General features: G+C 48.3%; 3 protein-coding genes and 1 long non-coding RNA gene across 10 annotated transcripts; 1 reads left to right on the top strand and 3 right to left on the bottom strand.

Moving 5' to 3' along the window:
- Positions 1-9,034: 9,034 nt before the first annotated feature.
- Positions 9,035-47,783, bottom strand: LOC119978951 (complement decay-accelerating factor transmembrane isoform-like). Of its 4 annotated transcripts, none has more exons than XM_038820898.1 (5): positions 47,594-47,782; positions 36,437-36,628; positions 14,615-14,711; positions 14,232-14,305; positions 9,035-9,516 (listed from the first exon to the last, which is right to left on the bottom strand). In XM_038820898.1, the coding sequence occupies exons 1-5, from the start codon at positions 47,637-47,639 to the stop codon at positions 9,329-9,331; spliced, it is 597 nt and encodes a 198-aa protein (XP_038676826.1). In that variant the 5' UTR covers positions 47,640-47,782; the 3' UTR covers positions 9,035-9,328. The 4 variants fall into 4 exon arrangements, with proteins under 4 accessions (XP_038676826.1, XP_038676827.1, XP_038676829.1 ...); XM_038820899.1 differs by having other exon boundaries at positions 9,035-9,513; XM_038820901.1 differs by having other exon boundaries at positions 9,359-9,513; positions 14,658-14,711; positions 47,594-47,783.
- A 6,644-nt stretch (positions 47,784-54,427) lies between these two features.
- Positions 54,428-120,719, top strand: LOC119978719 (complement decay-accelerating factor-like). 4 transcript variants are annotated; one of them, XM_038820553.1, is made up of 12 exons: positions 54,428-54,911; positions 56,454-56,588; positions 68,308-68,499; positions 70,465-70,560; positions 72,115-72,188; positions 89,041-89,217; positions 91,590-91,766; positions 102,574-102,711; positions 104,473-104,616; positions 113,145-113,183; positions 118,865-118,934; positions 120,327-120,719. In XM_038820553.1, exons 4-12 carry the CDS (start codon positions 70,490-70,492, stop codon positions 120,421-120,423), a joined length of 987 nt encoding a protein of 328 aa, XP_038676481.1. In that variant the 5' UTR covers positions 54,428-54,911; positions 56,454-56,588; positions 68,308-68,499; positions 70,465-70,489; the 3' UTR covers positions 120,424-120,719. The 4 variants fall into 4 exon arrangements, with proteins under 4 accessions (XP_038676481.1, XP_038676482.1, XP_038676480.1 ...); XM_038820554.1 differs by lacking the exon at positions 54,428-54,911 and adding an exon at positions 66,424-66,541 and having other exon boundaries at positions 55,963-56,588; XM_038820552.1 differs by lacking the exons at positions 54,428-54,911; positions 56,454-56,588; positions 68,308-68,499; positions 70,465-70,560; positions 72,115-72,188 and adding exons at positions 82,025-82,193; positions 84,183-84,359.
- A 17,623-nt stretch (positions 120,720-138,342) lies between these two features.
- On the bottom strand, positions 138,343-167,305 carry LOC119979048. Its single transcript, XR_005463627.1, has 3 exons — positions 167,107-167,305; positions 152,589-152,768; positions 138,343-138,696 (listed from the first exon to the last, which is right to left on the bottom strand). It is a non-coding gene; the product is annotated as an uncharacterized LOC119979048 (long non-coding RNA).
- An 11,438-nt stretch (positions 167,306-178,743) lies between these two features.
- LOC119979045 (sushi, von Willebrand factor type A, EGF and pentraxin domain-containing protein 1-like) lies at positions 178,744-209,535 on the bottom strand. Its single transcript, XM_038821025.1, has 8 exons — positions 209,413-209,535; positions 206,561-206,634; positions 202,907-203,003; positions 201,854-201,927; positions 198,164-198,349; positions 195,862-196,047; positions 190,330-190,509; positions 178,744-178,970 (listed from the first exon to the last, which is right to left on the bottom strand). The coding sequence occupies exons 1-8, from the start codon at positions 209,460-209,462 to the stop codon at positions 178,759-178,761; spliced, it is 1,059 nt and encodes a 352-aa protein (XP_038676953.1). The 5' UTR covers positions 209,463-209,535; the 3' UTR covers positions 178,744-178,758.
- Between the last annotated feature and the right edge of the window lie 1,207 nt (positions 209,536-210,742).

Raw genomic sequence — 210,742 nt, 5'->3', positions numbered from 1 at the left:
CCCTCCCCTGGTTTTTGTTTTTTGTAAGACCTTCTTTGGGATCCTAGCATTTTTACCCCCCCATACGAACGCCATGATGAGTTTGTCCAGCGCTTTGAAAAAGGCCTTGGGGATGTAGATCGGAATGGATCTAAACAGGAAGAGGAACCTGGGCAGTACGTTCATTTTGATCGTCTGAACTCTCCCCGCGAGGGAGAGCGGGAGTGTGTTCCATCTTTGCAGGTCCTTTTTAACTTCCTCCGTCAGGCTGGTGAGGTTCCATTTGTGGATCCCTTTCCAGTCATGGGCTATTTGGATCCCCAGGTAGCGGAATTTATGTCGGGCTTGTTTGAACGGCAGCCCCTTTAGTGCTGCCCCCCCCCCCCCCTTGCGGGTGTAATGGGAAGATCTCACTTTTGCTCATGTTGAGTTTGTAGCCCGAGAAGGCTCCAAACTCTTTCAGGAGCGCGATGATTCCGTCCATGCTGCTTTGTGGGTCCGAGATATAGAGGAGCAGGTCATCCGCATAGAGTGAGACTCTGTGCTCTCTACCTCCCCTTCGGATCCCCCTCCAATTTTTTGCTGCCCTGAGCGCGATTGCTAGCGGTTCGATTGCTAGTGCGAACAGCAGCGGGGACAGTGGGCATCCTTGTCTGGTGCCCCTGTGCAGCTGGAAGTATTGGGAGTTGGTATTGTTGGTCTGTACACTCGCCATGGGAGCGTTGTACAGGAGCTTTACCCAAGCGGTGAACCCTGTTCCAAGCCCGAACCGCTCCAGTACCTCTATGAGGTATATCCATTCGACTCTGTCGAAGGCCTTTTCTGCGTCCAGGGAGACGATCACCTCTTGTGTTCTCTCCCCGGAGGGGGTCATTATCACGTTCAGCAGGCGCCTGATGTTCGCGGTCAGCTGTCTACCTTTGACAAAGCCCGTCTGGTCCTCTGTGACCACCTCAGGTACACAGTCTTCTAGCCTTTTGGCTAGGATTTTGGCCAGTATTTTGGCGTCTGCATTCAGCAGAGATGTGGGTCTGTATGACCCACATTCCGTTGGGTCTTTGTCTTTCTTAGGTATCAGCGAGATTGAGGCCTGTGCTAACGTGGGTGGCAACGTGCCCCTAGCTAGCGAGTCTGTGAACATCTCCCGCATGTGCGGGGCCAGCGCTGTCGCAAATTTTTTGTAGAAGTCCGCCGGGAATCCGTCCGGTCCCGGCGCCTTCCCCGCCTGCATGGAGCTAATGCTCTCCATGATCTCTCCCAGTGCTAGTGGTGCTTCCAGATCCCGTTTTCTGCCCTCTCCCACAACTGGTATGTTCAGTCCGTCAAGAAACCGGTTCATCCCAGCCTTCCCCGTTGGGGGCTCTGAGGTGTACAGCTCTTGGTAGAAGGCCTTGAAGGTTTTGTTAATCTTCTCTGGTTCTGTTTCCAACGTGCCTCTGGTATCTCTGATTTGCGCAATTTCTCTGCTGGCTGCCTGCTTTCTCAGCTGGTGGGCCAACAGGCGGCTGGCTTTGTCTCCGTGTTCGTATAGGGCCCCGCGTGCCTGGCGGAGCTGGTGTACTGCTTTCCTGGTGGAGAGCAGGTCAAAGTTCCTTTGTAATTCTTTTCTCTCCGCCAGGAGTTCTACAGTCGGGGCCTCGGAGTATTTATGGTCTACCTCCAGTATGGAGTCGACCAGCTTCTGCCTAGCCACCCTTTCCTCCCTATCTCTTTGCGCTTTGTAGGCTATGATTTCCCCTCTTAGTACGGCCTTAAGCGCTTCCCAGAACGTGGAGGGTGAGACCTCCCCGTTTTGGTTGATCTCAGTGTACTCCGCTATGGCCTGCGCTATCCTTTCGCTGAAGGCCTTGTCAGCTAGTAAGGCACCGTCCAACCTCCATTTGGGGCGCTGGGCCCTTCCCGTCTCTAGCCGCACATCCATGTAGTGTGGAGCGTGGTCTGATATCACAATTGCGGAGTATTCCACCTTGTCTATCTCTGGAAGCACCGTTTTCCCCACCACAAAGAAGTCAATTCTGGTGTACACGTTGTGTACTGGGGAGAAGAAAGAGAATTCTTTCTCCCCCGGGTGGGCGAATCTCCAGGGGTCTACTGCTCCCATCTGCTCCATATAGTGGCTGAGTTCCCTTGCCATGTTTGAGGTTTTCCCCGTTCTGGGGTTTGATCTGTCCGTCGTTGGGTCCTGTACACAGTTGAAGTCCCCCCCCATGATTAGTCGGTGCGTCGCTATGTCCGGGATTTCTGCCATGGTCTTTTGGATGAAGCTCGTGTCGTCCCAGTTGGGCGCGTACACGTTAACTAGAACTACCGGCGCCCCATCCAGGGCCCCGCTGACCATGACATACCGTCCCCCTGGGTCCGTAACCGTCTTTGTCGCCCTAAACATTGTCCTCTTGCCAATCAGGATCGCCACCCCCCTGGCCCTTGCCCCATAACAGGAATGATAGGTTTGTCCCACCCAGCCCTTTCTTACCCGCAGTTGGTCCTGCTCCCTCAAGTGCGTCTCTTGGAGGAAGACTATGTCGGCCCTCATGTTTCTAAGGTGGGTGAGGACTCTAGATCTCTTCACTGGGCCGTTAAGTCCCCTTACGTTCCAGGTGACTATTCTGGTGGGGGGCTTCTGCCCCCTTGCTCCTGTGGGGTTAACCATATTTGTCCGGTGGACGCGCCCCTGCCCTCTGGGGTTTCCCTATGTTAGGGGGCCGTCCAGGATGTCCACTATCACTGCTCTCCCCATGCGGTCGGGTCCCTGCGCTCCGGGGTTCCCCCTTGTCCCGGGGACACCCGCCATGGCCGTCCACTTTGTGTCCGCCACGCGGGTAGTCCCCTGCACTCCGGGGGGCCCCTTCACCCACAGACCGTACTGGGTGGGTGCTTGCAGCAGTTCCCTGTTTCGAGCCCTTGTCTGTGGCACTTTGTGGCCCTATTCCCTTACTGGCCTCTTTTGTCCCTTCATCCCTGCGTTTCCCCTCCCTGGTCTCTCGCCCCCCGGGTGCCCCCCCCCCCCCCCGCTCTATCCCTTTCGGGGATACCCCTGTGTACCCCTCCATTGCCCCTCTCTCCCCCATTCCTGTCCCCATTTGCTCTCCCACCTTTGATGGGTGACCCCCCCCCTCCCCTGCCTGGCGCCTTCCCCCCTGTTGGGGGTGCGCTGCGGCCCTGCTCTGTTGCGCGCCCCCTTCGCTAGCTTTCCTGCTAGCACGGTGGCTCCCCTCTCGGAGGTTGCTGTCCCGCTTCCCCTCTCCCCTCTCCAGTACTCCCGTTCCCTCGTGCCGGGGCCTGGCCTCCCACCTGGAGCGGGCCCTAGGGCATTGGGTTGTTTTCCGTTCTGGGTGTTCCTGCCAGGGGGGAGGGGGCTGGCTTTGCCTCGCCCCTCCCCACCCCCCCGTCGGCATGACGTGTCTCCTTGCCATGGGCCCCTCGTCCCTACTTCCCATGGCGTTTTTTCCAGCCCGTGCTCCTCGACGAATCTATTCGCCTCGGCAGGGGCTGTAAAGAAATATTCCTTGTGTTGGTATGTGACCCAGAGTTTTGCTGGGTACAGCATACCAAAACGTACTTTGTTCTTATAGAGAGCTGCTTTCGCTCTGTTGAACTCCGCCCGTCTCTTAGCTATGTCCGCTCCAAAATCCTCGTAGATTCGGATGGCGTGCCCGTCCCAATTGCAGGCTCTATTCTCCTTGGCCCAGCGCAGGATTGTCTCCCTATCCCGGTACCGGTGCAGTCTGGCTATAACTGCTCTCGGTTTTTCCCCTTCCTTGGGCTTCGGGCGCAGTGACCGATGAGCTCTGTCCATTTCCGGTGGGGTGGGAAAAGTTTCCCGCCCCACTAAGGAGCCCAGCATCGCAGCCACGAATGTTGTGGGATTTCTACCCTCTATCCCCTCTGGCAGGCCCACTATCTTAATATTTTGCCTTCTCGAGCTGATCTCCTGGTCGTCTACCCTGCCCTTCAGGCTCCCCTGTGTTGCACTCAGTTTCACCATTCCCCTCTCCAGGGATATGACCCGGTCGCTCGCGTCAGTCGCTGCCTTCTCCAGCTCTTTAATGGTTGCCCCCTGGGCTTCCAGTATCTTCCCTTGGGCTTCCAGTATCTTCCCTTGGGCATCCACTTTCTTCTCCAATCTGGTCAGAACCTGCTGCACCCCTGACATGGCCCTGGTCACTGCTGCCTGTGCTGCGGCCTCTGCGTCTGCTTTTAACTCTGCCTTGAATGCCTGCAGCTGCTCCCTCACCACCTCGGCAAAGGCTTCCTTCCAATTCACGCCCCCCTCTAACCCCAGGGGAGAGGTTGCCCGCCCGTCCAGCTCTTCTGGATGCGGCGAAGCATCCTTCCCGCCGCTTCGCGTGTTGACTCGTTCGCCCGAGCTGGCTTTCCCTTTGCCCAGTCTACTTCCGGTGCCCCCTTTCTCTTGGCTCCCTTCTGGCACTTTTTTCTCCCCCTTCCCCTTCATCTTTTCTTCTCTCCTTGTTCTTCTTTTTCCCCCTTTTCCGCACCCTATTTTTATTTTATTTATTATTATATATCTATATATGTATATATATATATATATATATTTATTTTTTTTTAATTAAATTTATTTCCCCTACCCCTTTTCTCTTTACCAGTTTTCTTTTGGGAAGAACAGAAATACAAGTCTCTTTTTTCTTTTGTCTTCTTTCCCCACTCAACCAGGAGAGAGAGAGAGAGAGTCCCTTTGTCTTTGCCACGTGGTGGTCACAGCAGGGGGGGGGGGGGGGAGGGGCGAGTGGGCCGGTGGTCGCTGCTGGTTGGGGGGGGGGGTGGTCGCTGCTGGTTGGGGGGGGGGGTGTCCCCGCTGCTGGCTGGGGGGGGGGGGGGGTTGTGTCCCCGCTGCTGGCTGGGGGGGGGGGGGGGGGGGGTTGTGTCCCCGCTGCTGGCTGGGGGGGGGGGGGGGGGTTGTGTCCCCGCTGCTGGCTGGGGGGGGGGGGTCCCCGCTGCTGGCTGGGGGGGGGGGGAAGAGAAGAGGGGCCGCCGCCGCCGCTCCGCTCCTGGCCCGCGGGGGGGGGGGGGGGGGGGGGGGAGAGAAGAGGGGCCGCCGCCGCACCGCTCCTGGCCCGCGTGGGGGGGGGGAGAGAAGAGGGGCCGCCGCCGCCGCACCGCTCCTGGCCCGCGTGGGGGGGGGGGGGGGGGAGAGAAGAGGGGCCGCCGCCGCCGCCCCGCTCCTGGCCCGCGTGGGGGGGGGGGGGGGAGGGAGAGGGGATGGACCTGCTGCTGTTGGGCCCCCCTGTCGCCGCTCCGCTGCCGCTCCGGCTCCTCCGCTCCGGCTCCTCCGCTCCGGCTCCTCGGCTCCTCCGCTCCGGCTCCTCCGCTCCTCCGCTCCGGTTCCTCGGGTCCTCCGCTCCGGCTCCTCCGCTCCTCCGCTCCGGCTCCTCGGCTCCCGCTCCGGCTCCTCTGCCGGCGCTCCTCCTCCGCCGTCCGGCCTGTCCGGGGGGGGGGGGGGGGGGGGGGGGGGTTGTTCTTCTTGTCTACCGCTTGCGGGAGCCCCTCTCCCTGCGACCTCCTCGCTCGCCGCCCGGAAGTCAAGTCGCCTCAATTATTACCACTTAAGCCCTATTTCCATACAATTAACGAGAGCCACTTGTCATCCAATCGCCTCCAGTCATTTACCAGCCTCCCCAGCAAGTGCTGATGCAGGCGCAGATTAGTACTCCCTTTTAAAAACATGAACCTGGCAGAAGCTGTGGCGAGCCAAGGAGGTGAGTCACCATCTTTGCTCACAGGCAGACACCGGGGCCTCTAGGTTTGCTACCCCAGTGCTTGGCTGAGGGTGGGGGACGCATGGCAGGAGTGGGCTGCCAAAGGCGGTTGGGGGGCGGGGATGCTGGGAGGGTAACCAGGGGGTAACCGCTTACGGCACCTCCATGCCTGGATCATGATTATCCGTTCTGGGGGAAACCCTTGTCCCTGCCTGTGCCCCACCGATCACCCACTGACTACTGATGCCTCTGGCTGCGTTTCCTCAGGCTATTGTGGAAGGGAATTGGCAATCGTGGTTAAGTGAGTACAGTTGTCAAGTGGATCCCCATGGCTGGGCGGGCCATGTAGCATGTGGGACTTATTGCCTCGCATCCCAATCACACCTTGAGGCCTGGACACTGTGCTTGAACACTGCGGGAGGCAACAACCCACATGCAACACCCAAACAGTTCCGGAGACCTTTCCGTAGCTGGAGGGTGGGTGAACTCCACGGGGTTGGGGGGGGGGGGGGGGGGGGGGGGGGGAGGAATGCCTGGACAGATACCCCAGTCCCGGTGGTACTTCCCTCCTCACCACCTACTCCCTACGTAACCCCCCCCCCCCCTCCACTCCGGTGCGCTCAATGTGCTTGGCAGTCTCAGCTCTACCATTACGTCTCGGTGCTTCCCCAGGATGCACGTCTGAGGTGGAGGCTACCAGCTGCTTACCTTGTCCCATGACCTTTGATGTATCCCCTGGGGCTCTGGGGGCTTGTCAATGGCAAATTCACAACCGTGCCGCCCTGTTCTATGTGCTGATCTCGTGACGCGGCATCATCAGAGGGAGCTGGTGGTCACCGTCGCCACTCCATGTGACGGGTTAAAGTTGGCACTCAGCCTCTCGGTCGGTGCCCATAGGACCCTGGGGTTCACCTTGAGGCGGACGGGCAGCGGTTCGAGCCCCGGCTGCCCCTGCATCATTTGGCTTTGCCAGCCCTGGTGGTTACCCATGCTCTGCACCATCGTGCCAATGCCCTCAGCGATGCTCTCAGTGACTGAGACGTGCTCTGCCGCACCTCAGCAATGCCCGCCTGCGGCTGGGACAAGCTCCGCAGTGCCTCGACCATTCCCATCTGAGAGCGGTATATGCCCCGCAAACCTCGTCTAGGTCAGCCTGGTACTTGGTCACATCCCCCAGCGAAGTGGTCATTAGCTCATAGAACATACAGTGCAGAAGGAGGCCATTTGGCCCACCGAGTCTACACCGACCCACTTAAGCCCTCAATTCCACCCTATCCCTGTAACCCAATAACCCCTCCTAACCTTTTTGGATGCTAAGGGCAATTTAGCATGGCCAATCCACCTAACCTGCAGGTCTTTGTACTGTGGGAGGAAACCGGAGCAGCTGGAGGAAACCCAGGCAGACACGGGGAGAATGTGCAGACTCCGCACAGACAGTGACCCAGCAGGGAATCGACACTGGCGCTGTGAAGCCACAGTGCTATTCTGCACGAGGCCCTCAGCCATGGCCTTCACTGACTACATGAAGCCTTGGACACCTTCACGGTGCCGATGTCATGCACCAGGCTCTCCACTGCAGTCGCCACCTTAACAGTGCTGGCCTCAGTGCCACTCATTGCTGGCACCATGTCCTGCATCTGTATCCTTTGGGACTCCTCCAATAAGCTATGAATCTGCTGGAGTGACTCTGACATCTTACTCTGAACACCCAGGCCGCACCCTATTGTCTCCATCAGCTCCGGATAACCTACTTCCAGAGGCTCAGCATCAGCCTGGGTCCTGGGATCCAGTAGCCCTCCGACTGCTGTCGCCTGGCGGTTCCTGCCTCCACCAGATGTACATCATCAGCAGTGTGGTGCTCACCAGATTGTGCCCCAGATGCCTGACTATTAACATGTCCCACCGAGGTGCGTGTATCTGCGTTGGTGGAGGGTGGGGATGACAGCTGTGCTGTGACAATAACAGAGCTCTCCTTAGAACTCTCCACCGAGATGTTCTCAGAGTTAGGGAGAGGGGGCCGCCTGGGATGGGCTGGCGCTGTTAGCTGCTGGATCGGCGGGAGAATGGACATGTGGTCAGTGGGAGGGATGGGTCAATCAGTAAGGCAATCACTACTCATGTTTGACAAGTCCTCTGGGTGGAGCCCGGTCTGGGGATTATCTGGGAGGTTGGTGAGGGAGGTGTATGCTCCCTTGGGAGTTGGGGTTTCACTCATGCTGCCTGGTATAGTTGATCTTTTTCTGGCACTGGAGGCCAATCCTTGGCTACCTTGTGGCTCACCCTCTGGGACTCTTGGGGGAACAGGACATCCCTCCTGACTTCCACTGCATCCAGGAGCCTCCCCCGGTCAGCATCCCCAAATCTTAGGGCAGGTCTCATCTGCGCCATTGTTGTGAGCTGGCTGGGGTTCGCTGAGCAAGTGCAGCTTAAGTGCTGCTCGAACTTTGTTAGCGGGGGGCTGACGAGCGTGGTCCCGGCGAATCAGCTGGTGAGCCATCGTTTGCAGCGAGAAACCCGTGAGGCCTCGTTAAGTGGACCAATTAACATTGAATTGTGTTGCCGGCCTCTCTGGGCTAGGCGCCAGGAAGCTTGCGGCAATTCCTGCTCGCTACCACACTTAGTCCCTACAGTTCAGAGGAAGCTGTTCGACCCATTGAGTCTGTACCAAACCTCTGAAGGAGCTCCCCAACCAGGCCCACTCCCCGTAACCCCATCCAACCGTTTGGACACACTAAGGGGCAATTTGGTGCTCCCCACACCTTCCTCCCACTTAACCTACACATTTTTGGACAAGGAGGAAAGCCACGCACACACACGGAAAATTTGCAAACTCCACACAATCACCCAAGACCGGAATTCTAAATACCTAGCGCTGTGAGGCAGCAGTTCTAATCACTGTGACTGCTGGCAGCGCTATCCCTCTGTGATAAGGCTTCTGAATAGTCCCTACATTGCAGGACGATGATGATGCGTTGCAGTGGGAACAGTGCATTGATCCTCACAGAACCTCTGTGAATGCGAGACTCCTGTCTGGCTGATGGCATTAAAGCCTTACTGTATTTCAATCTGTTCACATTCATTTAATTTTGCCTGCTGAGTTGACGTTCTACATGTTTGTTAGGCTTGTTTTCTGCACAAAACAAAACTGAAAGACCAAATGTGAATAATTATTAAAATTACACTGCTGCTGGCGACATTTGTTCTAGGAACTTGGCATCATAACCTAAACTTAAGTGTGCAAAGAAAGTTTGCTCTCTGCAGTCCCTTGCTTGTGAATAATGCCAAACACCATAATAATCTTCAGAAGAACAACTTTTGTATCTGAAATTAAATGCGTCTGAAGATTACAAAGCTTTATTATGAAACAAGCAAAAATGTTTTAATGTGCATTTTTCATTTATTATTCAATTCAGCCCAACTGTTCTACTCCACTCACATTGAGAAACCCAAATATTTTTCATTACAGCAATCCCAATATCTACTGTTCTAATCAATTTGAACAGGTTAATTTAATCAATTTTCAGCTGGATTTTCTTTACAGCGATTAAGATTTTGATACACACAGTTTTGTTGATCAAAATTGATATCCATTAACTTTCATTTGTACTTATGGGAAGTAAGTTGAGGGACTTTTAAAGATGACTGTTTTCATCAACGTACTGCTCTGCTTTTTCAAGAAGGTTTTCCTTCAGCCGAAGAATTTCACGTTCACTTTCAAGAAGCTGGTATTTTGCCTTTATCATACTTTCTTCCTTGGTGAGAACTTGATGTCCCAACGCAATCATTTCTTTAAGGTGGTTGACTGGAGAAGAATCTTCTGCTGAAAGAATTTAACAACTATTGCTTGCAATTTCTATTCGCGTATACACACATTGGATTTTGCTCTTAAGTCGTGGACTTTCCCAATGATTATTCTGTCTCCGCATTGGTCACTATATTTTTCACTCTTCATGGTAACCCGCAGATTAATCAACTAACTACTTGTGGTAATGAACAGAGAGCCACTTGCTGTAACAAAATTTTCCTTGGCGTTGTTCAAACTGTATACGTGGCTGCAATATAAGGGTACATTTTCACAAACTTACATCTTTGTCATTCTGTTGAAGAATTCAGCAAACGCTATTGGCTGTATTGATGTATTTATTTGAGGGCATTTGGGTTTTATTGTCAACACTATGTGTTTCAAATGTACCTATCGGAGATGAGGCATTGTGCTATTATTTTCATTTTCCAATTGATTCCATAAATGAAAATGTATGAGAACAGAGTTCGGGCCATTAACAGTGGTATAGCTACTCCAGGTGAAGGGAAGACTAAAACTACTGAAATAATTACACCAGGATTGACAGATGAGACAAATGTTGAGTTGAATGGTGTTAGCAAGGTCAAATCGACAAGTTTGGATCTCTTGCCAAAATATATATAAATGCATAGACTAAGAAAAAGTGAATGTAGGACAGTAGCCATTAGGGTGGCATGATGGCACACTGGTTAGCACTACTGCCTCAAAGCATGAGGGACGGATTCGATCAAGCCATGGGTCACTGTCTGTGTGGACTCGAACGTTCTCCCGTGTCTGGGTGGATTTCCTCCGGATGCTCCAGTTTCCTCCCACAGTCCAAAAATGTGCAGGTTGGGAGGATTGTGCCATGCTAAATTGCACCTTAGTGTCCAATGGTGAGGTGGGTTTACGGGGATGGTACGTGGGCCTAGGTGGGGTAGCCTTATTGATTAAAGATACTATCAACATATCAGGAAGAGAGATTATTGGTGAACTCAGAATAGTACAGCACAGAAGAGACCATTTGCCCCATCGCACCTGTGTGAGTTCCATTGAAGAGCAATTCAGTCAGTCCTACTCCCCCTCTTTATCCCATATCCCTGCATTTTTCACCAAGTATTCATCTAATTCCCCTTCAGAGGCTATTTTAAGCACCACCCTATTACAACACTTAACTACTCGTGTAAAACAAACGCTTGTTTCTCATGCCACCTTTCGTTCTTTGCCAATCGCCTTATATGTCCCATCGGCCCTTCAGCTATTGGGAATAGTTTCTCTGTATTCATGTAGCCACCGAAGTTGGCCATTCCCTAAATACAAATGGAGGAACGCATAGCATACAGGATAAAATGGACAATGTTTGCAGCACAAGCAGGCTGCACCAAGCAGGTGTGGATTCTGCCTGCTAAGAGAGCAGACAGCACCGAAACGAACATTCCGCATACTAATGAGGCAATCTCCGGGATAGTTAGCATACTAATGGAACAATTCCAGAGACAATGGGCACAAATGGGGAAGTGATTGCAACATTGTAAAGACTACCAGACACCCCGGCACCAGCGGGGTTCGAAAACAAAGAGCCTGAAAGCCCGCCCAGTAGCCAAGGAACAGCCTCAGTATTGGGGGGGATTCAAACATATCGATTGGGAAGAGACCCAATCAATTCTGAGCAGGTAAAGGGGTCCGCCCAAAGGGGCGCGGATCCCTGGGACCTATAAAAGACAGGTCCCACACTTAGTTCATTCTTCTTGTCCAGCCCTCCTCTCTCCTTGACCAGCCCTCCTCTGTGGACCAGCACCTCGACCAGCTTTTGCCAAGAAGACCTTGAACGAGAGAGAGGAGAGGTTTGGGACAGCAGCCGCCAGCAAGTAAGTGTCTCACAACCTATCGCTACCAGAGATAGACACTCCTGACCCCTTTTAACCTATACCAACCTGAAGTCTGCAGACCAGAGCAGAGCAAGAGGCCTTGTTCCCTGATCCGGCAGTTCCTTCGAGATAAGTATTAGTTTATTTAGCGGTAGGAATAGTGTAATCCTTTTAGCGTGTGCATGGGTAGTTTTATAATTGTATTATAATAAACTCAGTCGTTTGAACTTACTAATTGGTGTCATCTGTTCCCTCTCTGCTTGTGTAGTTTTCAGCTGACGTGTGACCACCTTTTAAAATCTGTTATCCAGGTAATCCTCAGTGTGCAAAGGCATCATAGTGCTTCTAGCTGCTGCTCAGATTTTGCAACCCAGAGCTCATGTTTCTGCAGATGGTGGCACTTCCTGAAGGTGTAGTCATAGAACATAGAAAATACTGTGCCGAAGGAGGCCATTCGGCCCATCGAGTCTGCACCGACCCACATTAAGCCCTCACTTCCACCCCATCCCCGTAACCAATAACCCCTCCCAACCTTTTTTGACACTAAGGGCAATTTAGCATGGCCAATCCACCTAACTTGCATGCCTTTGGACTGCCCTCATTGAGGGCACTTTGTGCCTACATAACTTCCCACATTCTGCAGGATGCACGTTTTACATGGCCCAGGTGCTTTGACATACCTCAAACCTTTTTGAAGTATTGAACTACAGCATAGTATAGTATAATGACTCACATGTCACTCACCAATCGTCTCCTCTGTGCTAAGTTCGGAAAGGCCTACACTTACAAACCAATCACCTTACAAGACACCTGTGACATAACTTTCAGATTTGATCTGTCAACTCCCAGGCCTTTCTCCTACTGCTTCATGGGCTATCACTCTCTCCAACCCCCTGCTGTTCTTTGGGCTCTCTCTCTATCCCAAAGACTGTTGTTTTCTGGCCTCTCTCCAAACTCCTGCTTTATGGGCTCTTTCTCTCTCCAAACTTCAATTGCTTTATGGGCTCTCTCTCTGAACCCCCGCTGCTTTTTCGGTGCTCATTTTCTGAGCTCCTGCTGCTTTATGCATTCTCCACATCTCTCTCTCTCTCTCAACTCCTGCTGCTCTTCGGATGCTTACTCTCCAAACTTGGCTGCAGTCTCCAAACTCCCACAGCTTTATGGTTCCCCCCTCTCCCCCCTCTCTCCAAACTCCCACTGCTTTACGGTCTCCCTCCCATACAACCATAAGTTATAGGAGTAGAATTAAGCCACTCGGCCCATCAAGTCTGCTCTGCCATTCAATCGTGGCTGATACTTTTCTCATTCCCCCTTCTCCTGCCTTCTCCCCATAACCCCCTGATCCCCATATTGATCAAGAACCTATCTATCTCTGTCTTAAAGACACTCAGTGATTAGCACACTGGGCTAAATCGCTGGCTTTTAAAGCAGACCAAGGCAGGCCAGCAGCACGGTTCAATTCCCGTACCAGCCTCCCCATTTTGCGGCCATATCCGCAGGTAAAGCTGGGGCTTTATGTAGCGCAGCTGCTAGCCCCTCACCGGGTGGAGGATCGGTGGGTGGGGCAGCATCAACATTTTGGTCGTAAGACTAGCCGGATGCTGCTGACATAGCTGAGAATCGGAGAATCCAGCCCTTAGTCCCAGGAATGGAGAATCCCGGAATATATTTTTCCAGTTGCAAGTTAAAATCTGACAGTAAATGTTGAGGTAGGTGACCAATCTTTACTCAATTTCATATTTATTCACAGAATGAAACTTGCAAGTGTATAGCTCCGAACTCTATTCTAAACCTGTGTCAGTGAGTGTCTTTTTATATGTGCTGAAGTAATCAGCAAATCAACGCCCTCGATCTGTATTTATTTAACCTTAATTGATATGATTAATATTGCAGCGGTGAAAACTGTGCTGAGCGGCAGCTGCAGTCTAATCAGTGCTCTTGCTCTGCTTTATCACTTGGAGATTAAAAACATTTCTTTCACCTGTTGATTTTATTTTTAATACCTGTGTGAGGGGTCTATTTTAAAGTTTAAATCTTGTTACATTAATTCAGGCAAGTATCCAGCACTGAATGGGTTCTGGCAGCTTGCTGACGGAAGGCTGGTTGAGGGAAATTTGTCAGCTCCTCTAAGAAATGGCTGCTGGATTTTCTTTTTAAATGATTGTTGACTTCGCCGCTTAATCTTGATTTAGAAAATTGTATATGATCCCAATTTCAGTTACTACTTCAGTCAATGGAAATTTTGACTCCCATTGATCTCACGTTTTTCTGCGTTTCCTTGGTTCCGTCCCTAGTCGAGTACTGTATTGATACTTGAAGACAAATCTTTCCTCTGGCATTCATCTCTAATGTCTGGATTAAGGCCGTAACAAGGTTTGGACAGCTTTTTTTCTGAGAGTACCCAAATCAAGCAGATTATGGGTAAGAAGGTGCCTCCAGGCACCGCCGAGGTTGGCAGTAATTATTTTGACTCTAAAATTGTCCACAGAGTGAGAATGGTGAGGGCAAATCCTGTAGCACTAGCAGTTGGAAAATTCATGCTGTCTCTGAGTTCTGCTATTTCCCTCGTTTTCATAGCAAAATGGTTTCCCAGGGCTGAGTCCCACTCCTATGTGGGGGCAATTATCCAGCCTGAAGTTTTGCCCAGTTGTCTTTTGGGGGTCAGAGAAATGAACGAAAGACAAATGGAGGATTGAATGGTTGGAAGACATTTGATTGGTTGATGGTCATTCCTTATTCCAAATTAAATGTTCTAAATTATTAAATTGAATCAAAATATTGAACAAGAATTATCTTGCCATCTGTAAGGGAAAACATTTTAGTACATGAAGCCATTTATTAAGTGAGGAAAATCACTTCATCTATTTTACAAAATCTGCAACTTACCTGCACATGTTGGGGCCTGACCAGCCCAACCACTGGCTGTGCATATCTGGTAGCTCTGACCAACCTGTCTGTACCTAGAAAAGAAAAATCTATTGTAGATAGCCAAAACTTGCCAGACAAGTGAGCTAAAGGTTATATGTGAAATGAGTGCAGTGTGCTAATCAGAAAATAAATCAAATGGTTAAACTGATTTCAACTGTCAACTATTATAAAACACAATGAGACTATTATTAACCAGGGAATGAGACTATTATTAACCAGGGATGGGACTGGGGGCTTGCTGTGCACAGGGAGATATGGAGACATCCCTCAATATAATCCCAACATCAGAAATATTAACCTTCAGCAAAATCATTCAGGAATTTGTGCAGCTGAATACTCACCCTTCGTTACAATGATATATGGCTTTATTTCCAAAAGTAGTACCTGATGCTTGAGAATATCCATTCTCAATTTCTCCTGGATTACCACAATTCCTCGCTAGACAGAAACAAATAATGTTATTAAACACCAAAATCTCCAAAGGATTTTTCCATGTAATTCATCGAAATATGAACATTACCTGCTGCACGTTGTTCCAGAGAGTTGGATTTATTTTCAAAATTTAGCACAAGTAATACACAATTCAATCCAATGATCTAAAAACCCAAGCTAACAGGACTCTGTCCTCAGCCTAAATTTTAAAAACACAATCAACTTTTGCATGAGGGTGGGAATATTTTCATTTGTTATCAGGAAGTCCAGCGGTGTGAAGGATGCTTCACTGCAAAGCGTGTGCAGTGATGTCCCAGGCCTGTGGCGTTTGACTGTGACAACCACAAACATGTCAGAAATTCTAGTCACCGGAGTCTCTTCCCTTTGACTCCCACTGATCTTAGTTTTGTAATAGGGATCCTTTTGTGTCTTACTCACTTAAATACTACTTTGCTGTTGATAGCAGCGACCGCCACCTTTGAAGTGGCGGTGCTCCAATTTTCTTTGTTCAATCTCAGTTTCTTACACTTCTTTGTCCTCTTCAGCTCCTGCTGCAGTTAGCTATGCCCTTGACCTGCTGCAAGTTTATGTCATTCTGAGCTCTTGATATGCAGCGAATCTTGGTTAATTAGGATACTATTACTGGGCTATAGAAAATCAACTTGCTGGAGCAATCCAAGAATGTTATTAAACACCAAAATCTCCAAAGGATTTTTCCATGTAATTCATAGAAAAATGAACATTAAAGGTGCTTAACCTGCTGCATATTGTTCCAGAGCGTTGGATTTATTTCCAAAATATGGATCTATGCATCTTTGGATAATAAGATGAAAATCAATAACTGCACAAATCTTGCTCATGGGTAACCACACCGTTAAATGCTAAGTAATCAAATATTACGGTTAAGATTGTTCATAAAATGCTAATTTATAGGGCGTGATTCTCTGGCCTCATTGTGCCCATCGCCAATTGGCTATTCCTGGTGAATAACAGGAGAGCCCCTAATTTTTAAAATATATAAATTTAAAGTGCAAAAGGAGGCCATTTGGCCCATCATATCTGCACTGGCCCTTGGAAAGAGCACCCACTTAAACCCACACCTCCACCTTATCCCCATAACTTAGTAACCCACCTAAACTTTTTTGGACAATTTAGGGCAATTTATCATGGCCAATCCACCTAACCTGCACACCTTTGGACTGTGGGAGGAAAACGGACCACCTGGAGGAAACCCATGCAGACACGGGGAGAACGTGCAGACTCCGCACAGACAGTGACCCAAGCCGGGAATCGAACCTGGGACCCTGGAGCTGTGAAGCAACAGTGCTACCATGCCGCTTGTGGTACAGTCAAAAACAGCTTCTTCCCCGCTGTTACCAGACTCCTAAATGACCCTCTTATGGACTGACCTCATTAACACTACACCCATGCTTCATCCGATGCCGGTGCTTAAGTAGTTACACTGTATACCTTGTGTTGCCCTATTATGTATTTTCTTTAATTCCCTTTTTCTTCCCATGTACTTAATGATCTGTTGAGCTGCTCGCAGAAAAATACTTTTCACTGTAGCTCGGTACATGTGACAATAAACAAATCCAATCCAATGGGTGGGGCCTGAGGGGGACCATGGCTATGAAAGGGGGGGGGCGAAGGGGGCCATGAAGAGGGTACATAAAGGGGCTGCCTAAAGGGGTGTATGAAGGATTGGGGAATAAGGCAGGGATAATCTAGAGTGGGGGGTGTGAAGGGGTTATGAAGAGTGGGACCTGAAACGGGCATATGGGAGGACCTCAAAGTGGAGGGACTGAATGTTGGGGATGGCCTTAAAGGTGGGGGCCTCAGTGATCCCATAGCAGGGTATGCTGACTGGGAGGAGGGGGGGGGATGTCCCAATGTCAACAAGGATGGATGGGGTGGGGCCGGGTCACCCACATGCCTGGGTGTTCTGGGGGGGGGGGGGGGGGCTGGGTGATGTGGACATTTAGTGATGGGGGGAGGTTGCTCCTCCGGGGGTGAGCTTTGGGGGTATTGCCCATGTCTGTGGGGGTCTTGATGTCTGTGGGTGGGAGGTGTGGGGAGCCTTCAACAAGTTTGAGATCTGGGCACCCTTTAAAAAGGGCTCCCTGATCTCTGAGGATCCGGTTCTGCTGGTATCTTTATTTCCCCACTCAAGAAAAAATTCCAAGAGTGGGATGTTTTAGTGAGGACCAAGCTCCAAGAAAATGACTAAGTGAGTGTGAATTACAATCTGGATCGCACCCATACGCTCAGCGGAAATCACCACACGACCCCTGGTCAAAATGGCACTATGGGCATGATTCTCCGTCCTAGTTAAGCTCTCACACGAGTGAAATGTGGCCGCTGAATAGCAGGAGAGGCAGAAAACAAGGACAGTGCCAGGCACCAAACAGTTTGTGATGCTACCGGACCACTCCCGAGGTGTAATTGGGATCTCTCCATTGTATGGCGAGAAGCCAATTATCACCACTTCAGCCCTACTTCCATACATTTAACAAGAGTCACCCCATAGCCAACGGCCTCCTGTCATTCAGCGGCTTTCCCAGCGAGTGGGGATTCCCAGTGCCAATTAGTATTCCTTATGAAAAACATGAACCTGGCAGAAGGGCTGTGGGGAGCCGAGGAGGTGAATAGCCACCTTTGCTCACAGGAAAAGTGCCAGGGGGCTCTGGGCTTGTCACCCCAGTGCTCGGCTGGGAGTGGGGGAACGTCCGCAGGGGTGGGCTGCCATGGGATGGTGCTGAGTGGGAGGCACGGCAGAAGCAACCGCGCGTGACACTACCATGCCAACCCCTGGATCGTGTGTACCCATTCCAGGGGCAACCCTTCTCCCTGCCTGTCTGCCCCCTCAACCACCCATAACCCCCACTGACTGCTGAGGCCTCTGGCCCTGAGGGTGAAGGCTATTAATGAAATGAAAATGAAAATCGCTTATTGTCACGAGTAGGCTTCAATGAAGTTACTGTGAAAAGCCCCTAGTCGCCACATTCCGGCGCCTGTCTGGGGAGGCTGGTACGGGAATCGAACTGCGCTGCTGGCCTGCTTAGTCTGCTTTAAAAGCCAGCGATTTAGCCAAGTGAGCTAAACCAGCCCTGATAGGGAATTGGCAATTGTGGTTAAGTGAGTACTTTACACATCCCAAGTGAATCCCCATGGGTGGGAAGGCCATGTAACATGTGGGAATCATTGCCTCGCATCCCAATTGCACCTTGATGCCTGGACACTGTGCTTGAATGCTGCAGGAGGCCACACCACACGCACAGCAGCCAACATCCAAACACCCAGGGGATGGGACACAGCTCCGGGAACATGTCCATGGTCGGAGGGTGGTGGGTGCCACAGGGAGGGGGAAATGCCTGGAGAGATGGGCCAAGAGGTCAGTGGTTGGCCCGCATTGCGGAAGAAAGTGACAGAGTCATCAAACTAGTTGTGAACAAGGGTGTTTATTGTGTGTCACAAATCCCCACTCACCCCCTGTGGTAGTCACCATTCGTAGTATTACATGTATTCCATTAAGGCCCGTATAGTAGAGGTACATGGGTAAATCCCTGCCTGCTGGCTCAGCCCAGTAGGTGGCGTATAAATGTGTGTGCTCGCCGGTGCTGCAGCCATTCTGGTTCCAGCTACAGGAGGCACAACATCTTCGCTCAATAAAGCCTCGATTGTTCCACTACTCTTGTCTTTGTGGTAATTGATAGTGCATCACCCCCTCCCCCCCCCCCCTCCCACAACCCGTCCCCTCTCCCCCGGTGCCCTCAGTGATCCTCAATGTGCTTGGTCCTCCTAGCTCTACCACGATGGGCTGCCTTGTCCATTTTTGAGATTAAGTGTTGATGCCGGCCAGATTTGTGGAGTTCCACGACAGCAAAACTGGCGCCGCACCTGGACCGATTCTGCTACAGTCAAGGGGCTAGCACCGGCGCCACGTGGAACACAATCGATTCCAATGAGAAACAATGCAGGATTTGCCGATTTCATGATTGACACTCAGGAGGTTGACAAGCTGCAGCCGCATATACACACTGCACTCCCTACACACACCATCCCACCCAACAAGATGGCAGCAAGATGCACGGCACAACGCCGAACTGGAGACCTTCCTGGCTGTGGTGGAGGAGAAGCGGTTGACCCTGTACCACAACCCGGAAAGAAGGCTGCCAGCCGCCGCCATTCATCATGCCTGTGCGCAGGCGGCATAGGCAGTCAGTGTCACCAGTAATGCTGTCTGGAGTGGGAGCGGGTGCCCTTCCCCATACCTCCACGGTTCCAGGTGGGCCATGATCTGGCAGATGTGTCGTACTGTCTCCCTGCTCAGCCGGAGTCTATGAAGACATGCCCGGTTTGGTAGGTCATTGAATGGCAGGCATTGCTACACACAAGGTCTCGTGGTGCTTCCTTGGCACCTCCTCCTCCCCAGCATGTTGGGCGGCTGGCTCTCCTGTCCCTCTGCGGCTGCTGCAGCTTCCTCCTCCTTTAGCAGTTCCAACTCGTACAGCTGCAGGGCATCCCCCAGGGCTGTGGTGACCAGCAGGAAGGCCACCATTGCGGGTTGAATTCCAATATACATTGCCTGCAGGGGGTGAAAGGCCAACATGTTAGCATGGTGCATACCCCCGTGCCCAACCAGATCCAATGGGCCACATGGTGGGCCCAGTTGGCACTGTGGGCTCCGCCCTTGCACATTTCTCCCCCGCACCCCCCCCCCCCCCCCCCCCCCCCCAAATCCCCGCATCCCTGGCCTCATTGATGCCCGGTGTTGTGGGATCCTCTGGCCTGTCCCTAATGCCAGGAGTACTGTCAGCTGATACTGCCCTCGTATGGTCCTCTGTAGGGTCTACAGTGGGCATTGTTATTGGGTGGTCTGCCTGATTCCCCACTGGTGGGTGAGGGCCGGGGGTATGCCAGGAGGATGGGGTGCAGGGTTGGGGCACCCATACTGCCGGTGTCACTCTGCAGAAACAGGGGTCAAGTTGGGTGGTCAGTGGGGTGCACAGCAAGATAGCTGCCTTGCAGAGCACAGCAATGATGGTTCTTACCTGGACCCAATCGCATGGGGAGTCACCCTGGCCACTCAGCCCATTGCCCCATCACCCCCCCCCCCCCCCCCCCCCGGCCCTGGCAAGGCTCCCCCCCACCCTCCCCCCCACCCAGCCAGGCCGGCAGGTCACGGTTGCGCCTCTCTGGGCCCTGCCTCCTCTCTCTCACTCATCAGCCACGATGCCGGTTTCACGATTTTCAAAAGCACAAGTGAGCCGTGCCATTAGGAATTCGGCCCATCGGAGGCGGAGGATCGCATAGGCCCCGGAGAATACCGGGTCAGGCCCACTAATGATATGCAAACGGTGTTTACTGTACATGCATTCTCGAACGCATTGACATTGCTGTTGAGGTGACGGAGAATTGTGATTTGGCATCAAATCGGCATCCGCCAAGATTTTGGCATCGGAAACTATCTTCCCCCCAATCGCGTTTCCCGATTTTGGTGTCAGCCAACGGAAAATACCACCCGTGAGCTCTGAATTGTCTGCAAAAAGGGGGGAAAGAGGAAATGTCTGTGAGGGCTTTTGTGTTAACCTCGGGCAACAATATGGACAGCCATAAAGGGGTCAAGCAGCTGTTAAGATCCTAATATTCGCTTGATTTCCTTATGATATGCTTTAACATGAAAACACTGAGCCCTACATGAATTATTGTTGAGGACATGCCTCATTGTATTTGCAATTTTCTTTTTTTCAATGCTTTCTTCGACAAAGGCATGTTGACTGCTTCTTTGAGAACGGATATTTACTTTCGTTACATTGCTCTGGTTGAAGGGAAGTTCTTTCTATGAACATTGGAAACAGCATTCAATTTAACACTGCAGATAGTTGTGCAAATGACATAAGGCTCTTGCCAGCCCCAGTGACAATGTCATGGTTCGTAGAGCTGATGCTCTTTCAGTGCTTAATTCACAGAGTACTTGGGGGGGAACTCCAAAAAGTGGTGGAAAGGTAAAGAAAATATGAATAAAAATAAAAGGAAAAGGATCTTTGATGCACTGGGATGCCTTCCAGTTAATGTCCTTTGTTTTGCTACTTCTTCCTCCAGTCTTGAGATGGTTTTCTCTGGCAAGTTTGCTTACTTTATCTGTAGATTCAGCATCATTTCAGGTTCACAGCAATGGGTGTGCCAGGTAATCACTGCTTTCTGAACAATACAGCAGTTCATTCACTTCAGCCAGCAGGAGAAAGAGGGGGTGTTCCTTTAATTTCCAAGGTCTAAGTTCTGCTAAGTTCTTTCAGAAAGCATTAGGCAGCAACCAATCACTGACCTTTGTCAAGTAGAACAGTGTCCCTCGCAAACCCACCATTTGCCAGTTAACCCATTGAATCGATTCCTTCCAAAACTGGTTCCTAAGATCGACCCGTTGCAGAAGAGTCTGGCTTCTTCTCTCCCAAACATAATGCCTGGGAACACAAGGCGGGATTCTCTGATCCCGAGGCTCAGTGTTGACGCCATTGTAGACGCCATCCCGTTTCCCGCCGCCGTTAACATGGCCTCAGGATCAGCAATTCTGGCCCCTACAGGAGGCCAGCATGGCACTGGAGCGACTGCGCCACTCCAGCTGCCGATCCCGGCGTGAACTGGGCGGCGCGGGGTCCGCACATGCGCAGTGGCACCAGCGTCAACGCGCACATGCGCAGTGGCACCAGCGTCAACGCGCGCATGCGCAGTGGCTCCCTTCACCGCGCTGGCTCCGACACAACATGGCGTAGGGCTAAAGGGGCCTGCGCGGAAGAAAGGAGGCTCCCAGCCCGAGAGGCTGGCCCACCGATCGGTGGGCCCCGATCGCGGGCCAAGCCACAGCGGAGGCCCCTCTGGGGTTGGACCCCCCCACCCCCCTCCACAGGCCGCCCCCGGACCCTTCAACGCCGAGGTCCTGCCGGGTAAGACCATAGATGGCACTGGTGGGACTCGGGTTTTTTTGTTACAGCCGCTCGGCCCATCCCTGGCCGAGAATCGGCGGGGGAGGGGGGGGGGGGGGGCGCGTAGAGCAGTCCCCAACCGGCACCGCGCCGACCACGCCGGCCCCCATGGCGCCGTTTCTCCGTTCTGCGGAGAATCGCGTCCCGGCATCGGGGTGGCGTGGCGCGATTCGCTCCAGTTGCGGCGATTCTCTAGCCTGGCCCCGGGCTGAGAGAATCCCACCCCTGTACCTGGCAAGCAGGCTGGTTCAATTTTGAGTTCTTCCAATCCACGCATTGGTTGGAGTCTTCCAATCCACGCATGTGCGGCTGACGTCATGTGACGCGTCAGCCGTCGCAAACTCTGGCAAGCGGGCTTAACGAAATTCGTTAAGCCCGCGATGCCGGAGTTCACGGCCGCGGGATGCTAGCCCCGACCGGGGACCAGAATCGGTTCCCGGTCGGGGGGGCGGAGGCTGGCGTCAAACCCGCCCGTTTTTGATGCCAGCCTCACAATTTCTCCCGGTTTCGGAGAATCACGCCCTCTCTGAGACTTTATTCAGAAACAGATTTGAGAGACAATAGCCCAGCTCCTAAATAATATCTGACTGATACCAAGGCTGTGTAACATATTTATATGTTTTGATCCTAGAGAAATAGGGGATTGGATTCTCCGCTCCCCGAAGCAGAAATCGCGTTCAGCAACAGGGCGGAGAATCTGTTTTGGCGCCGAAATCAGGAGTGCCGCAGTTTCGTAATTCTCCGCACCCTGTGCGTCGATTACCCACCGCCTCAGGTCATTGCCTGAGGCTCGCCTCGCGATGCTCCGTCCCCGACTGGCCAAATTCCCGACCGTGTGGGTTACGTGTGATCCCACCGTCTGGGAAGCTCGCGTGGTGGCTGCGGACTCAGTCCGGGGCCGCCACAGTCGGGGGATGGCCGATCGATGGGCAGTGGAGGCTTCATTCGGGGCTGGGAGCAACGTGGGCGGACGGTCGGGGGCGCGTGAGCGGCTGATGGCGGGCACTACTTTGCCGGTCCAGGTCTGCAGGCTGCAGGCCTCCGCCGTGCACATGCGTGGCCTCTGAATGAGAAGTGCTGGGGGCTGTATGGGCAGCTAGAGCTGCGAGCCCAATGCTGTCTCCATGCTAAGCCCCAGCAAAACAGGTAATCGGTTTTCCTGGCGTAAAACAACACAATTTTCACGCCGGCGTGGGTACTTAGTCTCCAAAAGGGAGAATCCAGCCGAGGTTGTCTCACCCATACATCATTGGGCTGTATGGTGGCACAGTAGTTAGCACTGCTGCATCACAGCACCAGGGACACGGGTTCGACTACCATATTGGATGACTGTGTGGAGTTTGCAAGTTCTCCCCATGTCCACGCGGACTTCCTCTGGTTTACTCCCACAGTCCAAAAATGTGCAGGTTAGGTGAATTGGCTATCCTAAATTGCCCCTTAGTGTCCAAAGATGTTCCGGTTAGGTTATGGGGCTACGGGGAAAAAGTGGAGGTGGGCTGGGGAGTGGACATGCCAGAATGCTCTTTGGAGCGTCGGTACAGACTCAATGGCCCAAATGTCCTCCTTCTGCACTGTAGGAATTTTAGGAATCTATGAAATCAGTTGGAGAGCTTGCACAGATGGCCTCTTATCTCCGCAGTGTGGCCTTCCTGACTCACAGCAGGATTAACTCCCTGTCTGCTTTACTATCTCCTTGTAGCTGTGTTTTGGCTAGCTTTCCCACCATGCCAAGAAAACCTCAATAGCTGACTTTAATATTCAAACTATATTCAACTTTTTCTAAAGCTGTAAATGTACACCTTAATGTGAGTTTCAAAATCAAAGTGTTTCGATTAGCCCACTTTATGAGAATGAAACTAATTTGTCACGTGTTCGTCATTGTAACTTTTTGCCTCTGAATCAGAAGTAATTGCTTGTTCTGAGCCATAGATAAAGCACCTGCAGGCAACTTTATTAAACGCACAATCAAGGGCAGTAAATAGCCATCACAACAGCATTCCATGTTTAGCCTTAATCCAGATATTTGTCTTTCAGTCATCGGCAACAAACAGTTCTGAAAGCAAGCCTTTGCTCCCTGTGAACGGTAACGACATTATATGTGCAATATGTGGCAACGTAGCATTGGTGCTGAACAAAAATACTTGTTACTAAATTTAAGATATTGAATCAGCCCTTTCACTTCTCAGATTATCAAAACATTTCTGAGTTGTGCTTAAAACAACAATATTAAAGGCTATAGATAAAGAGAACAAACTAAGTGATTCAGCAGATTGCAGTAGTCTGCAGAACATAGGGCACGAGTGGTAGCGAGTGGGATCTGCCGCAAGCTTCCCGCCACTCAGCCCAGCAAGGCCAGCAACGCTATTTAACGTTAATTGGTCCACGGAACAAGGCCCCACGGGCTACTCGTCACAAATGAAAGCTCGCTAGCCAGTTTGCTGGCACTGCGCTCGCCAGCCCCCCGCTAACAAGGTCGAGCAGCACTTGCTCAGCCAACCCCAGTCAGCTCGCAACAATGGTGCTGAGGAGAATGGCCCGAAGATTCAGGGATGCAGAGCTGGGAGGCTCCTAGTCGCAGTGAAGGCCAGCTGAGATGTCCTGTTCCCCTGAGAGTCCCCGAGGGTCAGTCACAGGGCAGCCAGTGCTGCCAGGGACGAGGTGGTAGTAGCTGTAAGCTCTGGGAGTGTGACCACGAGGACTGGCCTCCAGTGCCAGAAAAAGGTCAACGGTCTACGCTGGGCAGCACGAGTGAGTAGACACCAAGCCCCCACCCCGAGACCTTTCCATCTCCATGCGACAATTTCCCCCCCCCCCCCCCCCAATTCCCTATGTACTCCCCAACCATCCCTTTCCCCACCCTTCCCTTCAACCCCTCCTTCACGCAACCCAATGTGAACCATGCATGTGGCTAATGATGCCCTCTCTGTCTCCTCAGGAAAAGCTCTCCCCCAATAGTTGGGAATGGGCTAAGACTGGAGGGAGTGTGCCAGACATAAGAATCCTCACCTCCATTGAGGAACATGCCCTAGAATTGACTGGGGTGGCTGAGGACAGAGCGGTCGCCCACGCGGTGACTGGCAGAGGCTGCAGAGGCAAAACAGCAGTCGGAGGGCTGCTGGATTCCAGGACCCAGCTGGGTCACAGCTTGATGCTCAGCCTCTGGAACAGCGTTACCCAGAGCTGATGGAGATGATAGGGAACGACCGGGCCATTCAGAGGGAGATGTCAGCGTCACTCCAGCAGATCCATAGCCGATTGAAGGAGTCCCAGAGGCTACGGACACAGGGGATGTTGCCGGCAATGCGTAGCACCGAAGCTAACACTGCGAGGATGGCGACCGTAGTGAAGAGCCTGGTGTATGATGTCGGCACGATCGGTTAAGGTATCACAAAGTTGGTGATGGCAATGGCTGATGGTCTAGGCAGAATGTCCGACTCACTGGGGGATGTGACCTAGCACCATGCTGATCTTGATGAGATGCTGTGGGATGTGTCCCACTCTCATACGAGAATGGCCGAGGCGCTGCGGAGCGTGTCCCAGTCTCAGGTGGGCATTGCCGAGGTGCCGCAGAGCATGGCCCCCAATCACTGAGTTGTATTGCCGAGGGTGTCGACACGATGGTGCAGACATCGGGGAGCCACCAGGGCTGGCAGAGCCAGATGATGCAGGGGCAGCCAGGGCTCGACCAGCTGCCCCTCCATCCCAAGGTGAACCCCAGGGCCCAATACACACCGATTAGGAGGAGGGGGTGCTGGGTGCCAAACAGGACCCGTCCCATGGAGTGGTGACGGTGGCCACCAGCAGGGGGAGGAGAGGGGACAGCCGGGGCTGAGAGGGGGCACCATTGGGAGAGTGGGGAATTGTAAATCATACAATTCAGTAGCCAATGAAGCGAGGAGACCTAATTTTGGGGAAAATAATCAATTACCTTTAGGATCAACTACCTTTCCCTAGTAAGGCTTGGCCTCCAAAAGGACTCAGAGGTTCACCATTCCTGCGTATTCGCAATAAGCAAACCTTAAGAGGGTTGAAGCAGAGTAGATAAGGGGAAACATTTCCACTGGCAGGAGGTCTGTAACCAAAGGACGAGAGAATTAAAATGTTGTCAAAAAAACCCACGTCCATAGGAACATGGAGGCCATACAGCCCCTTAAGATATTCAACTGGATCATAGCTGATCTGTACATACGTATCGTAGCTTCGTCAGCCTGCCTTGGCCCTTTCACTCTTCTAGTCTTGCCTCACAAAAATCTATCAATCTCGGTTTTGAAATTTTCAATTAATCTATCACCACAGTTATTGGGAGAATTCCAGGAATACACTATCCTTTGGGTGAACAGATGCTTTGTGACATCGCCCCTGAACGGCGAAGATCTAAGTTTAAGGTTACCCCCCTCATTCCGGGAATGTTTTTCTCTATCTATCAAATCCTCCTTTTTTTTACTTGGTACGATCTTCACCCATTTGAAGGGGGAGTGAAAGCAGATCCAATAATAGCCTGCAAAAGCTGCTCTGCATAAGTGAAAATTGAGCGACTCTAACCATCAATCACATTCTTAGCTGTTTTATAGGAACAGGAGTAGGTCATTCAGTCCCTCGAGCCTGCCCTGCCATTCAATGGGCTCATGATTGAACTGTGACCTAACTCCATATACCTGTCTTTGGCCAATATCCCTTAATACCTTTGCTGAACAAAAATGTATCTATTTCAGATTTAAAATTAACAATTGATCTTGCAGGAATTGCTGTTTGTGAATGAAAGTTCCAAACCCCTAGCACTTTTGTGTGCTTCTAATGTCTCTCTTGAATGGTTGGGCCCTAACTTTTAGGCCACGCTCCCTAGTTCTAGGATCTCCAACCAGTGGAAACAGTTTATCTTTCTCAACTGTGCTTTTTCCTGTTAATATCTTGAATACTTTGATCCGGTCACCTCTTCACCTTCTAAATTCTAGAGAAAACAGGCCTGATTTGTGTAATTTCTCCTCATAACTTAACCCCTAAAGTTCAGGTATCATTCTTGTAAACCTATATTGCACTTTCTCCAAGGCCAAAATATCCTTCCCAAGGTGGGGTGCCCAGATAATAATAACAATCTAATAATAATCTTTATTGTCACAAGTAGGCTTACATTAACACTCTGCAATTAAGTCACTGTGAAAATCCCCTAGTTGCCACACTCCAGCACTTGTTCGGGTAAACTGAGGGAGAATTCAGAATGTCCAGTTCACCTAACGAGCACTTCTTTCGGGACTTGTGGGATGAAACCGGAGCACCCGGAAGAAACCCACGCAGACACGGGGAGAATGTGCAGACTTCGTGGGCACAGACAGTGACCCAATTCGGGAATCAAACCCGGGTCCTAGGCGCTGTGAAGCAACAATGCTAGCCACTGTGCTACCGTGCCACCCTAGATCGGCGCACAGTACTTCAAGTGGGGTCTAACCAGGATTTTGTAAAGCCGAAGCATAACTTCTGCGTCCTTATACTCCAGTCCTCTAGATATAACGACCACCATTTCATTAGCCTTCTTGATTATTTTCTGCACTTGTTTGTGGCATTTTAAAGATCAATGCACGTGACCCTCAGGTCTCTTTGGGCATTCACTGAATTTAGCTTCAAGCCATCTAGAAAGTACCCTGATCTATCTTTTTTTGGTCCAAAATGGATAGAACAAAGAACAAAGAAAATTACAGCACAGGAACAGGCCCTTCGGCCCTCCCAGCCTGTGCCGATCCAGATCCTTTATCTAAACCTGTCTCCTATTTTCCAAAGTCTACTTCCCTCTGTTGCCGCCCGTTCATATACCTGTCTAGATGCCTCTTAAATTATGCTATCGTGCCCGCCTCTACCACCTCTGCTGGTAAAGCGTTCCAGGCACCCACCATCCTCTGCGTAAAAAACTTTCCACGCACATCTCCCTTAAACTTTCCCCCTCTCACCTTGAAATCGTGACCCCTTGTAACTGACACCCCCACTCTTGGGAAAAGCTTGTTGCTATCCACCCTGTCCATACCTCTCATAATTTTGTAGACCTCAATCAGGTCCCCCCTCAACCTCCGTCTTTCCAACGAAAACAATCCTAATCTACTCAACCTTTCTTCATAGCTAGCACCCTCCATACCAGGCAACATCCTGGTGAACCTCCTCTGCACCCTCTCTAAACCATCCACATCCTTCTGGTAATGTGGCGACCAGAACTGCATGCAGTATTCCAAATGTGGCCGAACCAAAGTCCTATACAACTGTAACATGACCTGCCAACTCTTCTACTCAATACCCCGTCCGATGAAGGCAAGCATGCTGTATGCCTTCTTGAGCACTCTATCAACCTGCGTTGCCACCTTCAGGGTACAATGGACCTGAACTCCCAGATCTCTCTGTACATCAATTTTTCCCAAGACCCTTCCATTGACCATATAGTCCGCTCTTGAATTTTATCTTCCAAAATGCATCACCTCGCATTTGCCTGGATTGAACTCCATCTGCCATTTCTCTGCCCAACTCTCCAATCTATCTATATTTTGTTGTATTCTCTGACAGTCCTCCTCACTATCTGCAACTCCACCAATCTTAGTATCATCTGCAAACTTGCTAATCAGACCAGCTATACCTTCCTCCAGGTCAGTTATGTAGATCACAAACAGCAGTGGTCCGAGCACAGATCCCTGTGGTACACCACTAGTCACCCTTCTCTATTTTGAGACACTCCCTTCCACCACTACTCCCTGTCTCCTGTTGCCCAGCCAGTTCTTTATCCATCTAGCTAGTACACCCTGAACCCCATACGACTTCACTTTTTCCATCAACCTGCCATGGGAAACCTTATCAAACGCCTTACTGAAGTCCATGTATATGACATCTACAGCCCTTCCCTCATCAATTAACTTTGTCACTTCCTCAAAGAATTCTATTAGGTTTGTACGACATGACCTTCCCTGCACAAAACCATGCTGCCTATCACTGATAAGTCTATTTTCTTCCAGATGTGAATAGATCCTATCCCTCAGTATCTTCAACAGTTTGCCTACCACTGACGTCAAGCTCACAGGTCTATAATTCCCTTGATTATCCCTGCTACCCTTCTTAAACAAAGGGACAACATTAGCAATTCTCCAGTCCTCTGGGACCTCACTCGTGCTCAAGGATGCTGCAAAGATGTCTGTTAAGGCCCCAGCTATTTCAACCCTCGCTTCCCTCAGTAACCTGGGATAGATCCCATCCGGTCCTGGGGACTTGTCCACCTTAATATCTTTTAGAATACCCATAACTTCCCCCTTCCGTATGACAACTTGACCTAGAGTATTTAAACATCCATCCCTAGCTTCAACATCCGTCTTGTCCCTCTCCTTTGTGAATACCGATGCAAAGTACTCATTAAGAATCTCACCCATTTCCTCTGAGTCCACGCATAAATTCCCTCTTTTGTCTTTGAGTGGGCCAATCCTTTCTCTAGTTACCCTCTTGCTCCCTACGTACGAATAAAAGGCTTTGGGATTTTCCTTAACCCTGTTGGCCAAAGATATTTCATGACCCCTTTTAGCCCTCTTTATTGCGCGTTTGAGATTCGTCCTACTTCCCCGATATTCCTCCAAAGCTTCATCAGTTTCGAGTTGCCTCGATCCTATGTTTGCTTCCTTTTTCATCTTAGCTAGTCTCACAATTTCACCCGTCATCCATGGTTCCCTAATCTTGCCATTTCTATCTCTCATTTTCACAGGAACATGTCTGTCCTGCACTCCAATCAACCTTTCCTTAAAAGACTCCCACATTTCAAATGTGGATTTACCCTTAAACAGCTGCTCCCAATCCACATTCCCTAGCTCCTGCCGAATTTTGTTATACTCTGCCTTTCCCCAATTTAGCACTCTTCCTTTCGGACCACTCTTGTCCTTGTCCGTGAGTATTCTAAAACTTACGGAATTGTGATCGCTATTCCCAAAGTAATCACCGACTGAAACATCAACCACCTGGCCGGGATCATTCCCCAATACCAGGTCCAGTATGGCCCCTTCCCGAGTTGGACTATTTACATACTGCTCGAAAAAAACTCCCCTGGATGCTCCTTACAAACTCTGCTCCATCTACGCCTCCAACACTACACGAATCCCATTCAATGTTGGGGAAGTTAAAATCTCCCATCACAACCACCCTATTGCTCCTACATCTTTCTATAATCTGTCTGCATATTTGTACCTCTACTTCATGCTCGCTTTTGGGAGGTCTGTAGTAAAGTCCCAACAATGTTACTGCACCCTTCCTATTTCTCAGCTCCACCCATATTGCCTCAGTGCTTGAATCCTCCATCGTGCCCTCCTTAATCACAGCTGTGATATCATCTCTGATGAGTAATGCAACTCCTCCACCCCTTTTACCTCCCTCTCTATCCCTCCAGGAAAGGCTGCCACCGCCTAAAGAACCCCTGTACTGATCCCCTCAGGGCAAATTTCACCTTCTCCAATTTAATGAACCCCACCATATCATTGATCCAGGCCTCCACGCTTGGGGGCCTCGCATCCTTCCATTGGAGCAAGATCCTCCGCCGGGCTACTAGGGACGCAAAGGCCAGGACACCGGCCTCTTTTGCCCCCTGCACTCCCGGCTCCACTGCAACCCCAAAAATTGCGAGTCCCCAGCCTGGCTTGACCCTGGATCCCACCACTCTTGACACCGTCCTTGCTCCCCCTTCCAAAACTCCCCCAGCGCTGGGCACGCCCAAAACATATGGGCGTGTTTTGTTGGGCCCCCCGAGCACCTAGCACACCTGTCTTTGCCCCCGAAAAACCTACTGATCCTCGTCCCAGTCATGTGGGCCCTATGCAGCACCTTGAACTGTATGAGGCTAAGTCTCGCACAGGAAGAGGACAAATTCACTCTCTCCAGGGCATCCGCCCACGTCCCCTCCTCAATCTCCTCACCCAGCTCCTCTTCCCATTTACCCTTCAGTTCCTCCACCGAGGCCTCGTCTACCTCCTGCATCACCCGGTATATGTCCAAAATCCTCCGTCCTCCAACCCACACCCCCGAGAGCACCCTGTCCCGCACCCCACGTGGGGGCAGCAAGGGGAACCCCTCCGCCTGGCAAACGTCCTCACCTGCATGTACCTAAACATGTTCCCCGGGGGGAGCCCAAACTTTCCCTCTAACTCCCCCAAGCTCGCGAACCTCCCCTCCACAAACAGGTCCCTCAACCTCCTAACCCCTACCCTGTGCCAGCCCAGAAATCCGCCATCAATGCTCCCTGGGACAAACCGATGGTTCCCCCGTATCGGGGCCTCCATCGAGCCCCCCACTTCTCCCTTATGCAGTCTTCATTGCCCCCAAATTTTGAGGGTAGCCGCCACCACCGGGCTCGTGGTATACCTCGTTGGAGGGAGCGGCAATGGCGCCGTTACCAACGCCTCCAGGCTCATGCCCACACATGATGCCACCTCCATGCTCTTCCATGCTGCCCCTTCCTCATCCATTACCCACTTACGCACCATCGCTGCGTTGGCAGCCCAGTAGTACCCACAGAGGTTGGGCAACGCCAGCCCCCCCCCCCCCCCCCATCCCTGCCCCGTTCCAGGAACACTCTTCTCACCCTCGGAGTCCCATGCGCCCACACAAATCCCGTAATACTCCTGTTGACCCTCCTAAAAAAGGCCGTCGGGATAAGGATGGGGAGGCACTCGAACAGGAACAAAAACCTCGGGAGCACCGTCATCTTAACGGACTGCACCCTCCCCGCCAGTGACAGCGGTAACATATCCCACCTCTTGAACTACTCCTCCATCTGCTCCACCAACCTTGTGAGGTTGAGCTTGTGCAGGGCCCCCCAACTCCCAGCCACCTGGACACCTAGGTACCTGAAGCTCTTCCCTGCCTGCTTCAGTGGGAGCCTACCAATCCCCTCCTCCTGATACCCCGGATGCACCACGAACAACTCGCTCTTGCCCAGGTTCAACTTATACCCAGAGAAACACCCGAATTTACTAAGAATCCTCATCACCTCCGGCATCCCCCCCACCGGGTCCGCCACATACAGCAGCAGGTCGTCCGCATAAAGCGACACTCGATGCTCCTCCCGGCCCCGCACCAGGCCCCTCCAGTTCCCTGACTCCCTCAACGCCATGGCCAGGGCCAACGCGAAGAGCAAGGGGGACAGGGGGCACTCATGTCTCGTCCCCCGGTACAGCCGAAAGTACTCCGACCTCCTCCTATTTGTGGCTACACTCGCCATTGGGGCCTCGTAGAGCAGCCTCACCCAACGGATAAACCCCTCCCCAAACCCAAACCTCTCCAACACCTCCCACAGATACTCCCATTCAACCCTATCAAAGACCTTCTCTGCATCTAATGCCACCACTATCTCCGCCTCCCCTTCCACAGCTGGCATCATAATAACATTGAGGAGCCTTCGTACGTTCGTATTCAACTGCCTTCCGTTCACAAACCCCGTCTGGTCCTCATGAATCACCCCCGGCACGCATTCCTCTATTCTTGTGGCTAGGATCTTTGCCAGCAGCTTGGCGTCGACATTTAGCAGCGAAATCGGCCTATATGACCCACACTGCAGAGGGTCCTTGTCCCGCTTCAGGATCAAGGAAATCAGCGCCTGTGATATAGTTGGGGGCAAAGCCCCCCCCCCCCCCCCCCCCCCCTCCTCCCTTGCCTCGTTAAAGGTCCGGACCAACAGGGGGCCCAACAGGTCCACATACCTTTTATAAAATTCCGCTGGAAACCCATCCGGCCCCGGCGCCTTCCCCGACTGCATGCTCCCTATCCCTTTAACCACCTCCTCCAGCTCGATCGATGCCCCCAGCCCTTCCACCTGCTCCTCCTCCACCCTCGGAAATCGCAGCTTGTCCAAGAAGCGCCCCATTCCACCCCCCTCCACTGGGGGTTCCGACCGGTACAGTTCCCCATAGAAGTCCCTGAAGACCCCATTAACATCTACCCCTCTCCACACCACCTTCCCAGCTCTATCCGTCACTCCCCCAATCTCCCTGGCTGCGTCCCGCTTTCGGAGCTGGTGTGCCAGCATCCTGCTCGCCTTTTCCCCATACTCATACACCGCCCCCTGTGCTTTCCTCCACTGAGCTTCCGCCTTTCTGGTAGTCAATAGATCGAACCTGGCCTGAAGGCTACACCTCTCCCCCAGCAATTCCTCCTCCCGAGCATCCGCATATCTCCTATCCACTCTCACCATCTCCCCTATCAGTCTCTCCCTCTCCCTCTGCTCCCCCCTCTCCCTATGGGTTCGGATGGAAATCAATTCCCCTCTAATCACTGCCTTCAATGCCTCCCAGACCGTCCCCACTCAGACCTCCCCGTTGTCGTTGGCCTCAAGGTACCTCTCGATACACCCCCGAACCCTCTCGGCCACCTCCTCATCTGCCAGCAGCCCCACCTCCAAGCGCCAGAGCGGACGTTGGTCCTTCTCTTCCCCCAGCCCGAGGTCCACCCAGTGCGGGGCATGATCTGAAATGGCAATGGCGGATTATTCCACATCCTCCACCCTCGAAACCAACCCCCTGCTCAGGACAAAAAATTCAATCCTCGAATAGGCCTTATGCACGTGGGAGAAAAACGAGTACTCCCTGGCCCTTGGCTTCGCAAACCTCCAGGGATCCACCCTTCCCATCTGATCCATAAATTCCCTCAACACCTTGTCCGTCTCCGGCCTCCTACCCGTCCGGGACTTGGATCGATCCAATGGGGGATCTAGTACCGTGTTGAAGTCCCCTCCCCATGATCAAGCCCCCCATCTCCAGGTCCGGAATGCGGCCCAACAGACGCCGCATAAACCCCGCATCGTCCCAATTTGGGGCATAAACATTCACCAAGAACAGGAGGAAAGCTGTTGCTAATGCCCTCACCCCAGACCCCTGACACGACTTTGACTCAATCTGTACCCATGTGGCTCCCGGTTCACTACACCAACCCAACACCTTCTCTGAATTCGCCGCCCAATAATAATATAACAGGATCGGCAATGCCAAGCCCCCTGATTGTCTGACCCCTTGAAGGACTGTCCTTCAAATCGTTGCCACTTTGACCACCCAAATAAAGGACAAAATCAATTTCTCGACTCCCCAAAAGATGACTTAGGAACAAAAGTCACCAAACACTGGAACAGGAACAAACATTTTGATAAAATATTCTTCTTGACCGACCGAATCCTGCCCTCCAAGGTCAGAGGGAGACTACCCCACCTCTGCAAATCAGTCCTGGCCTTTCCCACCAAGCTCGTATCGTTCAACTTACAGAGTCGGGCGAATCCCGAGCCACGTGAACCCTCAGATATCTGATGTGCAAACTCACCAAGCAGAACGGCAACACCCTGTGGTGATATGATTTGCATAGCTGTCTATCATTGGTGCAGAACACCGGCTTACAATTGGCCCTAGTCGGTCATGTGCCTCCCGACCGATTGGTTGAGACCAGTCATGTGACTGCTCTCCGATTGGTTGAGAGGCTGAGTTAACCACGCCTCCTTACCGAAGTATAAATAGTCGAAGCGCCTAGCGGTCGTCCATTTTATTGTAGACAACTGCAGGGCTAAGTTCTAGCTTATTGAAGCCTAACTTTTGTAAAGCAACTCGTCTCTCGTGCAATTGATGGCTCATCACACCCCCGGATTGACTCCTCTTCCCAGGGGAAAATTGATTCTGTTTCTAATCAGTAAGGCTACTCCCCATCTGGTATTATGGTCACCCATATGCTATTTTCCTACACCAAACTTTTCTTTTTTTTCAAGTTATAATCCATCAGCCATCTCTGTGGGACCGCTTGGAACTTGTCGTCACATTTGTTTGTCAAGCTATTCTTCAAATTCATCAGGACTTGGCGCACGTGTGAAATTAATCGATTTTCATTATGTTTCTAAATCAAACTAGCTGATTCTCTATAGTCCATTCTCTACAGTCCAAAGGTTTTATTTTTTCCTTTTCAATTCCCTTTGGAAATGTTATACACAACTTCCGTTGGTGTGATGATTACACAAAATGCTGGAAAAAGCCAGCATGTTAGGCAGCATCTGAGGAGAGAGAAACAATGCTACCGTTTTAGGTCTGCGACCTTTCATTTAGTTTGAAAGGTCACGGACCTGAAACGTGAACCCTGTTTCTCTCTCCACAGATGCTGCCAGAGTTGCTGGGTGCGATTCTCCGCAACGGCAGAGAATCGGGAAGGCTGCCGTGGAAAAGGCCGTCACCCACGGAAACCTCCGTGCCCCCTCCTGGGACCCGATTCCCCCCCCCCACATCGGGGCTAGGAGCGGGGCCCCGGGGGTCTCGGCGGCGCGGCATTGATGACGGTCGTCAAGGCCGCGCGCCAAGAATAACGCGCAGCTGGCACCTGTATGACGTCAGCCGCGCATGCGCAGGTTGGACGGCTCCAACCCGCGCATGCGCGGGTGACATCATCACGCAGACGGCTCCGGCCCGCTCATGCGCGGAGCCTTCTTTTCCCTCAGCCGCCCCGCAAGACGTGGCGGCTTGATCTTGTGGGGCGGCGGAGGGAAAATAGTGCGTCCGTTACGGACGCAGGCCTGACGATCGGTGGGCACCGATCGTGGGCCTTTGCCCTCCTTAGCACGGCCGTGGCACTGCCGTGCCAATCGGGCGCCTAGAAGCCCCAAACGGGCTTCTGGCGCCCGTTTCACGATGCTGGCGACCAGGTGTGGTTGCCGCCGTCGTGAAAAGGTCGTAAACGGCCGGCCACTTGGCCCATCGGCCTCGGAGAATCGCCGTTCGCCGTGAAAAACGGCGAGCGGCAATTCGGGGAGCGGGGCGAGCATGAGGGGAGGGGGGGGGAGAATAGCAGGGGGGTCATAAAAAATGTCGGGAGGCCCACCCGCTATTATCCCAGGCGTCGTGGGGAGCGGAGAATTCCGCCCGCTGAGTTTTCCCCCAGCATTTTGTGTTTTTATTTCAGATTTCCAGCAACTGCAGCATTCTGCTTTTGCTTCGTCATTATCTTTGTTTCTCCCTTCTTCAAAGATGTGACACTCTGCAAGCAAAAGACACATCTTTTTTCCAAACCGAAATGTTTCATCCAACCCAGGGAACCCTCATATCCCCAGTGCGGGTGAGTAAAACGGAAATTGTTTCCATCCCCAATTACGATCCAGTAATATTTTTGCGTGTATGGTGTGCTAAAAGAAGCACAGCTCGGTGTGATGGACTTGTAGTCAAATTGCTTACTGTCACATACTCTTCAGGTTTGCTCATAAGAACACAGGGCTGGATTGTCCGATTATGAGGCTATGTCTGGTTTCACGGCAAGAAAGTTGGTGCCGTCCCCGCACCAATGCTGCGACCGGTGAGGGGCTAGCAGCCGCGCCACGTAATACTCCCGGCTTCCACGGAATAAACGGCCAGAGAATTGCCAGGTCCGTGGCCACGCATGCACATGGCGACGACATGCAGCGGTCGCACCGAACAACATGGCACCGGCCATGTGCGGACCAGCCTGCCAGATAGTGTAGCCCTGGACATTCACTGGATGACGCCGTTTTGGAGGGGGTGTAGCATCCGAAAATAGGCGCCACCCCCCCCCCCCCCCCCCCCCCCCCCCCCGATTCGGTCATAAACAGGGATTCTCCACCCGATTGCCGATATCAACGTCTGGCTCAACGGAGAACCCTGCCCACAGTCTTTTGCGTAAGAAACTGGAAAATTGCTTGAGCTCACGGAACCTCATTCCAGTCACACCATCTCTTTCAGGAACGAGGAGGAAAAGAAGAAAATTAACCTGATCACTTACGTTCACAAGTGGCCTGCAATGATGTCCAAGTAGAATTTTCCATACAGTAAGTAATTGTTGATCTTCCATCCTGGAAAACATAACCTGGATAGCATTCATAAACAACACGAGCGCCCACAGGAAATGATGTTGAAGATAGGAACTCTTCACCTAGGAATCCATTCACTAAGAGTGGAGGTCTATCGCAGTCACCTTGAAAAACAAATCCACAAAGTTTTTGTTCATTGTTTGAAAATCCACCAACAATTTGTCTTTAGGCTGTATTAACTTTGCACCTAAACACTCCCTTCCTCTCTCTTTAGTCAATAAATCAGCATTGAATATTCCATTCCAGTGACTATCAGAGTGGGATCCTGTGCAATTTTCCGATTTGCTTAGCCATTTTTAATCCTCTGGTCTTTTTCTTTTGCCCAACCCTTCCTTATAATATTACGCTACAGATGTTACCAAGCAGGTACAGTAAACAATTAGGAAGGCAAATAGTTCAGCTTTTATTGCAAGGGGCTGGTGCATAAAGGGATGAAAGTTTTGTTGCAGTTATAGAGGGCTTTGGCGAGATCACACTTCGAATGCTGTATCAGTTTTGGTCTCCTTAACTAAAGAAGAAAATACGTGGCTCAGAAGAGGTGCAAGAAAGATTAACTAGGTTCAAGTCAGGGATGAGGGCTGACCTGTGAGGAGAGATTGAGTCAAAGGGGCTTACTTTCCTGGCGTTCAGAAGAAAGCGAGATGATCATAGAAATTTACAAAAAGCAAGCAGGCCATTCAGCCCATTAAGTCCATGCTAACTGACAGGTAACCAACCAGTTTATTCCCACTTTCTAGCTCTTTTGATTCAAGTGAAATCCAAGTACTTTTTAACTATTCTGAGGCTTTCTGCCTCTCCCACCCCTAAGTTCCATAACCCGGCCATCATCACCATTACTGACTGTCCCTCAATTCAAGGATGGCGCGTACTCAGGGTCCTGAGTTTCTGCCTGGATTTTCATGTAACTGAACAGGTTGATTTTCGAGCCGCAGATCTTTGGCAACATTCAGCAGGACATCCCAATGATGTATTGGGATCCGGAGCGTGAGATTTGCTTCCTTTTCTTTCCGTCCCTGCCTCATCATTAAACTGTTTGGACTCAAAGCGTGATGCAGTTTGACGGACAGGTTGTTGCTACTTTGAAAGATTGGCAGCAAGTTTTTCCTAGGCATTGCGAATGCTGCCGTGCATTAAGGAGAGATTCATAGCAACTTATTTGTCCTTCCTGGGACGCTGGCCATTTGAGAGTCAAGAAAACAGGACGAGGTGGCAAGGTGCTTTTCAGCCATTCGGACATATTACTTAGAGATCCTCACCATCCTCTGGGTGAAATAATTTCCCTCAAACCCCTCTAAACCACCTAATACTAAGTCTGAAACGCTGGTTACGGAACCCTGAAGCAAGGCTTTCCTGTAGCCATTCTATCTAGACTATAATTTTTATACCCTTCCGTTACGAGTCTCCTCAGCTTCTTGAGTTCTGAAGAAACCAACCCCAGCCTATCCATCCTTCCTTCATGACCAGAATTCTCCACTCCAGGGCAACATCCTCGTAAATCTCCTCCATACTCCTCTCTAACGCAGTCTCAACTTTCCTATAGTGAGGTGACCAGAACGGCATGCGGTACTCCATTCATGGCCTAAGTATTGATTCATGCAGTTCCAGCATAACCTCCCAGCTCTTATATATATCATCTGTGATTTCACTGAACTGCCTAAGATTCTGAGGGCTTGACAGGAAAGATGCTGAGATGCTGTTTCCCTCCAGCTAAAGAGATCATAACCAGGGTCACAGTCTCTGAATAAGGGATGGGCCACTTTGGACCCAGATGAAGAGACATTTCTACACTTGTTTTTTTTATAAATGTTTTTATTCAGTTTTCATGTTTTATATTGAACAAATTACAAATTGTTAGGAGAGAAAAGAAAAAAAAAAAAAAAAAAACAACAAACAAACACGCAAAAAATTAACATACTATTTACAGGTAAGCATCTTCGTAGTGGTAACTGCGCCCGCCCCCCCCCCCCCCCCCCCCAACATGTTTATTTAGTTTGGTTTTGGGCCTTAGCTAGCCATCGAACCCCCGTACCGAACCTGTAGCCCCTCCCGCTACCTTCCCCCGACTATTCTTCCTCTTGTACATTGGCCACAAATAGGTCCCGGAACAGTTGCATGAATGGCTCCCACGTTCTGTGGAAGCCGTCGTCCGACCCTCGGATGGCAAATTTGATTTTCTCCATTTGGAGAGATTCCGAGAGGTCGGACAGCCAGTCCGCAGCTCTGGGCGGTGCTGCTGACCGCCAGCCAAACAGGATTCTACGGCGGGCGATCAGGGAGGCAAAGGCAAGGGCGTCCGCCCTCCTCCCCAGGAATAGATCTGGCTGTTCTGAAACCCCGAAGACCGCCACTATCGGGCATGGCTCCACCCTCACTCCCACCACTTTGGACATAACCTCGAAGAAGGCTGTCCAGTACTCCACGAGTCTGGGGCAAGACCAGAACATGTGGGCGTGGTTGGCCGGGCCTCTTTGGCACCGTTCACATCTGTCTTCCACCTCCGGGAAGAACCTACTCATACGGGTTCTTGTTAAGTGGGCTCTATGTACCACTTTTAGTTGCGTCAGGCTGAGCCTTGCGCACGTGGAGGTGGAGTTGACCCTATGCAGTGCTTCGCTCCAGAGTCCCCACCCTATCTCCATCCCCAGGTCGTCCTCCCTGCTTGTTGCGTCCAGTACGGTGTCGTCCCTATCTACCAGTCGGTCATACATGTCACTACAGTTCCCTTTCTCTAGGATACTTGCGTCCAGTAGGTCTTCCAGTAGTGTCTGTCGTGGCGGTTGTGGGTACGTCCTTGTCTCCTTTCGTAGGAAGTTTTTGAGCTGCAGGTACCGTAGCTCGTTCCCCCCAGCTAGCTGAAATTTCTCTGTCAGTTCGTCCAGTGTTGCGATCCTGTCGTCCGTGTATAGGTCCCTGACTGTCAGTGTCCCCCCGTCCTGCCTCCACCTTTTGAAGGTGGCGTCAGTCAGTGCTGGTGTGAACCTATGGTTGTTGCAGATGGGAGCCCTGTTCGACATTTTGGTCAGGCCAAGTTGCTGCCGCAGTTGGTTCCAGGATTGGAGGGTGGCTGTCACCACTGGGCTGCTGGAGTGTTTTTGGGGGGGATGGGAGTGCTGCCGTGGCGAGGGCCCGGAGGGAGGTTCCCATGCAGGAGGCCTCCTCCGCACGCACCCACTCAGCCTCTGGCTCCTGGATCCATCCCCTTACTCGCTCGGCTGTTGCTGCCCAGTGGTAGAATTGTAGATTCGGGAGGGCTAGCCCTCCCCTGGTTTTTGTTTTTTGTAAGACCTTCTTTGGGATCCTAGCATTTTTACCCCCCCATACGAACGCCATGATGAGTTTGTCCAGCGCTTTGAAAAAGGCCTTGGGGATGTAGATCGGAATGGATCTAAACAGGAAGAGGAACCTGGGCAGTACGTTCATTTTGATCGTCTGAACTCTCCCCGCGAGGGAGAGCGGGAGTGTGTTCCATCTTTGCAGGTCCTTTTTAACTTCCTCCGTCAGGCTGGTGAGGTTCCATTTGTGGATCCCTTTCCAGTCATGGGCTATTTGGATCCCCAGGTAGCGGAATTTATGTCGGGCTTGATTGAACGGCAGCCCCTTTGGTGCTGCCCCCCCCCCCCCTTGCGGGTGTACTGGGAAGATCTCACTTTTGCTCATGTTGAGTTTGTAGCCCGAGAAGGCTCCAAACTCTTTCAGGAGCGCGATGATTCCGTCCATGCTGCTTTGTGGGTCCGAGATATAGAGGAGCAGATCATCCGCATAGAGTGAGACTCTGTGCTCTCTACCTCCCTTCGGATCCCTCCAATTTTTTGCTGCCCTGAGCGCGATTGCTAGCGGTTCAATTGCTAGTGCGAACAGCAGCGGGGACAGTGGGCATCCTTGTCTGGTGCCCCTGTGCAGCTGGAAGTATTGGGAGTTGGTATGTTGGTCTGTACACTCGCCATGGGTGCGTTGTACAGGAGCTTTACCCAAGCGGTGAACCCTGTTCCAAGCCCGAACCGCTCCAGTACCTCTATGAGGTATTTCCACTCGACTCTGTCGAAGGCCTTTTCTGCGTCCAGGGAGACGATCACCTCTTGTGTTCTCTCCCCGGAGGGGGTCATTATCACGTTCAGCAGGCGCCTGATGTTCGCGGTAAGCTGTCTACCTTTGACAAAGCCCGTCTGGTCCTCTGTGACCACCTCAGGTACACAGTCTTCTAGCCTCTTGGCTAGGATTTTGGCCAGTATTTTGGCGTCTGCATTCAGCAGAGATATGGGTCTGTATGACCCACATTCCGTTGGGTCTTTGTCTTTCTTAGGTATCAGCGAGATTGAGGCCTGTGCTAACGTGGGTGGCAATGTGCCCTAGCTAGCGAGTCTGTGAACATCTCCCGCAGGTGCGGGGCCAGCGCTGTCGCAAATTTTTTGTAGAAGTCCGCCGGGAATCCGTCCGGTCCCGGCGCCTTCCCCGCCTGCATGGAGCTAATGCTCTCCATGATCTCTCCCAGTGCTAGTGGTGCTTCCAGATCCCGTTTTCTGCCCTCTCCCACAACTGGTATGTCCAGTCCGTCAAGAAACCGGTTCATCCCAGCCTTCCCCGTTGGGGGCTCTGAGGTGTACAGCTCTTGGTAGAAGGCCTTGAAGGTTTTGTTAATCCTCTCTGGTTCTGTTTCCAACGTGCCTCTGGTATCTCTGATTTGCGCAATTTCTCTGCTGGCTGCCTGCTTTCTCAGCTGGTGGGCCAACAGGCGGCTGGCTTTGTCTCCGTGTTCGTATAGGGCCCCGCGTGCCTGGCGGAGTTGGTGTACTGCTTTCCTGGTGGAGAGCAGGTCAAAGTTCCTTTGTAATTTTCCTCTCCGCCAGGAGTTCTACGGTCGGGGCCTCGGAGTATTTATGGTCTACCTCCAGTATGGAGTCGACCAGCTTCTGCCTAGCCACCCTTCCTCCCTATCTCTTTGCGCTTTGTAGGCTATGATTTCCCCTCTTAGTACGGCCTTAAGCGCTTCCCAGAACGTGGAGGGTGAGACCTCCCCGTTTTGGTTGATCTCAGTGTACTCCGCTATGGCCCGCGCTATCCTTTCGCTGAAGGCCTTGTCAGCTAGTAAGGCACCGTCCAACCTCCATTTGGGGCGCTGGGCCCTTCCCGTCTCTAGCCGCACATCCATGTAGTGTGGGGCGTGGTCTGATATCACAATTGCGGAGTATTCCACCTTGTCTATCTCTGGAAGCACCGTTTTCCCCACCACAAAGAAGTCAATTCTGGTGTACACGTTGTGTACTGGGGAGAAGAAAGAGAATTCTTTCTCCCCCGGGTGGGCGAATCTCCAGGGGTCTACTGCTCCCATCTGCTCCATATAGTGGCTGAGTTCCCTTGCCATGTTTGAGGTTTTCCCCGTTCTGGGGTTTGATCTGTCCGTCGTTGGGTCCTGTACACAGTTGAAGTCCCCCCCCATGATTAGTCGGTGCGTCGCTATGTCCGGGATTTCTGCCATGGTCTTTTGGATGAAGCTCGTGTCGTCCCAGTTGGGCGCATACACGTTAACTAGGACTACCGGCGCCCCATCCAGGGCCCCGCTGACCATGACATATCGTCCCCCCGGGTCCGTAACCGTCTTTGTCGCCCTAAACATTGTCCTCTTGCCAATCAGGATCGCCACCCCCTGGCCCTTGCCCCATAACAGGAATGATAGGTGTCCCACCCAGCCCTTTCTTACCCGCAGTTGGTCCTGCTCCCTCAAGTGCGTCTCTTGGAGGAAGACTATGTCGGCCCTCATGTTTCTAAGGTGGGTGAGGACTCTAGATCTCTTCACTGGGCCATTAAGTCCCCTTACGTTCCAGGTGACTATTCTGGTGGGGGGCTTCTGCCCCCTTGCTCCTGTGGGTTAACCATTTGTCCGGTGGACGCGCCCCTGCCCTCTGGGGTTTCCCTTTGTTAGGGGGCCGTCCAGGATGTCCACTATCACTGCTCTCCCCATGCGGTCGGGTCCCTGCGCTCCGGGGTTCCCCCTTGTCCCGGGGACACCCGCCATGGCCGTCCACTGTGTGTCCGCCACGCGGGTAGCCCCCTGCACTCCGGGGGGCCCCTTCACCCACAGACCGTACTGGGTGGGTGTTTGCAGCAGTTCCCTGTTTCGAGCCCTTGTCTGTGGCACTTTGTGGCCCTATTCCCTTCTGGCCTCTTTTGTCCCTTCGTCCCTGCATTTCCCCTCCCTGGTCTCTCGCCCCCCGAGTGCTCCCCCCCGCTCTATCCCTTTCGGGGATACCCCTGTGTACCCCTCCATTGCCCCTCTCTCCCCCATTCCTGTCCCCATTTGCTCTCCCACCTTTGAGGGTGATCCCCCCCCTCCCCTGCCTGGCGCCTTCCCCCCTGGGGTGCGCTGCCCTGCTCTGTTGCGCGCCCCCTTCGCTAGCTTTCCTGCTAGCACGGTGGCTCCCCGCTCGGAGGTTGCTGTCCCCCTTCCCCTCTCCCCTCTCCAGTACTCCCGTTCCCTCGTGCCGGGGCCTGGCCTCCCACCTGGAGCGGGCCCTTGGGCATTGGGTTGTTTTTCCTGGGTGCTCCTGCCAGGGGGAGGGGGCTGGCTTTGCCTCGCCCCTCCCCACCCCCCGTCGGCATGACGTATCTCCTTGCCATGGGCCCCTCGTCCCTACTTCCCATGGCGTTTTTCCAGCCCGTGCTCCTCAACGAATCTATTCGCCTCGGCAGGGGCTGTAAAGAAATATTCCTTGTGTTGGTATGTGACCCAGAGTTTTGCTGGGTACAGCATACCAAAACGTACTTTGTTCTTATAGAGAGCTGCTTTCGCTCTGTTGAACTCCGCCCGCTCTTAGCTATGTCCGCTCCAAAATCCTCGTAGATTCTGATGGCGTGCCCGTCCCAATTGCAGGCTCTATTCTCCTTGGCCCAGCGCAGGATTGTCTCCCTATCCCGGTACCGGTGCAGTCTGGCTATAACTGCTCTCGGTTTTTCCCCTTCCTTGGGCTTCGGGCGCAGTGACCGCTGAGCTCTGTCCATTTCCGGTGGGGTGGGAAAAGTTTCCCGCCCCACTAAGGAGCCCAGCATCGCAGCCACGAATGTTGTGGGATTTCTACCCTCTATCCCCTCTGGCAGGCCCACTATCTTAATGTTTTGCCTTCTCGAGTTGATCTCCTGGCCGTCTACCCTGCCCTTCAGGCTCCCCTGTGTTGCACTCAGTTTCGCCATTTCCCTCTCCAGGGACATGACCCGGTCGCTCACGTCAGTCGCTGCCTTCTCCAGCTCTTTAATGGTTGCCCCTTGGGCTTCCAGTATCTTCCCTTGGGCTCCCAGTATCTTCCCTTGGGCATCCACTTTCTCCTCCATTCTGGTCAGAGCCTGCTGCACCCTGACATGGCCCTGGTCATTGCTGCCTGTGCTGCGGCCTCTGTGTCTGCTTTTAACTCTGCCTTGATTGCCTGCAGCTGCTCCCTCACCACCTCGGCAATGGCTTCCTTCCAATTCACGCCCCCTCTAACCCCAGGGGAGAGGTTGCCCGCCCGTCCAGCCCTTTTGGATGCGGCGATACATTCTTCCCGCTGCTTCGCGTGTTGACTCGTTCGCCCAAGCTGGTTTGCCCTTTGCCCCGTCCACCTCCGGTGCCCCCTTTCTCTTGGGTCCCTTCTGGCATTTTTTTCTCCCCCTTCCCCTTCATCGTTTCTTCTCTCCTTGTTCTTCTTTTCCCCCTTTCCGCACCCTATTTTAATTTTATTTATATATTAATATATATATATATATATAAAATATATGTATATATTTTTTTTAAATGAAAAATTTATTTCCCCCCTTCTTTCCTTTACCCCTTTATTTCATCCCTTTTCTCTTTACCAGTTTTTTTGGGTTTTATTTTAAAAAAAGAACAGAAATATAAGTCTCTTTTTTCTTTTGTTTTCTCTCTCCACTCGCCCAGAGAGAGAGAGAGAGAGTCCCTTTGTCCTTGCCACGTGGTGGTCACTGCAGTTGGGGGGAGGGGGAGGGGCGAGTGGGCCGGGGCCCGCTGCTGGTTGGGGGGGGGGGGGTGGTGTCCCCGCTGCTGGGGGGGGGGGGGTTGGTGTCCCCCTGCTGGTTGGGGGGGGGGGGGGGTTGGTGTCCCCGCTGCTGGTTGGGGGTTGGGGGGGGGGAGGGGTTGGTGCCCCGTGCTGGTTGGGGGGGGGGGGGGGTTGGTGTCCCCGCTGCTGATTGGGGGGGGGAAGGTGGTGTCCCGCTGCTGGTTTGGGGGGGGGGGGGGGAAGAGGGCCCGCCGCTGCGGCACCGTTCCCGGCCCGTGTGGGGGGGGGGGGGGGAGAGAGGGGTTGGACCTGCCGCTGCTGGGCCTCCCTGTCGCCGTCGCTCCTCGCCTCCGCCTTCCGCCGCCGCCCGCTCCTCCTCAGCTGCCGCCCGCTCCTCCTCCGCTTCTCCTCCGCTGCCGCCCGCCGCTGCCGCCCGCTGCTCCTCCGTTGTCGCCCGCTCCTCCGCCGTTGCCGCCCGCTCCTCCTCCGCCGTTGCCGCCCGCTCCTCCTCCGCCGTCCGGCCTGTCGGGGGGGTTCCTTCCTCCATTTCTACACTTGTGAAGCTTTGAGTATCTCTGACTGAGAGCGGGGATGTCCAATCATTGAGTATATTCCAAACTGAGACCGGTAGCTTTTTGAAAGTTGCCATAGTCCCTGAGGACCATGGGCTGCTCTCCCTTTTTTTTAAGAGAAAGCTGACTGGCAGTGATTGAACTCGAGGGTCACCACACTGCAGGTGAGGGGCAAGGTTGAGAGACACTGCCTTCATGTGTATTGGCATTGGCATCACTGCATCATACATTGGGCTGACAAGTGGCAAGTTACATTTGTGCCACACAAGTGCCAGGCAATGACCATCTCTTACAAGAGAGGATCTAACCATCGCCCCTTGACATTAAAAGGCATTACCATCGCTGAACCCTAATAATCAAAATGCTGACGGTTACCATTGATCATAAACGTAACTAAACTAGCTATGACCCCCAAAGCCTCTTCACCAAGGAACAAGTCAGTAGTGTAATGGAATACTCTCCACTTGCCTGGATGAGTGCAGCTCCAACAACATTCAAGAAGCTCAACAACATCCAGGACAAAGCAGCCTGCTTGATTGCTCCCTCTTCCACAAACGTTCAAACTCTCCACCTCCGACGAACAGTAGCAGTAGCAGCCGTGTGTACCATCTTCAAGATGCGCTGTAGGAACTCACCAAGGTTCCTCAGGCAGCACCTTCCAAAACCCACAACCACTACCATCTAGGTGAACAAGAGCAGCAGATACATGGGAACCCCACCACCTGGAGTTTCCCCTACAAGTCACTCACCACTCTGAATTGGAAATATATTGCGTTCCTTCATTGTTGCTGGGGCAAAATCCTGGAACTCCTTCCCTAACAGCATTGTGGATGTATGTACACCTCAGGGACTGCAGCGGTTCAAGAAGGCAACTCACCACTATCTTCTGAAGGGCAACTCGGGATGAGCAATAAATGCTGGCCTAACTTGCGACACCCACATACTGTAAATAATATTTTAATAAACCAGCCGTTCAGCCAAGCTGAATGGGAACATCAGCTGCAGAATCAACCCTCTAATGCTACAAGTCCTGTATCCCATTCACACTCCTGTGCAGCGAGGCTCCATGTGGGGAGTGCGCAAAACTATCCCCTGGTTTTTGTGGTTCAAGGAATGAATTTTAATGCATTAACCATTCCATTGAGGAAAAACACAAGCAGCACCAGAGCCAAGATTTATTAGATAGTGGGGTTTCCCTTCCCACCATTCAAAGAGTCGTCTGGGAACACATCCATAGAATAGAATAGAATTCACAGAATCGCTATGGTGCAGAAGGATTTGACCCATCGAGCCTGCACCGGTATCCTCTTAAAAAGCACCCTACCTCAGCGCACTCCCCCTGCCCTATCCCTGTAAACACACCTAACCTGCACATCTTTGGACAGCCAACACTGTCTGCCCCGCAGCCATTTCACGCTCCCAATGCAGCTGGAGGCTGGACTTCCACCTCCCATGTGGCAAAATTCTCCCACCTGAGAGAGATGCTGGCCAATCTGAATGGCTCTCTCGTCCCCTGTAGCATCAGAGACTGTGGACCAGGGCCGGTTTTAAGCCTATTTGACCAATTTTATCAAATTGGGCCCCGCACCTTATGGGTGCCAGCGGCGACAGAGTTACCGTTTGAAGCCTTTTCTGTATTCTAACAGTCGCATCAGGTGAAAGAAGTTTTTCAAAACTAAAACTGATTAAAAAAATACAACTTTCATATTGTCTTTCAAAATTTTAGTATATCAAGCATTTAATGTTTTTTTTTGGTTAAAGACGATTTAACGACGATAAAGACGATAGTAATACTACACGAAATATAAACATACATAAATTTTTACTTTTGTAGAGTAGGGGCCCCGCCATCACTTTTCTAATTGAGCCCGCAATTCCTAGCACCGGCCCTGCTGTGGACAGAGATGTGGACAGGCCTGGGATTGTGTGCAGTCCCAGGAGTCTGTGCCCCAGGATTTCAGGAAGAGGTACGTTTTGGGGATCTCAGGGTAGGGGAGCCCTGGTGGACAGAGAGGATTGGGGGATAAAATTCTGTTCCAGGTGATGCAAATAACAAACTGCAATTGCGGGTGTTGACCAGCAGAGGTAACACTATTCATGGGTCATGTCAGGACATGCATATGGACTGAACCAGGATCATTGCCTCATTGAGCTTCAAGATCTTGATCTGTGAATTTGGGGATGAGTAAATATTATTTAAACTGTCCGCTGAAACTGTTCCTGAGATAACAGGTCACAATGATATTGATACGATGCAAGGTACTTGAGATAAAATAATATCACTACACAGTGCACTAACCTGCTCTGGCTGGTTGTACGCAAACAAGGTGCAATTTCTTAATTTGGCGAGCAGTCACACTTCCACCCACACAACAATCTATATAACCCCCCCTTCCCCTGCAAAAAAGGACGTGTGAGTTACGGGATATAACTCGGAAGCCAGGTTTTATTGAAACAGTAAATCTGTCCCATCACTGATCTACAAATATCCCTGAATCAGCAATAAAGAGCTTACCCATGACCTGGGCCACCCAGAGAACGAGGATCAGTCTCACTGACATTCCCCCAGCAGTTCCCACACGGAATGGGCATGGAAGAGACACAGTCCTGAGTTAAATCGGACGGAATGCTGACAACGCATGCGCACCAACCCTTGATCCAAAGTCCAGATGGCAAAAGGCATCAATCACTTAATCTTCCCATGTGTGTACCGATTCACAGTATCTCTGCCTTAGCCCATGCCCCAAAGTGGAAGCGGCCTGTGCATGTACCACATGATAAGCCAAGTCTCGGATAAGAATCATAGGCGTGTTTATTTAATGTGCACGCGCTATTTAGAATCCCAAATTAAGTAGAAAACATTCAAATTGTATCACTCGGTGAAACTAACTATTCACGCAGTATGGAAATTGATCTGTTTGAATTGACACAGCATTGATCAGCACTGCTGCTTCACAGCGACAGGGACCCGGGTTCGATTCCAGCTTTGGGAAGGAGTTTGCACTTTCTCCCCGAGCCTGTGTGGGTTTCCTCCCACAGTACAAAGATGTGCAGGTTTGGTGGATTAGCCGTGCTAAATTGCTCCTTCGTGTCCAGGGATGTGCAAGTTGGGTTATGGGGATAGGGTGGGGGTTGGTTCAAAGAGTGGAGCTAGGTAGGGTGCTCTTTTGGAGGGTCAGTGCAGATTCAATGGGCTGAATGGTCTCCTTCGGCATTTGCAGGGATTCTATGATTCGTTGAGCTCTGCCCAGTATAACTTACCAGGCCCATATGTGTGACTGCCAAGTGTTACTGCAAGAGTGCCAAAATTTATACTTAGTGGAGCATAATATCCCCAAGCTGGAATATATTTAATTCTAATAATATAATTGCCTGTCAGTGCCAAGTACTGTAAACTCTAGCAGATACGACGTAGCCTGCCGAAGCTTTTATCTTGAGACCCACCCATTCCAGATATTACTCTGGTAAACTTTCTCTGAGCTGCACATTTATACCCCTCCTTAAGTAAGGTGACCAATACTGTACACAGCACTCCAAATGTGGTCTCACCAATGCCCTGTACAACTGAAACATAACCTCCTTACTTTTCCTCTCACAATAAATGGTAACTTCTCTTAGTTTTTGAATCACTTGCTAGCCTTTCACGTACCAGGACACCCCAGATCCATCTGCACCTCAGAGCTCTGCAATCTCTAACCATTTAGATAATGTGCTTCTTTATTGCCCTTGAGAAGGTGCTGATGTTCTGCCTTCTTGAACTGCTGCAATCTATGTGGTGTAGGCACACGCACAGTGCTACTAGGGAGAGAGTTTCAGTATTTTGACCCAATGACAGAAAAAGAGCAGGGATATGTTTCCAAGTCAGGATGGTGAGTGGCCTGTAGAGAAAATCCCAGGTGGCGGTGTTCCCATGTTTCTGTTGAGCTTGTCCTTCTCGATAGTAGTGATGGTAGGTTTGGAAGGTGCTGCCTAAGGAGCCTTGGTGAATTCCTGCATTGCATCTTGTAGATTGTACACATGGCTGACAAACAAAGAACAAAGAACAAAGAAAAGTACAGCACAGGAACAGACCCTTCAGCCCTCCAAGCCTGCACCGGCCATGCTGCCCGTCTAAACTAAAATCTTCTACACTTCCTTCCCTCCATTCCCATCCTATTCATGTATTTCTCAAGATGCCCCTTAAACATCACTATCGTCCCTGCTTCCACCACCTCCTCCGGCAGCGAGTTCCAGGCACCCACTACCCTCTGTGTAAAAAACTTACCTCGTACTTCTCCTCTAAACCTTGCCCCTCGCACCTTAAACCTATGCCCCCTAGTAATTGACCCCACTACCCTGGGAAAAGGTCTCTGACTATCCACTCAGAATTTTGTAGACCTCTATCAGGTCGCCCCTCAACCTCCTTTGTTCCAGTGAGAACAAACCAAGTTTATTCAACCCCTCCTCATAGCTAATGCCCTCCATACCAGCCAATATCCTGGTAAATCCCTTCTGCACCCTCTCTAAAGCCTCCACATCTTCCTGGTAGTGTGGCGACCAGAATTGAACACTATACTCCAAGTGTGGCCTAACTAAGGTTTTATACAGCTGCAACATGACTTGCTAATTTTTATACTCAATGCCTCGGCCAATGAAGGAAAGCATGCCGTATGCCTTCTTGATTACCTTCTCCACCTGTGTTACCCCTTTCAGTGACCTGTGGACCTGTACACCAAGATCTCTCTGACTGTCAATACTCTTGAGGGTTCTGCCATTCACTGTATATTCCCTACCTGTATTAGACCTTCCAAAATGCACTACCTCACATTTGTCCGGATTAAACTCCATCTGCCATCTCGCCGCCCAAGTCTCCAAATGATCTAAATGCTGCTGTATCCTCTGACAGTCCTCATCGCTATCCACAATTCCACCAACCTTTGTGTCGTCCGCAAACTTACAGATCTGACACTGTGCATCAGTGGTGGAGGGAGCGAATGTTTGTGGAAGGGGTGCCAATCAAGCGGGCTGCTTTGTCCTTGATGGTGCCAGGTTCCTTGATTGTTGTTGGAGCTGGACTCATCGAGGCAAGTGGAGAGTATTCCATCACACCCCTTACTTGTGTCTTGTAGATGATGGCCAGGCTTTCGGGAGTCAGTCAATCAATTCACCAAACAATCAGGGAAAGGTGCTAGTTAAATGAAAACATGTTGTTGGCATCTAGTTAAAATATCATCCAATAATAATTATCAAACGTCATATTACAAGCAGCAACAATATAATGCAGTGTTAGTTTGTGTGTGCTCTAAGGTAATCCCACCATACTATTAAACAAATTAGAGAGTATAAATTTTACTTTCACAGCATTGTGTAATATTCTTTGTTTGACAGGAAATATTCCATTAATTATTAATATCAATAACAATGATTTTGATGACTGCCTCAGTCCTCATTTACATGTTCTGCACATTGCATTGCATGGGCATGGAGATAGTACATTTATATCTGGAGGAAATATTCAACATTTGCAACACAGATTAACTGCAAATGATCTTATCCATTCCAGATAAACTGCACAAGATCTTTTCCATTCCACAGAAGTAGATAAAGACTTTCTACTGCTTGGGTGCATGAGAGTCAATATAATTATTTCATAAAACTGGTGTAATCTGATTCTATTTTATCAGTGATCTCACAGGATAGAATAGTTAAATGACTCCTGAGCGACAAAGTGGAATGATTGAACAGCATAGGTCTTCACTGTCGGTGAAAAGCATTGGAGCCCTCAGATGTCTCTGTGCGACACAGCTTTTAAGCAGTCAGAGGACAAAGACTGAATGGCTCAGTATTTTATGTGTTTTTTTTTTAGCAGAATGTTTGAAAACCCTGCTGATTGCTGCATGTCACTACAATATTTTTGCAATATCTGCTATGCAACACAACTTTACCACAATATTACAAAACCTCAAAGGACTCATAAAAGCATCAAGATAGAGTGCGATAATAGGTAGCAGACAGAAGGACAAGTTTGAAGTTAATGAAAAAACTTGTGAGAATTATATGAGCGCTTTATGCATTCCTGCCCTGGCAATCTCACTCCAGAAAGCCTGCTGACAGTAAACTTCCATTAACAAAAGGGGCAACACGGTGGCACAGTGGTTACCACTGCTGCCTCACGGCACTGAGTTCCCAGGTTCAATCCCGGCACTGGGTCACTGTCCGTGTGGAGTTTGCACATTCTTCCCGGGTTTGCATGGGTTTCACCCCCACAACCCAAAGATGTGCAAGGTAGGTGGATTGGCCACGGTAAATTGCCCCATAATTGGAAAAAAAATAATTGGGTACTCTAAATTTATTTTTTTAAATATGCATTAATAGCAAAATAAACAGAGCTCCAGCTATGATTCCATCCTCTGTTCGCAAGATAATTATGGATGGCAAAGACCATCTAGGTCTTTGCCATCATCCCAGAATGACAAAAGGAATGTATGTATCAGGAGCCTGCTCTGCCATTTGATAACTGCCTACATTGTACCAGTGACTACAACTCAAAAGTACTTAATTGGCTGTAAAACGAGTTGAAACATTGTGAAAGGCTATATAAATGAATTTGTTGTCTTTCTCTTATTACACCTGCATGGAATAGGCAGAGTGAGTGTAGCAATGGTGAACTTGGAGGCCCAATGCTGATTCTCTGAGGATAATTCATCGCAGAGCAAGAAACAGATGTCAGGAAAGTGACTGCAAAGAAATCACTATGTTTACAAACAACCCTGTAGCTAACCTCCCCTAAAATCCCCTTCTTACTCTCCTCCAACCCGCTCTGCAACCCTCTCTTAAAGGTCCCACTTCCACCCCCACCCAACCCTATTCTCCAACCCCTAACAAATTCCCCCAGACCTCCTCTAACCTCCACCAAACCACCAAACCTTCCTCTAATCTCCCCCAACTCCCCCATCTAACCACCTCACCCTCCTCTAACGTCCTCGCACCGCTCCCAACCACCTCTAACCTTTTCTAAATGCCCTCTAACCTCTTTCCCCACCCCCTCAAACTCCTCAACCCTCTCAACAACTCAATCCTCCCCAACCCCCCCCCCCCCCCCCAACACACACACAGACACAGCATTCAATTGGTTCTGGAATTTAATCTTTATTGGCACAAGCAGGCTTACATTAACATTGCAATGAAGTTACTGTGAAAAGCCCCGAGTAGCCACATTCCGGCACCTGTTCGGGTACACGGAGGGAGAATTTAGACTGTCCAATTCACCTAACAGCACGTCTTTCGGGACGCGTCGGAGGAAACCGGAGCACCCAGAGGAAACCCATGTAGACATGGGGAGAACGTGCTGTCATGTGAGAGTGCCTTTAAGAAATGGATGTTTAAGCAATGTACCTTTAAGAAATGCAGTGATGTCAGAGTGTGGGTGGAGCTGGGCTTCAGATCAGCCATTTTGAAGTTTTTAGTTTCAGTTTGAGGAGAAAGCTGGGAGTGTCTGTGTGTTTTGCAAAGAACTGCAGGAAGAAAACACAGAGCTGGTCTGTGGATGTCTGCAAATCCAAAGACTATAAATATATTGAATGTAACCTCATGTCTGTTGTTAAAGGTGAAGTCTTTTGGATGTTTAAAGGAACATTTTGAGGATTATTTAGTGTTGTATTATTTTTGGGGTTATCTTTGAAGTAAGGGGTGTTAAGTGATCCAATGTTTATTTAAAAGGTTAAGTTGAGTTCATGGAATAAACATTGTTTTGTGTTAAAAACCACGTGTCCATAATTGTAATACCACACCTGGGGAACAAGCCTTGTGCTTCAAAAGCAACAATCCATTAAAGGGGGAGTTTGGTTGAACTCCATGATACATTTTTGGGTTCTGAAAACATCGCTCCCGTAACAGTGCAGACTCGGCACAGACAGTGACCCAAGCCGGGAATTGAACCTAGGACCCTGGTGTGGTGAAGCAACAGTGCTATCCACTGTGCTATCATGCTGAATTACAGAGCTATAACTTACTATGTGTCAGTCAAAAGCACCCTCATTTTCTGCTGCTGCTGACCTTCACACAGATATGTAGGTTTCTAGAGGGTTCTCCAAAAAGAAAAATTGGAATCATGAAGCTGTCTGCAACAGCGCAGCAACTGAGTGAAATTAACCTGACACTGACAGACCGGGTTGAAACAAATGTGGACCCTCAGCCTGACAGATCCCTGTTTTGTAAAGCCAGTCTTTCAGGCCAAAGGCTCTGGCTGCTCAGTTTGGACAATGAGAATCAGAGAATCTCTACAGTGTAGAAGGGGGCCATTATGCCCAGCTAGTCTGCACCAACCCTCTGGAAGAGCACCATACCTGGACCAACTCCCCTGCCCCTCAAGCTGACCACAGTAAGAAGTCTTACAACACCAGGTTAAAGTCCAACAGGTTTGTTTCAAACACTAGCTTTCGGAGCACTGCACCTTCTCAGGTGAAAGGAAAGCTAGTGTTTGAAACAAACCTGTTGGGACTTTAACCTGGTGTTGTAAGACTTCTTACTGTGCCCACCCCAGTCCAACACCGGCATCTCCACATCATGGCTACCTCAGGCTGAGGTTATTCATGAAGACCCCAACTTCTCAATCCTGGCCCTCATGTGCTGATCCTCAGGTTAAATGGCCACCAGTCAGCTCTCGCTCAGAAGGCCCTCCCTCAGGGGGACTATGGCGACCTCCATTTTCAAATAAGGCACAGGAATCAATTTGCTTACAGTAGTGATTCCACAAGCAAGAACAGAACCAGCGTCCAGCTGTGACTGCTGGTGGTGTCAAAGAACAAACAAAAGTACAGCACAGGAAATGGCCCTTCGGCCCACCAAGCCAGCGCCGACTATGCTGCCCATCTAAACTAAAATCTTCTACATTTCCAGGGTCCCTATCCCTCTATTCCCATCCTATTCATGTATTTGTCAAGATGCCCCTTAAACGTCACTATCGTCCCGGCTTCTACCACCTCCTCCGGCAGCGAATTCCAGGCACCCACTACCCTCTGTGTAAAAAACCTTGCCTCGTACATCTCCTCCAAGCCTTGCCCCTCCGACCTTAAGTGTCCAGTAATGGGATCATTGTTGCTCAGGACCCCATCCCTTTCGACCATTTAAAGCTACTCAAGGAGGCAGATGGGGCCTTTACTTTAAGCTCACATTTTGACATGACGCAGCCAACAATACGGCACTCCCTCAGCACTGCGCAGACTGCTCAGTTTAGATGAGTCAAGTTAAATGCTTCGGGTACATCATGTGCTGTGCTGGCTGACCTCAGCCAGGCGGTAACTCACTGGGTGTGTTCCGATTATCTCAACTACCCTGGGCTGGCCTGGGGGAAATGTCAGCCACAAGTTGGAATGAAGTACTTTTCAGACTTTAGACACGATTCATGCTGAGTTGACAAGTTACTGGAGAGCTCCCAACGCCTGCGGAATGTGGACTGAGTCAGAAAGCCAGAGGCAATCCCCACATCTCCATCAGTGCTGCTCCCTTTCCCGTGGACTCGAGGCATGGCTCAGCGGGGCAGCAGTCTGGCACATTACCAGCGGGTTCTGGACATTTATTGCATCGTCAAATTAGTAGCAGATAGGAAAAGAAACGCGCAGCAAAGGACAGAAGTCTGATCCGGAAACAAGGCTGCAAACCAGGGCGGAGAACAATGCATTTCCAGCCCAGCTGTGTATTCCCAATATTTCCCGTCTTTATTTTATTTTAGTGGCACTGGCTATTTTGCATCACATTGCACAGGCGGAGGTTACAGAGCACCGTGTGGACAAACGCAGCTGAGCAGGGACTTGGTGTCACCGCTGGGTTGGAATGACTGCCAGCAGAGGGAAGTGGTAAAATAAGTTTTTCTAAATAAGAGTTAAAGGAGGGAAGAATAATGCAAAGAAAAAACGCGCATAACTATCTCCAAATATGTGGTGTCAGAGCATATGGGGAGGGGGGGGGGGGGAGGTGATGGCACTGGCACCTCTGTACCATCGGCCACTGTACACGGTATTGCCCATTCAATGCATTTCTTTACATTTATCCTTCTATGGAATGTAGGCGTCACTGACATTTGTGAGCCAATCCTAATTGTCCTAGAACTTGGTGTCTTGCTCGGATATTTCAGAGGCTATTTCACAGAATCATAGAATTTACAGTGCAGAACGAGTCAACCACGCAGCTGTCGGTTGTGCATTGTAGTATTACAGATGTGTAGGTAGTGTATTGTGGTATTCCAGATGTGTAGTTAGTTTATTGTAGTATTACAGATGTGTAATTAGTGTGGTATTATAGATGTGTAGGTCGTGTATTATAGTTTTGCAGGAGTGTAGGTAGTGTTACAGATGTGTAGGTAGTGTGTTGCAGTATTACAGATGTGTAGATAGTGTGTTGTAGTATTACAGATCTGTAGGTAGCGTGTTGTGGTATTACAGATCTACAGGGGCAGCACGGTAGTATAGTGGTTAGCACTGTGGCTTCACAGCGCCAGGGTCCCAGGTTCGATTCCCTGCTGGATCACTGGCTGTGCAGAGTCTGCATGTTCTCCCCGTGTCTCTGTGGTTTTCCTCCGGGTGCTCCGGTTTCCTCCCACAGTCCAAAGATGTGCAGGTTAGGTGGATTGGCCATGCTAAATTGCCTTTAGTGTCCAAAAAGGTTAGGAGGGGTTATTAGGGATAGGGTGGAGGTGAGGACTTAAGTGTGTCCGTGTGTTGGGTTAGATCTGTGTAATGGTTGTAGTATTACAGTGTGTAGGTAGTGTTTGTAATATGAAGATGTGTGTGTATGAATGCTGTAGTATTACAGTGTGTAGGTAGTGTGTTGTAGTATGCAGATGTGTATGTGCTGTAGTATTACAGGTGTGTAGGAAGTGTTGTATATTGCATATGTATAGTAATGTGTTGTTGTATTACAGATGTGTAGTAGTGCATCGCACAAAACCCAGATTTCCCCCATCATGTAGAAAGTCAAAATTGCATTGACAAGTGAACTGGAAGCTCGGCTTCAGCAGCGGACTTATCTAGTGGAAATCATTTGTCACTTGTCTCGAGTTATCCCTCCTCCCAGAAGCCAGTGTGTCCTGCTGTGGTCGAGCGATAAACACACACTCGTTTTTCTTTTTTAATCTTTGGCAGTGTTGCAGTGTTGATAGGAAGCGAAGAGTTTTCGCTGGCGGTTTTGGGGTGGGGGGAGCTCGCCTGCAGCAAAGGGAAAGAAGTTAGTGTTAAACTGGACCCAGATACGAGCAGACCGGAAAGGAACGCCACCCTGAGAGTTGCTGAGCACCAGAATGGAATTGAACCGTCGATAAGGGAATACTTTGGCTTAGTATTGCAGTCAGCAAGAAGAGGAGGAGGAACTCCCAATAATGTCCCAGCGCTTTATTATTCCAGGCGGCGGTTTCTGACCCAGGGCTTGATCGGTGCTTCAACCTGACTCTGCAGCCGGTCAAACCAGGGCGAAAATGTGGCGGACAATCCCCCTGATGGTTGCTGTCTTTGTCGCCGCGTGCACCAGTGACAATCCAGGTAAGGGGGCAGAATTTGGTCCGCTCTCGACATTCCTGCGCCGGTTTTAACGCAGAATTTCAAAACGGACTTCAATGAAGTGAAGACATTAATAATTATCCTTTGCCGCCAGTGTAATTCTCTCCAAGCAATTGTGAATTTCCTTCCTGGCTGATACTGACAGCGTCAATTCACCCTCAAATTTCCTGCCAATTTCGCCCCAATGCCCGCTCCCAGTGTCAAATGATCGGGGGTTTGGAGGGGGGAGGAGGTCACAACAAGAAAGTAGCAACAGTCAAACTCACCGATTGTTGATCTCAATAGAACATTCAAGTTTCACATTGTTGGATCATTCGTTGTCTTATTTGAAATTCCTCCTCCATCCGATGCGATAATAACCCGCTTCAGGAAGGAGAAAATGCAATGCCCCTCTCCCAGGATGAATACCGATTTTTTTCAAAATTAACAAAACAGAAATGGGATGTTGTTCCCTGCCTGAAGTTCTGATCAGAATTTGAAGAGGATCTCCATCGCCAGCTATACACTGGGGGTGGGGGGCAGGAGCGCTATTTTGTTTTTGGCCAAAATTCATGCGGCCAGAGGGGGTGGATGGACGATTGGGGGACAAATGCAGGCAAGGTGGGTTTGCGGTACTCACACACAAGTAGCTTAGACATCTCCCCAGTCTCTGGTCTGCAGGTGCTGGGGAAATTCAAACATCACCTTCCTATTTCCCCTGCAATTCAGCTTTCTAATAATTCCCGCAAACAACGGCACATCCTCAATGAGCACTTCCTGCCAGGGAATGGTAACAACATTGAAAATGTAAGTTCAAACAATCCTGTGACGGTACAGCCCCTTTCACATGGACCAGGAACATTGGAAAATACAATATGATACCCAATGTGAGGGCAGATGACTGAAAGCTTGGTCAAAGAGGTAGGTTTTAATGTGTCTGAAAGTGGGCCGCTAGAGTAAGGATTAGGGAAGTAATTCCAGGGTTTAGGATCAAGGCAGTCCATCGGAAAGGATGGATCAGTTGAAATTAGGGATGGCAGAGTTATAGAGGAATGCGTGTCTGCGTGGGTTTCTTCCGGGTGCTCCGGTTTCCTTCCACAAGTCCCGAAAAGATGTGCTTGTTAGGTGAATTGGACATTCTGAATATTCCCTCCCTGTACCCGACAGGCACCAGAGTCTCGAGGATTGTGGGCAGGAGGGAATGACAATGATAGGGAAGGGTGAGGCAATGGAAGGATTTGAAAACAAGGATGAAAAAAGGGCGGCACTGTAGCACAGTGGTTAGCACTGTTGCTTCACAGCACAGGGGTCCTAGCTTCGATTCCCGGCTTGGTTCACTCTGTGCGCAGTCTGCACGTTCTCCCCGTGTCTGCGTGGGTTTCCTCCGGGTGCTCCGGTTTCCTTCCACAAGTCCCGAAAAGACGTGCTTGTTAGGTGAATTGGACATTCTGAATTCTCCCTCCGTGTACCCGAACAGGCGACTAGGGACTTTTCACAGTAACTTCATTGCAGTGTTAATGTAAGCCTACTTGTGACAATAATAAAAATTATTATTAATTATTATTATTTCAAAATGGAAGCGTTGTTTCCGCAGGAGCCAGTGGAGGCCAGTGAGTGGGGGTGGGGTATGAGGTCTGGGTGGAAGATAGGACATGGACAGCAGCATTTAGGATGGCCTCACGTTTACAGAGGGTTGAATATGGGAGGATGGCCAGGGGTGAGTTGGGATAGCCAAGTTCAGGGGAGAACAAAGACTTGGAGGAGGGGTTTGAGCAGTGGCTGAGCTGAGAAACGGACAGAGTCAAGCGAAGTTACAAAGATGGAAATAGTGCCCGCTTCCCCGTACCTGCAAGTTCCCCTCTCATTGGCCAATCTCCACCTCACATTGGCCTATCACGAGGGCCCGCCTTTGATACTACCCCCTGGCACAGGTTGACACTGCAATGGTGGCACTGCCAGGGAGGCAGTGCCAACCTAGCAGAGCCAATCTGTGCCAGGCACAGTCCGCTCCCCCAGGAGTTATCAGAGGGATCCCCTTGACTGAATCCTGTATTTAAAAAGCTTTGTAAATCTCATCTATGTGATGTCATGTTGGCAAGGTTTGACTATTTTGTCCTTAGAATATAATCGATTCCCTACAGTGCAGAAGGAGACCATTCAGCCCATTGAGTCAGTGCCAACCCTCCAAAAGAGCACTGTACCTAGGTCCAGACCCCCGCCCCATCTCTGTAACCCCATCAAACAAGTGCCGGAGTGTGGCGACTAGGGAGCTTTCACAGTAACTTCATTGCAGTGATAATGTAAGCCTACTTGTGACACTATTAAAAATTATTATTATTATAACCTGCACCCATCTTTGGACAATAAGGGGCAATTTTATCATGGCTCAGAACAGTGGGGTGGCCAGAATTGGATACAATACTCCATTTTGCGCCAATCTCCTTTATTTTGTAGGTTTAACATAATGTCCTAGTTTTATACTGTGTGGCAAAAATCTTCCGAGGAGAGGCAATAAACATCAGATTGACACTTCACTCCTATGTTTCTCACCCCATCACCGAGTTCTGTATTCCTGGCCTGAATTTCCAATCCTGGCGTCTTTAGTAATGGCGAGCGGAGCTCAAATCTAACTGTTTTTGGTAGGACAGAATCCTCAGGAAAAGCCAGACCACAGCCCATTGCATGGTCATGTGCACAACACTAGCTGCAAAATTCTGGTAAGAGGGATGGCACGGTGGCGCAGTGGGTAGCACTGCTGCCTCACGGCACAGAGGACCCGGGTTCCGATCCAGGCTCTGGGTCACTGTCTGTGACCCTTAAAACCAAAAATATGCAGGTGAGGTGGATTGACAATGCTACATTGCCCTTTAAATGGAAAAAAATAATTGTGTATCTAAATTTATATTCAAAAAAATATTCTGGTATGATTCTGGTATGAGTTAAAACTACTGTTAATAGAGCCATTTCCAGCTCTGTATGTCACAGTAGAAAATATGTTTCAGAAGTAGATTATTAATTATCCCGTGACCAGCATTTCCAAATCAAATTTGTTGCAATTCTTAATTTAGTTATCTTTGAACGAGCACCAACCTCTGGCTACATCCAAAAATGTTCAATCTCTTCCTTAACTCTCCGACAGTGTTCACCTCTTACCCCTGACATTGTTCACCTGCTCCTTCACCCCCTCCCACAGCCCTGACTATGTTTGCCCTATTCCGTACCTCTCCCTCACCCCTCCCTCACCCCGTGACACTGTTTTCCCGATCCCATACCTTTCCCTCACCCTCTCACTCACCCCACCCCCCCATCCTCTTCTCTCTTCTCTCCCCTCCCACACCCCTGGCAGTCTTCACCCTCCTCGCTCACCCCCTCCCACAGCCCTGGCAGTCTTCACCCTCCTCGCTCACCCCCTCCCACACCTCTGGCAGTCTTCACCCTCCTCGCTCACCCCTCCCACACCTCTGGCAGGCTTCACCCTCCTCTCACCCCCTCCCACAGCCCTGGCAGTCTTCACCCTCCTCACACTCCACCCACACCTCTGGCAGTCTTCACCCTCCTCGCTCACCCCATCCTGCACCTCTGGCAGTCTTCACCCTCCTCGCTCACCCCCTCCCACACCTCTGGCAGTCTTCACCCTAATCGCTCACCCCCTCCCACACCTCTGGCAGTCTTCACCCTCCTCGCTCACCCCCTCCCACACCCCTGGCAGTCTTCACCCTCCTCACTCACCTCCTCCCACACCTCTGGCAGTCTTCACCCTCCTCGCTCACCCCCTCCCACACCTCTGGCAGTCTTCACCCTCCTCGCTCACCTCCTCCCACACCTCTGGCAGTCTTAACCCTCCTAGCTCACCCCCTCCCACACCTCTGGCAGTCTTCACCCTCCTCGCTCACCCCCTCCCACACCTCTGGCAGTCTTCACCCTCCTCGCTCACCTCCTCCCACACCTCTGGCAGTCTTCACCTCGCTCACCTCCTCCCACACCTCTGGCAGTCTTCACCCTCCTCACTCACCCCATCCTGCACCCCTGACAGTCTTCACTTTCCTCTCTCACCTTTCTCTCTCACCCCCTCCCGCACCCTCTGACATTGTTCACTCTCTCCCTCATTCCTCCCTTACCCCTGACAGTGTTCACCTCCTCTCTGACCCTCTCCGACACCCTACATTGTTCACCCACTTGCCTCACCCACCTCCCTTACCTCCTCTCTTACCCCTGACAGATTTCAGCTTCCCTCATCCCTCACAAATCCTGCCCTCCCGCTCACTCTCCAACAATTCTTGTGACATCGGCTGATCAGGAGGCAGGGATTCCAGAAGGTTCTGGGGACAGAGGTTTCAGTGAAGGTGGTGAGATTGGGGAGGGTGTTGGGAAGCGGGTAGTGGGATCAGCATTTCAGTGGGTGCTGGAGTGTTTTGCCATTCAGTTGACTTCATATCTGCTATGAGAAACACAGAGTAATTATAATGTGAACAGCCCAGGTTTCTGTGGTTCTGACCAATCAGGGAGCAATCTAGACAGGGTGAAACTGGCAATCCAAAGTTTAAATATCCAAGGAAAGTCTCGTGGATGTGTGCACATCTGGACTTGCTAATGTTCCTGAGGCGCAGGAGCCACATAAACTGAGTCAGAGGCTGCCCCTCCATATCAGAGCATTTGGACCCCATCTCTATTTATAAAGGCCAGAATCCTATGTGCTTTATTACCTGTTTTGTTCACCTATTCTGCAACCATCATTGATCATTATTGAATTAATACTACCAACTTCATCATTTAAACAAATAACGTATTTGAATTACCCTTAAGAATTCATCTTGCAGTTGACATATAAATAAATATTGTCTTTAACATTATAAAGCTGGTTATTGCAAAGAGTTTTAAAACTGCGTTTGAGGAACATATGCTGACATAAATTATTTGAACCCCAAGGAGACCACACTATCATGGTTCCACCTCAAATATGGTCTAGATTTCATTCCTATTTTCAGTGTCACTGCCATATAATTGCACTGCAGACACACACATTCGTTGTGGTTCTCCAAAGCAACGTTGCTTTGCCAACTCTGAAAACTCCATTGCTGGTAACCAATGTGACATATTTTAGTTACATTTTGCACTCAATTAATTGAAAGACATTGGGCGCGATTCTCCCAAAACGGGAGAAATCGTAAAGCTGGCGTCAAACCCGGGCGGGTTTGACGCCAGCGCGCCCCTTCCCGACCGGGAACCGATTCTGGTCCCCGGACGGGGCTAGCAGCCCGACGCCGTAGGCTCCGGCATGACGGGCTTAATGAATATCGTTAAACCCGCTTGCCGGAGTTAGCGCCGGCTGACGCGTCATATGACGTCAGCCGCGCATGCGCGGATTGGAAGACTCCAACCCGCGCATGCGCGGATGACGTCATCGCGTATTTGCGCGAAACCCGCGCATGCGCGGGCCGGGTTGCCCCTCAGCCGCCCCGCAATGGATACTGCGGGGCGGCGGAAGGATAAAGAGTGCGCGGGCAACGGGCCCGCTGCCCGCGATCGGTGCCCACCGATTGTGGGCCCACGGCACCCTTGGCACGGCCGTGGTACTGCCGTGCCAATCGGTGCCATGGTTATGAAAAGCGAGTTTGTGACGCCGTTTTTACGAACGGCCAGACCAGGTATGTTTGCCGTTCGTAAAAATGGCGTAAAGGGCTGGGACTTCGGCCCATCGAACAGCTGTGAATCGCTGCCGGCCGTAAAAAAACGGCGGCAGCGATTCAGGTCGGGAGTTGGGCAGGGGGTGGGGGAGAATAGTGGGAGGGCGGGAAAAATGTCGGGAAGGCCCTCCCGCTATTCTCCGACCCGTCGTGGGGTCGGAGAATTTCGCCCATTGGACTGGATTCTCCGTTTCAGTGGCTGAGTGCCGGCTGAAACGGTGAATTCGCGGGTGTTTAACAACGGCAAAATCGGTGCCGAAACCTTACTGATTCTGGGACGGGTGAGGGGCTAGCAGCAACAGCGGATGAAACTCCCCGTTCCTGCGCTGAAAACAGTCGGAGAATGAGTCCCTGGCCGCGCATGCGCACGGCGACAACCTGCAGCGGTCGCGCGGTACAACACGGCGCCGGCCGTGCACGGATACGACCCGGCAAATGTGACCCCGCAGGCCACACCCTGGTCACCCCCTGGCCAGCCCCCACCAGTCCTACCAGCTGTCGCGGAAGCTCCCCCCCCCCCCCCCCCCCTCCCGTGGCCAGCAGCCACAGTCCGAGCTGCCACACCGGGTTCCCGACCACTCAGACCATACATCCCACGCAGGCGAGAAGTTGGTCCATCGGGGGCAGAGCATCATGGAAGGGCCTGCTGATGCCACCAAATCTGAAATCAAAACAGAAAATGCAGCATTTGCTATCATTGGCTCTTTGCTTCATTATCAATACATTGTCCCTTGAAGACATGGGAATCGGTTACCATTCTGATGAGAACCTGTTCTACCTCTCTCCAGTACCTTTGTGTTATCAGACTGATTGTTGGCCACCCAGTGTTCATGAGCTGTAACATTTGCTAATTAGACGTTAGTAAGGCTGAAGCATCGTCTTAGGTGCTAACACAAACACTGTATCCTTGCAACTGATTCTATCCTACCATTTCCTCAGGCCGAATCAAAGTTCCTAACCCTGTGCTGAACTTCCAGACCCCATATCCTCTCCATTGTAAAGACTGTCTGTCTCCCCCTTCAAAACATTCCTTTCCTTCATTCTTGCCTCCACTTGTCTGCTGCTGAAACCTTCATCCACACCCAAAAAACCAGCAGACTTGACTATTCCAATGCTCTCCTCAACTCCCACCCTGTGCCCTCTGTATACTTAAGCTCATTCAACACTAAGTTCCACCCGCCCTTCACGTGCTGAGTTACATTGGCTCATTAGCCTCCAACGCTTCCATGTTTAGATTCTCAGTCTTATTTTACCTTGGTACTGCAACCCTGGCACCCAGGTAGTGCCAAACTACCCATGTGCCAGGTTGGCACTGTCAAGGGCTGTGGCCTGAGGGGGGACCATTTCCATAAAAAGGGGGTATGAAGGGGCCTCATAAAGGTTGTGGGGGACGGTGAAGAAGGGGTGGGGAGGCCTGAAAAGAGGGGCCCTTCAGCCATACCATAGTGGGGTATCCTCACTTGATGGGGGGTGAGGTAATGTTCATGTGTGTGGGTGGTGACATTGCCTGTGGATGGGGCAGTGTGGGGTACCCCCAAGCTCACTTGGAGATCGGGGCATATCTCTGAGGAGCTGGTCTGGCCAGCGCGTTCAGGCCCCAGTAATGAAAACATTTCAAAGGGCGTGATCGTATTGCCTTGTTGCGCCATCTCAGTGATGCAACAAGGCTGTTAAATTTTGTGAGAGGCCTCTCGGGAGATTTATGATGCTCGGGACACCTCGCGAGACATCGCAATCTAGATCTCGCCCTCACAGGGCAGGATCCAGATTTGCATTTTTAATTGAGCAGTTAGCTTCACTTAAATAAGTCTGTGCTAAAGAAGCCTAAGGCCCAGGATTGAATACCGGCACCTCTGAGAGCTCTCCGTGGTGCCATTTAGTACTAGTTTCCATAAAGGTGGACCAGGCGTAACAGCCTTTGTGGGGGTCTCCCAAGCAATCGGTGGCCCTTGGGTGGTCGGGGTCTGGGCAGGGTGATACCCTGCCTCCCGGGTACCTTGCCACTGCCACACAGGCACTCTGATAGTGTCACCCTGGCCCTGCTAGGATGCCCAGATGGCACTGCCAGACTGGATTGGGCGCTGCCAGGTGGCAGGTTGGCAGTGCCAAAGTGTCCGGGTTTCAGGTTTGCCATGCCAGGAATCGCGGCCAGTGGTACCCAGCGCTTATGAGGTGGGGAGAGGGGAGGCTTGAGAACCCTCTAATCGGTAAGTTGGGGGGGGTCCGGAGGCCACGTTGGAGGGTCGAGAGATTGGGGCAGCATTTAAAAATGGTACCCATGTGCCAGGTTTGCACTGTCAAGGGCTGTGGCCTGAGGGGGGACCATTTCCATAAAAGGGGGGTATGAAGGGGCCTCATAAAGGTTTGTGGGGGACGGTGAAGAAGAGGTGGGGAGGCCTGAAAAGGGGCCCTTCAGCCATACCATAGTGGGGTATCCTCACTTGATGGGGGGGTGAGGTAATGTCCATGTGTGTGGGTGGTGACATTGCCTGTGGATGGGGCAGTGTGGGGGACCCCCAAGCTCACTTGGAGATCGGGGCATCCTTTCAAAATTGTGGCCTGATCTCTGAGGAGCTGGTCTGGCCAGCGTGTTCAGGCCCCAGTAATGAAAACATTTCAAAGGGTCGCTCTCGATGCCACAGAACTGATTATTTTTCGATATATCGCGCCTTAAGTGTGGGATTGACCGGAAAGAAACTCCCAAGGCCCAAAAGAAATAACTAAACCAAGAGTTGTGTGGGCTTGCCAACAGGAAATGACTCCAGTGCCGTCTTGACGGAGAGCAACTCTCAACTCTCCAAGACCAAATAAAACCTGGCAAAGTGCTGTTGAATCGTGGGGTGTTCCCCTGCTCTGCAGCCGCCGAGAACACTTGCTGACCACATCCAAAATGGGACATCGATTTATTTTCCCATTGCATGGTGCCCATAATATCAGCGGACATTTTGATGTGGTTTCCAGTTTTGCTGAACATGTTACTCATTTAACAGTAAAAGGTCTTTCACAGCCACAGCTGCTAATAGGTAATCTCTCTGGTATTACAGTGAATGAAGGTCAGAGGAAGTGGAAAACAGAGAACCTACATTTTTCCCCTTTGTAATTCCTGTTTATTGCAATATGTAAGTCTGTTTAGTCAGAGCCAAAATATAAGGCACTGGTCACCTTCCTCCTCAAAATTGTTTTTCATAGATTATCATAGAATTTACAGTGCAGAAGGAGGCCATCCAGCCCATCGAGTCTGCACCGGCTCTTGGAAAGAGCACCCTACCCAAGCCCACAACCCCACCCTATCCCCATAACCCAGTAACCCCACCCACACTAAGGGCAATTTTGGACACTAAGGGCAATTTAGCATGGCCAATCCACCTAACCTGCACATCTTTGGACTGTGGGTGAAAACCGGAGCACCCGGAGGAAACCCACACAGACACGGGGAGGATGTGCAGACTCCGCACAGACAGTGACCCAAGCCGGAATCGAACCTAGGACTCTGGAGCTGTGAAGCAAGTGTGCTATCCACAATGCTACCGTGCTGCCTGTGTTTATGCTTGCAATTTTGATTATTCTCTCAGACTAGCTCCAGCTATCTAGACTTCTTTCTGTCCTGTCTATTTTTGCAAAAATAACACTGAATTACCAGGAACTGGCTGCAAAAAACAAAATGCAGAGCAGGAATGTTGAATAAAATGGGTTGAATTTTAGACTCTTCCGCCAGGTGAGTTTGGTGGCAAGGGTGCTGTAATCGGGCAAGGTGGCGGCAGGTCGAGTTCTCGCCTCACCACGATTAAATCCGTTGTGTGAATGCCTGTGGGTAGCCTTGCTACCCCACTGAGAATTGTGGCCTTTAAGGGACAATTAAGAGCGTCTACCCAGCTCTGCAAATATTAACACAGCAGCAGGCCTGTCACCATGCCGAGAGCATGGCACACAAACCTGTGTGAATTGCGAATTAGTTCCCAGGAATGGTGGTGGGGTCGGCGGGGGGGAGTCGTTTGTTAAAAGGCACTCGGTGAGGGATCCGGAATCGTAAATGGAGGGAGCCCTCTGAGAGTAATATCCTTACCCTTGTTGCAGGCACGGTTCCACTCCCCGCCCGCCTCCTCCGCCACCCACCCAACAAAACCCCTCTCACCATCACTGTCTCTGCCCTATAGGTTGCTGTGTGATCCCCTGCCTTCTGACAGAAGCTGACGTCTCCTGTTGGCACTGCTGATGAGGGTAGCATTTGGTGGGCGGGACCGAATTCAACAAGACCACTCAGGGAGAGAGCAGGTATTAGCGCATCTAGGCCAGGAAATAAGTCTTTCCATATTACTTTCTTCTACCTTTACATTTGACTGGCTCGGAATTAGCATTTGTGAAAGCTTGAGACAGATCAAATCCTCATCTTCTTAGTTGTGTTAAAAAGCAAGAGAGAATAATTTACATTACAATGAAAAATGAAACCTAGGCCTCTGGGTAATAATAATCGCTTATTGTCACAAGTAGGCTTCAATGAAGTTACTGTGAAAAGCCCCTAGTCGCCACATTCTGCCGCCTGTTCGGGGAGGCCAGTACGGGAATTGAACCGTGCTGTTCTAAACCAGCCCCTACACGATACATGATAGGACTCACAATGTGCTGTATTAACATGAGGAATATGTTCCATTAAAACAGGATGTGCGTGACTGTGTTTAAAATAAATTGGCTGCATTTGTCCATTCAATAAGAAGTTCACCAAAGTTTGTACTTTTCACTGACATTTTATTCTTTCATTTTTAGCTATTGCTTAGCTATTAAGTTATACGGTATTTATTCTGAGACCTATTTGCACTAAATTGGATAGATATCTAGTTGTTTAGACCAAATTCTCTTTTAAACCCGTGCCGTAAAAGTTAGTATTTTGTTAATTATTTTTGGTTCGTTTCTTCAGTCCATTGTCGATATTGCTTCGTGTTGCAGCCCTTTTGTTTACACTTACATTTATCCCTGGGATGGGAACGGGACTGGTAAAGCCAGCCAGCGCATCTTGCCCATTCCTGATGTGCTGGTGACAACTATGTAGATTGTTCGTCCATTTAAGGGGGCAATTAAGAGCCAACCACAGTGTTGTGATCTGAAGACACATATAGGCAAGGCCAGGATGTCAAGTTTCTTCCCCCAAAGGACCTTCGTCAACTCGTTGCATTTTTCCTGACAACCAGTAGCGTCACCATTGCCATGACAAGAATTTATTTTTATTCCAAACATATTTTATTTTATGTATTTATTTATTTATTTAGCGTGGCAAATCCACCTACCCTGCACATCTTTGGGTTGTGGGGATGCGACCCACGCGGACACAGGGAGAATGTGCAAACTCCACACGGACAGTGACCCGGGGCCGGGATCGAACCTGGAACCTCGGTGCCATGAAGCAGCAGTGCTAACTACTGCTCCACTGTGCCGCCTAACTGAATTTAAATTCCCCCAATTATCATGGTAGGAATTGAACTTGTGGCTCTGGATCATTAGTCCAGACCTGTACATAATCATTGCGCTAGTGCAGAGGTGGGCAAACTACGGCCCGCGGGCCGCATGCGGCCCGCCAAAGGTCTTTATGCGGCCCACCAAGATCAAGTCATTAAAAATTTTTTTTTAAATGTTTTTAAATTTAAGGTTAATGGGGGGGGGGGGGGGGGGTGCTGTTGGGTTACTGGTATAGGGTGGATACGTTGACTTGAGTAGGGTGATCATTGCTCGGCACAACATGTTTCATGTGAAGTTTCTACTTTAAATATTAATTAATACATATTAATTGCTTTTTTTTCTTTAAAAACCTTTTATTTTGGCTATTTTAAATATTAATTACTTTACTTAATATGCTATGCGGCCCTTGAAAATTGTGAATTTCTGAATGTGGCCCTTGCACGGAAAAGTTTGCCCACCCCTGTTCTAGTGTATTTGTGGACAAATACAGGTTGCATTCCTTGTCGTTCATGTATATTTGTTGCACAATAAAACTGCTTAACCGTTTGATAAACATAATTATTTTACAATTTTTATTATACTATGCACAGATCGGTGCAACAATCCTCCGACCGTGGCATCTGCTGACGTAAAGAATGAGTATGGCATTCAGCAAGAATTCACTGTGGGCCGATACGTTCACTACGAATGTTTGCCAGGTTATACTTGGAATAACAGCACACCGAATTTTGTCGTTTGTCAAGCCAATTTCACTTGGTCAGAGCCATTAATAAGTTGTATGCGTAAGTATCCATCAAAAACATCTCTTACCGTTTCTCTTTTCAGTTTGCTTATTCAAGAGAGAAGTACTTTTTTTCATTTGCTTATGGGATGTGGGCATTGCTGGCGAGGCCAACACTTATTGCCTATCCCTAATTGCCCTTGAGTGGATGGTGGTGAACCACCTCCTCAAGCTGCTGCATTTAAATAATACTTTTCAGAGCACCAGGCGTCTTGAATGCTTTACAGATAATGATGCACTATTTTAAAAAAATCTAGAGTACCCAATTCATTTTTTCCAATTAATGGGCAATCCACCTACCTTACACATCTTTGGGTTGTGGGGGCGAAACCCACACAAAACGGGGAGAACATGCAAACTCCACATGGACAGTGACCCTGACCTGGGATTGAACCTGGGACCTCGGCTCCGTGAGACTGCAGTGCTACCACTGGGCCACCGTGCTGCCCGATAATGGTGCACTTTTGAAGTGTGGTCACTGTTGTAATGTTGGAATAATGACAATAGCCTAGATTTTCCATACCTCACTCTCAGGTTTTGAAGCAGGTATTAGGGGCGCGATTCTCCGCTCCCCACTCCGGGTGGGAGAATCGCGGGAGGGCCGCTCTGGCATCCCCCGCGATTCGCCCACCCCCACTCGGAGAATCGCGCTCGCCGTTTTTCACGGCGACCGGCGATTCTCCGGCCCGGATGGGCCGAGCGGCCTGATGACCCCGACGGGTTCACGCCGGCGGCAACCACACCTGGTCACTGCCGGCGTGAACATCGCGCGAAAGGTGAGTTTGGGGCCGTCGGCTGTTGCGGAGAATTCCGCCCTAGGTGTCTGATCATAGAAGATCACATCCATTGCACACCAATGGAATCATTAACTTGTAGTGCACAAATTCAAGTCTGCTCACAAATATATCTTCCGAGATTTAAATATCAGTCCTGGGTTCAGTTGTGTCTCAAAGTTCTTAACTCTTGAATCCAAAGGCCTAGCCCTCCACTCAGAGGCTCGAGAACATAACATAAATTCATATTTCTTCTTATTACTGTGGGAGTGCTGCACTGTCTTTTATAAGAGATGTTAAACTCAGGCTCCATTTGCTTCATCAGGTGAAAATAAAAGATATTAAGGCACTATGAAGGAGAACGTTTCTATGGTGTCTTGACAAACATTTATTCCTCAATCCATATCACCATACAGACAGATTATCAGGTCCATTCATTGGATTGCTGTTGGTGCAACTTGCTGTTCTGCATTCGAACAGCAAGTATACTTCAAAATATTCCAAGCGATTTTAAGCATTTCTACACATTCTGAGGTCATGTAAGCTTTTTTAATATAAGCTTTTTCTTCTTGAAGGATGGTGTGAATTAACACAGAACCATACAATCCCTACAGTGCAGAAAGAGGCCATTCGGCCCATCGAGCCTTCACCAACCCTCTTCAAGAGAACCCCACCTAGGCCCACTCCCCTGCCCGTAGTCTCACCTAACCTACACATCTTTGGAACTGCAAAGCAATTTCTAGAAGGGCCAATCCACCTAACCTGCACAGCCTAGGACTGTGGGAGGAAACAGGAACACCCCGAGGAAACCCACACAGACATGGGGAGAATGTACAAACTCCACTTAGATATTCACCCAAGGCTGGAATTAAACCCAGGTCCCTGGCGCTGTGAGGCAGCAGTGCTAACCACTCTGCCACCCTGCTGCCCTATACAAAATTCAACATTAACAAAATTCAGCAAAGATTACAGTTCAGTCAATACATGTCAAATTCTTTTAAATTATGACATTCAATTATTGAGTCCAACATAATTTTAGAAGTTTCTTTTATATTATAAATTAACACTTCAAGTTCAGTGAGAACATATTAGTTTCATGGGTTTCAGTACTAGCGAAAAGTAATCCATAGAATTGGGATTTGTGTATACAATGAAATGATGTTAAAAGATCTCTTTGTCTATGTTTTGCACAGCTAAAGATTGTGGTGACCAAAAGATATGCCGAATGGTTACTACACAACTACAGGGAAAACGTATGGGAAAGTGACAACTTACCACTGCAATAAAGGGTAACGATTCATTCACAGCATCACAGATTCATCAGAGTGATCAGAGATGACCCCACTGTAATTGGCAAATTGGGATTACTGAGCTATATGAGATGGCAAGCTCACAGCGATGGGAATAAATTTGGGTGGGCATGTTTGTGACAGACTATGAAACAATATATGTGCCAAGAGGATAGGGTAGGGGGAATAGGACTGATTAGATTATTCGTTGGACGAGATCTAGATTGTGCCGGGTAGAGTGAGTCGGGTGACTTGTGATCAGCTTGGCACCCGACATGGAGCCCGTTTTGCGGTTCTCGCGTGATTCATTTGTTGCACCCAGATCCACGTCTGGCACGACAGGATCGCTGAATCGCACCCATTATCACTGTTTTCTCTCCCCAGATGCTGCCTGACCTGCTGTACATTTCCAGCATTTTCTGTTTTTTATCTATATTTCCACTTTTGCTGTGACGTCCAGCTCTCCCCATCTCCCACCCTCCAGTTATCAGCTACTTGTGTGGAATCAGTTCTGGATGAGCAAAAAAGTCCTCCAACCGAATCTTCTTGTCTTTGCTCCTCAATTCTTAACCATTGACTGCATCCCTCTTCCAGGCAACCATCAAAGAAACATCCAAACTGTTTACAAATATGTCAACCCTGAGATAAGGTTGCAGCCACATATTTCTATCTGAACCAAGACCAACTATTTCCCTTCCAGCCTCACTCAACTCAGCCCCGCCTCACTTATCGGCTGCTGAAATTCTCATGATGCCTTTGTTAATATAGCTCGACTATTCCAATCACGCCTGGTCAGCCTCCTATCGTCGACCCTCCATGAGCTTAAATTCACCTAAAACTCGGTTGCCTGTATCCTAACTTGCACCAAGCCCCTGTCACCTATCACCCCTGCTGAATTCCATCAGCACCTGCTTAAGCAACACCGCCATTTAAAATTATTATCCTTCTTTACAAATTACCTGCAGCAATATCCTGTTATGTGGCTTGAGGTCAAATTTAGTTTGATAACTCTTTTATGACGCAGCTTGGGACTTTCTAGTTTTAAAGGTGCTTCATAAATGCAAACTAAAACTTCTATCCAGAGTTAATTTGGCGTTTGCGATGGATTTAATGATAGGCCGGCTTCGCATTGAATCTCTCAATGCTCTGAAGTCAAAACAACTCTGATCCCTCATTTTAAAAACAAAGTTCATTTATAGGTTGGTCTTGCTGCTGGGCCGACATTTGTTGCTCTTGAACTGAGTGACTTGCTGAGCCATTTCAGAGTCAACCGCATTGCTGTGGATCTGGAGTTACATAAGTGCGACGGCATGAGTGAATCAGATGGGCTTTTACAACAGTACAATGAATGGTCCAGATTCGTATTGAATTCACATTTCACCATCTGTCCTGGTGGGATTCGAACCTGGGTCCTCAGAGCATTCCCCTGCAGCTCTAATTACTGCTCCAGTGACAACTGAATATACTCTAAATCATAGTTTAGAATGGACTGTGCATCAATCTTTTCTAACAATTCAGAGACTTTTCATTTACCCAATGCTTTTCTTGTTCTAGATATCGCCAATTTGGCAAAAGCAATGTGTTGTGCACTGTTCGTGGATGGGATAAAATAACTCTGTTCTGTCAAAGTAAGTAACTAATTTCATTGGTTGCAGAGATTCACATCAGATTCAAGGATTTGTCTTTGAAAAGGTATTAGTATTAAGTGTTGCAAGAAATAATTTTTCATTTTAATTTCCATCTATTTCCTCACTTTAGTCTTGGTTCCCTTATCTATGGAAAGATATACTGACATTGGCGGCAGTCCAGAGAAGGTTCACTATGTTGATCCTGGAGATGAGGGATTTTCTTATGAGGAGAGGTTCAGTAGGTTGGGCCTGTCTCATTGGAGTTCAGAAGAATGAGAGGCGTCCTTATTGTGACATATTGGATTCTCAGGCAGCTTGACAGAGTAGATGCTTAGATGCTGTTTCCCCTAGGGGAGGGTCTATGACACGAATAAGTGGTCTCCTATTATGATAGAAAAGAGGAGGAATTTTTTCTCGGAGGTAGTGAATCCTGTAAATTCTTTACCACAGATGACGAGGTGTTAAGTATGTTCAAGGATGATACACATTTTAATCAGTAAGGGAATCGAGAGTTATGGGGATAAGGCGGGAACGTGGAGTTGAGGATTATCATTTCAGATCAGTCATAATCTCATTGAACGTTGGAGCAGACTCAATGGGCCAAATGGTCTACCTTCTGCTCCTAAATCATATGGTTTATTATTATTGTTTAAGATTAGAGTACAGTGCTGTTTGCATACTGGAGTATAAGATATTAGAGGTGGAAAGACCTATATTGTGATTTTCGAGAGACTGGCGATGGCAGTTAACTCTGTAGTGATATCATGGTTTGTGGTAATTCACCGACTGACCACTAGGAGTCTCATTAGTATATATGTGAATGTTAGAGTCGGTGACCTCAGACTAACTGGAGAGCTGAGAGAGAGAGAGGTTGCTTGTGCACGATCAACTGTTATTCATCTGTTGTTTTTGTATATGGCCCACAGTTAATGTTCATAAATTTTTATAGCTTTAGCTACAAGTGTTCTTGTAATATAATCAGGCCATCCAACAAGAAATTACAAACGCCGAGTTAACTGAACAATATAAATGAGCAAATACCTGGGTGTCTTTTGGTGCAATGACAGTGTCCTTACCTTAGGGTCAGAAGTTCGGGTTCAGTTCCCATTTCACACTCAGAAAGTCACAGAAGTGCCCACCATGTAACCAAACCAGTTGGATTACCAATTGCAAAGCATTCCTATATGGCAGGTGGTAGAGAGGAGGGTTTTCTGGTCAGCCAAATGGCAGAAGGCATGACAAACCAACTGTCGTACTTTTGCCAAACATAATCATGGACCAATCCATGGAAGTCTGTGGTTACTAACTCCCTCTTCGAGCATGGTACCTGGAGGAGGACAAGGAGGAGAAGATACTTACAGTGCTAGCTGGCCTGTGCTGCGGCAGCATTATAATTGTTCTGAGCACAGTCCAGTCAGGAGGGAAGGATAAATTGGTCAGGGTTGTGGGTCTCACGAATATTTGAGTAACATTGCATTTTTGAACTCACTTTCGGCTGTTTGCAAACCGTGAAAAGGGAACAACTGTCAAAGAACTGTCTCCAGCAGCAATTGAGCCTCGAGGGAAAAAAATCACATGTTCAATGCTCCACTGAGCAGTGCGTCTGAAATGGATGTCTAAATGATACATTCCCAAATGCAGTTTGCTGTCTGTGACTAGTCTGACTGACAGTGCGTTTTCCTAGTTAGGTTAGATGATGCTGTAATTGTATCACAAATAGCAAACTCAAACAGGAATGGAAGAACGTCTATAAATATATCGCACAGTACATGTAGATGCCAGTTGGCTATTTTGCTGCTACCAAATGCTGGCATACACTGTTAGGATTTCTGTCATGAACAACACCAATTGACAACATGATATAAATTAAGTCAATAGAATGGATTGATGAAGTAAACAACAGCAGGACCCTACCAAGAGGTCTAGAACGAGAGACCTCAGAAGCAAGATTGAACGAAAAAGATTAAGAATAGAGGCAAGAGAATTTTATTTACAAAGAAATTTGTGAGAAATAGAATCCAGCACCAGATTTAACAATTGAGTCAGAAACTAGTTAACTTCATGATTAGAGTTGGTAAGTGCATGAATGAGAAAAAAGGTTGAAGAGCTATGAGCGCAGAGTGGGCAAATGTGATCAGAAATATTTATGTGGAGGGTAAACAGTGACATGAACATTTCGGCGCAATGGTTGGTTTCCATGCTGTAAGTTTTATGGGCGGGATTCTCCGTCCAGCGACGCTGGAGATGCCAAAGCACAATTGCGGAGAAACGTACATGAGAGAAATTGTGGCTGGTGGTCGGACGCCTGACGGAATGCCATGCTCTGGTGGCTCGACAGCTGCGATAATGTATTCTACTCCGCATGTGCAGTAAGCGCTGTTGGCATATCATTAACGGGCCCGACCAGTATCCTCCGGAGCTTGTGATGCCCCGCCTCCGCCAGGTTTTAAAAATTGGTTAACTGCCGCTATGGTTGCGAGGGAGAGAGGAGTTAGGCCATAGTCCCAGAGGCTCGACCGTGGCTGACGTCCTGCCACTGGCAGGGCTGGATGGGGTGGGGTGAGTTCGGGGGGGGGGTGGGGGGGGGGGGGGGGGGGGGAGGGGGGGGGGGGGGGGGGGGGGGGTGGGGGGGGGGGGGGGGGGGGGGGGGTGGGGGGGGGGGGGGTGGGGGGGGGGGGCGGGGGGACTATTACTTTGCTAAAAGCACCAGTGTAACAAGCGCATCAACTTCCAAATAACCTTCAAAATAATTCCTGTTCTAAAAATGCCCATGAATTCATGCCTTGCACTTCAATTTATGTTGGACAGAGTTTTTTTTTAAATGGCTGAAACTTTCCTGCCCTTGCATATTAGAACACTCACGGTTGACGCTGCGATCGAACACTCAAGGTGATTTCAGAGACACCTATCTGGGAAATCACTGACCTTCAGTGCCTAAATTTCCATTTGTCTAAAGGAATACAGAGACAATCTGCCGCAGTGGGTTCCATGCTTGTGGAAGGGGTTGGGGGGGGGCGGGGGGGGGGGGGGGGGGGGGGGGGGGAGGGATGTTCAGGTCAGGAGCGGGGAGGGTGTGTTGGGTCCCCTGGGTGGGGCGTGTTTGTGCGGGATGTCCTGTGCGAGGCTAGGTCTGGGATTTTCAAACAGTCACTCTGGACTTAGAAGTGATTTTTTTCCCTCTAATTCTTTACGAGTAACGATCAGAGTAAAACCATTCACTGCTGACGATTTAAATCAATTCTGTCAGATGATTCACAGCCCGGCGAAATTACCCAGAGGAAGCTGGGTAATTGCCGCGTAAACCCTTACATGGGAACTACCAAGGATTCCCAGTCCATCATGGGGTACCCCCTAAATGCAACGCTGGGGAACCTGGAGATTATGGGTCATAGTTTCATATAAAATAACATATAGAAAGTAATTAGGGTCAGCTACATAAAAGCAGAGAGCTGCATTTCCTCAAAATACAGGGCGTTACGAAGTCAGATAGGTTTGCCGCATCGCTCCTTTTAACCCGTCCCAAAATAATGGCCTGTGAATGGAATGGTGCGAACAAATGGCGCGCCGCTTGGGGACGTCACATTCTGTGCCCATCTGCCTCCATTGGGGCCTCAAATCCAGCCCTGCATTTCCACTAGGCCGGCGTGTCATATTGTCACCCAGATACATCTCTCAATGAGTTTAAGTTGAATGCTGTCATTTATATGTCGTGTTTACAGCACTAAAATTGTTCTTGCATGCTACCATTACGTGGAATTTATTTCTATTTCAAAATATATTACCCACAGATGTCTCAGGGAGTGTTCATTTTCCCCTAACATGGCATTCTTTAACTGTATGAGGTCGATAATAATTATTTTCCATCCATAAAGTACAGTCAGGAAGCTGTGACTGTATTTATAAATTCCATATGCTAAACTCCTTTTATATATTGCAAAAGTTAGCAAGTTGCCAGTGCTTTCAACGCTTACTGTTCTGATTTGTTATTTAACTATTGGAGCAGTGGGAAGGTAGTCAGTGTAATCCTCAGGTATGCCAGTAATGGTTAGAAGCGGTTTTATTTTTCCCCAGTCATTGATTCTGTTTCTTAGCTTTGTTCCACATTTCATTAGTGAGGATATCTTTTTGTCCCCACCTAAATGCCCAATAGGCCAGACTGAATGTAAAATTTCCACTTTGCTAATGTTATTTCATGTTCACAGAATTTACAGTGCAAAAGGAGGTCATTCGGCCCATCGAGTCTGCACCAGCCCTTGGGAAAGAGCATTCTACTTAAGCCCTACTTAAATCCACACCTCTACCTTATCCCCATAACCCAGTAACCCCACCTAACCGTTTTGGACACTTAGGGCAATTTAGCGTGGCCAAGCCACCTAACCTGTACGTCTTTGGACTGTGCAAGGAAACCGGAGCACCCGGAGGAAACCCACACAGACACGGGGAGAACGTGCAGACTCTGCATAGGCAGTGACTCAAGCCAGGAATCGAACCTGGGACCCTGAAGCAACGGTGCTAACGTCTGTGTTACCGTGCCATCCACCTTTGCCACTGTGCCACCCTTACTGCCCTCATTAACAATATGCATATAAGTTGTTCAATATATCATATTTATTTTGACCCAGATTCAAGCTTCCTGGAATAGCAACCATTTGAATTGGGAGAAGAAATCCAAAAGGATTCCAAATGTAGACACCAATCTTGCTGATTTTCTGATATTCCCTGTTCCCAGATGATCCAGTCCACCTGGGCATGGTGTCATGTGAGAGTACCTTTAAGAAATGAGTGTTTATAAATGGGTGTGTATATAAATATCTGTAGTGAGAGTACCTTTAAGAAATGGGTGTTTACTACTGCAGTGATGTCAGAGAGTGGGTGGTGCTGGGCTGCCTGTCAGCTTTTATTTTCATTTTAAGCTGTTTGTTGCAGGGTGTGTTTTCAGTTTCATTTTCAGTGTTGGAGCTGAAGCCAGACAGAGCACGTGTACTGTTGATCTCTCTGCCTTGATCATTTGGTCAATTCAGAATTATGAATGTTCTCAGTCGTGAATGTAAACCTAATGTGTCTGTTAAAAGGTGTTTATTTTGTCTCCTGGATGTTGTTTGAGAAGTTATTAAGGATTACTTAGTGTTGTATTCTTTGGGGGTTCTATTTGAATTAATGGTTGCTAAGATGTTCACTGTATGTTTTAAAAGGTTAACTTGAGTTCATAGAATAAACATTGTTTTGCTTTAAAAAATACTTTTCCATTTCTGTTGTACCACACCTGTTGAGTGGGCCGTGTGCTCCCCATACCACAATCTATTAAAAGTTGTGGGTCAGGTTAAGTCCATGATGCACTTTGGGGTTCTCTAAACCCTGGCCCATAACAATGGGCACAGGAAAATTTCCCTTTTTTTAGTCCTTGGAACCAAAAAAAGACCATTCAGCACCTTGAGCCTTTATGATATTTAATTAGATCATGGCTGATCTGAATGTTAACTCCACCTATCCATTTTGGTTCCATAACTCATAATACCCTAACCTAGCAAACAAAATCTATCAGTCTTAATTTTAGACTGACCAGGGAACTGGAAGAGAGATAGTAGCTTGTGCATGTTCATACTGTTATTCATCTGTTGTTTTGTATATATTTGACCCACAGTTAATGTTAATAAATTGTTTATCAGTAGCCAAGTCTTCTTGTAATATAAATCGGGCCATCCAACAAGAACATTACAGCAGGAATTTGAGGTTAAGGTTACAGTCAGATCAGCCATGATCGTATTGAATGGCAGAGGAGGCTCGAGGGGCCGAGTGGCCTTCTCCTGATCCTAATTCATGTGACGTTTTTTAAGACCCTCAACCACTATGAAAGCACAGGGAAGTATGACCTTGCATCAGAACTAATATTTGTATCAAGAAAGATCATTCTTATATCGAGAGGTATCTCAGAGGACCGGAATTGTGGAGGGGAGGATGGGGGCAATAAGCATTTTGACATGATAGGATTGTTAGGTAATTAGGTATGACATTGAAACTTGGATGGTCCACTCAACCTTTCAACCTTCTGAGGTGGATAAACTGAGTAACATTTCTTGGGTTATGTATGGGTGTGGTCAACATTATTCTTATCCTAGAGTGGAATCATAGAATCACTACAGTGCAGAAAAAGGCCAATCGGCCCATTGAGTCTGCCCTGACCCCCCCCGAACGAATACCCTACCTAGGCTCAATCTCCTCCCAATCCTTGCCCTATCCCTGTAGCTCCACCTAACCATTGGACACGGAGGGGCAATTTTAAAATGGCCAATCCAACTAACCTGCATATCTTTGGAATGTGGGAGGAAACTGGGGCACCCAGAGGAAATCCACGTAAACACGGGAAGAACGTGCAAACCTCACACAGGAAATTGGAGGTCGGAATAAAACCTGGTTACCCTGGCGCAGTGAGGCAGCAGTGCTAGCCAATGTGCCACCCTGAAATAAATCACTACACATTAGAAACAGTACAGCACAGAACAGGCCCTTCGATGTTGTGCCGAGCAATGATCACCCTACTTAAACCCACTTAACCCGTATACCCGTAACCCACCTATCCCCCCATTAACCTTACACTACGGGCAATTTAGCATGGCCAATCCACCTAACCTGCACATCCTTGGACTGTGGGAGGAAACCGGAGCACCCGGAGGAAACCCACGCACACACGGGGAGGACGTGCAGACTCCACACAGACAGTGACCCAGCCGGGAATCGAACCTGGGACCCTGGAGCTGTGAAGCATTGATGCTAACCACCATGCTACCGTGAGGCCCCATTTCTTGGGGTTACAGGAATAGGGTTGGGGCACGGGCCCAGGTAGGGTGCTCTTTTGGAGGGTTGGTGCAGATTCGATGGGCTGAGTGGCCCCCTTCTACACTGGAGGGATTCTATGATTCTTTGATACAGCACTGAAGCAAATACTTCCCCTTTCATCGCTGAATGTTCAGAGATCTGAATTGAGTAGAGAGAAAAACAGAGCTGACAATATATTTCAGTATTGCTAAACCTAAGATGCTCATAGCAGCTGCTTGCAGTGTGACTCTGTCTCTGTAGTAACTGAATACTGTTGCTATATGTGGAAATAATCTTCACAACTTAATGGAGGCAATAACTTTCATGGGTGATGTGAGCTCGCAGATCTAAAATGTTTTGGCACATTTCTCTCTGAAACAATTATTAGAATGGGTGACCATAAGTACCTTCTCCTGACTAAACACAAAATGAACCAGAAAAAAGTTAATGGATCCTGGGCAGGCTCAAACAACCTTTTTTATTCAGGATTTAAATGGTCACATAGGATTTTATGACGAAGGGCTCCGTTTTAAATGAAACCCAATCAAAATGTTATGTTTACACATCACAGCCAATGGGGAATGTGACAACATTCCATTTTGACAACCAGGTCCAAAGGAAAATGTCCACTGTTATGCGCAATATTTGTTATCTTTCTGCATGCCGCAGTAGCTGGGGTTTTTCATATAAAGACTCATTAATATTAACAGAGGGTGCAGGTTTATAGGTGGTACCCTGGCTCTCCCCGTGGCACTCGGGCACCTTGACATTGCCTGGCTGGCACCTTGGCACCACCACCCTGGCACTGCCATAGTGCTAGGGTGGCACTGGCAGGAGCGCTGACAGGGCGCCAAGGTGTCACTGCTAGGTGCTCAGATGCCAGAGTGGCACTGCCAAGGGTCTAAGGAGAGCGATGCTCATGAAATAAAGGATGGGGGGGGGCAGTGGAGGGTGGAGGTTTAAAGACTGGCATGTATGTGCTCCGGAAGGTTGAGGGGGTGCAGGGCGGGGTCCCAGAGAGCAGTATCCCAAAACAGGCTGCAGGACGGTCTGAAAAGAGGGGCCCTCAGTAACTCCATGGTGGTGTGTCCTCACTGGAGGGATGTGTTTGTGGTAATGCCCATGTGTGTGGGGGTGCCCTTTCCATCGGTGGGGGGTGGGCACCCTTAGAAGGGGCAACCTTCCAAAATGGCGGCCTGATCTCTGAGGAGCCAGTCTGGGCAGCGAGCTCAGCTCCCAGTGATGAAAATAATTCGAAGTGTGGGCTTTCCCGGAGAGGAACTCACGAGGGCCCAGAAAAATGACTATGTGCCATTCGATAGCGGTCAGGTGTTCGCCAATATGGTTGTTGAGGAGTTCACGGGAAATGTCGCTCGCTACGGCACTTCAAACTTGTCCCATTCAATCACGCCCATGTCTTTTCCAGGAATCTCAAAATGCTTAAAAAAACAGGGCCAATTATTTTTGTCGGAAATCAAATAGTAAAATTCAAGTCCACTAAATAAATCAACAATGGTTACAGCTTAAACTTTTTCTCTTACAGTTATTACCTGTGCTCCTCCGAGCTCTATTAGCAATGGAAATGTGACTCAAAGAGATCGGTGGATATACGGAAGCAGATGCAAAATATTCCTGCGTGCTAGCTACACTCTGATGGCCAACATACCATTAATTGCACAGACACTGGAAACTGGAGCCACAAAGCACCCACTGTCAAGGTAATGTACTTTAACATAAACAGAGAAATTCAATTGTATGGTTAGTCGCAGAGAAAAGTTCTCGTTAGTTATAAACGATGGGGAATTTTGGGATTTGAATATCTTTCTGGCTTTGTTCTGTTCTGTTCCAAAGTTATAAAGACATGAGGCAGCCAGCTGGAGTATTTAAGGCACAATGAAGTGTTATACTGTTGTCTCAAATCCCTTGAACACCATTCAGTTCATGAATTAAATTTCAAACACATCTTTGTGCGATACTTTTCAAACTTCATCCAACAACATTTTTAAAATCGTTTTCAAACAAGAGTAAATAAAGTGCAGTTTATAAAATGTAAATCTCAATCACAAATTATGCCATATTTCTTTATGGCTCTCTGATGGCATAAACTATTGCCCAGGCGTGACAAGCTCAAAGTGAGCAGGAAGGTCAAGGCGAGAAGTGGTATATTGGACAAGTGACAAACAGGAGGGTTGCTGAATGGGTCAGAGGTGGTAATCGGATGAGGGTTGGCGACGTGTGAACCGCGGGAAACAGACACAGGCGTCAAGTGGCCTTTGGGCCACATGCTCAATGCTGCAGTTCCACCTGGTGGAGGTTTGGGTTTCGACGGTGCTGTCAAAGGAGATTTGTCAGTTGCTGCAGTGCATTTTGTAGATGGTACACACTGCTGCCATGGCACACTGGTGGTGGACGGAGGTGAATTTCTAAGGAGGATGGGGTGCTGATCAAATGTGCTGATTTATCTCAGATTGTGTCAATCTTTTCGAATGTTAGATCCAGGATATCAAGGAGAATAGGCCTTCTCTGCTTCATAAAGGTCTTGTGGGATCTTTCACCAGACACCAAGCAAGCAGGGTGTCAGTCTGTGGCATATTGGACAAATGGCCCCTTTTGGTGGTCACTTGCTTCCTCCCACTCACCCCCCCAGGCGCCTTATACCAGAGGGTATAAGCTTACATTGCAGTATCTGTTGGATAATCAATTCTCTCTTCCGGAAACTCAAAATGCTAAGAAAACAGGGCTGATTACTTTTTACTTTTGTCGAAAATCGATCAGTAACATTCTTGTATATTTGCAAAATATTGTCCACTCTGTGTCGTGTTTTCTTCCTGCTAATTACCACCAAGAACTCTGAATGCCGACAGGAACATAGTTATGGTCAGCAAGTGTGGTTTTCTATGGGTTTATTGGTAATATTCACACAGATCGACATGGGTCACAAGTCATAATGCAAACACCTGCTGTGTCATCCACTAAATGAATAGACAATGGTTACAGCTTAAACTTTTTCTCTTACAGTATTACCTGTGCTCCTCCGAGCTCTATTAGCAATGGAAATGTGACTCAAAGGGAAAGCTGGATATACGGAACAGATGCAAAATATTCCTGCCATGCTGGCTATACTTGATGGTCAACGTACCATTAATTGCACAGACACTGGAAACTGGAGCCATGAAGCACCCACTTGTCAAGGTAATGTAAAATGTAAATCTCGATCACAAGTTATTGCCATATTCTTTAAGTCTGCCTGTCTTCACTTGTGCCAATGTTCACTTTGACTGGCTCTCTGGCGGTGTAAGCTATTGCCCAGGTGTAACAAGCTCATCCTGAATCCTTGTCCTGGCTGCTGTGGAGTGTTACATGATAGTAAGGTGTGGGAACATGCTTTCAGTCTCATACACAATTATGGGTGACAGTCCAGTGCTGTACTGAGGGAGTGCTGCTCTGTTAGAGGTGCTATTGTTTGGATGTGATGCTAAACTGAGGCCCTATCTGCTTGCTCTCTGACATGAATGATTATACGGCGCCATTTTGAAGCAGAGAAGACCTATTCTTCCTGAAGTCCCATCCAACATTTATCCTTCAATCTTTGCCACAAAAACAGATTATTTGGTCATTGTTTTTGTTACCTGCGTGGTAGGTAACATGTGCTACTCAATCCTTGGTTAATGAAGAGGTGTTCTGAACCTCGATGAAGAAGACTCAAACTCGTCCAGTAGTAACAAAAGGTTCATTGAGTAACTATAACAATAATTGCATGAGTTCTTTACTTTAACTTTGATACTAGTGATAAGGTTAACAAGATCTAACTACAGTAACTATACTTAACTCCACGAGCCATCTGAACTAGTCTGCTATTGCCCTGGTCACAGTGCACCCCCAAGAGAACCAGAGTGGTTGCCTTTTATACCCGTTGGTCAAGCCCTCTAGTGATCATGTGGTGCTACTGATTACACATTAAGCCCTTGTTTAGATGCACATACAGAGATCACTACAGTCATCATCATGTTGTTGTTTGTGGGAGCTTATAATATGCAAATCTCCTAAATTTTTCCATTGCTCAACTACCAATGGGACACAAAGACAGTGATTACACTTCAAAAAGAACTTCACTGGTTAAACCATTTTGGGACAACCTGTGATGGCAGACGAATGTTTATGAATGCAAGTCTTAATTGGAGGCTTGAAATCCTACACCCCATCCTCCTCCTTAAACATTCAATCAGTCCAGCACCAGTGTGCCGTGGCAGCAGTGTGCACCATCCACAAAATGCACTGCAGCAACTTGCCAAACCTCCTTTGACAGCACCTTGGAAACCCAAACCTCCACCAGCTAGAACAACTTTTACCAACTTTTACAGATGCATGATGGAAAGCATCCTATCGGGCTGCATCACAGCCTGGTATGGCAACTGCTCGGCCCAGGACCGCAAGGAACTTCAGAGAGTCGTGAATACCGCCCAGTCCATCACACGAACCTGCCTCCCATCCATTGATTCCATCTACACCTCCCGCTGCCGGGGGAAAGCAGGCAGCATAATCAAGGATCCACCCCGCCCGGCTTACTCACTTTTCCAACTTCTTCCATCGGGCAGGAGATTCAGAAGTCTGAGAACACGGACGAACAGACTCAAAAACAGCTTCTTCCCCACTGTCACCAGACTCCTAAATGACCCTCTTATGGACTGACCTCATTAACACTACACCCATGTCTGCTTCATCCGATGCCAATGCTTATGTAGTACATTGTATATCTTGTGTTGCCCTATTATGTATTCTCATGTATTTTCTTGAATTCTGTTTAATTCCCTTTTCTTCCCATGTACTGAATGATCTGTTGAGCTGCTTGCAGAAAAATACTTTTCACTGTACCTCGGTACACGTGACAATAAACAAATCCAATCCAATCCAATCCAATATCAATTAGTAACATGCTAGTATTTTTGGAAAATATTGTCCACTCTGTGTCCTGTTCTTGGGCTGCTTTATTCCTGCTAATTACCACCAAGACCTCTGAATGCCGACGGGAACACAGTTATGGTCAGCAAGTGTGGTTTTCTGTGAGTTTATTGGTAATGTTCACACAGATCGACATGGGTCACAAGTCATAATGCAAACACCTGCTGTGTCATCCACTAAATAAATGGACAATGGTTACAGCTTAAACTTTTTCTCTTACAGTTATTACCTGTGCTCCTCTGAGCTCTATTAGCAATGGAAATGTGACTCAAAGAGATAGGTGGATATACGGAACAGATGCAGAATATTCCTGCCATGTTGGCTATACTCTGATTGGTCAACGTACCATTAATTGCACAGTCTCTGGAAACTGGAGCCATGAAGCACCCACTTGTCAAGGTAATGGCTGCGATTTTCCAAAAAGGGAAACAATACCCCGAGTGAATTTGCGCAGCCGCGTTTTTGAAACACATGTCCATTCAACGCGACTTGCTTTTGAATAAAGGTGAGGCTGCACATCACCCCCTTTTTGACAATGGGGAACTCCGCTCGTCGGAACTCCCCATTGTAGCGCAAGATTGGGATGCCATTTTTAAATGTCGTCTTGATCTCTGAGGCTCTGAAACCTCTCCTCCCCCCCCCCCCCCCCAACCGACCTACCCCGTTTGTGAGGACCAGCACCAAACGGTGCTCGCCCGAGGTCACTTAAGGCGAATGGGTTGAATCCCAAAGCCTCAGTTACCTCTGGAATCTGCACATTTGTGTAAGGCCTACTCCCTCTCGCTAATATACAGATTTTCTAAAAGCCGATCTTGCCCATTGTGGGCAGGATTCCCTTTGCAGTGTCTCGCGAGTTTGCGTTGAATCCCACGAGGCATTGCGAGCCGGGGAGATCCCGGGAGTGGGGTCACCTGACTTTCATCGGCCACGCTTCGCCGCGGCGAGCTGCTTTTCCAGTGCAGCATGGTCGGAAGACGCGCCCAATGTATTATGACATAAAAGAGAACTTCAATTGTACTGGTTATTAGCATAAAAAGTTCTCATTACTTTATAAATGATGGGGAATGTTGGTATTTGCATATCTCTCCCTCGACTGTGTTCTGTTCTGTTTACAAAGCATACAGACATGTGGATGCCGGCTGGAGTATTTCAGGCCTTGGTTGAAGTGTTGTACCATTGTCTCAAATCACAGAACACCATTGAGTTCATTGAATTACATTTCTAACACATCCTTTGTGCGATTGCTTTTCAACCTTCATCCATCAACAGTTTCTTAATCGTTTTCAACCAAGAATGAATAAAGTGCAGTTTATAAAATTTCAATCTCTATCGCTAATTATTGCCATATTTCTTTAAGTCTGCCGGGCTTTCACTTGTGATTCTCTTTGATTCACTCCCTGGTGGCACAAGCTATTGTGCAGGCACAACGAGCTCTTCCTGAGAGCTTGTCCTGGCTGTTTTGAGTGTTACATGACAGTAAGGTGTGGGATCATGCTTTCAGTCTCATACGCAATCTAGGGTGACAGTCCAGTGCTGTACTGAGGGAGTGCCGCACTGTTAGAGGTGCTATTGTTTGGATGTGGTGCCAAACTGAGGCCCTGTCTGCTTGCTCCCTGACATGAAAGATCCCACGGCACCATTATGAAGCAGAGAAGACCGATTCTCCCTGATATCCCAGCCAGCATTTATCCTTCAATCTATGCCCAATAAAAGATTATTTGATCATTATCATATTCTTGTTTGTGGGAGGTTGTCATGCGCAAATTTCCGATATTACATTACAATTCAAAAAATGCTTCACTGGCTAAAACATTTTGGGATAACCTGTGATTGCAGCGGAATGTTTATGAATGCAAGTCTTAATTGGAGGCTGGAAATTCTGCAGCTGGTCCTCACCTCCCGAACCGCCAAATCCAAGTCACAAGTCAGGATTGTGAAGGAATGGACTCAACTTGCCTGAATACGTGCTGATCTAACAGTCCTTCACTCCGACCACCTCCAATGTGCAAGTGACACCAGTGCGTTCCATCTGCAGAATTATAGAATTTACAGTGGAGAAGGAGGCCATTTGGCCCATCGAGTCTGCACCAACCCTTGGAAAGAGCACCCCACTTATGTCCACGCCTCCACCCCATCTCCACAACACCACCCAACCCTTTTAGACACTGAGGGTAATTTAGCCTGGCCAATCCACCTAACCTGCCCATCTTTGGACTGTGGGAGGAAACCGGAGCACCCAAAGAAAACCCACGGACACACGGGGAGAACATGCAGACTCCGCACAGACAGTAACCCAAGCCGGGAATCGAACCTGGGACCCTGGTCCGGTGAAGCAACTGTGCTAGCCACTGTGCCTCCGTGCTGCACTGCAGCAACTTGCCAAATCTCCATGATGGTACCTTCTAAAGCCAAATCTCCAACAGCTAGAACAGGGTATTCAGCATATGGCCCAAAGGCTCCTTGAGGTTTACTGTGGCTCACTCGTCAACCCCCACCCAATCACCACCTCTCACCCATTCAGTGGCCCTCCCGTTTGTCACCTGTGCCATATGCCACTCCTCTCCTTGACCTTCCCGTTCGCAGCCCCTCTTGATGGTCACCTGCTTCCTCCCTCTCTCCCCCAGGTTTTTCATACCAGAGGGTATAAGCTTACATTGTAATTTCTGTTGGAAAATCAATTATGATCCAGAAACCCCAAATGCTAAAAAAACAAGGTCAGTTATTTTTGTCCAAAATCAATCAGTAACATTCTCGTATTTTTATAAAATGTTGTCCGCTCTGTGTCCTGTTCTCGCGCAGCGTTCCTCTTAATCAGCACCAAGGACTCTGAATGCCGGGCAGCATGATAGCACAGTGGGCAGCACTGCTGCTTCAACAGCTCCAGGGTCCCGGGTTCGATTCCCAACTCGGGTCACTGTCCATGTGGAGTTTGCACATTCTCCCCATGTTTGCATGGATTTCGCTCCCACAACCCAAAGATGTGCAGGGTAGGCGGATTGGCCATGCTAAATTGCCCTTAATTTGACAAAATGAATTGGGTACTCTAAATTTTTTTTTTTTAAAAGAACTCTGAATGCTGACAGGAACATTGTTATGGTCAGGAAGTGTGATTTTCTATGAGTTTGTTGGTAATGTTCAGTCAGATCCACATGGGTCACAAGTCATAATGAAACACCTGCTGTGTCATATACTAAATAAATGGACAATGGTTACAGCTTAGACCTTTTTCTCTTACAGTTATTACCTATGCTCCTCCGAGCTCTATTAGCAATGGAAATGTGACTCAAAGAGATAGGTGGATATATGGAATAGATGCAAAATATTCTTGCCATGCTGGCTATACATTGGTTGGTCAACATACCATTAATTGCGCAAACTCTGGAAAATGGAGCCATGAAGCACCCACGTGTCAAGGCAATGGACGCAATCTTCCCAAAAGGGAACAAAGTCCACCAGCGACTTGCTTTGAATAAGGGGCCTGAATGGGGTGAACAGTGGCTTTAATCGACTAGAACAGTGCCTGCCTGCGACTGCTCTGCTAGTGGGAGCCGCCTACAGGGCAGCTGCTCTTTATACCTCCCCTCAAGGGAGCAGAGCCAGGGGCGGAGCCCACAAGGGCACCAACATGATGCAATCTGTGTAATATCGTACAATGGTCCATAGGTGGAGCCCACATGGGCAACAGCGTGATACAGTGTAATACAGTGGTGAATGTTTAGTACAATACGTTCACCACATGGGGAACATGCAGCTGTGGCTGCACTCAGCCCCATTTTTGATAATGGGGAGATCTGCTCACCAGAACTCCCAGTTGTAGCATGAGATCAGGAAGCCATTTTTAAATGACATACCGAACTCTGAGGCCCTGAAAAAACTCCCTGACCTACTCCGTTTGTGAGGACCAGCACCGAACTGCGCTCGCCCGTGGTCTCTGAGGCGGAGTGTTTGAATCCCAAAGCCTCAGCTACCTTGGGAATCTGCACATTAGAGTGAGGCTTGCTGCCTCTCACTAAAATGCAGATTTGCTAAAAAGTGATCCTGCCCATTGTGGGCCAGATTCCCTTTGCAACGTCTCACGAGTTTGCGTTGAACCCTGTGAGGCTTTGCGAGCTCAGTAGATTCTGGAAGCGGGGTCACATGACTTTCACCGGCCACGCTGCGCCGCGGCGAGCTGCTTTTCTGGTGCAACATGGTCAGAAGACGCGTCCAATGTATTATGCCATAAAAGAGAAATTCAATTGTACTGGTTCGTAGCATATAAATTTCTCATTACTTTGATTATGATGGGGAATGTTGGTATTTGCATACCTCTCTCTCGACCGTGTTCTGTTCTGTTTACAAAGCATACAGACATGAGGTTGCTGGCTGGAGTATTTCAGGCCTCCATTGTCTCAAATCACAGAACACCACTGAGTTCATTGAATTACATTTCTAACGCATCGTATGTGCGATTGCTTTTCAAACTTCATCCAACAACAGTTTTGTAAATCATTTTCAGCCAAGAGTAAATAAAGTAAAGTTTATAAAATGTAAGACCATGAGACCATAAGACATAAGAGCAGGATTAGGCCATTCGGCCCATCGAGTCTGCTCGCCATTCAACCCTTCGTCCGAAATCGATCAGCAACATTCTTGTATTTTTGTATAATGTTGTCCGCTCTGTGTCCTGTTCTTGGGCTGCTTTCCTCTTCTTAATCAGCACCTAGAATGAAAAATGAAAATCGCTTATTGTCACGAGTAGGCGTCAATGAAGTTACTGTGAAAAGCCCCTAGTCACCACATTCCGGCGCCTGTCCGGGGAGGCTGGTACGGGAATCGAACCGTGCTGCTGGCCTGCTTGGTCTGCTTTATAAGCCAGCGATTTAGCCTTGTGAGCTAAACCAGCCCCTGTTAGGGGGCTAGAACTAGAACTCTGAATGCTGACAGGAAAAATAGTTATGTTCAGCAAATGTGGTGTTCTATGGGTTTATTGGTAATGTTCACACAGATCGACATGGGTCACAAGTCATAATGAAACACCTGCTGTGTCATCCACTAAATAAATAGACAATGGTTACAGCTTAAACTTTTTCTCTTCCAGTTATTACCTGTGCTCCTCCGAGCTCTATTAGCAATGGAAATGTGACTCAAAGAGATCGGTGGATATACGGAGCAGATGCAAAATATTCCTGCCGTGTTGGCTATACTCTGATTGGCCAACATACCATTAATTGCACAGTCTCTGGAAACTGGAGCCACAAAGCACCCGCTTGTCAAGGTAATGTACTTTAACATAAACAGAGAAATTCAATTGTATTGGTTAATAGCATAAAAAGTTCTCATTACTTTAAAAACAGTGGGGAGTTTTGGTATTTGAATATCTCGCTTGGCTTTGTCCTGTTCTGGTTACAAAGTTATAAAGACATGAGGCTGCTAGCTGGAATATTTCAGGCCACAGTTGAAGTGTTATACTGTTGTCTCAAATTATTGAGCTCATTGAATTATATTTTTCACAAATTCTTTGTGCGTTTGCTTTTCAAACCTCATTGAATAACAGTTTTCTCATCACTTTCAACCAAGAGTAAATAAAGTGTAGTATATAAAATGTAAATCTTTATCACTAATTATTGCCATATTTCTTTAAGTCTGCATGGATTTTTCTTGTGCCAATGTTCTCTTTGACTGGCTTTCTAGCGGTTTAAGCTATTGCCCAGGCACAACAAGCTCTTCCTGAATCCTGGGCCTGGCTGCTGTGGAGTGTTACATGATAGTAAGGTGTGGGATCGTGCTTTCAGTCTCGTATGCAATCAAGGGAGACAGTCCAGTGCTGTACTGAGGGAGTATTATTTGGATGTGAGGCCTGGTCGCTTGCTGTCTGACATGATAGATCACGGGCTGGATTTTCCGATTCTGGGCTATGTCCCCATGCCGGCGTGGGAATGGTGCCATTTTACGACAGGAAAACTGGCGACAAATGGGCACCGATTCCCCGTTTTGCTGGGATCTAGGAGGACAGCAGCGTAGAGCACCCGACTCTAGATGCCAATATGCCCAGGAGAATTACTGGGTCCGTGGCCGTGCCATTCTTCATGGCGAATGCCACTCGCGGACCCCGCCCATGAAACAGTCCCCCCCCCCCCTTCAGCCCGCTCGTTCGCCCTGGGCCACCTCCCCATAGTGCGCCCAGCCCCGAATAATGAGCCCCCCTGTCCGTGGATCGGCCCTCCCCACACTGTGGCAGCGCTGGACTGAGTCCGCAGTTGCCACGCCGAGTTCCCGACTGGTGAGACCATGAGAGACCCACGCCGTCGGGAACTTGCCCGGTCGGGGGCGGAGCATCGGCGGGCAGGCCTCAGGTAATATCCTGAGGCCGTCAATACGTGGTGCGGCGTACTCGTAGAGTATGCCGCTTTGGAGGGGGTGGTGTAAACTTGGATTCTCGAGCCGGAGGCCGGATACGATTTTGCCGTCGGCGACCGGCGAATCCAGCCTCCCATTTTGAAGCAGAGAAGACCTATTCTTCCTGATTTCCCAGCCAACATTTATCCTTCAATCTGTGCCATAAGAACAGGTTATTTCATCATCATCATGTTGTTTGTGGGAGCTTGTCGTATACAAATTTCCTATATTTGTCCGTTGTTCCATTGGCGTTGGAAATGGAACTGAAAGAGAAGTGTTTGCACTTCAAAAAGTATTTCACTGGCTAAAACATTTTGGGATAACCTGTGATTGCAGCGGAATGTTTATGAATGCAAGTCTTAATTGGAGGCTGGAAATTCTGCAGCTGGTCCTCACCTCCCGAACCGCCAAATCCAAGTCACAAGTCAGGATTGTGAAGGAATGGTCTCCACTTGCCTGAATACGTGCAGACCAAACACTCAAAAAGCTGGACACAATCTGAGACAAAATGCACACTTCATCAGCACACCATCCGACTTAAATATCCACTCGGTCCATCACCAGTGTGCCATGGCAGCAGTGTGCACCATGCACAAAATGCACTGCAGCAACTTGCCAAACCTTCTTTGACAGCACCATTAAAACTCAAACCTTCACCAGCTGGAGCAGCGGTGTTCAGCATGTGGCCCAAAGGCGCCTAGAGATATACATCTGTCTCCTGTGGCACAGTTGCCAACCTCCCACTTGGTCACCAGCCCTCATCCATTCTGCCACTCACCCATTTGCCACTTGTCCTGTATGCCACTTCTCTCCTTGACCATACCGCTTTCAGCCCCTTGTGGTGGTCACTTGCTTCCGCCCTCTCACTCCCCAGGTCCCTCAAACCAGAGGGGAAAGGCTCACACTGCAATTTCTGTTGGTTAATCAAATATTATCTTTTCCAGAAATTCAAAATGCTAAGAAAACTGGGCCAAATATTTTTGGCGAAAATCGATCAGTAACATTCTAGTATTTTTGTAAAATATTGTCCACTCTGTGTCCTGTTCCCAGGCTGCTTTATTGCCTCTAATCACCACCAAGAACTCTGAATGCCGACGGGAACACAGTTATGGTCAGCAAGTGTGGTTTTCTGTGAGTTTATTGGTAATGTTCACACAGATCGACATGGGTCACAAGTCATAATGAAACACCTGCTGTGTCATCCACTAAATAAATGGACAATGGTTACAGCTTAAACTTTTTCTCTTACAGTTATTACCTGTGCTCCTCCGAGCTCTATTAGCAATGGAAATGTGACTCAAAGATATCGGTGGATATACGGAACAGATGCAAAATATTCCTGCCGTGCTGGCTATACTCTGATTGGCCGACATACCATTAATTGCACAGTCTCTGGAAACTGGAGCCATGAAGCACCCACTTGTCAAGGTAATGTACTGTAACATAAACAGAGAAATTCAATTGTACTGGTTAGTCGCAGGAAAAGTTCTCATTACTTTTAAAACAATGGGGAATTTTGGCATTTGAAAATTTCGATCTCGGTTTTGTTCTGTTCTGATTGCAAGTTATAAAGACATGAGGCTGGAATATTTCAGCCTATGTTTGGAGTGTTGCACCATAGTCTCAAAGAATACCATTGAGTTCATTTAATTACGGGTGCGATTCTCCGGGAAAATTTCTAAGTTCATTTGAGGTGGGTTTTTCAGGGAGTTTCCGCCAGCCCATGTTTGAAATGTTATACCATGGTTTCAAATCATAGAATACCATTGAGTTCATTGAATTATATTTCTAACAAAATGCGCGATTGCTTTTTAAACTTCATCCAACAACAATTTGTTCGTCATTTTCAACCAATAAAAAATAAAGTGCAGTCTATAAAATGTAAAGCTCGATCACAAATTATTGCTGTATTTCTTTAAGTCTGCCTGGCTTTTACTTGTGCCAACGTTCTCTTTGACCAGCTATCGGGTGGCTTAAGCTGTTGCCCATGTGTGACAAGCTCATCTGGAACCCGCATTCTGACTGCTGTGGAGTGGCGAGCACAATCCTCCGGCCTCGTTACACTCACGCTCGAGCGTAACGAGGCCCGGGAATAGCGGGAGAGGCCAAAGAAAACGGGAACCGCGCCAGGCGACAAACTGTTTGCGATGCAACCGGTCTGCTCATGTAGGCGAACCATAGCGTGGCCAGAAACCAATTATCACCACTTAAGCCCCATTTCCATACAATTAACGAGAGCCACCTGTCAACCAACGGCCTACTGTCATTTGCCGGCCTCCCCAGCAAGTGCGTCTGTGGGGAGCCAAGGAGGGGAGTAACAATCTTTGCGCACAGGTAAAGAGACTTGGGGTGCTGGCCTTGCCACCCCAGTTTCGGCGGGGATGGGGGACCCTCCTCAGAGGTGGGCCCCATAAGAGGGTGGGGGGGGAGGTGCCGGGAGGGCAACTGGGGGGCAATTGTTTGCGGCCCCGCTGTGCCCTTGCCCGTCTGCCCCCTCGATCACCCATAACCCCAGTGACTGCTGAGGCCTTTGGCCGTGCGGCTGAAGGCTATCGCTATTAGGGAAGTGCCAATCGCAGTTAAGTGAGCGCTTGACACATGACAAGTGGATTCCCGTGGGTCGGTGGGCCATGTGCATGTGGGAGTCATTGCCTAGCATTCTAATCAAACCTTGGTGCCTGGACACTGTGTGGGAATCAACACCACACACGCAGCAGCCAACATCCAAACACCCAGGGTTAGGGCACAGCTCCCGGACACGACCATGGCCAGAGGGTGGGTTGGTGCCACGGGGAGGGGAGGTTGTCTGGAGAGACAGGCAAAAGTTCCGGGGGGTCAGCCCGCATTGCAGAAGCAAGTTACAGAGGTATCATAATAGTTGTGCAAAATGTTGTTTAATGTGCTGTACAATACCCCATTTCTGAGAGTCCTGCGCCCCCAACGCCCATTGCCCCCTACCCCACCCCTACCTAACGTCTCCCCCCTACCCCAGTGCCCTCAGTGATGTTCAGTGGCCCTCCTAGCTCTACCACTACGCCTTGGTGTTTCCCCAGGATGCACATCTGAGATGGGGGAAGGCAGCTGCTTATCCCGTACCATGGCCTTCGATGCCCCTGGCACACGCACAGCTGTACCACCCTGTGTGCTGACGCAGACGCAGCTACAGCAGAGGGGTGGAACTCTGGGGTGCTGGTGGCCACCGTCACCGTACCCCATGGGTGGGTCCGCGAGATTGACTCCCTACTGAAGGACAGATCTGAGGCGTTCAAGCCAGACGACCCTGACCTAGACAAGAAATCCAGGTACGACCTCCGCAAAGCCATCCGAGATGCCAAGAGAGAATATCAAACCAAGCTGGAGTCACAGACAGACTCTTGGGGATTGTGGCAAGGAATAAACAACATAACGAGCTACAAAGCGAAGCCGAGCAGTATCTCCGGCAGCAGCGCACCCCTCCCCAATGAACTCAAGGCGTTCTATGCTCGGTTCGAGCAGGTAACCATCAATCTGCTGTCGAGTGCCCCAGCAGCCCATAACTCACCGATACCCACCATCATAGTTTCTGAAGTCCGATCAGCCTTCCTGAAAGTGAACCCTCGGAAGGCAACGCGCCCGTACGGGATCCCTGGTCGTGCACTCAGAGCCAGCGCGGACCAGCTGGCAGAGGTGTTCGCGGACATCTTTAACCTGTCCCTACTCCACTCCGTGGTCCCCACATGCTTCAAGAAGACCACCATCATACCAGTGCCAAAGAAGAACCAGGCAACGTGCCTCAATGACTACCGTCCGGTGGCCCTGACTTCAGTCATAATTAAGTGCTTCGAGAGGTTGATCATAAAGTGCATCACCTCCATATTCCCATACGCCTTGATCCACTGCAATTCGCATACCGTTGCAACCAGTCCACAGCAGACGCCATTTCCCTGGCCCTACACTCATCCCTAGAGCATCTCGACAACAAGGACTCCCACATCAGACTCCTATTTATTGACTACAGCTCCGCCTTCAACACCATAATCCCAGCCAAGCTCGTATCAAAGCTCCAAAACCTAGGACTTGACTACCCACTCTGCAACTGGATCCTCGATTTTTTGACCAACAGACCAAAATCAGGAAGAATGAACAGCATCACCTCCTCCACAATAGTTCTCAATACCGGGGCCCCGCAGGGCTGCGTACTTAGCCCCCTACTCTACTTCCTGTACACACATGACAAAATTTGGTTGCAACTCCCTCTCCAGGTTTGCTGACGATATGACCATAGTGGGCCGGATCTCGAATAATGACGAGTCAGAATACAGGAGGGAGATTGAGAACCTAGTGGAGTGGTGCAGCGACAACAATCTCTCCCTCAATGCCAACAAAACTAAAGAGCTGGTCATTGACTTCAGAAAGCAAAGTATTGTACACACCCCTGTCAGCATCAACGGGACCGAGCTGGAGATGGTTAGCGGTTTCAAATTCCAAGGGGTGCACATCTCCAACAATCTGTCCTGGTCTACCCACGTCGACACTACCACCAAGAAAGCACAACAGCGCCTATACTTCCTCAGGAAGGAAACTTGGCATGTCCACATTAACCTTTATCAACTTTTACAGATGCACCATAGAAAGCATCCTATCTGGTTGCATCACAGTCTGGTATGGCAACTGCTCGGCCCAAGACTGCAAGAAACTTCAGAGAGTCGTGAACACTTCCCAGTCCATCACACAAACCTGCCTCCCATCTATTGACTCCACCTACCCCTCCCGCTGCCTGGGGAAAGCGGGCAGCATAATCAAAGACCCATCCCACCCGGCTTACTCACTCTTCCACTTCTTCCATCGGGCAAGAGATTCAGAAGTCTGAGAACACGCACGAACAGACTCAAAAACAGCTTCTTCCCCGTTGTTACCAGACTCCTAAATAACCTTCTTATGGACTGACCTCATTAACACTACACCCTGTATGCTTCATCCGAGGCTGGTGCTTATGTAGTTACATTGTAAACCTTGTGTTGCCCTATTATGTATTTTCTTTTATTCCCTTTTCTTCCCATGTACTTAATGATCTATTGAGCTGCTTGCAGAAAAATACTTTTCATTGTACCTTGGTACACGTGACAATAAACAAATCCAATCCAATCCAATCCAATCATTGTCGGCGCCACCTCCTGCACCCGGAGTCTCTGCAACTCCTCCAAGGGGCTATGGATTTGCTGGAGTGAAGCTGACATCTCCCGCTGCATGTCCCAGCCGCACCCAGATGTCTCCATCAGCTCCGGGAAACTCTGTTCCAGAAGCTCAGCATCAGGCTGGGATCCAGCAGACCTCCGTCTGGTGTCTTGCCTGGGGATTCCTGCCTACACCAGATGTACATCAGCAGCAGAGTGGTGCTCACCAGATAGTGCCCCAGACCACTAACATGTCCCACTGAGGTGTGTGTATCTGCGGTGCTGGAAGGTGGGGATGACAGCTATGCCGCAACTATAACAGTTACGTCTTCGGAGCTCTCCTCCGAGATGGTCTCCTTGGAGTCAGGAGAGGGGGCCGCCCAGGATGGGCCGGCGCTAGACCTGTGGTCAGGGGGAGGGATGGTTCAGTCAGTAAGGCACTAACTACTCACATTTGACAGGTTTTCCGGGTGGAGCCTGGTGGTTTCTCACCTCTGCGGCGTCTGCCAGCCTCCGCGTGGGTGACCACCCTGACCTCAGCCCACTAGTCACCTCCAGGGCACGTGAAGAAGGTGAGCATTCTCACATCCGGCACCCCTCCGCCGGTCTGGGCTCTCTCCCGCCGATTATGGGAGAGCTTTTCCTGAGGAGACACAGAGAGGGCATCGTTAACCACAATATGGTTCACAATTGTCGGGGGTGGGGGGGTGGTGTGAAGGGCAGGTTGGGTTGAAGGGAGGGTTGATGGGGTGGGTAGAGGGAGTGCTGAAGGGGAGGGTGATAGTAGGGGGTTTGGGGGTATTCCCTTGTGGGGTTTGGGACATTGGTGTCGACTCACTCGTGCTGTCGGTGTAGGTCATTGACCTTCTTCCAACACTAGAGTCCAGTCCTCCTGGTCACACTGCCCAAGCTGACTGCTGACGCCGCCTTGTCCCAGGCACTGATTGCCTTGTGGCTCACCCTCCGGGGCCTTTGGGGAACAGGACATCTCTCCTGGCCTCCAACACATCCAGGAGGCTCCACAGGTCAGCATCCCCGAATCTTGGGACTGGTCTCCTCGGCGCCATTGTTGCGAGCTGGTTGGGGTTGGCTGAGCAAGTGCAGCCTAAGTGCTGCTCGACGTTGTTAGCGGGGGGCTGGCGAACGCAGTCTGCCTGGCTTTCACTTGTGCCAGTGTTCTCTTTGACTGGCTCCCTAATGGCATAAGTTATTGCCCAGGCACAACAAGCTCATCCTGAATCCTGGGCCTGCATGTGGTGGAGTGTTACATGATAGTAAGTTGTGAGATCATGCTTTCAGTCTCGTACGCAATTGACTCCAATGAAAAATGAAAATCGCTTATTGTCACGAGTAGGCTTCAAATGATGTTACTGTGAAAAGCCCCTAGTCGCCACATTCCGGCACCTGTTCAGGGAGGCTGTTACAGGAATCGAACCATGCTGCTGGCCTGACTTGGTCTGCTTTCAAAGCCAGCGAATTAGCCCAGTGCTAAACAGTGAGTGGGCTGGATTCTCCGCCGTTGGGATGCTCCATTTTGCCGGCAGCCCGGTGTTTCCCGACGGTGTGGGGCTGCCCCAGAATGGGAAACCCCATTGACTAGCTGGCGAAATGGAGCAACCCACTGGCATGCTGAACCAGAAATCTGGGGCGGAATTCTCCGACCCCCCGCAGGGTCGGGGAATCGCTCGGGGCCGGCGTAAATCCTGCTCCCGCCTTGGCCGGAATTCTCCCCCGGGAATTTCCGGGAGCGGGAATCACGCCCCGCCGATCGGCGTACTCCCCGCGGCGATTCTCCGGCCCGTGATGGGCCGAAGCCCCAAACGTGGTTTAAACCACCTATGTGCCGGCGGGATTGGCGGTGCGAGCGGGCCCACGGGGTCCAGGGGGGGCGCGGGGCGATCGGACCCCGGGGGGGTGCCCCCACGGTGGCTTGGCCCGCGATCGGGGCCCACTGATTGGCGGGCGGGCCAGTGCCATGGGGGCGCTCTTTCTCTTCCCCAGCCGCCACGGCCTCCACCATGGCGGAGGCAGAAGAGACCCCCTCCACCGCGCATGCGCCGGTGGTGACGTCAGCGGCCGCTGACGCTCCGGCACATGCGCGGACCTGTGAAGGCCTTTCGGCCAGCCCCGACGCCGGGCGGCGTAGTGCCAAAGGTCATTGGCGCCAGTTTTGGTGCCATTGGCGGAGCAGGAGCCACTCCGGCGCAGGCCTAGCCCCTAAAGGTGCGGAGAATTCCGCACCTTTGGGGAGGCCCGACGCCAGAGTGGTTGGCGCCACTTCGCTACGCCGGGACCCCCGCCCCGCCGGGTAGGGGAGAATTTTGCTCCTGGTGTTGCGGAACGGAGAATCCAGCCCGCTGTGTCTGAACGCATGGAGAATTCACAATATTGTAGATGAACTAACAGCATGAATTAGTACACACGGTTATGATATGATTGCTGTTATGGAGACATGGCTGCAGGGTGATCAAGGCTAGGAACCGAATACCCAAGTGCATTTGACATTTAGAAAGGACAGACAAAATTGAGAAGGTGGTGGGGTAGTTAAGGATAAAATCAGTGCAATAATGCGAGAGGATATTAGTTCAGCAAATCGAGATGTAGAATCAGTCTGGGTGGAGCTGAGAAACAAGAAGGAATGGAAAGCATAGTATGGGTTGTCTACATGCACCCAAACAATAATAGCAAGGCAGTAGATGCCATTAAAAAGGACATATGAGATGCAGGTGACAAGGGTGCGACAGTAATCATGGGTGACTTTAATCTACAGACAGATTGGGCAAATCAATCAGCAACAGTACAGTGGCAGTTTACTGGAGTGTGCACAAGACTTCTTTTCGGCCAGAATGTTGCGGAACCAATTAGGGGACATGATATCCTTGATTTGGTATTATGTAATGAGGCGGGACTAATTAATAATCATCTTAGACATCGCGCCTCTGGGGGTGTTGGGGAGGTTGTTGAGGTTGGGGAGGTCAGGACGTTGGAGAGGTCGGGGAGGTCATGTCGGGTCGGGCCAGGTGGGCGATCAGTCCAGGTCAGGGGGGAGGCGGGGTCAGGATGGTGGGTGGGGGGGGGTCACTGGGTCAGGTGCGTGGTTTATGTGGTGGGTTCCCTGGGTGGGGGGGGGGGGGGTCGGGATTTTGTGGGGTGTCCAGAGCAAGGCTGAATCCGGATTTTTAAATAGTTACTCTGGAGTTAGAAGTGATTTTTTTTCGTCTCACTCTTTCAGAGTAACCAACAGGATAACACTGACAGAACCATCCAAACTTAGTGATTTAAATCACTTCTGTCGGATGATTCCCAGCCCAATCATATGGTCCAGAGGAAGTTCGCACTTCTGGGCAATTGCCGGGCAATAGCACTTTCACTAAAATTGTTCTTGCATGTTACCAGTAAGTAGAATTTATTTCTCTTTCAAAATATATTACACACAGATGTCTCAGGGAGTGTTCATTTTCCCCAAACATGGCATTTTTTCACTGTATGTGGTCGATAATAATTATTTTCCATCCATAAAGTAGAGCCAGGAAGCTGTGACTGTATTTATATAAATTCCATATGCTAAACTCCTTTTATATATTTTATAAAAGTTAGCAAGTTGCCAGTGCTTTCAATGCTTACTGATCTGAGCATGTTATTTAACAATTGTAGCAGTGGGTCGGTAGTCAGTGTAATCCTCAGGACGTGATCCTCCAGCCACGCTGCGTCGGAGAAGCAGCACGCCGCGGCGCAACGTGGCCGTTGAAAACCTGGAGTCCCTGCTCCCGTGGTCTACCCGGCTCGCAATGCCTCGCAAGATTCACCGCAATCTCGGGAGACATTGGGAGGTAAATCCTGCCCATAATGGGCAAGATCACATTTTAGCAAATCTGCATATTAGAGCGAGGCAGTAAGCCTTACTCCTAATGTGCGGATTCCCGAGCTACCTGAGGCTTTGGGATTCAATCCCTTCGCCTCGGGGAGCTCGGGCGAGCGTTGTTTGATATTGGATGAGATGAAACGGCACTTTGGGGGGGGTGGAGCCTTCAAGAGGATGGGAGGCTCCAGCTGCATGCCCTTTGGGCAGGTGGTGTCCTAGCACTCCTGGTGCCACCTGGGTACCCTGTCAGTGCCAGCCTGGGTGCCCATCCTGGCACTGCCAAGGTGCCCAAATGACATTGCCAGCTGGTGGGACACTGCAAGCTGCACGCACCATTGGTTCGGGTTTGCCTGGCATAGGTGTTGGGGTGCCAGGGAACCCTGTCTTGTTATATTTGGGCTGGGTGGGGGTCAGGCATATATTTGGGAGCCTCGGAAATCAGGACACCATTTATAAATGCTTGGTGTACAATGACTTGTCTATTGCTTCTTAAATTTGCTTAATAATCTCAATCAAGGAGGAAGTTGGATGCAATGTTTTATGATGTAAACAGAGATCCTATGATTTAAAAATAATTAATAGAATGTGACTGAACATTACACAGAGAGGGCGAGATTTACTGGCTGCGTTCCACCCAAACAGTGGCGCGACATGGCTGGTAGATGTCGGGTGAGACCTCCCCTGGACTTCTCTACGAATGTTGCGCCTTGCGAGATCTAACCAGGCTCGCACTTAACCATGCCGATGCCGGATCTAACCTGCTCCCAGCATCTGTTGGCGTCCCCAGAGACACCCCAGCCGGGTGCCGATTTGTACTCATCCACGCACCCAGGCGAAAACAGCTGGGGGTTCTCCTCGGCCATTGGAGGATCAGGATTGGACAGTGTGATCTCCTGGCTCTCCCCCAAGCACCCAGGCACTTTGGCACTGCCTTTGGTCAGGGTCTGAGGGGGGCATGGCCAGGAAAGGAGAGATGGGGGGATGTATGAAGGGGGGGGGGGAGTTTGAAGGGTGGTGCCCCTTGAAGGGGGCGCCCGAAAGGGGTCATGGGAAGACCTGAAAAGAGGGGGCCCTCAGTGACCCCCATAGCAGTGTGCCCTTGCTTGGGTGCGTGAGTGGGGTAATGTTCATATGTGGGGGGGGGGGGGGGGGGGGGGTAACATTGCCTGCAGCTGAGGAACCCTCAAGCTCACTTAGAGATCAGGGTACCCTTTCAAAATGGTTGTCCAATTTCTGAGGAGCTGGCCTGGTCAGCGAGTTCACTCTCCAGTGATGAAAATATTCTAAGTGTGGGCTAACCCAAAGGGAATCTCCCTCGGGCTCGAAAAAGTGTGGTTAGATAGCGGTGAGGAACTCAGAGCCGGGTAGAAACTCCCAGCCAAACCCGCCTGAAATGACACTGAGAAACTTTTCCGTCAGGCCACAGCCATAGGGCGTGAATTTCTGGCCATTCACGTTGGCAGGGATATTACAATCCCGCCAATGTCACATCCCCGGGAGTGGTGTGTTCAATGGGAAACCCCATTGACAACAACGGGACCAAAAGTTACTGCCCCTCCCCCCCAGCCACTAGCGAGCCACCCTTTGCCACTGCGGAAGACGCTGCGGAGGGGGGAGGACAATCCCACCCAATGTAAGGTGGGTGAAAATACACTTGAAGATACTCTGAATTCAGACATACCGATGAAAATGATGTGATGATGTTAAAGTTTACAATCCGACTATAAAAGTGGCAGAAAGGATGTTATACTTCAGGCTAGAACAAGTGGAGCAGTCCAGCATTGGGACCAGCAACAGGGCCTCAAGACAGTAAATTAAACGGATCAAATGGTCTGTAACATTCATACCTTCCCATTCCCTTAACTATCGTATGATGAGCATAATTTAACACCTTCTGCAGGTAAGTGAAACTGATAACTGACTGCATCACAGTGGGTGTGATTTTCCAGCCTTTCCCATCCGCGGCATCTTCCAGTCCCACCAAAGGGGACCACCTGTGACAGGACGGGCGAGCTGCAGAAAATGCCATTGTCATCGGTGGGACCAGAAGATCCTGCCAGCGGCCGATGGTGAGCCGCCTCAGCAGAGGGAAAACATACCACTGTGGGGGTGGGGGGTAGAGGCCACTGCAGATTACCTGCCTTTTTGTGAGAAATGTGGTTATCGTTCAATTTCTGTGGAGCCCAGAGGAGCAGGAATGTTTCCACAAGGATACTGTGGACCAGATTTCTCGGCTTCATTTGTCATCATCACTACTGCTGCACACTTATCCACCCCAAACTCCCCACAGGGCTTACACACAGCTTGCTGTTTTCATGCAGCTAAAGTTCAAGACCTAATTTTGTTCGGGCTATGAGAGGACATCTTCATCCTGCACTGTACGTTTAAATGAAGCAGCATGAGTTAACTTTCTTAGCTAAAATGTTGGCTCTGCACAGTGTTCAGACTCCCGTACGAGAATCTCAACTATTTGCAATTTGTAAGACTAAGAGACAAGAGGCGTACTAAGCCACAGGAGTAATAGCACTGACCAATAGATATCTTTTATGGTCAAATAAATGTCAATTTAACACAGAATTAGCCATATTAGCAACACAGTAATAGCTTTCCATTTAACAGTTAAAACATTTCTTAAATAAATGGGGGGGGGAAAAATTAACTGTCTATCTGCACCTGCTACTATATATTCAAATTAAGCAGCCAAATACAGTTCAAATGCCACTTACGAATAAAGTTAACAATTAGGGTTACTTGTGTCACTGTGCAGACCTTTGGAGAGAGACCCTTTCAAGTGTAACCTGAAAAACCTTCTGTTTTCTCAGATTAAAATCCTATGGCAAACAGAAAAACTAGACAGACCTGGCTCCTTCCACTAAGATGTCCCATGATCTGTTTATTTACAACTAAACACAATTCCTCATAAATTATCTACATCCTAGGGAACCTCCTAAACATAAGCAATATTTCATTAGCCATCTATGTGTAAACAATTAAATGGTTAAAAATCAATAATAACCTCACTGTTACGACCCCTTAACCACAGTTTTAGTAGACACACTGCCTGTATGTATTTTAAACCAGGGTTTTTAATAACATTACTGCAACATAGTATAAAATATTTCATAGAACAAGTTATGACATCCATCACAACAGACTGTGATTACAATCACTCATTGTACGAATAGCCTAATCAGAGCAATTGTGTGATTTTATCTTTCAGCCCTTCCTGATCATAAAGAACAGTTTTCAACTCCTTCTATCATCTCAGCTACGAGGGCACGTGAAACAACACCTCAAAATAACTACATTACCATGGATAGTGGAGACATGAACCATTTGCTTTCATCACTTCCTAGCCGTGGGTCTTCATTGCATGTTAACATCTTGAACTTCTGGAGCTGTATATTTATGTTTCAGTCCCCATTTCCCTGGCATTCACTGGGCCTCATTGGCTCCCAGCAACCGCTCAAATTTACTTGTGTTCAAATCCCTGTGTGGTCTCACCCCAGCCTATCTTGGCAACCCCATCCAGCTGAGGATCCTATGCATCTCTGATTTCCTATGCTCTACCTGTGCCTTCAGCTGAAACTCTAAAATTCCTTCCCTAAACTTTCCAACTCACTTTCTCTGTCCTTTTCTTTGAGGTACTCCTTAAAACCTTTGCCGAAGCTTTTGACCAGGCTGTCCTAATATTTCCTGACATGGTGGCAGCTCATAATGCTTCTGTGAAGCACCTTGGGGTTTTTAAATATGTGCATAATATAAATGCATGCTATCAGCGTGCTTGAGAGAGAAGGACACCTGTGCCTGTCTGACAGGATTGGTGGCTGAAACATCGCCAGGAACGGAAGAGGAGAGGAAAAGATTGTCAGGGTGAACTGAAAACATAGGAGGGGCAGTAATGCTCTGTGAATGGAAAATTGTAGATAATGCAGGGCATGTGGGAAAAAATAGTTATCTGGGAAAAGTGCCCCTTCAAAAGGGGAGGTGAGAACCTTTGTTGAAAGGAAATAATTTTTGAGAGAGTTTGGAGAAGTGATACTTCATCTGGTTTTCTGGAAACCCAACATCAGTTCCTTTAAACTTTATTTTAAATTGAAAAGCTATCAATGATAAAATTGTTGAAAATTATATGGACTGCACATTTTAAATTGGAAAAAGGAGAACGTGTTCTGAGGTCAATGGCCTGAGTGCCCCCAATGCACCACAAATTGGTGCAGAGGAAAGGACGCACACCAATATACCACTGAAATCCATATGATCACATTGACACACCACTGAAATCCATATGATCACACCCATATACCACTGAAATCCATAGGATCACACATTACCACTGAAATCCATTTGATCACACCCATATACCACTGAAATCCATATGATCACACCGACATACCACATAAATTCTCCAGAGCAACATTATCCTACTGTCACCGAAACCATTTTGATTTTAAAAAACCTATTGTTTAATAACATTAACTTTCGGGAATAATTTAAACCCTCACCATCATTACCCATTCCTTATTGTTCACCAAGTCTGCATAAATAAATTAACATTTCATTAGCCACTGATCAGAGTTTCCCTGGTGAGGGCTAGGTGCTTCTCGAATAAAACTGGCAAAGCTGTGCAGGTTAGGTGGATTGGCCATGCTAAATTGCCCCCAAAGGTCAGGTGGGGTTACTGGAATAGGGCGGGCGAATGGACCTAGGTTGGGTGCTCTTTCAGAGGGTCGGTGCAGACGATGGGCCGAATGGCCGTAGGGATTCTATGATTTACAGGCTTGTTTTTTAGTTTGATCCTTTGGGAAGAAGAATGTGCCGAGCATACCAGGTCTAGATTTCCAGGTGCTCCCTCCCATGTCACGTGGTTGATCCATAATCTCTTCTGAAATGTTTAGCAAGCCACCAAATGCAAACTATTAGATATTTACGGATGGAAAATAAAGGTAGCACCCTGAGAACAAGTGCGAAAGCATGTCGGACACCGGAGCATGTCTAGTTGCTGTGAAGCTGAGCTTAACAATGAGTCAACACTTTCTGGAAGGGAGAGGAAGGGAAGGGAAATGAGAAGTTGCTTGGATTATTTCTTATAACTTTTAGATGTGCTTTTACATTTCAGATACTACTCCATATGAACAAAAGCAAACAGATATTTCGATAGCCACAACTGCAAACACAATAAACAAAACAATACCTCCAAACAACTCTCCAATTCCTACAAATAGTTCCAACAAAAGCTTAATGCTTTCGGCAGTTCCGAACTGTGAGTATCTATTTCGGATTGACCTGTAAATTATTTGTCATTGGCCTCTTTTAGTCTGCCATTCCAAAATGCTGGTTAGGCCCCAACATATGCACTGTGCTCACTCCTGGGGACCATGGTTTAGAAAGAATGTCAAGGTCTTGGAGCGAGTGCAAAGGTTATTTCTATGAAAACAGTACCAGTGATGCTGAACTTCAGTTATGTGGAGAAACTGTTTAACTAATTGGAAGACATGGGTGGAGCTTTCAGGTTCTTGCCTGTCGAGGGAACTGTCGTGGGTGGGACAGATGAGTAAAAGGTGCCGTGAGACCAGAAAACCTTGCCCCAGACTTGACTAATTTACAGGAATTTTTTAGAGGGAGTAACAAAGTGGATAAAGGGGAACTACTGGATGTTCTGTATTTAGATTTGTAAAAGGTATTGAGAAGGTGCTACATCAAAGGGCACTATGCTAAATAAAAGCTCATGATGTAGGGGGTAATATATTAGCATGGATAGAGAACTGATTACAGAGAGCAGTGATACATGGGCCATTTTCGGAGTGCCACAGGGATCAGTGTTGGGGCATGAACTATTTACAGTTTATATCAGTAACATAGATGAAGGTACCGAAGGTATGATTGCTGAATTTGTTGATGCTACAATGACAGGTCGGAAAGTAAGTTGTGAAAAGGATATAAGGGTCGGAGAATCACAGTGTGAATCCCGCCCAGCTACACCGACGCCGGCTGCCGTATTCTCCAGTGCCAGTTTTCGGGCGGGGATCATGCCACGCCGGTCGGGGGCCATTGGCAACAGCGCCCCCGGCAACTCTCGGGGCCCCGATGGGCCGAGCGGCCGTCGGTTTATGGCAAGTCCCACCGGCGTGGATTGGACATGGTCCCACACGGCGGGAGCTGGCTGGTAGGCCGGCTGGTGTGGTCCTCGGGGGGGCGCGGGGGATCCGGCCCCGGGGGGGGGAGGCCCTACGGTGGGCTGGCCCGTGATAGGGACCCACCGATCTGCGGGCGGGCCTGTGCCGTGGGGGCACTCCTTCCTTCCGCGCTGGCCACTGTAGGGCTCCGCCATGGTCGGTGCGGAGAAGACACAATATTCAGTCTCTGTAACAATTATTTTTCCACGTATTTCACACAGCGCCCATGGTGGCCTGTTTCTGATTCGCTCGTCCCGCCATTTAATGGCTACAATCAGAGGGTTCACAATTTAAATGCCTCCCCAGCACTGTTCAGCACTTGGACGTTCCAAGTGCAGTCAGGGGATGGTTGCCATAAAGACAGCACCATGGTTCACGAAGGGAGTACTTCACCAAGGATCCAGCAGAGGCGGGAGACCCTCTACCTTTGTTCGTGCAGGCGTCCTGCCAGCAAGGTGACCATCCCCCACCTGGCTGGTGAATAACAGCTCACTCCATAAGGGGTCAGGGCTACGGCGCCGAAAGAAGGTGAATGACCTTCCTCGAGCAGCTAGGGTAAGTCTTCCTCCTCACAGTTGCTCCCTGAACTGACCCTGTGGATTCACCGGTTCCCACCCATTTTCCAGCTGCCATTCTCAGCGGAGATGTCGCCATATGCCCAGCAAGGAGGTCATGGGAAGCGCTGCCTGCAAACTACCATCCTAGACCTAGAGGCTCACAGACGTGATAGTCAATAAGGCCTGCGCATGAATCCACCCCCCCAAGATGCCAAGGTTGAACTCCACCCCCACCCCAAAAATAATGTATTTTATTACCAATATGTATCAAAACAGGTTACAACACATAAACACCCCGGGAAACATACTTCCCAGCAATCAACTGCACAAATTTTCCCCCCTTTTTCACCCTCCTCCCCTCTCCCCCCCGTGATGAACAGCTCCTCAAACACGGTCACAAACATCCCCCACCTTTTCTCAAACCCCTCTGTTGAGCCCCTTAACTCATATTTTATCTTCTCCAGATGCAGGAAGTCGTACAGGTCGCCCAACCAAGCCGCCAACCCCAGTGGCGATGCTGACTGCCACTCCAGCAAAATTCGCCACCATGCGATCAGAGAGGCGAAGGCCACATCAACAGCCTTCCCCCTCTCCCTGAGCTCCGGCTTCTCTGAAACCCCAAATATCGCCACCAAAGAGTCCGTGTCCACCTCCTCCTCCACTACCCTGGCTAAGAACGCAGACACTCCTGCCCAGAATCTTCCCAATATTTTGCAACCCCAAAACATGTGCGCCTGATTTGCTGGCCCCCGCCCACACCTCTCTCACTCATCAGCTACCCCCTGAAAGAACCCACTCATTCTCGCCCGAGTTATATGCACCCCGTTCACCACCTTAAACTGTATCAGGCTCACCATTGCACAGGAGGAGATCCGTTTACCTTACGCAGTGCCTCACTTCTTACTCCCCAATTGATCTCCCCTCCCAACACCCCTTCCCATCCGCTCGCCTCCCTGCCCCCCTAGCCATGTGTATATATCCCCAATTCTTCCTCCCCTTCCAAATCCGGAAGCAGTAGTCGCTCCAGCAGGGTGTATCCCGGCAAACGAGGGAACCTACTTCAGACCTTTTGCGCAAAGTCCCTAACCTTCAGATACCTGAACTCACTCCCCCTCGGCAGCTCTACCCTCTCCCTTAGCTCCTCCAGACTGGCGAACCCGTCCTCCAAATACAGATCCCTCACCTTAGCCAGCCCCACTTCCCTCCACCTCCTGTATACACTATCCATCCCCCCCACTCAAATTCATGATTCTCGCGCAGCACCGTTAAAACCGACATCCCTTCCACCCGAAAATGTCTCCTCAACTGATTCCATATCTTAACTGTGGACTGCACCACCGGGCTCCCTGAATAGCTACTTGGTGGCATTGGCAATGCTGCTGTCACCATAGCCCTCAAACTAGACCCCTTACAAGATTCCTCCTCCCACTCTACCCCTCCTCCTTCCCACCATTGCCGCGCCTTATCCAAATTCACTGCTCAATAATAATGAAGCAGGTTCGGCAACGCCAACTCCTTCTGCTGCCTCTGCCTCTGTAGCAGGGTCCTCCCCACCCACGGCACCTTCCCCGTCCATACAAAGTCCGAAATAATCGTGTCCAATTTATGAAAAAAGACCTTTGGTATAAAGATCGGGAGAGCCTGAAAGATAAACAAGAACCTCGCCAGAATATTCATTTTCACTATTTGGACCCTCCCCGTCAACGTTAAGTGCAGTGTATCCCATCTCTTAAGGTCCTACCTGGCTTCCTCCACCAGCTTTGTTAAGTTCCACTTATGGAGCCCCGTCTATTCCCTTGCTACTTGAATCCCCAAATACCTAAACCTTTCCCTCGCTACTGTAAATGGCATCCCCCCCAAGTTTGCCCTCCATCTCAGCTCGTTCACCAGGAAAACCTCGCTTTTCCCTACATTCATATTTACCCTAAGTACCTTCCAAACCTCCCCAGCAGGCCCATAATCCTTCCCATACTCTCCAGCGGATCCGAAACATACAGCAACAGGTCATCGGCATAGAGCGACACCTGATGCTGCCTCTGTCCCCTCATAATCCCCTGACCCTCGGCCTACCCCCTGAGAACCATCGCCAATGGCTCTATGGCCAAGCCCTAGGTTGAACTTATCTGGGTCCCCTTGCATCCTCAATGCTGCAGCCTCTGCAATCAATATCCTGGAGGGTGATGATTCCCGCAGGATTTTGTGCCCGCATTGCCGGTCTCGCTGAGGGCTGGCACAGACTCAAAATTCCACCCTTGGAATCAACTGGCCTACTCCTGCTCCTAATTTGATTGTTTGTATGTTCCCTTGAGCAGAGAAGGTTAAGGGGAGATCTAATAGATGTGCTCAAACTGAAGAGTTTTGACGGAGTAAAAAGATTCCCAGAGGTTTTCCGATTTTGAGGCTTTGTCCGGGGCATGTGTCTAGTATTACGACCAAAAAGTCGGCGGCGCCCCCACACCAATGCGGGGACTAGCATCTGCGCCACATAAAACCCTCAACCTTCCCTGCAGATACGGATGGAGAATTGGCAAGTCTGTGGCTACGCATGCGCACGACGGAGACCTGCGGTGGTCGCGCCGTGCAACATGATGCCAGCCACGCGTGGACCCGGCCTGCCAGATAGTTCCCCCTTGTAACCCCCTCCCACCCTCGGACCAGCCCCCACCAGTCTCCCCGGCTCCAGCCTAAGCCTCCCTGGCCAGTGGAACGGTTCCCCCCCCCCCCCCGACTGTGCCGGAATTGGATACAGTCCGCAGCCGCCACGCGAGGTTGATGAAACCTCAGCCCACAAGTGATCCATGCCGTCGGGAAGTCGGGCCATTGGGGGCGGAGCATCGGGGGAGGGCCTTCAAATTACGCCCTGAGGCTGTGTCAACGGCGTGCGGGATACTCACCAATAATGCCGTTTTGGATCGAAAACAGGCTCCGCCCTCGATTTCGCTGTCAAAACGGATTCTCCGGTCAACCACCGAGTGCGAGTTTGGTGTCGGCAACTGGAGAATCCAGCCGAGGATCTATGTACATTTGGAAGTGAATGGTCTTATTAGCGACAGACAGCACGGTTTTGTACAAAGGAGGTCATGTCTCACTAATTAAATTGAATTTTTGAGGAGGCGACAAAAATGTTTGAAGAGAGAAGGGCTGTGTAAGTTGTCTACATAGACTTTAGTAAAGCATTTGACAAGTTCCCTCATGGCAGGCTGGTGCAAAAGATTAAATGACATGGGGTCGGAGTGAACCAGCTAGATGGATTCAGAATTGGCTTGGCCATTGAAGACAGTGGAAGGGTGTTTTTCCGAATGGAGGTCTGTAACTAGTGGTATTCTCCAGGGATCAGTACTGGGACCTCTGCTCTTTGTAATATATATAATTAACTTGGAAGAAAATGTAGCTGGTCTGATTAGCAAGTTAGCAGATGATACTAAGCTTTCAGGAGTTGCGAATAGTGATGGAGTGTCAGAGAATACAACAGGATATAGACAGGCTGCAAAATTGGGCGGAGAAATGGCAGATGGAATTTAACCCGGACAAATGCGAGGTGATGCATTTTGATAGATCCGATTCAGGTGGGAGCTATAAAATAGATGGAAGAACCATCAGGAGCATAGAGACACAAAGAGATCTGGGCATGCAGGTCCGCAGTTCCTTAAAAGTGGCAGCACAGATGGAAATGGTGGTAAAGAACCATGTGACATGCTTGCATTTATCAGACGGGGTATCGAGTATAAAAGCTCGCAAATTATGTTACAGTTATATAGAATGTTGGTTAGGCCACATTTGGAATACTGAGTCCAATTCTGGTCACCACACTACCAGAAGGATGTGGAAGCTTTGGAGAGAGTACAGAAAAGATTTGCCAGGATGTTGCCTGGTATGGAAGCTTTCAGCTATGAGGAGAGATTGAATAAACTGGGATTGTTCTCCCTCGAGAGACAGAGACTGAGGGGCGACCTGATAGTAGTTTATAAAATTATGAGGCGTAGAGATAGGGTGAACAGTTGGAGGCTTTTTCCCAGGGCGGAATTGAAAATTACAAGGGGGCACAAGTTCAAGGTGAGGGGGGATAGGTTCAGTGGAGATGTGTGGGGGAAATCTTTTACACATGGGGTGGTGGTGGCCTGGAATTCACTGCCAAGTGAAGTGGTTGAGGTAGATACGTTACTGACCTTTAAGACTTACCTGGATAGGCAAATAAACAGGCGGGGTATGAAAGGTATAGGCGGTTGGTCTAGATAGGACATGAGATCGGCGCAGGCTTGGAGGGCCGAAGGGCCTGTACCTGTGCTGTGCTGTTCTTTGTTCTTAAATAAGGGGCTGGTTTAGCACAGTGGGCTAAACAGATGGCATCTAATGCAGGACAAGGCCAGCAGCACAGGTTGAATTCCTGTACCGGCCTTCCCGAACAGGTGCCGGAATGTGGCGACTAGGAGCTTTTCACAGTAACTTCATTGAAGCCTACTTGTGACAATAAGCGATTATTATTCTTAAATAAGAATAAACAATTTTCACTGGCTGTAGGGTATAGTGGACAGGTTTAAAGTAATTGGCAAAACAGCCAGGGTTAGATTTCATTTTATACAATAGGTTATTATGATCTGAAATCCATTGATTGAAAAGGTAGTGGAAGCAGATTCGGTGGTGGCCAGAATTCTCCGGTTGCTGGGATTCTCTGTTGCCGCTGGGTTTCCCGGCGATGTGGGGTGGCTTCAATGGGAAATCCCATTGACAGGTGGCGGGAGTAGAGAATGCTGCCGCCAACGAACAGTGAGCTGTCCAGAAACACGCGGCTGGGAAATCGGAGAATTCCGCCCTGTGGATTTTAAAAGAGAATTGGATAAACACCTGGAAGGCAGGAATAATTTCTGTACTCTGGGGGTAGTGCAGGGGACTGCAACTAATTGGATAGCTCCATCAAAGTGGTAGCACAGGCTCGATGAGCTGTATGGCTGCAAAATACTTTGGCCGAAATATTCCAGAAGATATGACCAACCAGCAAAAGGTTCATCGGCTTTGAGAGAGAATTGTGGGACTGGAAAATCCCACCCCTTTAAGGGGGCAAGTTCCGGGAGAGTCATATGACCCAATTGGCCAATGGGGCTCGAGCAGGTGAACCCTGGGGTCGCAGCGTGGTTTTGCAGTTAGTTAGGAGTTTGGAGTCTTGGAACATGGCAGATTTTATTTCACTGTCTGCATATAATTTCTTGTTTTAATCAACCCTTCATTCGTTAACTTGCCTGGTGGTCGCCCGTCTGTCAGGATACTACACTGCAAGTCGAAGACCTTTCGAGTCAGAGGGATGAATGATAAACAAATGGGGAAAAAATCGCACCAATGATGAGTGGGAAATGATCTGTGGTGAAGGCTAAGCATATAGGAGTAAAGGAGAGAGGACTTTGCTTTCATCTTCAGTTATACTTAGGAGTGCTTGATGGCGACACATTAAAAAGTGATTTCTCCTCACCTCTGTGAGCAGATCAAATTACCCCTCAAACAATTTTCATTGATAATTTTCTCCCCATCCCATCTGTGCCAGGATATTGCCTGTATGTTGATGTTTGATTCCGACGGCACTGATTACCCAGGGATAACCTCACTAAAATAGCGACGATGTACGTCTGAGCCTTGACAAGTGTTACTGGGAGGCAGGCTGACAATGGTGCGCGTCACTATGATCCTACCACGGTATTTGCCTGCCCTTTGCACTGCCATCACAAATAGCTGTCAACAAATTAAAAGGCAACATCATACGGGGTGAATGGGTAGTGCAGTGGTAACGTTATTGGCCTCCTGAGGAATGAGTTCATATCCCAGTACAGCAGCTTAGAATCAATTCATGAACACATCTGGAGTAAAAGGTTAGCTTCAGTCACGGTGACCATGAAAGTACAGAAAGGTCCATCTGATTCACACATGTCGTCGAGGGAGCCCGAAATCTGCCATCCTCACCTGTGTGGGGAACCATCACTCGTGTGGGGTTTTTTTTCTCCCCAGAACTGCCAACTAATGACCAGAGGATGTTCTCACCATCCAATCCATGATAGTGGTTGAGGTCTCAAAGCTGGAGGACCAATTGGAGCAGCTCCAGCACTGAAGATGTAGACATTGCCAGTTCAACTTAAGTGAGGGACAAGCGGCCCAAGATGGAGGAGGCCTCTCTCCAACTTTTGAATATTAAAATTTGATTAAAACAAGAAACTATATGGAGACAGCGAAATAAAATCTACCATGTTCCAAGACTCCAAACTCCTAACTAACTGCAAAACCACGCTCAGCCCCCAGGCTTCACCTGCTCGAGCCCCATTGGCCAATTGGGTCATATGACTCTCCCGGAACTTGCCCCCTTAAAGGGGTGGGATTTTCCGGTCCCAAAATTCTCTCTCAAAGCCGATGAACCTTTTGCTGGTTGGTCAGATTTTCTGGAATATCTCGGCCAAAGTATTTTACAGCCATACGGCTCATCGAGCCTATGCTACCACTTTGATGGAGCTATCCAATTAGTTGCAGTCCCCTGCACTACCCGCCTGTGGTGGTGGGCAACCTGTGGGCCAGATGCACTACATCAGGTCTTAGTGCGGCACACAAGACATTTTGTTGCCCGTTGCCACGTGCAGAATTGCCAGATTCTGCCCGTGTCATTATTTTTCCCAACACTATGACAAAAGCGATATGCACATTAAAAAAAGCAAGGGCACATGAAGTGAGGTGCAAGGTCGGCATGGTAGCACAGTGGTTAGCACTGTTGCTTCACAGCGCCAGGGACCCTGGTTCGATTCCCGGCTTGGCTCACTATCTGTGCAGAGTCTGCACGTTCTCCCCGTGTCGGTGTGTGTTTCCTCCGGGTGCTCCGGCTTCCTCCTACAATGGGATGTACACAAGAGCCACGATAAGAATGCAATTTTTACTAGCAATTGGCCCTCTGTCTTATTTTCAGGTGACCTTTTTGGGAACAATGCAGCTTTTCCATGATTTAAATTGCAAAATAGTCCATATGGATTGTGAGGACAGAAATTAATTCAATGGGATGATTCCTAAAGTCTGTTTTTCTTGGTTATTTGCAGATTCCTCCAATGGGTACTGGAAAAAATGGATATGTTTTGGTAAGTATAACAACGGGAAACTACTCAAAGGATTACTTAAAAATATCGATTAATCAATTTTTCAAATGATGCATCTAGCAAATTATAATTTTGACAAAACTTGTTAAAGACATTACATCCCTTTAAATGATTTTTTACAAAAAACATTGTGTGAACATGAACAAGGAGCAAGAGTAGGCCATTCTGCCTCTCGAGCCTGCTCTTCCATTTAATGGATCTGATATTACCTCAAGTCTGTGTCCTGCCTACCCACAAAAACCTATCTCCCCCTTAGTTACCAAGAACCTATCCACCTCTGCCCTAAAAATATTCAAAGTTTCCACCACTATTTTAAATGACCGACCCTTTATTTTTAAACAGTGACCCTGAGTTCTACATTCTCCCACCAGTGGAAATATCCTCTCCACATCCACTCTGTAAAGACCCCTCAGGATCTTATGTTTCAATAATGACTTATCTGCTTTTTAAAAATGTTAATATTTAAAAAGTTGGAGAGAGGCCTACTCCATCTTGGGCTGCTTGTCCCTCACTTAAGTTGAACTGGCAAAGTCTACATCTTCAGTGCTGGAGCGGCTCCTATTGGTCCTCCAGCTTTGAGACCACAATCACTATCATGGATTGGATGGTGAGAACATCCTCTGGTCATTAGTTGGCAGTTCTGGGGGAAAAAAAACACACGAGTGATGGTTCCCCACACAATGCGGCCTCTCTGCCCCATTTGATTTGAACTGTCTGCAGGGTAAATCCTGCCACTGGTTGCAATGACTCAGCACAGGGGACTGGCACAGGATCAATGATATGACGATAAAATCAAATTACTGCGGATTCTGGAATCTGAAACAAAAACAGAAAATACTGGACAATCTCAGAAGGTCTGACAGCATCTGTGGAGAGAGAAGAGAGCTAATGTTTCGAGTCTGGGTGACTCTTTGTCAAAGCTGGGGAGACCTGGAAATGGGGTCAGGTTTATACTGTTGTGAAGGGAGGGTGGCGTGGAGCAGTGGGGCTGGATAGGGGGCCAGTGATAGGTGCTCATTAACAAACATGTCGGGATGGGCAGCACAGTGGCACAATGGTTAGCCCTGCTGCCTCACGGCGCTGAGGTCCCAGGTTCGATCCCGGCTCTGGGTCACTGTCCGTGTTAAGTTTGCACATTCTCCCTGTGTTTGCGTGGGTTTCACCCCCACAACCCAAAGATGTGCAGGGTAGGTGGATAGGCTACGCTAAATTGCCCCTTAATTGGAAAAAATGAATTGGGTACTCTAAATTTATATTAAAAAAACAAAGATGTCGGGGACAGAAAGACAAAAGGAATGTAATTGGGGTGATTAAGGCTAAGGCACATAAGGAGATTAGAATTTGTGAATGGCTGAACAAAGGTGAGCAGTGTGTCAAAGGGCAACTAGGAACACGGAACAGGTGGCCCAAGTGGGGGGGGGGGGGGGGGGGGGGGGAACGGGACAAACAGATCAATGGAAGAAATGAAAATAAATTGATAGAAATAAAAATGGGGTGAAAATGGAGGAGAGAGTTCACAGTCTGAAGTAGTTTGACTGAATGTTAAGTCCGGAAGGCTGTAATGTGCCGAATCGGAAGAGGAGGTGCTGTTCCTCCAGTTTACGCTGGGCTTCATTGGAATGTTGTAGCAGGCCAAGGACGGACATGTTGACATGAGAACAGGAAGATTGACAAAGGCGGGGCTGTTGTTGTCTGGCGTACTGACCTCTACGTCACAGAGGCTGAATGGCCACTGAGCATCAAGCCATTATTTGCAGAACTGTCACTGACCTCATCTCCTTAGGCGATCTTCCCACCACAACTTCCAACCTCATAATTTCCCAAACGCTGACAGAACGCTTCTACCCCATTCCCCAAAACCACAAACAGGACTGTCCCGGTAGGCCCATCATGTCAGCCTGTTCCTGTCTCACTGAACACATTTCTTCCTGTCTTAACTCCTCTCTTCTCTTGTCCAGTCTCCTCCCACCTACATTTGTGATTCCTCCAATGCCCTACATCATACCGCAAGTTCCAGTTCCCTGGCCCTAACTGCCTCCCTTCACCATGGTTGTCCAATCCCTCTATACCTTCATTCTCCACCAGGATGATCTGAGGGTTCTCTGCTTCTTCCTCAAACTGAGGTCTGAACAATCCCCATCCATGACCACTCTCCTCCATCTGGCTGAACCTGCCATCACTGAATAATTTCTCCTTTAACATGTCTCACTTCCTCCAAAACAAAGATGTGGCTATAGGTACCTGCATGGGTCCCAGTTTTGACTGTCTCTTTATGGCAGGGGTGGGCAAACTACGGCCCGTGAGCCGCATGCGGCCCGCCAAAGGTCTTTATGCGGCCCACCAAGATCAAGTCAATTTATTTTTATTTATTTTTTTAATAAGGTTAATGGGGGGGGGGGGGGGGGGGGGGGGGGGAGCTGTTGGGTTACTTACTGGTATAGGGTGGATACATTGACTTGAGTAGGGTGATCATTGCTCGGCACAACATCGAGGGCCGAAGGGCCTGTTCTGTGCTGTACTGTTCTATGTTCTATGTTCTATATGAGGCGCCCAGAATCATAACCGGGTGAAGTAATTATTTTACTTAATATACTGTGCGGCCCTTTAAAATTGTGAATTTCTGAATGTGGCCCTTTCACGGAAAAGTTTGCCCAGCCCTGCTTTATGGGGTGTGTGGAACATTCCTTGTTCCAGTCCTACTCCATCCCATCCCACAACTCTTTTATCAGTGCATTGGCGATTGTTATGGTGCCACTTGATGTTTCCGTCTGGACCTGGAACAATTTATTCATTTTGCTTCCAATTTCCACCCCTCTATCACCTTCACATGATCCATCTCCGACACTATGTTTCTCTTCCTTGATCTTTCTATTTTGATTTCTGGTGAAAGACTGTCCACTAATATCCATTACACACTCACTGACTCCCACAGCTACCTCGATTACAGCTCTTCACACCCCACATCCTGTAAGGACTCCATTCTATTCTCCCAGTTCCTTTACCTCCGTCGAACCTGTTCCAAAGATGCCGCTATCCAAAATGGTGCTCTAACAGGTCTTCATTTTTCCTTAATCGTTGTTTCCCGCCACTGTAGTCAACAGGGCTTTCGACCATGTCCGACCCATACCACTCATCTCTGCTTTCACCCCTTCCCCTCCCTCCCAGAACCAGGTTAAGGTCGTCACTTTTCACCGCACCAACCTCCACATTCAAAGAATAATCCTTCGCCATTCCACCAAGTCCAGTAGGTTGCCACCACCTAATACAACTTCCCCTCATTCCCCCTATCAGCATTCTGCAGGGACCATTCACTCCGGGATACCCCGGCCCACTCCTCCATCATCCCCAACACTTCACACTCTTTCCATGGCACTTTCCCATGCAATTGCAGAAGGTTTAATACCTGCCCCTTTACCGCCTCTCTTCTCACCATCCAAGGGCCTTTCCAAGTGAGGCAGCGCTTCACGTGCATCTCCTTCAATCTGTATATTGCATTTCTGCGCCCAATTCGGTGCACTCTACATTGCAGAGACCAAACGCAGACCGGGTGACTGTTTTGCAGAGATTCGCAATGGGCGCGATCCTACAGCCAAGCTGCGCTGGAAAAACAGCCCCCGGGATCTACCCGGCTCGCAACGCCTCGTGAGATTCAACACAATATCGCGAGACGATGCGATGTGAATCCTGCATTTTGTAGCAAATCTGCATATTAGAATGGGGCAGTAAGCCTTTCTCTAATGTGTAGATTCCCGAGATACCTGAGGCTTTGGGGTTCAACCCATTCGCCTCGGAGACTCGGGCAAGTGCCTTTTGATACTGGTCCGCAGAAACCGGGACCAGACGGAATGGCACTCGTGGGGGTGTCTCCAAGGGGGTCGGAGGCCCCCAGGTGCATGCCTTTTGGGCTTGATGGTGCCCTGGCACTGCTGGTGCCACCTGGATACACTGGCAGTGCCAGCCTGGCACCAATGCAGTGTCAATTGGGTGCCCAGGTGGCATTACAAGCTGCCAGATTGGCACTGCCAAGCTGGTATTTTATGCGAGCGCACAATTGAGCCAGGGATGTTCGGTATGGGTGTTGGGGGGGGGGGGGGGGGGGGTGCGACTCTCTCCTATAGTGCCTTAGGGCTGGTTGGAGGTCAAGAATTCTTTGAGGGAGGGCAGCACGGTGGCGCAGTGGTTAGCATTGATGACTCACGGCGCCGAGATCCCAGGCTCGATCCCGGCTCTGGGTCACTGTCTGTGTGGAGTTTGCACATTCTCCCCGTGTTTGCGTGGGTTTCGCCCCCACAACCCAAAGATGTGCAGGGTAGGTGGATTGGCCACGCTAAATTGCCCCATATTTGGAAAAGAATGAATTGGGTACTCTAAATTAAAAAAAAAAAGAATCCTTTTGGGGGTCTCAGAGATCGGGACGCTATTTAAAAATGGCACCCTGAACACTTGCCACACTTGGGAGCTCTGGTGAGCGGAGCTACCCGCTGTACAAAATGGGACGATGTGCGGCCTTGGCCACGCTCTCCCCTTTCGGCATCCTTATTCAACGTGCGTCACTGTGAGTGCTGGGAAACACGTGGCTAAACGCGCTCGCTTGGAGACTTTGGTCCCTTTTAGGAGAATCGCGCCCACTGCCTTCTGCTCCATCAGTGGTGGCTACTTTTTCAGTCACTATACTCCTCTGCAACTCCCTCCAATTCCTTACATTGAACGCTTGCTGAAAATCCTCTTTCACCCCCCCCCCCCACCCCCTTCTCCCCCAACTATGTTGTCAGCTTTCCTATTTTAGTTCTTGCTCGGCATTCAGTTTGATCCTCCTTAATGTGAACTACTCTAAAATATCTTCTTATGTGTAGGGACTCTTAAATAAATGTAAGCTTGTTGTTAAAACATTTGTTTTACAAAATGTCCTTGTGCTGGATTTTTAAGGTGGCAGGATTTCCTGCCTGACCACATGAAGAGTCAATGGAGAATGCACCCCTGTCGATACTGGTAGCCCCACCACCATTTAACACTCCAGAGCTAAGGGTGAAGTTTCCATCCCCACCTAGGGAGGAAATGCTGCCTTCGAGAGCTGCTGACTGATCCGATCAGCTGGCAGCTCTGCAGTCCCAGCAGCACCAAGTTTGAGCTGTAGCCACTGCAGGCAGTCCCCGGGGAAGAGGAGGTAATGGAAGCTGATGTCGGGTGGGGGGAGGAGGAAGGTGGGTTTTGACCTGGTGGAGGGGTGCCTCTTATCGCCAAAGAAGATTACCCTCTTGCCTGACTCCAAGCTGTGGGGCTACCCACCTGACATGGGATTCCCCTCGCCGGATGTTAGATAGTGGCGGAGGCAGGGTGATGCACTGAAGTGGCCACAGTTGGGCACCTAAGAGCCTCAATAGGCCCAAGAGTGGCAGGTAGGCAGCAGGCTGGCCTCAAACCTCGCTGGCAGGCCCCTTATGTTTTAACGTCAGTCTTTCAATGTGTGAGAACATGTATTCGTTTCACAGTGAAACCCAGATTTTAGTTGAACCCACTTTGTGGAATAGGGCACATTCTGTTTGCACACCATCTGTTTTACCCAGTCCGATGTTCCACTCCATTGACTTCCATAGCCTTTGGGACGGTGAAGTACGTGTCTGGCCCTAATACACCAGGTCTCATCTTTCTTGTATCAATTTCAGGAATCGCGGCTATCATTGTTTCTACCGTACTGCTTATAATCAAGGTTATTTGTGACCGAAGAAAATATGGGTGAGTGTAAGACTTCCTTCATTGTTACATTTCCAGGCACTGCTTTTGTAAATTAGGTGACATGGTCAGCAATAGAAACTGGCAAATCATTGTACATTTCTGAATGCCTGCACTCCTATCCACTATTTTGAAGAGCAGGCTAGTTCTTCCTACTGTCCTGGTCAATATTTAACCCTCAATCAACGTAATTGAAAAAAAAACAGATTTTCTGGTTATCACATTGTTGTTGTGGGTGCTTTCTATGCCTGCTGTTTCTCCTACCTTAGAACAGTGACTATACTTCAAAAGTATGGCTATAAAGTTCTTTGGGAGGACATAATATTGTGATAGGTGCTTTATAAATGCATGTCTTCCTATCTTTTCACATACTTCATAGGAACACAAAATTGCACCTGCAACACGGTCAGCTGACATTGAAACAGCTGATTGTTCTCCGGATCCTATCCACCTTATTACCACATTCGCCATTAGGATAAAGTAATTCTCTGGTTGGCAAGCAAAATCTGCAAGTACAAAATCACAGCACCTTGCTCAACCCTGGATTCAGCACAAGCCTCAACTTTTGATCCAATAGGACTGGTGACATCTGTGTCTACTGCATCCTCCTTATTGGAAACCATTCTGAGAAATGTTCCTGAATTTAAACATTGTTATATAAATGCAAGTCAGTTTTACCTCAGAGGAATCCCCATAATTCATTTGAAGGTTCACTGCTGAAGGTTCAGTCCCAACAAATAGTTTATCATTGTCCCTGGATGTGCCACATAACTGACCTCACTTTCTGCTGGACCCCTTCCTCTAACGGACTACATTGAGAAAATAATGATATGTTGATTTTCTTTTAGTTTCAGTGATGCACTTTATCTTACGTCTTAATATTTGCATCACAAGATATTTGGCAGTTGCAGTGGAATGCTCCAGAATTTTAACCGCAGTCGATATGTTTAGGTAGTCAAGAGATACAGAGAAACTGCTTTCATATTGTGTTTGCCTTCGGATCTTATTCAGGCAGGAACAACTGAAAGTGAAGTGCTTTGCCTGTTGCTGGGGGAGGCAGTGGTATTGTTGCTGAACTAGTAATCCAGAGACCCAAGGTAATGCTTTGGGGACCTGGGTTCATATGCCACCACGGCAGATGGCGAGGTTTGAGTTCAACAACAATCTGGAATTAAAAATCTCATGGTGACTATGAAACCATTGTCGATTGTGATTAAAACCGGTTCACTAATGCTTTTTAGGGAAGGAAATCTGCCATCCTTACCTGGTCTGACCTACATGTGACTCCAGACCCACAGAATGTGATTGACTCTTATTTGCTGTATTTACTTTCAGTTTGTGGAAAAGCTTTTGCAATAGCTGGTTTCTCATATGTTACCTTTCTTTTCTGCCTAGATCCTATAAAACAGGGAGTCAATTCCCAGAATATCACAAGGAGACTGAACGAGCAACAATTAATTTTATTGGAAATAGAAACTGCAGTCTTTTATGATGAATGTTCTTCAACCTTGGGGGAAATACTATTCCAGTCCTTTCATTTCAATGGATCAAACTCGTAACGTTCTCCATGACTAAGGAGAGAAATCAGAAAGCAGTGTGATATTACTGCTACTCCTGAAACTTTGAAGTCTGTATATAAAATATTGAAATTTATTTGCTCAAAAATTAACTTTCAATGGGAATTATTTTAAGAAACCTAAATGTTCTACTGCACCAAATAACCCCAATTATGTAAATATACGCACCGAGATCGCAATTTTGGTAAACATTGGATAGCAGTGGTTCAAAGAATGGTTTAAGAGTCCTTCCTATTGATTTCCTTTGTCCCCTTTCTTTTCTTCTTCTGTATTATTATTTTGATCCTTGTACCCATAATTCTTGATACAGCCTGCTTGCCAGGACACTGTCTTCCCATGTGAGGCTTTCTAAGAGAACTTAGCAGAAATATTTAGACCTCGGAAGTGAATGGAACTCTGTCGCCTGCTTGCTGAAGTGGAAGTACTGCTCTATTGTTCTGAGAGCAGTGAGTACCTGGCACATACTTTGCTGTAAGCCTGAAATTATGCTGAGTCTGCAGAGAAAGTAGACAACCTTGTCAGGGAAAACAATCACAAGCCTGCAAGGAAGAAGTACCAAAACAAAGGCCTGAACCTCAGAAAGACTTTGAGTAGAAGGTATCCCAGTGCATCAAAGACCCTTATCTTTTTATTTTTATAGACATTTTCTTTCCTTTTTTGCCACCTATTCCCCTCTGTGTTGTTTGTCTGTGTGTGTTGTTTGTCTGTGTGTGGGGTGAGTTAGGAAGGGGAGGGGGGGGGGGGGCATTGGGCAAGGGCTAGTAGATAGTCAGTTGCATTTTTTGTCCATTTAGTTATAATACTGTCCATAATGAAAGATTACTTCTGTTAAAATTGCAAACCTGGTGACCGTAGTTTATTGGCCTCAACCAGAAACCTTGGGTATTTTCCATAAAATCTAATTCCACCTGTGTTGCGGCTCTGGGTCAAGTAGGGCTGGAATTGATTACACACAAGCCCAGGGCATTGTTCCAACGGGCGCACCTTTTTTTTTCTAAATTTAGTGCATCCAATTATTTTTTTCCAATTCAGGGGTCAATTTAGTGTGGCCAATCCACCTAACCTGCACATCTTTTGGGTTGTGGGGGTGAAGTGAAACCCATGCAGACACGAGGAGAACGTGCAAACTCCACACTGACAGTGACCCAGGGGCGGGATTCAAACCCAAGTCCTCAGCGCCGCAGTCCCAGTGCTAACCACTGCACCACCATGCTGCTCCTAACAACAGGCACACCTGCAGGTGAGGGATATGAGCGATATTTCACTGCAATTTGTGGTGTAAGACATGCCCACTATCAGGTACAGGTTACAAATACTGAGATTGCTTGCCTATAGAGTATTGCCTGTGACAAATTCCTACAGTGCAAAAGGAGGCCATTCAGCCCATCAAGTCTGTATTGATCCTCTGAAAGAGCAGCCTATCTAGGCCCACTTCCCCGCCATATCTCCATAACCCTGCAACCCTACCTGATCTGCACATCTTTGTGATGCTAAAGTGCAATTTATCATGGCCAATCCACCTAACCTGCACATTTTTGGACTGTGGAAGGAAACCAGAGCACCAGGAGGAAACCCACGCAGATACGGGAGGAAGTGCAAACTCCACAAAGACAGTCACCCAAGGCCAGAATTGAACCCGGGTCCCTGGCGCTGCGAGGCAGCAGTGCTGACCATTGTGCCACCATGCTGCCCTGACAGGGATGTCCAAAAATCAGGTACCGGGATACTCGGCTTTGCCAGCAGCACACCCATGCCCATGGATGCGCCGATGGCGTGGGATCGCCGCAATGGGAAACCCCATTGGCTGGCTGCCGGAACAGAGGATCCCGCTCCCAGCGGGAGAGCCCCTGCAGGAAAATGGGGCTGGCGAGACGGAGGATCTCTGGCAATTTGGATCATTAAATCATAATTTTTATGATAGTTTCATGATTTTTATGTAAAAAAATGCAAACTTTAGAAAATTCTTGCAAAACCAATCGAGGCTAAAATGTTCTCTAAGTTTCCAAGATGCACTCTTGGGCCAAATATTGGCAAATGAACTGCCTTGACGCACTTTAACTGCGCAGAAAAGATTTTAAATGATCTTAATGATCTGGATCCGGGGACCAAATATAACATTTCCAAGTTTGCAGAAGACATTACATTAAATACGATTGTGTGTTGTGGGGAGATGCAAAGAAGCTTCAAGAGACTTGGTGTGTGGGTAAAAACGTGGCAGATGGAATACAATGTGGAAAAATGTGAGGTAATCCACTTTGGTGGGAGAAGCAAATGTACAGGGTATTTCTTAAACGGTGAGAGATTAGAAAGTGTAGATATGCAAAGGGGCATTCATGTCTTTGTCAATTAATCACTGAAAGCTAACAGATAGATGCAGCAAATAATTAGGAAGGCTAACGGAATTGTTAGTCTTTATTGCAAGAAGATTTGAGTACAGGAGTGGCAAAATCTCGATTTAATTATATGGAACCTTGGTGCGACTGCGCCTGGACTACTGTACGCAGTTCTGGTCCCCTTGTCCAAGAAAGGAAATTATTGCCATTGATGGAGTGCAACAAAGGTTCATCAGACTTGTTCTCGGGGCGGCAGTATTGTCCTATGAAGAGAGATTGGACAAACTGGGCCTGTATTCTCTAGAATTTTGAAGAATGAGAGCTGATCCGATTTAAAACGGCAAAATACTTAAAGGAATAGACGGGGTGAACGCAGGGAAGATGTTACCCTTGGTTGCGGAGTCCAGAACCAGGGGCACAATTTCAAAATAAGGAGCCACCTTGGACTGAGGTGAGAAGAATATTTTTTACTCAGAAGGTTGTGATTCTTTAGAATTCTCTACCCCAGAGGGCTGTGGAAGCTCAATTACTGAATATGTTTAACACAGAGATAGATAGGTTTCCCATAAAAGGATGTGGAGATAGTGTGGGAAAAAGACATTCAGGTGGATGAGCAGTCATGATCACATTTAATGGCTGAGCAAGCTTGACGGGCTGAGTTGCCTTCTTTGCTCCAATTTTCTTCTGATAATACTGAAGAAAACTCTACGGCTCATCTGACAGACATAATAAGTAATGTGCTTAAATGTTTCTAAAATATCTTTCCTGGACTAACCACCTGCTTTGTGCAACCTCACTCCTATTATCTTTTGCTAATGTCCCTGATTTTGTGTCGATCTGAAACAAATTAACGAGGTCCAAGTGATTTATTAGCTTAAGGATGTTGAATAGTGTGAGCCCTCAGTCTTCTCTTGTTTAGAGTGAATACTCCCGAGCTCTTTGTTTGCTCCTTACAATAATCGTTATTAGTGTCACAAGTCGGCTCACATTAACACTGCAGTGAAGTTACTGCCAAAGTCCCCTAGTCGTCACACTCCAGCGCCCGTTCAGGTACGCTGAGGGAGAATTCATAATGCCCAAATTACCTGACAAGCACGTCTTTAAGGACTTGTGGGAGGGAACTAGAGCGCCCGGAGGAAACCCATGGAGACTCGCGGAGAATGTGCAGATTCCGCAGAGACAGTGACCCAAGCCGGGAATCTAACCTGCTTCCCTGGTGCTGTGAAGCAACAGTGCTAACCATTGTGTTACTGTACCGCCCTATAACTAAGTGCTTTAAATTAGATACCCAGGTGCTTGTCGTTTTCTTCACTGCCTCCATTTTCTAAATACCCTCACTGGCGACAAGAATTTCACATAATACACCAGGATGTCTCCATTCCAAAGCCTGGTACCAGCCTCCCCGAACAGGCGTCGGAATGTGGCGACTAGGGGCTTTTCACAGTAACTTCATTTGAAGCCTACTTGTGGCAATAAGTGATTTTCATTTCATTGTAATCAACTCATTGCTTCCAGATATTTGCACTTGACTCCTCTAATCATTGATCTAAAGATCTGGTTAGCTATCTTAATCCACCAGGACATTGCACTGTTAGTGTCAGTGAGCGATCTACCAATACCCAGTACTTTTGTTGTGTACTGTGGTCAAAGCTATAAAACTTTTAGTCCTATAATATTTGCTTTTCTAACCTTGTTACCTCGTATTTTATGGTTGGTTTGCACTGTGCCTTGGAGTGGTTGGATGAAGGATCAAACTTGTCAAGTTCTTGTGCATGGCGAGGAGAACATAGGTATCAAAAAAACCCTGGGCTCCTCTTACATGGGTAGGCACCTCAAAGGTAACAGTGGAACCAATCTTTAGACTGGAACAAGTGGATGGCAGAGAGGATCTGAAGAATGAAGAAAAACAATGTGGAGGGGGACAAATTATTGCAAACTGCAGTTACTTCAATGAATGACTGAAATTTTCTAAATGCTTGTTTTGCATCAACATCGAACAAAGAGGTCAATTTGCAAAGTTTCTGCAGGTTTAGAGATATAAGATTGTATCACTGATCATATACATTGCCATCATCATTATTTGAGAGTGTCAGTTGGAGAGATCCCATGCCATGAGATGCAGTTCAGTGTAATGCTGCTGTATAAATACAGATAAGCTGTACTATTTTGTTCAGTTTCTCAGTTTCAAATAATAAATGGCTACTTCAATTATGAGCCACGAAATTATATTAATTATATCTTTAAAGGTATATCTGAAGAGGTTTTTTTCTCCTACTATTTGAGTTACATCTCCGTATGAATAACTTAAGGGCAGCACGGTGGTGCATTGGGTTAGCCCTGCTGCCTCACGGTGCCGAGGTCCCAGGTTCGATCCCGGGTCTGGGTCACTGTCCGTGTGGAGTTTGCACGTTCTCCCCGTGTTGCCTTGGGTTTTGCCCCCACAACCCAAAAATGTGCAGGCTAGGTGGATTGACCATGCTAAATTGCCCCTTCATTGGAAAAAAATAATTGGGTACTTATTGGGTACTTAATAATATAAGAGTATGAATAGCTTACAAATCATGATCCTTCTCTGATGTGGAAAAGGACCAGAGCTGACTGTGGGCCTGAGAATGCTCATCCTCCCTTTTTTTAAATTTGTTCCCGGGACGTGGGCATCGCAGGCTTTCCAGCATTTATTGCCCATCCCTAATTGCCCTTGAGGAGCAGTTAAGAGTCAACCACATTGCTGTGGGTCTGGAGTCACATATAGGCCAGACCAGGTAAGGATGGCAGATTTCCATCCCTAAAGGACTTTATGCGTGTCAACAATGGTTTCATGGTCATCACTGGGCTTTTAATTCCAGATTTTAAAATTTAATTCAAATGTCACCATCTGCAATGAATGGATTTGAACCTGGGACCCCAGAGTACTCTGGATTATTAGTCCAGTGACTAGTCCACTGCGCCACCACCTCCCCTGACCAGGATCAGAAATAACCAACTCACACTTCCTGAGTCCCCTGGCTACCCTTCCTCTGATCTCAGCCGCCCATACATTTGTACTTGGTGTATGGGTAACACCAGCAGCTCACCCCTGATTGACTCCACTGAGGGCATTAAATGTCAGCAGTGCAAAACAGCCTTGCAATGAATTCTCAGTCAAATTTTCACTGCACGGCTTTTATTTTTTCTATTGACTTGGAACACTTGTTAAGTTTTTTTTAAGGTTCAAAGCAAGCAAAAGTGGGAGTCGGATGAGGAAACATGTCTCCAAACAGAGTCTGAACTTTCATTCTGTGAACTTAAGCGGAAAGATAAGGCGTGGTGAAAAATCTGCTGCTGAATCACTCTGAACCTGTTCCACGGTGCTGGCATTGACCCCATGACAACGCTGAGTGGAAACCAGAGACATGTGTCGGCCAGACAAGCAAGGGTTAGCAGGTTCCCTTCCTGGAAGGGGATTAGTGAAGAAGTTGACCACAAATTATATGATTTATTAAATTCAGTCTCACAATTTTCCACAGGAGGACTTCAACACATGTAGTTCATTACTGTAACCAAAAGAGAAAATGCTGGAAAATCTCAGCAGGTCTGGCAGCATCTGTAAGGAGAGAAAAGAGCTAACGTCTCGAGTCCAGATGACCCTTTGTCAAAGCTTTTCCAGCATTTTCTCTTTTGGTTTCAGATTTCAGAATTCGCAGTAATGTGCTTTTACCCAGTTCATTACTGTAACCACATCAGCATACCCTTGTCCCTTGATTTTCCACCTCCAACTATTTGGAAAAATGCTGGGAATCCCAGAAAAAAAGACCCGTGGACTGAATTGTGGGGATTCTCTGTTTTGCCGGCAGCCTGGGGGTTTCCTGATGGAGTGGGGCTGCCCCACAACGGGAAACCCCATTGGCCTGCTAGTGAAGCGGAGAATCCCAAAGGCGTGCCGCACCGGAAACCTGGTGCGGCGGGACAGAGAATCCCGCTCATGGCTCTGGTCATGTTAAGTCCATTCCATGCACTTCGACACACGTTTGGAAATATTCTGAAGGGCAGCAGAGTGCATGGGCATTATTTAACTAGAAATCAAATGCAACTGCACAATGGTAGAGTGAAGGAGCAGCCTCGCTCCAGACAGCAGGAGGAAATAGGTTCGGATTCGGCCTCACCAAGTTCCCAGCCACTTTGTGAGGGCTACATTTCCATCTACTGATTCAGAGAAAACCTGTGTCAGGATGGGTGAAAGTGAGGTGTGTGTGTTATGTGTGTGTGTGAGAGAGACAGGGGAGGTGGGGGTTTGCAAATTGAGGAGTTAAAAACCTTAAAAGATGTTCCAATGCTTCCTCATATCCCACATGTTCCTTCATGCAATCTCTTTTCCCCCATGTCCCATCCATGTTCCCTCATATCCTTCATTTGTGATGACTGACCATTTAAAGGCAGCAATGTGAGGAGCTGTTATTTTCAGCTGCTGACGCTCTTGTCAGTTTGATTGGGGCGACCTGTAAAATGGCTCTTTCAGAGGCTGAGTTTCCTGGTTGTTGAAATAATTCGGGGTGGTTTACAAAGGGTGGTTAAAATAAAACTTTTGGAATTGGCGGACAAGTTGCAGTTGAATTTATCAGCTGGGGCGAGGAAGATAGAGATAATTAAGACCGCTCAGCATTTAAGCATGGCAAGAATCAATGGAATTAGCTGAAAATAAAATTACAAATGAAACAATATGAAATAGCAAAAAGAAACAGAAAGAGCTTTTCAAAGGGAAATTGAAATAAGGAAACGTGTTGTGAAATGAAATGAAATGAAAATCACTTATTGTCACGAGTAGGCTTCAATGAAGTTCCGGCGCCTGCCCGGGGAGGCTGGTACGGGAATCAAACCGTGCTGCTGGCCTGCTTTAAAAGCCAGCGATTTAGCCCAGTGAGCTAAACCAGCCCCTGGAAGTGGAAAGATAAACAAGGGAAGAAAGGGAAACGGAGAGCGAGAGAGAGAATATCAACTTAGGTTGGACTTGGAGGCAGAAGTTCAGAAAATTCAAGAGGGAGGAGTAACCATTCACAGTCCAAATCCTAGTCAGGATATATTTAAATATGTTCAAGCACTGGCACAGTTGGAGGAGAAGGATGCAGAAGCATTTTGCATCTATTTTGGGAAAGTAGCTAAACAATTGAATTGGCCAAAAACCACATGGGTATTGTTGGTTCATTAAAATTAGAAGGTAGAGCTGGTGAAGTATTTGCATCATTGTCAAAGGAAGAATCTTTGGATTTGGATTTATTGTACACGTGTACCGAAGTACAGTGAAAAGTGTTCTGTGTACAGTCCAGATTGTTCCATACTTGAAAAACATAGGACATACAATAAATACACATGTAAATACATAGACATAGACACCGGGTGAAGCAGATGGAGAGTAGTGCTACTTAGAAGGGACGATGCGTGGAGAGATCAGTTCAGTCCATAAGATGGTCATTCAGGAGTCTGGTAATAGCGGGGAAGAAGCTGTTTTTGAATCTGTTAGTGCATTTTCTTGGACTTTGTATCTCCTGCTAAAGAGAGAATAACCTGGTTGGGAGGGGTCTTTGATTATGCTGCCCACTTTGCCAAGGCAGCCGGAGGTGTACTCAGAGTTAATGGATGGGAGGCAGGTTCGCGTGATGGACTGGGCTGTGTTCACGACTCTCTGTAGTTTCTTACTGTCTTGGGCCAAGCAGTTGCCATACCAGGCTCTGATACAGCCAGCTAGGATGCTTTCTATGGTGCATCTTGAAAAATTGGTAAGTCTATGTTGAATTTCCTTAGTTTCCTGAAGAAGTATAGGCGCAGTTGTGCTTTCTTGGTTGTAGCGTCGATGTGGGTCGACCAGGACTGATTGTTGATGATGTGCACACCTAGGAATTTGAAGCTGTAAACCATCTCCACCTCAGCACCATCGATGCAGATAGAGGTGTGTACGATACTTTACTTCCTGAAGTCAATGACCAGCTCCTTAGTTTTGCTGATGTTGAAGGAGAGATTGTTGCGTAATCTAAGGTTAATATAATTAATCTGATTAATCTAATCTAAGGATTATGATGAGGTGAGAAAAGTAATTTTAAGGGCATATGAACTAGTGCCAGAAGCCTACAGGCAGAAGTTTAGAAGATAAGGAAAGAACAAGGTCAGACGAAGATACAATTTGACAGAATCAAACAAAGTAATTTTGATAGGTGGTTAAGAGCATTAAAAATAGGTCTGATGTATGAAGCTCTTAGGGAAATGATAATTCTGGAGGAATTTAAAGATTCACTTCCCTCAGTAGTGAGAACTCATGTGGAAGAGCAAAGAGTTAAAACTGCTAGACTGACAGCAGAAATGGCAGATGATTTTGAACTATTTCATAAATCAAGGTTTGTTTTCAACAACATTTTCAGACTGTGAAGTGTAGAAACTGCGGGAATAAAAAATCCACAGCTAGTCAAGGCAAATGAGGTATAATTTGGGACATTAAAGAGATTTTGTCTCAGGTAAAAATGGAAATTTATGTGAGAGATATAAGAAAACTCAGATTTTTTCATTGTAATAAAGTTGGACACACAATGTCTTTGTGTTGATACCTTAAGAAAAGTACTGGGAATACAGATGGCTGTATTCTCCGTTCCTGAGATGAATTGTTGGTGCTGGGGCTGTATTCATGGACTTCTATGACAGCAAAACTATCATCTGGACAGATTCAACAACCATTGAGGGACTAGCATTCGTACCACATGGAAGACAATCGATTCCAATGAGAAATGGTGCCTGATTTGCAAATGACACTTAGGAGGCTGACAGGCTGCAGCCACATATACACACTTCACTCCCCACACACCCATCCCAGCCAATAAGATGGCACTGGTTGCACAGAAGCACGCCAATATGGCTGATGGGTCAGCTGGGGCCAGAGGGCACCTGGGAGGCGGTGGTCTGGGGGGCACCCATACGACCCATGGACCTAAGTTCACAGTGGGCAGTCAGCGACATGTGCAGCTGCATGGCTGCCTTGCCGGCTGAGGCAATGATGTTCTGTGCCCATTGATCCTGACCTCACAGCCCACCTCCTGGCCACCCCCCAGCTACTCCCCCCCTCCCCCCCGGCCCTGGCAGATGTCCCTGGCCAGCTGCACAACTGTCAACAAACTATGGCGATGTTGGATACTTTCCGTACCCCCTTTCTACCCCTCAATGGGATTTTCCTTCGGTGCGATTTTCATGGGGTGTTTCCAGATTGTTTGGTAATGAGATCACAAAGCCAAGGTTAAGACCGGAGGAGTAGAAACCAAGTAGTAAAGATAGGGAGCCTCAGGTTCAGTTATCAGAAACAACCTTTGACCAGATGGTTGATAAAGAACAAGAGCAGATGATGCAGATATGAACGGAAATAGAGTCTGAATGTACGCCAGAGTGTCTTCACGTTAAAAATAATGTGTTAATGAGAAAATAGAGGCCATTACATATTCAGGCAGATCGGAAATGGGCAGAAGTTGATCAAGTTATAGTACCAGTGGGTTATAGAAAGGAGGTGTTGCAGGTAATGCATGGGGTTCCAATAGGGCCGTATTTAAGAGTAACGAAAACTCAGGCGAAAATACAAAAAGATTTTGATTGGCCTGGACTGCATAAGGATGTGGTTGACTTTTGTCATACATTTCACACATGTCAAGTGATAGGAAGACCTCAAGTGGTAATTATACTAACACCCTTAAAACTCACTCCAGCTTTTGAGGAACCGCTTACTAGGGTCCAAACTGATTGCGCGAGTCTGCATCTTAGGACAAAAATTGGGAATCAGAATTTATTGACCATAATGGATGTGTTTACTAGATTTCCGGAGGCCATTCCATCATGAAATATTCCATCTAAGAGGGTTGTAGAGGAGTTAGTCAACTTTCTTGTCTACCAGGTACAAACTCACAAGAGAAATCCAATTAGATCAGGGATCAAATTTTATGTCAAAGTTATTCAGGTAAGTTATAGATAGCTTTGGGGTAAATCAACTGCCTATTATCCAGAATCGCAAGGAGCATTGAAAAGGTGGCACCAAACACTAAAGACCATGTTGAGGGCCCATAGTCAGTATTATCCCGAGGATTGGGAAAAAGGAATTCCATTGGTACTATTTGCAATTAGGGATGCACCTAAATCCTTTTATTAAAAAAAATTATTCACATTTTTCATTTTGTACAATGGAAAATAACAGAACAGAATAAAACTCAAATTCACATGCACAGAAATCTTGGGGAAAGAACAGAACTTGTGTGCATGATTCCCGGTTGGGTCACTGTCTGTGCGGAGTCTTCATGTTCTCTCCGTGTCTGCGTGGATTTCCTCCAGGTTCTCCGGTTAGTTCCCACAAGTCCCGAAAGACGTGGTTGTTAGGTGAATTGGACATTCTGAATTCTCCCTCTGCGTACCCAAATAGGCGCCAGAGTGTGCCGACTAGGGGATTTTCACAGTAACTTCATTGCAGTGTTAATGTAAGCCTACTTGTGACATCAATAAAGATTATAGATGATTATAACTTATTGAGTTAGCTTCCAGAGGAGAATCAGAGGAACCTGAAAGAGCTATTACAAATTCATGGAGCTTTATGTAGGAACAACCTAGGAAGTACAGGGTGATTATACATGATGTAGATGTAAAAAGTTCTGTTCCAATTAAGCAACATCCATATAGACTGAATTCATTCAAGTTGACGAGGGTTCAAAAGGAGATTGAAAGCATGCTTAGGAATGATATTGAATAGGGCAGCATGGTGGCGCAGTGGGTTAGCCCTGCAGCCTCACGGCGCCGAGGTCCCAGGTTTGATCCCGGCTCTGGGTCACTGTCCGTGTGGAGTTTGCACATTCTCCCCGTGTTTGCGTGGGTTTCGCCCCCACAACCCAAAGATGTGCAGGCTAGGTGGATTGGCCACGCTAAATTGCTCTTAATTGGAAAAAACGAATTGGGTACTCTAAATTAAAAAAAAAGGAATTATATTGAAATAAGTTACAGTGAGTGGAGCTCAGCATTTGCGATGGTTTCAAAACCAGGTGGAATGCAACGATTCTGTGGAGATTATCGGAAAGTCAATGCAGTGCCAAAGTCAGATTCATATCCTATTCCGTGTTTGGACAACTGTATTCAAAAGGTAGAACAAGCAAATTTCATTACCAAAATACGAAAAGGATACTGGAAAGTAACTTTATCTGAAAGGAAGAAGGAAGTTTTGGCTTTTGTCACACCAAATGGTCTGCACCAGTTTAAAGACATGCTGACTGGGATGAAAAATGCACCCAGCAACATTGGAAAGATTAACCAATAAAGTCATTTCTGGACTAAAGAAATGTGCAGTGTACATAGACAATCTGGTGGCATTCACACATGGAAGAAGCATTTGAAGAAATTAGATTTCTGGGCATGAGTGGTTTCTACAGGATATTCCTGAAAAGTTTAGCAGTGTGGTTGCTCCACTGACAGCTTTTGAAAATGAACAGGAAATTTCAATGGACGCCAGAATTTCAGGAGACATTTGATAATTTGAAAACTGTGTTGAGCACAGCATCGGTTTTGGTGACACCACATTATGACAAACAATGTTAAGGTGGCCACTGATGTGTGATGTGGCCATTGGTGCTGCATTACTACAAGAGGATGACAAAGGGATCGAAAGACCTGTTAGTTAGTTTTCAAGGAAATTCAATATACATCAAAAGACGTATTCAATAGAAAAAGAAAATTGGGTTTGGTATTGGCAGCATTTTAACATTTATGTTTCTAATAATTCATTAGAGACAATTATTTATATCGACCATAATCCCTTAAAGTTTCTAGAGAGGTTTAAAGATCGGAATGCAAGACTGTTTAAATGGGCTTTATTTTTTAAATAAAGTTAGAGTACCCAATTTTTTTTTTCCAAGTAAGGGGCAATTTAGCATGGTCAATCCACCTAACCTGCACATCTTTAGGTTGTGGGGGTGAAACCCACGCAGACACGGGGAGAATGTGCAAACTCCACATGAACAGTGATGCAGGGCCGGGATTCGAACCGGGGTCCTCAGTGCCATAGTGCTAACCACTGCGCCCCATGCCGCCCCTTAAATGGAGTTTATTGCTACAACCATTTAACTTATAAATTATACATGTAGCAGGAAAATAGAACCAAATTGCAGATGCTCTATCGCGACTTTGAAATGGGAGAAGAATGGAACATCAAACATTGATAAGCCTTTGGAAAGTGAAGTCATGTTTTCATATCGCTGGTTCATTTATTTTTAAGGGGGGAGGTGTGATGAATATAAAAAATTGTCAAATTTTATAGCTTGTATTTTTGAGGTAATGTTAAAACCTGGGTTAAAATGCATACAGCCAGTGTGTTTATTGGAGGGGTGATTAAAAGTAAGATAGATAGATAGATAGAGAAATACAGCACAGAACAGGCCCTTCGGCCCACGATGTTGTGTCAAACTTTTGTCCTAGGTTAATCATAGAATTTTGGACACTAAGGGCAATTTATCATGGCCAATCCACCCAACCTGCACATCTTTGGACTGTGGGAGGAAACCGGAGTACCCGGAGGAAACCCACGCACACACGGGGAGGATGTGCAGACTCCACACAGACAGTGACCCAAGTCAAAATCAATTGTGAAGCAATTGTGCTATCCACAATGCTACCGTGCTGCCCTTAAGAAGAAATTAATCTACACTCCATTATTCTACCCTAATCCATGTACCTATCCAATAGCTGCTTGAAGGTCCCTAACGTTTCCGACTCAACTACTTCCACAGGCAGTGCATTCCATGCCCCCAATACTCTCTGGGTAAAGAACCTACCTTTGACATCCCCCCTATATCTTCCACCATTTACCTTAAATTTATGTCCCCTTGTAATGGTTTGTTCCACCCGGGGAAAAAGTCTCTGACTGTCTACTCTATCTATTCCCCTGATCATCTTCTAAACCTCTACCAAGTCACCCCTCATCCGTTCTAATGAGAAAAGGCCTAGCACACTCAACCTTTCCTCGTAAGACCTACTCTCCATTCCAGGCAACATCCTGAAAAATCACCTTTGCACCTTTTCCAAAGCTTCCACATCCTTCCTAAAATGAGGTGACCAGAACTGCACACAGTACTCCAAATGTGGCCTGACCAAGGTTTTGTACAGCTGCATCATCACATCACGGCTCTTAAATTCAATCCCTCTGCTAATGAACGGCAGCACACCATAGGCCTTCTTCACAGCTCTACCCACTTGAGTGGCAACTTTCAAAGATCTATGAACATAGACCCCAAGATCTCTCTGCTCCTCTACATTGCCAAGAACCCTACCGTTAACCCTGTATTCCAAATTCATATTTGTCCTTCCAAAATGGACAACCTCACACTTGTCAGGGTTAAACTCCAGCTGCCACTTCTCAGCCCAGCTCTGCATCCTATCTATGTCTCTTTGAAGCCGACAACAGCCCTCCTCACTATCCACAACTCCACCAATCTTCGTATCATCTGTAAATTTACTGACCCACCCTTCAACTCCCTCATCCAAGTCGTTAATGAAAATCACAAACAGCAGAGGATCCAGAACTGATCCCTGCGGTACGCCACTGGTAACTGGGCTCCAGGCTGAATATTTGCCATCCACCACCACTCTCTGTCTTCTATCGGTTAGCCAGTTCGTTATCCAACTGGCAAAATTTCCCACTATCCCATGCCTCCTTACTTTCTGCATAAGCCTACCATGGGGAACCTTGTCAAATGCCTTACTAAAATCCATGTACACTACATCCACTGCTTTACCTTCATCCACATGCTTGGTCACCTCCTCAAAGAAGTCAATAAGACTTGTAAGGCAAGACCTACCCCTCACAAATCCATGCTGACTATCCCTAATCAAGCAATATCTTTCCAGATGCTCAGAAATCCTATCCCTCAGTACCCTTTCCATTACTTTGCCTACCACCGAAGTAAGACTAAGTGGCCTGTAATTCCCAGGGTTATCAGTGATCGTGCTGGGGAATTGTTTTGCTAATATATATATATTAAAAGCATTTCACCTGTTTGCAGATAGATAGCTAATGTAATATTGTTGCAGTTTGAACCTTGCTAAATAAATCAAGGTACATCTTGTAACAAGAGACAAAATGATGCTGTGTGCTTTGAGTGAAGCTGGTGAAGCTGGGAGGGGCCAGGTCTGTCTGGAAAACAATGGTTGCTTACAGGACTCAAATGGTTGCTTACACGACTCAAAGGTAAGCAGAAGGTTCACAGATTGGTCCGAAAATGTTTCTGTCTCTAAGGACCCTGCACCAATTATTTATTAAAAAGTGGTATTTGAAATATATGGGTTTGCTTAATTGGAACATGGTGGCAGGTATCCGGAAACAAGTTGTAATTGTTAACCGTAAAGCTATATCCTTGCTGCTAATGTGTTTAATTCTGTGCTCAAAATTAAGTTTGTTTTTAACATAAAAGCTGTCTAGTGACCAGTATCAACACTCCTATGGTGCAGTAACATTTCCTCACAGTTTTACCAAATGGAAATAATTGGGTTCTAGTCTGGGTTCTTAACTAAAATTGGGGTTCTTGTCTGGACCCATAAAACTTTGATGAACTGTCTCCAAGACGTGGCTCAATAAGCAAAGTTTAGACAGCTGCAGAGGGGACTGGGAGCTTTGTTTGACATCTGTATTACCTTGTAATAGCTTATTCTTTATTTAATGTAGGTTTTCAATGCCTGTGTGGTTATTTGAACAAGATTAAGAGTCTGAAGTGGATGAAAGATACCAATATTGATCCTATAAGTGGATATAGTTAACACTTTTAAGAGGTTATAGGCACAGCAGGTTTTTCAACGTTTATTTTTAAAACGTCTGTTTATATTATAAGACCGTAAGGCACAGGAGCAGAATTAGGCCACTCGGCCCATCAGTCCGCTTGCCATTCAATCATGGTTGATATTTTTCTCATCCCCATTCTCCTGCCTGCTCCCCATATTGTCAGCTTCATGATCCTGTGAATGACTTGCCAATGGTTCAATGATTTTTCACACAGTTAATACTGGGAGAGTGGATACTGAAGCTACATGGTTGAGCATGAAGGAGTATGGAGTAATGGAAGGAGTATGGAAGAAGCAAGGGGATAAAAGAGGATGCATGGGGCAATATCAGGGGACATGGAAGGGGCATGTGGAATATATAAGCGCATGGAGGACATGAGGGGGCATGGAAGGAGAATTGGGGTGAGAGGGTGTGGGAATGTCAGGGGCATGCAAGTGACACAAGAGCACATGGAGGGGGAATGCGAGTGGGTGGGGGAGTTCAGAGTCGTGAGGGCCAGGATTCTGTCAGTCATCCATAGAACTGACCTGCTGTCCCACAGAGAGGAAGCAACCTTTCGAACAGCCTGCCATGTCACCCTGTTACCTCCATCGCTACCATGAACCTACCTGGCAATTGGTAGGCCAGAAGCTTTCCCATCCACACTTCAAAGAGGCAAAAATTCTGAGAGAGTGGGAGGAAGTGATGGGTTTGGGACTGCAAGGTCTGGAAACAGCCCGATTCATGTTTCCTGAAGCAAAGGAGGTGGGGCCCAATGAGTATAACAGCTTCACCAGAAAGTAATTTTTCGTTTCTTTAAATAAACCACCAATGGTCACTCTGGCAAGTGGCCTGTGCATAACCACTGTGGAACAATACTGTCCCCCTTGTGATTGATGTAGATATTTGTCCATTCATGTGTGCTCTCTCGATCTTCTCAAAGGCAGCCCAGACTCTTAGTAAGAGGATGTCCGGCATGAATTATTAAACTACTTTAATATGCAAGGTGTGATTATACAGAGAAATAGTTATGATCAGGTATAATTTGCTTTTAACAGAATGCAAAATAATGAAATCACACTTTTGCACAACAATGCAAAATCTTGCTAGGCAAAATGCATTGTAATTAATCCCCTGCATTCTAACTTTATTGCAACCTTTGTTGGACCTCATTGCCAGAACAGCATTCTATTTCAGAGGCCTGCCTTAGTGGCTTCCTGATCCGAGTGTCTGATTTGTTTTCTCCCATCAGAAAGGAACACAGATATGAATGCTATGGATGTGAGATATTCATCAATTACCAAGTTGGGATAATGAATTGTGTATTACTTACATTTGTACAGAAATCAACTTGCGTAACCATTTTATGGTGAGTGACTTTAATCCAGCAGAGGTGGTGCAGACAGTCAGAAATCCTGGAGTTACTTTTTGTAGGATGTGGGTATCACTGTCAAGCCAGCATTTGTTGCCCTTTGCTATTTGCCCATCAACTGAGTGGCTTGCTGGGCCATTCCCCAGAGGGCTGCAGATCTGGACTTGCATGTCGGCCAGAACAGACAAAGGCGGTAGATTTCCTTCCCTAAAGGATACTAGTGAACCAGGTGGGTTTTTACAACAGCCGACAATGACTCCACTTGCATTTTTCACCACCTGCCGCTGTGGGATTCGAATCCAGGTCCCCAGAGCTTTACCCCGGCTGTCTGGATTACTTGTCCCGTGACAATACCATTATGCCATGAAGGTAAAAGCAAATTACTGAGGATGCTGGAATCTGAAACTAGAACAGAGAATACTGGACAATCACAATCTGATTCTATTTCCAGTTCTCCATGGGCAGCACGGTAGCACAGTGGTTAGCACAGTTGCTTCACAGCTACAGGGTCCCAGGTTCGATTCCCGACTTGGGTCACTGTCTGTGCGGAGTCTGCACGCTTTCCCTGTATATGCATGAGTTTCCTCCAGGTGCTGCGGTTTCCTCCCACAGTCCAAAGATATGCAGGTGAGATGGATTGGCCATGATAAATTGCCTTTAGTGTCCAAAAGGGATGGGTGGGGTTACTGAGTTTCGGGGATAGGGTGGAGGTGTGGGCTTGGGTAGGGTGCTCTTTCCAAGGGCCTGTGGATACTCGATGGGCCGAATGGCCTCTTTCTGCCCTGTAGATTCAATAGCTTTGACAAAGAGTCATTCAGACTTGAAACATTAGCTCCCTTCTCTCTGATGTTGTCAGTTCTGTTTTTGACCATTTTGCCACTACCTCTCCTTTAACAATGCCAGGATCCCACTATACAACTGTAACTTGCTCTTATGAACAAGGCACCTGACAAGAGCTAGCTAGTGGGGCCTTTCTTTACTTATGAATGTCAGGTGTCAATGAATTTCCTCTGGGCCCCACAGATTTAGACATGCCCTACCCTGGATTTCTCCTCCCCAATTTTCAAACTACAAGACCACCACAAGGCACTGAAGAAAGTGAAGCTGTCACTTAGGTTGTATAAATGCAGAGCCTCTGAGCAATGTCATTTTACACCAACTCCTCAAATGACTTCAGCATTTAAATAAAGCATTTAAAAAATAGACCGTATGTCAGCTCCAGTACAGGTGTGTCAGAAATTAATCCACCTAGGACAGGCACCTTGACCGAAATCAATAGGGAGTTAAACTCTAGTTCCAGCTGGGGTTTCTTTCCCGCTTCAGTTTGTTTTAAAATCCAGCATTTAAAACTTGTGCCTTCCCCTCCCCAAAAAAATCATGTCGACAGAAAAATGGTTTAAAAACCTCAAAATACAGGTAATACGCAAGATTATTAAAAAAAATTAAAGTATGATATGCAGTTGGTTTGGCAGTTGCTAATAACTTGGAAATTTTCAGATTGCATAAGATGAAACGCAAGATTTTTAAACTTTCGTGCTGTTCAGAACCTTTTCAATAAGTTCCACAATGAATTTGGATAATTTAAGGCTTTCTTTCGAATAGTTGAGAAGATTTTGTTGTTTTCTGATGATGTCCTCTAGGTCATCAATGTTTCGACGTCCCAGTAATAGAATGCTTTTCAGGTCTGAAATTGGATCAACTGTTGGAAAAGTATTAAAATTGGAAAAGATTACTAACAATTTGAAAATGCTGACTTGTCACCTGGGCAGAACACATCATCTGCGACACAACAGTGAGTGAAAAATAGTGCAGGATCGACCACAGAGCTGTTGCAGCTTATTTTGTTTGATAATGAGTGTCGTTGAGACATGTTTCACACTGTTGTTGATGCACGGTGTTGTAATATGCCTTTAAGGGATAGCAGCTTTAAGGGAAGTGTGACATGTGGTTCAGCCTCAGTTTCACTTTGGCCCGGAGCAGAACACAACAACACAGCCCTGCTGCTCTGATGTCCTTGAATTTTCTGCCCCTGTACATCTGTTCATGTGTGCCTGCCCTGAATAAATGATGCTGCAACGTGCTCGCACAATGCCTCTGAGAAACTGGTGTCTTTATATCATTATAACACAAGGATGCCCCAAAACACCAGCAGCAGATACCCTGGATTTCCCAAGATCCAAACCCTGAATAGATGGGTACCAGCCAATATTATTGGCAGGTTGGATGGGTGTAAAATTATTAAGCATGCCTACCAGGAATTCAGTATGCACCTGCAGTAATTAGTGCAGATGTTCAGCTTTAGTGGAATAAAAATCCATGTGGTTGATGTACAAAATGTCATACTGGAGCATGCAGGGCCAAAGGATTTATGCTGATGGACACCTCAATCTAGAGGAGTCCTGCTTTGCAAAACAATGGAGTATTTGAACTTGTTGCTCTTTGTTGTTCAAGGCGCAATTCAGCTTGGGTTGTGCAAAAATGACACAGTCACCTGTTTCATGCAGCAATGCACTTCCGATTGACTGACACAGTGGGTGCCCTCACAGGCCTTTTGGAAAGAGCAGCCTTTGCATTCAGTATTCTGAAGAAGAATCAGATTGAACTCAAAACATTAACCCTGTTTCTCTCTCTCTCTCTCTCCACAGATGCTGTCAGGCTTGCTGAGTATTTCCAGCAATTTCTGTTTTTATTTCAGATCTCCAGCGCTTGAAGCGTTTTAGTTTTATTTTTCATTCACTTTAGCAAGAAGTATGCAAGTGTTAAGTTTAAGGTCCTTCCCCCATACATGTGCAACTCGCGAGCTACAGCCTCCAAATCAGTGTTCCTCGAAAGGCCCAATTTGAAAAAAATAATTCCTGGGCTGTGGATGTCGCTTGCTGGACCAGCATTTGTCGCCCATCCCTAATTTCCCTTGAACTGAGTAGTTTACCGGGCCATACAGCGGACATTTAAGAGTTAACCACATTGATGTGGGTCTGGAGTCCCATGTAGGTCAGGCCAGCGAAGGATGGCAGATTTCCTTCCCTAAAGGGCATTAGTGAACCAGATGAGTTTTTACAACAATCGACAATGGTTTCATGGCCACCATTCGACTTTTTATTCCAGATTTATATTCATCTGCTGTGGTGGGATTTGAACCCGGTTCCCCAGAGCATTACCCTGGGTCTCTGGATTACCAGTCCAGTGACAGTGCACCACTGCCTCCCCATATCTATCCGATTGCAGTAACAACAGGCCTGTGTATCCCTGCTGCAATCCGGCTGTACTTTCTTGCCATCTCAAATATTCCCCTGATCCTTCTATAATTGGTCTATTTTCTGTCGGACTCCCAGTGAGATATCTATTATATTAGGGAAATATTAAGAACAGAAATGTCGACTTCTGGTGACGACGATGTGTCGAGCAGTCGCACGCTAGATGGCTCTCCCCCCGTGGACCCAGAAAATAACCACTTTTCAATGATAACGCGCCAAAAAAAGACGCAGCAACTCATTCCCCAACCTCAGTAAGTCAGAGGAAGGAAGAAAGGAAGAGTGAATATAGGGAAAAATGCCCTGAAAAAGCTAAACTAGAGGCAGAGCAGAGGCTAGGAGTGGAAGGGGCCAGGAATGGCCACACTCAGATGAGCCAAGCATCGCACGAGGCAGCGGAACGCAAGTTTCGCTGAAGTAAAAGGAGTAAGGCAGACACGAACAAGCTTCCCCTGCGCTAGGGGGGAGCTGGAAGGCATCCTTCACTGAGGCACTGACGGAGCACCAACAGGAGATAAAGGCGGAAGTTCGGGCTCGGATCAGGGTTCACCTCCTGTACAACGCTCCCATAGCGTGCGTGCGGACAAACAACATCAACTCCCAGTACTTCCAGCTGCACCACGCAAGGAGGCCCGCTGTCCCCACTGCTGTTCACTCTAAAGATTGAACCACTCGCGATCACTCTCAGAACAGCAAAAAACTGGAGGGGAATCCAAAGGGGTGACAGAGAGCACAGAGTCTTGCTCCATGCGGATGACCTGCTCTTCTACATCTCGGACCCACAAAGCAGCATGGAAGGAATCATCGCGCTCCTGAAAGAGTTTGGTGCCTTTTTGGGCTACAACTCAATATGAGCAAAAGCGAGATCTTCCCGGTGAACCCGCATGGGGGAGGGGCAGTGCTGGCGGGATTATCATTTAGACAAGCCTGACACAAATTCCGCTATCTGAGTATTCAAGTCGCTCACGACTGGGCGGAGGTTCACAAGTGGAACCTGACCAGTCTGACAGAGGAAGTCAAAAAGGACCTGCAAAGATGGAGCACACTCGCACTCTCCCTGGCAAGGAGAGTGCAGATGATCAAAACGAACGTGCTGCCCAGGTATCTCTTCCTACTTAGATCTATCCCAATCTATATCCCCAAGGCCTTTTTCAACTCACTGGACAAATTAATCATGACGTTTGTATTGGGGGGGGGGGGGGGGGGGGGGGAAGAATGCTAGGATCCCACAAAAGGTTCTACAGAAAACAAAACAAAGTCCAGGGGAAGGCTAGCCCTCCCAAACTGGGCAGTGACAGCAGAAAGAGTAATGGGATGGATTAAGGAGCCAGAACCGATTTGGTGCACGCAGAGCAGGATACCTGCAAGGGGACTTCGCTCCGAGTCCTCGCCACTGCGGCACTCCCATTCCAACCCAAAAAACACTCCAGCAGCCCAGTGGTGGTAGCTACCCTCCAGACCTGGGACCAATTATGGCAGCAAAGCCCCAATCTGCAACAACCATATGTTTGTGCCAGCGCTCAGTGACGCAACCTTTAAAAGATGGAGGCAGGACGGGGGGACACTGACAGTCAGGGACCTATACACTGACGGCAGGGTCACAACCGGATGAACTGGCGGAGAGATTCCAGCTAGCTAAGGGCAATGAACTCAGACATCTGCAGCTTAAAAACTTCCTATGGAAGGAGACAAGGATGTACCCGCGATCACTGTGATGGACACTACTAGAGGAGTTACTGGATGGAAATGTTTTAGGTAGAGAAAACTGTAGCAACATGTACGAATGACTGACAGAGAGTGCTGACACAGTACTGAACGCGACGAGGAAGAAATGGGAGGAAGACCTGGAGCTCGAGATTGGGTGGGGAATCTGGAAAGAAGCCCTACATAGGGTCAACTCCACCTCCACATGTGCAAGACTCAACCTGACGCAACTAAAGGTGGTGCATAGAGTCCACTTAACAAGAATCCGAATGAGTAAGTTCTTCCCCGAGGTGGAGGATAGACGTGAACTGTGCCAAGGAGGCCCAGCCAACCACACCCACATGTTCTGGTCTTGCCCCAGACTTGCAGGGTACTGGACAGCCTTCTTCAAGGCAATGTCCAAATTGGTGGGGATGAGGGTGGAACCATGCCCGAAAGTGGCGGTCTTCAGGGTTTCAGACCAGCCAGATCTATTCCTGGGGAGGAGGGCGGATGTGCTTGCCTTTGCCGCCCTGATCGCCCGCCGTAGAATCCTGTTCAGCTGGCGGTCAGCAGCACCACCCAAAGCTGCAGACTGGCTGTCCGACCTATCGGAATTTATCCAAATGGAGAAAATCAAATTCGCCACCCAGGGGTTGGAAGATGAGCAATTTACCCAACTGTTCCAGGGCCTGTTTGTGGCCAACGAACAAACAGATAAATAATCAAGTAGCCAAGAGCCAGGGAAAGTAGCCAAGATGTGAGAAAACAGAAGGAGGGGGGGAGGACCGGGGGAGGGGGGGGGGGGGGAGCAGTGCAAGAGGGGGTAGCCAAACACAGCAGAAAAGAATGGGGAGCCGCAGAGAGGGGCGGGGAGGGGGGCAGGGAAGGGGTGAAGAAGGAAGGACAGGGGCAAAGAATAATAGAGGGGAGCCAGAGGGAGGGAAAGACGAGGGAACACAAACTGGAAGGAGAACACGGGAAATGACCACAACGAACACAGCAGGGCAACAGAGAGTAAGAAAGTAGAGGGGAAAGCAATGACAGATGGCTGAGGCGGAGGCAAATACACAACAACAACAACTGCGAAAACCGACCGGGAGAAGCAAGCAACATCAGGGACGCTGCCCAGGTGCCCCGCTCACCCAGTTTTGTTTTGCTTTGCTTGTGCTGTACATATTTTCTTTTTTGAAAAAAAAGACAGAAAAGGGGGGAAAAACACCCCCCCCCCCTCTTCCCCAATGACATATACAACGTAATTCTATCTCCGTTGCTTCTATATATCTATATACTTCCGCAGTTTTTATTTTCTCACTCCTTTTTTTGATGTAGTGCTTTTGTTTTTATTATCTCTTTTTGGTTTCTCTTTGTGTACACATCTAAATATACCATGTATAAAAAAAACCTAAAAATATTTTTAAAAAAGGAACAGAAATCTCCGTCTCCTGGGTGACCGTTTGCCCTATTGCACCAATAAACCGTTCCAATTTGTTCCCTTAACTGCCAGGAGTCAATTTCTCCGCCACATTGCAAGTTGGTGATAGCCTTTTTGAGCATCATTGGATTTAATAAGAATAAAAATAATATTATTATTATGTCACAAAGCAGCTATTAGAGCTTGGTTTGTTCCTGAAGGCTTTTGTTTATCTGACCCTCTTGTTCCATTTGATGAGGATAGATCTATTTACATACTAGTCTGTGATGCAGCCAGATATGGTGCTTCTGTAAAAATTGGTAAGAGTCAATGTGGACATGCCAAATTTCCTTAGTTTCCTGAGGAAGTACAGGCGCTGTTATGTTTTCTTGGTCGTAGTGTCGACGTGGGTGGACCAAGACAGATTGTTAATGCCGTGCAAACATCGGAATTTGAAGCTGTCAACCATCTCCACCTTGGCACCATTGATGTAGACAGGGGTGTGTATGATACTTTGCTTCCTGAAGGAAATGACGGCTCTTTAGTTTTGCTGATGTTGAGGGAGAGATTATTGTCTTTACACTGCTCCACTACATTCTCTATCTCCCTCCTGTACTCTGACTCATAGTTGTTCGAGACCTGAACCTCTACGGTTGTATCATCAGCAAACCTGCAGATGGAGTTGCAGCCAGATTTCTCTGTACAGTCCTGTGTGTAAAGAGAGTATAGTAGGGGGCTGAGCCTTGCAGGGCCCCAGTATTGAGCACTATTGTAGAGGAGGTGTTGTTGTTTATCCTTACTGATTGTGGTCTATGAGTCAGGAAGTTGAGGATCCAATTGCAGAGGTAGGAGCCAAATCCTAGGTTTTGGAGTTTTGATATGAGCTTGGGTGGGATTGTGGTGTTGAAGGCGGAGTTGTAGTCGATGAATAGGAGTCTGAAGTAGGAGTCCTTGTTGTCGAAATGCTCCAGGGAGATGGTGTCTGCTGGGGACCGGTTGTGGCAGTATGCGAATTGCAGTGGATCTAGGCATTCTGGGAGTATGGAGTTGATGTCCCTCATGACTAACCTCTTGAAGCACTTCATAACGATCGATGTCAAGGCCACCAGACGGTAGTCGTTGAGGCGCGTTGCCTGATTATTCGATGGCACCTATGATGGTGGTTTCTTGAAGTAGGTGGGACTTCAGAACAGAGTAGGGAAACATTGAAGATGTCTGTGAACACACCCGTTGGTTGGTCCACGCAGGATCTGAGTGCATGGCCAGGGACTCCATCAAGACCCGTCGCTTTCCAAGAGTTCACTTTCAAGAAGGCCGATCTGACTTCAGAAGCTGTGACGGTGGGTATAGGTGTGTCCGAGGCTGCTGGGGTATTTGACAGTGGTTTGATGCTTTCCTGCTGAACCGAGCATAGAATGCATTGAGTTCATCGGGGTGAGGTGCGCTGCTGCCAGAGATTCTATGCAGCTGTGCTTTGTAGCCCATTATGATGTTTAAGCCTCGCCACAACCGATGAGTCCGTGACGTTTGTCTGTGACTCTAGCTTAGTCTGATATTGTCTCTTGGCATCCCTGATGGCTTTGCAGAGGTCGTACCTGGATTTCCTGTATAGGTCAGGGTCGCCTGCCTTGAATGCCTCAGATCTGGCCTTCAGTAGGGAGTCAATCTCCCGATTAAACCGTGGTTTCCGGTTGGGGACCATAAGCACTATCTTCTTTGGCACACAATCTCCTGCACACTTTCTGATGAAGACCGTAACGGTGGTAGTATACTTGTTTAGGTTGGCCGCTGAGTTCTTGACAATGGACCAGTCCACTGACTCCAAGCAGTCGCGTAGGAGATCATCTGTTGCCTTGGCAAACATTGTTCGGCCTTACTAACCGGATTTTCCCCTTAAGTTTCTGCTTGTATACCTGGAGAAGGAGCACCGTGTTATGGTCCGATTTTCCGAAGTGCGGTCTGGGGATGGATGTTTATGTAGCAGTGGTTGAGGATGTTAGTGCTGAGTATATAGCCCAATCCAACGTGCATGCCTGTCCCTGGATCTGAGGTCGGAGCACTGCCTTGTCCCAACTGTGCCAGCAAAGTGGATCCCCAGGGATTTCTGAACTATAGGGTGGAAGCTCACTGTAATATTTCAGGAGGAGGGTTGGGAAAATTTTTGCTGTCCTAAATATAGGAATAGCAGTGGACTATCCCAATTCTCCTTGCGGAAATCCCCCAACAGATAGCTCGCCTTCCAGTTTCCTGATCGATTAGGGAAGGCGGGAGGCGGGACTTGACTGTTTTCAGTGCAAGCATTTCTGGTAAATGGGACCACTACATGTTGCAGAGCAGCTCCACAGCACTTGGAGTTTTGAGAATGCAGAACGTACAGCAACACTGAGGGGGCCTGTGAAGTGTTCCTGCAGGTTCAGCTGAGGGAGCTCAGACGCTCCAATGAGGTGATCTCTCCCCAGGATGGGTGGAAGAAGTTTGCCTCGCCATACAAGCAGGCATGGATGGAAGTGGCTCAGAAAGTCAGCAGCAGGAATGTGCTCCGTCTATCCTGGAGACAGTGCACCTCGGGCTTCCAGGACAATTGGGAGGGGCAGGAAAAGTGAGTGACATAACGGAGAGGTGCGAAACCCCATTCCGGTCTTCCCAGCATTCTCCTACACAGCACGCCTCAGAATAGGACAGTTTCAGCCCCACTCATTCCTCTCTCTGCAGGTCTACCCCGGCTGAGAAATCAACGGAGTTATGGGACAGAGCTTAGAAAATCCAAATTGTATTATGAAGTTCACCTGACCTACAACCTTTATTTATTTATTTTTAAAAAATCTTTTTATTGGCATTTTCAACATTATGTACATTGACATTCGTGTTTATTTATTGTACAGTGTATCTTACTTTACTTTATTTGCAGATTGCTGCCGTCTAGTTCGGTGTGTTCTCCTCTCCCCCCCTGCACCACCCCCCAGCCTCCAGCCCAGCTTTCCCTAACCCCTCCCCGTCTCCCCCCCCCTTGCCATCCTCCCTGGCCGATCCGCGGATTGCTCCCCCTTTTCCTTGCTCCCCCCACCTTCTCTTCTCCCTTTGTCGCCTTCAGCCATTTTTTTTGTGGATGAGTGCGGGGGAGGGGAGGGGGGTACCCCCCTCCCCTCGTGTTGTCTCTTTTTGCCCGTCCCAGACTCTCTGCTCCCTTTACTCCCCCTCCCCCCTGGGTTGTTCGTCCCTGACATTCCTTCTTGTCTTTTGTTTCTGTTTTCCTCTCTAAACCTTCCAGTTCCCCCTCTACTGGCTGTTGTTGGCCTCAAACAGGTTTTGGAACAGATCGACAAATTGCCCCCATGCAGTAAAGAAGCCTTCCTCCGACCCTCGGATGGCGTATTTTATCTTCAGATGGAGAAATTCCGAAAGGTCAGAGAGCCAGTCTGCAGCTTTGGGTGGTGATGCCGATTGCCAGCCGAGCAGGATTCCCCATGTGTAGCTCTGGCTGCTCTGATACCCCTGAGGCACTCTCAATTACGACGCGAAAGTTAGGTCAGTAATCAAAGGCTTTAATAAGCAGTGAACAATGGCAGCATCCAAGAGAAGTGTGCTCGCAAAATGGAGTCTCATCTTAAATACTGTTTCCCAGGGGGCGTAGCCAGAGGCGGAGTCCCCCAAGGTTCCAAGCCTCTTAAAGGGGCAAGGTATTCCGATCATCACAACCCCGAAGATTGCCACATTTGGGCATGGCTTCACCCTCACCCCCACATCTTGGACATTGCCTTGGAGAAGGCTATCCAGAACCAGGCAAGTTTGGGACAAGCCCAGAACTTGTGGCTGTGGTTGGCCGGGCCCTCTGGCACCGTTCACATTTATCCTCCACCTCCGGGAAGAACCTGCTCATTCAGGTTCTGGTCAGGTGCGCTCTGTCGATCACTTTGAGCTGCATGAGGCTGAGCCTTGCGTAGGAGGAGGTGGAGTTTGCCCTGCTCAGTGCTACGCTCCAGAATCCCCAGCCTACATCTGCCCCCAGTTTGTTCTCCCTTTTCCGTCTGGTCTCGTCCAGTGGTGTTCGGGCTCTGACCAGTAGCTGTCTGTATATTTTCCCACAGAGTCCCGTCTCCTTACTGTCCGTGGTCATCAGGTCCTCTAATAGTGTGGTCTCCGGAGTCCTGGGATATTCCATTGTCTCTTTGTGGAGGAAATGTTTATTTATAAGTGTCTCATTTCCTGTCGGCAACTCCCATTCCTCCGTCAGATCGTTCAGTGCCGCTAGCCTGTGCCCTGCGAAGAAGTCCCTAAGTGTCAGCATTCCCCCATCCTGTCTCCATTTTTTAAACGTTGTGTCTAGCATGGCTGGCTGCAACCTGTGGTTGCCGCAGATGGGGTAATGGGGGACATCCCGTGATCGTCTGCACTCTCCCCGCAGGGAGAGTAGGAGTGAGCCCCACCTCTGTAGGTCCTTTTTTACTTCCTCCACCAGGCTGGTCAGGTTCCACTTGTGAATCTGTGTGGAGTGTTGGCTATCTGGATCCCCAGGTATCGGAATCTATACTGGGTTATTTTGAACGCGAGTCCCTCCAGCTCTGTCCCTCCCCTGTTTGGGTTCACTGGGAATGCCTCACTTTTGCCCAGCTTGAGTTTGTAACCTGAGAAGGTTCTGAACTCTTTTAGGATCCGCATGATTGCCTTCAGTCCCTCCTGTGGCTTTGAGACGGAAAGGAGCAGGTCATCTGCATAGAACGAAACTCCGTCCCCTCTTTCGATGCCATTCCAGTTTTTCGCACCCTGTAGGGCTATTGCCAGGGGTTCTATTGCTAATGCAAACAGGAGCAGGGAGAGTGGGCATTCTTGCCTTGTGCCTCTTTGTAGCTGGAAGTATTCAGAGCTGGTGGTGTTAGTTTGAACTCTTGCCTTGAGAGTGTTGTAGAGGAGTCTCACCCAGGCGGTGAATCCTGCTCCTAGCCCAAACCGTTTCAGTACCTCGAGGAGGTACTTTCATTTGACTCTGTAGAAGTCCAACGCAAACCCATCAGGTTCCGGCGCCGTCCCCTCAGATCACAGCCTTCAGTGCCTCCCAGAATGTGTTCCGGTTCCCTGTTCCAGTTGTTAGTCACGTAGTTGCCTATGGCCTGCGATGTTTTTTGGCAGAAGGCCTTGTCGGCCAGCATATCCATGTCCAGCTTCCATGTGGGGCGCTGGGCACGGCCAGTTCCTTAGCCATGTCTGTCTTTTTCCCCTTTCTGGGGTTTGATTGGTCAGTCAGCGGGTCCTGTACACAGTTAAAGTCGCCCCCCCCCCCCCCCCCATAATCAGTTGATGCGTGTCAATGTCAGGGATTTCTGCCATGGTCTTTTTTATGAAGTCTGTGTCGTCCCAGTTGGGAGCGTACACATTTCCCAGTACTACCGGTGGCCCCTCCTCCAGGACAACGCTGACCATGACGTACCATCTTCCTGGGTCCGTAACCGTCTTAGTCTCAGTAAATCTCGTCTTCTTGCTGATCAGTATGGCCTTTCCCTTGCCCTCGTCCCGTAGCATGAATGGCACGTCTGTCCCACCCAGCCCTTCCTGACCAGTAACCTGTCCATTTCCCTCAGGTGTGTCTCCTGCAGTTAGACTGTATCCGCCTTCAGGCTTCTCAGGTGGGCAAAGACTCTGGATCTTTTCACTGGGAGATTAAGTCCCCTTACGTTCCAGGTGACTAACCTAGTGGGGGGTTTCTGACCGCACCCCCACCACCCCGGTCCTATGGGATCAACCGTACTTACCTGTTGGATGCATCCCTGCACTCCGGGGTTTCCCTTTGTTAGGGGGCTGTCCAAAATGGCCGCGGTTGCCTCTCTCCCCATGAGGTCGGGCCCCTGTGCTCCGGAATTTCTCTTTGTCCAGGGAGCACCTAACATGGCTGCCAACTGTGTGTACGCCACGTGGGTGTGCCCCTGCACTCCGGGGTCTCCTTTGTTTAGGGACGCTCCAAAGTGGCTGCTTGTGGCACCATCTTGATTCCTCGGCCTGCTCCATGCCTGCTGGGGCCTGTGTCTGTCTCACTGCCACCCTTTCCTATCCTTCTGCCCTTTTTTTGTTCCGTGAGCTCCCCCCCATTCCCCCCTTCCCCTTCCTGTCCCCCCTCCCTTTCCTCCCCCTGTATTCACCCCAATTTCTGCCCTGCCACCCCCCCCCCCCCCCCCCCCCCTTGGCCAAACGCTCCCTCTCCCTTGAAAGGTGCGCCGTGGCCCTTTTATTTTTTTCTTCCCATGCCAGCCCTCCCTGCTAGTATGGTGGCTCCTCACCCTAGGCTGGTCTCGCCCTGTCTCTGTTCTGTCTGCTCATCTCCGTTCCCTTCCTCGCCCCTCTCACCTGACTCCCCCTATCCTCGCTTCCCTCTCAGCGTCCTCTTCCTTTAGTTCGGGAATGAGGCAGCACTGCCCCACTCAAACACAGAGTCCATACAACATATCTTGGACCTGTTTCGTCTGCCACTTTCCATCTTTTTCCACACTGCCCTCACCATTGCTGTGTCTGTTACTTCTCTATATTGTTGGTTTTGACGAACTCCTCAGCCTCCGCCGGGGTGTTGAAGTAATGTTCTTTTCCTTTATCGGTTACCCAGAGTCTGGCCAGGAACAACATGCCAAATCTCTTGTAGAGCGTCGATTTTGCCTTATTGAATTCGGACCTTTTTATCGTGAGGTCAGCCCCAATGTTCTGATAGACCCTTATTCTGTGTCCTTTTCACGAGCACGACTTTATCTGACGGGCCCACCTCAGCATCTTTTCTTGGTCCTGGTAGCGGCAGCTTCGCAATGATTGCTCTCGGCTGCTCCGCAGTCTTGAACGGACAGACCCGTGTACCCTGTCGCATTCTGGGGGGTTTGGGAAGCTGTTCCTCCCTACCAGGTTGCCCAGCATGTGGGCGATGTAGGCTGTTGGGACCCGTCCCTCCACCCCCTCTGGCAGACCCACAATATGGACGTTCTGTTGGCTGGACCTGTTTTACCTGGTCGTCTTCCTTTCCCCTCAGGTTCCCTTGGGCTGCCACCAACCTCTTCACCTCGGTCTCCAGAGCCACACTCCTATCACTCTGGTTGGTTGCCGCCCTTTCCAGGTCCAGGATCGTCCTTTCCTGGACTTCCACCTTCTTTCCCAGGCCATCTATTATGCGCTGGAGGGCGGTCATCGCTTCCGTCACCACCTGATTCACCACCTCTTTCATCACCACCTGAAGTTCCATTTTGACCGCCTCCCACACGGCAGCCAGTTCTTGTTTTAGGAATGCTTGCCAACCCTCTCCTGGTGTAGAGGGGAGGCGTCGATGCCTGTTAATGCTCCTCTGTTCGGGTCGCCGGTCGCCCCCTCTCTTATTTCACCCGGGCCTCCGACTTGCCTCGTGCACCCGCCGGTCCATCTACTCTTTGCTCCTGCCCCTTGCCGCTGCTTCTGCCTTCTCGCCGGCCCCTTGAACTACCATTTGCCGGCATCTTCCCTTCTGCTTCTGCTTCCTCGCTATTAGTGTCGTTTGGGTTTTTCGCAGTTTTGGGTGGCTTTTTGAGCCATGAATCCGGGAAAATTTGCTATTCTGGGTCCGATTGGGAGAATAGCCACCTGATGTGCGTTCGTTCAGCACATCACCACCACCGGAAGTCAACCTACAACCTTTATGTTGAAATTGGCTAAGATGAGCACAAGAGCCTTCCCTTCAGGTGTGATTTGTCAGTCTTCCTAGACACTTTAATCAAAACAAACTTTATTCTAAGAACTTAGTTAACATATATATATAAGCACACAGCAATAATTTTATCAATTACAAACATAAAGGCACTACACAGCTACAGTAATCTATGTATAAAACTTAATGAATTCCCCCTTAGCTGTTCCAATTCAAAAACAAAATCCAATAAACCAAAAACCCCTTTTCAAGAGCGTGGCCCAGAACTCTGCAGTCTCACATGAGTGAGACAGTCTTTCCCAGAGATTCTGATCCTGTCTCACCAGCAGATTTAACTCCTTCCGGAAAGTAAACTATATCTTTTCAGTTACCAAAGCATGTAACTATAATCATTGGTTTTTTTTCATGGAAAAACTCTTTAAAATGAAACCATAGAAAGACAGGAAATAAACACATTTTTCACCCTCTGAGTCCACAGCAGTCAGACAGAAAATGAAACTGAAAAACCTCACAGCCTTAGCTCAGCTCCACCCACAAAATGACATCACTGAAGCCATGTGATAAGACAAAACCTTTCTTAAAGAGACACTCCCACGACAACGGGTTTTACCCCACATCTCAGAGTTACCCTTCAGTAACAGTCCTCTTTACTTGTCTGCACATACACCATCGTGACCACACACCGCCTCTGCTTTCTTCCCTTCAGGAGGTGACAATCTGCACTTTAGTGAGAGGCAGATGAAAATGTTTGGGAAGAGTGATGCAGGGTTGAGATTGTGCCTCAGCGGTGCCTTATTGGCCATTGGCAATAAGTTCCACTTGTAGGTGATGTGGCATGAAGATGTGAATGAAGGTTCAAGTGACCATGACAGCTGGAGCGTCTTGAGGAGCTGACACTCACAGGTCAGAATAGTTGATCCTCTGCCTTTGACCCTGTGTTGGGAATGATTCCTGTTTTCGAATGAATCTCAGTGGTCATGCCCTCTTCCCTATGGAGGGATTGTAACTGAGGAGAAGGAGGTTGGAGCATATTCCTGTGCCTTAGACCCTCACATTAGACCCTGGCAGGGAGGCAATGGGGCAGATGCACAAACTGCTAACATGCCATTCTGGAGGCTGGTTATTGGGATGTCCACCTGGAGGAGGGCGAGGTGCTGGTTGGGTGAAATATCTTACAGACACTTGGCAATTGCCTGTCACACTGCGATTTACTCCGAGACAGAGGGTGTGCTTTTCACAGCAGCCTCACAGCTTGTCAGTATCACTGAGGATTTCCCTCCCACTGTGCTCTCCTCTTTTCTAACCACTTGGAGGAGGTAGAGAGTGAGACATCTCAAGCTGTTGAAAAGATGGAATCCATTTGCAAATTCCGTCTGAATTGCCTTCTTAACAACATTAATTCCCTTCCGACCTGATCTGCAGGTTCACTCTTAACCCATCCCGGAGAAAGAAGGTTGGGATACTGATTCCACAACATTGTTGAATCCATCCCTGAACACTTCCTCCACCAGCCTGTGAAAAGGCCCCTCACATATAAAACCGCTATTAAAATTTTTTTTTATTATGTCATTACGTTATGAGGTTTCCATGTGGTTTCTTACCTCTTTGGCAAGTGGGTATAGGTGGTACAAATCTTCCATGTTCGTTGCATACAATTTCATTTTCACCCAACAGTCTGAACCCCTTATCGCATTTGAATGTTGCCGTTGCTCCATATTGGTAAACACCCTTACGTGATGTTACTATGCCATTCGGAATCGTCCAGAGTGAATGACATGTGACTGCAAGAGAGGAACGTATTAGGCTTCATGGGGTAACCAGTTATTGTCGATAATTATATTGTTACATTGGGACAGAAAATTATTTCTGTTCATTATTTTCTGAGTTGATGTGATTTGCTTTAGAAGAATCTGCATCGTCATCAAATTGAATGAATTCACCCTGGTTTTAAGTTGCATCCTCTTTTTCCCCCTCACTCTGTCAGTATGCCTATTCTACAGTGATCTGGATTCATGATTTAATGGATTGGCTTTAACACCTGACATAACATCCCTCCACCTACTTTAATGCCAAGATGTGCCTGTGACTAATGCATAACTTTGTATTCTCCTACTGCTCTCGGTATTCCTTAAGCTGCTGCATTCTATAAGTGGCGGTTCTCCCTTTGGCATGTGAGGAACCCTCCCGGTGAAGTCTGGCTGCCACATGTGGGACTGGAGGGGGTACTCTGTCACACAGAAGGGCCGGCCCACAGAGACAATTCCTGTGCTTACCAAGTGTCTGAACCCTGAGGCCAAAGACCCTGGCAAACCTGATCGCACTCACCTTGGTCTGATGTCAGGGTCCCGGACTGGTTGCTGTTGCTGCACTGGCCACTATTGGTGCTCCAATTGGCTCGCACCAATGAGCACGCTAAAAACCGGTACTCCCATATCAGGGCGGCAGAAACGGCACGGCAAAACCCCCACGATGCGGAACGGGTGCAGGCCATCAAACAAATGCAAGGCCTGAGTCTTGATGAGAGTGGCCATTTTGCACGCTTTTCCCGGGCTCCAGCATATGCGCGCCATGACCGAGGGGATGGCGAGACCGACGACCAGCCCGCGCAAGTGCGCATGTCTTCGACCGCACTGCGCATGCGCGTTGGCGCACGGAACGTCCTGACGTTGGCGTTTTGACGTGTCCGAATTGTGGCTCCGCTCATTTAAAGTGGCAATGTCCGTCAAAATCACAACGCTGTCTCCAGTGTGGCAAGCTATGCCACTACGCAGCCCTTTGCAGATCTGCTCCACTGCCCAGCACACAGCGATCCCAGCTACAGCGCAGGAGCGTCCGATCCGTACAGCAGCCCGTGACAGACTCCGACCCCGACAGTCTACCAGATCCCAAAGCTGAGTGCCTCAAATCCCCATTCCGGGTGAGCATCATCACGAAGCATGCGCTGCCTTTATCAACGATGGTGAAACAACTCCCAATAATGTGCACTGATCTGGACGATGGTTAACAAGGCCCGCATACGTTTTAAGCTGGACACCGGCTCTTCAGCAAACCTCATTTCAAAGTCGGACCTCGACACCATCCGCGTCAGACCAAACATTCTTCCACCGGCCTGTCAGCTCCTCGACTACAATGGCAATGCCATTGCTGCCAGTGGCTCATGCCAGTTTGCGGTGTCCAATAGGTCATTAAAAGCAACGCTGTGATTTGAAATCGCAGGAACCAACAGAGCTTCCCTGCTCGGTGCTCGGGCCTGCAAACTTCTGAACCTAGTGCAGCGGGTTCACACCATGTCGTCCACACAGGCAACAGCCTCACCAGATGATAACTTCCAGGCTCAACTCGATGACATCATATCACAATACCATAGCGTGTTGGAAGGCATGGGCACACTCCCATATGATACAAAATCCGATTGAAGCCAAATGCCACCCCTGTGGTTCACGCACCGCGTTGGCTGCCGGCACCCCTCATGCCGCCTCAAGCAGCAGCTGCAAGAGCTCCAGGACCAGGGCGTCATTTAGAAGGTCACGGAACCCACGGACAGGGTTAGCTCCATGGTTTGCGTCAAAAAGCCGTCTGGGGAACTTCGAATCTGTATCGACCCCAAAGATTTGAACAGCAACATCATGAGGGAACACGACTCAATACCTAAACAAGAAGAGCTAACCAGCGAAATGGCTCATGCCAAATTCTTCACGAAGCTGGACGCCTCCAAGGGGTTTTGGAAAATACAGCTGGACGCGTCCAGTCGCAAGCTGTGCACATTCAATACCCAGTTCAGTCGTTACTGTTACAACCGAATGCCCTTTGGCATCATCTCTGCCTCAGAGGTGTTCCACCCCATAATGGAACAAATGATGGAGGGCATCGAGGGGGTGCGAGTACACCTCGATAATGTCATAATCTGGTCCAGAACTCCTCAAGAACACATTGATCGCCTCAAGCGGGTGTTCCACAGTATCCATGAGCATGGCCTCCGACTCAACAGAGCCAAATGCTCGTTCGGTCAATCAGAAATCAAATTCCTTCAAGACCACATTTTGCAGCAAGGCGTGCAGCCGGATGCGGACAAGGTTACGGAGATCAGCGCCATGAAGACCCCGGAGGACAAGAAGGCGGTCTTCCACTTTCTGGGAATGGTCAACTTCCTTGGGAAGTTCATCCCCAACTTGGCGTCACACACCACAGCCCTTCGCCATCTTGTTAGAAAAACGACGGATTTCCAGTGGCTGCCCGCTCATGAGCAAGAGTGGCGTGAGCTAAGCGCAAAACTCACCAAGGCCTCGGTGTTGGCGTTTTTCGACCCCGCCAAGGAAACAAAAATATCCACCGACGCGAGCCAGGATGGCATTGGGACAGTGCTCCTCCAACGGGATGACTCCTCCTCCTGGGCCACAGTTGAATATGCCTCTAGAGCCATGACGCCCACGGAGCAACAATACGCTCAGATTGAGAAAGAATGCCTGGGCCTCCTGACAGGGATCGACAAGTTCCATGATTATGTGTATGGCCTCACCAAATTCACGGTCGAGACGGACCACAGGCCATTCGTTCACATCATCCAAAAAGACCTCAATGACATGACGCCACGGTTACAACGCATCCTCCTCAAGCTACACCGCTACGATTTTGACCTGGTGTACACCCCGGGCAAAGAGCTCATTGCTCTCTCCAGATCTATCACCACACCGTGTGAGCAGACTGACTTTGTCTGTCAGATAGACCTGCAGGTGCAATACTGTGCCTTCAACTTTCCGGCCTCTGATGAAAGGGTCGTGCAAATTCGTGATGAGACGGCCAGGGATCCTCTGCTCCAGCGGGTAATGCAGCACCTCACGAATGGGTGGCAAAAGGGGCAGTGTCCCCAGTTTTACAATGTCAAGGATGATCTAACGGTGGTAGACTGCATCCTTATGAAGCTTGACAGAATTGTGATCCCACAGAGAATGCGTGATTTGGTTCTCGGCCAAATCCATGAGCGCATCTGGGGGTCGCAAAATGTCGCCGTCGAGCCCGAGAGGCAGTATACTGGCCAGGCATCAGCCACGATGTCACCAACACGGTCCTCAATTGCCCGACGTGTCAAAAATTCCAGCCGGCCCAGCCTAAAGAGACTCTACAGCAGAATGAAATGGTGACCTCCCCATGGTCCAAAGTTGGTGTTGATCTGTTCCATGCCAAGGGCGTGACTATTTCCTCCTAGTGGACTACTTTTCCAACTACCCCGACGTGGTCAGACTGTCTGACCCCACGTCGGCGGTGGTGATCATGGCATGCAAGGAAACTTTTGCCCGACATGGGATCCCACTCACGGTGATGAGTAACAACGGCCCCTGTTTTTTCAGCCAGGAGTGGTCGGATTTTGCCCGACTGTACAACTTTCGGCATGTCACATCCAGCCCCCACTACCCCCAGTTGAATGGGAAGGCCAAAAAAGGGGTCCACATCGTTAAAAAACTATTGTGCAAAGCTGCTGACTCGGGTTCCGATTTCAACCTGGCGTTGTTGGCTTATAGAGCGACTCCTCTGTCCACTGGGCTGTCCCTTGCGCAGCTCCTCATGAACCGCACGCTGCGAACGACGGTTCCGGCTAGCCACATTCCGGACCTTGACAACTTCCCGGTCATACAGAGGATGCAGCAGTCTCAGGCCCAATGCAAATCAGCATACGACGCCCATGCCACAGATCTCCCCGAGCTGGTCCCCGCTGACCGAGTTTGTGTTCAGCTGCCTGACGGTGGCTGGTCCGCCACAGCTGTGGTGGTCAAGCAAGTGGCCCCGAGATCGTTCCTCGTTCGCATGCCTGATGGCTCCTTTCTCCGGCGCAACAGACGGGCACTGTGCAGACTTCCACGCCCGCCACCCGACTGTGACGTCCAGCCTCGCACACTGCTTCCTCAGGACGTGCCCTTCCATGAGGCCACCGATCTGCCAGTTATTCTACCGACCTCTACGATCACCGCATTGGAGGCAGTTCTGCCCGTTCAGGTTCAGGTGGCCCCTGACCCACCCTTGAGACGGTCAACCAGAATTCGTCGCCCGCCACAGAGACTGAATTTATAAACTGAATGTTGCATTACCTTGTTATCTCATCGTTTTGACATCTGTACATATCATTTTTCTCATGTGTTATCTGTCCTCTATCTGACTAGACAGCTTCCCATGTATATAAATTAGCATAGTCTGTATATAGTCAAGTTCCTGCACACATATTCATTATTTATTGACCAGAACACATTTTTTTTTAAAAAGGGGGGAGATGTCATAATATACATCCATGTATATGATGGAGTGCAGACAGGCAGCGATTGACACACATCATGACCAGTAGGCACACAGAACACAGCAGCCAATCACCAGACAGGACGCGACCACTATAAAACCAGAAGGCACCAGTTTTCCCGGGATCCAGCCTCTAAGACAGTCAGAGCTCATGAGCAGCATCTAGTACAAACACCATGTGGTAGTCAGTTAGTCTGGTCAGGTTAGCCTCACGTCTCCAGTCAAGTCAGCATAGTGTCAACCCACAGTTAAGCATGTATTATAGTTAGTTGTTCAATAAAATCGTGTTGCATTTCATCAAGTGTTGGAAGTCTGTCTCTCTCTACACTGCATCAAATGCAGTCCAAATAGATGCAGCCTGCCCAACACATCCATATAAACAGCCACGGCGGTTAAAAAATGCCCATTTTTTGCGTTTCATTGACACCCTCGTGCACATTTCAGGTAAAATACGTCTCTATGCCTTGTGCCTCTACCCAACTTCCTGGAAATATCAGCTGAAGACAAGGGAATTGTGTTCCCACTATTAAATTAATTGTACAATGAGTATGATTTGTACTGGGCGGCACGGTGGCGCAGTGCTTAGCACTGCTGCCTCATGGCACTGAGGATCCGGGTTCAATTCTGACCCCGGGTCACCATCCACGTGGAGTTTGCACATTCTCCCAGTGTTGCGTGAGTCTCATTCCCACAACCCAAAGTTGTGCAGGGTAGGTGGATTGGCCATGCTAAATTGCCCCTTAATTGGAAAAAAAGAATTGGGTATTCTAAATTTATTTTTGAAAAAGAGTATGCTTTCTACAAAACTCAGCCTTACTTCCTTACTGTCAGGTTATTACCCCCAATGATGGCACGACTATATCAGTCACGAGACAGCTTGCTGAAGGCTACTTTCTAAAAAAATTAATTTAATGCAGCGTCTCCCCGAACTGGCGCCGGAATGTGGCAACTAGGGGCTTTTCACAGTAACTTCATTGCAGCCAACTTGTGGCAATAAGCGATTATTATTCTGTGGGCAACACTGCCCCATATTTCTTGCCCGTTCCTAATTGCCCATGAACTGAGTGGCTGAGGCCATTTAGGAGGGCAGTTCAGATCCACCACTTTGCTGTGGATCTGCAATCACATGTGGATTTGGTCAAATCAGGACAGCCTTCCTTCCCTAAAGGGTATCAGTAAATCAGATGGGTTTTTATGACAATCAATACCTGCAATGCCAGATTTTATTAATTGAATTTAAATTCCAGCAGCGACTATGGTGGAATTTGAAGCCAGACTCCCAGTATATTAACCCAGGCCCCCGGCTACTAGTCCAGTGACATTAACACTAAGCCACCATCTCGTCGTGACCCTGAATAATTTGTTCATCTTCCCCAAGTGACTGTCTTGGGGAATACATCTATTTCTGGCTTCCGCTCTGCTCTTACATTCAGCTGATGGGTGGAGTGGAGTGAGTATTGCAGATGCGCTCAAGCAGATAGAGATAGCCCAATCCATCCATGCAGATCCCTCTGTTCCCGGAGTTGAGGTGGGAGACCTGCTATGTCCCACTTTTGCCGGCAAAGTGAATCCGAAGGAATTTCAGACCTGAAGAGTGGCATCTTAACGTAATATTATTTGGGGCCCGAACATACCTAAATGGGGACTGCAGTTAGAAGGAGGTAAAAGCCCAAACGCAGTTGCTACAGGCAGAGGAACAGCTATCTCGACATAAGTATCAGGACCTCAAGAGGCTCCGGGCCAGGCTTTCACTTTCTTGATGCTAACTACCCTACCAAGTGGAACAGGTGGGTGTGCATTGCGAATGGCCAACAAAGTGCCTATGAATGGAGGCGTCATCCTCAACCTGCTTCATGCCTCCCTAACCACGTATCTCTGTGTCTCCCCAAACTGATGGTGTGTGTCCAGAGCATTAACTGTTTATTGAGAATGTCTCTGAGGTATGGGTGCGAGAATGTTGACATCGACAGAATGTGAGGTCCCTGCAGAGAGAAGAATGAATGGAGTTAATAGGTGTCTTGCCCTGGGGCGTGCTGTGTAGAAGAACATTAGGAATGCAGCAAAGGGGTTTTTTAATTTATTTTTCCTGCCTTCCTGGATCGGCTTGTTGCATTGCCTCCATGTTAGAGGAAGCGCACTCCAGCTGCTGATTTCCTCAAATACTTCCATCCACGCCTACTTTCCTGATGAGGCGGTCCACTTCCTCCCATCCTTAGGAGTGATCACCACACTCTCACCCCTCAACCCATTCAGCTAATCCTCTAGTTTGTATATTGATAACCAGGATCAACCTTCCTCGGTCCTCGGCATTGGCGGCCAGCACGGTGACACAGTGGTTAGCAATGCTGCATCCCACGTCCAGGGGATACTGGTTCAATTCTGGCTTCGGGTGACTGTGTGGAGTTTTCACTTTCTCCCCATGTTTGTGTGGGTTGCCTCCGTGTGCTCCAGTTTCCTCCCACAGTCCAAAGATATGCAGGTTAGGTGGATGAACCATGCTAAATTGCCCCTCAGTGTCCAAAAGGTTAGATTGGGTTACGGGGATAGGGTGGAAGCATGGGCTTAAGTCGAGTGCTCTTTCCAAGGGCCGGTGATGACTGGATGGGCCAAATGGCCTTATGCGCTGTACATTCTATGATTCCCATGAAAGCTCTGCATGAAAAGAATGTCTTCAGATCACTTGCCAATTTAAAAGTGATGACTGCTCTCAGTAGAGAATTTAAATCTGCTGTCTTTGTTAAAGAGGGTATTTGTCTTATGGATGTTGCTCGGAAAGATTAAGGGTTACTTATAGAGTACTGTATTTTTGGGGGGAGTATTTGAGTTGATAGTTGCCAAGATGTTTACTGTGTGTTTATAAAATGTTAACTCGATTCATATAATAAACATTGTTTTGTTTTGAAAGTACTTCAGATCTCTGTTGTATCACACCTGTAGAGTGGGTCCTGCTGCTCTTCATAACTAAAATCTATTAAAAGTTGTGGGTCAGGTGAACTCCATGATACACTTTGGGGTTCTCTAAACCCTGGCCCGTAATAGTGGCCCTGTGGCATGTGCGAAGTCCACCCAATAAAACCTGGTGGTCCGATGAGAGCTTGGAGGGGTCTTCCACATTAGCACTCTACCAGACCAAAGGGCTGGCCCATAGATACACCCCCTGTTCTTACCAAGTGCCCTCCTAAACCTATGGCCCAGGCTTGTCTGAATGACTTTGGCAAATCCGTGCCCACTTACCTTGGTCTGATGTACACGTTCAGCAATTATGCTGCATTTTCTTGTCATCCAAATGTTCTTCCTGATAATTCTACATCTGATGCATGTTGCATAGGACTCACAATGTGATACCTATTAAACTAATGGGGAATAGTCAGAGAATTGTAAACAACTCTCCATCTCCTAGAAGATCGTTTGCCCTATCACACCAATAAACATTTCCAATTTGTTCTCTTAACTGTTCAGAAGCCAATTGCTTCGCCACACTGAGTTGGTGACTGTGTTTTTTTTTAGAATAATTGAATTTCAGATAAGCCTGAAGGAGTGGTGGAGGCGGGAACCCCCACAACATTTAAGAAGCTTTTAGATAAGTACTTGAAACACCACAGCATGCAAAGTTATTGACCAATAGCTGGAAACTGGTTTTGGAGTACAGAGGTGTTTGATGGCCGGAACAGACGCAATGGGCAGAGGGCCTCTTTCTATGCTGTAAAACTCTATAGTAAGAAGTCTTACAACACCAGGTTAAAGTCCAACAGGTTTGTTTCAAACACGAGCTTTTGGAGCACGGCTCCTTCTTCACCTGAGGAAGGAGAAGTGCTCTGTAAGCTCGTGTTTGAAACAAACCTGTTGGACTTTAACCTGATGTTGCAAGACTTCTTACTGTGCTCACCCCAGTCCAACGCCGGCATCTCCACATCGTAAAACTCTATGACCAACTGAGATCACCAAATTTAGGAGCACTTTTATCACCAAATGTATTAGCAGCATTTTGGAAATAAATAGACATGGAGGTTAAACACAGTTCATTTTTTACAGTTCTGAAAATCATTGACATTTGAGTGCATATTTTAAAATGATGTGACTCTGCATTTTGCTTCTACATAACATCCTGGAGATATGAGCTGAAGTCAACGAAGTTCAATTCCCGATATTAAATTCATTGTGTAATAAGTATGAATTATTCAACACTCAACCTCACTTCCTTACTGTCAGGTTATCACCCCCAATGATTACACAACTATATCAGTCATGAAGCAGCTTGCTAGAGGTGACATTTTAAAAAATATATATATATTTTCATGGAATGTGGGCATCGCTGCCCCACATTTGTTGCCCGTTCCTAATTGCCCATGAACTGAGTGGCTGAGGCCATTTCAGAGGGCAGTTCAGAGCCATCCACATAGTTGTGGATCTGGAGTCGCATTTAGAGCACATAGGTAAGGATGGCAGATTTCCTTCCGCGTAAGATATTGAACCAGATGATAATCAATCATAATTTCAATTTCATTCTTTTTAATTTGAAACTGCTGTATGGGATTTGAACACAGGTCCTGAGTATATTAGCCCTTGCCTCTGGTTACTAGTTTAGTATTACACTTAAACATTACCACTGAGCCACCATCTCGTCATGACCCCGAAGGTGTTTGTTAATCTTCCCAAGTGCCTGTCTTGTTCCATTGGGGATGGGAATACATTTATTTCTGGCTTCCCCTCTACTCTGACATTCAGCTGATGGTGGAGTGAGCATTGCAGATGCGCTCAAGCAGACAGAGATATTGAATTGAATTGGATTTGATTTATTGTCATGTTTACCGAGGTACAGCGAAAAGTATTGTTCTGCATACAGTCCAGGTAGATAGTTCCATACATGAAAAAACATAGGACATGCATAAATACACAATATAAATACATAGGCACTGGCATCGGTTGAGCATATGGAGAGTAGTACTACTCAGTAGAGAAGATGTGCGAAGAGATCAGTTCAGTCCATAAGAGGGTCATTCAGGAGTCTGGTAACAGCGGGGAAGAAGCTGTTTTTGAACCTGGAAGTGCATGTTGTCAGACGTTTGTATCTCCTGCCTGGTGGAAGGAGTGGGATGAAAGAATAACCACGGTGTGAGGGGTCATTGATTATGCTGCCCGCTTTCTCAAGGCAGCGGGAGGTGTAGACAGAATCAATGGAGGGGAGGCAGGTTCGTGTGATGGATTGGGCTGTGTTCATGACTCTCTGTCGCGTCTTATGATCTTGGGCCAAGCAGATGCCACACTAGTCTGTGATGCGGCCAAATAAGATGCTTTCTATGGTGCATCTGTAACAATTGGTAAGAATCAATGTGGACATGCCAAATTTCCTTAGTTTCCAGAGGAAGTATCAGCGTTGTTGTGCTTTCTTGGTCGTAGGGTCGACGTGGGTGGACCAGGACAGATTGTTGGTGATGTGCCTTGGAATTTGAAGCTGTCAACCATCTCCACCTCGGCACCATTGATGTAGACAGGGGTGTGTACAATACTTTGCTTCCTGAAGGCAATGACCGCTCTTTAATTTTACTGATGCTGAGGGAGAGATTATTGTCGTTACACCACTCCACTACATTCTCTATCTCCCTCCTGTACTCTGATTCATCGTTTTTGAGACCCCAACCTCTACGGCTGTATCATCAGCAAACATGTAGGTGGAGCTGGAGTCAAATTTTGCTGCACAGTGGTGTGTGTAAAGGGAGTATAGTAGGGGGCTAAGTACGCAGCCTTGGGGGCCGCAGTATTGAGGACTATCGTAGAGAAGGTGTTGTTGTTTATCCTTACTTAATGTGGTCTCTGAGTCAGGAAGTCGAGAATCCAATTGCAGAGTTGGAGCCAGGTCCTAGGTTTTGGAGTTTTAGATAGATAGAGAAATACAGCACAGAACAGGCCCTTCGGCCCACGATGTTGCGCCGAACTTTTGTCCTAGGTTAATCATATAATTTTGGACAATTTTTCATGGCCAATCCACCCAACCTGCACATCTTTGGACTGTGGGAGGAAACCGGAGTACCCGGAGGAAACCCACGCAGTCACGGGGAGGATGTGCAGACTCCACACAGATAGCGACCCAAGTCGAAATCAAACTTGGGACCCTGGAGCTGTGAAGCAATTGTGCTATCCACAATGCTACCGTGCTGCCCTTAAGAAGTTAACCTGCAGTCCATTATTCTACCATAATCCATGTACCTATCCAATAGCCGCTTGAAGGTCCCTAACTTTTCCGACTCAACTACTTCCACAGGCAGTGCATTCCATGCCCCCACTACTCTCTGGGTAAAGAACCTACCTCTGACATCCCCTCTATATCTTCCACCATTTATCTTAAATTTATGTCCCCTTGTAATGGTGTGTTCCACCCGGGGAAAAAGTCTCTGACTGTCTATCTATTCCTCTAATCATCTTATAAACCTCTATCAAGTCGCCCCTCATCCTTCTCCGTTCTAATGAGAAAAGGCCTAGCACCCTCAACCTTTCCTCGTATGACCTACTCTCCATTCCAGGCAACATCCTGGTAAATCTCCTTTGCACCTTTTCCAAAGCTTCCACATCCTTCCTAAAATGAGGTGACCAGAACTGCACACAGTACTCCAATGTGGCCTGACCAAGGTTTTGTACAGCTGCATCATCACCTCACGGCTCTTAAATTCAATCCCTCTGCTAATGAACGCAAGCACACCATAGGCCTTCTTCACAGCTCTATCCACTTGAGTGGCAACTTTCAAAGATCTATGAACATAGACCCCAAGATCTCTCTGCTCCTCCACATTGCCAAGAACCCTACCATTAACCCTATATTCCGCATTCATATTTGTCCTTCCAAAATGGACAACCTCACACTTGTCAGGGTTAAACTCCATCTGCCACTTCTCAGCCAGGCTCTGCATTCAATCTATGTCTCTTTGAAACCTTTTGATATGAGCTTGGCTGGGATTATGGTGTTGAAGACGGAGCGGGAGTCAATGAATAGGAGTCTGACGTAGGAGGCCTTGTTGTCGAAATGCTTCAGGGATGAGTGTAGGGCAAGGGAGATGGCATCTGCTGTGGACCGGTTGTGGCGGTGTGCGAATTGCAATGGATCTAGGCATTCTGGGAGTATAGAGTTGAGATGTCTCATGACTAACCTCTCGAAGCACTTCATTACGATCGATGTCAAGGCCACTAGACGATAGTCATTGAGGCATGTTGCCTGGTTCTTCATTGGCACCTATGATGGTGGTCTTCTTGAAGTAGGTGTCAACTGCAGAACAGAGTAGGGAGAGGTTGAAGATGTCCATGAACGCACCAGTTGGTTGGTTCGCGCAGGAGCTGAGTGCATGACCAGGGACTCTGTCAGGACCGTTGCTTTCTGAGGGTTCACTTTCAAGAAGGCCGATCTGACTTTGGATGCTGTGACGGTGGGTATGGGTGCGTCCAGGCTGCTTTGTATTGACAGCGGTTTGACTGTTTCCTGTTCGAACCAAGCATAGAATGCACTGAGTTCATCGGGGAGGGGTGCGCTGCTGCTGGAGATTCTATTCGGCTTGGCTTTGTAGCCCATTACCTTGTTTAAGCCTTGTCACAACAAATGAGAGTCCGTGATGTTTGTCTATTACTCTAGCTCAGTCTGATATTGTCTCTTGGCATCCCTGATGACTTTGCAGAGGTCGTACCAGTATTTCCTGTGTAGGTCAGGGTCGCCTGTCTTGAACGCCTCAGAATTGGCCTTCAGTAGGGAGTGACTCCCCCAATTAAACCGTGGTTTCCTGTTGGGGACCATACGTACTATCTTCTTTGGCACACGATCTTCTACACACCTGCTGATGAAGTCTGTGACGGCGGTGCCATACTCGTTTGGTTTGGCCGCTGAGATCTTGAATATGGACCAGTCCACTGACTCCAAGCAGTCGCGTAGGTGATCATCTGTTGCCTCGGCCACATTAACCGGATTCTCCCGCTTAATTTTCTGCTTGTATACCAGGAGAAGGAGCACCGACTTATGGTCCGATTTTCCAAAATGAGTTCGGGGGATGGATCGTACGCACCCCTCAATGTTTGTGTAGCAGTGGTCGAGGATGCTGGTGATGAGTATACAGCGCAATCCAGCTATGCATTTCCATCTGTCCCTGGATCTGAGGTCGGAGCACTGCCCTGTCCCAACTGTGCCAGCAAAGTGGATCCCCAGGAATTTCTGAACTACAGGGTGGAAGCTTTTTGGAGCTTTATGTAATATTTTTGGAGGAGGGTTAGGAACATATTTGCTGTTGGGGACCTAAATATAGGAATACCAGTGGTTCACCCCAATTCTCCTTGTGGAAAGCCAACAACAAATAGCCCTCCTCCCAGTTTTCTGATCGATTAGGGAAGGTGGGAGGGATGACTTGACCGTTTTCAATGCAAGCATTTCTGCTAAATGGGACCACTACATGTTGCATGTGGAGCAGCTCCACAGCACTTAGAGTTTTGAGAATGCAGAACGTACAACAACACTGAGGGGGCCTGTGAAGTGTTCCTGTAGGTTCAGCTGAGGGAGCTCAGCGGCTGCAATGAGGTGATCTCTCCCCAGGATGGGTGGAGGAAGATTGCCTCGCCATACAAGCAGGCATGGATGGATATGGCTCAGAAAGTCAGCAGCAGGAATGTGCTCCGTCTATCCTGGAGACAGTGCACCTCGGGCTTCCAGGACATCGGGAGGGGCAGGAAAAATGAGTGATTTAATGGAGAGGTGCAAAACCCTATTCCGATCTTCCCAGTGTTTTCCTGCACAACATGCCTCAGAATAGGACAGCTTTCAGCTCCACTCATTCCTCTTTCTGCAGGTCTACCCCACCTGAGAAGTCAATGGGGGTTTCCCCCCATGCCTCAGAGTTACCGGTTGTCTTTACTTGTCTGCTGAAGGGCCATCATGGCCACTCACACCGTTCTTTCTTTCTCCCCTTACAAGAGATGAGAGCCTGCAATTTGGTGAGAGGCAGATGAAAATGGTTGGGAAGAGTGATGCAAGGTTGGGATTGTGCCTCTAGTGGTGCCTCATCAGCTATTGGCAATCCGTCTGTTCCACTTGGTAGGTGATGTGGCATGAAGGCGAATATGAAGGTTCAGGCGGCCAAGACAGCTTGAGAGTCTTGAGGTACTGACACTCAAAGGTCAGGATGGATGAATAATTGATCCTCTTCCTTTGACTGTGTTGGGAATGATTCCTCTTTTCGAATGAACCTCGGTGGTCATGCTATCTTCCCTATGGAGGGATTGTAACTGAGGAGAAGGAAGCTGCAGCATATTCCTGTGCCTTAGCCCCTCACATTAGACCCTGGCAGGGAGGCAATGGGGCAGATGCACAAACTGCTAACATGCCACTCTGGAGGCTGGTTGTTGGGATGTCCAGCTGGAGGAGGGCGAGGTGCTGGTTGGGTGAAATATCTTACAGACACTTGCCTGTCACACTGCGATTTACTCCGAGACAGAGGGTGTGCTTTTCACAACAACCTCACAGCTTGTCAGTATCACTGAGGATTTCCCTCCCACTGTGCTCTCCTCTTTTCTAACCACTTGGAGGAGGTAGAGAGTGAGACATCTCAAGCTGTTGAAAAGATGGAATCCATTTGCAAATTCCGTCTGAATTGCCTTCTTAACAACATTAATTCCCTTCCGACCTGATCTGCAGGTTCACTCTTAACCCATCCCGGAGAAAGAAGGTTGGGATAATGATTCCACAACATTGTTGAATCCATCCCTGAACACTTCCTCCACCAGCCTGTGAAAAGGCCCCTCACATATAAAACCGCTATTTTTTTTTCTTTTTATCATGTCATTATGTTATGAGGTTTCCATGTGGTTTCTTACCTCTTTGGCAGGTGGGTATAGGTGGTACAAATCTTCCATGTTCGTTGCATACATTTCCATTTTCACCCAACAGTCTGAACCCCTTATTGCATTTGAATGTTGCCGTTGCTCCATATTGGTAAACACCCTTACGTGATGTTACTATGCCATTCGGAATCGTCCAGAGTGAATGACATGTGACTGCAAGAGAGGAACGTATTAGGCTTCACGGGGTAACCAGTTATTGTCGATAATTATATTGTTACATTGGGACAGAAAATTATTTCTGTTCATTATTTTCTGAGTTGATGTGATTTGCTTTAGAAGAATTTGCATCGTCATCAAATTGAATGAATTCACCCTGGTTTTAAGTTCCATCATCTTTTTCCCCTCACTCTGTCAGTATGCCTCTTCTACAGTGATCTGGATTCATGATTTAATGGATTGGCTTTAACACCTGACATAACATCCCTCCACTTACTTTAATGCCAAGACATACTTCCTGAGGGGCAGTGCCCGTGACTAATGCATAACTTTGTATTTTGCTAGTGCCCTTAGTATTCCTTAAGCTGCTGTATTCTACAAGTGGTGGTGCGCCCTTTGGCATGTCAGGAACTCTCCCAGTGAAGTCTGGCAGACACATGTGGGACTGGAGGGGGTATTCTACCTCACTGTAGGGCCGACCCACAGAGATAATTTCTGCGCTTTCCAAGTGCCCGAACCCTGTGGCCAAAGCCTTTCCAAATAACCCTAGCAATCTGATCCCACTCACCTTTGTCTGATGGTAGGGCCCAGGACTGCAGTGAGCACTCCCAGTGAGCCAGAGAAGACAGAGCCAGAGTGAGACACATCGAAGAGTGAGTTTGGGAGCTGGGAATTTGAAAGGAGGTGGAAATTCGAGACTGGATGGGGAGGAGGTGCATTTTAACCCTTGATTTGTTACACTCAAATTTCCAGTGAGTGGCCTTGCGCTGCTGCAGGTGACTACATGGGAGAGAGCTGATTGGTGACTTGTAGGTAAGCCCTTCATATCGGGAGTAGAGCTGAACAGGAGAAATCCGGAGTGCAGTCTGAGAAGGTAAGTGGTTCTTTGTAAATCAGGTGGCTCGTGTCCTTAACCCTTTATTTCCTAGGTTCACAGGAATAGATTCTGAGCTACCCACTGGAGTAGATTCTGAGCTACATTTTGAAAGGTGAGAGTTTTGTTCAGTGTTTTTTTTTCTTTCTCACACTTACGAGAGGGTAGCAAGCTAGACTCAGTCACCTCGGCAGTCAAGTGATTGGCTGGTGACTGGTAAGTAGTTTTTCCTTTCATTTTTCTCTTTTTCTCTTGGTATTGTAGTTGCTGTTGTAAGGTAATTTAAGGGTTAGGCATGGCAGGAGATCCCAGACCCATGTCATGCTCTTCGTGTGCGAAGTGAGAGTTCAGTGACGTGTCCAATGTTGCTGGCTCCTTCACGTGCAAGAGGTGTGTCCAGCTGCAGCTCCTGTTAGACCACTTGATGGCTCTGGAGCTGCGGATGGACTCACATTGGCGCATCCGCGATGCTGAGGAAGTCGTGGATAGCCCGTTTAGCGAGTTAGTCACACAGCAGATAAGGAGTACTGAGGGAGACAGGAAATGGGTGACCACCAGACAGAGGAAGAGTAGAAAGGCAGTGCAGGGGTCCCCTGCAGTCATCTCCCTCCAAAACACGTACACCATTTTGGATAATGTTGAGGGAGATGGCTCACCAGGGGAAGGCAGCAGTAGCCAGGTGCATGGCACCGTGGCTGGCTCTGCTGTGCAGGAGGGCAGAAAAAAGAGTGGTAGAGCTACAGTAATAGGGGATTTGATTGTAAGGGGAGTGGACAGGCGTTTCTGTGGACGCAAACGAGACTCCAGGAAAGTATGTTGCCTCCCTGGTGCAAGGGCCCTGGATGTCTCAGAGCGGCTAAAGGGGGAACTTGAACAGCCAGCTGTCGTGGTGCATACAGGCACCAACAATATAGGTTAAAAAAACAGGATGACGTCCTACATGCTGAATTCAGGGAATTAGGAGATAAACTAAAAAGTAGGACCTCAAAGGTAGTAATCTCAGGATTGCTACCAGTGGCATGTGCTAGTCAGAGTAGGAATGACAGGATAGACAGGATGAATGCGTGGCTTGAGGGATGGTGCAGGAGGGAGGGATTCAGATACCTGAGACATTGGAACCAGTTCTGGGAGAAGTGGGACCATTACAAATCGGATGGTCTGCACCTGGGCTGGACTGGAACCAATGTCCTGGGGGGATTGTTTGCTAGCCCTGTTGGGGAGGGTTTAAACTAATGTGGCAAGGGGATGGGAACCAATCAGGAAGTCAGAGGGTAGTAAAGAGGGGACAGAATCAAAAGCTAGTAAGGGGAAAAGTGGAACGCAGAGAAACAGATTGAACTGCCTAGTATGATCGGGAAGTGGGAACCAGAGCAGTAGGTCAGTGGGAGAAATAATGAGGGAGAGCTACAGACTAAGGGCAATAAGATTAAGAGGAAGAGCAGGCAGGGAGTGGTTGGTCAATGTAGTGGGGCTGGTGGGCTGAAGTGCATTAGTTTCAATGCGAGGTGTATTTCAGGTAAAACAGATTAACTTAGAGCTTGGATTAGTACGTAGAATTATGATGTTGTTTCCATTACAGAAACTTGGTTGGAAGAGGGACAGGATTGGCAACTAAACATTCCAGGATTTAGATGCTTCAGGCACGATAGAGGGGGATACAAAAGGGGTGGGGGAGTTGCATTATTGGTTAAGGAGAATATCAAAACTGTGCTGAGGGAGGACCCTTTGGAGGGTTCAGGCAGCGAGGCAATATGGGTAGAGCTCAGGAATAGGAAGAGTGCTGTCACAATGTTGGGGGTTTACTACAGACCTCCTAACAGCCAGTGGGAGATAGAGGAGCAGATATGCAGACAGATCTTGGAAAGATGCATAACCAATTGGGTTGCTATGGTGGGTGATTTTAACTTTCCCTATATTGACTGGGACACACTTACTGCTAGAGGCATGGATGGAGCTGAATTTGTAAGGAGCATCCAGGAGGGTTTCTTGAAACAATATGTAAATAGCCCAACTCGGGAAGGGGCCATATTAGACCTGGTGCTGGGGAATGAGCCCGGCCATGTGATCAAAGCTTCAGTCGGAGATCTTTTAGGGAACAGTGATGATAATTCTGTAAGTTTTAAACTGCTTATGGAAAAGGACAAGAGTGGTCCTCAGGTGAAGTGTTAGACTGGGGGAAGGCTAATTACAACAGCATTAGACAAATTCTGGAGAGTGTTGACGGGGCGAGGCGGTTTGAGGAACAATCAACATCCGGTATGTGGGAAGCTTTCAAATGTCAGTTGATTAGAATTCAGGACTGGCATGGACCTGTGAGGATGAATGATAAGGGTGGCAAGTATAGGGAAGCCTGGATAACGAGGGATATTATGAACCTTGTGAAAAAGTAAAAGGAAGCGTTCGTAAGGTCTAAAAGGCTTCGCACAGTTGAAGCCCTTGGAGAATACAAAGCAAGTAGGAAGGAACTTAAGGTAGGAGTTAGGAAGGCTAAAAGGGGTCATGAAATGTCATTGACAAACAGGATTAAGGAAAATCCTAAAGCGTTTTATACATATGTAAAGAGCAAAGGGTAGCCAGAGAAAGGGTGGATCCATTCAAGGATATCGGAGGGAATCTATATGAAACCAGAGGAAATGAAGAGATACTAAATGAATACTTTGCTTCAGTGTTCACCAAAGAGAGGGACTTGGTGAATGAGGAGTATAGGGTAGAGTGTGTAGATATTCTGAGTCAGGTTGATATTAATAAAATGGAGGTGTGGGGCATCTTAAAAAGCATAAAAGGCCTGATGGGATCTACCCCAGAATAGTGAGGGAGGCAAGGAAGGAAATTGCTGGGGCCTTGACAGTAATCTTTGTATCCTCATTGGCTACAGGTGATGTTCCAGAGGATTGGACGTAGCCAGTGTTGTTCCATTGTTTAATAAGGGCAGCAGGGATAGTCCAGGAAATTATAGGCCAGTGATCCTTATGTCAGTGGTAGGGAAATTATGGGAAAAGATTCTTAGAGATCGGATTTACTCACATTTGGAAACAAATGAACTTATTAGTGATGGACAGCATGATTTTGTGAAGGGGAGGTCGTGCCTCACTAATTTGATCGAGTTTTTTGAGGAAATGACAAAGATGTTAGATGAGGGAAAGGCAGTAGATGTTGTATATATGGACTTCAGTGAAGCCTTTGACAAGGTACCTCATGGTAGACTGGTACAAAAGGTGAAGCCACATGGGATCAGAGGAGAGCTGGCAAGTTGTATACAGAACTGGTTTGGGCAGAAGAGAGGGCAGCAGTAGAAGGGTGCTTTTCTGAATGGAAGGCTGTGATTAGCAGCGTTCCACAGGGATCAGTTCTGGGGCCTTTGTTGTTTGTGGTATATATAAATGATTTGGAAGAAAATGTAGCTGGTCTGATTAGTAAGTTTGCAGACGACACAAAAATTGGTGGAGTTGCAGATAGTGAAGAGGATTGTCAGAGGATACAGCAGGATATAAACTGGTTGGAGTCTTGGACAGAGAAATGGCAAATGGAGTTTAATCCGGACAAGTGTGAGGTAATGCACTTTGGAAGGTCCAATGTATGTAGGAATTACAGAATAAATGGTAGAACTCTTGCGAGTACTGACAGGCACAGAGATCTGGTCATGCATGTCCACCGATCACTGAAAGTGACAACGCATGTGGATAAGGTGGTCAAGAAGGCATACGGCATGCTGGCCTTCATCGGTCAAGGCATTGAATATAAAAATTGGCAAGTCATGTTGTAGCTGTACACAACCTTAATTAGGCTTCATTTGGAATATTCTGTACAATTGTGTACAATTCTGGTCGCCACACGACCAGAAGGATGTGGATGCTTTGGAGAGGGTACAGAAGTGGTCTACTAGGATGTTGCCTGGTATGGCGGGCATTAGCTAGGAGGAGAGGTAAGATAAACTCAGTCTGTTCTCACTTGAACGACAGAGGTTGAGAGGCGACCTGATCAAGATCTACAAGATTATGAGTGGCATGGACAGAGTGGATAGTCAGATGCTCTCCTAGGGTAGGAGAGTGAAGTACTGGGGGAAATAGGTTTAAAGTGCCTGGGGAAAAGTTTAGAACAGATGTGCGAGGCTCGCTTTTTACACAGAGGGCGGTAAATATATGGAACACGCTGTCTGGGGAGGTGGTGGGAGGAGGTATGATAGCGGCATTTAAGGGGCCTAGCCAAATATATGAATAGGGTGGAAATGGAAGGATACGGACTCCGTAAGTGCAGACGGTTTTAGTTTAGGCAGGTACAATGGTCAGCGCAGGCTTGGCGAGCCGAAGGGCATGTTCCTGTGCTGTATTGTTCTTTGATTGCTGTCGCTGCACTGGCCATTGTTAGTGCTCCAATTGGCTAGCAGTTTATGAAGGTGAGATACCATCTCTAAAAGTGATGGGATCCCTGACACCAGGTGCTCTAGGATTGGGTGCAAGTTGTATATAATGAGATACCTATTAATTTAAGGGGAACAGTGAGAGATGAGATTTATAAACAACTCTCCACCTCCTGAATGAGATTTTGCCCCAGCACACAAATAAACATTTCCAATTTGTTCTCTTAACTGTTCAGAAGCCAATTCCTCCATCAAACTTCGGGTTGGTGACTGTCTTTTTGAGCATTGTTGGGTTTCAGATTAGAGTAACAACTAAGATCACACAATTTTGGAGCACATTTATCACCTGGCGTATGAACAGCATTAGGGATATAAACAGACATGGTGGTTAAAAAACGTCTCTATGTCTTGTGTCTCTATCTAATGTGTTGTAAATATCAGCTGGAGACAAGTAAATTGCATTTCCGCTGTTAAATTAATTGTGTAATGAGTATGATTTGTACAGGGTGGCATGGTAGTTAGCAATGCTGCGTCATGGCGCTGAGGACCCGGGTTCAATCCTGGCCCTGGGTCACCATCCGTGTGGAGATTGCACATTCTCCCCATGTTTACGTGGGTCTCACCCCCACAACCCAAAGATGTGCAGGGTAGGTGGATTGGCCACGCTAAATTGCCCCCTAATTGGAAAAAGAAGAATTGGGTATTCTAAATTTATTTATTTTTTAAAAAGAGCATGATTTGTACAAAACCTCACTTCCTTACTATCAGGTGAGTAATCAGTCACGAGACAGCTTGCTGAAGGTTACTTTTTTGAAAAGTTATTATTTTAATGCAATGTGGGCATCGCTGCCCCACATTTGTTGCTCATTCCTAATTGCCCATGAACTGAGTGGCTGAGGCCATTTAGGAGGGCAGTTCAGATCCACCACTTTGCTGTGTATCTGGAATCACATGTAGACCTGATCTATTCAAGCCAGCCTTCATTCCCTGAAGGGTATCAGTAAATCAAATGGGTTTTTATGACAATCAATACCTTCAATGCCAGATTTTATTAATTGAATTTAAATTCCAGCAGCTACTGTGGTGGAATTTGTAGCCAGACTCCCAGTATATGAACCCAGACCCCCGGCTACTAGTCCAGTGACATTAACGCTAAGCCACCATCTCACCGTGATGCTGAAGGTGTTTGTTCATCTTCCTAAGTGCCTGTCTTGTTCCATTGGGGATGGGAATACATTCATTTCTGGCTTCCCCTCCACTCTGACAATCAGCTGATGTGTGGAGTGAGCATTGCAGATGTGCTCACGCAGATAGAGATAGCCCAATCCATCCCAGCAGATTCGTCTAGTCCTGGTTTTGAGGTGAGTGACCTGCTCTGTCCCACTTGTGCCGGCAAAGTGAATACGAAGGAATTTCAGACCTGCAGACTGCAACCTTACCATAATATTATTTGGGGCTTGATCTACCCAAATGGGGACAGAATCCTGTTGGACCAGCGATTACCTGGGTGTTTCGCAGTGCTAAAACACCCTGCTATCTAACGCCCATCCGGCTAGGTCGGGGTGGCGGGCTCAGCAGAGAACGCACGACTGAGGCCATACTTAGTGCCATTTTCTACACTGAGGAGCTCTGCTCTCCCCCGCACACCCCCACACCTGTTCTGGGTACCCCTCCAGCCTGATCACTGGTGGGCAAAAACTGCCACCTTGGCACTGCCAAGCTTGCACAGGTGGCATTGGCAGTGTGGCAGGCTAGCACTGCTCAGGTGCCCAGGTGGCACCAGCAGTTCCAGAATGCCACCCTGCCCAGAGGGCATGCACTTGGGGATGTCCGATCCCCTTGGGGATCCCTCATATGTCCCGTTCCATCTGGTCCCCGTATATGGAGATCAGCACTGAACGGCACTCGCCCAAGGTCTCCAAGGCATGAAAGGAGATCTGACGCCTTTGTTAGATCTCGGGACACATACTAGAGCGAGACTAGCCGTCTCATTCTAATGTGCAGATTTGCCAGAAAGTGATCCTGCCCACAATGGGTGGGAGTCACATTGCGATGTCTCACAAGATCGCATTCAATATCGCGAGACATAGCAAGCCAGCCAGGTAGATCGCGGAAGTGGGATCTCCCGGCATCAACCGGCCGCGTGGTGCTGCACCGTGCTTATTTTCAGGCGCAACGCAGCTGGTAGATCCCACTTTGTTCGAGGATTGGGAATATTTTCGTGTTAGGAACCTGAATAGAGGAACGGCAACGGATCATCCAATTATTCCCTTGCAGAAGGTCCACCAAAGATAGCTCATCTCCCGGTTTCCCGAACAACTAAGAGGGCGGGATGACTTGGCTGGTTTGTCTGTGGAACAATTTCTGTTAATAGGATCACAGCAAGTTGCAGAACTGCTCCACAGCACTTGGAGTTTTAAAGCTGCAGCACTTATAGGAATAATGAGGCAGCGGGGAAGGTTCTCTGCAGGTTCAGCTGAGGGAGCTCAGAGGCTGCAGTGAGGTGATCTCTCCCTAGGATGGGAGGAAAAGGACTGCCGCGCCATCCAAGCAGGCACGGATAGAAGTGGCCGATAACTGGGCAGCACGGCGGCACAGTGGTTAGCACTGCTGCCTCACCGCTCCAGGGACCTGGGTTCAATTCCGGCCTTGGGTGACTGTCTGTTTGGAGTTTATACTTCCTCCCTGTGTCTGCGTGGGTTTCCTCCGGGTGCTCCTATTTCCTCCCAGAGTCCAAAGATGTGCAAGTTAGGTGGATTGGACATGCTAAATTGCCCCTGAGTGTCTAAAAGGTTAGGTGGGGTTATGGGACTAGGGTGGAGCCGCGGGCTTAAGTAAGGTGCTGTTTCCAAGCAGAATTGATGGGCCGAATGGTCTTCTTCTGTACTGTAAATTCTATGATTCGATGAAAGTTAGCAGTAGGAATGTTCTCCGTCTATCCTGGAGGCAATGCAGGAGGGCAGGATAAGTGAGGTGGCAAACCCCTCACTGGCCTGCCCCACCTGAGAAGACAACGGGTTTTCCTCCAATGCCTCAGAGTTATCCTCCACTAAATGCCATTTTTACTTGTCTGCACACACACCATCATGACCACTCACACTGCCCCTGCTTCCTCCCCTTGCAGGAGAAGTGAGCATGCAATTTGGCAATATGCCTGTTCCACTTGGAAGGTGATCTGACGTCAGGACGAAGAAGTTTATATTTTTTTTAAATTTAGAGTACCACTTATTTTTTTCCAATTAAGGGGCAATTTTCCGTGGCCAATCCACCTACCCTGCACATCTTTAGGTTGTGGGGGTTAAACCTACGCAAACACGGGGAGAATGTGCAAACCACGAATATGAAGGATCAAGCGGCCATGACAGCGTGAGCGTCTTGAGGTACTGACACGCACACAGGTCAGAATAGTTGAATAATTGATCCTCTTCCTTTGACCCTGCATTGGAAAATGTTCCTGTTTTCGAATGAATCTCAGTGGTCATGCCCTCTTCCCTATGGAGGGATTGTAACTGAGGAGAAGGAGGTTGGAGCATATTCCTGTGCCTTAGACCCTCACATTAGACCCTGGCAGGGAGGCAATGGGGCAGATGCACAAACTGCTAACATGCCATTCTGGAGGCTGGTTGTTGGGATGTCCAGCTGGAGGAGGGCGAGGTGCTGGTTGGGTGAAATATCTTACAGACACTTGCCAATTGCCTGTCACACTGCGATTTACTCCGAGACAGCGGGTGTGCTTTTCACAGCAGCCTCACAGCTTGTCAGTATCACTGAGGATTTCCCTCCCACTGTGCTCTCCTCTTCTCTAACCTCTTGGAGGAGGTAGAGAGTGAGACATCTCAAGCTGTTGGAAAAATGGAATCCATTTGCAAATTCCCTCGGAATTGCCTTCTTAACATCATTAATTCCCTTCCGACCTGATCTGCAGGTTCACTCCTATCCCAGCCCGGAGAAAGAAGGTTTTATTCGTATGTAAGGAGCAAGAGGGTGACTAGAGAAAGGATTGGCCCACTTAAAGACAAAAGAGGGAATTTATGCGTGGACTCAGAGGAAATGGGTGAGATTCTTAATGAGTACTTTGCATCGGTATTCACAAAGGAGAGGGACAAGATGGATGTTGAGGCTAGGGATGGATGTTTAAATACTCTCGGTCAAGTTGTCATACGGAAGGGGGAAGTTTTGGGTATTCTAGAAGACATTAAGGTGGACAAGTCCCCAGGACCGGATGGGATCTATCCCAGGTTACTGAGGGAAGCGAGGGTCAAAATAGCATGGGCCTTAACAGATATCTTTGCAGCATCCTTGAGCACGGGTGAGGTCCCGGAGGACTGGAGAATTGCTAGTGTTGTCCCTTTGTTTAAGAAGGGTAGCAGGGATAATCCAGGGAATTATAGACCTGTGAGCTTGACGTCAGTGGTTGGCAAACTGTTGGAGAAGATACTGAGGGATAGGATCTATTCACATCTGGAAGAAAATAGACTTATCAGTGATAGGCAGCATGGTTTTGTGCAGGGAAGGTCATGTCTTACAAACCTAATAGAATTCTTTGAGGAAGTGACAAAGTTAATTGATGAGGGAAGGGCTGTAGATGTTGTATACATGGACTTTAGTAAGGCGTTTGATAAGGTTTCCCATGGCAGGTTGATTGAAAAAGTGAAGTCGTATGGGGTTCAGGGTGTACTAGCTAGATGGATAAAGAACTGGCTGGGCAACAGGAGACAGAGAGTAGTGGTGGAAGGGAGTGTCTCAAAATGGAGAAAGGTGACTAGTGGTGTTCCACAGGGATCCGTGCTCGGACCACTGTTGTTTGTGATCTACATAAATGACCTGGAGGAAGGTATAGGTGGTCTGATTAGCAAGTTTGCAGATGATACTAAGATTGGTGGAGTTGCAGATAGCGAGGAGGACTGTCAGAGAATACAACAAAATATAGATAGATTGGAGAGTTGGGCAGAGAAATGGCAGATGGAGTTCAATCCAGGCAAATGCGAGGTGATGCATTTGGAAGATCAAATTCAAGAGCGGACTATATGGTCAATGAAAGGGTCTTGGGGAAAATTGATGTGCAGAGAGATCTGGGAGTTCAGGTCCATTGTACCCTGAAGGTGGCAACGCAGATTGATAGAGTGGTCAAGAAGGCATACAGCATGCTTGCCTTCATCGGACGGGGTATTGAGTACAAGATTTGGCAGGTCATGTTACAGTTGTATAGGACTTTGGTTCGGCCACATTTGGAATACTGCGTGCAGTTCTGGTCGCCACATTACCAGAAGGATGTGGATGCCTTGGAGAGGGTGCAGAGGAGGTTCACCAGGATGTTGCCTGGTATGGAGGGTGCTAGCTATGAAGAAAGGTTGAGTAGATTAGGATTGTTTTCGTTGGAAAGCCGGAGGTTGAGGGGAGACCTGATTGAGGTCTACAAAATTATGAGAGGTATGGACAGGGTGGATAGCAACAAGCTTTTCCCAAGAGTGGGGGTGTCAGTTACAAGGGGTCACGATTTCAAGGTGAGAGGGGGAAAGTTTAAGGGAGATGTGTGTGGAAAGTTTTTTACGCAGAGGGTGGTGGGTGCCTGGAACGCTTTACCAGCGGAGGTGGGCACGATAGCATCATTTAAGAAGCATCTAGACAGGTATATGAATGGGCGGGTACAGAGGGAAGTAGACCTTGGAAAATAGGAGACAGGTTTAGATAAAGGATCTGGATCGGCGCAGGCTGGGAGGGCCGAAGGGCCTGTTCCTGTGCTGTAATTTTCTTTGTTCTTTTCTTTGTTCTTATTGTTGAATCCATCACTGAACACTTCCTCCACCAGCCTGTGAAAAGGCCCCTCATACATAAAACTGCTGTTGTTTTTTCCTTTTTATGTCACATGGTTTCCATGTGGTTCCTTACCTGTTTAGCGGCTGGGTATAGGTGGTACAAATCTTCCATATCCGTTGCACACACTTGCTTTTTCACTCAACAGTTTGTAACCCACATCGCATCTGAATGTTGCCCTGTCTTTATAAAAGTGAACACTCCTATGGTAGGTTCGCCATTCAAAATATTCCGGGGTGCAAATACCCTCTGATTTGGCTTATTAACAACATCCGACTTCATCTACAGGATCATCCCTAACCCAGCCCGGAGAAAGGAAGTTGGGATACTGATTCCCAACATTGTTGAATCCGTCCCAGAACACTTCCTCCACCAGCCTGTGAAAAGCCCCCCGTATATGGAAAACTGCTTTTGTTTTTTTTTATTATCTAAGGAGGTTTCCATGTGGTTTCTTACCTATTAGGCAGGTGGGTAAAGGTGACTGAAATTTTCCATCACTGCGGCATTCTCTTTTATTTCCACCCTGTATTTTGTAGCCCTCATTGCATCTGAATGTTGCCCTTTCTCTATGTAGGTAAACATGCTGTTGTGACATTACTTCGCCATTCAAAATATCCTGGGGTGCATCACATGTAACTGCAAAAGAGGAACGCATTAGTCTTCATGGGGTAACCAGTTATTGTCGATAATTATATCGTTACATTGGGACAGAAAATTATTTCTGTTCATTATTTTCTGAGTTGATGTGATTAGAAGAATCTGCATCGTCATCAAATTGAATGAATTCACCCTGGTTTTAAGTTGCATCCTCTTTTTCCCCTCACTCTGTCAGAATACCTTTTCTCCAGTGATCTGGATTCACGACTTAATGGATTGGCTTTAACACCTGACATAACATAACTCCACCTACTTTAATGCCAAGACATACTTCCTGAAGGGCAGTGTCCGTGACTAATGCATAACTTTGTATTCTGCTACTGCTCTCAGTATTCCTTAAGCTGCTGTATTCTATAAGTGGTGGTGCTCCGTTTGGCATGTGAGGATCTGTCCCAGTGAAGTCTGGCAGCTACATGTGGGTCTGGAGGGGGTACTCTGTGTGTTGTTCCTTGTGCTTTAATAAAACTCGTAGTCTTAACGTTGAAGTAGTTGCTTCAATGTGAGTTTGTTTGTCTCTTCAGTGCTTAATCCATGTTACATCTGTGCTGCCAGTCTGTCTTGCTACCAGCTCCCGTTCCTGTGAAGTGTGTCCTGACCTCCTGTGCTCCCTCTAGTGCTTGCTCAGTTGTATTGCATCTACACAGATATACAGGGTGCAATTCTCCGACTCCCACGCCGGGCGGGAGAATCGCGGGGGTGCCCCGGCACCCGCACGCGATTCTCCCACCACCCCCCAAAACGGCATGCCGCGTTTCACGACAGACCGCTCGGAGAATTGCCGCTCGCCGTTTGTAGCGGGCGAGCGGCGATTCTCCGGCCCGGATGGGCCGAGCGGCCTGCCCAATACGACGGGTTCACGTTGGCGCCAACCACACCTGGTCGCTGCCGGTGTGAACAGCGCGCGAACGAGCACCGGGATCGAGCACTGGGAGGGCGCTCAGTAGGGGTCTGGCCCGCCATCGGTGCCCATCGATCGGCGGGCTGGCGTCTATAAAGGACGCGCTCCTTTCCTCCGCCGCCCCGCAAGATCAATCCTCCATGTCTTGCGGGGCGCCAGTGGGGAGGACGGCAACCGTGCATGCGCGGGTGATGTCATTTACGCGGCCCTGGCCACGTAATTTACGCGCCGCTGCTTTCACGTGGCGCCAAGGCCTGATGCGCGTAAATGACGCAGCGCCGCTCCTCGCCCCCCACCCCCCTCCCCCCTCCCCCCCCGGGGTGGGAGAATAGGGGGCGAGGAGCGGCCTCCGACGCCGGAGTGAAACACTCTGGTTTTGTCTCCGGTATCGGCACTTAGTCTCCCGTTGGGAGAATCCCACCCACAATTACCACATCCCCCCTTTTTCTATACATATTTTGTGTACATTGATAAAGAAAATTATACAAAACAGTTAGATTACTTATGATACGTGTATCTGTACAAGTGATGATGATATTGGATATTTTACAAAGCCAATTAATATTAATGAGTCCAATCTTAATAAAAACATTTATGAGTTCATACTTGATGAATTTGTTTGTTGAGTTTTTTCTTTCTCGTTGTTGATGTGGTGATATTGATATTGCAACTCTGTTGTGAATGTTGTCGGTGTTCTTGTCTCTTAAGTAACCAACAAGTCATCCCGAGGTGTTGAATGGTCGAACCACTGATGTTGACTGACATGGACTGTTTTCTGTGCTTTTGGTATCGATTTAGTGTGTCATCTGCCTTGAAAGCTGGTGTGCTTGCTTGTTCTGGAGCAGATGTGAATTTGTGAGATTCGTTGTCATGCCAAGGCATGTTTGTAGTCTCGTCATTGTTTTGCAGTGTGCTGTGGCATTGTCCTTCATGTGCAGACTTGTAACATTTTGTACAGGTCGTTGTTTCATTGTTGTTGTTCCTGTCGTTTTTATCTTTGTTGCTTTCATTGTCGTTCTTGTTGCTGTTTTTGGCATTTCTGTCTTTGTTATTTTCATTGTCGTTCTTGTTGTTTTTGTCGTTTCTGTCTTTGGTGTTTTCATTGTCATTCTTGTTGTCGTTTTTGTCATTTCTGTCTTTGTGGTTTTCATTATTGTCCTTGTTGTCATTTTTGTCGTCTCTGTCTTTGTTGTTTTTGTTGTCGTTCTTGTTGCTTCTGTTTTTGTTGTTTTTATTTTCGTCATTGTTCTTGTCGTGCTTGTTGTTTTTGTTATGCTTGTTGTTTTTGTTGTTGTTCTTGTAGTTTTTATTGTTGTGTTTATAATTGTTGTTGTTGCTTTTGTTGTTCTTGTTTCTGCAGTGCTTCTTGCGATTTTTGTTGTTCTTGTTGTGCTCAATGAGTGTTCTGTGTGGATAATTTGAGTCATTGTCACAGTTATTGGTGCGAGTGTCCTTTGTGGTATCTGTTACATTGAGCGTTTCATCTGGAGAATGGTGAAAATGATCTGATGTTGCATTGATGTTGGTGACATCAGTCATTTGTGGTGGATTTGATTCTTCTTCTTTGCTTCCTTGGTACTCCTCTGCTGGAGTCATTTGTGGTGGATTTGATTCCTCTTTTTTGCTTTCTTGGTGCTCCTCTTCTGGAGTCAAAATCTTCACGATTTCATTCTCTTGTGGGTCTTGGTGCTCCTCTTTTGGAGTCAAAATCTTCACGATTTCATTCTCTTGTGGGTCTTGGTGCTGCCCTTCTGGAGTCAAAATCTTCACGATTTCTATTGACGTGGTCTCTCTGGACTCATGAGTAGCCCTACTCTGTGCTTCTGCACAGACAAGCTGAGATCTGTCAGTCTTGCTGTGATCCTGCACCTCCTGTATGTTGAGTGTGATCACATTGTCACTGTTTTTGCATGAAGTGGGTAGACTTACATTGTCTGCTTCTTGATTATGTGAGCTTGGTAGACGTTCATAGTCAACTTGTGGTTGCTCAGATATGGTGGGTTGACCTTCATGGTCTTGCTCATGAATGGCGTTCGCAATGGAGTGTTTGTTTGCTTCCATTTTGGCGAGCTGTCTGTGGAGGCTTGCGTCGCTCCCTCTATGGAGTCTTTCATCGCTCTCTGTGTGGAATCGTGCAGTGTTCTCTCTGTGGAGTCAATCTGTGCTCTCTCAACCGGGTCGTTCTGTGCTCTTTGTGTGGCATTGTCTTCTTCTTGGGTATTGCTGCCATCCAGTGTCTCCGCGATCTGCCATGGCATCATGGTATTGGATTCATCTACCATGAATAGAGTCGTGTTGAGCTTTGCAACCATGTTGCTGATGCTGTGATCAGCATATCTGAATAACTCAGCCATATCTGATTAGTATTGTACGAAAAACAAATCATCTCTTTTTGTTTCAGATTTGTTATCGTTCTCTTCACTTCGGGTGGTGCAGACTGCTTGTTCCAGGGTGTTGTTAAAGTTATCTTCCACTGCTGTCATAAGTTCAGGCATTGTTCTGTCTTTTGAGGTAAGACAATTGGGTTTTACAGCTTTAAGTTTCTTGTTTTCAATTTTCGGGCATTTCCCTTTTAAGTGGTCAGTGTCCTGTGACGGCATGAGGCGCAAGACATCATCCGTAGGAATCAATTGTGCACGCGCAAATCAATCTTCCTTTACTCTGCGCTTTTTTGTCCATTGTGCATGTGCGACTTTGGTTTCCTGCGCATGCGCAGATTTTCGTCTTTTGTTCCACGGAGACTGTGAAATGTGCTCAGATGCCATTGTACAGTATTTTTCAGCATTCTTGCTTTGTAAGAAGTTCAAGTTACTTTTATCTTTCGATCTGGACTTTTCAGTCGTGATTTTCAGAGTTAATCCTTTCTGTTCTGGTTTTGATTATTTGAGTTTTGCATCATTCATTCCCTGTGCAATTTGGTCTCTGGGCATTAAATGTTTTAAAGCAGCCTTGTTACTGAAGTTGCAGTAATCTTCAAAATTTTTCAGTATTACTTCTAATTTGGTGCTGTCTTCATCTTTCAAGTATTTAAAGCAATTATAGATTTTTCTAGCTTACTGACCCGCTGTTGCGGGTAGCAGCGCTATTTTTGTTGCATCAGAGACTGCTTTCATATCATTTGCTACAATACATATCTTGAACATTTGTTTAAAGTTTTTCCAGTTATTACTTAAACTACCAGTTGTTTCCAGATGCGGTGGAGGTCCAAATTGCAGTAAATCAGCGAAGTCTTCCAACGTCTTTCTTGTCATTTTGATCTTTTTGTGTCTGCAGCTTGTGTAATCCTATAGTAAGCCTTCTGAAGCCACTCTTGGTACCATGTATTGTTGCTTGTGTCTTAATAAAGCTTGTAGTCCAGATGTTTCACTCGGGGCTTGATGCAAAGAACCGTGGGGTGGCAATTTTGGTGGGTAAGAGCACGTCGTTCGTCGCGTCCAAAGTTGTGGCGGATAGTGCAGGTCGATATGTGATGGTGAGTGGGAGACTTCAGGGGGAGCAGGTGGTCTTGGTTAATGTTTATGCCCCCAACTGGGATGATGCGGGCTTCATGCAATGTAAGCTGGACCTGATTCCGGACCTGGAGACAGGGAGATTGATTCTGGGTGGGGACTTTAACACGGTGCTGGATCCGGCTCTGGACCGCTCGAAGTCTAGGACGGACAGGAAGCCGGCAGCGGCCTCGGTGCTGAGGGGGTTCATGGATCAGATGGGAGGGGTGGACCCTTGGAGGTTTTTGAAGCCGGGGGAGTAGGGAGTTCTCCTTTTTCTCCTATGTTCAAAAGGCGTACTCCCAGATTGACTTTTTCGTGCTTAGCAGGGCGCTGATCCCGAGAGTGGTGGGGGCGGAGTATTCGGCGATAGCCATTTCTGATCATGCTCCACATTTGGTGGACCTGGAGCTGGAGGAGGGGAAGGATCAACGCCTGCTGTGGAGGTTGGATGTGGGGCTTTTGGCAGAGGAGGAAGTGTGCGGTCGGATCCGTAGGGGTATCGAGGGGTATCTGGAAACCAATGACAACGGGGAGGTGCAGGTTGGGGTGGTCTGGAAAGCGCTAAAGGCAGTAGTTAGAGGGGAGCTGATCTCTATTCGGGAGTACAGGGAGAGGGGGGAGAGGGTCGAGAGGGAGAGGCTGGTGGAGGAGATGGTCAGGGTGGATAGGAGATAGGGGCTTCTGAGGGAGCGGCGCCGTCTCCAAGCGGAGTTTGACATTTTAACCACCCGTAAGGCGGAGGTGCAGTGGAGGAGGGCACAGGGAGTGGTGTATGAGTGCGGGGAGAAGGCAAGCCGGATGTTGGCTCACCAGCTCCGGAAGCGGGAGGCAGCTAGAGAAATTGGGGGAGCCACGGATGTGGGTGGGAACTTAGTGCGGGGTGGGAAGGACATCAATGGGGTGTTCAGATCCTTTTATGAGGGGCTATATCGGGCGGTACCCCCCGGGGAAGCAGGCGGGATGGACCCCTTTTTGGATAAGCTGGAGTCCCTAAGAGTAGGGGACGAGCGGGTGGAGGGTTTGGGGGCCCCAATTGAGTTGGAGGAGTTGGTGGAGGCACTGGGACGCATGCAGACAGGGAAAGCGCCAGGGCCTGACGGGTTCCCGGTGGAATTTTATAAGAAATTTTCAGATTTGCTAGGCCCGCTGCTGGTGAGGACCCTGAATGAGGCCCGGGAGCTTTGCCCCCGACGATGTCCAGGGCAATTATCTCTTTGCTCCTGAAGCGGGACAAGGACCCCCTTCAGTGTGGTCTTATAGGCCGATCTCACTCCTTAACGTAGATGTCAAGTTGTTGGCAAAGGTGCTGTCCAGGAGGGTGGAGGATGTGGTCCCGACGGTGATTCATGAGGACCAAACGGGGTTTGTAAAGGGGAGACAATTGAATGCCAACGTGCGGAGGCTCCTGAATGTTATGATGATGGCGCCGGTGGTTGGGGAGTCAGAAATAGTGGCGTCCATGGATGCGGAGAAAGCTTTTGATAGGGTGGAGTGGAGTTACCTGTGGGAGGTGTTGCGGGGGTTTGGGTTTGGTGAGGGGTTCATTAGCTGGGTGAGGTTGCTGTACAGCTCCCCGGTGGCAAGTGTGGTGACGAATGGAAGGAAGTTAGAGGACTTTCGGCTTTCCAGAGGGACGAGGCATGGGTGCCCCTTGTCTCCCCTGCTCTTCACGTTAGCAATTGAGCCCCAGACCATGTCGCTGAGGGACTCGAAGAACATAGAACATAGAACAGTACAGCACAGAACAGGCCCTTCGGCCCTCAATGTTGTGCCGAGCCATGATCACCCTACTCAAACCCACGTATCCACCCTATACCTGTAACCCAACAACCCCCCCCTTAACCTTACTTTTATTAGGACACTATGGGCAATTTAGCATGGCCAATCCACCTAACCCGCACATCTTTGGACTGTGGGAGGAAACCGGAGCACCCGGAGGAAACCCACGCACACAGGGGGAGGACGTACAGACTCCACACAGACAGTGACCCAGCCGGGAATCGAACCTGGGACCCTGGAGCTGTGAAGCATTTATGCTAACCACCATGCTACCCTGCTGCCCCAAGAGTTGGAGGGGGATTGTGAAGGGGGGGGGGGGGGGGGGGGGGGGGGGGGGAGAGGAGCACCGGTTGTCGCTGTATGCAGATGATCTGCTGCTGTATGTCGCGGACCCGGCTGAGGGGATGCCAGAGGTGCTGAGGATACCTGAGGAGTTTGGGGACTTTTCGGGATATAAGTTAAATGTGGGGAAAAGCGAGCTGTTTGTCCTGCATCCGGGGGGTCAGGAGAGGGAGATAGGGGAACTCCCATTGAGGAGGGCTGCGGGGAGCTTTAGGTATCTTGGGGTCCACGTGGCTAGGACCTGGGGGGGCTATGCATAGGCTTAACTTTTCGAGGCTGGTGGGGCAGATGGAGGAGGAGTTCCGGAGGTGGGATGCGCTGCCGCTCTTGTTGGCGGGCAGGGTTCAATTGGTTAAAATGACGGTGCTCCCGAGGTTTTTGTTTCTTTTCCAGTGCCTCCCCATGTTGATCCCGAAGGCTTTTTTTAGAAGGGTGAATAAGTCGATTCTGGGGTTTGTGTGGGCGCGGAATGCCCCGAGATTAAGGAGGGTATTTTTGGAGCGAAGAAGGGAGGTAGGGGGCCTGGCACTGCCCAACCTGTGTGGATATTATTGGGTGGCGAACGTGGTGATGATTCGCAGGTGGGTGACGGAAGGGGAGGGTGACGCATGGAAGAGGCTGGAGGTGGCATCCTGTGCAGGTACGAGTCTGGAGGCCTTGGTGACGGCCCCACTTCCACTCCCCCCGGCAAAGTACTCCACGAGTCCGGTGCTGGTTGCGTCCCTCAAAATCTGGGGACAGTGGAGGCGGCATAGGGGGGATGTGAAGGCCTCAGTTTGGGCCCCTATACGGGGCAATCACCGTTTTGCGCCAGGGAGAACGGGTGGGGGATTTGGGAGTTGGCACAGGGCAGGCATCAGACAATTTGGGGACCTCTTCTTGGATGGGAAGTTCGCGACTCTGGAGGAGCTGGTGGGGAAGTGGAACCTCCCCCCGGGAACGCTTTTAGGTATATGCAGGTCAGGGACTTTGTTAAGAGGCAGGTGGAGGAGTTTCCGCGGCTGCCGCCAAGGGGGGTGCAGGACAGGGTGCTTTTGGGGACGTGGGTCGGGGAGGGAAGATCTCGGCTATCTACCAACTGATGCAGAAGGAGGAGGAGGCCTCAGTAGATGAGCTCAAAGTGAAATGGGAGGAAGAGCTACGGGAAGAGATTGAGGATAGGACGTGGTCGGACGCCCTGGAGAGGGTGAATTCTTCCTCCTCTTGCTCACGGCTCAGCCTAATTCAGCTGAAGGTGCTGCACAGGGCTCACATGATGGGGGCAAGGATGAGCCGGTTTTTTGGAGGGGAAGACAGGTGTGGGAGGTGTTCGGGAGGCCCGGCAAACCACACCCATATGTTTTGGGCATGTCCGGCTCTGGAGAGGTTTTGGAAGGGGGTGGCGGGGATTTTGTCGGAAGTGGTTGGGTCTAGGGTCAGGCCGGGCTGGGGACTCGCGATTTTTGGGGTAGCTTCGGAGCCGGGAGTGCAGGAGGCGAGAGAGGCCGGCATTCTGGCCTTTGCGTCTCTAGTAGCTTGGCGTAGGATTCTGTTGCAGTGGAGAGATGCGCGGCCCCCGAGTTCGGAGACCTGGGTCAACAACATGGCCGGGTTCATTAAGTTGGAGAGGATGAAATTTGCCCTGAGGGGGTCGGTACAGGGGTTCTTTCGGCGGTGGCAGCCCTTTCTCGATTTCCTGGCGAAGGGGTAGAGAGTGGTCGGTCTCTGCAGCAACTGGGGGGGAGGGGGGGGGAGGGGGGGGGGCAGGGGCGTGGGTTTAGTGATGGTTGGGGGTTGTGTTATGTTATTTTCTTCTTTCTTGTATTGCTATTTGTTATTATTTATTTTGGGGGGGAGAGTTCTTTTCTTGTTTTGTTTTGGCGTGGAAACACGCCTTGTTTGTTTTAAATTGCGGGGAGAAAATTTGTTATTGTTATTAAAAAACTTGAATAAAAATTATTTAACAAAAAAATAAAGGTTAGGTGGATTGGCCATGCTAAATTGCCCGTAGTGTAAGGTTAATGGGGGGGATTGTTGGGTTATACGGGTTACGTGGGTTTAAGTAGGGTGATCATTGCTCGGCACAACATCGAGGGCCGAAGGGCCTGTTCTGTGCTGTACTGTTCTAAGTTCTAAAGCTTGTAGTCTTAAAGTTGAAGTAGATGCTTTATTGTGAATTTGTTTCTCTCTTCAGTGCTTAAACCATGTAGATCTGTGCTGCCAGTCTGCCTTGCTACCAGCTCCCCTTCCTGTGAAGTGTGTCCTGACTTCCTGTCCGTGTGAATTTATATCTCTCCCCTGCTCCCTCTAGTGCTTGCTCATTTGTATGGCATCTACACAGATATACAATCACCACACTCTGTCCCACAGAAGGGCCGGCCGACAGAGACAATTCCTGCGCTTACCAAGTGTCCGAACGCTGTGGCCAAAGCCTTTCTAAATGACTCCGGCAAACCTAATCTCACTCACCTTGGTCTGATGTCAGGGTCCAGGACTGGTTGCTGTTGCTGCACTGGCCACTATTGGTGCTCCAATTGGCTCGCAGCTCTTGGAGGTAAGATACCATCCCTAAAAGCCATGGGGTGCCTGACACCAGGCAGTTAATACCTAGTGTCCTGGTTCCCCCAAAGTGACTGAGCAGGAGGGGGGGGGGGGGGGGGGGGGGGGGGGGTGGGGGGGGGGCATGCGTCCCCTCGGCGTTCCGGTGCTAGGGTGGGGGGGGGAGAGAGAGTCCCCTTGGCATTCCGGTGCCGTGGTGCCACGGCTCAAAAATTCAGCCTGTGCTGTGCAACTGGTGAATTACAGACAAATTCCTTTGTAGCTTATCGGTTATCAGTCACCAGGGTGACAGCAGACGTGCGTGTGTGTGTGTGTGCACATTCAGCTATTATGCTGCATTTCCTTGCCGTTGAAATATTCTCCTCGGTATTTCTACATTTGGGCACGTGTGGTGTATGAAGGAATACCTTTTAAATTATTACATTAAGGGGAACAGTGAGAGCAGAGAATTGTAAACAACTCGCCACCTCCTGGATGAGCTGTTGTCTCAGCAGACAAATAAACATTTCCAAATTGTTCTCTTAACTGTTCAGAAGTTAATTTCTCCGTCAAACTCCGGGCTGGTGACTATCTTTTTGAGCATTGTTTGGTTTCAGATTAGACTAGCAACTAAGATCACACAATTTCGGAGCACATTTATCACCGGGCGTATGAACAGCATTCAGGATGTAATGAAATGAAATGAAAATCGCTGATTGTCACAAGTAGGCTTCAATTAAGTTACTGTGAAAAGCCCCTAGTCACCACATTCCGGCGCCTGTTCGGGGAGACTGGTACGGGAAATGAACCGTGCTGCTGGCCTGCCTTGTCTGCTTTAAAAGCCAGCTATTTAACCCAGTGTGCTAAACCAGCGCCAGTATAACCTCATATAATCAGCCACGGCAGTTAAAAAATGCCCATTTTTTGCGCTTCAGTGATACCCTCCTGCACATTTCAGGTAAAATACGTCTCAATGCCTTGTGCCTCTACCCAACTTCCTGGAAATGTCAGCTGAAGACAAGGGAATTGTGTTTCCGCTATTAAATTAATTGTACAATGAGTATGATTTGTACAGGGCGGCACGCTGGCGCAGTGCTTTGCATTGCTGCCTCCTGGCACTGAGGACCCGGGGCCAGGATTGAACTCAGGTCACCGTCCATGTGGAGTTCGCATATTCTCCCCGTGTTGTGTGGGTCTCACCCCCATGACCCAAAGATGTGCAGGATAGGTAGATTGGCCACACTAAATTACCCCTTAATTGGAAAAAAAAGAATTGGGTACTCTGAATTTAGTTTTTTTAAGAGTATGATTTGTACAAAAGCCAACCTCACTTCCTTACTGTCAGCTTATTAACCCAATAATAATAATCTAATTATCTTTATTATTGTCACAAGTTGGCTTACATTAACACTGCAATGAAGCGTTTGTGAAAAACCCCTATTCACCACATTCCGGTGCCTGTTCGGGTACACAGAGGGATAATTCAGAATGTCCAATTCACCTAACAAGCACGTCTTTCAGGACTTGTGGGAGGAAATCAGAGCACCCGGAAGAAACCCATGCAAACACGGGGAGAATGTGCAGACTCCGCACAGAGAGTGACCCAAATGGGGAATGAACTTGGAACCCTGCCACTGTGAACCCTGCAACAGTGCTAACCACTGTGCTACCATGCGCCCCGATGACATGACGATATCAGTCATGAGACAGCTTGCTGAAGGTTACTTTTTAAAAAATTATCATTTTCATGTAATGTGGGCATCGCAGACCCACAATTGTTGCCTGTTCCTAATTGCCCATGAACTGAGTGGCTGAGGCCATTTCGGAGGGCAGTTCAGATCCATCCACATTGCTGCTGATCTTGGATCACATGTAGACCAGATCAAATTAAGACAGCCTTCCTTCCTTAAAGGGTATCAGTGAGGCACCAATCCCATTTTTTTGACAACGCTGTATTCTCTGCCCAATTGCGGTTCTCAGTGCCAGCATTGGGCAGCGGAGAATCCAGCCCAATGAGTTTTCAACAGCGATCTGAATTTATTCAGTAGAAGTGGTTTACACATTTGATTCCACAACCAGCAGAATTAACATTAGACTCATTCGTTTATGCTAAATTGTATTGCTTTGGCATACACTAACGTTAATTGTTTGGAAACTTCAGCATGAATTACCGCATATAAATAGACATAATATATTTTTATGTATTTTGGTATTGGCATCGATACTGAGAACATTCTGGGCCATGTTTTTCCAAACATAAAATGCTGAAACATGGCACAGAAATACTCTTCACCAAATAACAATTACCTACCTATTTGACAGGAAGGCAGAGGTGGCATAAATGTGTTATTCTCCTTGCATTGAGAGAAAGTCTGGTCAAATGTTTTATAGCCATAGTCACATGCGAAGGTGATTGTTTCATACAAGGCGTATACATCTTGTGGATTTATTACTCTTCCATTATTAATATTCCATGGACGTCGGCATCCAGCTGTCAAGACAGAAACGTGTTAGTATCAAATAGGTAAAATAATAAATGAGCCAATTCCAAAATGCGGCAGGACTAACAATCATAAATAAACACCAAGCAATAATCTTCTCATACAGGAAAAACAACCTCCCTTTGCATATTCAACAGCATCGCCATCAACACCGTGGACCCACTGAGTAGCAGCTTTATTGGACCAGCCAGAGCAACAACGTGACTACCACAGTAGGGTTAATGCTGCGTGCTGGGAGATGTGCAGCTCACCTCATGAACCTTCAGTCTTCCCATTAGAAGGCGCGAGGCAAGAAGGTGCTGGAATACTCACCACTCACTTAGACTGGAGCTGCTCATCGCATCATGGGACCTTAATTTGAATACGTTAATAAAGTCTCTTGCTTGTCCATGGTGGGCCACCCAGACTGCTTGAAAGGCAACATTGAGAAAAATGGCAATGGGCATATGGGGTGTTTTGATGATTAACTCTTTGGGCTGGAACCACAAAGCTTCAGGGTGCTGTGTCTGAGGGGGTACCACAAAGATGCACGAGAGGACGTCCGCTGGCGACATGTAGATGGAGGTCGCACGATGGGTGGCTCCCGCTAGAGCTTTCATTTTCTGGACCAGTTTTGGGGGGGAATTTTATACAAACGGTCTTCAGTAAAGTTGTGGGAATTAGAGGATGTCAAAAACCCAACGGAACAATACGGCACAAAAATAAATGAGCGCTAATCCGCCTGAGAGCTCAGGTTCGGTGTGGAGTTCTGTGGGAGGATAGATGGCGGGGAATAGCTCACCGGGTGGGGCTGGGCCCATTTTAGTGGACACGCTGGCCGACGTGAGGCGGTGGAATGTGAGCACCGGTTTGCCAAACATTGTGAGCAGCATGGGAAGCAGATGATGGGAAGGCTCCAACGTTGATGGGCGATAGGTTGACCCCGATATTCTCCCCGAGGTTCTCGGAAAGATGTTGACGGTGGTGAGGGAGCATGGTGAGGTGCTGAAGGCCGTGGAGGAGAACATCATCATGGCACAGCAACCAGCGTGCCTCGATGGAACAGGAGTTGCAGAGGGTGGAAGAGAGTAATAAAGGGCTGAGAGCCAAACTGGAGGAGTTGGAGAACAGGTCACGGCGGCAGAACCTTCAGATCGTGGGACTGCCTGAGGGGCTGGAGGCCAACGGAGTACCTTTCGGGAATGTTCGGCGGGTTGTTGGGGGAGGAGAAGTCGTCTCCACCTTTGAGGTGGATAGGTTCCATCGGTCGCTCCGGCCGAAGCCAAAGGCAAATGATCCATCAAGAGTTGTGAACGACAATGTCTTGAGATGGGCCAAGCAGAATCGGGATGTTGTGGGGGAAGGCAGTGCTATTCGTACATACCTGAACATCACGGTGGAGCTGGCAAGGTGGCGGGTGGCCTTTAATAGGGTGAAGGCAACACCTTATAAGAGTAATGTGCGGTTCAAAGTGGTCCACCCGGTGAAGTTTAGAGTTACCCATAACTCCAAGGACTATTTGAGATGGCGCAGGAGGCACTAGCATTCGTGAGGGGGTGAAGGATTGAGACTGAACTGAGTTTGGACATTGTTTTCTTATGTTGGGGTTGGGAGGAGATTGTTTGGGAATGGTGGGATAATGTGTTGGGGTTTTAGAAGGACTGGGTGTGGGAAGGGATTTTCTGGTTTTTGTACTTGGTATGTGTGGGGAGGGGGCTCTGCGGGGGCGACCACGCTTGTAAACCTAAATTGGCTGGTGAATGGGAATGAGGTGTGGGATAGGCCGTGATGGCTGAGCCTGTGTGGACAGGTTTCAAAGGGCCTGGGAGGTGTGAATGGTGGAGGGATGGCGAGTATGCTGAGAGGAATGGTTTTGAAAGCAAGTGATTGGGGAGTTTTTGGGAAAGGTGGGGAGAGGGGTAGCTGGCTAACGGTGACTAGGGGTAGGGCTTGATCCCACTCGTACTGCGGGGCCAAGGGCCGTGGTTACAGCTGATAGAGGGGGGGGGGAAATGGCAACGTGGAATGTGCGGGAGTTGGGTGGATAGATGTTGCGGTTGAGAGTCTTCTCGCATTTGAAAAGCTTGGGAGCCGATATGGTGCTGCTGCAGGAGACCCATCTGAGGGTGACCCATCGGAAGAGTTGGGTGAATAAGGGGTTCCACTCAGGCTTTGATAGCAGGGCCTGGGGGGGAATCGGTACTGGTGGATAAGAAAGTTGGCTTTCAGATGGAGAAGGTGGCAGTGGATCAGGGGGTTAGATACATTATAATAACGGGCGCTTTGGAGGGGAGGTTGGTGATGTTGGTTAGTGTGTATGTCCCGAATTGAGATGATGAAGGGTTTATGAAGAGGATGTTGGCGGCCTTCCCGAGCCTGGACACATATAAGTTCGTTTTAAATGGGGATTTAAATACAGTGTTGCATCCGAAGATGGGTCAATCTAAGCGGCACTCGTTGACCTCTTTGTGGTAATTGACAGTTCGGATCATGCTCTGTCTTTGGTGGATGTGGTCCTGGAGAAGTGGCATGCACAAGAGGCCGGCGTGGGGGTTGGATGGGGGCTGCTTGAGATCCGGGTTTTCGTGTGAGGATGGGAAAGGTTATTGAAAGTTACGTGGGATTTAATAAGAATGGGAAGGTCTCGCTGTTGGTGTTTTGTGGGGAGCTGTAGATGGTGGTAAGAGGCAAGGTCATCTTTTTAAAGCCGCTGGTGGTTAGGGAGGCAAGAGAGGAATAGCAGTGGCTGGTAGATTGGAGGTTGATGGGAAGTATGTAGAAGATGGTAGGGGCTGGTTTAGCTCACTGGGCTAAATCGCTGGCTTTTAAAGCAGACCAAGCAGGCCAGCAGCACGGTTCGATTCCCGTACCAGCCTCCCCAGACAGGCGCCGGAATGTGGCGACTAGGGGCTTTTCCCAGTAACTTAATTGAAGCCTACTCGTGACAATAAGTGATTTTCATTTTTCATTTCAAGATACCTGAGATTTTGGTCAATAGAAAGGAAGTGCAGCCACAGTCATTTTGTGCGCAGTTAAAGCGGTATACCAATTGAGGTAGGCCAAGGGTATGGTCTACGAGTATGGACAGAAGGCCAGGCGTTCTCTGGCAGGACAGCTCCACCGGCAGGCAGCCGTGTGAGAGGTTGTTCAGGACTGGGTTGGGCGAGGGGGCTGGTGGCGGCACCGGAGAAGGTGAATAGGGCATTTGAGGAGTTTTATAAGAGGTTGTATCGATTGGAGAGTCCGGGGGATGAGTTGGATATGAGGGAGTAATTGCAGGGGCTGGAGTATCCTGAAGAAAGAGAGGAGGGCAGGGTTGGTGCTTAGGTTGGAGGAGTACCTTCCGTAGGTGACTGGGGAGGATAAGATGGGGTTTGTAAAGGGTACGCAGTTGTCCTCGAATGTGTGACGCTTGCTAAACGCGGTGCTCTCCCAAACAAGGCGGGGACCTGGAGGTGGCGTATTTGTTTGAGTGTTAGAGCGGTTTGGGATTGGGCCTAAGTTTGTGACATATAAGTTTGTTATATGAGGAACCAAAGGCGAATATATGTACAAATGAGGTGATCGCGGGATATCTTCAGCGACATAGGGGAACGGGACAGGGGTGGCCAATGTTCCAGTGTTTTGTTGCGCTGGCAATAGAACCCTTGGCCATTGCGCTGAGGTCCTCGGATAAGTGGAGGAGGATTGTGAGGGGCGGGGGGAATGGGGGGGAGGGGAGGTGGAGCATTGGGTGTCCGTGTATGCCGCCGATCTTTTGTTGTATATTTCTAACCCGGGTCCCATGGTATATATAATGGGGCTTCTCAGGTGATTTGAGTTTTTTCTGGGATACAAACTGAATTTGGAGAAGAGTGAGTGGTTTTCCTCTCCAGGGACGCGAGCTGGCTTTGGGGGATTGCCATTTCAAATGGCAATGACTCGCTTCAGGTACCTGGGCGCGCTGGTGGCTCGGGGCTGGGCCCAGCTCCATAAATTGAATTTTACAAGCCTGGTGGACGGGGTCAAGACAGATTTGTTGACGTGGGACAACCTCCCCTCATCACTGGCAGGCCGGGTGCAGGCGGTAAAGATGAATATCTTGCCGCAGTTTTTATTTTTATTCTAGTACTTACCTGTCTTTTTGGTAAAAGCGTTTTATGGGGGTGCAATGATTAATTTCGTCGTTGGTATGGGTGGGTAAGGTGGCGAGGATTTGGAAAATCGTGCTTCAGAGAAGGCGACAGTCGGGGATTTGACTCTTCTGAATCTAATTATTATTATTGGGCGGCAAATGCCAAGAAGATGCAGGGCTGAGGGATGAAGCTGGAGGCAATTTGGTGAGGATGGAGGTAGAGGGTCGGGGTAACAGCACCACTTCCGTTTGGCATGGGAAATACTCAGGTCATCCGGTGGTGGAAGCCACACTGAAGATATGATTGGTAGAATGGGGGGTTCTTGTTGTTTGATGTATAAAATGTCAAAAACCGAATCAAAATATTTTCAAAGAAAAGATGCACTGGAGAACCCTTCCCGCTGGAAATTCCCAGGTAAGGTTTGCACGGAAATTGCCCGAGAAGTGCAAACTTCCCCTGGGCAAATGCCCTGCACTAGGAGCTGTCCAAACCTACGCCTTAAGTCACAAACTTCAAATGGTTCCTACCGTTTTACATCAATAGTTACCCAGAAAAAGTTAGAAGAATGTAAACCATTTTAGTTTCTGGGTACCTATTCTACAGACCCGCACATACTAGTCCCCCCCCCCCCCCACCCCCCCAATCCCCCTTCCCCCCCCACCTAATAGGATGCCCCAGTCCAATGGATCCCCAGTGGACCCTCCCCATCCTCCAATCCAATTACCTTTCCACAAGGGACTTCACCCCCCCCCCCCAACCAGCGGTTCTTCCCACCTGCCATGGATCCTCCCCATCCCCGAAATCCCAGGTATCGCCTCACAACTCCCAACTATTGCCACCCCTCTTGAATGCCCGCTACGCACTGACTGCTCGAGCCATTGCCCCCAAGTTCTAAGCACCCACCGGACATACCTACATTCTCCCTGGCGTGTAATGACTGGCGTTTAAGCTTAGCTGATTTGAGGCAGCCAGTGCCTTTAAATGGGTGCGTGGATCCTTGCCTCTGATTCTCCAGGCCTCTGGAATGCGCTGCCCTGCGCAAATTCTCATCTGGCCTGTGTGTGAAGGGCAGGCAAGGCCGGATTCAGGAGCCTTCCAGCGAAGAAAGTAGGAGCAGGGGTGGCAATTCGACTCTGTTGGAGTTCAGGCTCTTTGGATTTTTTTAGGGCTTATAATCAACACCCAATGTCTACATTTTAAGAATCTTTTAAAATATTCGGTCGGTAGGTTTAGTAAACGGTTGCTCACTTAATATGCAGCTTGGTGGCTCTGTCAAAAATATATTGTTCTCAGCGCATTCAATGACATTGTTGCCTTTAATTCCATAACCTTTGTCGCATCTGTAGGTTATTGTTTCACGATATTTGTATCTGGGTCCAAATCCTGCTACAATTTGTCCATTTGCAGGCACTGGTGGGCGAGTACATTGGACATCTGCCAAGAAATCAATACTTTAGTATAAGCTGCAGTGTGTGCACAGTGACAGATCTTTACGACTTCTGATTCTCTCTGATCGAAGGTAACTTTTCTTTTTGAAAAAAAGGTTGCAATTTCATCAATTCAAACAATGTACGCTTAAAATTATACATTTAGCAATTTGTACGCAAACAATTTACACTTTAAGCTACCTGGCGACATATTGATCCTCTTTCCAGTTGATGGCAATTGAAATCTCCTGTGGTGCTTTGAAATCTGTGCAGTGGTTGCAGTCAAATTTAGTCATATAGGTCAGATTCGGCCTACATTCTTTGTGCAGGGTCTATAGAGAAGCAAACCGAACCTAGGCGTTTTCCTTAGATAGCTCTGGAGCAGCTAACAGTGATCATGTCATGTTTTTTTTTCAAATTTAGAGAACCCAATTCATTTTTTCCAATTAAGGGGCAATTTAGCATGCCCAATCCACCCAACCTGCACATCTTTGGGTTGTGGGGGTGAAACCCACGCAGACATGGGGAGACTGTGCAAACTCCACACGGATAGTGACCCAGGGTCGGGATTCGAAACCTCAAGGCCGCAGTCCCAGTGCTAACCATTGCGTCACATGCCGCCCATGATCATATAATGTTAATGTGCAGAGGATCTGCACGGCAAGAGTAACTGGTCAACATGAGTGATCTCATGTGGATAGCGCAATCGCTTCACAGCTCCAGGGTCCCAGGTTCGATTCCAGCTTGCGTCACTGTCTGTGCGGAGTCTGCACATCCTCCCCGTGTGTGCATGGGTTTCCTCCGGGTGCTCCGGTTTCCTCCCACAGTCCAAAGATGTGCAGGTTAGGTGGATTGGCCATGATAAATTGCCCTTAGTGTCCAAAATTGCCCTTAGTGTTGGGTGGGGTTACTGGGATATGGGGATAGGGTGGAGGTGTTGACCTTGGTTAGGGTGCTCTTTCCAAGAGCCGGTGCAGACTCGATGGGCTGACTGGCCTCCTTCTGCACTGTAAATTCTATGATCTATGATGATGATCTCAGCACTGCGATGAAGAAAACAGCAGGTCAGATGGCAGGAAACTTTTACCAGGGCACACACTGGTACAAATTCTGCAATTGGTGGGAGGCAACAAAAATCAATCCTTAATCCCCTCAGAGAATCTTTGTGCAACTGTACCGATTACACTTCACTGCACATACCGAGGAAGTGGGTGAATATCTTTGTTTTGTCGATTGCTGTCCAACTGCTTTGGCATTTAGGATTTCAACTACATCCATGGCACCATATGAGAGAAAGTGCTTCCTTTGGTGGATAATTCTCCTGCTTTTCAATTACAGATACTGTGGCACCTCAACTGTCTGGAGAGGTCTGAATGGCAATCGGGCAATTATTGGGACAGTGCAAGGGGCAACTGCAATGGGTTTTATGATACTATGGAACATGGATCACACGGACTAACAGTAAGAAGGGATTTGAGGTGCTGTTCTTCTGTCACACAGATCAGTGGTTGACCAGAGATGTGAGCCTCCAAGTGACAGCATCTGTGGAACTCTTTGCCGCAGGATGCTATAGAAGTGAAATCACTGAGTGCCTTTAACACAGAGATAGATAGGTTCTTGATTAATAAGGGGATCAGGGGCTAATTCTGCTCCTCTGTCTTGTGGTCTTATTAGACATCCTGACATACACCCATAGGAAAATGGAAGACGTGTTGGTGGAGAGTGGAAAGTTGGTGGAATTATTCCCAAAGAATATTCCAATGCACGTAATCCAAAATATATCTGGGAGCCAATTTAATGTGAGCAAAAACATCGAGGTAGTGAAGGTTAAACCTTTGAGACTTCCAGTTTTACATGGAAAGAGTAATCCATATGAATTCTGATCCCTTTGTTCTAGGAGAGAGGGAGAGAGTGAGAAAACATGTGGCAAAGTGATCAAGTGATGGCAGAGGAGGGGGATCTAAGACCAGATATAAATATGAGGTGATGAGAGAATTAAACACAGAGGAATGGGAAGAGGCGTGGGCGATTGATAGGAGGAGATGGAGAATGGCGATCAACCAGCATTGTGGTGATTCTGGGTAAAATGAGAGAAGCCGGAAGAAAAATAAGGAGTTTAGTACCTTTGCATATAGGTGGTAGCTCGTTCCACTCTCCAGACTCTGTACAAACGAGTTCCTCTGCTCCAATCACTGAATAGTCACCAGTGCACGAAAACTTTGCTACCATTCCATTTTCCCAATCATCTCTATAGGACGGTGTTGGAATTATCATATTATTTATGGGTTGAAAACCATTACATTTGATAGCTGGAGATAAAAGAAATTTAGTTAATGTTCTGAGAAGGCTGCTAGATCAAAACTTTCTCACGAAATTCCAAAGCAGGGGAGAGGTGAGGCAACAGCAATATAAGTCAAGTGAGGAGTGTGGACATGGGGCCAGGACTAGAATCCAACGTTGTGTTTTTTTCTGAAAGCAGGTCTGATCCACAGGGAGCTGGTGCTTTTTGCTCTCTCTGTTGCATCCTGATATCATAGAGGGGCAAGACTGACAGAATAGCATATCCCCCACTGGAACTCCTGCCAGTCCCACCTATTCTGTGACAAAGTGAAAGACACACTTGCAAATGAGGGCCTAATATTTGTAACTAAGAGGGATTTGACTGAGTAATTGTCTACTGATAACAAAGTGGCAAGAGGGCAATTGATAGGGAGGCTTCTTAATAGAAAAATAATCTCCAACCACACGGCCCAGAGCAAGGTGTTACTCTGAGTTTTCTTGACCCTGGCTGGCTGAATGGCCAGGTAGTATTGCAACTGGCATAGCTTTTTATACTAATACTTCGGGACAGGAACAATGCCTTGTCAGACTGTGTCCTCCACTGAACGTTGGAAAGCAGATCGGATGAACGCTTCAGGAAATATTACCCTTTTGACCTTCGTGGTTTAAAAGTCCAAACAACTCGGGGCATCACAGGGTAAAACATGCGAGTCCCTTTTCATGATTGCACACAGAATTTCCTGATCTGCAGTGAACCAGTTGTCCAGGCCAACGGATGTTAATAGAACAATTCCATTATCAATAATGGAAAGGGCTAAAGGTGTGATCATTGTGGATAACAGGCCCATGAACAGACTACAAAGCTGATCATTTATTATTTGGTGTCAGTCGTACCGCTGCATATTGAGCGCTGCTGCCCTGCATTATCATTCATTGAGGTCAACTCAGTGTCCGTTGTGCTCTCTAATGTGAACTGGAAGCTCCTCTGTTGTTGAATTCCTGTGCACCTGATGGATACTAGAATCATATACATCCTGCCAAGGAGATTATACCCACATTGTTGGGGGGTGGGGGGGGGGGGGGGGGGGGGGGGGGGGGGGGGGGTAGAGCAGCTGATCAGTGTTTCAGATATTCAGCTGTAATACAAAAAATGGGCACTGCATAGGTGGCATGTGTCATAATATACATCCGGGTATATGATGGTGTGCAGACAGGCAGTGATTGACACACAGGACGACCAGTGAGCACACAGAACACAGCAGCCAATCACCAGACAGGATACGACCACTATAAAGCCAGAGGGCACCAGTTTTCCCGCTCTCTCGGGATCCAGCCTCTGAGACAGTCAGAGCTCGTGAGCAGCAGCTAGTACACACACCATGTGGTATTCAGTTAGTCTGGTCAGGTTAGCCTCAGGTCTCCAGTCAAGTCAGCATAGTGTCAACCCACAGTTAAGCATGTATTATAGTTAGTTGTTCAATAAAATCGTGTTGCATCTAATCAAGTATTGGAAGCCTGTCTCTCTCTCTCTCTACTGCATCAAACACAGTCCACATAGACCCAGCTTGCCCAACACATCAGCATGATCGCTATATTGCATTAATTTACATAGACCAATCTTGTGATCTCATCTATTTGCACTTGTTCCTTTGTTTCCAAAAAATTAATCACTTCTGGTTTGTTGCATTTCCAAAAATGTAATTTCTTAAAATTGCCCACCCCATCTGTTATAGGTACCTGTTTCCTCAGGAGTAAGTACGCACTGTCTATATAGGAGTTGCTGCCTCTGTCACCGCAAAACACACCACAAGACAAATTTATTTACCCATATTTAATTATGGGATGTGAGTATCGCTGTACAGCGAGCATTAGCTGCTCATCCCTATCTCCCTCAACAACATAAGTGAGCAGTATGCACCTTATGCTGTCACTGGTATACAGTACAAGGAAAACTGTACCCACATGCACTCAAGCAAAAGAATCCTGCACACAGAGCGGTATTCACAACATGGCTATGGCAGACATTAACGGTGTTGTCAGCAGCAGTCATGCAGCAATACGACTGGCACCTACCAATCCAATGTCAGCTCCGTAGTCTGTTTATGGTGTGCTTTTACAGGTACCTGCCCTCCCGCAACATGTTTTCCAGTGGCAGAGGTGGCTCGCCATTGGCTGATGGTGGCATGTTCCAGTGCCAGCAATGTCAACGTGGTTTTGTGTTGTTTGCTGGTTGAGGTGCCGCGGAACCTGGGGGGAGGTGCAGTTTGCCATAGAATTAGAATTAGAATTTACAGTGCAGAAGGAGGCCATTCGGCCCATCGAGTCTGCACCGGCTCTTGGAAAGAGCACCCTACCCAAGATCAACACCTCCACCCTATCCCCATAATCCAGTAACACTAAGGGCAATTTTGGACACTAGGAGCAATTTATCATGGCCAATCCACCTAACCTGCTCATCTCTGGACTTTGGGAGGAAACCGGAACACCCGGAGGAAACCCACGCACACACGGGGAGGATGTGCAGACTCTGCACAGACAGTGACGCAAGCTGGAATCGGACCTGGGACCCTGGAGCTGTGAAGCAATTGTGCTATCCACAATGCTACCGTGCTGCCCCATTGGAAGGACTGAACTATGCTGCCAGTGGGAAGGGATATAAAATTCAGTCCATAGTGGTTGCACACTTGGCGCTTTCCATAATAGATAATGGAATAGTTCCATCGACATAAAATGGGCTGGTAAACAGATCCAGTAGGGAACAGAGACTTGCTGCCGTAATCAGGGAGAGGGAATAATGGGCGGGATTCTCCGGTTCCCCAGCCGCGTGTTTCTCAGCTGTGCGCTGTTCTCTGGTGGCGGGATTCTATACTCCTGCCACTTGTCAATGGGATTTCCCATTGAAGCCACCCCAAGCTGTCGGGAAAACTGTGAGCGGGGATGAGCGGCTGATGGGAAAAGTAAATCGCAAATGACGGAGAATTCGGCCAATATGTTTTGTACTGTGCGGTGTCTATCAGCAGTATGCATTCTGCGAATGTCCAGCTGCTTTGCAAATATGGAATCGTACAGATTAATGCCCAAGCCCTTAAAAGCTGCCACAATTGTTGTGAGGTGGGAAGATGATCTAACGTAGCTGCACTCCAAACGACAGCTAGGCCTTCGTCAGGTCAAGCCTGATGCCTGAATTATACTGGGTGGGGAAAAAGAGCCCAATCCCATCATCTAACTCTATCAACCTAATATATTCCTTTCTCCATCATGCTGACCACTCCGTGGGTAAAGTTCTACCTGAATTCCCTACTGGATTTATTAGTGACTGGTATCATTTTTGTACTTCCAAATGGCATTGAAAAAGGTAAGCTTGTGCAACAATTCACAAGAGCTTAAGAACATATAGACTAGAAGCTCGAGTAGGCCCTGTGAGCCTATCTAACCTTTGGACACTAATACCAATCCACATCAACTTAATAAAAAGTTTTAATTACTTTCAGACAGGAAAGCAAGCCCTCAAGAAACAAGAAACCATTACTTACTGTTACATTGTGGAACTTGGCCGGTCCAACCATGAACATCACAGATGCGTTTACTGCTACCCATCATTTTGTACCTAAATGGAAAGCAAACCACTCAAGAGGAAGCAAAATAAAACCTACCCATTCTCAGATCCAAAGCCAAAGGTCAAATTGAACACTCAACGCAGCACCTAAGCACCGAATTTCTGTGTGGCGAACACATGGTTTTATGTCAGGTGGGGATTTTACTGAAGGCCCATGAGCTGGGCTTGAACCTGAAAACACTGGTTCTTGGCCTGTGCGACTAGATTGGGAGAAGACCCGGAATTCTTTGGGATGTGGTTAGGGAAAGGGTTTCCTAGGCTAGATGTCCTGTGCCCCAAGCCTGGAATCACTCATTAGCCTACAATGGGCAGGAGGAGGCCTACTCACCTGGTGACTGATTGACTGGCAGAATTGGAGCCCGCCTGAGACTGGGCCTGGACTCCTGAAATGTTAGATATTCTCTCCTCAGCCCCCATTTAAAGGAATTCTAGTGCCAGGAGCATGACACCCCCAAATGTAGCCTTCTGGAGCTGTAGTAACTATGCATTGCATGGTGACAGGCACCTAAGATACATCCATCATGTTGCACCTACCCATCAGAAATACTGGAATTGCACTAGGCGTCCTTATTCAATATGGTGGGCCGCACACTTCCTATCTGCCATTTTTGGGCCTTAGATGTTCTCATAACATCTGAAATATAAGCAAAGTGCCAAATTTCTAGGCCGTTTTTGTCTTCTGATTTGCAAGTAAATTTGTAAATTAGTTTTGGGAAATGAGGATAACCTCAGGAGCTGACACAGTGCAGCTATTATAAAAGTCTGAAAACAGAATGATTATTATGGGGGATTATTATGGAGGACAGATAGGAAAGCGCAATAAAGTCCACAAACCAGATCAGCCATGAGTTTATCTCAGGCTAGAAGGGTTGAATGGCCTATTCCTGCTCCTAAGTCATGACTTCATTTACAGCGTTTTTAAGACAATTTAAATAAAACAATTAAATTCATCTATGCACTGCATAATTACCCAGGGATACAGTAAAATGTAGCTGTACTTCCAAATAAAACACTTTCCGCTTCATAATATCCATTCAACAGTTCCCCTGGATTGCCGCAGGTTTTTGCTACATATAGAGAAAAAAAAGGAGAACGTTGATCGGTTACAGATACCAATTCAACTTTCAATACAATTTGTAATGGCCAATGTCAAGGTTCTTTATTCTGATGAACGGAAGTACTGCATAATTTTAATGGTAACAAATTATGACATCAGTCCACAGTTCTGAATCAAGACACCGCTTCTGTTCCTTACGCCAGTTCTAGAGTTTTCAGTTAACCGTACAAGTTAGTGTGATTTGTGTTAACTTGTACGCAGATTTATGCGACAGGATACCGATTGCCAAAAAAAAACTCCCTGAAGGTTTCCAAGCCAGTTTCCTTGAAGACCACACGCAGCCAACAAGCATCAGCTAGAATTCAGTGTTGGTTTCAAAGGTCCACGGGCAGTTTTCTAACCTACTATCAGTTCGGCTACTTCAAACAAAACTTTTGAGCTGTAAATGTTCAATTCAATTTAAAAGCACCTAAATTTCAATCGTGGCAAAGTCAGTTTATGGGTGTGATTTAACGGCCTCATCGTGCCCGCTTTAGTGTCAGAACCAGGCTGCGAATTTCATGAGAGGCCTCTCCCAAGATTTATGACGCCTGAAATATCTTGCGAGATTTAACGGGAGTCTCTCGAGACATCACGGCGGAGATCTCCCCCTCACTGGGTGTTATCCAGATCTGCATATTTTACAGAGCCATTAGGCTTATTTAAATATGCGCTTGTGGGATTTTCCTGGTGCCCGGGACCTAATGGACGCACCTGGGAGACCTTGCCAGGGGGCTGTTTAGTATTGGGGTCCACAAATGTGGAACAGCAGTAATGGCAATTGGGGTGGGGGTAGGGGGAGGTCGAAGGGTGTCTCCAAGTCCATTAGAGACCATTGGATAGTCGGGAAAGGAATGGAATAGGGCAGGGTGGCACCCTGGCAGTGCCGCCAGGCATGCTAGCAGTGCCACCTGGGCACTGTCTGGACACCTGGGTGGCACTGCCAACCTGATACTGCCAGGATGACCGGGTGTTAGGTTGGCACTTCCAGGGGCCGGACCCGGGGGTGTTCCCGAGGGTCTCCCTGAGGTTGGTGGAGAGAAGGGATTGAAAACGGAGGGAGGGTGCAGCTGAAATGGGGGGGGGGGGGGGGGGGGGGGGGGAGGGGGGGGGGGGGGGAGAATATCGGCGAAGACAGACAAAATGGGCTTGCCAGCAGGGAATGACTTGACGTGTGGCCTCGGCAGTGAGAAACTCTCCAGGGCCAAAAAAAACAACACAGTGCCATCAAAGAGTTGAGTGTTTGTCAACACTGCAGTCGCCGAGGAACACCCTGCTAAACGTGGCCAAATTTGGATGTAGATTGTTTCCGGTTAAGTCATGCCCAAAACCTCCTTTTCTGAATGAAGTGATGAAGATACGAGATTTTCCGAGAAATTGGCGAAGGCCGATGGCAGTTGGGAAAAGCAGCATTGATGCCGCTGAAATGAATGGCAGCTTTCTTCGCCATATAGGCTGGAATTTTGAAAATAAACCTTCCAGGATCAGGTCCTACAGCACATCGCTGGTGGGGCGGCCTCTGATTCACCCATCTCACCAGCAATTTAGTCAGCTGAGGATTGGGAGCCATTTCCAAAGGCTGCCTCAGCACAGAGAGGGGACAGTAGTTCACTCTGGAACCCTCTCAATACTGCCCAGGCATTGCCCCCCGCCAATGCCCCTTGGCCTGGGCATGACCCTCTCCCTCCTGAACACAGCACTCCCTGAGCTTCCCTAAGTAGCCTGTTCCCCAAAACACCTTGGGAGACCAGTCGTGATTCACCTCGTTCTCCTGTCACCCCGACGTGGATGGATTCTTTTGGTGGTGGGGGATGATTCATGTGTAGGGGCCTGATAATTATATGTTAAAGTATTTAAATGATGAACATGTCCCATCACTGACAGGGGGAGGGGGCAATCACGTCACGTGTTTATGGTGATGGTAAACGTGACTTTGCCAGTCTCGTGATATTTTCTGCTCCCATTGCTGGAACTGCCCAAAACGAATGGAAGCTGGGAATCCCGCCAAGGAGTCACTCATTTAAAATGGAGATGAGGTAGCACGGTAGCACAGTGGTTAGCACAGTTGCTTCACAGCTCCAGGGTCCCAGGATCGATTCCCGGCTTGGGTCACTATCTGTGCGGAGTCTGCACATTCTCCCGTGTCTGCGTGGGTTTCCTCTGGGTGCTTCAGTTTCCTCCCACAGTCCAAAGATGTGCAGGTTAGGTGGGCTGGCCCTTTTAAATTGCCCTTAAGTGTCCAAAAACGTTAAGTGGGGTTACTGGGTTATGGGGATAGGGTGGAGGTGTGGGCTTGGGTAGGGTATGTTATATTACTTGAAGTAATATGTGTTACTCATTTGTTTATGCCGAGAAGTTCTTAACTTTGATGATACTCAAAGTCATCCAGTGATAACAAATAAATGACTGAGTAACTAATCAATTAACTTGAGTTTGATTCTTCAATACTTTTACCAGTAATAAAATTAAACAAGATAGAATTAGATTAACTATGAATATTATACTTGCACTCTGAGCTAACTATACACTTCTGTTCTCTAGCCACAACACACCCAAAGAGAGCGGCGAAACATAATGAGCTTGTATTTATGCCCCCTGTTAGTGTTGCCCTCTAGTGATCATCTGACTGTACTAACTACACATTAACCCTTTATGTACATACATATACAGAGATCACTACAGTGTGCTCTTTCTAAGGGCTGGTGCAAACCCGGTGGACTGGATGGCCTCCTTCTGCACTGTAAATTCGCTGAGGTGAAACTTTTCTCTTGGAGGATTGTGAGTCTTTTGAACTCTTCCTGAAAAGATGGTGGAAGCAGAGTCACAGAATAGTTTTAACGTAGAGGGAAGCAAAGGTTATCAGTGGGCAGGGGAGATGTATATTTTAGGTTACTATCAGATCAGCTTTGATTTTATTAAATGGTGGAATAGGTTCGAGGGGCTGAATGGCCTGCCCCTGCTTCTTATTTGTATGTTGCATGTAGCACTGGACAGCAGATTCTATATCACTGCTGATCATAGATTCCTACAGTGCAGAAGGAGGCCATTCGGCTCATCGAGTCTGCACCAATCCTCCGAAACAGCACCCTATCTAAGCCCACTCCCTCTCCCAAACCTGGAACCCCACAATGGGCCACTTTACAATGGCCAATCCACCTAACCTGCACATCTTTGGACTGTGGGAGGAAACCAGAGGAAACCCGGTAAAAATCCACGCAGACATGGGGAGAAGGTGCAAATTCCACACAGACAGTAACCCGACACTGGAATTGAACCCGGGTCCCTGGTGCCATGAGGCAGCAGTGCTAGTCACTGAGACACTGTGCTGCCATTGCTGTGCTATAGGTTTTCTTTTAACCCACTTTAAGCCTTTACATTGGTGCTGAAATCGGGCAGTCCAGGTTATTCGACCATCTCAAGATATTAGGATTCTTACCTTCATGATATCTGAACAAATTGAACAGTAAAAGATGATTCTAAAACAATAACAAGTCAGTCAGCTACTTAAAAAATATATTTGCGTCTTACGTTCACATGTTGGGGCTCTGTTCTCCCAGCCTGATTGGTAACAATTCCGAACCGTTCTGCCAACTAATCCGTACCTACGAAAATAAAACAAAGATCCTTAAGGGAAATCAAGAAATGTATTTTGGTCAAAAAGCAATTATAGTGGTGGGTACAAGTCTGGAGAGAACAGGTCGGGAATGATACCTCCAATTTAATTGTACACGAAAAAATGCTGATACGAACAGGAAGCTGATTATCTCTTAAAGGATTGCAGAGTTTTATCCAAAGGTCTATTTTTCTCCCAGTCAACAAAAGTGTGTTTTTCTCAGTGCAGTGCAAATTTCATAAGTCTAAGCTATTCCGTCCTAACTGAATCGTCATTTTTAACATGTTGTTTGTCAATCTGGTGGCATTGTGTTGCAATGATGTTTAGAGGTAGTGGCGGACTTGCACGTTGTGGGGCATTGCGTCCACCTTCATTTCTGGGCCTCTCCCCCATGACATCATGCCTCTTCCCCGTGACATCATGCCACACCCCCATGAAGTCACAGCTCTCCCTAATCTTCTTTTGCGGTGGGGTTTATCTCAGTGTCTTGAAGATATTTATGCTGGCAGTTAGTTGGGCACAATGCAGACTTTCACACAGACATTTTTTTTGCTCTTTTTTTTAAAAGTGCAAGTGCAGAATCAATCAATACGAGAGGACTGCAAAGGCTCTGAAGTTGGCTGTTTTCACCATTATTGAATTATTAAAATATAAATCTGTACATCGCTTAAAAGGAATTTAATCTGCAAGGCATCTCTGCATTGTACAAAATCATTATTGTGCTTATTATAAACCAATCCCCTGGCTCCATCCATAATTCTTCATCATAATTCATAAGCTTCCATTTTATTTTAATAAAAAGGGCGTTTTTGGCTCAGATGGAGAGTTAAAGTCTGAAAGATATGTTTCCCTGACCCAAACCTGGCCTGGGAGTTGAATCACCTCACCTCGCTGCTGGCTACATGGCTACGGCCTGCCCTCCTCAACCCTGGGTGGAAAAACCTTGTTGTTCTTTTTGCAAAAAAAACACAGATCTTCGCTGTCATGATATCCACTCATGTGGATAATGAGATGCAGACAGGCAGTGATTGACACACAGAATGACCAGTAAGCACACAACACAGTGCAGCCAATCACCAGACAGGAAACTACCACTATAAAGCCAGAGGGCACGAGGTTTCCCGTTCCCTCTGGACCCAGCCACTGAGACAGTCAGAGTCCATGAGCCAGTAGATGCAAACACCATGCGGTAGCTCATAAGTCTGGTCAGGCTACTACTAGGTCTCCAGTCAGTTCAGTATAGTGTCAACCCACAGCTGAATATGTTTGTTAGTTCTGTCATTGAATAAAATAGTGTTGGATTTTCTCCAGTGTTAGACGTCTGTTTCTGGCTTCCCTGCATCGAGTGCAGTCCACACCAAACCAACCTGCCTAACACATCATTCGCGTCTGCTGCTGCTTCTCGCCCTCCAATTACCTCAATGACTTTGGATCAATGTTTTCCCACTCTTAAGGGGACTTGACCAATCAGAGTCAGATGTTGTTCTGCATTGCCTGTCTATCAGCAAATGTTAAGCTCGAGATTCTGATTGGTGCCCAAGAACTCCACATACAGTGGCCAGCACAGGGCTCCCAACAACGCCCCCCCCCCCCCCCTCACATTGGTCAGGACTCTGTGCCTAGGCACAGCGAGTTTCATTGTGAATCTGTCTCAGTTTAAAGGAAATTAAAAGTTAGCCAAACAGTAGATTTAGGATTGTTGTGCACACCAAATTGATAGTGACCATTTGAAAAATGAAATGAAAATCGCTTATTATCACGAGTAGGCTTCAATGAAGTTACTATGAAAAGCCCCTAGTCACCACATTCCGGCGCCTGTCCGGGGAGGCTGGTACGGGAATGGTCTGGGAACCGTGCTGCTGGCCTGCTTGGTCTGCTTTAAAAGCCAGCGATTTAGCTCAGTGAGCTAAACCAGCCCCTGTACATAGAATGTACAGTTAGCATTCTTTATAGACGATTAGATCATAATAATATTTATTACTGTCACAAGTCAGCTTACATTAACACTGCAATGAAGATACTGTGAAAAATCTCCAGTCGCCACATTCCGGCGCATGTTCAGGCACACTGAGGGTGAATTCAGAATGTCCAATTCACCCGACAAGCATGTCTTTCGGGAGCTTTGGGAGAAAACCGGAGCACCCGGAGGCAATATATCAGGGAGTGGACATAGGTAGGGTGCCCTTTCGGGGAGTTGGTGCAGACTCGATGCTCCTTCTGCGCTGTAGGGATTCTATGGACCACCAGTCACCTCTCCCCCTCAAAGGGGAAAGCAGCCTCTGGTCATCTGGGACAATGGCAACTTTATGACTTTTACTCTTATTCTTAAACTAATCTTAATTAGTTTAGTTCTTAAATTAATCTTAATACAGACATACAAGATCAATAATTTTGTGTTAAGGGTAGATTGGGGCAAAGTTCACCTACCAATAATTCTGTAATCCATTGCTCCAACCATGAATTTTAATGGATGGAAAATCACAGGCTGTGCACTCAATTTCCCAGTACAGACTCCCCGCGAACTCTTGTCCACTGGATTTGTTAGATACTGGGATCAGCTTTGACATTCCAGCATGCACCAAAATAGCTGGGATATTATTTACATAAAAGTGGAGCACCCAGGATTGTAGCAGGCACAGACCAAGCGAAAATTCAAGTTCCAAGGCCAGGTTCATTGGGGCCAGATGTAAAGGCAAAAATTAACAAATTCTCAAATTAAAAGATCCTTTGTGTTTTTTATAAAGTTAGTTGTGCATTGAATACTTACCCTGGGTGACAATTATATTTCAACTTCCATCTACTATCAGTACGTTCCATAGTATTAAAATATCCATTTTCAATGGGGTCTGGATCACGACAGTCTATTGCTACAAAGGGAAGGAAATGGAACAAGCGTGAATAGTCTCCATTATGTGCTTCCAATGTGATCAGAGAAATGTCATTCCCCGAAGTCTGAAAGGTGTTGCACAATTAGAAGTCCTAATATTATCACAGCTTATTTTCCCCCTTACTACGTGGTTTTTAGATTTCTTTTCCCTCTGCTCATCTGAAGGAGCAACAATATTAGGGAATAGAATACTGCTGCACTTCTGGAATCTAATATCGTCTTAAGAACTCACAAGCTGTGGTAAACTCAGATCAGATGCACATCTTCATTTGCGAAATTGGTGTCGGGACCTTATTATTGACAGGCACTCAGCGCACACTATCGATTCCGTGGCTGTGTGGGGGTGGTAGACCAAATTTCTCTTTTCCTGCATCCACTTTAAAATTCAAGCGTTTAGTTCATATTGCTTCTCCTCATTCCTTTTCCCAAATGTGTCACTTCACACTTCTCTGCATTAAATAAAATCCGCCATGGGTCTGCCAATTTCATCAGTCTATCTGGGACCCATCAGGTTTCACCCGCAAATCATGGAGTTGCAGTCTTGTGGGTGGGCAGGTAGGCTGTGGGAAAATCACCTGCAGAGGTTTACAAGCCGTCCTGCCTGCAAATTCACTGTGGGAATGGGTGAGGGATAAAATCCTGCCCCTGGTGATTAAATTAACAACAATTAAATTAGTTTCGGATCTGGACTGAATTTGGTCAATCTACTTATAAAATCATTTCTGCCTTGAAATGAGCTATACGCGTCAGTTTCACCCGCTGCGGAAGTGGCGCGTTGGTTGATGTCGGGCGACATCATCGACGTCGCCCAGCGTTTGGGGGGGGGGGGGGGGGGGAGATACCGGCGTTTGGGGAGGGAGAGAGTACCGGCGTTTGGGGGGGGAAAGAGAGTAGCGGCGTTTTGGGGGGAGGAGTACTGGCGTTTGGGGGGGAAGAGTTCTGGCGTTTGGGGGGGTGAGAGTACCGGCGTTTGGGGGGGAGAGAGTACCGGCATTTGTGTGTGGAGGGGGGGGGGGAGAGTACCGGCGTTTGTGTTGGGGGAGAGTACCGGCATTGTGTGTGTGTGGGGGGGAAGATACCGGCATTGTGTGTGTGTGGGGGGGGGAGTACCGGCATTGTGTGTGTGTGGGGGGGGAGAGTACCGGCGTTTGTGTGGGGAGGAGAGTACCGGCGTTTGTGTGGGGGGGGGAGTACCCGGCATTTGTGTGGG

Source organism: Scyliorhinus canicula, chromosome 15 (assembly GCF_902713615.1).
Source record: "Scyliorhinus canicula chromosome 15, sScyCan1.1, whole genome shotgun sequence".
Lineage (NCBI taxonomy): Eukaryota > Metazoa > Chordata > Chondrichthyes > Carcharhiniformes > Scyliorhinidae > Scyliorhinus > Scyliorhinus canicula.
The sequence above is the reverse complement of the archived record's forward strand: the minus strand, read 5'-3'. Positions and strand labels throughout refer to the sequence as shown.

Coding starts and splice junctions, on each gene's coding strand:
- LOC119979045 (XM_038821025.1), bottom strand. CDS start 209,462: ATGGAACGTACTGATAGTAGATGGAAGTTGAAATATAATTGTCACCCA. Junction 203,004..206,560: donor CAGAGCCCCAACATGTGAAC/GTAAGACGCAAA, acceptor CTCTATATGTAG/CAAAAACCTGCGGCAATCCA. Junction 196,048..198,163: donor GCTACCACCTATATGCAAAG/GTACTAAACTCC, acceptor ATTTCTTGGCAG/ATGTCCAATGTACTCGCCCA.
- LOC119978951 (XM_038820898.1), bottom strand. CDS start 47,639: ATGTCAGTGAGACTGATCCTCGTTCTCTGGGTGGCCCAGGTCATGG. Junction 36,629..47,593: donor CTGGGTGGCCCAGGTCATGG/GTAAGCTCTTTA, acceptor TTGTTTTTCAAG/GTGACTGCGATAGACCTCCA. Junction 14,712..36,436: donor ATTGCAGGCCACTTGTGAAC/GTAAGTGATCAG, acceptor GTTTCTGTCTAG/CGAGGAATTGTGGTAATCCA.
- LOC119978719 (XM_038820552.1), top strand. CDS start 82,094: ATGCAAAATATTCCTGCCATGCTGGCTATACTTGATGGTCAACGTACC. Junction 82,194..84,182: donor TGAAGCACCCACTTGTCAAG/GTAATGTAAAAT, acceptor TTTCTCTTACAG/TTATTACCTGTGCTCCTCTG. Junction 91,767..102,573: donor TGAAGCACCCACTTGTCAAG/GTAATGTACTGT, acceptor TTTATCTTTCAG/CCCTTCCTGATCATAAAGAA.